Genomic DNA, 222,439 nt, shown 5'->3' on the forward strand with positions numbered 1-222,439 from the left:
TCATGGATAATCATTTATCTCAAACACTATCTTCCTGTCCTATCCGCATATCCCCTGATAGCTCTAATAATTTATCAGTTTCAATTATGAATGAAACCAACGACTGAGTCTACACAGAACCCTGAGGTAGAGGATTCCAAAGATTCACCACCATTTGAGTAAAGATAATTCTCATTCCAGTCTGAAATGATCTATCCTTACTCTAAGATTGTAAGTATTGTTTTTTAGATCCTTGGGGAAACACATTCCTTGCATCAACCCCGTTCAGCGCTCAATCAATGTTGTAAGTTTCAATGAGGTCACGCTGCATTCTTCTAAACTCTAGAGAATGCAGGCTTAGCTACTCAATCACTCCTCCTGGACACATCTGTTATTCTTAGAATTGGTCTGGTGAAACATCGTTGTAGCGATAATTACTGTATCAGTAACTGGTGTGCCATCATCAGTACCCATAATGAGAGTACCAATATCTAGTGTATGAGTAATTATTGATGTGCCAGAAATTGTATGAATGATTGGTACACCAGTAATAGTTTTACCACTAATTAGTGTATCAATACCTGCTGTACTAGTAATTGTATAAATACATAGTGTATCATTAGCAACATACACAAAATGCTGGAGGAACTCAGCAGGCCAGGCAGCATCCATGGAAAAGAGTAAACAGTCGACGTTTCGGGCTGAGACCCTTCGTCAGGACGGGAACGAAAGATGAGAAGTCAGAATAAGAAGGTGGGGGGAAGGGAAGAAGAAGTACAAGGTAGCAGGTGATAGGTGAAACTGGGAGGGTGGGAGGGATGAAGTAAGGAGCTGAGAAGTTGATTGGTAAAAGAGATAGAAGGCTGGAGAAGGGGGAATCTAATAGGAGAGGAGAGAAGACTATGAAAGAAATGAAAGCGGAAGCAGCACTGGAGCGAGATGATTGGCAGGTAAGGAGATACAGTGAGAGAGAGGGGAATAGGAATGGGGAATGGTGAAAGGGGGTGGGCCATTGCTAGAAGTTCGAGAAATCACTGTCCATGCTATAAGGCTGGAGGCTACCCAAATGGAATATAGGGTGTTGCCCCTCCAACCTCAGTGTGGACTCCTCGCGAAAGTAGATGAGGCCATGGACTGACATGATGGAATGGGAATGGGAAGTAAAATTGATATAGGTGGCCACCGGGAGATCCCACTTTTACTGGCAGACAGAACGCAGGTGCTCAGCAAAACGGTCACCAAATCTGTATATCAGAACACTGTATCATTGATTTGTGTACAATTAACTGGTACGCTATTGGTTAGTATATCATAGAAACATAGAAAATAGGTGCAGGAGTAGGCCATTCAGCCCTTCGAGCCTGCACCGCCATTTATTATGATCATAGCTGATCATCCAACTCAGAACCCCGCCCCAGCCTTCCCTCCATACCCCCTGATCCCCGTAGCCACAAGGGCCATATCTAACTCCCTCTTAAATATAGCCAATGTACTGGCCTCAACTGCTTCCTGTGGCAGAGAATTCCACAGATTCACCACTTTCTGTGTGAAGAAGTTTTTCCTAATCTCGGTCCTAAAAGGCTTCCCCTTTATCCTCAAACTGTGACCCCTTGTTCTGGACTTCCCCAACATCGGGAACAACCTTCCTTCATCTAGCCTGTCCAATCCCTTTAGGATTTTATACGTTTCAATCAGATCCCCCCTCAATCTTCTAAATTCCAATGAGTACAAGCCCAGTTCATCCAGTCTTTCTTCATATGAAAGTCCTGCCATCCCAGGAATCAATCTGGTGAACCTTCTTTGTACTCCCTCTATGGCAAGGATGTCTTTCCTCAGATTAGGGGACCAAAACTGCACACAATACTCCAGGTGTGGTCTCACCAAGGCCTTGTACAACTGCCGTAGTACCTCCCTGCTCCTGTACTCGAATCCTCTCGCTATAAATGCCAGCATACCATTCGCCTTTTTCACCGCCTGCTGTACCTGCATGCCCACTTTCAATGACTGGTATATAATGACACCCAGGTCTCGTTGCACCTCCCCTTTTCCTAATCGGCCACCATTCAGATAATAATCTGTTTTCCTATTTTTGCCACCAAAGTGGATAACTTCACATTTATCCACATTAAATTGCATCTGCCATGAATTTGCCCACTCACCCAACCTATCCAAGTCACTCTGCATCCTCTTAGCATCCTCCTCACAGCTAACACTGCCACCCAGCTTCGTGTCATCCGCAAACTTGGAGATGCTGCATTTAATTCCCTCATCCAAGTCATTAATATATATTGTAAACAACTGGGGTCTCAGCACCGAGCCTTGCGGTACCCCACTAGTCACCGCCTGCCATTCTGAAAAGGTTCCGTTTATTCCCACTCTTTGCTTCCTGTCTATCAGTCCTAATATTGCATGGATGAGCTAAATACATTCACTTGTATGTTAAGTCACAGAAACTTTGCATTCAGATCTGATGCTTGATGAGGACATTTCCATCGCTGACCTCTTTACCTGTGTGCTTCATCTGTACACTGTTGTGGATACTACCCAATACAATTTACAGACCCCATGTTCCCCAGTCTGTCTGTAACTAAAGATTTCCTGCACCTTCGGCTTTTAGTTTCAGGTCAGTACCATTTCAGTGATATTCCCTTGCTAAACAGGTAAATGTCCGATGAGATTGTAATGAGTGAAGTGATGATATTCTCTGTGAACTGTAATAAATTCACAGATTCAGACAGCATGTCTCTTCAGCCCATTGAGTCGATACTAACCACCAACCACCCATTTAAACTAATCCTACATTCATTGCATTTATTATTCTCCCCACATTCTTCCCACAGGTCCACCCATCAATTACACACTGGGAACAACTTACAGTAACCAATTAAGCCAGCAGCTGCACGTTTGTGGGATGTGAGAGGTAACTAGGGCACGGAAGGTAAACCCACGCGGTTAGAGAGAGGGTATGCAAATTCCACACAGACAGCAGTTGACCCTGGATCTCCAGCACTGTAAGGCAACAACTTTGTCAGTTTTGTTACTATGATACCTCTCAGGTCCCAGAAATAAAGGGTAGGCAAACAACCTCCATAACTTTAAAGACTAATTTTGCAAACCAAATAACACCAGTGCAGAATTTCCATTGGCAAATGTTTTGAAAATATTTACTATACCAACACTTCTTATCAGCAATCTGTGTTCTCAGCTATAGAGCTTGGCTGAGTTTAAACGTAAATAACATCAGGCGTTCCTGATACTGAGGTCTTTAATTATTTCAGGATCACAATATTGGAGCAGGGAACAAATAGCCCTTCCAGAAATCGCGTCAAACATACACACCCAAGTCCGTGTGTGCCGAGTTACCTCCTGCCCATCTCCCTAACTCCCGCTCCCACCTCTGGTGATCTGATGAGAGGTTCCTCAAGCAGTTAGCCCGTCTACATTGAGGCAACTTTGAAAATCTGAAGCCAGATGAAGAAAAACATGAATTTAAAAGCCACCTAACCAGAAAAATATCAAACTGAAATAAGGATATGACTTGCTAGCTAATGTTCTTTTCATGGAAAATCATTGTAGTCATCTCAGTCTGAACTAAGGAGCTGGAGCAAAACAAACTTCTGGAGGACCTCAGTGGATCAGCCAGCATTTGTAGAGGGTAATAGACAGACAATATTTTAGGTAAAATTTGTTCTTTTCCCTCGCAATTCAGCTGAGCTCCTCCAGCAGTCAATTTCTTTACTAGGGATTCCAACATCTGCAGTCGCTTGTGTCTCAATGTTTAGATCCAAAGGGAAAAATATTCTTTGTATCAACCGTGTCAAGCACTCAATGAATTCCCTAAGTTTCAGGGAAGTCATCCAGTATTCTTCTAAAGTCTCAAGAACACAGGCTTAGCGAATCAAACTCTCTTCTTGAACAAATCTGCCATTCCTAGAATTGACCTGGTGAAACTTTGTTGTACCAATAATTGATGTATCAATACTTGACGTGTCATAATTAGTGTACCAATACCTAGTATACCAGCAGTTACTGGGAAACCAGTAATGAGTGTACCAATATCCACTGAACAAGTAATTAGTGTAGCAATATCTAGTGGACCAGTAATTAGTGTACCAATACCTAGTGTATGAGTAATTATTGTAGCAATATCCAGTGTGTCAGTATCTATTGTACCAGTAATTAGTGCAGAAATATCCAGTATGCTAGTAACTAGTGTACTGGTAATTAGTGTAGCAATATCTAGTGTGTAAGTATCTAGTGTACAGGTGATTCAAAGGTTTCAAAGGTACATTTAATGGCAGAGAAATGTATACAATATACATCCTGAAATGCTTTTTCTTCGCAACCATCCATGAAAACAGAGGAGTGCCCTAAAGGGTGAATGACAGTTAAATGTTAGAACCCTTAAGTACCCCCACAGCTCCCCTCCCTCCCACTTGTTAGTGACAGCAAGCAACAATCTGCCCTCTGCCCCAACCAGCAAAAAAAAAGCATCGGCACTCCCCACTGAACACTCAAGCATGAGCAAAGCATCAGCAAAGACACAGACTTGCAGTTCTCCAAGGACTGCTTTTTCACCCAGTATTCGACTTACCACAGTATCCCTCTCTGTCACTAATAAGGGAGAAAGAGATGTCTCCGTTTCACAGCGAGGGAGGGACATAACAAACAACTCGCTGGTTTAAGATGTTAAAAGTCCGTTGCATCGCTTTTTCCGAACTCTGCGCCCAATGAACTCGGATCTCTGGGCTCACAGCCTTAGATCTTCCATCTCCTACAACACACCAAGCTCCTGCCTGGACAATGACCTTCAATCCCCCCATCTCCAGAGCTACGACATCTCCAACCTCCGAAGGCGAGTTCAGCTCTTGGGCTGAGCCCTTGGCGTGCCGAATATCGGCCAGTCATGAAATCCTGAGAGCAGGTCCCATTCCTGTAAAGAACCGTAGTCAGCATGTAACTCCAGGTCAGGGTCTTCAAAAGAACCCTGAAAGGGAAAAATAGAGAAACACAAGATGAAAATAGAGCTGTTTCCGAAGATGTAAGCAAAAAGTGCCGTTAGGTGCCATTGTCTCCTCCTAAGCTCCTCACCCAATTAGTGTAGCAATATCAGGTGTGCTAGTACCTAGTGTACTGGTAATTAGTGTAGCGATATCTACTATGCTAGTATCCAGTGTACTGGTAATTAGTGCAGCGATATCTAGTATGCTATAATCTAGTGTACTGGTAATTAGTGTAGCAATATCTAGTGTACTAGTATCTGGTGTACTGGTAATTAGTGTAGTGATATCTAGTGTGCTTTACTTCCTGGGAAAACTAAAGAAATTTGGCTTGTCCCCTAAAACCCTCACTAATTTTTATAGATGCACTGTAGAAAGCATTCTTCTAGGGTGCATCACAACCTGGTATGGAAGTTGTCCTGTCCAAGACCGGAAGAAGCTGCAGAAGATCATGAACACGGCGCAGCATATCACACAAACCAATCTTCCGTCCGTGGACTCATTTTACACCGCACGCTGTTGGAGCGGTGCCGCCAGGATAATCAAGGACACGACCCACCCAGCCAACACACTTTTCATCCCTCTTCCCTCCGGAAGAAGGTTCAGGAGCTTGAAGACTTGTACAGCAAGATTTGGGAACAGCTTCTTTCCAACTGTGATAAGACTGCTGAACGGTTCCTGACCCGGATCTGGGCCGTACCCTCCAAATATCCGGACCTGCATCTCGGTTTTTTTGTACTACCTTACTTTCCATTTTTCTATTTTTTCTATTTATGATTTATAATTTAAATGTTTAATATTTACTATTGATTTGTAATCCAGGGAGCAGGAAGCACAGAATCAAATATCGCTGTGATGATTGTACGTTCTAGTATCAATTGTTTGGCGACAATAAAGCATAAAGTATAAAGTAAAGTAGTATCTAGTGTACTGGTAATTAGTGTAGTGATATCTAGTATGCTAGCATCCAGTGCACCGGTGATTCAAAGGTTTCAAAGGGGCATTTAATGTTAGAGAAATGTATACAACATACATCCTGAAATGCTTTTTCTTCACAAACATCCATGAAAACAGAGGACTGCCCCAAAGAATGAATGATAGTTAAATTAGATTAGATTATGAGGACATGCAGTCCTCTTTTATTGTCATTTAATAATGCATGCATTAAGAAGTGATACAGTATTTCCTCCGGTGTGATATCACAAAACACAGGACAGACCAAGACTGAAAAAAATGAACAAAACCACATAATTATAACATATAGTTACAACAGTGCAACAATACCATAACTTGATGAAGAACAGACCATGGCACAGTAAAAAATTCAAAGTCTCTCGAATGTCCCACATCTCACGCAGATGGGAGAAGGAAGAAAACCCTCCCTGCCATGCCCGACCACAGTCCGACCCTTGTTAGAACCCTTAAGTCCCCCCCACTCCAGCTCTCCTCCCTCCTGCGGCAGCAAGCGGCGATCCCCCCTCCCCCACTGTCAAAAAAAAGCTTCGACATCCCCCACTGAGCATTCAAGCGTGAGCAAAGCATCAGCAAAGACGCAGACTTGCAGTTCTCCAAAGACTACTTGTTCATCTGGTATTCGACATACCACAGTCTTTCTCTCTGTCTCTCTCACTAATAAGGGAGAAAGAGATGTCTCTGTTTCACAGCGAGAGGGAGGACATAACAAACAATTCACTGGTTTACGATGTTAAAAATCTGTTGCGTCGCTTTTTCCGAACTCTGTGCCCAAAGGACTTGGGTCTCTGGGCTCACAGCCTTAGATCTTCCATCTGCCACAACACACCCATCTCCTGACTGGACACAAACTTCAATCCCTCTGTCTCCTGAGCCACAAAATCTTGAACCTCCAAATGCGAGCTGAGGTCTTGGGCCGAGCCCTTGGTGTGCTGAATGAAATGAAATCATGAAATCCCGAGAGCAGGTCCCATTCCCGTAAAGAACTGTAGTCAGCGTGTAACTCCAGGTCAGGGTCTTCAAAAGAACCCTGAAAGGGAAAAATAGAGAAATATAAGATGGAAATAGAGCTGTTTCCAAAGATGCAAGCAAAAAAGTGCCGTTAGGTGCCATTGTCTCCTCCTAAACTTCTCCTCCAATCAGTGTAGCAATATCAGGTGTGCTAGTACCTAGTGTACTGGTAATTAGTGTAGCAATATCTAGTATGCGAGTATCTAGTGTACTGGTAATTATTGGTGTACTAATAATCATATTAATTTCACCAAGAATTAATGCACCTGCAGTCTCTTGTGTGAAAAGTAACTACGCTTTACATAGGCTTACCAAGATAAGTGATTGTGTTGAATATCTTGAGGTAGATCAATAAAAATGCCCACTGCCACCTTCTCAGGATAATACAGAGTGGGCAGCCTCTAGCTCCTATTTGGTAATATCCACATCAAAAGTCTGAGCTTGAAGTGGCCTCCTTAAATATTGCATCCAGTAAGCTCTTGTCAGATCCTACAGCCTCCCCTATCGCCACCTGTCCAATCTGCATCTTGTTCACTATTTATGAAGGGAAGCTTTCTGGCAAAAATTCTAAATTTCCATTTAGCTAATTGAATCTAAGATATTTTATCTCAGAGATGTCTTCTTGACTGCCTCTGGTTGAAATGTTAATGGAGTTGTTCACCAGGACTGGCAATCAGTCTCTGTCAATTAGTCGTCAGCAGACCCAGACAAGAGATGTGGGAAGTCCCGGCAGTGGAGAGCTTTGGGAATGCTGTCCAAAGATCATCTCTTCCTCCTGCACTGTGTGCACTCATATTCTGAAATTACTCGTAAAGTATATCTTTAAATGTTATTGTAGGCAGTGATTTATTTGATTAGGAGGTGGAAGAATTAATACCAGCCTCTTCCAGCTGTTCCATGCACAAAACACTCCCTCAGTGAAACACTGCACTGAATGTGCTAGGACTGACCTCAAACCCGGAGCCACTGCCACGCTGTCTGCTCTCCCACCATTCTCAGGTCAGGAGGGTCAAGCCTGGTGGCACCCTGGAATCAGAAGCCAGGGCCGAGGGTTGAGTACAGACTCAAATCGTTAGCTGGTTTCTGCTTCCATAGGAGTTATTTGACTCTCCAACTTCTTCCAGCATTTTCTGCTTTTGTTTCAGATTCCAGCTCCTGCAATTTCATTTTCCTTCAACCACAATTCCAGAATTACTTTTGTTCAAATGACAGAAATTAATGATCATTCCTTTTAAAACTGTGGCTAATATTTCTGTGGGTGAATTGGGAAATTATCACTTCATGAGGAGTTTGTGTCTTCTCGTTCTGTTTCTCTGATCAGGGAGTAATAGTTAACACTACTATTAACATTAAAATCCAGTCACAATTCCTCTGACTCTCCTCTCCAAGGAAACGGTGTTTAAACCTCAGTAAACACACTTCACGGTTACACTCACCCCCATCTCTCTCATGCTTCATCTGCTCTCTCTGCCTTCCTTCCTGCATGTTAGGGGGTTCCTGGACAATGGAGAATGTGGCACAACTAGTGGAGCTACTGCCTTATGGTCCTGGGTTTGATCCTGATCTCAGGGACTGTCTGGATGGAGTTTCCATGTTCTTCCTGCGACCACATGACTTGGCGACCCTGTGACTGCAGGTGCTTTGGTTTCCTCCATCATCTAAAGATGTCTGTCTTAGGAAGTTAAGTAGCTGCTTAGGTGGTGGTGGAATCTGAGGGGAGATGAAGGGAGAATAACATAGGGCTAATGTAATAGTCAGCATGGACTCGATGGGCAGAAAGGCCTGTTTTTGTACTGTACTACTCTATGACTATGACAACTTACTTACCAAGAACTATCAGGAAGTCACATCTGTATATTACAGCAATCCATGTTGAACTATTTGAAATATTTTGCAGAAGTTAAACGTAAAGAAATGGTGCCGCCACACTCAGCAATTTTGGAATAGCTTCTGCCCCTCCGCTGTCAGATTCCGCAATGGCCCATGAACATTACCTCGCCTTTCCTTTTTTTTTTGCACCATTTATTTAGATCTGTCATTTGTAGATTTTATGTCTTGTACTGTACTGCTGCAACAAAACAACAAATTTCACCTCATATGTCTATGATAATAAATCTAGTTCTGATCCTGATTCCTATTCTCAGGGAAGTATTAACCCACCAACATTACACTGACATTTCATTCTAATACACATACATTGTGTTATTGTAGTCACAATCACATAATCTTTTTCTATTTTTTTTGTTGACTGTCTCCCAAAATTTCTTGGAGCAAAACCTCCTTCTTCCATGGGTAACGTTCGTTCTCAAGGCTCCTCATTGCTCAATCTTCGCATGTCTCTCGCTGGTTCAGTGAGTGGAATTGAACAAAGTGATCAGAACAGATCTCATATCCTGAACTTGGCTTCAGCTTCCCGCTCTTTCAAAGCTCAGTATTCCATTGGTGTTGTCACTCATTACTCCAGCAATTGGCCTTAAAATGTTGGGCAGGTTGACCAAAATCCACACAAACCTGGGAGATCAGCCAAAGGTCTGCATCAGACCCATTTGGTAGGAAGGGTCAGTCATTCTCTGAACTCACTGTGTGGCTGTGTGGGACAGAATTGGCTTGCCCACAGAAGGCAGACGCTGGTAGTAGATGAAGTGTATACTACCTGGAGGTCAGTGACAAATGGTGCTCCTCAGGGATCTGTTCTGGGACCGCCGCTCTTTGCAATTTTTATAAATGATTAAGTTGGGGAAGTGGAGGGCTAAGTTATTAACTTTGAGATGACACGAAGGTCAGTAGTGTCTTGGATGGTGTAGAAGGTAGTTGGAGGTTACAAAGGGACACTGATAGGATGCAGAACTGGGCTGAGAAGTGACAGATGGAAATTAATCTGAAAAAATGTGAAGTAATTCATTTTGGAAGGTTAAACTTGAAGGTAGGATACAGCACTAATGGAAGAATTCTTAACAGTGTGGAAGAAGAAAGGAACCTTGGGCTTCATGTCCATTGATCCTTCAAATTGGCAGCGCAGGTTGATAGGGTAGTTAAAAAAACATATAACATGATGGCCTTCATTAATCAGGAGATTGAGTTCAAGAGCCAGTAGGTAATGTTGCAGCTCTATAAATGTTTGGTCAGACCACGCTTGGAATAATATGTCTCATTCTGGTCACCTCATTATAAGAAAAATGTGGGAGCTTTGAAGATGGTGCAGAGGACGTTTAGCAGGATGTAACCCAACATGGAGAGGATGTCTTATGATAATATGTTGAGTAATACAGGGCTTTTTTCTTTGAAGAGGAAGAGAATTAGAGGTAAGTTGACAGAGGTGTACAAGATGATAAGAGGCATAGATAAAATGAATAGCTAGCACCTTTTCACAGAGTGCAAATGGCTGATACAGGGGGGCATAAATTTAAGGTGTTTGAGGAATGTATAAGGATATATCAGAGGTAGTATTTTTTTACACCGAGAATGGTGGGTGTATGGGTGATAGTAGAGGGAGACAATGGAGGGATATTTAAGAGACTCTTGGAGACATGGATGAAAGGAAAATGGAGGGCTATGTGGGAGGAAGGAGTTAGATTGATCTTGGAGTAGGTTAATGGGCCACAACATCATGGGCCAAAGGGCCTGTAATGTGCTGTACTGTTCTATGATCACAGCAATGCAACAACATGAAATCAAACCTTTTGAAAGCCAGTCCTGTGAGCTATCACTCAGAGAGAGCATAAGATTTAGGGTCCTGTGGTGCATCCAGGATTCAGCTTCTGACAATGTTATGCCACCATCCCAGCTTCCTTGTTTCCTGTTCTCATTCATTAAGACATATTGCATCAAATTGCACAAGCTGCTGGAACTTCCCTTGAGAATCAAGGAAATCTGTGAAAGAATTTGTTAGGTGATCAGTTAAAAAAAGGAATCTAACCAAGTGCTAGAGTATTCTGAATGGAACAGCCTCAGTGAAACATTGACCAGTTATTTCTGTGCTTGACTTTCCATCTAGTAACACCAGCCACAGCTTCTACCCTCTACAGTTATTTGGACCAGGTGAAGGGTCTTCATTCTGGTCCTGTGTGTTGTGACTATGAATGAAGCCCCCTGAAAGATACTGGGGCTGATGGATATAGAAGTCGTTATTCATCCAGACAAACAAAAATCCTACTGGAGACACTCTTGAAGAAGAGCTCTGCCTGACCCGATATTACGTGACATTTTTATATGCTAAAGATTAAAGGTAATGGCAGTACAATTCTACAGTTACAATATACTGTATCTACAATGCTTCCTTTGAATAACATAAAGTTTGTAGACACCTCGGTCTTCACACTAACACTCCAGACACCCAGAATGAATGCTAATCCCCAGTGACCCATATGCAGGCATCTTGGGTCAATGAGTGGGTCTTGGTTTGCAGTTCACCCCAGTCTGTAGCTTCAAGACATCATTGTTCCGAACTTCATTTTAAACTCAATCTACAATCCATGTTTAGGTCTGAAGACAGGAGGTTGTTCAAATTATTATTTATTATATACCATAACCACAGAATAATCCCTTCTCTTTGCCCTCCTGATCTTCAGCCATTAGCTCTTCAAGGTTTCTGCGAAGAGAGGCTTCATCCAGAGAAGGCAAAGAAAAATAAAGCTCTAGGTTAAGTTTTTTTCTTCCTTCCCTTCTTTATACCTGCCCACCGGGATGTGGAAAGACAGAGAGACGTCCAGTGTCCCTGACAGCTACAACTGTGAGCAGTGCATCCAGCAGCAGCTTCTAACAATCTGCATTAAGGAGTTGGAGCTGGAATTGGATGAATTCCCGATGAATCAGGAGGCTGAAGATAGATAGAACATATAGAGAGATAGTTATACCCAAGGTGCAGGACAGAGGAAACTCGGTGACAGTCAGGAAGGGGAATGGGGTTAAGGAGCCAGTGTAGAGTACCCCTGTGGCCACCCCCCCCCCCCCACAACAACAGATATTTCACTTTGGACACAATTGGAAGGAATCGCCTACTACAGCCTGCCTCTGTGACTCCGAAGGAAGGGGCAAGGAAAGGCACGTTGTGATGATAGGAGATTTTTTAGTTAGGGGAACAGACAGGAGGTTCTGTGGCAAGAACAAAATTCCTATATAGCATGTTGCCTCCCGGGTGCCAGGATCTGGGATATCTCGTATCAAGGTTTCAGCATTCTCAAGTGGGAGGGTGAGCAGACAAAGGTTGCGGTCTATGTAGGTACCAATGACATGGGTAAGAGGAGTGACAAGGTTCTGCATAGGAAGTTCAGGGAGTTAGGTATTAGGTTAAAGGGCAGGACGTCTAGGGTTGTGGTCTCAGGGTTGCTACCTGTGCCATGTGCTAGTGAGGCCAGAACTAGGAAGATTATTCAGTTTAATACATGGCTGAGGTGTTGGTGTAGGAGAAAAGGCATAAGATTTTTGGATCATTGGGCTCTCATCCAGGGAAGACGGGACCAGTACAGAAGGGGTGGTTTGCCCCTGAACTGGAGGGAGACTAATATCCTAGCAGAAAGGTTTGTTCATGCTACATGGTGTGGTTTAATCTAGAGTTGCAGGGGGATGGGAACCAAAGTGCCCAAACATTTAGTGGAGGCAGATGTTGGTAAGAGCTCAGATAAAGTTAGGATTCAAATGCATGGCGCAACTAATGTTCTGAGCTGCCTATATTTCAATGCAAGTACTGTAGTATCATAGGAAAGGTAGATAACAGTGCTGAAGATGAGGTAGCTAGTTTACAAACAGAGGCAACGTGTAGTGAAAAAAAGGCTATTGATTGGGCAGAATTGCAGTCAACAGGATGAGTTGCAATGGAAAAGGAAGACAAAATTGGAAAGGGCTATATATGAATGCATGGAGTGCATGGAATAAGGTAGATGAACTTGCAGCACAGTTGCAGAATGGCAGGTGTGATGTTATAGGCATCACTGAATCATGGCTGAAAGAATATTATAGCTAGGAGCTTAATGTCCAAGGATACACATTGAATCAAAAGGACGGGCAGGAAGACAGAGGGGATGGCATTGCCCTGCTGGTAAAAAATGAAATCAAGTCACTAGAAAGAGATGACATAAGGTTGGAAGATGTTGAATCATTGTGGATGGAGCGAAGGAACTGAAAAAGTAAGAAGACCCTGACGGGAGTTGTATACAGACCCCAAAACAGTAGTAAGAATGTGGTCGACAAATTACAACAGGAGATAAAAAATAAATACCAAAAGGGTGATAGATGGAGAGAAAATACAAAAAAACTGAGGTGCTAAGGGACTTGGAAGTCCTTGAGCAGGATTCCCGAAAGGATATTTGCAGGTTGAGTCTGTGGTGAGGAAGGCAAATGAAATGTTAACATTCACTTCAAGCGAACTAGAATATAAAAGCAAGGATGTAATGTTGAGATTTTATAAAGCACTGGTGAGGCCTCATTTGGAGTATAGTGAGCAGTTTTGGGCCCCTTATCTTAGAAAGGATACACTGACAATGGAGAGGGTTCAAAGGAGGTTCATGAAAATGATTCGAGGATAGCATGACTTGTCATGTAAAGAGCATTTGATGGTTCTGGGCTTATATTCACTAGAATTCAGAAGAATGAAGGGTGACCTCATTGAAACCAATTGAATGGTGAAAGACTTTGATAGAGTGGATGTAAAGAGGATATTTCCTATGGTGGGAGAGTCTAAGACCAGAGGACATAGCCTCAGAATGGAGGGCATCCTTTTAGAACGTGATGAGGAGGAATTTCTTTAGCCAGAGAATGATCAATCTGTGGAATTCTTTGCCACAGGCAGCTGTGGAGACCAAGTATTTATGTATACTTAAGACAGAGGTTGATACGTTTTTAATTGGTCAGGGCATGAAGAGATATGGGGAGAAGGCAGGACATTGTGCCTGAGAGGAAAATTGATCAGCCATGATGAAATGGCAGAGCAGGCTCAATGGGCCAAATGGCCAAATTTGGCCCCTATATCTTATAATCTTATTAAGACCCTAAGCAGAGATTGTTCTAGAAAATTGACCAACTGCCTTTAAAACGCAGCTTTGTCATTGGTATGCCTGTCGCCTCCTTGCCTGCTGGCTGATTTCAGTTTATTCACGATCTTATCCTCACCCCTCCATTATCTGATAGCTAAGGCTCAGCAGTGGCTGTCAGTGGTTACTCTCTGGTCAAGGACACCAATAAAGTAAATGTATCAGGCTCACAGGCAACCGTTCACATTCCATATCATGACAAAATATTGCCAGAATCTTGTAAACTTGCCTCTCAGACCCTCTTATCGATGTTCAGGAGGGGTTGGGGTGGTATCTATTTGAATATCTGCAAGGACCTCACCCCAGTGGCACCCGCTTCTGGACTGTCCATTCGATCACAGGCCCAACCACTGAAAGGGCACATTCAGCCTCCATTCTGACTGGGGTGACTGCCTTTAGATGCTGTGTATAATTTCTTCTCTTTCTCAGTCTGCCATTCCATTGAAGTTGTGGAACCTGATGTCTCTGCTGTAACTCAGATCCCTCCCAGTCTATTTTCCACAATATCTTCTCTATTTTGAGTTATACAACTAATCAGCTACCTTCAGCAACCAGCCTTCACTACAGTTACCGTTGCCCTTTAATGCACTATCACAGCTTGCTGTCATGGTCTCGCAGGGTTTTCTCCGGTTGAGTTTGTTTTGGGTCTGTGTCCATCAGCTCTGGTCAGGTCTCGTGCAGCCAACTGGTGTTCATCACTTGGTTCTCTGCAATGACACTGTTACTGGGAGCACTCGATCTCTTGCTCCATCTGTGAGGGTGACAAGAAGGTGGGTCATTCGGTTTAACCCGAGTCCTGTGCTTCCACTGGCTGACTCACTGGGACTGTTCACCAACACAGGCGTCATTCATCCGGAGCACCACCTGTGGTTCCATCCACCTGGGAGTAAAACCGGCTCCCTTACCATGACTTGGTCACCTGGCTGTGAGAGGACTACCTTAGACCATAAGATACAGAAGGAGGATGAGGCTATTTCGCTGCTCTTCTATTTCATCATGGCTGATCCATTTTCCCCCTCAGCCCCAATCTTCTGCCTTCGCCCCATATTGCGTCATGCCCTGGCTAATCAAGAAAATCCCATAAACATACTCTATTACTTCGCCTCTACAGCCGCCTATGGCAACAAATTCGACAAATTCACCACTCTCTGGCTAATGATATTCCTCTTTATCTCCATTCTAAAAGGATGTTCTTCTATTCTGAGGTTCTGTCCTCTAGTCCTTGACTCTCTTACCATAGGAGACATCCTCTCCACATCCACTCTATCAAGGCACTTTACCACACAATAGGTTTCAATGAGGTCAACCCCATGCTTCCGAATTCCAGTGAATACAGGCCCAGAGCCATCAAATACTCTTCATATGACAAACATTTCAATCCCAGAATCATTATCATGAACCTCCTTTGAACCCTCTCCAACGTCAGTACATCCTTTCTGAGATAAGGGGTCCAAATCTGCTTACAATACTCCAAGTGAGGCCTCACCAGTGTTTTCTAAAGCCTCAACATTACATTTCTACTTTTATATTCTAGTCTTCTCAAAATGAATGCTATCATTGCATTTGTCATCCTCACCACTGACTCAACCTGCAAATTTAGAGAATCCTGTATGATGACTCCTGAGTCCCTTTGCACCTCAGATTTTTGAATTTTCTCTCCATTCAGAAAATAGTCTACACTTTTATTTCTTCTATTGAAGTGCATGACCATACACTTCCTGACACTTTTCCATCCGTCACTTCTTTACCCATTCTCATAATCCGTTCTTCTGTAGCCTGTCTACTTCACAAAACTACCAGTCTTCCATCTATCTTCATATCATCCACATACTTTGCAACAAAGCCATCAATTCCATCACCAAAATCATTGACATATTATGTAAAAAGAATCAATCCCAATACAGGCCCTTGTGCAAAACCACTAGTCACCGACATCTCCCTTTATTCCCACTTTTTGCTTCCTGCCAATCAGCCACTGTTTTATCCATGCTAGAATCTTTTCTGTAATACCATGGGCTCTGGCTAAAAGAGAAAGGAAAGCCAAAATATGCAAATCATTCAGCTTAAGAGTAAAATCTTTCCTCCAACAATGCCAAACAAGGCAGTCAGAGGGTTAGGTTTAAAGTTTTCTTTAAAAAGCTCCGAGAAGGTTCGAAATACTTGTTTCCAAAATTTATCAAGCCGCGGGCAGGACCAAAACATATGAATTAGAGAGGCCTCTTCGACATGACACCTATTACAGTATGGAGAAAAATCTGAGTAAACACGAGAGAGCTTGTCTTTCGTCATATAGGCTCTATGAACCACTTTAAATTGTAAAAGAGAATGACGCGCAGATAACGAAAAGGTTTTAAAATTTCCTTCCAAGTATCCTCATCAATTGAAATCTGTAGGTCATGTTCCCAGAGGTTTTTAATTTTGTCTAACGGAATGTTTCTCAATGCCAACAACATATTATAAATATTAGATATAGATCTATTATGAAAAGATTTCAAAGTAAAAACTGTATCAATTAAATTCTTATCTGGACATTCAGGAAATGTGTAAAGTTGAGAATGCACGAAGTCTCTAATTCGTAAATATCTAAAAAAATGAGCTTTACGAAGATTATATTTAATAAATAGTTGATCACTGAGACTCGGGATATACCCTTTCGGCTATTTTCTGCAGTCTGTTCAGGAGCACGTGGGCGAAGACCTTCCCAACGACGTTCAGCAAGGAGATTCCCCTGTAGCTGTTACAGTCACTTCTGTCCCCTTTGTTCTTATATATGGTGACAATGTTGCAGTCTCTCATGTCTTGCAGCACTGCTCCCTCCATCCAGCACTGGCACAGTAGTTCGTGCAGGTGGTTTAGCAGGACGCCTTTTGCACATTTGAATCCTGGTGCCTTCCCAGTGGGCAGGCTGTCGATGCCTTTACTCAGCTCTTCAGCAGTCGGCAATGCATCAAGTTCCTCCATGACAGGCAGGCATTCCACAGCATCTAGCGCGCTGTCCGAGATGCTGTTTTCTCTGGAGAAGAGTTCAGAGTAATGCTCCACCCATCTGTCCATCTGCTTGCCTTTGTCATTGATGGTCTCGCCTGTTATGGTTTTCAATGGTGCTGTCTTGCTCTGGGTTGGCCCGATGGCTTTCTTGATCCCCTCGTACACTCCACAGATGCTGCCTGTGCCAAATGATGACTGAATGCTTTCACATAGTTGTAGTCAGTAGTCATTTGCACAGCGTCTGGCTGTTTCCTGGGCCTTGCTTCTTGCTGTCCTTAGCGCTTGCAGTGTTGCCTGGCTGGGGTGGCGTTTGTGCTCTAGTAGTGCAACACACTTTACCTCGATGACAGCGGTGAGCTTACTTGAGCTCGCTTCAAACCAGTCCTGTGTCTTGCCCCGTTTCTTCCCGAAGGCCTTGAGTGCAGTGCTGTGGATAGTGTCCCTGAGAGAGTCCCATCTCTGCTGAGCATCTCCTTCTGGTGGGTCTGCAAGGGGAGCATCCTCCAGTGACTTGATGAACTCCGCCGCTTTGTCTGGGTGTTGTGTCTTACTGGCATGGATGCGCTGCTTGCCTGGAGGCTTGGCGCAGTGCATCTTCTTCGGCCAAAGTCTGATCTTGCAGCAAACCAGAGAGTGATCCGTGTCGCAGTCGGCACTCTGAAAGGAGCGAGTCATGAGCACATTTCACAGGTGACGGCGTCTTGTGATTATCAGGCCTAGTTGGTGCCAGTGTTTGGAGCGGGGATGCTGCCAAGACACTTTGTGCTGAACTTTGGTCTGGAAGTAGGTGTTGGTGACACACAATTCATGGAGCATGCAAAGCTCGAGCAGTCGTTGCCCGTTGTCATTCATGCTGCCAATCCCATACCGCCCCAGGCAGCTTGGCCAGGAGTTGTCGTCGGCATCCACTCTGGCGTTGAAGTCGCCAAGTAGCAGCAACTGTTCCTGACTTGGGATCTCAATGCGGTTTCAGGTCAGAACGCTCCACAATCGGCATGATCTTCTCCCTTCGACAGCTACAAGAGAAATGCAGAGAGCAAAGACAACCACTCTACGTCGCTTTCATTGACTCACGAAGGCCTTCGACCTTGTGAGCAGAGACGGCCTGTTCAAAATCCTCACCAGGATTGGTTGTCCCCCGAGGCTCCTCAGGATAGTTCAGTCATTCCACACAGACCTGAAGGGCGTTGTTCAGTTCGACGGCTCTTCTTCGGAGGCCTTCAATATCCGCAGCGGTGTGAAGCAGGGCTGTGTGCTTGCCCCCACCCTGTTTGGCATGTTCTTCGCAGTCATACTGAAGCACGCCTTTGGAACACACCAGATTGGATGGGGAGGCTGTTCAGTCTGTCCCAGCTGAGGGCAAAAACCAAGGTTGGTGAAGTACTCATCAGGGACATGTTGCTTGCAGACGACGCAGCACTGGCAACACACCCTGAAGAGCAACTGCAACGCCTCATGGACAGCTTCTCAAGAGCCTGCCAGGATGTCAGCTTGACCATCAGCCTGAAGAAAACCAACGTGTTAGGCCAAGGCGTTGAGCACCCCCAGCCATTATCATCAAAAACTACGAGCTGGAGATAGTTCATGAGTTTACATACCTTGGCTCCACTATCACGGACAGCCTCTCCCTAGACCCCAAGATCAACAGACGGATCGGACGAGCAGCCTCAACATTCTCCAGGCTGACAAAGAGAGTCTGGGAGAACAGAAAGCTGATGACGCACACCAAAGTTGCAGTCTACAGGGCCTGCGTCCTCAGCACACTGCTTTACGGCAGCGAGACCTGGAGCCTCTACTACAGACAGGGGCGGCGTCTCAACGCCTTCCACCTTCGCAGCCTGAGACGCATCCTGGACATCACGTGGACACTGACTGAGTCACCAACGATGAGCTCTTGGCCCGTGCCCAGATACCCAGCCTCTTCACCCTGCTCCAACAACGCCTTCTCCACTGGCTGGGCCATGTACACCGCATGTCAGATGGGAGGATCCCGAAAGACCTGCTGTACGGGGAACTGGCCTCCGGCAAGAGAACACAAGGGTGGCCCCATCTTTGTTTCAAAGACGTTTGCAAGAGAGACATGAAGTCACTGAAAATGAACGTTGAGAGGTGGGAGGACATTGCCAGCAATCGCTCTCACTGGAGGTTGGAACTATGCAGAGGTCTAAAAAGAGGAGAAGAGAAGCTGAGGCTTGCTGCTGAAGAAAAGCGCACTCGTTGGAAAAACAGCACCAAGATAACACTGGAGGACAGTGCCTTCAAGTGCAGTCGATGCAGCCAAGACTGTCACTCCCATGTGGGCCTCTACAGCCATGACAACGCTGCTCTAACACAGACTGAAGCAAGACCTTCCAGCGCAGATCCATGGTCTCGCGAGACTAACGGATGCCAGCACTAGTTGATCAAATAAGGAAAGACCATCTCCAACAAACATCCTGAAAACATTTAATAACTAGTCTATTCCACTCTTTAAAAACTACATCAGTCAAAGAAGGTTTAAAAAAAATTTGAAAAAATGGGGCTAAAGAGTGAAAAACCAAATAGCTTAAAGAATTTTCTAAATTGTAACCAAATCCTCAAAGAATGTTTAACTACAAAATTATCAGTTAAATTACTTAAGGATAGAGGAATTGAACAACCAAGAAGAGAAATAATAGGACTCTTTTGGCCAGAAGAGTTTTGTTGCTTAAATGGAAAGATGCAGCTCCACCTACTCATGCCCATTGGTTGATTGATGTTATGTCATGTTTAAATCTAGAGAAGATTAGGTGTTTTAGTTTTGTACCTAGACAAGATTTCTTAACATTATGGGGACCTTTTTGGAACTACTTTCACAATCTTCGATCTGGTCAGCAATGATGATGGCTATTATATGTTTGAATCTACGATTATATGTCAGATTTTTTTTCTTTTCTTTTAACCAAACAACTTTTTTTGTTTTTTTATCTCTCTTTTATTTCTATTTTGTTATGGGGTTTTGATTTTGCTTTAGATTAGAATAAACTATACCTTTTCAATATTATGCTTAATTTACTATACATAGTTACAGGGAAATTCAATCTTGTTTCTGTTTCCATAATACCATAATGTATTTTGTATTTGTCTGTGCAAGTAATTAATAAAAATATTGAAAGGAATACCATGGGCTTTTAACTTGTTAAGCAGCCTCATGTATGGCACCTTGTCAAAGGCCTTCTGAAAATTTAAGCACGCAACATCCACCAATTCTCCTTTGTCTATCCTGCTTGCTATTTCTTCAAAGAATTCCAACAGATTTATCAGGCAGGGTTTTCCCTGAAAGAAGTCATGCTGACTATGGCATATTTTATCATGTCCCTCCAAGTACCCTGAAACCACTTCCTTAACAATTGATTCCAACACCTTTCCAACCACTGAGCTCAGACTAACTGGCCTATAATTTCCTTTCATCTGCCTTTCTTCCTTCTTGAAGAGTGGAGTGACATTTGCAGTTTTCCATTCTGCTGGAACCATTCCAGAATATAGTGATTCTTGAAAATTCATATTTAATGCCTCCACGATCTCCTTAGCCACACTATCTAGTGCATGTGACTCATCTACATTCAGACCTTTCCGTTTCCTAAGAACCTTCTCCCTAGTTATGGCAACTTCATACACTGCTGCCCCCTAACACTCTTGAACTTCCAGCATACTGCTAGTGTCTTCCACAATGAAGACTTATACAAAATATTTATTAAGTTCATCCACCATTTCCTTGTTCCCCATGAATACCTCTCCAGCATCACTTCCTATCCGTTCTCACCTCTCTTACACACTTTATGTATTTGATAAACTTTGGGTATCCTCTTTAATATTATTGGTTCACTTACTTTCTTATTCCATCTTTTCCTTCTTACTAATTTTTTTATTTGTCTTCTGTTGGTTTTAAAAGCTTTCCAATCCTCTAACTTCCTCGAGATCTGTTACATGCCCGCTCTTTGGCTTTTATGTTGTCTTTCACTTCCCTTCTCTCTCTCTTTGGCTCTCTCTGTTCTGCAATATGTTGCTGCTGCTTTGTTCAATCCCTCAATGTGTTACCCTGGTTACAGTTGTCCTTCATATCTCCATATAATTTTACTAAATTGGCATTTGTAGTTGCTTCCTGTGCACTTGTAATTTCTGTTGCTTCTTATTCTTTCACTGTTCTCCTCACACTGGTGTCTGCCCACTCATTCCCTTTCTGCTCCTTACTGTCCCCTTTCTGGTGAGACTTTACTTTCATCTTAGCTCCCTCCTCAGACAGCAGCACTACTAACAGCTCCTGGCTGTGCTTGGTCCAACCCGTGGGACCTCCTGACATGATTCCCTCACATCACCCTGTCTCTCCTCCCTGCTTGAGGCTGCTGTCTCTCTGTGTGCCATGTTAGCTGCTTTGCAGGTCATACATGTTCCCTGTCCCTGTCTTGACCATGTTATTTCTCCTTTTCCTGAGTCTATCATTGCTCCTGCCTTGCTCAGTGTGTCTACCCCCAGGACAGTATCTTCATTGTTTGGGCACACTCAAAAATCTACAGGAATCCGCACTCCTCAATCTCGGGTACGTGGGGCTGACGTCTCTCCGCCCTCATTGTTTCATCTCCTGCACTGGTAATGTAAATCAGCTCTCCAGTCGTGGGCAAAGGTAGATCAGTTATCGATACTGATGACTCCGTGTCCACTAACATTTCACGTTGCTGGCCCCTTAATAAACCTCTTGTGTACCTCCGTGGATGACCACCACTGGTAATAGAGGCTGCCTTCAGCTGTTTGTCTGACCTCACCAGCTCTATCAACTGGTCAGCAGTCAAATCGGAAAGAGAGGGTGCCGCCGTGATTTCTGCCTGCTTTGGTGAGTGATTCTCACACCTGCCTCTCCTTTCAGGACACTGCCTCCAGCCATGGCCTGAGAGGGCACAGCTGTAACAAACCATCTCCTTTACCATTCTGCATCTATTCCAACAGTTCCTTGCTAGATTCCCTGGTTGCTGGCACACAGAGCAAGTCCTCTGCAATGTCATAGCAGTTTCATGCAATACATCTACTTTACGACCTCTCTTCCCATTCTCTGTCCTACCTCACTGGCCCTTGATACTATTGCAGAGTAGATCAATCCCACTGCTATCCCCAAATCTAAAACTTTCTGGTGGGCTGAGCTCAGGCCTTCCTACAGCATTTTCTGAAAGACCGGGTTACCTCCCGGGATTATCCAACCCTGAATACACCTCATATAATTGATATTTACCTTCTGCATAATCCGTGGCAGGCTCATCTTCTCCCTGAAGTACTAACATTATCACCCCCTGGTTACTCTCAACTCCCCCCAGTTACTGCCTCACTTCTTTAAAGAAGTGATACTTCTCTTCATTGCTGACATTCCTGGCAGTTGCCCAGTACCATCCTGCATCCCTGTCCCACTGCCCCACTGCCATACTGTCCCGTATATTCCTCAGGCACTTCACTTTTACCAACACATGTATGTCTTCGGGGTGTATCTGATGAAGTTGAACCATTTCCTCAAGCTTGCACCAGAATTCTGCAGTTCCGCAGGTCACCTTAAGTGAGGGCGGCTCTGACAAAATGCTTTACCTCTCCCTGGGGCTGAGGGGCTTATGGCTGGTTCTAATCAAGGTCAAGGGCTGGCTCCCATCATAAGAGTTCTCAACCTGATGTTGCCTGACCTCAATCGATGCCACCCCGATAGATATATCTGGGTATAACCTCCCCCACAAATATCTCCACACTAATTCCCATACTACACAAAATATAAATGATGGATAAAAATTAAACAGTACATATTTAAAACCATAAAGTATGTACTCTGTAATCTGCAACTTACTGTATATGCATCTGAACTTATATTGCTTGTTGTATGCCTTTGTATTTAAAATTGTTACACCAAAATTACAGATTTATTCTTAAAACACACAAGCATGCTCACAAATGAGTCTACTACTACACAGTACCCCGAACGAGTTGTCCCAAATGATCAATAACCACCCTGTTTCACCAAATTACCCAAACATGTCTAGACTCCTAAGTAAGCACACATATACGCATACACTCCACTTTACTTTTATGTCTTTAAGTTCAGCTGTCTGCTCTGTTCGTGATTCTTTGTAATCCTGTGGTCACAGACCTGAACAGATCTAAGTGTGAGTGCTAATCTTAAAAATACTCACCCATCTAAACTGCTGAGATCACTGGCCAAACAATGGGTCATGAACGTATCCCAGACAGGCCCCCAAATGTTGTGACTGTGAATGAAGTCACTGGAGAGACACTGAAGCTGGTCAATACAGAAGTCTTTCTTCAACCAAAGAGCAGGCGCCATACTGGAGACACTCTTGGAAGAAGAGACCTCCCTGACCCAATATTACCTGACATTTTTATATGCTAAAGGTCAAAGATAACAGCAGGACAACTCTATGGTTACAATGAATCCACAATGCTTCCTTTCGGATCAAATCTAATCAAATTCAAGTTTAATTATCATTCAACCATATATGAATAGAGCCAAACAAAACTGTATTCCCCTTGAATTACATATAACTTTATAGTAACAATATATCTACAATGCTTCCTTTGAATTGCATATGATTTTGAAACCTCTCAATCTTCACACCAACACTTCAGACACCCAAAATGAATGTTAACTTTTTGGCAGGAGGAGAAGATGGCGGCGCGACACAGCATACGTGGTCTCTCCGGTGAAATGATATCCTATTTGTTAAATAGGGGCCATGCACAATTCTGACTTGATGGAGACAGACGTGAGAAGCACAGAGGAACATCTGGAGAAACTTCCGAAATGCCCACTTCGCTGCCGCTGCTACTGTGCGATCGAGAATCTCCGGAGGGGAAGGCCCCAAATCCTCGGCTTTACCTGTTGCTGGTGGTCGGGGCTGGAGTCGAAGCGCTCGGCAGAGATGGTGCTCTGTGCTCGGTGTCGGAGGGCTGGTCAGAGGCTTGAAGTTTTCAGACAACTCAGAGTCGACCTGTAGTCCGGTGCTTCCAGGATGCTGCATCAGCAAGTTTGTGAAACTGGAAGCATGGCAGGGAGAATTTTCTTCCTTCTCCCGTCTGCGTGAGATGATGGGACTTTTGAGAGACTTTGAACTTTTTTTACTGTGCCCATGGCCTGTTCTTCATCAAGTTACAGTATTGCTTGCACTGTTGTAACTATATGTTATAATTATGTGGTTTTGTCAGTTTTTCAGTCTTGGTCTGACTTGTGTTTCTGTGATATCACACCGGAGGAACATTGTATCATTGTATCATTGCATGCATTCCTAAATGACAATAAAAGAGGACTGCGTGTCCTCATAATCTAATCTAATCTAATCTTCACTGACTCAGGATTGCATTCATGCAAATGCAGACATCTCAGGTCAATGAGTGTTTCTTTGTTTGCAATCAACCCCAGCCTGCAGCTCCAACAACACCATAGTTCTGGGCTGCATTTTAAACTCAATCTACAATCAACGTTCATGTCTGAAGACTGGTTGCTGTTGAAATTGATATTTGCTATATATAACTCCATAACTCCAGAATATACCCTAACACCATGGTCCCTACTGTCATTGTTACCTGAACGAAGTGAAGGGTCTTTGTAATGAAGCTCCAAACCTGTTTTCTCATCTGCAGACACTGTGTGATCTCCTGAATGCTTCTCATGTTTTCTGCAGGACCAGATCTGAAATACTGATCTCACATTTTAGATATCCTTTTGTCATAGATGGAAATAACAAGACCAAGCAGTTCACAGTGCAGCCACATTCATCCAGTGTTATATCTCCTGTAACCCATTCTCCCAACATTCCCATCAACTGTCCCCAGATACTAGTGCTCTCAGTGGGATGTACAAGTTCTCCACGGGCATCACCAGAATACAGAGATTCCTCCATCTCAGGATGCTCAGGATGAACTGTCAATCTTTGGATACGATTCCCAAAGCTGCCCTCCTCCAGGAGTTTTCTCACCGTTTATTTGGATCTATTGAAGACCAATTGACAGAGACCAATCGCAAGCCTTAGTTCCAAAACTCCATTATCATTCCATTAAGATGCTGTCAAGAAGCCATTCATACAACAAGGCAACATAGATTCAATAGGCCAACTGGAAACTTAGAACTGTTGCCAGAAAGTCTTCCTGCATAAACATAGATTGGACAGTTGTTCTCTGGTCTCAGAAACTGGAGTTGCTGTTGTGTATTTAAATAAAGTTTAAAGAAAGACATTTTTTTTAACAAAATGGGGTTCCCAGGTCTCCCAATAGAATGTTAAGGAAAAATAACTGAAGTGAACAAAAAGCATTTTACCATAATACCTTGGCTAAAATTACAACTTCCCCATCCTTCCCTGTCTGGGGCATGAGAGGATTATTATTCATTTCAAGACACTTAAGGAACTGCTAACAAGTCCTGATGCAGGGTCTTGACTCAAAATGCCAATATATCTTTTTTGTCTTCACAGATGGTGCCTGACACATTAATTTTTCCCAACAGTTTATTTCTTGTTAAGGAGCCATTATGGTTTGTTCATGAATATTTTAAAAGAGAAGAGAGTTGGAGAGGTGGACAGATTCAAAGAGAAGATGCAGAAGTTAGCTTGATGGATGCTGAGACAAATAGAGGAGCTATTTAAGTCAACAACACACAACAGAACTGAAGAACATATTGATATAGTCCTGATGGTGATTGCAGAACTATGTAATTCATAAAAGAATTTAAAGTGTTGGAATTGATGGAGCAGGAACGGAAGCAGGGATAGAAACTAAGCAGGAGTTTATGCTGATACAGATAGCAGGGATTTTGATGAGGCTGAAATTGCTAGAAGTTAATCAAGATAACAGTAATGCGAATTCTGTTCCATCATTTCCACTTCCAATCACAGAGCCATTCGATTTTGTAGGAGTGCAATACTTGTTGACGTCAGCTCATACAGGCAGACTTCTAAATATAAAGTGTTTGGACCACCAGCTACCAATGCCATACCTGAGCAAAAAAAAAAACTATACATAAAGTTGATTTCTAATTGGGCCTTGGACTGGATTTTAGAAGGATTGCAAATACAGTTACCCCAATTGACATGGCTTGATCAGATCATAAAACCAGCTCCACATTCCCATCCACCTGTAATTACCTTTCACCACATTGCTTATCAAGAACGGATCTGGCCCTTCTATATCCATAGTAAATGACTGTGCTTCTACAACCCTTGGAACAACATAGGAAAGAAAGAATTTTACCTCATCTCTGTGTTAAATAGGTGACCCTGAATTCTACATTCCCTCTCAAGAGGAAGTATCCTCCTCATATTCACCTTATTAATCTCACAAACTTCAATCATTCTCACTTACAGATTCAATCACAGTACTGATGCTAAGCAAAAAAAAAGGCAATGGAAATTCAAACATGATAATCAACAGGTTCTAATAGGTTGGTGGTTCCTAAGGTTGTCATAGCCGGGGGGTGGTAGTGGGGATAAACTCCTACTACCTATAAGGTGCTCCAAATGGCATGCTCTGACAACCACATCCAACTCTTGGCCGTCACATGTGGCTTAGCTACTAGGCCCGGAGGAACAGTTTCTACTGACAAGAGAAGGGGCAAAGGCTGACGACTGGTGCCTCAAAACCAGTTGTTTCGGGCATGTGGGGCTTGTCAGCCTTGGACAGCAGCCAACATAGGAGAAGGAAAACTCTGATTTTAAACCTCCGCTGCCTCATGGGAAAAGGTTTTAGGAGTAAACCCCAAGGAAGAAATCTGGAGCCGGGGTCCCTAAGGCAGTTTGATGTTGTTTACAACTTCACTCTGGCAACCTCTGTGACGACACTGGTGCCAAGCTGTATTGGTGCTTGCCCTTCCCTTGGACTACGTCAGTGACGTGAAGAGGGGAAACTTGCTGCATAGGCAACAGCCAGTTCTTCAAATCTTCTGGCCTAGGCTTGCACCCTGAAGAGGACACAGTCCATCAGAGACACAAACCCATGATCCCCTGGAATCAATGGCTGCCTACTGTTAGCAGGTTGGTCCAAATATACTAAAACTTTTCACCATACTATTTAGAGTACATATTCAGGTCTGCTCCGAAAGGTTCAGAAAATATTCGTTCAGAATTTCTCCAACAGTATTCTCCAAACTGAATTTGCCAAGAAAAACAAAGGATCCCATAATATTCCCAAATCAAGGCTTTGGGAATACAATGGAGGAGGCAATGAACTAGGTACTTCATAGATCTGGCATATTGTTTTGCCCCTGACTGATTCAGCAAATGATGAAAGGCTTTTGAGCATTCAAATCAGCATACAAGAACACTTCTGATTACACTAGCATGACTTTCCATATCTTGGTTGCTAAGCATCAGTGTATTGTGATTGAAACTGGTGTTATTTTTCTCTTTGATTAAAAGCACGTTTTTCAATGCAGCAAAGGAGCTATAGAGGGAAAAATACTGATCTAAAAATAAGTAGATAGCAGGAATTAATTCAATTATGTTGAAATAGGAACATAGGATGCTTTCTCAGCCTCAAAACTGAGAACAAACACTCCGGGCTTACAATATTTTGAACACGTAACTTGCAGAAGATAATATGAACATGTTTTTGATCATTAGAAAGAGGTGATATAGGATCGAAAGGCGTTGAATTGTTGTGAGAAGAGCTAAGGAACTGCAAGGGTAAAAAGACATTAATAGGACTTGTATACAAACCCACAAACAATACTAAAGATGTGGTCTACAAATTACAACAGGAGATAGAAAATGCATGTCAAAAGGGCAATGTTGCAATAGTCTTGGGGGTTTTCAATATGCAGGTAGATTGGGAAAATCAGGCTGGTGCCGGATCCCAAGAGGGGGGATTACTAGAATGCCAATGAGATGGCTATCTAGAGCAGCTCATGGTTGAGTCCACTAGGGAATCAGCTATTCTGGATTGGGTGTTGTGCAATGAACCAGAATTGATTAGAGAACTTAAGGTAAAAGAACCCTTAGGGGACAATGGTCATAATATGATAGAATTCACCTTGCAATTTGAAAAGTCAGATGTATCGGTATTACGGTGGAGTAAAAGAAATTACAAAGGCTTGAGAGAGGATCTGGACAAAATTGATTGGAAAAGTACACTGGCAGCAGAGCAGCAATGTCTGGAATTTCTGGAAGCAATTCGGAAGGCACAGGATAGACGTATCCCAAAGCAGTATTCAAAAGGCAGGATGACGCAACCATGTCTGACAAGAGAAGTCAAAGCCAACATAAAAGCCTAATATAGGGCATGTAATAGAGCAAAAATTAGTGGGAAACTAGAGGGCTGGGAAACTTTTAAAAACAAACAGAAGGCAACTAAAAGTCATTAAGAAGGAAAAGGTGGAATATGAAAGTAAGCTAGCCAATCATATTAAAGAGGATACCAAAAATTTCTTCAGATAATTAAAGTGCAAAAGAGAAGTGAGAGTAGATATCAGACTGCTAAAAAACAATGCTGGAGAGGTAGTAATGGGGGTCAAGGAAATGGTAGACAAACTGAATGAGTATTTTGCACCAGTCTTCACTGTGGAAGACGCTAGCAGTACGGTGGAAGTTCCAGGTGTCAGGGGTCATGAAGTGTATGAAGTTACCATTACTATAGAGAAGGTTCTTGGGAAATTGAAAGATCTGAAGGTAGATAAGTCATCTGCACCATATGGTGTACATCTCAGGGTTCTGGAAGTGGTGGCTGAAGAGATTGTGGAGGCATTGGTAATGATCTTACAAGAATCAATAGATTTAGGCATGGTTCTGGAGGACTGGAAAATTGCAAACATCACTCCACTCTTAAAGAAGGGTGAGAGATAGAAGAAAGGAAATTTTAGGCCAGCAGGTCCAACCTCAGAGGTTAGGAAGATGTTGGAGTCGATTGTTAAGGATGTGATGTTGGAGTACTTGGAGGGATATGATAAAGCAGACAGAGGTTAGCACCATTCGATTCTGACCTCTAGCATTGTCTGTATGGGGCTTGCACCTTCTCCCTGTGATCCTGTGGATTTCCCTGGCTGCTCCGGTTTCCTCCCCCATCCTAAAGACATGTGAGTCGGTGGCTTACTGTAAGTTGCTTCTAGTGTGTGAGCGTAGAATCTGAGGAGGGGGAGGAATTGATGACGGTGTGGGGGGAATAAAAATTTTGTTTATAATAGAATTACTGTTAGAGAATGAATGATGGTCAGATTGGATGCAATGGGTTGAAGGCCTGTATCTGTGTTGTGTCTCATTATGACTCTGTGATACTAAAAGTGAGGTCACCAGAAATGTTGTTTTCTAAATGTTCACTGTCATGACTTCTTTACTCCTGTAATCTATGCCTTCGTTAAAGAAGTTCAATATCCTATACACTTTACAATAACTTTCTCAGCCTGTCCTGTTACTTTCAGGAAATGAGGCATATATACCCCCTTATCAATCTGTTCTTGTATCCCTGATTATATTGCCTCTTCTGATGCTTCTTACCAAAGTGTGGCACTTGACATTTCTGAGGATTAAATTTTGTTTGCCTCTGTCCATCAATTCCACTAGCCTGTGACAATCCTGCTCTCAGAAAGCTGTACTTCTGAGTTTTTAGTTATCTGCAAATTTGGTAATTATCCTCTGTAACCTCAAATTCAGCATTTTATCAAGTGCCTTTTGGAAGCTCAAATGTATCACTCAACTACTTTTCTCTGATTGCCTCTGCTACTGAAGTAAAGCACAATTAAGTTTTACCGTTCTTTACTTGTTACTTAATACTTGCCACTTGTTACTTGTCACTTGTCAAAGTGCCTGCTAATTATATCACTGATTAAATAGACAAAATGAGTAAACTTCACAGCCTAGCAGATGAGAGAGAGAGAGAGCAAGAGCGAGAGAGCAAGAATCTACCGCCTGCGAAGAACAACAGTTTGAGTGCAGCTGTAGATCATGGACTCCAACAAGACCCTAGCCACCTTGAAAAGGGCAAAAAAGACATGAGAAGAAAAGAAATTAAACTGTTTCACAGAGGAGCTGGAAGAGTCGCCCAGGTCCGCAAAAACCTCTGGCACCATCTTTAGTTCCTCCCACTTGCCTATCTCTTTTCACTGGCCTACCACCTGGATCCCCTCCTCCTTCCCTTTATCCTATGGTCCACTCTCCTCTCCTATCAGATTCCTTCCTCTCTAGTCCTTTACCTTTCCCATCCACATAGCTTCACCTGACAGCTTCCAGTCGTTCTCCTTCCCCTCCTCTCATCTTTTTATTCTGGCATCTTTCTCCTTCCTTTCCAGTCCTGAAGAAGGGTCTCAGCCCAAGAGATTGACTGTTTATTCATGCCTGACCTCCTAATTTTGTGTGTGTGCTGCTTTTTGGAACTTAATCCTGATGAGTGTAAGGTGATGCATTTTGGAGGACCTAATAAGGTAGGACATACACCAGGAATGCTAGGGCTCTAGGGAGTATTGAGGACCAAAGCAGGCTCCAAGATCTTTGGAAGTAACAGCTCAGATAGATAGGGATTCAGAAGAAAGTAGGTGGGATTCTTGCCTCTGTTGGCTAGGGTCTGGAATATAAGAGTCGGAGAGTAAATGCCCCAAGTGGTAGAATCGGGGGCTGATGAGTGCAGACTCATTGGATGGAACGGCCTCTCTCCGTGCTGAATCTCTTTGTGACTCATAATATTTAAGAAGAACTTGGACAAGCGCTTTTACCAAGGTGCAGCCAACTAGGGACCGAGTGCTAGGTAATGGGCCGATTGTAAATAGTAGCATAATGGTCACCATGAACATGGTGGGCCGAATAGCCTGTTTTCACTCTATACAGTTCTATGACTATAGGCTTTCATCAGAACTGTGAAGTTAGAAGCAAAAGTTTCACCTTATGGAAGAGTGGTGGAAAGAAGAATTGGAAGAACAAAATAAAGTTTTCTGCTAGTTCAAATGTGGGAGATGAAATAATTAGTATAAGACCCCTGCAAAACAAGGTGTTAATAGAAAAGGAAAAGAAGAAGAAAGATGGTGAAAGAGGAAACTGTTGCTGTACTCTGCTTTCGGTTATGTGTCCATTTGATGATGAGACTTTGCTCCTTGAGGTCAAGCACAGTGAGGTCAGGATTGGACTGAGATGGAGATTTAGGATAACAGCTGAACAGTACGCAGCACTCAAGATCACAAACAGAATGAAGGTGTTCTCCTAAATATACACAGTTCTTCTGTTCTCACTCCCACTGTCACCCTCGCAACAACCCAGGAGTCATGATTATAGTATGTTTAAAGGAAAGGTCTGAAATAGAAACAGGAAGCTGAATTGCAAATTGTTTAAATTCAAAGTTCAAAGTAAGTTTTATTATCAAAGTACATATATGTCACCATATACAACCCTGAGATTCATTTTCCTGTGGGCATACACAATAAATCTGCAGAATAGTATAAGAAAATCAATAATAGATCAACCAGAGTGCAGAAGAAAACAAGCTATGCAAATTCAAATATAAATAATAGCAATAAATAATGAGATCAAGAGATAAAGAGTCCTTAAGTGAGATATTTGGTTGTAGGAACACTTCAATGATGGGAAATGAGGGTAGTTATCCCCTTCTATTCAACAGCCTGAACCCTGGTGGTGTGAGTCCTGAGGCTCTTGTACCTTCTACCTGATGGCAGCAGTGAGAAGAGAGCATGACCTGGGTGGTGGGGATCTCTGATGATGGATGCTTCTGTCCTACAACAGCATTTCATGTAGATGTACTCAGTGGCTAGGAGGGCTTTAACCATGAGGTGCCGGGCTGAATCTATTACTTCTCATAGGATTTCCCATTCAAAGGTATTGTTGCTTCCATACCAGGCTGTGATGCAGCCAGTCACTACACATCTATAGAAGTTTATCAAGGTTTTAGCTGTCATGCCAAATCTCCGCAGGTTCCTCAGCAGGGGCACTGCAGTGCTTTCGTCACAATTGCACTTACGTGCTGAGTCTAGGGTAGGTCCTCAGAAATAATAACATCCAGGAATTTAAAGTTGCTAATTCTCTCCACCTCTGATCCTCTGATGAGGCCAGGTTCATGGTCCTCCCGTTTACCCCTCCTGAAGTCTATAGTCTGTTCCTTGGTCGTGCTGACTTTGAGTGAGTGATTGTTGTTATTACACCTCTCAGCAAAATTTTCAATCTCTCTCCTGTATGCTGATTCATCACCACCTTTGATTCAACCCACAACAGTGGTGTCATCAGCAAACTTGAATATGGTGTTGGAGCTGTGCTTAGCCACACAGTCACAGGTGTAAAGCGAGCAGAGCAGGGGGCTAAGCACACGGCCCTGTGGTGCACCTGCACTGATGGAGATAGTGGAGGAGGTGCTGTTGACAGTCCAAACTGACTGGGGTCTACAAGTAAGTTGAAAGATGAACATAATGTGTGAAGTCATTCACTTCAGAGCTAAATAATATAAATTAGAATGGGCTGGAAACTGACTAGAGCAGAGGAGAATTTTGGTGTGGGAGTGGGGGTTATTGCTGAAAGTCACTGTTTATTCTGCTGCAGAGAAGGCTCACTGGGGTGCTGTCTGATTAGAAAACATAAAACATAGAACATAGAAATCTACAGTTCATTACAGGCCCTTCAGCCCACAATGTTGTGCGGACCATGTAACCTACTCTAGAAACTGCTTGGAATTTCCCTATCGCATAGCCCTCTATTTTTCTAAGCTCCATGGACCTATCTAAGAGGCTTTTAAAAGACCCTATTGTATTCGCTTCCACCACCACCGCCGGCAGTGCATTACACACACACACCACTCTCTGTGTGAAAAACTTACCCCTGACATCCCCTTTGTACCTATTTCCAAGCACCTTAAAACTATGCACCCTCGTTAGCCATTTCAATCAATGCCCCTCATCATCTTATACACCTCTATCAGGTCATCTCTCATCCTCCATCACTCCAAGGAGAAAAGGCCAAGTTCGCTCAACCTATTCTCATAAAGTACGCCCTCCAATCCAGCCAACATCCTTGTAAATTTCCTCTGCACTCTGCACATCCTTTCTGTAGTGAGGGGCCTAGAACTGACCACAGTACTCCAAATGGGGTCTGACCAAGGTCTTATATAGCTGCAACATTACCTCTCGGCTCTTGAACTCAATCCCACGGATGATGAATGCCAACACACCATACGCCTTCTTGACAAAACTGTCAGCCTGCGCAACAGTTTTGAGTCTGATATGGACATGGACCCCAACATCTTTCAGATCCTCCACACTGCCAAGAGTTTTACTATTAATGTTATACTCTGCCTTCAGAATGACCTACCAATGTGAACCATTTCACACTTATCTGGGTTGAAGTCCATCTACCACTTCTCAGCCCTGTTCTGCATCCTATTGATGTCCCACTATAACCTCTGACAACACTCCTGACTAACTACAACACCCTCAACCTTTGTGTCATCAGTAAGCTTACTCACCTACCCTTCTACTTCCTCCTCCAAGTCAGTTATAAAAATCACGAAGAGGAGAGGTCCCAGAACAGATCCCTGCGGAACACCACTAGTCACCAACCTGCATGCAGAATACAAACCATCTACAACCACCCTTTTCCTTCTGTGAGCAAGCCAATTCTGGATTCACAAAGCAAGGTCTCCTTGGATCCCATGCCTCCTTACTTTCTGAAGGAGTATTGCATGGGGAACTTTATCAAGTGCCTTACTGAACTCCATATACACTACATCCACAGCTCTACCTTCATCAATGTGTTTTGTTACATCCTCAAAGAATTCAATCAGGCTTGCAAGCACAAACTTTCCCACCACTGAAGTCAGACTCACTGGTCTATAATTTCCTGGGTTATCTCTACTCCTTTTCTTGAACAAGATTTGAACAAGGGAACAACATTTGCAATGCTCCAACCCTCCGGTACTATCTCCGTCCCTACTGATGATGTAAAAGTCATCGCAGGAGGCTCAGCAATCTCCTCCCTTGCCTCCCACAGTAGCCTGGGGTATATCTCATCTGGTCTCCAGCACATCCTCTTTCTAATGTCTACATGCTCAAGCATTTCAGTCCACTGTAAGTCATCCCCACAATCGCCAAGGTCTTTTCCCCTGATGAATACTGAAGCAAAGTATTCATTAAATACCTCCGCTACCTCCCCCAACTCCATGGACACATTTCCACTATCACACCTGATTGGTCCTATTCTCACACGGCTCATCATCTTGCTCTTCACATACTTGTAGAATGCCTTGGGGTTTTCCTTAATCCTCCTCACCAAGGCCTTCACTTCGCCCCTTCTGGCTCGCCTAATTCCATTCTTAATCTCGTTCCTAGCAATCTAGTAATTTTTGAGCGATCTAACAGTATTAGTTTCTTGAACCTTTCCTAAGCTATTCTTTTCTTCTTAACTAGATTTTCTACATCCTTTGTACACCATGGTTCTTCAACCCTACCATCTTTTCCCTGCCTCAATGGAACATACCTACGCAGAACTCCATGCAAATGTTCCCTGAACATTTGCCACATTTCTGCCGTGCATTTCCCTGAGAACATCTGCTCCCAATTTATGCTCCTAAATTCCTGGCTAATAGTATCATATTTCCCTTTACCCCAATTAAATGCTTTCCCAAATTGTCTGCTGCTATTCCTCTCCAGCACTGTGGTGAAGGAAATAGAGTTGTGATCATGCAGACAAGAGGAAATCTGCAGATGCTGGAAATTCAAGCAACACACATCAAAGTTGCTGGTGAACGCAGCAGGCCAGGCAGCATTCCTAGGAAGAGGTACAGTCAAAGTTTCGGGCCGAGACCCTTCGTCAAGACGAAGGGTCTCGGCCCAAAACGTTGACTGTATCTCTTCCTAGACATGCTGCCTGGCCTGCTGCGTTCACCAGCAACTTTGATGAGAGTTGTGATCACTATCTCCGAAATGCTCTCCCACTGAGAGATCTGACACCTGACCAGATTCATTTCCCAATACCAGATCAAGCACATCTCTCCTCTAGTTGGCTTATCTACATATGGGTCAGGAAACCTTCCAAAACACACCTAACAAACTCCACCCCATCTAAACCCCTTGTGTTAAGGAGATGCCAATCAATATTAGGAAAGTTAAAATCTCCCATCACAACAACTTTAGTTATTAATAGTTATAGGAAGAGTGGATATGCTGGCTTATTTTCCCTGGAGTGAAGAAAGGGTGAATGTGATAGAAGTGCACAAAATTATGAGAAGCAGAAATAGGCTGGTCAACGCGTAAGAAAGATTTTTGGGTTAGCCTGGGAGAATGAATTGAGGAGAGCAGGCACAGGTCAGAGTTGAAGTCAGGCCTCAGTCAGGGCTCGATGGCAGTGGCAAAATCACAGGGCAATGGAAGCAGAATCTTAGAATATCTTTATGGTAAGATAGATAGGTTCATGATAAGCAATGAGGTGAAAGGTTAAGGGGTGAGGTAGAAATACAGATCTGAGATTGCAATCTAGTCTTCAGCACATAATTTACTAGTACATATGTAAGTTAGCAGGAAATTCCAGCAAACATTTGGGCAGGCAAATGGAATATTGGCCTTTATGGAAAGAGGGATAGGTTATAAAGGTAGAGAAGAGGAGGAAAGTAGAAGATATTTGAACAAGTTTAACTGGAAGTAATACTTGCTGATTCCTTTTCTTTACTTCAAGATGGGTATGTTGTCTCAGATATTGATTGGATTGGTTCCAGTTATGAACAGATCATTTTATGAGAAAGAGAGACAAGATACTAAGCTTGATACTCTGTGAGCCAGTGGAGACTGATGTATTCCAACAGGAAAGAGACATTGCACTTGCACTTACATAACGAAAATTTCCTTTCTGATGGGCCTTTAATATCACACACACACACACACACACACACACACACACACACACAAAATGTTTGTCATGTATTGATTTTGGGTTTTACAAGTATTGTTGTGATAGCAGCATATAGAATAAGTTTCTCATTTGCTTAAATATTGGATGAAATATATTCAGCCAGGCATTAGTCGGAGGTGCTGGTCTGAATATGTTTCTGTATGAAGGAGCCACGACACATGACAAAGAGGCAGGAGGTCATTCATATTCAACATGGTGTATGTGATGTGGACATCCTATGGTTTCTCACTCAGATGTTGATGTAATCCAGGTGAGGTAAGTGTAGAAACGGTGACACGTTGCCTAGTAATGTCTGTCCACAGAGTAAAACATTGGGTTTGTTTTATGCATTGGAAGAGGGTGGGAGAGGTATCACGCGGGATGATCAGGAACCCAATGCTCTGATCCACTCAGTCCTCTACCCATTCACTCGTCCCTTCTCAGTTCTCTCAGCACACTCTCCTCTCCCTCACATTCTTCTCACTCCTCTCTTTCAATCAACCCTCATCCCCTCTTCCTTCTTCTCCCCTGCTTCCCACATCCTTCCTTCCTCCCCCTTACTCTGATCACCCATCCCCTCATCCCCTACATATTTAAGGTTGCAATCTACTCTCCAGCACATTATTTATTAGTATGTGTGTATGTATGTATGTATGTATGTGTGTACAGTGGCATGCAAAAGTTTGGGCACCCCGGTCAAAATTTCTGTTACTGTGAATAGCTAAGCGAGTAAAAGATGACCTGATTTCCAAAAGGCAGAAGGTTAAAGATGACACATTTCTTTAATATTTTAAGCAAAATTACTTTTTTATTTCCATCTTTTACAGTTTCAAAATAATAAAAAAGGAAAAGGGCCCAAAGCAAAAGTTTGGGTACCCTACATGGTCAGTTCTTAGTAACACCCCCTTAGGCAAGTATCACAGCTTATAAACGCTTTCTGTAGCCAGCTAAGAGTCTTTCAATTCTTGTTTGGGGGATTTTCACCCATTCTTCCTTGCAAAAGGCTTCTAGTTCTGTGAGATTCTTGGGCTGTCTTGCATGCACTGCTCTTTTGAGGTCCATCTACAGATTTTCAATGATGTTTAGGTCGGGGAACTGTGAGGGCCATGGCAAAACCTTCAGCTTGCGCCTCATAAGGTAGTCCATTGTGGATTTTGAGGTGTGTTTAGGATCATTATCCTGTTGTAGAAGCCATCCTCTTTTCATCTTCAGCTTTTTTACAGATGGTGTGATGTTTGCTTCCAGAATTTGCTGGTATTTAATTGAATTCATTCTTCCTTCTACCAGTGAAATGTTCTCCGTGCCACTGGCTGCAACACAAGCCCAAAGCATGATCGATTCACCCCAGTGCTTAATGGTTGTAGAGGTGTTCTTTTCATGAAATTCTGTACCCTTTTGTTTTTTCTCCAAACATACCTTTGCTCATTGCGGCCAGAAAGTTCTATTTTAACTTCATCAGTCCACATGACTTGTTTCCAAAATGCATCAGGCTTGTTTAGATGTTCCTTTGCAAACTTCTGACGCTGGATTTTGTGGTGAGGACACAGGAAAGGTTTTCTTCTGATGACTCTTCCATGAAGGACATATTTGTGCAGGTGTCGCTGCACAGTAGAACAGTGCACCACTACTGCAGAGTCTGCTAAATCTTCCTGGAGGTCTTTTGCAGTCAAACGGGGGTTTTGATTTACCTTTCTAGCAATCCTACAAGCAGTTCTCTTGGAAAGTTTTCTTGGTCTTTCAGACCTCAAGTTGACCTCCACCGTTCCTGTTAACTGCCATTTCTTAACTACGTTATGAACTGAGGAAACGGCTACCTGAAAACACTTAGCTATCTTCTTGTAGCCTTCTCCTGCTTTGTTGGCATCATTTATTTTAATTTTCAGAGTGCTAGGCAGCTGCTTAGAGGAGCCCATGGCTGCTGATTGTTGGGACAAGGTTTGAGGAATCAGGGTATTTATAAAGCTTTGAAGTTTACATCACCTGGCCTTTCCTAATGATGACTGTGAACAAGCCATAGCCCTAACAAGTTAATTAAGGTCTGAGACCTTGGTAAAAGTTATCTGAGAGCTCAAATCTCTTGAGGTGCCCAAACTTTTGCATGGTGCTCCTTTCCTTCTTTTCACTCTAAAATTGTACAAAACAAAAATATACACTAATCTTGCTTAAAATATTGAAAAGAATGTTTCATCTTTAACTTAATGACTTTTGGAAATCAGTTCATCTTCTACTCACTTAACTATTCACAGTAACAGAAATTTTGACCGGGGTGCCCAGACTTTTGCATGCCACTGTATGTATGTATGTAAGTAAGTTAGCAGGATGATCCAGCAAGCAGCTGGGAAGGCAAATGGAATGTTGGCCTTCTTGGAAAGAGGGATGGGTTATAAGGATAGAGAAGAGGAGTAATGTGGAAGATATTTGAACAAGCTAACTTGCTGTTTGTTTTCTTTACTTAAAGAGGGATATGTAGCCTCAGATATTCATGGATTGGTTCCAGTTATGAATAGGTTATGTTATGAGGTAGGGTTTGGCAGATGGGGCAATATTTTGAATAATCAGTGGTGATTTTATTGCATTGTTTTAGATTATGATGGTCTTCACAGATTTCCTCTTATCGATCTAAAGGTATAATTTCAGAGTAGCTGACTGCCCATTTAAGAGAGAGATCAGGAAGTTTCTTCCCTCAAAGCGCTATAAAAATTTGGAAACCTCTGCCCCAGAGGACTGAATCATCAGATATATTCAAAACAGACAGATGGATTTGTCAATCAATTGTACTTCAAGATTTTGGAAGAATAAGCGGGAAACTGGAATTGCAGACAAGCTGATAGAGCTCTGTACTTAATGAACAGTAGGACAGGTTTGAGGACTTGTAAGGTCTGCTCCATCTCCTAACATGTACTTGAATGAAAGGCTAAGAGCGGAGTGCACCTTTAGCTTGTGCATCAGAAAGTGTGAAGAGTGTTATATGAGAAGACAGAATATTTATGAGGATGTTATCATCCTCAGTGATCTTGGCACCCTCAGTGCGGCTCACCTTATTAATTTACAGGACTCTCTTCTCTGGGGCGCTGAGGTTATGCGTTTAGGACTTTCCCACATCCCTGAAACATCTGCTGCTGTTAGTACTAATTGTGTGTCTTTTCCTCCTATGAGTAGGAAGGATGCATTTTTGTGACCCTTGCAAAATGCTTCGTGATATGCCTGCCATTACTGAATAGCTGGCAGAGTGTGAAAGCTATATGGATCTTGAAGCCCTGCTAAGTGTGCTGGATGGGAATTGTGGTTGATGGAGATTGCTGGAAGGGTCTATTATGGTGAAAAATGTACAGTTGTTAGATAATGAGGTTTGTTGAGGTCCTCGCTGTCCTTGACGGCACACTTGAAGGCACTTCATTCTTTCTAGCACTGTGTCAGCTTCTTGTTTGTCATTCCTGTTAGAAATCACCTCCTACTGCTTACTATTGACCTGGATGACATACTTGACCTTTGCACATGGACATCTTCTGATTCCAAAACCCAGACTGCTGAGCTGTTAGGGAAGAGGGTCCACTCTCTACTTTCACCCATCAGATCGTCCAGCAAGCTTGCCTTCGTTGGTTGGAGCACTGAGCATTAGAGTCAGGAAGTTGTGTTGTAATTTTACAAAACTTTGGTTAGGCTGCAGTAGGTGTATGGTGTGCAATTCTGGTTGCCCCGTTACAGGAAGGATGTGAAGGCTTGGCAAATGGTACCGAAGTTGCTTTACCAGGATGCTGCTTGGATTAAAGGATATAAACTATATGAAGAGGGTGGACAAACTGGGGTTATTTTCTCTAAAACATTCGAGACTGAGGGGAGACCTGATAGAATTTTATTTCTAAGTTACGAGAGGTATAGGTAATGTAGACATTGGGCAGAAATGTCATAGTGCTCTTTTTCTGCAACTGCAACAGTATTTTGCATTCTACATTTTCTTTTCATGCTGTCTTTCTGTACTTATGTATGGTATAACCTGCCTGGACAATATGGAAAGAAAAGATTCTCTCTATATCTTGGTACATGTGACAATAGAACATAGAACAGTCCAGCACAGGAACATGCCCTTTGACCCACGGTGATGTGTAAAGCTAATTAAAATAAAGACACCTAATCCCTTTGTGCACATTGTCTGTGTCTCTCAGTAATTTGCATATTTACGATATGGATCTTAAACGTTTATTTTGTACCTGCCCACACCACCAACACTGAAGTGCAATCCAGGCACCCACCACTGTCTATATAAAACCAACCTTATCCTGCACCTCTCCTCTGCACTTTTCCCTCTTTCACCTCAAATACAGTACATGCCATCTCCTACCAGGCACGTTGACCGTGGGAAATAGACAGCAGCCATTAAAAACAGCCTGCATTCAGTGGTGTCCTTTAATAATAAACCAATGACTAGAGAAGGCATTCTCATCAACTTCTCACCAGATTCAACTCTCACTTAATAGGGGTTATTTACAGCAGTCGATTAATTCACCAACCTATGGATCGATGTGAGAGAAAATCAGAGCATCTGGGATAAAATCCCATTGAAGCACCTTCAATAACTCCAACAGACTGAAGTCGGGTAAATACTGAAAGGCTTTTATTCGCTGTACAATACGACCTCCATGCTGAGTGTCCGCCCCTGGACTGAGGGGGAGGGGCAAGGTGAATTCACCTTTATACAGGAATCTGTGGGAGGAGCCACAGGGGCAGTCAGCAGAGGGGCGTGCCCAGACAGTTAACCCAGCTACAACATTTATATGCTTTACCACACCCATGGTCACAAGGAAAATGTGCAGACTCCGAAGTGGCAGCATCAGGGGTCAGATCAAACTTAGGCCTCTTGAGTTCTCAGGCATGGCTTCCCAAACAAGAAACAACTCTTAGGCTCATTCAAGAGAGACAAGATACTAAGCTTGATACTCTGTGAGCCAGTGGAGACGGATGTATTCCATCAGGAAAGAGACATTGCACTTGCACTTACATAACGGAATGTTCCTGTCTGATGGCCTTTAATATCACACACAAAACATGTTTGCAATGTATTGATTTTGGGTTTTACAAGTATTGTGGTGATAACAGCATGTAGTATTAAGTTTCTCATTTGTTTAAATATTAGATGAAATATATTCAGCCAGGCATTAGTCAGAGGTGCTGGTCCGAATACGTTTCTGTAGGAAGGAGCCACGACACATGACGAAGAGGCAGGAGGTCATTCGTATTCAACTTGGTGTAGGTGATGTGGATACCCTGTGGTTTCTCACTCAGATGTTGATGTAATCCAGGTCAAGTAAGTGTAGAAATGGTAACACATTGCCTAGTAATGTCTGTCCACAGAGTAAAACATTGGGTTTGTTTTATGCATTGGAAGAGGGTGGGAGAGGTGTCATGGAGGATGATCAGAAACCCAATGTTCTGATCCACTCACTCACACTTTCCTCCTCTACCCATTCACTCATCCCTCCTCAGTTCTCTCAGCACACTCTCCTCTCCCTCACACTCTCCTCACTCCACTCAATCCACTCTCTCCCTCTGCTTCCCACACCCCCTCTTCCTCACCCTCACTCTGATCACTCATTCCCTCATCCCATCCCTCTAAACCTCCACCTTCTCATCCCTTACCCCTCTCAAGCACACTGTCTCCCCTCTGCCAACACTCCCATCCCTCTTCACTTTTTGTTGTCCCATCTCCTCACCTCCCCTACCCCTCCCTTTCAACCCTTCCTCATGCTCCACACCCTCTATCCTCTTCTCACCTTCCTCTCCCCTTCATTTTCCTCTTCCTCTCCCTCCTCTTCCCATTTACCCCTCTTTTTCCCATTCCCTTACTGGCTCCCCCTGCTTTCTCACCCCCTCCCCACTCTACACTCCACCTTCCACCCCTCCACTTGCCCTTCCTCTCTTCCCCTCCCCTTTCTCCTCCCTTTTCCCACTTCCCCAGCCTATTTCCCGGTTCCCTCCTCAGCCCTTCTGACACCTCCTGCATTCCCACTGCTCGCCTCCCCATCCCCCTCATCTTCACATTCCCCCTCGCTTCCTCACCTCCCCTCCTCTTTCTCACTCACCCTCCTCCTCCATTCCACCTTCCTCCCCTTCTTCCCACTTCCCTCCCGCCATCACTCCCTCTTCCCACTCTCTCTTTCTTCTCTTCACCCTTTCCACCATCTCCTTCCCTCTTCCAACTCCCTCCTCCTCACTACCCCTCCCGTTCACTCCCTACTCTCCTCTCACCCATTCCAGCTCCTCTCACACCTGCTCTCCTCTCCCCATCACCCTCCCTCTCCCCTTCCTACACTCCCCCACCCTCTCTCCTTCCACTTCCCACTCCTCTTCTCAATGACTCCCTCCTCCTCTCCCCCATTCCCCCATCCCCACTCCTCCTCCTCCTCTCCCGTTCCACTTCTCTTCCCCTTTCTCCCTGCCCCACTCCCGTTCCTCCTCTCCCTACTACCTCTCCTCCTCTCCCCTTCCCAATACACTCCCCCTTCTCTCCCCCCTTCCTCTCCCCCTTCCCACTACACTCCCCTCTTCCTCTCCCACCCCTCCCCCACTCTCACCTTCCCAACTCCCTCTCCACCTCTCACCAGTCCCCCTCCTCATCCTCCACTTCCTTCTACCTCTGAACCTTCCCCCTCTCTGCCACCACTCCCCCTCCCCCTCCAAACCCTCCTCCTCTCCCACTTCCCCTTCCTCCTCCTCTCCCCTATTCACTCCACCCCATCTCCACTCCTCCTCCTTTTCTCAACCTTCCGACTCTCTCTCCCCTTCCACCTCCTCCTCTCCCTTTCCCCCCTTCCTCTCCCCTTCCAGCTCTCCTCTTCCTCCTTCTCCTCTCCCTCCCTCATACCCCCTTTCCAGTCCCCCACACTCGCTTTCCAGTCCCCTATACCACCTCATCATCTCTCATTTCCAACTCCTACTCGATAATCCCGGTGCTGAAGAAGAGCAAGGCGGCATGCCTGAATGACTATCGACCTGTGGGTCTAACATCAATTGCTATGAAGTGCTACGAGAGATTGGTTATGGCACACATCAACCACAGCCTACCGGTCAACCTCGATGTTTTGCAATTCGCCGACCGGAGCAACAGGTCATCAGCAGATGCCATCTCTCTGCCCTACATTCCTCCTTAGAAGCATACGTAAGGCTCCTTTTCATTGACTACAGCTCTGCCTTTAATACCATCATTCCAAATAAACTGATTCCTAAACTCCAGAACCTGGGCCTTAGCACTCAGATCTGCAGCTGGATCTTCAACTTCCTCACAGACAGGACCCAGGCTGTAAAAATAGGGGACAAGCTCTCCTCTACAATCACTCTGAGCACTGGTGCCCCACAAGGCTGTGTACTCAGCCCCCTGCTGTACTCATTGTACACCCATGATTGTGTAGCCAAGTTTCCATCAAACTCAATATATAAGTTTGCTGATGACACAACAATTGCAGGCTGCTGAACGGATCCTGACCCAGATCTGGGCCGTACCCTCCAAATATCCGGACCTGCCTCTCGGTCTTTTTGCACTACCCTACTTTCAATTTTTCTATTTATGATTTATAATTTAAATTTTTAATATTTAATAATTTTACTATTTTCAATATTTTAAATATTTAATATTTGTAATCCAGGGAGCGGGAAGCGCAGAATCAAATATCGCTGTGATGATTGTACGTTCTAGTATCAATTGTTTGGCGATAATAAAGTATAAAATATAAAATACTCTTATCCCCCTTTCCCCTCCTCCTCCACTGTCTTCCCACCTCCTCTCCACTTCCACCCTCCTCCTTTCGGCCTTCCCCTTCCTACTCTCCCCATTCCCCTCCCCTCTCCCCATTCCCCACCTCTCAACCTTTCTCATTCCTCTCCTCTTCTTCTTCCTCCTCCTCTCCCCTTCCCTCTCCTCATTCCCCTCTTCCTCTCAACCCCTTCTTCCTCCTCCTCTCCCCTTCCCTCTCCTCTCCCCATTCCCCTCCTCTCTCCCCATTCCCCTCCTCTCTCCCCATTCCCCTCCTCCTCTCAACCTTTCCCATTCCTCTCTATTTCTTCTTCCTCCTCCTCTCCCCTTACCCTTCCCACTCCCGCCTTCCCCCACTCCCTCATCCTCCTGTCTCTCTTCCCCCTCCCCATACCCCTTGCCAGTCCTCTCCACCTTCCCACTCCTACCCTTAACTCCCTTTCCCCTCCTGTCTCCCCCTCCCCATTCCCCTTTCCCCATCCTACTCTCACCCCCTCATCTCCCCATTCCCCATCCTCTTTCCTCCCTCCCCTTCCCCCTTCCTCTTTCTCCCATTCTTTCCCTCTCTCTTCCCCTTCCCCTCCCTCTCCCCTTCATCCTTCCCCTATACTCTCACCCCCCTTCTGTTTCCTCTCTCCCCTTTCCCTCCCTTTCTTACCCCTCCCATTCCCTCTCCCCTTCCCCCTCCCACTCTCCCCATTCCCCCCACCCATCCCACTCTTCCCCTTCCCCTCCCACTCTCCCCATTCCCCTCCCCCTCTCCCCTTCCCCCTCCCACTCTCCCCTTCCCCTTCCACTCTCCCCATTCCCCTCCCCTCTCCCATCTTCTCCTCCTCTGCCCATTGCCCCCTCTCTTCACCTCCCTTTCTCCCCTTCTGCCTCCCTCTCTTCTCTTCGCCCTTCCCCTCCTTCTCTTCACTTCCCCATCCCCCTCCCCCTCTCTCCACTTCCCCATCCCCCTCCTTCTCTCCCCCTTTCTCCTTCCCCTTCCCATTCTCACTCTTCCCTACTTCCCTTTTCCCTCCTACTCTCAACTCATCCCCTTCTCCTCTCCCCATTCCCTTTCCACCTTCCACTCTTCCCTTTCCCTTCCTCTCTCCCCTTTTCCCTTCCCCCTCACTCTCTCCTCTTTCCCTGCCCCCTTCCCATTCCCTCTCCCCGTTCCTCTCCATCTCCCATTCCCCTTCCCTCATTCCCCTCCTTTCTCCCCTTCCCCTCCCTCTCTACCCCTTACCATCCCCTTCCCTCCCCTCCCCCTCCCTCATCCACTTCCCCTCTTCCCTCCCTATTCCTAACCCTCTTCACCTCTCTTGCTCCCCTTCCCCTCCATCCCTCCTCCTTCCCTTTTAACCTCCCTCTCTACCCCTTACCATCCCTCTTCCCATTCCCTCCCCCCTCCCCCTTCCACTTCCCCTCCCTCTCTCCACCTTCCCACTTGAACTCCCTCTCTCCCCTACCAGTCTTCCCTCCCTCCCCATTCCCCTCTTCCCTCCCATTCCCCTTGCTCCCCTTCTCTTTTCCCCTTTCATTCCCTCTCCCTTCCCCCTCTCTCCCTTACTCCTTTACTCCGTCTCTACCAAAAACCATCCCCTTCCCTCCCCTCTTCACCCCTTCCCCTCTCCCCCTCTCTCTCCACCTTCCGTTTCCTCTCTCCCTCTTACCCCCCCATTTCCCTCCCTCTACCCCAATCCCCTTTTCCCATCCTACTCTCACTTCCTCTTCTTCTCTCCCCATTCCCCTCACCCCTTCCCCCTCCTCTACCCTTCCCACTCCCTTTTCCTCTTCTCCTCTCCCCATTCCCTATCACTCTTCTCCCTCCATCTCCCCTTCCCCTCTCTATCCCCTTTTTCCTGCCACTTCCCATTCCCTTTCTCCCCTTCCCCTCCCTCCACTCTCTCCTTCCCTCTTCCTCCCCCTCTCTCCCCTTCCCCTCCCCCTCTCTCCCCTTTCCCCCCTCCCCTCTCCCTCTCTCCCCCTTCCCCCTCCCCTCTCCCTCTCTCCCCCTCCCCTCTCCCTCTCTCCCCCTCCCCTCTCCCTCTCTCCCCCTCTCCCCTCCACTTCCTCTCTCCCCCTCTCCCCTCCACTTCCTCCTCTCCCACTACCCTTTGGCCCTCGCTCCTCCCCGCATCCCTGACCCACCCTTACACACCCCCACCCCTTGGCCCACAGCCAGGTCTGTAGCTGGAGACGGGTTAAGAGGCGAGCCCTGACGTCAGACCGGTTCCGACAAATGCCCCCTCTGGTGTGTACGGGAGGGGGTAGGTGGCCGTCGTCGGGCTGCCCGGGAGGGCTGCGGAGCGATGAGGAGGGCAGCGGAAGGGAGCGGGGGTAGTCGGCGCGAACCGTGCAGCCGCTGAAGCGGGCGCTGCGCTGCGGAGCGGGGAGCGGGGAGCGGAGTCACTGCGGCTTCGCAGCCGGGCCGGAACCTCTGGGCAGCCGAGAGGGAGACGGAGCTTCTGGCCGCAGCTGAAGACAGCAACGATGTGGAGATTGCAGGAGGAGCGAGTGTCCGGTGTCTGCTCCTTCCTTACCGGACTCTCGGTGGTCTATTGGGCTCAAAGGTACAGTTAACTCCACTGGTCGCCAATCTTAAACCTTATTCCCCCCGATAAACCCTCCTTTACCGTCTCCCCTGTATTCTGCATGCAGGCTTTGGTTACTGACACGTTCCCATTCCGTCTCAGATACAACACTGAATATACACCATTGAATGTTTTTGGCCGAGTAATATAATCATCTATTCCGCACCCCCCTTTCCGTTCCTTTGATATGCCCAAAATCGGGTTGTGCTCTGAATATCCAGCGGACTCCATCCGCTGTCTTCACAGAACTGGCGGTGTGCTGGAAGGAGAGACATTAAAAGGCGTGAATTACCTCTGCATGTATGCTCCACACCGTGTATTCAGGTGAGGTCTGCACTGATAGGTTCCCACTGTTTATTCCATGCGCATACCCTCTCTGGTCCACCATTGCTTGTGGGACTCTGACCAGACCAAAGTGGCATCTGTGCACTCTACCATATCTGGGAAGGGAGGTCGAAGATGGGAGCTGGTGGGCAGAGGAAGGGCTGATCAAGGTGGGCAATGGTGCTGGTGTTTCCTCTGTGCTTTCACATTAAGGGACACACTGGAAATCAAATTTGAAGTTCTCTTTCTTCCCGGATGCCCCATCTCCATTTTGATCAGTTCTGGGTTGGGGAATGGAGGCTCAGGAGACTGCAGATGCGTGAAGCTGGAGCAACATGTAAAGGTGCTTGAAGGAATCAGTTAGTTGGGTAGCATCTGCTGCAGGGATAGGGTAAGGGGGCAAGTCCAGGTCCCGATGAAGGGTCTTGACCTGAAATGTAGATTGGCAATTTCCCTCCACAGATGCTGGCTGGCCTGCAGAATTCCTCCGGCATCTTCTGTGCTGCTCCAGTCCAGGTGATTCTCACAAACGAGCAATGATGGTACCTTCTTTCAGGAGGACTCTGAGCAGGCGTGTGAAGCACATCCTCCGTCCCTTCATGAGCAAGCTCAGAATAGGTTGCCTGGTGTCAGGCACATGATCAGTTTAGCTGTCCAGTGGACCCAATAGTTGTGGTCTTGGTGCTGGGTGTGCTGGCCGAGGGCAGGACACTGATGTTGGTTTGCTTATCCTGTCAGTGGATTTGGAGGATTTTGTAGGATGATGTTGGTACTTTGAGATGATCATCATAGGTAGTGTGTTTCAGAAGCATTCCAGAGGGTCGGATCATTGCTGCACAGTAGAATTTCAGTGTGGTGTTTAAAATTTTGATCACCCTTTTCCACAGACAGCCAAAGCTTGTGCTAGAACACTGGAGGGATGGTGAATGCTACCATGAATGCATATCTTCTCTGCCAGGTGTTGACGAGGAAAATGGTCCCACAATTTCTAGATTTTGTTGTCATAGGGGCAATGTTATACAGTAGAGGACCTTGTTAAATGGACGTTTAAAGACCCATCAGAGAACTTGCTCACCAGTTGAGTCCAGTCCTTTGTTCATTGGGTATTGTATTTGTGGATATAAATCTGACCTTTCGGCTGCAATTAGCAAATGGGAACGTTGGCTATTTTGAGAGAGACTCAGACTGATGCTCTTTCTGTTCTCTTGCCTCAGTGTCAATGGAATCGGTAACATTTCCCTGGTGAAAAGAACAGTGGACAGATTGCTCAGAGGGTACGACATCCGCCTCAGGCCTGACTTTGGAGGTATTTCAAACTGTTATCATCAGTAAACTTTATCAGATAGCTTCAACCTTGGCTATTGGGAGATATCAAATTCCTGCACTGAAAAAGATGACAAGATAGTGTGTGTGTATAGGCCTCCTTTGTATTTTTATAGGGTATGAATTATCAGGAATGCTTTAACTAAAGATGCTCCGCAATCAAAAAAGATGATTGGGTTGATAGACAGAAATGATTTCCACTTTTGGGAGGGTCCCAGGCATAGTGGCATAATGTTAAAGTTAAACCCAGGCTGCAGAAGGGTGATGTCTGGTACATTTCTTCATATAGACGTGGGAATCCTAGAATATCCCTTCCAAAAATTTCAGAGGCTGCAGTGTAAAATTTCGAAACAAAATTTGTTTGTAATGTGAAATAAGCAAATGGAAGGCATTAAGATACAGAACATTGTATGACAGGTCACGACATTGTGGAGGGAGCTTGGACCTGGATGACTACTATAGTTCTCATGTTATATCAGTGTTAACATTTCTGTTGGATGTTACTGAAACCTTTGTTTGACTCTCTGTCACTAAATATTTTCCTTTATTGCAGTAATCCTTTCAGTAATCTGAGTGTAAAATTATATCTGTCATTAATTTGTTCTGTTTGAGTTGGCCTTCTGGTAATTTTATTGAAATTTTTACTTTAACTGGGAGCTGGTTGGGAAAGGCCTCATCTCTTACATACTTTGAGAAAGCGGCCCAGCTTGAGAGTGCATCATTTAAAACTCAACAATGGATGCTTAAAAGGAGCTTGCAATTGGAAAAGAGCAGCATGATTAAACACTCTTAATATTTTCTTTATCGCCAGGATCTCCAGTTACAGTGGGAATGAGTATTCACATCGCCAGCATAGACATGATCTCTGAAGTTAACATGGTGAGTTAAAGGATATTATTGTGGCTAAAATGTACTTAGTAAATTTGGTGTGTACCAGGATAAGACTATAAGGTATTTAAGAGATGAAGTGTTTTGGCATTCCATACAGGAGTAATAGGGACACCATTCAGAATGGAGATTGGCAACTTATTTCAAACATATGTGTTAAGGAGCAACATTAGCTAATGTTATTCCCTTATTCCAAAAGGGATAAGAGTGATAAACCAAGAAACTACAGGTCATTCCTTAAGAAATAGTTTGGAAGTTACTGGAAAAATTTTCTAAATGACAGGGTTTATATTCACTAAGAAAGGCAGGAACTGATTAAAAGGACTCGATATGGTTTGGGCAGGGGAAATCTGGTCTCATAAATCTGATTGACTTTTTTTGAGGAGATAATTGATGAAGATAGGGCTGTAACCATGCTTAAGCAAGGCTTTTGACAAGTCCTGTATGGTAAGCTTTTCCAGAATATTAGGGCGCATGCAATTTATGTTGTGTTAGCAAACTGAATCCAAAATTGGATTGGTGATAAAAGGCAAAAGATACTCGTAGAGGGATGTTTTCCTGACTGGAATTCCGTGACCAGTGTCGTGTGCAGGAATTGGTTCTGAGGTCATTGTTTTCCGTATATATGAGTGAGTTGAGCTCCTTGGAAAGTTTGAGGACAATACAAAATTTGGTGGCATCGTAGATCATGAAGAAGACGGTGGTCCTTAGGAGTAATCAAAAACAGAAGGAAATTGTGGTATACACAGTTCCCTGAAAATGGTGACACAGGTGGATAGGGTCATGAAGAAGCCATTTGGCAATCTTGTCTTCATTGGCCGAGACACTGAGTATAACAGTTAGTATGTCATGTTGGAGCTGTATAAAATGTTGGCCTGGAGTATTGTGTGCATTTCTGCTTGCCACAATACAGGAATGACGTGGCAGTAAGAGTCCAGAAGTGGTTCACCAGCCAGATGCCTGGATTGCAAAGGTGAGATTGTAAAAGGGAAATTGAATAAATTGTGTTTATTCTCACTAGAATGTAAAAGGCAGATGATGATCTTATAAAATACAAAGAATATATTTTTGGTAAATGGTCAGAGTCTTTTTCCTTGGGTGAGGAAGTCTGAAACTAGAAGGTTCAGGTTTAGGGTGAAAGGAGAGACATTTAAAGGAGATCAGAGGGGCAAGTGTTTCACTCAGAGGGTGATGGTATCTGCCAGAAGAGATGGTAAAGGTAGGTACAATTACAATGTTTAAAAGGCATTTGGATATTAAGGAGGGGAGGGATACAGACCTAATTCAGGAAAATAGAATTGGCTTAGATGGGCATTACAGCTTGTGTAGACAAATTAGGCCGATAGGTCCCATTCCCATGCTATGAGTCTCTGCACTACATTGTTTGTTATTTCTGAATTAAAAGAAAACTAATTAAACACAATCCTGTGCACTACACAGAGACAGTTGCACTTCTTCCCCACCTGATGTTGGATTAAATCCCCAATAGTTTTGCAAATGTATATGTAAATTCCATTGCATTGTTGAAAGAGCAAGAGGCTTCAGTTCACTATTTATATCTTAACTAACATATCTAAAAACAATGTAATCTGTTTGTATGTATGTTGATGTCTGGTGGACTTGCTGAGTGAAAATCAGCTGCTGTATTTCCTTTATTACAGATGATAATATTTTGAAAGTAATAGATACCAATGCATGTCCTAAATTCATGACTAAACAGTATTTTTTAAAAATCTTTAAATGAAATTGTGTAAAGCAGGAAAGTAAATGACCTCAAGGATGAATAACGTGGGCTAAAGGCCCCCCAACTGATTACTAAGGTTTTCCAATCCAATTTAATTGTTGGTAGTTTTAAATATTAAAGTAATGTATTGCAAAACTGACTTTTATCAGCTTCGCTTGTACCCCAAAAGAAGGTGCAAATCAGCTGCCTTCCTGCGCTATTACAAGAATTATTAAGAAGGTCCTCCTGCAATGTTGTATTTTGGTTGGGTGTATCAAGTCACAATGAGAGTAGAGGAGGTGCAAAGTATTTACACAATATATTCCTGCCAGATTAACAGCAGGGTGAAATCTGGATAAACCTGTTTTCTTTGAATCTCTAACTGGAAGATTCAATGGGATGCGAACTGCCACAGTTGAACTATTTGGCAGCTTGCTATTGTCTACTTTATGTATGGTACACAGGTGCTGGAAGGAATTAATCGTTAGGGTGGTGGTTGAAGTGCTAATCAAGTAGATAGCTTTCACTGCATGGTGTTGAGTTTGTGTTGTTGAAGCTGTACTCAACCAGGCAAGTAGCTCCTTTAATCTCAGTTGATCGAATTTTGTAAAATGACATTAAGTGAGTAGTGAAGACATGACAAGAATAATAGGGTTCCAGCTCTGAAACAATGGAAGCCAATCTTCCTGTAGTGAGGTGACCAGAACTGAGCGCAGTACTTCAAATGGGGTCTGACCAGGGTCCTATATAGCTGCAACATTACCTCTCGGCTCCTAAACTCAATCCCATGGTTGATGAAGGCCAATGCACCATATGCCACCTTAACCACAGAGTCAACCTGTGCAGCAGCTTTGAGTGTCCTATGGACTCGGACCCCAAGATCCCTCTGATCCTCAACACTGCCAAGAGTCTTACCATTAATACTATATTCTGCCATCATATCTGACCTACCAAAATGAACCACCTCACACTTATCTGGGTTGAACTCCATCTGCCACTTCTCAGCCCTGTTTTGCATTCTATCGATGTCCCACTGTAAGCTCTGACAGCCCTCCACACTAACATAACACCTCCAACCTTTGTGTCATCAGCAAACTTACTAACCCATCCCTCCACTTCCTCATCCAGGTCATTTATAAAAATCATGAAGAGAAGGGGTCCCAGAACAAATCCCTGAGGCACACCACTGGTCACTGACCTCCATGCAGAATATGACCCGTCTACAACCACTATTTGCCTTCTGTAAGCAAGCCAGTTCTCGATCCACAATGCAATGTCCCCTTGGATCCCATGCCTCCTTACTTTCTCAATAAGCCTCGCATGGGGTACCTTATCAAATGCCTTGCTGAAATCCATATACACTACATCTACTGCTCTATCTTCATCAATGTGTTTAGTCACATCCTCAAAAAATTCAATCAGGCTTGTAAGGCATGACCTGCCTTTCACAAAGCCATGCTGACTATTCCTAATCATATTATACCTCTCCAAATGTTCATGAATCCTGCATCTCAGGATCTTTTCCATCAGCTTACCAACCACTGAAGTAAGTCTCACTGGTCTATAATTTCCTGGGCTATCTCTACTCCCTTTCTTGAATAAGAGAACAATACCTACAACCCTTCAATCCTAAGGAACCTCTCCCAACCCCATTGATGATGCAAAGAACATTGCCAGAGGCTCAGCAATCTCCCCCCTCACCTCCCACAGTAGCCTGGGGTACGTCTCATCTGGTCCCGGAGAGTCCCAGAGATGCTCTCCAATAGCTCCAGCACATCCTCTTAATGTCTATACGCTCAAGCTTTTCAATCCGTTGTAAGTCATCCCTACAATTGCCAAGATCCTTTTCCATAGTGAATTCCGATGCAAAGTATTCATTAAGTATCTCTGCTATTTCCGGTTCCATATACACGTTTCCACTGTCACACTTGATTGGTCCTATTCTCTCACGTGTTATCCTCTTGCTCTTCACATACTTGTGGAATGCCTTGGGGTTTTCCTTAATCCTGCTTACCAAGGCCTTCTCATGGCCCCTTCTGCCTCTCTTAATTTCATTCTTAAACTCCTTCCTGCAAGTCTTACAATCTTCTAGATCACTATCAACACCTAGTTTTTTGAACCTTTCTTAAGTTTTTCTTTTCTTCTTGAATAGATTTTCAACAGCCTTTGTATACGACCATTCCTGTACCCTCCCAGCCTTTACCTGTCTCATTGGAACGTACCTATGCAGAATGCTGCACAAATATCCCCTGAACACTTGCCACATTTCTGCCGTACATTTCCCTGAGAACATCTGTTCCCAATTTATGCTTCCAAGTTCCTGCGTAATAGCTTCCTATTTCCCCTTACTCCAATTAAACGCTTTCCTAACTTGTCTGTTCCTGTCCCTCTCCGATGCCGTGGTAAAGGAGATAGAATTGTGATCACTAAGTGTGGGTGTATTATGTATGTGACAGGTTAGTGTCCCGGAACCAAGGAAAAATATTTAGGAACAGATGTACACCATTGGATTCAATCAAGTCTTCTCATCATGTTTGAAACCATTCAAAGATTTAAATAATATGAGACTTCTATGTTAAGTACTGAGGTTTATGCCTGAATGACCAAGAATTCTGTACTATTCAACACTATATGGTACCTGTCCCAGCAACTGTAGTGATATCTGATCCAATATATTTTCCAATTCAATTGCAATGCCTATAATTGATACCCGTATCAGTTTGTGACAGGACCTGTACTAATAACTACATCATTGCTTATACAGATACCAGTTCAGTAATCATACCAATATCTGTATTAGTATGTACTATGATGGGATCTTGACTGATACTCGGCAACGTTGTCAGCGCCTGTACTGGTACTCCTGATAACTATACTCAAATCTATCCCAGCTCCTGATCTAATTTATAATTGTACCCACATCTCTGCTGATATCTGTGTGTGTTTGAGAGTATATGCCATAACTGTGTCTTTGCCAGTCTGTGTGTGGTAATTGTATCAGTGCCTGTACCAATATCTCTTCTACCACCTGCTCCAATAACTGTACTGGTGTCTATACTAGTGTCTTTCAGGATTCTGCACTATCAACTACAATGATACTTGAATTAACAATCCTTGAATGACTGCCCATGCGGGAGCTATGCCACTGCCCGTGCATGTGGTTGTACCCATACCGCTGTACCTGAACACCTCCTGTAAAGATACCTGTGCTAACACCTTCCTTATCATATACTCTTCACGCCAGCAGTTGAACTACTCTCTCTAATGATGTCCCTCCTGGTATCTGTACCAGCCCTTTACCAGCACCTGTACCAATATCCGTGCCAGACTCTCCACCAATTCTATTCCATAGTTTTTGATGCAACTAATCTCATCTTAGGCAGCTCCCAATGTTCAAATGTGACTAGCTTCTGCTTCTGTTTATAGGTTCTGATGAGGCTAATGAGGTCACATGGATATACACAGTCTCTGCGAGACCTGAGGCAGAGAGGTGTTTAACACAGGGGTCCCCAACCTTTTTTGCACTGCGAACCGGTCTAATATTGACAATATTCTTGCAGACCGGTCGGGGTGGGAGGGGGGGCATGTTCAAGTAGGGACAAATTCACCTCAACATGTCTTCTACAGTTAGGGTTGCCAACTTTCTCACTCCCAAATAAGGGACAAGAGTAGCAGTCAAATCCTGACGAAGGGTCCCGGCCCAAAACGTCGACTGTACCTCTTCCTATAGGTGCTGCCTGGCCTGCTGCGTTCACAGCATATTTTGTGTGTGTTGACGGGACACTTGTTTACTCTAAGCAAGACTACCATGACCATGAAGCCTTGCGCGGGCACCTGTCTGCGCATGCATGATGTGCGCATTTGTGACATGTGCATGCGCGTACGTGCCAATTTTTTCTCCACAAATCAGTTTTGGCTTAATCTTCCCGACTACACTGTACATACATTATTTCTGCTTTATATAGGCTGTGTATTTATCATATCATTGATGCTTTTACTATATGTTAGAGTTATTTTAGGTTTTATGTGTTATTTGGTATGATTTGGTAGGTTATTTTTTGGGTCTGGGGACTCTCAAAAATTTTTCCCATTTAATTTAATGATAATTGCTTCTGCACTTCACACCATTTCAGCACGAACGGTTTCGTAGGAATGCTGTACCTTAGCCGGGGGAATACAAGACAAGGGCGGTCCCGTATGGGACAAACCAATTTAGCCCAATATACGGGATGTCCCGGCAAATACGGGACAGTTGGCAACCCTATGTTTAACATTGCGCGCCAGGGAATGAGGAAAGGTACAGCTGACTCATATCGTTTCCTCGCGGCTCGGTAGCACATACTTTGCGGCCCGGTACTGGTCCACGGCCCGGTGGTTAGGGACCGCTAGTTTAACACAATGGTGGGAAATTTTTTCGGGACCTCCCATTGGAGAACAGAGACTCTCTCTGCAAGTTACACACCAGGGATCTCATGAGCCAATGAGGATAGCCTTTTCCAAGAACACTTTGAGCATGTCCTCAAACTATTTCCTCTGTTCTTTTGGAAATCTCATGCTATACTGAAGCTTAGTGGTAGAGTCTCTGTTCTGGGAATCTGGTGCTGGGCATGAGGACAATGTTTTTCACCTATTGAATCTGACTGATTGTACAAGGGGTTCTTAATGCTGGGGGTGTTAGCCTGGAAGAGGAGATTGATGCTCCCATAGATTTGGAGGTTTAGTGGAGACGATATTGGTGATATCTCTCCATTGCCTTGACATGTTTGCTGTCAGCAGTCCAGGCTTCAGAAGCAATGCAGGAAGGCAGAGGCCACTGTTGATATGTGGTCCATAAACTTTGATCTTGATCATCCCAGCATTTTCTAGATAGTTAAAATCAGCATCAATGCCCCTCTGTGCTTGAGGGAACCCTTCCAATTTATAGCAAATGGTCCATTTTCTAAGCATCTTGTTGAGGATCTTTGCTGTCAGAGGCAATTGGTGAATTTGTGGAATTTGTTGCCACAGGCAGCTGCAGAGGCCCAGTTGGGTGTATTTAAGGCAGAGCTTGATAGTTTCTTGATTGGACATGGCATCAAAGGTTACAGGGAGAAGGCTGGGGAGTGGGGCTGAGGAGGGGATAAAAGGATCAGCCATGATTGAATAGTGGAGCAGACTCGATGGGCCAAGGAGCCTAATTCTGCTCCTGTGTCCTATGGTCTTATACAGTGGATGATCTTTTGCGCATGAGTGTGAGGTTCACTCTCTCATATTGTGTATCATTGCATACCACAGACCGATGATGGAGATTGGAATGAGCTTGGTTCTAAAGTGGAGGAAATGCAAATTCTTCAGTTTCCCAGTATTCTATTTTATTGCTTGGATTTACTGCGTTTACCCTCAAGAAAGTTAATCTCATGGTTGTAGATGGCGACGTATATTTACTTTGAACTCTAACCTCCTGCCCTGCCTATTCTTCCCACCACCAAACTACATACCACCTGGGGACGATGTTTAGAGGCCAATTAGCTTGAGCTCATGTGCGTTTGGAGAAAGGCAGAAACTGGAACATCCAGATGAAACCCTACAGGGAGAATGTGCTGATTGTACTTGTGTTGCTAGTGCCGTGAGGCGACACAGGAGCACAAGCTGAGCAGTCTACAGCATGTAAGACGGTACCTTTTTCAAAAAAAAATAGGAGAACAAGTATTACTGGCAGGCAAGATTAAGGAGAATCCCAATGCACATTATAAGGATATCAGATGCAAGAGGGTAACCAGGGAACGAGAAGGTCACCTTAGTGTCCAAAAGTGCAAATTATGATTGGCACCAGGGGATGTAGGTGAGGGCTTCAATAACTCCTTCTCACTATTCACTAAGAAATAAATGGTAGACATTCAGGGAGAGTGCTAGTGATATTCTTCAACAGGACAACATTAAGAAAGAGGAAGTGTTTCTTACTGATGCAGATAAATCCAATGGATCTACTGGGGTGTACAGTATCACAAGCCACTGTGGGAGGCAAGGTACGAGATAGCTGGCACCCTGGTGGAGATGTTTACATTGTTGCCTGCCACTGGTGGAGTATCAAATGACTAGAGGATAGTTCATGTGGTTCCCCTATTAATAAAGGACAGCAGGGATAAGTCAAGTAATTATAGGCTGGGACATCTTTTATCAGTGGTAGGGAAATTGTTTGAAAAAATTCCAAGAAACATGATTTATTTACACTTGCAGAGGCAATGATTGATTAAAGATAGCCAGCATGGGTTAGCTCGTGCGAAAACTGGTTTCAGTAAATTTGATTTTTTTAGAAGAGGTAACTCAGTACACACTCAATGGCCACTTTATTCCATATCCCTGTACGTCTGCTCATGAATGCACACATCTACCCGGCCAATCATGTGGCAACTACTCAATCTATAAAAGCTTGTAAAGATTTGAAATGTATCATTTGCGCTAACAGCCAACGCAACCGAAGGGCGTGCAGGGGCCAGCCCACAAGTGTGGTCGGTTCTTTCTGGTTTCTTACTTTGTGGATACCAGTGAGCAGGCAAATATCACAGCTGTATAATTTATACATTCTTTGATAAAAGTGGTTCAGTTGTTGTTCAGACCAAACATCAGAATCGGGAAAAAGCGTGATCTAAGTGAGTTTGACTGTGGAATAATTGTTGGTGCTAGATGGGGAGGTTTGAGAATCTTAGAAATTGCTCAACATGCACAACAGTCTTTAGAGTTTACAGAGAATGGTGCAAAAAACAGAAAAAAAAATCCAGTTAGTGGCATTTCTGTGGGTGAAAGTGCCTTGTTAATGAGAGATGTCAGAGGAGAATGACGAGACTGATTTGAGCTTAGAGGAAGGCAACAGTAACTCAAATAACCACGTGGTGATAACAGTGGGGTGTGGAAGAACATCTCTGAACTCACAGCACATTGAACCTTAGAGTGAATGGGCTGCCGCATCAGAAGACCACCACCATGCACACCTTAGTGTCCAAAAGGAGGTATCCAGTAAAGAGGCCAATGAATGCATTGATAAAAGTTATACAGAAAATGTTGGGCTTGAAATGACCCACATGGTGGGCTGGTCCAACAGATTAGAGCTCATACGATCTAAACCTAACTGCCAATTTGGATGCAAAATTGGCTTTATAATAAGGGGCAGGGGTTAATGGAGGAACGTTGCTTTTGAGATTGGAAGACTGTGAACCACAAGGACTAATGTTGAGGTATTTGTTTGTAATGTACATTAACAACTTGTCGATGTAATACAGAAGGCATAAGTAAGTTTGCAATGACAGAAATTTGCAATGTTCAATCAATAGCAGGGAGTGTTATCTATTTAATATTTAAGTAATATTTGAGTAATCTTGATTAAATATTGGTTGATTATGCATTCTTGTTTAAATAATTCGCTATGGTTTATATGTATAAATACATGAATTAAATAAAGTAAACTCCAGGTTAGACCCACATTTCAAACTTCCATATCTTGCTGATATTATCAAAGTAATGCAGGAGCATTTAGAATTAAAACCATTGTTGATTGCAGAATGCTTTAGGTTTCACAAGTGGAATCAAAAAGAAGGGAAGTCCATTTCAGCGTAGGTGGCTGAATCAGTGAGATCATCTATGCTTTGTCAGTTTGGTAATGGACTTGAGATCCACTGAGAGATCATTGAGTTTCTGGAATCTTACAAGAAAGCATTCAAAAATGACTCCTGAAGCATAACTTCCATTTAAAGGAGCAGTTGAAATCACTGTTTCAATGGAACCCTCAGACAGAGATGCAACTGAGTTTCAGTCAGGAATGAAAGTGAGTGTGGAGACAGAAATCAGCCTGGCCAAACTAATTGTGTTACCGTTGTGGCAGGGGCTGTCATACACCAGAACAATGCAGGTTTAAAAGTGAAACCTGTAGAAAATGCATCAAAGTAAGACACGTACAAAGAGCATGTTGGGCAGACAAAAATAAATGGAATGCACAGGGAAGAGAAGTCATTAAAATGTCAGGTTGCAGTTTCAAAAAGAGCATTAATCTGCATGCTGATGTTGTAAAATCTGATAATGATGACAATGACTCTGACTGTATGGCCTTGAGATTTACAGTGTGAAAATTAATGGACAAACAATATGGCTTACACCGGAACTGAATAGCAGATTAATTAAAATGGAATTAGTCACTGGTTCAGCCGGTTCAGCCATTCCACAAAGTGCATTTGAGAGGCCTTTCAAAGGTGCTATACTGAAGCCTGCGGATATCCAAATAAGAACTTGTTTTGGACAGTAGATAACTCCTGTGGGGACGACATCTGTAACAGTGAAATACAACAACCAACAAATCACATTGAGCTTGTATGTGTTAAAAACAGGAGGGAAAGCATTGTGGGGATGTGATTGGCTGAGACAACTACAAATTGACTAGCGATCCATCCACAATTTGTGTGCCACGTCCCTGCAAGAGAGTCAACTAAAACCTAATTAAGACATGCACTGCATGATGCGACAGCTGTCTCCATGCTAAACACTATGAACCATCGCTCAACAGAGGACAAACAGGTATTGTTGCCACCCTCTGTACCTCTGGTTGGAAAGTAAATTGGACCAAGGAAGGACCATGCTGTTCAGAAGGGCGTGAAAGTGACAAAAGCAGTGATCCGACTACAACAGTTTTTGTCAGAAAGATACTTGAGAAAGCTTCTGATATGTTAGTCAGGCAGTTACTTGCAAAATGTGGCTTAGTTTTAAACTGGAAGAGAGTTCAAGGAGCTTCAGGAAAGTTGCAAGCATTCAGCTTTTGTGAGTACAAAGAACCAGAATCTACTCTGTGTGCATTAAGGTTATTGCATGAACTTCAAGTGGGAAGCAAAAGCCACTTGTAAAAGTAATGCAAAGACCAAGGCCCAGCTGGATGAATGGAAACCCAAAAAGAAAGGAGTAAATAGATATATGAAAACAAAGGTTTTGCCAGATGATGTTGTGGATGAGGAGAGATCAGATCATAAAGAGAGCAATAGAAGGATTTATAAGAGAATACTGCAGTGAAATAAATGCACCTTCTTAAGATCAAGATACACAAACTAGAAGAAAAAGGAACAATAAAGGAAGGAGAAGAAAGGCAACCGGAGTTGTCAGAACCACTCCCTGCAGTCTCAGAGCCAACTCCTACAACCACCACGGAGAAGGCTCCAGAGCCTGCGATTGTTTCACAGCCACAAGTCTCAACTGCCAGGCAGAATAATCCCTCATGTCAGGAAAAGCATTATCCCTCAAAAGTAAAAAAATCTTTCACAGCAATTAAATCTTTAAGCCTGAATGGGAGAATTTAAAATGACTGTGTTGTGGATGTCTGTGTTGTAGTTGTATTATATAATATGCAGTGTGTAGAGTTGAGATGCATTGAATTGGTGTTTATAACTAAGCAGGGAGGAGTGTTGTGCATTAATGTATAAGTAATCTTTGAGTAATGGTGTGTGTGTCTATATATATATATATAAAAAAAAGTTGATTATGCATTCTTGCTTGTTGCATACATCACCACACTACCACGTGAAATGCACGTGCCTCGCTTAAAGTAAACTCTAAGTTAGACTTCATTTCAGACTCCCATGTCTTCCTTTGGATTAGTTTAACTCAAAACATCCAAAAGTTACAAATCATAACAGAGGATTTTCTTTGGCTTTAGTATGACATTGGTGAGCTGGAAAGTTGGGGCGAAGAAATGGCAGATGGCATTTAATCCTGGCAATTGAAAAGCGATGTATTTTATGACATCAAACAAAAGAAAGACGTGCATTGGGTATAGGGCTGTTGAGCAGTTCACTGACAGTAGCAGCACCAAAGATAAGGAGGTGAAGACCTCATATAATGCGCTTGTTTTCATTGATAGTGGAATAGAATATAAGAGATGTGATGTCATGTTACAGCTTTGCAAAACTTTGGTTAGGCCATATTTGGAGTAGTAGGTGCAATCTTAATTGCTGCTTTATGGGAAGGACGTGTTTGTATTTGAAAGGGTGCAAGGTGATTCGTCAGTATGATGTCTGGGATAGAGCAGTTCATTTATTGGGAGAGTCTGAACAGGCTTTTCTATTCCCGGTGGAACAGAGGAAGCCAAAGGGGAGACATGATAGAGGTACAAGGGGGCTAGGTAGGATATGTGGTAAGAAATCTTTTACCATGGTGGGCGAGTCTGAAACGGGTAACAATGGGTATAAGGTGAGAGGGAGAATGTTTAGAGAGGCTCAGAGAAAAAGTGGTTTCACACAGAGAGTGATCAGAGTCACAACACACTGACTAAGGGGGTGGTAGAGGCAAAGACTCTCACTGCATTTTACTTAAACGGGCGTTTGAATCACCAAGGCATAGTAAGCTGCAGACCAAATGAAGGTAAATGAGTTTAGTGTAGATAACTACAATGGTTAGCATGAATGGGATGGGCTGATAGGCTTCTGTCTGGTACAACTCTATGACCTTACCCGTTTCTCCATCAGTGCCTGTAGTTTGACCAGTGGGGATGACAAGGAATGAATAACTATTTAGGACAGAACAAAATTCTTATGACATTCAGTTTAAGATACTGCCCCTTTTATATGGGCTGTGTAACAATCTCAGGCCTCCTCTGTGGTAGTTGTAGGAGTCTATTGCACATTCCCTGATTTCCATCACTGAAACTGCAAGAGATTCTCTGCGGGTACAACTTCTCAAAACCAAAGCAACATGCGATATAACCCACCCAACTGTGACAATGTTCTCCACCAAGTCTTAACTGTTGTGACAGCACCTTGGCAAAGTTTTAAAGTGCAGTTTAACTGTTGTGAGTTCTGCTGACATCTGCTGTTCAGGTCATAATTCAATCAAGCCAATTAATAAAATGCAAAAAACATAGTCTTTGCTCAGGCTACACTGTTCAACTTGTTGACTTCAAGGAGGCAGATGGGCAAAACTGACACTTGAGAACAAAGAAAACCTGAAGTTAAGAACACTTTCTGATCATCAGCAGTGGGGATACAAGCCCCAACGCTGAGAGTGCGGAGATGGACCAAATACCAGAAGTGGGAACAGCTCCCTGCAAGTGGCTGCACAGATTGATGGAGTGGTGAAGGAGGCATTTGGCACCTGGATTTGAGGACATGTGCTGGAAGAAGTTGGGCAAACTTTAGAAACATAGAAAACATACAGCACAATACAGGCCCTTCGGCCCACAAAGCTGTGCTAAACATGTCCCTACCTTCGAACTACCTAGGCTTTACCTATAGCCTTCTATTCTTCTAAGCTCCATGTATCCATCCAGGAGTTTCTTAAAAGACCCTATCATTTCTACCTCCACCACCGCTGCCGGCAGCCCACTCCATGCACTCCACTTTCTGTGTAAAAAGACTTACCCCTGACATCTCCTCTGTACCTACTTCCAAGCACCTTAAAACTATGCTCTCTCGTGCTAGCCATTTCAGCCCTGGGAAAAAGCCTCTGACTATCCACACGATCAATGCCTCTCATTATCTTGTATACCTCTAACAGGTCACCTCTCATCCTCCATCACTCCAAGGAGAAAAGGCCGAGTTCACACAACCTATTGTCATAACGCAGGCTTCCCAATCCAGGCAACATCCTTGTAAATCTCCTCTGCACCCTTATATGGTTTCCACTTCCTTCCAATAGTGAGACAACCAGAAATGAGCACAGTACTCCAACTGGGGTCTGAGCAGGGTCCTCTATAGCTGCAATATTACCTCTTGGCTCTTAAACTTAATCCCACAATTGATGAAGGCCAATACACCATATACCTTTTTAACCACAGAGTCAACCTGCGCAGCAGCTTTGAGTGTCCTATGGAATCAGACCCCAAGATCCCTCTGATCCTCCACACTGCCAAAAGTCTTGCCATTAATGCTATATTCTGCCATCATATTTGACCTACCAAAATGAAACTTGAGCTGTTTACTGTGGAGTGGCAGGGCTGAAAGGGGATCCAGTAGAAAGTTCATTTTAAATTTATTATCAAAGTACATATATGTCACTCTATATAACCCCGAGATTTGTTTTCTTGCGGGCAGACTCAGTAAATCCAAGAACCATAATAGAATCAATGAGAGACTGTACCTAATAGGGCGGGCAGACAAACAACCAGTATGCAAAAGACAAAACCTATGAAAATACAAAGGAGAAGAATTAATAAATAGATAGATAGATAAATAAAGCAAGCAAGTAATAAGCATCGAGAGCATGAGATGAAGAGTCTTTGAAAGTGGGAACATTTCAGTGATGGGGCGAGTGAAGTTATCCCCTTTGGTTCAAGAGGCTAATGGTTGAGGGATAATAACTTTTCCTGAACCTGCTGGTGTGAATCCTGAGGCTCCTGTACCACCATCCTAATGGCAGCAGCGAGAAGACCTGGGTGGCGAGCGGGCCCCGATGATGGATGCTGCTTTCCTGTGACAGTGCTCTGTGTAGACATGCTCAATGGAGGGGAGGGCGTTACTGGTAATGGATTAAGAGACATAGGCAGAGCAGGTAAGCAGTATCATTTTCCCCAGGATTGAAATCACTAATACCAGAGAGCATAATTTTAAGGTGAGAGGGGAGTAACGTGAAAGAAGATTTGCAGGGCAATTTTTTTTTGTACACAGTGAGCAGTGTGGTATGCGCTGCCAAGTGTGGTAGTGGAAGTAAATTCGATCAATACATTTAAGCAGCTCTTGGATAAGCAGTGAATGGAGGCATATGGATGTGTAGGCAGAAGGGACTAATTTAGTAGGCTTTAATTAGTATTACACAACGTTATGGCCCAAAGTGTTTGTTCTTGTGCCTTCGTCTCCATAGAAGATAAAACAAAACAGTATGGCACTTGTGGTTTCTCTTTGAGTTCTGCCTTGCCTGAGGAGAGCAGGATTTGCTTCAAAATCTCCAGAGCTCTGGCCATGCTCTCAAATGAGGTTTATCAAATCTGGAGCTTTCCTGGACAGTTTCATTTGGGATTTTACAGTCCTGTGTAAGCTGGTCCCACTATCGTGATCAGCATCAGGCTGGAAGATGAGATGGAGCAGGTGCTGTTTGAATTGGATCTGTGTTCTGTACGGTACAAGATCAAATGAGCGTTGTGCTGTGTCAGAACTGTCGCACGGACATTTCCTCATCTTCACCAGCTCAGTTCTCTGCACTTCCGCAGAGAAGCTTTTGTAGTACGTGTGTTTGTAATTCATTAACAGAATCGGTGACAGATGCTCCCTATCAGGAGTACCAGAGAACATAAGAGTGCAGTACAAGACCCTTCAGCCTACAGTGTTGTGCTGAACCAATTAAACTGAATTTAAATGCCTAACTAAACTAATGCTTTCTGTTTACAGTGCCTATACGTCTCCATTCTCTGTACATTCATGTGGCTTTCTATAAGCCTCCTAAATGCCTCTGTGGTATTTGCCGCTACCAATATCCCTAGCAGTGCATTCCAACATTGTCTGTGGAAAGATTAAAAAAGCATTGCCCCATACATCACCTTTGAACTTTTTCATCTTTAACACAAAAACTCTTCCAGCACAGACTCGAGGGACTGAGTAGTTTCCTTTGGAACTGTAACAATTCTGTGATTCCGTGGGGACTTTTATTGCAGGTGAGGAAAGTGTTGGTTAGTCTGTACTGCAAGAGGGCATGTGTTGTCTATCCTGTATTTCAAGGGAGCAAACTGTTATTCATCTTCTAACACAAGGAAGAATTGTGTTATGTATTCTGCATCAGTAATGATGATTTTTTTTTAAACCCTGTATTACCATGAGCCAAAGGAATATTTATCCTGTTGTGCAAACTTGGTGGGGGTGGGGGGGGGGGGTTATGTTACAAATGTAGAGAAGCTGGAAGAAGTCAGCCAGTTGGGAAGCTTCTGTGGTAAGAGAAGACACTTAAAAATTCAAATCAATGACCTTTCCTCAGAACTAGCAATTGTGTTATTAGCTAATGCTGCTTGAGGGGAGTAAGTAATACAACATTGAAACAAGCCCTTTAGCCCAACTCCTTGGATTGTTTTCTTCTTCACACCCTTTCCAGCTTAATGATGTCTTTTGGACAACAGGGTAACCAAATCTGTGCACCTACTGTGGCCTCTCCATTGTCCCATCACCTATACTCAGCTCCTCGTTGATGAAGGTAACTCGTAAACACAAGATGCTCATCACTCACAAAGTGCTGGAGGGACTCACCGAGTCAGGCCACATCTATGGAGGGGAATAAGGATTCAATGTTTCAGGCCAATGCCCTTCATCAGGAATGGAATGGAAGGTGGAAGAAGCCAGATCAAGACAGGGAGAAGGAAAGGTGTGCAAGCTGGTGGGTGATTGGGGAAACCAGATGAGGGGGAATGAAGTAAGAAGCTGCGAGGTGATAGGTGGAAGAGGTAAAGGACTGAAGAGAGAATATGATAGGAGAGGATAAGAAAGGGGAAGAGGAGGGGCATCAGAGGGAAGTAGTGGGCAGGTGAAGAGAAGAAGTGAGAGGGGCATCAGAATGGGGAAAGGTAAAAAGAGAGAAGGGAGAGCTGGGAGAAATTACCAGAAGTTAGGGAAATCAATGTTCATACAGGTCAAAGGTGGAATATGAGGTGTTGCTTCTCTATTGTGAGTGTCCAGTAAAGGAGACATGTCGGAAGGGGAATAGGAAGTCAAATTGAAATGTTGGCCACCAGGAAATCCCACCTTTGGAGGCATTTGGAGTGAGGGTACTTGAGAAGGTGGTCCCCCAATCTACGGCCAGTCTCGCCGATTTAGAGGACTCCGCAACGGGAGCAAGAGATATAGTTGGTGATATGGATAGACTCTCATTTGCATTGCCTGTTTGGGTCCCTGAATGGTGCTGGGGGAGAAGGTGTAGGGACAGGTGTACTACTTGCCCACTAGCAGGGATAAGTGCCAAGAGGGAGATCAGTAGGGAGGGATGAGTAGGCAAGGGTGGCACGTAGAGTGAGTCATCCCCATGGAAAGCAGAGACTGTTGGTGTGGGGGGAGGGGGGCAGGGGCTTAGTGGTAGGATCCTTGTGCAACTCTCTCACCATGGCTCATTACCTCACTCTGGCTAACAACCACATGACTCAACGTTGCATGGGTAATGGTGAGAAGACCATCTTCAGCAAGCAGCACACATCTAGGGTTGATGTGATTCGTGTTCGACCAAACAGGGAAACTGGAGCATTCTGATGAGGGAATATTACTTGTGAATGCTGTGCAGATGCTGTCCAATGCAAAGTTATCATTCACCAGCAAATAACAGACCTTACACTGAAATAAATTACAGTGGAAGTATATTTACAGAGATTTCAGCTTTAACAAACAGTTAACGGGGGGGGGGGGAGGGGGAAGGGGAAGAAAAGGGCCTAGTACAGTTAATCTATTCTAAATGTGCACATAAACGTTGGAGCTCATTTCTGGAGTAGGTGGAAGGCATTGCTTTGATTACTCGTGCGCTGAACCCACAGTCTGCGTGAAAGGCACCAGCCACAGCTTGAACTTCTCTCAAAGACCATTTTGAACTCAGGAGTACTGGCACTTCCTTCTTTGAACCATTCATCTGCACAAAGTACTTCTTACAATAGGATCTCCCCTTTGGGTGGAATCCTCAGAGTATATTCCCATGTGCGCTTCTCCGCACCTCCTAACCAAAAGACCCAAAACCAGGCTATTATCCTTCAGAAATCGGATCCTGCCCTGCTTGCTGAAATATTCCATGGTGACCCACTGGACGGAATGTTACAGCACAATACCAAACAAACCCAACTGGCTGACACAACTTTCCTAAATTGGGCAAATGGCTCCCTATCTCAGCTGAAGTGAAAACACTAGTCTATAAAGCTTAACTAAGAGAACACACTGAGTTTGCAGAAAACTGCTAAAATTAAATTCCTAAAAGCATAGGAGTAGAAATGCAATTTTACTCAGGGCATTGCACTTGTAGATGGTGGAAGTTACAGAGAATGGTGTGCTGGGTATGGGGGCTAATGGGGCGCTGGGTAAGGTCAAGTGGCATCCTACCCTTGTTATGGTTACGGAAGGATGGGGTGAGGGATGTCTGGGAAATGGAGAAGAAGTGGGTAAGGACAGCATTGATGGTGTTCAGATGTTCTAGAATGGAATGCCTCATTCTCAGAAGAGATGGGGTGGAGACAAAGGTACTAAGAAAAAGGAAAAACATTTTTACAAGTGATAAGAGTTGGAAGAAGTATAGACAAGATGGCTGTGAGAGTCAGCAAGTTTATAAAAGTTATCAACAGATAATTTCTCTAGAGATGGAGACTGAGATAGAGACGGTGAGATCAAAAAAGGGGAGAGAGCTGTCTGAGATGGACCAATTAAATTTGAAAGCAGGGTAGAAGTTTGACACAAGGTTGATGAAATTGATGAGCTCAGAATGTGTGCAGGAAGTAGCACCAATGCAGTCTTCAATCTAGTATAGAAAGAGTTGAGGTGTATTACCAGTGTAGGCTTAGAATTTGGAGACGTAGGTGTCACTGGCTGGGACAGCATTTATTGTCCACCCCTACTTGTCCTTGAGAAGGTCGGGATTAACTGCTTCTTCAAACCAGTGTGACACTTTCCAGGATTAGACAAAGTTGTATTGAAGGACTATATTTCCCGTCAGCTCCATTTGTGACTCTGTGGGGGAGCCCGGAGGTGGTCGTGTTGCCTGTTGCCCTTTTCCTTGGGATGGATGTCATCGCTTTAAGGTGTTGCTCAAGTGGCCTGAGTTACTTTGTAAATGGTACAGTCTGCAGCCACTGTGCACTGCTGCTGGAGAGAGTGATGGGGTCAGGTAGTGGATGGGCCAGTAACACAATATTATGAGGAGGGAAGAGGTATTCTGTTTTGTAAGAGAGAATGAATTATTTAGCTCTTTATCTGTTCCAAAAGCAGGGTATATAGGGATTAATGGTGCTTACCTCAATTACAAGAGGAAATTATTACTTACTTGACCCATTTTACAATGGGTATGCTTTTTACCCTACATTACAACAGAAGTTAGTGTGGTTTACCTTGCATTACAATGTTAACAATGTTATTTATGCTATAGTGCAAGATTGAGGTAGGATGTAAGTGTATTACAATGGTGAAATATTTAATTTGCCCTGCTTACAAAGAAGATGCAAGTTAGTTACCCTGCTTTACAAGGGAAAAGTTGTATTTATTTTGGGGGGGGGAACAATATGTTGCTTACCTGATATAATGAAAGGGAATGTAACATTATGTAACTAGAATGGAGTATTGTGCCTTTTACCTTGTACATGTAGAGACTGTGTTATGTATTCTGTATGACAGGAAAGAAGATGGTATTTATTATGTATTACAAAGATGTATAAATTATTCACCCTGTATTACAATGGGAAGGACAAGAGGAGGAGCTGTTATTTACCCTGCATTACAAGAGGAAGCATGTTATTTCTCTTATTATAAGAGCAGAATAAGAATCACAATCAGGTTTATTATCACCGGCATGCGTCGTGAAATTTGTTCAGCAGGTGGGGTGAGGGCTAGACATTAGTATTCTGTATTACAAATGAGGATTAGATTGCTTAGACAGGAATGTATTTACCATGAAAGGGAAGAAAATCAATTTTCTCCCCTTATATTTTAAGACAGAGATGCATTATTAATTTGATATTATGGGATAGAAAAAGGAAAGATGGGTTGCAGGGCTTTGATAAGTGGTAATGCATTATTTGTCTTGTACTATCAGAGGTTATATTCATTTAACTTGCAATACAACGGGGGAATGGTTTGTTTAGCCTCTGTTACATTGGGTGAATCCGTTTTTCACTTTGTATTACAAGAGAGGGAATATTCTATTTATTAGAATCAAAGAGGGAGGGGAATTATCCTCAATTAAAAGGTGGGAATATATTACTTCCCTGTGCAACAAGGTGATCGTAGTCGATGTTCCTTACCCACTGTAAGTGTTTTATTAACGTTCTTACATTGGAGAAATGTGTTGCTTGCCATCTCAAGAGAAAATGTGTCATTGTCCCGTCTGACAAGGAGAAACCTTTAATGACCTTCTGTTACAAGAAGGAATAAAGCATTACAGTATATAATATAATTATGATTGATTATACGTACTATGATGTTAGGAAGTTCTTTTGTGAAACTATCAAAGGTGGTTGGGTTATTGCAGGAGGGAATGTGTGGAAGAGAATATATTCACTCTGTATGGCAATGATAATGTTGCATTTAGTACAATCACAATGGTGTAAGCCTTGCGTAACCTTTATTAGAAGGGGTAGCACATTATTTCCCTACATTGATTGTGTCATTTACTTTGAATTACAAGGGAAGAGGAATTAGTTAAGAAGGGGATGTATTTTTTAACCCTGCATTATGTGAGGAAGTATATGTTGTATATTTATTATTTCAGTAAAGTTTGTGTAAACTTTTATGTATTGTTCAATCATTCTTTGTTTAAGTAATTCATTCTGGGTTATATATAAAAAAAAAACGTGAATCACTTACAACATTGCCTACCATGCGATTATGCATACGCGCCTCACTTAAAGTTAGACTCAAATTTCAGTCTCCTGTGTGTTCCTTTGAATTCATTTAATGTCTTAAAGTTAAGAATCATAACATTGGTGATGAGGTATAATTTTAAATGAACCCAATGTGGCTATCAAGCTGTTAAAATTCAGTAAGATACTTGAACTAAAAAAGAATGTGCAGTCAAGAACGCTCAGGGGAAAAAGCAGCCCAGCACATGCAGAGATAGTCAAGTAAAGAAAAGCTACACAGCCCGTGTTCTTTGGAAGGGAGGACAAAGTTTTTTTTTTAACTAAGCCAGAAAATTGATGAATTCATGGGTTAATAAAGCGTGAGTACTGGTAGAAATAATCATAAAAAAAAAGAGCAGAAATAGCTGACTACATTGGAAAGATTGTTGCATTTGATTGCTCAACGGATAACTGGCTGATGTACACTGAGCAAATTGAGCAAATTAACTAGCCAGTGAGAAATGAGTACCAACCAATTTTGATGAGTACATTGAGGTTAAAGGTATATAGTTTGCTTCAAAGTTTGACTATTCCAACTAAACCAGCAGATATGATCATTACTGATATTGTCAAAGTAATGCAGGACCATTATTAAACCAACCGCATAAATATTTTAGTTAGAAGAGTAGGCCAGAAGTTGGGAATCTGCAGTGAGTAGCTCAGCTCCAACATTTACCAGGTCCGTCAAGTGATGGAAAATGAAAACTATATTAAAAAAAAACTGCAGATGCTGGGAATCTGAAACCAAAACGGAAGATATTACAAATGCTCAGCAGGCAGGCAGCATCTGGAGAGAGAGAGAGAAAAACAGAGCTAACGTTTCAGTGAAATGTTAATTCTGTTCTTCTTTCCACAGATGCTGCCTGACCTGTTGAGTGTCCCTCACTGCCCAAACAAGTTCAGTGCCACATGCTCTGAGGAAGCTTGACACAATGCAGGACCAGGCACCCTGCTAGACTGGTACCCCATCCACTTCCCTAAACTTTCTTTCCAATTATTACTGGCGCACAGAGGCTACACTGAATATCATCTGCAAAATGAATACATTTTCTCAGCATGGCTACTCTGACAGCACCTCCGAGATCCATGAGTACTTCTGCACCTGGAGGATCCCGTCCAAGTTGCACTCTCCTGGCCTTGTATTGCCATTCATTGTTTCTAATGTTCCAGTGTCTAAATCCTGAAAGTTCCTTCCACCTTCACCAGAAGGACTGCATCAGCTCAAGAAGGTCCAAATGGAAGCTGCAATTTGGGAATTATTGTGTATGGTGTAAAAGGTTGGCATGAATTATGTTAGGTTGAGGACTCTGTTTCTGTCATGGACAACTCCATGACTGTAAGTAGCTCATCTCCACCACCTTCAAGCAATTGGAATGAGCAATGAATGCTGGCCTGCCCACTGGCACCCAGATTTCAACAATGAATCTTGGGGGGGGGGGTGTAGAAAAAAAGGAATGTAATAATTTAAATTATTTCACAAGGAGGCAATATTATTTAACCTACAGAACAAAGGATGAATTGTATAATTTACCTGATTAATGGTTTAGGAAAAAATGAGAGGCAACATTATTCAAACATAGAAGATCCCTAAGGGAGGTTTAAGGGTAAATGCTTCCACTAGAAGGATGTCACAAACAAGAGGACACGATTGCAGGATAAGGGGCATGTCATTTAAAACTGAGGCATGTTGAAATTTCTTCTCTTAGAAGGTGATGAATCTCTGGAATTCTCAGCCCCTGAGGTTGGTGGAGACAGTTTCAGTAGAGATGTTTACAGTGGAGATAGGTAAATATTTGAATATATACTTGTGCTGGACTTGTGCGGGATACTAGCACAGAATAGTATTTGAGTCCAGCAGAGATTACCCATAATCATATTGAATGGTGGGGAAGCATTGAGGAGACTGGTGGACTCCTGTTCCTATTTTCTGTTGTTCTTGTGTATACAAGAATACTTCAGTTACCCTCTGTTGCAAACAGCATTGAACTATTTATTCCATATAATAGGAGAAAAATAAATTAGTTAACTGGTATTGCATGAGAATTGCACTACTTGGTCTAAATTATAAGAGGTTTTTTTAATGTTACTTAAAATTCAAGGTAAATTTCTTATCAAAGCGCGTATGTCACCATGTACTACCTTGATATTCATTTATTTGGAGTAGAACAAAGAAATGCAATATAATCAATGGAAAAACTGCGCACTAAGTCTGACAAATAACCAATGTGCAAAAGAAGATAAACTGTAATGCTGAATCAGGTTCGCGGGTCTGGCAAGTGAGACAGAAAACACTGAATAAGTATGTTAATCATTTATTTACAAACAGTAAAAATTCAACTAAACATTCATATCCCCCAAGCTACAGACACTACAAAGCTGAATATTCAACAAACATGCTTAGCTAAAAGTGTGCACAGAGCATACCTTCCCAATGGTCATGTGCACCGTTTGCCTTAAGCAAAGGAAAAGAGAAAGAACCTCCTACACGTGCTCTCTAAATACCCAGGATATTTGAAATTGGGCACCAGGCAGCTAACCAATTGGAAAAGCAGCTGCAGTTTCTAAACTAACCAATCATGACAAAAGCAACTTTTGACAATCAGAATATGCCACTCCTCCACAGGACTCCCCCCCCCCCCCACCCAAAAAAAAGTTGCAAATAAGATGATCCAACCTTCAGACTAATTTGATGCTTGAGAACTTCCAACTAAGCTACATATAAAATATAGAAGTACAATACCTAGTACAGCAAATCCAATAGTCACATCCAGTACACAACAGTAGTGAACTGCCTCTCTGCACCCCAAAAGCCACTAGCCCACCCTGAAGCTTAATAACCAATGAGACGGTCCCCCCGCTTCATCTTATACTCTGAATCTGAGATGTGATCAACCAGGTGAGTGATATTAACCAACCCATCAGGAATGTAGGGCAGCATTCTTGACTGATAACAGAACAAGTGCCACCTCCCTTAGTGAGCAGGTAATCCAAAGCCATCAAAATCAGTTCCTGGGACAGTTTGCCCACACCATGCCGAGAAAGGCTTTCATTCAAAACCTTCCTTCCTTTGTAATAGCCCTCTTACCAACTAGAATGGGCAAGGTGCTCATCCAGGGCACTGAGGTGACATACATACGGGAACCATGGGTTGGCTTAGGAACTGCATATTCCGTAGTCCCATTCAGTATCCAACAAGTGCTGACCTCCACATCACCATTTGGCATAGGCACAGCTATCCCAGGATACTCTTCCTGCTCACACTCGCCATCCACCTTGTCACCTTGTACCTGTACTCAGTGTACCACCTACACCAGCACTCTGTCAGGAGGGGAAATCGCTTTGAGAGTCAGGACCTTCCAATTAAACAAATGGTACATCGGGAAATACCAGCCCTTAAACCACTTACTCCACAGGGGCTATTAAGGCTCAAATCCCTTATGGCTCTTACCATACTCTGGGTCGAGGTTGGCTGGAATAGACTGCTCCTCCCCAGCTTCCCCAAAACCCGAGTCTCCAGATAATTTCCCCAACAGTCTTTTCCTTGTCAAAGCGATCAGTATCAGTGGCATCCCTTCTGTGAGGTAGTAAGGAGTCCTCATACAAATTCAGCAATCTGACTCATTGGTCCAGTGTGCAAATTCAAAAGCCACCCCCTGTAATGTATCATAGGATCTCCCACCACAAATCAGCATCCACCACTTGGCCATTTTGTAACGCAGGGAGATACAAATGCACTTGATATTTAGAAAACACAAAAACAATAGAACTACTAGAATTACTCCTCCAAATGCTCAATTCCCTTTGAAATGTGGGTATCTCATATCTGGAATAAATTTGCCCAAGTTTCTACCCCATCAAATCAAATTTCCTGAAGCCAGTATGATAATAGTCATCCCTAAAACCAATTGTAAGGTGAAACAAGTAACAAAGTAACAGATTAAGACACAATAACCACATAACAGATTTAAAAACAAGAAACAAAGTATCAGGTTAGAACACAAAACACAAAGCCCATGCTGTACTCCTCTTCTTTAAAGCTTGGTATGGAACTGCAAAAACTTAAAACAGACAGTTCATTTCTCACAGTGAAATAGTACACTTATTAGAGAACAACAGAGTAGGAAAAAGCAACTGGGTGGGACACGACACCTTCACAGAGTCTCTTAAAGGCAAAATACATGCTCACACTCACACTCTTCCTCCACATTATACAGAGGGTAGGGGTGGGAACTCCATTTATCTGCTCCTCTGGGATCCCAGCTTTGAGCAACACTAAAAACATTTCTTCACAGGACATATCAGATCCCCCTCTCCCCATCTGCATATCTAACTTCTGTACCTAGTCACACTTACCCTCTTCTATGTACTCTAAACCTTGTAATTATTGAATCGCAGGATAACCAACAGCTGGTGTTGTTAAAGACAGCACTGCCCTTTTTACTGGTAAAGCTGCTGCATTAACCACTTGCCCTACCATCTCAGAAGTTAATTCAATATCCTCTGGTGGGATACCTCTATCGCGGCATAATTCTGTGATAAGAGCCCACTGGTGTAGAACTTTAGTTCTCTCCTGTACTGTGCTCCATTCTGCTTGGGGCTTTAAATTCCATTCAGTAAGAGTGAGATACCCAAGTTTAACGGCAGCCATTACTCGAATCCATAGTGATGCATTATGCTTAGGAGAAGCAAGCAGTGTTCTCAGGGCGTTATTGATCGTGTGTTGGGACAATAAGCTCCCTAAAGCACCCATCTCTCTGTTACACAGGATCACTCTGGTACCCCCTCCCCCATCCCATATCCTCAGTAACCACGCGACCAAAGACTCCCCAACCTTTTGTTTGCACCTATCCCCTAAACTTGCTAATTCCTTAGCAGAGAACTCCCTGATTTCTGTTGCCTGAGAGAAGTCTGCTGTACCATCCTCCACATTGTGGATTCTTGTCCCCCTTCCCCTCCCCCTCCTGAGAGAGAAGCTGCAGACTGATGCCCCCCATGGTGGTTGTGGGAACGCGTGATTCCTAGCCTGGCCCGTACTGTTTCAGACACGTAACAGACAGGGCCATCATTTCAATGGATAAACTAAGGGGTACATGCTACCTTCTGTCCCTCATTTTCATCATCCAGCCAGATATCCCATTCTTAACCCCACAGTAGGATCATCACTCCACCTCATCATGGCACAAACCTTAACAGGGTCAGGCTTCCAATTAGCTTGGTGCGCAGCGTCTAAGTGCTGTAGCTTTATTAGCTGACAAGCTATCTGCTGAACGTGTGGAGTTTGCACGTTTACCTGTTTGCACGGTTACCTGTCTGGACACACCCCTCTGCTGACTGCCCCTGTGGCTCCTCCCACAGAATCCTGTATAAAGGTGTTCGCCTTGCCCCTCCCCCTCAGTCCGGGGGCAGACACTCACTGTGCAGGTCGTATTGTACATCGAATAAAAGCCTTTCAGTATTTTACCAAACCTCAGTCTTTTGGAGTACTTGAAGGTGCTTCAATTTTATTCGCTGTACATTTTAAAACATGGAACAGTCCCTGAGACCAGAAAAATTAGACCTCAATCCGCAAACACCTGAAGCTGGAAACACTTTTGAACTCTGGCTGGCCTGCTTCAAAGCGTATCTAGAGGAGATTAAAGCGACCGACCCCGTAGCAAAGTGCAGAGTTCTACTCTCCAGGGTCAGTCCACGGGTCTATTCACTGATCAGAGACCAGCCGAGCTACGACAGCGCGATGAACGCACTCAAAAGACAATACCTGCGGCCGATAAACAGCGTCTATGCTCGGCACCGCTTAGCGACACGGCAACAACGGTCCGGGGAATCGAGTGCTGAGTTTGTCCGGGCCCTACAGACACTCGTGTGGGCCTGCAATTGCCAGGAGCTGACGGCGGCACAGCATGCAGAACTCCTAGTGAGAGATGCCTTCGTCACGGGGACCAGGTCAGTGTACGTGCGCCAGCGGCTGCTGGAAAAAGCCGATCTTACCCTAAGTTCGGCGATGGAGCTGGCTGATATGTTGGAGGCCGCTCTGCATAACTCCGAGGCTGTCCAGGCACGCGATCCCCCAATGGCCTCGTGGGTGCCACAGACCCCGCAACCTGCCGGCGAATCGACCTCGGCTGCCGCCAGTCGTGAGTCCACGAAGTGCTACTTCTGCGGACTGGAGAAGCACCCCCGGAAACGCTGCCCGGCCCGACAAGCTACCTGTTCCAGCTGCGGAAAGAAGGGCCACTTCGCCAAGGTCTGTAAGTCAAAACCGCGAGCGGGATCGAGCAGCGCCGCGTGCGAGATGTGGGGGTCGCCATCTTGCCTGCCGCCATCTTCCCTGCACGCCACCACCACGTGCGAGACATGGGGGCGGCCATCTTGGTCGGCGCCACCTCCCACCGCCTACGACCAACGGGTGCTCACGGGGCACCCCACCACTCCGGACCAAGACAGCGACCCCACCCTGGCTTCCATGACCCTCGACCAAAGTGCTCCCCATCAGCTCACAAGGTCAACGATGGACATCCTGGTGGAGGGGCACAGGACAAGCTGCCTGTTTGACACAGGCAGCATGGAGAGTTTTATCCACCCGGCCACAGTGCAGCATTGTGGACTCATGATACGGCCGGTAAGTCGGAGGGTCACCATGGCCTCCAGGTCACATACAACAGACATCTGGGGGGGTTGTGTAGCGACGCTAGTGGTGCAGGGCACAGAATATCAGGACTTTACGTTACTGGTCTTGCCCCAACTGTGTGCCCCTGTGCTGTTGGGGTTGGACTTCCAGAGCCACCTGAAAAGCATGACAATGAAGTATGATGGGCCCCTCCTGCCAATTACTGTCATAAATCCCCTGTTTTGTAGAGATATGTCACGTACCCCGCTACTGACCACACACACACACACCGACCCGCGCATCCCACCCAACATCATGCCAACTGCCACACTACCGACATCACTTGCGGCCCCTCCACCCTCAGGATCCCTCCCCCACCGCTGTTCACCAACCTGGCCCCCGACTGTAAACCTGTGGCAACTAAAAGCAGGAGGTACAGCGCGGGGGACAGAGCTTTCATTAAGTCGGAGGTGCAGCGGCTGCTCAGGGAGGGGGTCATTGAGGCAAGCACAAGTCCTTGGAGGGCGCAGGTGGTCGTTGTTCGGAACGGGGAGAAGAATAGGATGGTCGTGGACTATAGCCAGACCATCAATAGGTTCACGCAGCTTGACACGTACTGTCTACCCCGCATCGTGGATATGGTCAATCAGATAGCACAGTACAAGGTGTACTTGACCATAGACTTAAAATCCGCTTACCATCAGCTCCCCATCCGCCAGGAGGACCGCCCTTACACTGCCTTCGAGGCGGACGGCAGGCTTTATCAATTCCTGCGCGTCCCCTTTGGTGTCACGAATGGTGTATCTGTCTTCCAGAGGGCAATGGACCGGATGGTGGACCAGTGCCAACTGAAGGCCACGTTCCCATATCTGGATAACATCACCATCTGCGGTCACAACCAGCAGGATCACGACAACAACCTCCAAAAATTTCTCCAAGCGGCCAAATCTTTCAACCTCACCTATAACAAGGACAAGTGTGTATTTGGGACCACCCGACTTGCTATCCTTGGGTGTGTCGTGGAGAATGGAGTCATTGGCCCTGACCCCGACCGTATGCGCCCCTTGTTGGAACTCCGTCTTCCCAATACCCTCAGAGCCCTCAAAAGGTGCCTGGGCTTCTTTTCATATTACGCCCAATGGGTCTCTAACTATGCAGACAAGGCCCGCCCCCTGGTCAAGTCCACCACATTCACCCTCCCTGCCGAGGCCCATGCGGCCTTCAACCGCATAAAAGGGGACATTGCCAAAGCAGCAATACATGCGGTGGATGAGGCCATTCCCTTCCAAGTAGAGAGTGACGCCTCCGACTTTGCGCTGGCTGCTACCCTCAACCAGGCAGGAAGACCAGTGGCGTTCTTCTCCCGTACCCTTCAAGGCCCTGAAATTCGGCACTCTGTGGTAGAGAAAGAGGCCCAGGCCATAGTGGAAGCTATAAGGCACTGGAGGCACTATCTTGCCAGCAAAAGGTTCACCCTGCTAACTGACCAGCGCTCAGTCGCATTCATGTTTAATAATCAGCAGCGGAGCAAAATCAAAAATGATAAAATTCTGAGGTGGAGAATCGAACTCTCCACCTACAACTATGACATCATGTACAGGCCTGGGAAGCTCAATGAGCCCTCCGATGCCCTATCCCAGGGAACATGCGCCAGCGCGCAGATCGACCGGCTATACGCCCTACATGTAGACCTTTGCCACCCGGGAGTCACCCGGCTTTTCCACTTCGTGAAAGCCCGGAACCTGCCTTACTCCCTTGAGGAGATCAGGATGATGACCAGGGACTGCCAAATCTGCGCAGAGTGCAAACCGCACTTCTACCGACCCGAAAAGGCACCACTCATCAAGGCCACCCGCCCCTTTGAGCGACTGAGTGTTGACTTTAAGGGCCCCCTTCCCTCCATCGACTGCAATGTGTACTTTCTTAACGTAATTGACGAGTACTCACAGTTCCCCTTCGCCATCCCCTGCCCCGACACCACTACCACGTCAGTTATAAAAGCCCTGCGCAAGCTCTTCACTCTGTTCAGATACCCATGCTATATCCACAGTGACAGAGGGTCCTCGTTTATGAGTGACGAGCTGCGCCAATATCTACTGGCTAGGAGAATTGCAACCAGTAGGACCATGAGCTATAATCCCCGGGGGAATGGACAGGTAGAGAAGGAGAATGGCACAGTGTGGAAAGCCACACTCTTAGCCCTCAGGTCAAAAGGACTGCCGGTCTCCCGCTGGCAGGAGGTCCTTCCCGAGGCACTCCACTCCATCCGCTCCCTGTTATGCACGGCCACCAATGCCACCCCTCATGAGCGGCTCTTTTCTTTTCCCAGAAAATCGACCACTGGAACCACCCTACCATCTTGGCTGACGTCCCCGGGGCCAGTGTTGTTTCGGAAACATGCGAGGAGCAATAAATACTCCCCGATGGTTGAGAGGGTTCACTTACTTCATGCGAACCCCCAGTATGCCTACGTGGTTTTACCTGATGGGCAGGAGGACACGGTCTCCATCTGCGACCTGGCGCCCGCAGGAGCTCCGGGCCCCTACCCTGAACACTCCGTAGTGACTTTTGACCCCGAACCCATCAATGTATGTACCTACGAGACACTGTGCACCCCAAACCCTATACAGACACCACACGACACTCCCATACCGGGCGCGACGCACACGCACGAGGGATTACCGACGCCTAACGTGCTGGCACCTGAAGTCAGGCCGGAGCCAGCACAACCGCCATCGCCGGTGCAATCACCGCCGGTGCTATGTAGGTCACAGTGACGGACTTGACCGCCTGATAGACTTAGCCTGTAAATATACTTCTTGTAAATATTGTCAGTCATTTCACCCCGTGGGACTCTTTTTTAAAAAAAAAAGGAGGGGTGAATGTGGTAAACCATGTATATATGTTGTAACTCGGTTACCTGTCTGGACACACCCCTCTGCTGACTGCTCCTGTGGCTCCTCCCACAGAGTCCTGTATAAAGGTGTTCGCCTTGCCCCTCCCCCTCAGTCCGGGGGCAGACACTCACTGTGGAGGTCGCATTGTACAACGAATAAAAGCCTTTTAGTATTTTACCAAACCTCAGTCTTTTGGAGTAATTGAATGTGCTTCACTACCCACTGACCTCCCTCTTGGCACTTCTCCGTGTAAGGAGAACAAGTGCTACACCTGTCCCTACACCTCCTTCCCCATTACCATTCATGCTCCAAACAGTCCTTCCAGGTGAGGCGTCACTTCACCTGTGAGTCTGTTGGGGTCATCTGCTGTATCTGGTGCTCCTGGTGTGGCGTCCTGTATATCGGTGAGACATGACGTGTATTGGGAGACCACGTCATCGAGCACCTTCGCTGGATCCGCCGCAAAAGTGGGATTTCCTGGTGGTCACCCTTTTCAATTCTGCTTCCCATTCTCATTCCAACATGTCAATCCACGACCTCCTCTACTGCTAAGTTAAGGTCATAGGGTGGAGGAGTAACACCTTGTATTCCTTCTGGGTATTTCCAACCAGATGGCATTGTTACGTACCCCGTAACAGGTTACAGAACCAGCAGAAATGGAAAACAGTTGGAGTCTGGTATTGCTCTTAACATAAGCTATTTTATTAGTAACTACACAATACAGTAATATATAACCAGATAAATCAAACAGGTTAGCAAAGTTCATGCATATATGTGTGGAAGTATATAAAAGTCAAGCTTCTTCGCACCTAGAAGGTAAATGGATACAGTCTTACAATGATGGGTAAATGGAATCAGTTCAGTTCGTGTTATTGAGTTGAATAATGTTGGAGAGAGAGGTGTTTAGTTTTTCAGATAAGCCGATCCTCCGTTGTCCTCTGAAATTCTTTAAAGTCACCGAATGTGACCACAAAAGGAGACCGTCTTCTGTTGTAGAGTTATCAACCCAGGCGAGGTTTGGACACACTGATAATTTCCCACCGGTCACACCTTTCCCACACTGCGAGAGCCACTGATGGATTCTCCCGATCGATCCTCCGAAACCCACCATTCTGTGGGCACACGAAGCTCATCCAGTGTCCGAACCCATGTGTCTGGCTAACAACCCGCTGACCTTGTATTTATCCAAACATACTCATCCAGTGTCCAAAACCATGTGTCTGGCTAGCAACCCGCTGACCTTGTATTTATCCAAACATACTCATCCAGTGTCCGAATCCATGTGTGTCTGGCTAACAACCCGCTGTCCTTGTATTTATCCAAACATACTCATCCAGTGTCCAAAACCATGTGTCTGGCTAACAACCCGCTGACCTTGTATTTATCTCAGCATGCTGAACACCAGCCGTCCATCAATTAACACCACCCTTATTCACCATGGCAACCCACGCACTGCTTCTCTCTCTCTCTCTCTCTCTCTTTCCCTTCCCTTCCCTTCCCTTCCCTTCCCTTCCCTTCCCTTCCCTTCCCTTCCCTTCCCTTCCCTTCCCTTCCCTTCCCTTCCCTTCCCTTCCCTTCCCTTCCCTTCCCTTCCCTTCCCTTCCCTTCCCTTCCCTTCCCTTCCCTTCCCTTCCCTTCCCTTCCCTTCCCTTCCCTTCCCTTCCCTTCCCTTCCCTTCCCTTCCCTTCCCTTCCCTTCCCTTCCCGTCCCTTCCCTTCCCGTCCCGTCCCGTCCCGTCCCGTCCCGTCCCGTCCCGTCCATAAGGGATAATTCAGGATATCGTCATAGCATGAACATCAATTTCTTAGACTTCCTGTAATTGCCCCCGCTCTCCTTCATCGTTCCCCATTCTTGTTTTCCTCTCTCACCTTATCTCCTTACCATCACCTTCCTCTGGTGCTCCTCCCCTCCCCTTTCTTCCACGGTCTTCTATCCTCTCCTAACAGATTTTCCCTTCTCCAGCTGTTTATCTCTTTCACCAATCAACTTCCCAGCACTTTACTTCAACCTCCCCCACCTCTCCCATTTCACCTATCACCTGCCACCTCTTACTCCTTCCTCCCCTGCTCCCCTTCCCACCATCTTATTCTGAATTCTCCCCTTCCTTTCCAGTCCTGATGAAGGGTCTCAGCCTGAAACGTCAACTGTTTACTCTTTCCATAGATGCTGCCTGGCCTGCTGAGTTCCTCCAGCATTTTGTGTGTGTTGAAAGGGGTGTCTTGTTTGGTTTGCAATATACCTGTACTAAAGGGAAGTATGTTGTATTTACCTTGCATTACAAGGGAGTAAATGTATTCACTATTTGTTTGCAGGATGTATTAATAATGCTGTATTACAAGTGAGAAAATATATTACTCTGTGCTAGAAGATATATGTAAGTCACTTATCCAGTGTTTCAAGTGGGAATGTTCTATTTATGTCTTGTTTCAAGTGGGAATATATTATTTGCCCTGTGTTAGAAGCAGGGAAGTTTTTTCTATATTTGCTTTAGAAAATCAGGGTAGAAATGTGGCTGGTACTAATTATAACTTTAAAACCACTGCCCCATCCTCCAACAGAGCACCTTATAATTTCTCAGCCCCTTCTAAAAGCACCAAGCCCAAATCTCTCATCCGTGATAACCTTCACAGTGACCCCTCCCACTGAGCACCTGGCCAACAGCGTTTCACCAACAGGTTCAGACCTGTTATGTTGCTGACTCTTTGTCAGTGACTGGTGTTTGTCTGCTGTGAAATCTCCTAGCTGCCTGCCAAGCTCCAGTTCAACAGGAAGTGTAATCAGAATTCTCAGTAGAGAGCTACCTCATATTTGCTAATGACAAAGCTTGTAAGTGCAATATAAGGTGACAGATGTTCACAGAACGTATTTTCGACCAAAGTGGAAAGTCAGTCATATAGCAATACAGCAGGCATACAGGCTCTTCAAGCCAGCCTTGTCCATCTAGATAGTGCCAATTTCATGCATTTGGCCCAAATCCCTTCAAGTCCCACCCCTGCATGTCCCTATCCTTTTTCAATGATACTATTGGCGAGTGCAGGCGCATAGTGTTTACGGTAATGCTTTACAGTGCCAGATGTAAGATCAGGGTTCAATTCCCGCCAATGTCTGCTTATATGCCCTCCCCATGACCGTTTGGCTTTCCTACGAGAGCACTGGTTTCCTCCCACATTCCTCAGCATTAACATTTCAGAGTATCTCTCCTGGGTCCAGCACGTAACTGCCATTATAAAGAAGACATGACAGTTCCTCTACTTTCTTAGAAGCTTGTGCAGATTCAGCATGTTATGTAAAACTCTGACAGACTTGTATAGATGTGTGGTGGAGAGTATACTGATTAGCTGCAGCACAGCCTGGTATGGAAATACCAATGCCCTTGAATGGAAAATCCTACAAAAGTGGGAGATATGGTGGAGGCCATTATGGGTAAAGCCCTCCCCGCCATTGAGCACATCTACCTGGTGGGCTGTCACAGGAAAGCAGCATCCATCATCAGAGATCCTGCACCACCCAGATCGTGCTCACGTCTTGCTGCTAAAATCAGGAAGAAGGTACAGGAGATTCGGGACTCACAATATCAGGTTCAGGAACAGTTATTACCCCCCTCAACCATCAGGCTCTTGAACCAGAGGGAAATAACTTCACTCACCCCAACACTGGAGTGTTTCCACAACATATGGCCTCACTTTAAAGGACTTTACAATTCGTGTTCTTGATATTTATTGTTCTTTTTTTCTTTTTGTATTTGCACAGTTTGTTGTCTTTTGCACACTGGTTGTTCGTTATGTGCAGTTTTTCATTGACTCTATTGTGTTTCTTTCTGTTTACTTTGAATGCCTGTACCTGGATAATAAATTTACGTTGAACTATTGAACTTTGAATGTTCCAGAGATGTGCGGTTCGGATCAGTGCGTTGTGGGCATGCTATATTGGTGCCGAAGCATGGCAGGCCTTGCGGAATCTTCACTGATTTGATTTGACGCAAAAAACACATTTCACTGTATGGTTTGATGTACGTGTGACAAATAAAGGTCATCTTTAATCGTTATTATTCCTGCTTCTACCACTTCCACTGGCAGCCTATTCCATATTCTCAACAGCCTTTCCATGAACAAGTTGCCCTTTGGGTTTGTTGTAGCGTAGATGAAATCACCAGAGAGACAGAGTCACTGGTCCATACAAAGCAGCTTCTTTATTCAACACAACAAGTACAGCAGGCATCATACGGACGGAGACACTTTCGATAGAAAGGTCCGCTGGCCCAATGTGGGCTCAATATTTATAAGCTGAACACAAAAGGCAATTGCTACTTATAGTTATAGACAATGCATGGACAATGCTTCCTTTTGAAGCTACATACAAAACATCACCCCTTCTGACTTCATCCTTTCCTCCTGATGCCAACATGTCTGGGTTGGTACTCACAGCCTTTAGGAATGCAAGTTAAATCCACAATACATTTATTTGGTATTTTACGTGCTAACATAGAAGACAATGATAACAAAGATATAAGCATTCTGCAGGTTGCTTAGGATTGGAAAATGGACGTGGACTTGCAAAAAAAGCTTGTGTTTCCCCCAGACATTGCGGCTATAACACTCCGGCCAGACATGGTCCTGTGGTCCACAACAGCCAAGCTGGCATATGTTGTGGAATTGACAGTACCATGGGAAGATGGTGTCGAAGAAGCTTATGAGAGGAAAAAGACCAAGTACTCTGAACTGGCAACTGAATCTGCCCAGAATGGCTGGAAGACTAAGATTTTCCCTGTAGAAGTGGGATGCAGGGGATTCGTTGCTACATCTACGACCAGTCTATTGAAGAAGATGGGAGTGAAGGGTCACTCCCTCCAACAAGCAATCAAGTCCTTGTCAAATGCAGCAAGAAGAAAGCAGCAATTGGATTTGGATTAAAAGGAAAGACAACAACTGGGCTGCAAGATGAAGACAGGAGGGTAGGGAACTGAGTGGGGTGTATCTGGGATGCCAGGTAGCACTGTTGAGCCCCCTGGAGACGTTGTGGGCTTATCAACGAAACGTCAAAGAAGGAGGGTGCCCACCTGATGACCCCGATGACGTACCTACCCTCCCTCCTTGTCACCACTCCAAGCCCACTGCCAACATCGAGAGTGCCAATTTACCATAGGGATTGAAACATCAAGTCCTAGTAGCTCCACTATAAAGTATAGATAATACTGTCTTCAAAACTACAGCATCTGGTCAATGGTGTCAGCAGCGTCTGGTATTCACAGCTTTTAGGAACTGCGTTGTTGTGAACTCAATCCACAGTACTTTGTCAAACAGAAGACTGGTGGCCAAGCCATTTAAGTGTAAATGAATCATCTACTCAAAAAATCACTCTAACAGGGTCCCTTTTAAATCTTTCCTAAACGTGTGCCCCTTAGCTTTGGACTCTGGGGAAAAGACTATTACCATTCTCCTTATCTATGCCTCTCATAATTATAAACACTTGTATGAAGTCACCCTTCAATGGCCTATGTTCCAAAGAATGAAGAACCAGCCTGGCCAACCTCTCTCAAAGCTTCCAGTAATATCCTTGTAAACCTTTGCTAGACTCTCTCTAGCTTCATTACATCTTTCCTATAACAGATTGATCAAAGCAGTAGAGAGTACTCCAAGTGCAAGTACTCACCAAAAACGTAAACAATTTCTCACTAATAACCACGATAGCTTAGAGAGGATCGCATTTTCACTCACATTATTTGCCAAGCCATTTCTTTGTGCAACATAAACAGGAACTCTGGAAGAACACAGCCAGTAAAGCAACATCTGAGGAAAGAAAAACCAGTCAATGTTTTTGGTCAGGCCCCTTCTTAGAACTGGGCCTTCTGCAGTTTAATTTGTTTTTATTTAAGCTATCTTTTTGTTTCATGTAAATGAAATCATTGTAAATAATGGCTCAGCTGAGAGGAGGACGTGCCAAGGAATGGGTTTCAGACCTTTAGCACATATCAATATACCTGTAAACTTGTCCCTCACAATAACTGTACTCAGATGGTAGATCTAAAAATACCTGGTATTGCATATTTTGCATTCTCATTTAAATTATGTCTTGCATCACAAAGGTGAGGGCTTTGGTTACTTTCCCAATGCAGCATGGCTTTGCATCACAAACTTTAAAGGAGAAGCAATGATTTGCCACGGTAAAGAATGAGTACAAAGACAATTTTTTTTTCTGTATTCTGACAACACACAGGGGAACATAGCAACACACATCAAAGTTGCTGGTGAACGCAGCAGGCCAGGCAGCATCTCTAGGAAGAGGTACAGTCGACGTTTCGGGCCGAGACCCTTAGTCAGGGCTAACTGAAAGAAGAGCTAGTAAGAGATTTGAAAGGGGGAGGGGGAGATCCAAAATGATAGGAGAAGACAGGAGGGGAAGGGATGGGGCCAAGAGCTCCAACCTGATGGCATGAACATTGACTTCTCAAACTTCCGCTAATGCCCCACCTCCCCCTCGTACCCCATCTGTTATTTATTTATATACACACATTCTTTTTCTCTCTCTCCTTTTTCTTCCTCTGTCCCTCTCACTATACCCCTTGCCCATCCTCTGGGTTTTTCCTCCCCTCCCCCTTTTCCTTCTCCCTGGGCCTCCTGCCCCATGATCCTCTCATATCCCTTTTGCCAATCAACTGTCCAGCTCTTGGCTCCATCCCTCTCCCTCCTGTCTTCTCCTATCATTTTGGATCTCCCCCTTCCCCTCCCACTTTCAAATCTCTTACTAGCTCTTCCTTCAGTTAGTCCTGATGAAGGGTCTCGGCCTGAAACGTCGACTGTACCTCTTCCTAGAGATGCTGCCTGGCCTGCTGCGTTCACCAGCAACTTTGATGTGTGTTGCTTGAATTTCCAGCATCTGCAGATTTCCTCGTGTTTGCGAGGAACATAGCAAGTCAGATAGCATCTGAACAGTCAACATTTCAGCCAAAAACCATTGATTGTTCATTTCCCTTCATAGGTGCTTCCTGACCTGCTGAATTCCTCCAGCATTTTAGTGTGTCGCACAAGATTTCCTGCATTTGCAGTCTCCTGTGCCTCAGTTCTTCATGATTTCCTTAGACGTGAGACTTGCAGGGCTCAGTGCTGCACCCGTGTGGCTGGGACAGGCAGCACAGCTGCTGACCCTGTTCGAATTCAGCTGAGCAAGTCGTGCGGTCAGAAAATCTTTAACTGAGAAATTCATCAGCACAATGAACACAGCACAAATTTTGTAATAACTTGGCATTAACAAATGTTATGGACAATGGGAATTAATGACCATTGTTAATAAGGATTTGATTTGATACAAGAATCATATCCTTTGCAGCTTCATAGTTTTTCAGTGTCACATGAAAACTAAACATTGGGTGTAACAGTTAAATTTAATTTCTGGCAAAATTTTCTCCTACTTTTCTTTTTATAACATTGTTGTTTATGGCATAGAATATACAAACTGGGACATTGTGCTTCAACTTTTAAAAACATGCAGCTATACTAAACATCATTAGGGATTTAAGAGATTCTTGGGCTCAGGAATGTGCTGAAAATGGAGAGATGAATATCGTGTGTGCGGAAAGGAATAGCTTACTTAGGCAGTTAATTACTAATTTAATTATTTCTGCACAACATTGTGGGCCAATATACATATTCCTGTGCTGCACTGTTCTTCCTTGTTCACACCTGCAGTTTTATATCTGTAGCTGGGCGGGGTCTTTGATTATACTGGCTGCTTTACCAAGACAGAGGGAAGTGTAGACAGGGTCCATGGAGGGGAGGCTGGCTTCCATGATGTGCTGAGCTCTGTCGACGACTCTCTGCACTTTCTTACAGGCTCGGACAGTGAGCGCAGTTGCCATGCCAAGCCATGATGCACTGCGATAGGATGCTTGCTATAATGCATCAATAAAGCTTGGCGGGTCTAAAGGGAAGTGGTTCATTTCTTTAGCTGCCTGTACATCTTCTTTGGCATGGCATCTATCTATCAGGACGAATTATTGGTGATGGTCACTCTGACGAACTTGAAGCTGTCCACCCTCTTGACTCGAGCACCATTAACTTAAGCAAGAGTGTAAGAGTGTGCACCTCCCTTCATAAGTCAATGACCAGCTCCTTTGTTTTGCTGATGTTGAGGAAGGTTGTTATAATGACACCATGCCACTAAGCTCTTCTGTACTCCGATTCGCTGTTTTTAAGCTTTGTCCCACTCCAGTGATGCATCTGCAATCGTTCAGATGGAGTTCAGGCTGAATCTGGCCACACCAACATGAGTGTATAGAGGCTAGAGTAGGGAGCTGAGGATATGGTCTTGTGTAGCACTAGTGTTAAGGATAATTGTGCTAGAGAAGTTGTTGTCTACCTTTACTGATTGTGGTCTGTCAGTCAGGAAGTCAAGGATACAATTGTAAAGAGGCACGGATTTAGCTGGTAAATTGGTTTATTCTTGTCATGCACTGAACTACAAAGCAAAATCTTATTTTGCATGCCATCTATTTAATTAGAGCAGTACATTAAGATAGTTCAAGGGGAAACAAGAACAGAATGAAGAATGAGGTGCTATAATTACAGAGAAAGTGCAGTGCAGGCAGACAACAAGTGGCCAGCTTCAACTACCTGCTCAGGTAGAATATTGCTGCTACTCTCTACCCTCTGGGTGGAGAAGTTCCCCAAACCTCCTCTGCCTTGCCCCATATCCACTGCACTATAAGAAAGGTGTAAGCACAGAAGTTGCAAGGAACACTTAGCAGCCCATGGTGGTGCTTATGGAGGGTGCAAAAAGCCTGAGACCCTTTATCAGAACAAGAAAAGAGACGCAAGCAAGTTGGAGAGAAGGTGGACGTTAGAATAAAGGAATATCTCTGTCACCTTTGGTGAACCCAGCATGGGTTAATGAGACTGTTACTAGTACATTAAACTTCTTTGTGCAACCCGCTGTAAATGCTGAAGCTGTGGGACATGTCCAGCAGGTTGGATTTGTATAAGTAGGTATACCACTTTAAATACTGTTGTGGGGTTGGCAGGGAGTGGGGGGGGGAATGATAGTGAAGAGGTTGCAGAGATAGATGTTGTCAATAGAGGAAAGTGACAGTGGTCAGGTCTCTGGCACTGAGTCTGTCTCTGTGACTCAGAAGGGAAGGGGGGAGAAGAGGCGAGCTGTGGTGATAGGGGATTTATTAGTTAGAGGAACAGGAAAGGGGACAAGAACGAGCTCCCAGTTGACATGTTGCCTCCCCGGTGCCAGGGCTCAGGATATCCCAGATTGAATCCTCAGCGTTCTTAAATAGGAGAGTGAGCAGCCAGAGGTCATGGTCCATGTAGATAACAATGAATTGGTGGGAAGAGTGATGAGGTTCTGCAACCTTGAATTCGGGGTGTTAGGTTGTCAGTAAAGGGGCAGGACCTCTAGGGTTGTGATCTCAGGATTGCTACCCATGCCAGAAATAGGAAGATCATACAGTTTAACATATGGCTAAGGAGTTGGTGTAGGAGGGAGAGTTTCAGATTTTTGGATCATTGGGCTCTCTTATAGGGAAAGTGGAACCTCTACAGAACTGATGGGTTGCACTTGAACTGGAGGGGGACTAATATCCTAGGGGGAAGGTTTGCTAGTGCTGCTCGGGGAGGTTTAAACTAGACTTGCAGGGGGATGGGAACCAGAGTGCCAGAACAGATAGTGGAGAGGTTGCAGAGACAGATGTTGTTAAGACCTCGGACAAGGTCAAAACCAAAAGGCTGAACACGGTGTGACTATTGTCCTGAGCTGCATATATACTTAATGCAAGAACTATTGTAGGAAAGGAGAGTGAAATCAGGGCATGTGAGGTCTTATAGGTGAACTGAGGCATAAAAAAGGTAGGACCATGTTAATGGGGGTATATTATAGACCATCCAGCTGTTCCCAGAATGTTCAGTCACTCGGCATTCATGATGAGGTAGTGAATTGAATTAGGCATTGGCCTTGTGGGAGAAGCCAGAGAGTGGTAGTAGAGGGTTGCCTTTCTGAGTGGAGCCTGTGACTGACTAGTGGAGTGCCTCAAGGTCCATTGCTCTTTGTCATCCAAATCAATGATCTGGATGATAATGTGATTAACTGGATCAGCAAATTTGCGAATGACTCCAAGATCAGATGTGTAGTGGGCAGTGAGGAAGGCTACCAGAGCTTGCAGTGAAATCTGGATCAGCTGGGAAAGTGGGTTGAAAAATGGCAGATGGAATTTAATGCGGACAAGTGCAAAGTGTTGCACTTCAGTAGAACTAGCCAGGGTAGGGCACTGAGGAGTGTGGAAGAGCAAAAGAATCTGGGAATACAGGTCCATAATTCATTGAAAGTGGCAGCCCAGGTAGGTAGGGCCATAAAGAAAGCATTTGGCACATTGATGTTCATAAATCAAAGTACTGAGTACAGGTGATATGATGTTGTATAAGACATTGGTGAAGCCTAATTTGGAGTATTGTGTGTGGATTTGGTCCACCCACCTACAGGAAAGATGTAAATAAGGATAAGAGTACAAAGAAAATTTACATGGATGTTGCTGGGTCTGGAGGACCTGAGTTATAAGGAAAGATGGAATAGATTACGATTTTATTCCTCAGAATGTAGAAGACTGAGGGGAGATTTAATAGAGGTAAGCAAAATTATGAGGGGTATAGATATGGTAAAGGCAAACAGGCTTTTTACACTGAGGTTGGGTGGGACTACAACTAGTGGTCATGGGTAAAGGGTGAAAGATGAAAAGTTTAAGGGGAATGTGAGGGGAAATATCCTCACTCAGAGGCTCATGGGAGTGTGGAATGAGCTTCCAGCACAAGTGGTGCATGCAAGCTTGATTTCAATGTTTAAGAGAAGTTTGGATAGGCAGAGGATGGGTGGCTATGGTCTAGGTGCAGGTCCATCGGAGCAGGAATTTTAAATGATTTGGCATGAGCTAAATGAACCGAAGGGCCTGTTTCTCTGCTGTACTTTTTTATGATTCTAAATAGAAAAGGAAAAACTGAGTCAAAGTGATGTCAGGCAGAAACAGCCATTTCAGGCACAGATAGAAAGAAAGGAAGAGTTACTAAAGGTTGACGAATTAAATGTTGAGTCCTGCAGGTTGCAACGTGCCCAGACACAGAATGAAATGCTCTCCACAAGCTTGCATTGGGCTTATTGGAACAGTGCAGGAGATCACAGACACAGACATCTGAGTGGGCAAATCACAAACAGGAGAAAATCTGCTGATGCTGGAAATCCGAGCAACACACACAAAATGCTGGAGGAACTCAAAACAAAATCCGTCAGAGTAAGTTGGATCTCTCAGTGCCATCCATTATAATTCCATTTCCCATTCCCAGTCCGATATGTCCATCCCTAGTCTCATCCTCTGTCATGATGAAGCCACACTTAGGTTGAAGGAACAGCACCTTATATTCCATTTAGGTAGACTCCAACCTGATGGCATGAACATTGATTTCTCAGACTTCTGGCAATGTCCCCCCTTTCATCATTCCTCATCCCCTTTTCCCTCTCTCACCTTATCTTCTCGCCCGCCCATCCCCTCCCTCTGGTACTCCTCACCTCCTTTCCTTTCTTCCATGGCCTTCTGTCTCTTTCACCAATCAATCTCCCAGCTCCTTACTTCCTCCCTCCCACTCCAGGTTTCACCGTTCACCCTGTGTTTCTCTCTCCCCTCCCCCACCTGTTGAATCTACTCCTCAGCTTTTCTTCTCCAGTCCTGCCGAAGGGTTTCGGCCCAAAACATCAACTGCATTTTTTTCCCTAGAGATGTTGCCTGGTCTGCTGAGTTCCTCTAGCGTTTTGTGTGAGGTGAGTGAGAGTGGTGTTGCTGTAGGGGCAAATGTTGGCAGTATTATAATCTGACTTCCATCTGGTTGTAAGGTTGTTGGCGATTGGCAATGCCTCTCTGAAGAATATTCTTGGGATCCTTTATGGAAGGGAGTCTGCACTGACAATGGTACCAGTTATTGCCGTCTCCCATTTGCCTTGAGGAGGTAGTGTAGATCTTCCTCCTTCAACCAGCCAGTCATTCTTGTTCGGGTGTTCTGATTCTGTTGGGAGTGACATCTAGGGTTCAGACTCAGCGATCATAAAGGAGCAGGGATGCGTTTCCAAGTCAGTCCAGACTGTATCCCAGAGGTGCATCTGCTGGGTTTGTGTTCTCATGCGCATGATGTCCTGGTCCTCCTGGGTATTGGTATTAGTTTCGGTTTGTATTGTCACATCTACCAAGATGCAGTGAAAATCTTGTCTTACATCCTGTACATACAGATCCGATCATGGCAGATGTGATGGGATGAGAAGGTTCTGTTCCTGTTTCCTTGCTGAATGACTATAGTGCACTTTGTAGATTGGATATTCCGCATTCACCATGCAGCGGTGATAGAAGGAATAAATGTTTAGAGTGGTGGATGGGTTCCGCCTGACAGTCCCTCTGCAGATTCTGTCTCCCAGACTTGTGCTCCTGCTGTGTCACAGGCCCAGAACTGTTATTCCACCCAGTGTAAAGTGGCAGCTGCACCAATCTCACACGGAGAGCTGCAGAGAAGTTGCTGACCCAGTAAACTACCTTTAAAAGCTTTTGTGAAAGATCTCAAGGGTGATAATTTTTCAATTTACTGTTAAATTTTTTAAGCTTTAGTTGATTCATTGGTCACACTTCTTAAAAAATTAAATGAGTCATCATGAACTTTGGGAGAAGAGACTTGGTGCCAGTAGATGGATGGCCTCAGAATCATTGTTATAACAGGGCACTTAGACACTGTGAACCACTCAGCTTTCATTTGACATGTATGTGTGTCTTTGGCCTCACTGTAAAGGAGAGCTTGCTGTGCGTTTGTGTAAACGCTACCTTAATGTCTATCACCCAGTAGCACTCATGCCTACAGTGTTGAAGTGCTTTGAGAGGTTGGTCATGACTAGGCTGAACTCCTGCCTCAGCAAGGACCTGGACCCATTTCAATTTGTCTATCGCCACAATAGGTCAACAGCAGATGTAATTTCAATGGCTCTCCACACGGCTTTAGACCAACTGGACAACACAGACACCTATGTCAGGATGCTGTTCATCAACTATAGCTCAGCGTTTAATACCATCATTCCCACAATCCTGACTGAGAATTGTAGAACCAGGGCCGCTGCACCTCCCTCTGCAATTGGATCCTTGACTTCCTAACTGGAAGACCACAATCTGTGCGGATTGGTGATAACATCTCCTCCTCGCTGACGATCAACACTGGTGCACCTCAGAGGTGTGTGCTTAGCCCACTGCTCTACTCTCTATATACACATGTCAGTGTGGCTCAGTGTAACCCAGGTTAATTAAACCCAAACAACAGGAATTCTGCAGATGCTGGAAATTCAAGCAACACACATCAAAGTTGCTGGTGAACGCAGAAGGCCAAGCAGCATCTGTAGGAAGAGGAACCACTCTTCCTTCAGTTAGTCCTGACGAATGGTCTCAGCCTGAAACGTCGACTGTACCTCTTCCTACAGATGCTGCTTGGCCTGCTGCGTTCACCAGCAACTTTGATGTGTGTTGCTTAATTAAACCCAAAATTGTAATGTTAGAAAGTTCTACCTGTAGAGGAATAAAAACAAGGTTTTTCAATTTTTAAAAAAGATTTTGAAAAAGATGCTGTGCAAGGACGGGGCAGGCTGGACACAGGATGGACAAGGAGAGAAACGCAGCACCGATTAGAAGCTGAAGGTATGAACTGTCAAGAGGGGAATTAGTAGTGAGTATCTTTACCCTACTAACTTAAAACCCCCAGGGTGAAACCTCTGGAGGAGAGACAATAGCAATAAAAGATTTATTGAAGCTACAGCTATGACATGCAGCAGCTATAGCGAGGCAGTATCGGCAGAGATCAGTGTCCAAAATCCCTACCGTGTAGTCGGGAATTAGTTCTGCAAAATCATACCAAGGCATTTGGTCAAGTTTTGTATCAGTTTGTGAATTGATTTCCCATGGATAATCAACTATTTTATCCAATGAAACAAGATGGCGAGCCACCCAAGGTCCAAGAACCAGCGCGGGAACGAAATGTGTAATGACGCAGAGGATTTAGCATGGTTAGATGTATAAGTTTATTTTCATTTGAAGAATCCGAATTTGATATTCTGCAAGAACTAATTATTTTGCACTGACTTTGATAACTTACTGAATGAGATTTATTTTGTTTAAGATTTGTGATGTTGCAGAATTGTCGTTAACAGTATTACACTGTGTATATATAATTTTTGAATTTGAATTTAAACTTGTAGATATACTGCCTGCCTGGAACTGAAATGGAAGTTAACTATAATATTTGAGAAAAGGAATTATATTTGTTTTTCTAACTAACTAGGGATAAGTAAAAAGGGAAGTTTAGTCTGTAAACTTTTAAATAGGGAATAACACTAGATCTAATTAGTTAGAGAAATTGGAGTAACAAAGGTTACTTTAAGGAATGTCAATGATTTTATTAAACGGAAATTTGGCTTTTGTTGATATCTAAGATGTGGAACCTAAACTAAGTATATTTTGAATAGTTCTTGATCATGTAAATATTTTGTACATATTGTTCTTTTCTCATAAACAAAACCTTATTTCCAGAAGTGTGTGGTTTCTATTCACCGCCTCCTTCCGATACCTGGATTCTTCTGATGGCCGACTAGCTCTAAAGAAGGTGATGACTAGTCACACATGATAAGACTGGTGCTACACAGGTGTTACATAGGCATGGCTCAAATACCATCTGTAAATTTGCTGACGATACAACCATTGTCGGTAGAATCTCAGATCGTACAGGAGAGAGATATGCCAACTAGTGGAGTGATGTCGCAACAACAACCTGGCATTCAACGTCAGTAGGACAAAAGAGCTGATTATGGACTTCAGGAAGGGTAAGACGAAGGAACACATATCAATCCTCATAGAGGGATCAGAAGTGGAGAGAGTGAGCAGCTTCAAGTTCCTGGGTGTCAAGATCTCTGAGCTTCTAACCTGGTCCCAACACATTGATGCAGTTATAAAGAAGGCAAGACAGCAGCTATATTCATTAGGAGTTTGAAGAGATTTGATATGTCACCAAGTACACTCAAAAACTTCTATAGATATACCATGGAGAGCATTCTGACAGGCTGCATCACTGTCTGGTATGGAGGGGTTACTGTACAGGACCGAAAGAAGCTGCAGAAGGTTGTAAATCTAGTCAGCTCCATCTTGGGTACTAGCCTACAAAGTACCCAGGACATCTTCAGGGAACAGTGACTCAGAAAGGCAGCGTCCATTATTAAGGACCTCCACCACCCAGGGCATGCCCGTTTCTGACTGTTACCATCAGGTAGGAGGTACAGAAGCCTGAAGACACACACTCAGCGATTCAGGAACAGCTTCTTCCCCTCTGCCATCTGATTCCTAAATGGACATTGAACCCTTGGATACGACCTCACTTTTTAAATTATATATTATTCCAGTTCTTTGTACAATTTTTAATCTATTTAATATACATATACTGTAATTAATGTATTTATTTATTTATTATTATTTTATTTTGTTTTTCTTTTTTCTATTTTATGTATTGCATTGAACTGCTGCTGTTTAATTAACAAATTTCACGATACATGCCAGTGATGATAAACCTGATTCTGATTCTGAAATGATCTAAATCGTCCACACCAATATCCAGCGGAAACATCGTGATGCCTGATCAGGAGGAAAGGATTGGCTTTGTATCTTCTATAAGTCAAGTCAAGTCAAGTCTCTTTTTATTGACATTTCGACCTTAACTGCTGGTACGGTACATAGCAAAAACGAGATGTTTTTCAGGACCATGGTGCTACATGAACAATACAAAAACTCCATGGAACTACGTAAAACAACAAAAATTACACTAGACTACAGACCTACCCAGGACTGCATAAAGTGCACAAAACAGTGCAGGCGTTACAATAAATGATAAACAAGACAATAGGCACAGTAGAGGGCAGTAGGTTGGTGTCAGTCCAGGCTCTGGGTATTGAGGAGTCTGATGTCTTGGGGAAAGAAACTGTTACATAGTCTGGTCATGAGAGCCTGACTGCTTCGGTGCCTTTTGCCAAATGGCAGGAGGAAGAAGAGTTTGTATGAGGGGTGCGTGGGGTCCTTCATAATGCTGTTTGCTTTACGGATGCAGCGTGTGGTGTAAACGTCTGTAATGGTGGGAAGAGAGACCCCGATGATCATTTCTGCTGACTTCACTATCCGCTGCAGAGTCTTGCGATCCGAGATGGTGCAATTTCCGAACCAGGCAGTGATGTAGCTGCTCAGGATGCTCTCAATACAACCGCTGTAGAATGTGGTGAGGATGGGGGGTGGGAGATGGACTTTTCTCAGCTGTTGCAGAAGGTAGAGACACTGCTGGGCTTTCTTTGCTATGGAGCTGGTGTTGAGGGAGCAGATGAGATTCTCCGTCAGGTGAACACCAAGAAATTTGGTGCTCTTAATGATCTCTACGGAGGAGTTGTCGATGCTCAGTGGAGAGTGGTCATTCCGTGTCCTCCTGAAGTCAACAACCATCTCTTTTGTTCACATTCAGAGGCAGGTTGTTGGCTCTGCACCAGTCCGTTAGCCGCTGCACCTCCTCTCTGTATGCTGACTCATCGTTCTTGCTGATGAGACCCACCATGGTCATGTCATCGGCGAACTTGATGATGTGGTTCGAGCTGTGTGCTGTAGCACAGTCATGGGTCAGCAGAGTGAACAGCAGTGGACTGAGCACACAGCCCTGGGGGGCCCCCGTGCACATTGTGATGGTGTTGGAGACGCTGCTTCCAATCCGGACTGACTGAGGTCTCCCAGTCAGGAAGTCTAGGATCCATTTGCAGAGGGAGGTGTTCAGGCCCAGTAGGCTCAGCTTTCCAATCAGTTTCTGAGGAATGATTGTGCACAGACATTCAGGTTACCAACTGAAGATGGCACCAGTGAACCGCGCACCCATGAGTGACATTCTTCAGATGGACCATGACACCATTTCTTTCACTGCATTTACATCTTCTTTTTCTTTTAATTGTGGCTCTGATACTGTTGAAGCCTGTGATCTGCAGTTTAATGGGATGTTTTCAGGCAGATTGAGCAGTCTAGCACTTTGCTATCTCCAAGAAGGTTTCAGGAGGTGCACAGCCCCGAGGCCAAGAAGCTTAGAGGTCGGGTGCGAGCCCATGACCGACTTTGTTTCTTGCTGAGATCGCCGATTAAAGTGCCGAGGAAGATTGAAAACATCGAGGTGAGTGCAGAGAGAGGGTGAGTGTTCAGCCCCATCTACCAGTCTCTCATTCGCTGCTCCCAAGAGAAGGCCATTCGCTGCTCCCAAGAGAAGGCCCTGAATTCTCTCTCTCCCATGCTGTCGGAGGGTGAAGCTGGAGCACGTTTTAATCGTCGCGGTTTGTGGATTGGACTGGGGTTCACATTGTGATGTGTTTTTTAGATTAGTTCATTTTGGGTGACTTTGAATCGGGGCGGACTGCAGATAATGGACACTGAGCTGAACTGAATATGGATTCTTCGAATTTGTGTTTTATATTCTGTGTTTTTGCTCGTTCTTTCTTGCTGCCATTTGCAGGATTTACTTTTGCGGGGGGGGGGGTTGATGTTCTTGTTGCCTTTTGTGAGATTCGTTATTTTTTTTGAAGGAGAGGTGTTTGATTGTTTTTTCCTTTGAGCAGGTTCCATGGTATTTTTTCTTGTTTTTTTTTGTTTTGTGGCTGTCTGTGGAGAAGACAAACCTCAGGGTCGTATACTGCATACATACTTTAACTCTTTGATATTGAAAGGAAATCACTTTGACGTAAATGTGTATGACAGAGAGTGCATCATCTAGTTCGTCAGGGAAGGAGAAACTCCAGTATATAATTACTGATGTCACTCCCTTTCCAGAACGCTCAGTGAGTGTTTGAGCAGGTGTTCTCACTGACAGGTTTGCTGTTTAACTATAATGCAGAATGCATTTTAAGCTGATAATGAGCAGGGAGCAGTCCATGACCATGAACATACCAAGGATTGCAATGATTCTGTATAGGCTGGAGTGTGAAGTAAGTTTAAAGTAGAACCTTTCAGATATGAGGTAGGACAACATCTAGTGCACAGGCTGCAGGGTTTGCTTAAGGAGACTAACAACTCAGTGTTTTAGTTTTGAGGGAGGTGAAGAAACCCATGTTACTTGAGGCAGCAACCCAGGGAATGGATTGGTATGATGAAGATCATTCACAGTTCACATCATGACCTGCAAGTTAGTCCACCATCCCCAAGCACTACAAGGAAAGACGTGCTTACAGGAGATTAGCACAGTGTGAGAGAAGTTTGATGTAATATGGAGTCAGAAGAACCTTGACTGGAGCAGCAGTATTTGAGAAGGAGATACTACTATGCTGACTTTCTGATGTAGTGGTACAGTTCTGGAGGAGTGCATCCAATTGCTCCTTGAGGGTGGTAAGTTGGTGCAATACAGAAAGTGAGCAGCCTTGCAGATGGACCAGTATTTTTTTGGTACCCACTTCAGGCAAGGCTGGAATTCCGGCCACATTCCCAATGGTGTCCCATTTGGAAACTCATGGTCTCATATATTGGAGGACACAGTCGTCATCTTTCCTGACTAGAGAACACAAGTTTAATGTGAGAGTAGGTTTGAGGGGCAAGTCTTTCACATGGATGAAAATGGCTTCTTGTAGCAATCCAGTAGAGGATGTACAATTTCCAGCATTTAAAAAGTGCGTGGACAGGTACTTGAACAGGAAAAGAGGAGAATTGGTACAGGCATAAGGTGAGCAAATGGGATTAGGTGCATAGAGGCATCACGGCGGATGAATTGGAATAAGGGGCCCAATTTTGTACTCTATAACTGTGAATCAATTCTTTGAGTCATGGTCATATTAAGTTCATTAATCCCTCAGGGAGCCCATTGGCTTGATGCTTCCCACTGCTCCACAGCTTGACCTGACTAACTGTACAGTTATAGTTTGGGGTGGATGGAATGAGGGGCAGGAATCAGGACTTGTTACCAGGAGACAGGACTCTCAGACAGTGTCACACATTTGTCTGCAAAATCCAGAAAGGACAAGTGTAGTCTCAGGAGTCATTGATAAACTATAGTGACATGCCAGGCATGCTGACTTAGTGCCTGTTGAGTTCTGTCTTCACTAGCTTGAAATAATCACTTCCCACAGCGAGCAGCATTCAAGTGCTTAGGTAGGAATTCTCTACCAGATGTCTAAATGATCCCAAGTATTTCCACTTTATGAATCTTCTTGGCATTAAAAGGAACCTCCATGAAGCTGAATGTTCTTCATACCATTTCCCTTAATTACTGTGAGTAGTTCTGAATCTCGGTGTCTGTAAACGTCCCTCCTGAAGAGAGACATTTGCAAGATCTGAAAAGGAAGCCCTCATCGCTGCATGGTTATAGATTTATAAGCAGCTGTGAATCTGAAGTTTCTGACTAGTGAGGACTATACCTTCATTGTAAGTAGGCTTTGGTTATGTCTGAGATAGCAAGTGTAAATATTGACGAACCCAGCCAGACCCTGGAGTGCCACCATATTACCTTGTCTGGTCCATGTCAAAGTAATGTGGGCTCTCAAGGTCTCACGTTTTGCAGTATATTTCAGAATTAGGTAGTCCTCATGAACCTCAGGAATATGACGTACCAGGTAGATTCCAGGTAGAGCTTGTCTGCATTCATAATGTTTTTCTCTGATCACTCCTGCTACAAGGCTTCAAGAGGTGAGTCAACTGAATGGTAGAGCATCTGGCAGATTATTATAATGTTCAGAACCTTCTCCAGGGAATTATAGTGGACACTCATAAATCTCAGTAGCATTCTCTGCACCATGCACGCAACATGGTAGGAGTAAGAATAAATATGCTGCCACATTCCCAATGATGCTCCATCGAGGATGCCAGACCGCAGAGCTCCTCCAGCGCTTTGGGCCTGTTGCGTAAGAGTAAACTGCCACACCCTTAAGCCTTGTCAATTAAAAGATGGCTGATTGTAGACCAGAGTTCACGTGTCCTGTGCTCAGATGAGCAGGAGACTCACCTCAGGAGACTGAGGTAGTGGAGATGCCAATGAAGGAGTGGCTAGATTTAGTCCCATAGCAGTCAGACCCTGGATGAAATAGACCTTGCTTGAGAATAATTGAAATATCCATGTTCCATTAAAGAATTTAATTCAGCTATGTTAGTGCAACTGGGCATGCATTTCACAGAGAAACTTAAGCTGGACTCAGATGTTGTTACTAATCTTAGAAATACTGAGACCTTGCAAATGCAAATGCCATTCTGCCTGTTGCTGCCCACTCAAAAGGAGGGGAGATGGTCTTTTCTTGAGTAGTGAGCTTCAATGTCCTCACTAATTCTGTGTTCTCCATCCACTACTGCCTGAAATGATGAGGGTTTAAGGAAATTCGGGATGGCAGTGACCTCCATCTCAGCAGGCGGTGTGTGTCTGACTGAGCTCTAACTACAGAAGGTACAGATCTGTTAAAAATCTGGACAGATTACTTCTCAGAATATGGGTGGGCATAATTTGGATCAATGTAGGGTTCTTTGGGAAAAGACTCCTGTGTGCAATTCTTCCTGCTCCAGGCACACCAAACCTATATATAGCCCCTCTCTTTCACCCATGCAGCAACCCCAGAGGGACTACCACTGAAGCAAAGAGGTAAAACCTCAAGTCAGCACTCTATATTTCACCAGAGTGGCTTTAGTGTGTAGAATCTAAGCCTAAATATAGGCTTGGTGTGCCTGGAGCAGGAAGAATTGCACACAGGAGTCTTTTCCCACTTCGATACTACACTGTGCAACTGAGTTAAAGGACAGAACAGCCTTTCCATTCATAGGCAGCAGTTCTTATAAATGAGATGCTGTGTGTAAAGTTGATTCCCTATGAATAACTTATGGAGTTTCTTTGACTTAGAAACAATTTTAGTGAGAAATACCCAATATAAATATTATGAGGATTGACATCATATGTGTATGCTGGTAGAGGTTTTGTTTTGGTTCAGTATTGTCACGTGTACTGGGATACAGTGAAAAACTTTGCACACCGCTCAGGTAGATCATGCCATATGTATGCACTTTGAAGCAGTAAAAAGTAAGCAATGCAGGATATAATGGTACAATGACTACTTGAACATGATTAGTGGATAATGCTCATGGAAATCACAAGTATTATTAAGCGAGCTGTATGAATCATGTAATTTTACTGTGTTTTTGTGATTTACGCACTAAGACACTGCAACTCGTAAAACACACAACAATGTTGTGCTGCATTGAACCATTTCTAGCTGCAAGCCTGTCCATATTCTACACAGAGCTATATCTCCCAAGAGAAGGATACAAAAATCAATAAACCCAGTGTGGATTACCTGGTGAAAGTTGGCACGGATGGAAGCATCGTGGCACTACGTATGGGAACTAATGCCATGATGGACATAAAGTAATTTCTCTTGCAGGACAGCTGCAGAAGGCTGGCTCACACAAGCAGCAAAGATTGACAGCTGCAACACATGTCCAGCACATTGATTTGTGCAGAAAACAGCAGCAGAATCACCGATCCCTACCCTTGAAGCTTGAGGACCTTTGTAAAATGGAGAGATTAATTTCACATACAGCTGTGGAATTTTTCAGTAGCAAGGTAAGAGCTTAGGAGGGACAACCTCCATCTTACTTTCCTACAGGCTAATGATAACAAGGAGATTCAGGGAGCTTTTGGGAAATGCTGAGGTAAGTTGGCTTGGACCTTCCACGGCAAGCTCACAAGTCATCTGCCTGAAAGCCTGGACAGACTTGAAGCATTCAACACAGAGTAGGAATTTGTCCACTGAAACTGGTGAATCTCAATCCAGGGTGGTTTTGAGAGTTGATTAAAGCCCATCTATGAGCACTGTGGTGATCAAACCTGCTGAGGAAATTATCAAATACAAATTGATGTAACAATTTAAAATATATTAAATTAAAACACTGAGAAGAAATTAAACAATTACATTTATTATTTTATTCAATTGTATAAAGAAAGGACAATTACCTGGTACTTAGTCCTGTACTAAACTGTTTCCTCTCAATGAGATCAGTGGGTCCACTTAGTTTGTAGCAGATTAGCTTGGTATCAATTCAATTGATAAATTCCACAGTCTAAAGGCGAGGAAGGCTATCGACATTTACATTTCACGTTTGGACCGCAAGGAGTCCAACAGCAGAACACAGTTGTCCAGTAACTGGTAATCAGCTGGACTTATGTTCCGATCTCCACCTTTGCTCAGGGTCCCAGTTGCTTGGTAGAAGGCAGCAGTCCAAAGCTGAGGTGCTGGCTTTTAATCCGTCAGTTCAGGCCATGGAGTTGAGGTTTAAAAGTGAAAAAGCAGGCAGTGAGTTTACTCGAGAAAGTTCAGCTAACCCAGTCTTCTCATGTTAAGGCATTAGGAGGTAATCAGAATCAACTCACTAACAGCTCCTGGGTACGTATGAACTAACGGCAGCTGTAAAATCTCAAACATAGAGACTGTTATCAAGACCTTTGGGAATGAAGCTGCACAATATGCAATTCCATTTGCATCCAATCAACAGCAGAAGCAAACCAGAAGTAGGTGCAACAAATCCTTGACATCATACGAGCATGGGCTGATGAGTTATAGGTAGCAATGCTTTACCACCTCTTATCCTGATCTATCAACATTGTGGGCTCACCAATGACCAGAAACCACATAAATACCATGGCCACAATGGGAAATCAGAGACAGAGCATCCTGTGGCTAATTGTATACCTCCTGACACTACAAAGCCTCTCCACTGTCTCAAACGCCCAAGTCAGAGCAAGTTGGAATGCCCTTTGTTTCCCTGGATGAGCCAACTTCAGCAATAGGCAAGAGGCTAGATCTCATCCAGACAAAGCAACCTACTTCATTGGAGAACCGTGGCTACACAGTCAGGTTTGACATCACTCTCTTATGTGACACGAGATTTCTTTTGCAGCTGTAATATTATGCAAAGACATAAAATTGATATAAAACTACAGAATAAGTAAATAGTTCAGAAAAGGAATAATGAGATAGTGTCCACTCACAAACAAGAGAAAAACTGCAGATGCTGGAAATCCGAGCAACACACACAAAACGCTGGAGGAACTCAGTATCCATGGAAAAGAGTACAGATGACGTTTCGGGCCGAGAAGAGCCTGAAACATCAACTGTACCCTTTTCCATAGATGCTGCCTGGCCTACTGAGTTCCTCCAGCATTTTGTGTGTGTTAATGAGGTAGTGTTCATGGAGTCGTAGACTATTCAGAAATCTGACAATGGAGAGAAAGAAGCTGTTTCTGAAGAGTTAGAGTTTCCCATCTAAAAAATGGATTGCAGTTGCTCACCTACCTGATACACTGGTACCTGACACCCCTTGACACGTGTCACCAAGGAGGACAATGACTTCAGATGCAATGAAGCACCACTGCCTGCAAATTGCCATCCAAGCATAAAACGTCCGATGACAGAACTATTGTTGGCAGAATTTCAGATGATGATGAGGAGGCATACAGGAGCAAGATAGATCAGCTGCTTGAGTGGTGTCGCTGCAACAGCCTTGCACTCAGTGTCAGTAACACAAATGTATTGATTGTTGACTTCAGGAAGGAGAAGTCGAGGGAACATACATCAGTGCTCATCGAGGGATCAGCAGTGGAAAGGCTGAGCATTTTCAAGCTCCTGAGCGTCAACATCTCTAAAGGTCAATCCTGTGCCCACCATATTGATGCAATGTAATGGGCTGGGTCGATCAAACCCAAACAGTTCAAGTGTCCAGGAGATGTGGTAATGCGTGTGCAAGCACAACAAAGTAACTTCAGCCTAATTCATTAACATAAAATAGTAAACACAAATAAATCACACAAATACTATGTAGCAAGTCACAAAGATCTTGGGGCTCATGACTCTTAGTCACCACTTGATTGCTGCTGTTGTCGGTGGATCTCTGAATTCCAACTCACTCATGAAACCACCATGGGTCCCAGGCTCCAATCGCAATTTCCATTCTCGGTAAATCCAACAAACCAGGGAAAGGCATCTCAATAAATACAAGTTTCACAAATGCAGAGAGATCCATGATCCATAAACTCTTTGATCATTTGTTCTCATGTCATTAACTCAGTTTGGTTTCTTTCATTCACACAAAACGTGTTCATTAATGGTGTTGAGCATACCCTTATAAATCACTTAGATAATTTAATGGTCACTATTCGTCCATCAGTCTACAATGCTTTGGACATAACATTCCTTTGACTTACAAAAGAATATTAATATTACATACGAGCCTGAATTGTAAAAAGAATCTGTCAAACTAACTTGACAGAGACTAAGAAATAATCCATCAACCTAGCTCTCAAAGTGACCAGCAGACACTGGGTCATTAACAGACATCCTTATTTTAATGGTGCCTGGGACTAAGAAAGAATCCAGCTGCTATCAACAAATATTAGACATTAACATTCAGTTAATGGAGCTTATCTCCACTATCTGTCCCAGCTATGACACTTTAAGGAACCAGACTTGGAATTCTTACTCTGACTCCTCATCTTTCTCTTTCCAGTCCTGATGCAGGGTCTCAGCCTGAAATGTCAACTGTTTACTCTTTTCCATAGATGCTGCCTGGCCTGCTGAGTTCCTCCAGCATTTTGTTTGTGTTGCTTGGATTTCCAGCATCTGCAGATTTTCTCTAGTTGGTGATTGGAATTATGTTGTTGTTAATTCATTGTCACTGGGCCTAAATTTTGTAGCTCCCCCCGCCCCCAACAACAATGCTGCAACACCTTCACCAGAAAGACAATAGCAGTTCAAGAAGGCAGCTCACCCGCACCTTCCTAAATCCAGCGCCAGGTTATATGATCAAAGCATTTCAAAATTTGGAAATGTGGGAAGGAAACTGTATATACCAGAAACAATGTGTCGGCTGAGGCACAAGGCAATGGCTTAGGAGCAGCTGAAGTTATTCAGATTCAATTAATCCACATCACCGGCCTTAGCCACATAGTATTTTCAGTGGTCTCGTTCACCCAGTTAGCAGTGGGAATTGCATTTCTATTGCTGCTTGTGCAGAGTGCTTTGTCATCCAGCAGAGTAGCATTTCCTCAGAACAGGCCCTGTACGTGCCTGTATTCCGACAGGACCAGCTGACCGAGAGGACTGCTTTTCCATAATCCACTTCTGAGAGAGAGTCTCTTAGAGAATACATAAGATATAGGAACAGAATTAGGCCATTTGGCCCATCGCGTCTGCTCCGCCATGGCATCATGGCTGATCCATTCTCAGCCCCAATCTCCTGCCTTCTCCCTGTATCACTTCGTGCCCTGTCCAATCAAGAATCTATCAATCTCTGCCTTAAAATATAGCCAATGAGTTGGCCTCCACAGCCACCTGTGGCAATGAATTCCACACGTTCACCAGTCTCTGCCTAAAGAAATTCCTCCTCGTCTCCACCCTATAAGGACGCCCCTCTATACTGAGGCTGTGTCCTCTAGTCGTAGACTCCCACACCACAGGAAACATCCTCTCCACATCCGTTCTATCGAAGCCTTTCAATGATTGATAAATTTCAATGAGGTTTCATCTTAACCAGCCCACTAATGGTACAGAGCTCCTCTCAACCTTCCAGGGCACCAACCGAGTTCTTGCCCCATAATGACACTCAGACAGGTCGACGCTCGCCTTCCTATCCTGTCAACCAGCAGCTCTCCCTCCATACTGGTCAGCAATCCAGCTCATCCTTCATAGGGCCCTCAAATATAGCAGAAAACATTCTGTTATCACCCCCTGGCACCCCAGTGGTTCTCTCCTGCTGACGGTGAAGCTCTGTCTCCACTACCGCTGCAGTGTTACCTCTATAATGACCCTTTCACAATGAAGTGATTGCTCTCCTCTCCCTTGATATTCCTCCATCTGAGGGAACTTCTCCCCCCCCCCCCCCGATGTATCATTTTCTCATAATGCAGAATCACAGAATGTTTACAGTCTGGAGGACCGTTCAGCCAATTGAATTCATACTGGCCCTCTGTAAGGAAAACCTAGGCAGATTTGGGCACCCAACCTTAAAAACTTCCTTTCAGGTACTGTACCTGCCCAATTTTCTTTTGAGTGCTAGAACTAAATCTGCATTCTTCACTCTCCTGAGCAAATTGTTAGACTCTGACCATGTACTGTACGCAGCAAAAAAAATCCCTTTCAGAAGTTCCCAACCTTTTTTTTTATATGCCATGGACCCCTACCATTCCTTGAGGGATCTGTTGACCCCTGTGATACTCCCTAGGACTTTTCATGTAATGTGAATGCCCTACCTTTGACATCCCAAATGCATCACCTTGCACTTTTCTGGGTTAAATTCCATCAGCCATTTCTCCACCCTACTCTCCAGTTAGCCTTTATCATTCTGTAGCCTTGGGCAACTCTCCTCACTCTCTACAATAAGGGTTTTGAAAAAAGCATTAAGCTGGTGCAGCTTTGCAGCCCCCACGCACCCACACACCCACGCAAAATCTATAAATAGAGTCATAGTGATGTACAGCATGAAAAAGACCCTTTGACCCAGCTGATTGTTTAGTGCATCTACAGGATTCCCATTTGCCCACATTAGGACCATATCCTTCTATGCCTTGTCTATTCAAATGCTTGTCTCAAATATGGAGATTGTATCTGATTCCACTATCTCCTCTGGCAGTAAATTCCAGATATCAACCACTGTCTGTCTGTGTGTGTGTGTGTGTGTGTGTGTTTTCATACCCCTACCATGGAAAAAATATTCTATCTACCTTGCATCTGCCTCCCATGATCTTCCACATTTCTATCTAGTCATCCTTATCCATTCTTTCAGCATAATTGAAGTCCTTATCCAAGCAACTTCTGCTGAATCTTCTGCTCTGTCTCAACCTCAATCATATTGTTAAAGAGATTTGGAAAACTGGGGTCTCCAGTTTCTCTCTTTGTAACATTACTTAAGATGCATCCCATTTTGGCCCGGTGATTGACTCACATTGACATACGTAGATGCTGCCCGATTTGCTGAGCTCCTCCAGCACTTGAATCTCTTGTGTTTATGATCCCTCCCTATTCATGCTGCTCTTCCTCCATGTGAACCCTCTGACATTGTGACTGTTCCCTTCACGAATTCCGTCTGTACAGCTGCTTCTGAGCTGACACTCCTACACATCAGCTGAGTGTCACTACAGCTCAGAAACCCTTCCAACAGTGCAGCTCCATTACATACAGTATTGTTCTTCTGTCTCGGTTTCATCTCCAAGTTGTTTTTCCAGCACTACAACAGAGCTGCTGCACAGTACAAAGCAGAGCTCTCTCTGTGTGCTGTTACGCTGCTCCCTATATGAGGCCTCCTTAACAACACAGCCTTCTCTCTGACAATGCAACGTTTCCACTGTGCTACTCCAACAAAATGTCCATCTGATTACGATACATTTCCATCACACTGCTCGTGCACGGTACTCCCTCCTTGCCGCTCTCATGAGACTATGACATCCTTTGTATTGAGCCACTGACACTAGTGTGTGATCTCTCCATAAAGTCCAAATGGTTCAGGCTCAGTACATGCAGTAAAATATTGCCTTGATACCGTCCCTTTAACGATTCAGTGCTTCCCCTACACTCTCCTTTCAGCTTCATTACTCTCCCCCCATAAGCTCGCTCCAATAGTGCAGCACCTGCTGTAGGAAAACACTGAAAGAGGGCAGAGCGCCTTTCATATTGCCCTCCTGGCCGTACGCCTCCCTACCCGTACACTCCCTCTGTCAACACAGATTTGCAGTGTGCTGTACGTTTCCTGAATGAGACAGTGGTTACTTCACACTGAGTCTCTGACTGCATACCGTTCCCTCTGTTCAGTTGTTCTGACAGTGTACTCTCCCCCAACACTTTCCCAGAAAAGTGCACTCTTTCTCCACATTGATTCTGCTTGGCTCTCGCCATGCCCAACATTGAAGTAAGGCCTGTATCTCTGAAATGTTTACCATGGAATTACTTGTGGCAAATTCCCGATCCACAATCTAGTCTCAGAACTTTGTCTGTGACATGTGGCGCATATTTGCTTTATTTTTATATTTGGTGATATAGCACAGTTCTGGCCCAATGAACCCACACTGACTAATCAACCTACAAATCCTTATGTTTTTGGAATCAGGGAGGAAACCAGAGCACCTGGAGGAAACCCACATGGTCATGGGGAGAACATATAAACACCTTATAGACAGCACCTTATGGAACCTGGATTGCTGGCACTGTAGTAATAGTGTAGGCTTTTGCAAATAAAACAACGTGAGGCACTTTATGTTTAAGAAAACCTGTAACAACTCATTTATTGAACTTCAACAAGCTGAACACAAAGCACAGTAAAAGTCCTTTATGTAGTTATGTCACCATGTCAGACCAGCCTCTTAAAGTGAACCGCAGCTTGAAGTTGGTGGTTGCGAATTCTGTGCGTTTCCATCAATTACCTTATCCTACAATAGCATTATGCTAATCGTTACACTATGATGCCCATATTGATATCTTCAAATGTGTCTTTTGGACAAAGTATCTCTGAAGCTGAGAATGTGCAGTGGAAACAGATTCTCTCTATGTTAAGTTTTCATCTTTGGGAATATATTGAATTTTCTATTGATTGTAGCTTCAGAACAAGTTAATGAAGTGCGGATCAAACCCATGGGTTTAAATTTAGAACAAGCTCGAGCAGCAATGCATGGAAGATTTGTCTTGGTTGGTGTGTTTTAGTAGAAATTCCCTCCTATCATTGATAATGTCTTAATATATCCAGCCAACTGCTAATAACTGGAGATTCTGATTGTTGGAAGTTGTCTTGACATTACTAGTATCTGTACATGGGGTGGTTTTATTTTGCATGTTTTTAACATGCTCATGGCTGATCTTGGCTCTCAGTCCTTTGCTGTCACAGACTGGCACACTTGTTTCACGGAAGGTATGGTAACTGAAGACACAAAGCATTTAATGAAAATGTAGAAATGGACCCAAGAACAACTCAAGTCCATTTGAAATGAACAGTATGAATGACTTGGTACAAAATTTGGATGGAGTAGCTTCCATACTTCCTACATCATCATTTTGTTTCTGCTGTTGTCGATGTTTGATTTTACAGGAGGTGAAAGATATCAGTCACTCAACTAATATATAGTTCAGCTGCTGTTGTCCAGACAATCAAGTGGGATGATGTTTGAAACTGACTGAAGAGATGGGAAGGAGATTGATCTACATTTCCCATTTACACAACAACATGTGATGTAATAACAAATTCTTTTTTGCAGCCTTGCTGATTCAGAACTGAAGTCATGATTCTGGCATAGAGTCTGGACAATGTCTGCCCTTTCTTTCTGATCTAGGAGGCAGTAGTATTAATTGGGATAAAATGAATATGAAAAACTGGAATCTCTAAAGTTGATCATGCGATTGAATGAGAGTTGGTTGTAACTCAGTTTGTTGCCACATAATTTAACAGCAATATTGCAGTCACCTGGCTTTATCTTAATCTAAACCTTAAGACATAAACAACAGCATTTTATCAAATCTGAAGAATCACTCCAGCTCCTCTGCATTTATGATTGAGATGTATTTTAACATGAATCCTTAATGGAAATGTGCAGTATATTGGTTATTTATAACTGTAGTAGTATTGTTATGATTGGCTGAAACTTTGAAGTTTGTTGAGATCTTGTGGATTTTTCAACGACCAAGTAGAATAGTGCGGCATCTGCTCTCAGGATTCGCACAGTGGTGAAGAATAAGGTCTAGCAGAAACAGAGGTACCTGTAGAAGGCTTTGTAAACACAGTTTTTGGATTCCCTTTGGTACTTTTCTTGAAAACAAGATGATTCATCAACTGACATTTAGGGATTCTCTGAAGCTCTTTCATCCACCACCTTCAATGCAACTCAGTTATCCAGCTGATCATTGTCATGGATCTTATAATTACTTCCTCTACACATTTATATGGTCCATTCTCTTATTTGTCCCAAGCACTCTTTTTCACTCTATGTGCTTCACCCATTACCCATTGCATTTCTCCTGCCTTCCACACCATCACTGAGCTTTCTGTGTATTCTCTGATACTCTTAGCCTCCTTGTCTTCATATCTGTTTATCTTGAACTTTATCCAGTTTTCATTGACCTGAAATGGAAGCTTTCTGTTTTAATGCCTTTAATACAAATGTTTTTTCCTACAGTTTTAAAGTGTAACCTAATCACTGTTGCAAAGAGAACCAACAATCATTATCTGTTCTGGACTCTTTTATCTGTCTTAGGGGAGCCTAGCAAGAAGTTCAGTTGTACCAAAACCATTATAGACCTAGTACTGATGTTTAGAAGGTCCTCCACCATATTCCCAAGGGCACAAAGGAAGGGTAATAAATGCAACTGTAAAATTGAGTCCCAGATACTGAGAATATTATTTGATATGCAAGAACCTATATTCATGTTGAGGAGCTACATTTGTATGAAAAAGAAAGAAAGAAGAATTCTTCCTGTTTACATGGGGAAATCATGGCTTCTGTTGAACTTCCTCGGGCAAACCTCTCACTTTGATTGTAGCTTCTTCATCAGGTCTGTAAGTCCAAAATTGTTTGATTTCCTTTGGGCCATCAGTTGGAAAGTCATGGATCTAATTCTCACTCGGAACACTTGAAAACAAGAGCCCAATCTACACTCTAGAAGTGGGCTATGAAGATTAAGTTATTACCCACATCACTAATTCTGACATTTTGTACATAAATTACCTCTACTTTCATCAGCTTTTGACATCACTAAGTCACGAATGGTGTTTTATTAAGGCAACTTCCTCCTCCTTAACACTGTAGATCAGAAGAAGCTGGGGTCAAGTGATTTAAGCTTGTGCTCTATCTCCAGGTAACAATTTAGCTTTATGTGTAAACTTCAAAAACTGGAATGAAGAATGAGTAGATTGGGAAGTAGCCTCACTCAAGTTCCCAAGTGAGAAAAGTTTCAATCCCATTCCTCAGAGTTTGAGCAGTCTCAATCCAGTTCCTTAATCTGTGAAACTCTGAGGAAAGCAGATGTGGACTTTGTAAAGCCGCTAATGATCGCTTCTGATGGTGACTGTGGTAAGCTAAGCCCCACTCTCTCCACAGCCTTTCACTCAGTTGACCAGAGCCTCTCTTCAGCTGTCCATCTGAGACAAATCTCTCTGGGTATTTCTGTATTTATTGTTCATCGCTAATTGTCCTTGGGAAGGAGGCGCGAGCCGTGTCCTTGAACTGCTGCCGTCCTTCTGGTGATTCTTCTCCCAAGCTGTTGTTGGCTGGAGTTCCAGGATTTAAAATACAGCATCTAAGAAATGGCAATATACTGGAGCTCAGCAGGTCAGGCAGCATCTATAGATGGGAACCTCGGAACGAAAAGTTGACTGTTTATTCCCATCCATAGATGCTGCCTGACCTGCTGAGCCCCTCCAGCACACTGTGTGTACTGCTGTAGATCTCCAGTATCTTTTGTGTGGATAACAGTATTTAGGATTTCCCAATCAGGAGGATAACTTCTACTGTATGTACTCTCTGACTGCATTATGGTCCTGTCTGGCCAATATACGCTGCTCCGCATTCACAGGGAATCCTGTAAACACCAGCCAACCTGTATCCCAGGTCATCCTTGACCCACATAAGCTGTGATTCGAGCTTCCTTATGGGTTTGTGGACTGTATAAATCCGATATTTCTTCAGGATTCTAGCGATCTTTCCAGAAACAGCAGATATATAGGGAAGACAGGCAGTAACAATGGGTTCCGCCTCGTTGTTAGGTTACCTGGTGTAATGCCCTGGTTAAGGTTTTTACTGCTAATGCTGTAGGTATTTTATTTAGTAGCTTTCTGTAGCAGCAGTGTGTCCTGCTGATAGTATGTTTGGGTTTTGGGTAAAGACGAGGGGCTGTTAATGTTCGACTTTGGAATGTTGTGTCAGTCAATCAGGATGGTGGAATTGGGAGAAGTTTCTTGAGAAAGCTGGACAGAGAGAGATTTGTGATGGACACTGGTGGGGTTCGTGGTCTTTTTGGTGGGAGATAGAGAGAGGAGATCGGGAGAGACGACCTTAGGATTTTAACTGACAGGAAGACGCGATTGCAGAAAGTGCTTTGTGAGTCAAAGGAATCCAAGCTGAGAAGTTCTCCTGGTGATTAGTGATGAGAATTCAGCGCGAAGAGTAATGGCATACACAGTTTTTGGACAATACGAGCTCCAACAATGTGCACATTTAGACTGGTTTAATTGTAACGGGCCCTTTTATTTTTTTTTACCTTTTCTTTTCCTCTTAATAGCTAATTGATAAAGCTAAAATTAGTACATACACTTTTTTATCACTGTATGTGGTGTACAATCTGTTATTCCTTGCTGATGTGGTCGGGCATGGCAGGGAGAGTTTTCTTCCTTCTCCCTTCTGCATGAGATGTGAGACTTTCGAGAGACTTTGAACTTTTTTACTGTGCCCATGGCCTGTTCCTCATCAAGTTATGGTACTGTTGTAACTATACGTTATAATTATGTGGTCTCTGCTGGTTTTTCAGTCTTGGTCTGTCCTGTGTTTCTGTGATATCACACCGGAGGAATATTGCAGGCCAGGCAGCATCTGCCTGATGCTGCCTGGCCTGCTGCGTTCACCAGCAACTTTGATGTGTGTTGTTTGAATTTCCAGCATCTGCAGATTTCCTCGTGTTTGGAGGAATATTGTATCGTTTCTTAATGCATGCATTACTAAATGACAATAAAAGAGGACTGCGTGTCCTCATAATCTAATCTAATCTAATGTATAATTGTGTACAGGCAGTATTTACACAGCATATGCTCAAATCGGGGTTCCATTAATTGAAACAACCCAACTTTCCTATTTGGTTGGACCTAAATCGTGCTGACCCAAGACGTATATGGTTTAAGAAAGGTGGCCTTCTCACCGCTGAGTCCAGTGGCTGTTCACAGAGCTGGCTGACGAGCCAAGGTTCCGTATGAGCCCAGTGAAGTGACTTCACTAGATTTTCCTTTGGCCCTTTTAAGGACCTGATTGATTTCCTTCACCTTGTAGCTATTCTGTAGGAACATAGTGCGTAATCATTTTATTTCCTTGTGGAGATTCTCTGGTCTGAAATAGACTTTGCACAGTTAATCAAAATAGAAAGAACCGCTCTACATTGGGAGGCGTGATGGTGGCAGTTATTGTTGAGTTACAAGTCCACGTGAGTGGGTTTCTGATAGACCTCATGTCCAAGGCTACCATTCAGCTTCCGTTGTATTAGAATGTTCAGGGATGGGAGGTGACCATTCTTCTCCATCTCCATCGTAAATGTTTCAATGTATAGATAGTCATGGAACTGCTGGAGTGCCTGGAGTCCATGAGGCCTCACTAGGAAGGTATCTGAAGAAGCATTTGTGGCACAAGAGTGATGAACTCATCTCAAAGTCCTCCATGTAGAGATTAGCAATAGCCAGGGACAAGGAAGATCCTATAGCCACTCCCCTGTTTATTCATGGTAGCTCCCCTTATAGAGGAGGTACATTGATGTAAGGATATGGTCAAAAAGGTCAATGGTACCCTTATCAAACCTTGACCACAGCAGGACCAAGCTGCCGTAATGGGAAGTCTCATGAACAGGGACACTACGTTGAAACTGACAATTATGCGCAACATTCCTGCAGAATGGTTATAAAGTGAAGGAAATCAATTGGGGTCTTAAAAGGGCTGACAGAAAATCAGGAAGCCTAACAACCAGGAGGAACCGTTCGCAACCGCCTGTCTTCCCTATATTTCCCCGGTTTCTGGAAGGACTGCCAGGATCCTGAAGAAATAATGGATTAATACCGTCCACAAATTTGCAAGGAAGCTCAAACCACAGCTTATGGGGGTCAAGGATGACCTGGGATTCAGGTTGGCTGGTGTTCACAGGATTCCCTGTAAATGCGGAGCAGCGTATACTGGCCAGATGGGATGCAGGGTGGAAATCCGCATCAAGGAGCACAGGAGGTGGGTCCCTTTGGGTTACCCAGAGAAATTGGCAGTAGCAATTTGCAATGGTCATAGGATTGATTTTGACGGCCCAAAACTACGGTGCCGCACCAATGACTTTTGATACCACGTGGTGAAGGAAGCCATTGAAGTAAAACTAGAGGAAAAGAATTTTAACAAAGACGAAGGTCTCGCTCTAAGTAAGAACTGGAATTCAATTGTAAACAAGGTGAGACAGTGGAAACCTGATTGGATGAGGGCTAACCAATCGGAAGGCACAGACTAGAGGGGTATAAATACCAATGGATTAGACATGCCCAGGCATCATCCCTGAAGAAGATGGCGGAGTTTGTCATGGAAACGTCGGTTATAATCAATACCTTTAACAGGGTGGAAGCACAAGAAGAGATTATTCATCGTATATGCCAGGAAAGCACTAGATCCTTTCTCCTTCTTTACCTTGTTATTTCATGTTCTTGTTATTTATTGCTATTTATTTATATTTGCATTTGCACAGTTTGTTGTGCATTGGTCACATAGTTCTATAGATTTGCTAAGTATTCCCACAGGAAAAAGAATCTCAGGGTTATATGTGGTGAAATGCATGTCCCCTGACAATAAGTTTTACTTTGAACTTTTGAAGTGAGTGAGTCTCACCTCCCTTCCAATATTAGAATTTGTGAGGAATAAAACTGGCCAAACTCTGAAGCATTGTGGCTCACTGTGTCTGTGTTCATTATCCAGCGCCCACCTACCTAATCTCACCTCCGTCTCACACAACCCGATCAACTCATCTGCCCACTCCCATTGAACCAACCCGCATGTCTTTGGGTTGTGGAAGGAACTCACAACACCCAGAAGAGGCTCGCGCAGTCACAGGGAGAACATGCAGGCTCCACAGAGACAGCACCTGAGATCAGGATTAAACCCAGTTCCCTGGAGGTGAGAGGCAGTGGCCCTAATCACTGCACAACAGTAAAAAGGTGTCTATATGATCTGTCTGGTCTGCAGTTTGCTTATTTGCCTTCTTTACAGTACCAGAAGCTAGGCATAACACTGGTTGATGCTGCTGCACTCCATCCTCCCCCTCGCTTTGATCGTAGCATCTTTATCCCGTCTGTTGTAAGTCCATGAGTTGCTTGATTTAATGAAATTGTTGATTGCACCTGGAGGAACTCTGGTTGTTATTTATCTGTTGATTTATAAATCTTGTTGACAGGCAGACCACAGGAGTTCAATGTAGAAAGCAGATAATTAAATTCCAACAGGCTCTTCTCTGGGCTCGTGAAAAGTCCGTCTTGTTTGTGCCTCTATGAATTACAGCACTGTATTTCCCTGGAAACCTGCTGTAGGAGCCATGTGTAGTGTTCTCTGTCCGCAGTGTATTGGTGTTGTGTGTTTATTACGTATATTATAGTAACTAGCTGCAGGTGTGGGGTGGTGGGTGGGTGTGGTAAAAGCGAAGGGAATAGATTACGTACTTATGCTTATTTCGTGGTCATTTGTAGCTTGGGACTGCGGAGGTCCTACCTTTATTGACAGCTGAGATAGCGCTAAATAATGCATAATTGTATGCTAATTGCTAATAACGGATCAATACAGGAAATTCGACTCTTTGGAGCGATCATTGGAGCTGTGCATGTGTCACACAGGTACAACAACTCTGTTGGTCCAGGCTGGTGGCAATTGCTTTGTTTCAATTTTGGATCAATTTTTTGCTGTCACACGTTGTCAGCAAAGATTTTGACAGTTATACCAAATGAACATCAGCACTCAAATGCGTCCAAGAAATTAGAGGCATGCGCCTGGAGCAGCGTGTGGTGAGTACGGCCAGTTTTAGTGTTTCACGCTGTGTGGTTGGATTTGATAAGCAGTTCTGAAGTGGTCAGCTGTTGCTGTGAAAGCTGTAGTGGGTGGTTGCCTGAAGTGTTCAAACTTTGACTCTGGGGAAATGCTGAAGAATTTAAATAATCGCTTCTATCGTTGAAAAGCTGAATCAAAACTACCATTGTTTTGTTTTGTTTGCACATTTGGAAGACAAAATGATTTCAGCTGGAAGCACTGACCGTGAAGAGAGTGATTAAACAAACATACAAAGGTCAGTTCCCTGGAGGAAATGAAAATATTTGTGAAATCAAAGAACAAGCTGTGACAACTGTTAAGTTACAGGATGGCATATGTGCTGAGGACAATGTGTCTAACATGCATAGAGCACGATCTGTTGCCAGCAAGACATCTCGTCCAGCTAATATCACATCAGTACGCATTAAAATGGAGGCTGGTTCAGCTGCATTGCATGCAAGATAACAGATATTGCGGGAAAAGCACACCTTAGAGGGACAGGTGGAAGGAAAGGTGAAGCATTGAAGAGGCCAGGAACAACTTGCAGAACAGTTTGGAAGAGACCAGGAGCGGCTTCGAAGAAGCCAGTGAGAATGGGCGGAGCAACTTTGAAGACAGATGGAGGAGTTGCAAGAAGAAATCACAGCCCAGATGGCCAAGTGCCATGGGCTGCATTTGCTGTGGGTGCCAAGCAGAGCAGTTCTCCGGTGAGGGTTCCTATGTTGGCATGGAACAGAGAAAATCCAGCATACTCAATGTCAAGGTGGATACGTTTGGAGGTACGCAAGTCTCATCAGCTACGAGATTGAACCCCAAGGGGTAGATCAGGGTGTTCATTCTCAGCCTGCTGCAAGAAGGCAATCTGAACCTATGTTATATCCAATAGCACAAGCTGTTTCTGAGGACATTGATTTACAGAATGGTGACATTCGTGTTTCAGTTGATAAAGGTCTGAATGCTACACTGGAGGCCATAAGGACGTGAAAGGAAATAACAAGTTTAGTGATGCAACAACAAAGCAGTGCAACTCTGCCTAAAAGAGAGATTCAAATCTTCAATGGTGATCCATTTCTGTATCATTCATTTATGAGAGCTTTCAAGAATAGCATTGAAGACAAGACTGATAATTATGCTAACTGTCTTTATTTTCTTGAACAGTTACTCTAGGGCGCTTGTCAAAAGTTGCCAGCAGGCCAGCCAGAGCAAGGGTTTCTAAAGGCTCAAGCTTTACTGTAGGAAAGTTTTGGTGATGAGCAGAAAATTGCCGAGCTCTTTCACGGCAGCATATTAAATCAGAAGGTGTGAAAACCCTTCAAGACTATGGTCTTTTTCTTAAAGGTTTTTGCAATGCTATGGTAGATGTGCAGGGCATGCATGAGGTTGTCATGCCTGATGATAATATGAAGTTTTTGTAGATAAGCCTACAAGAGGAGAGGCTGTACCTGATCTGGTATTGGGAAATGAACCTGGTCAGGTGTCAGGTCTCTCAGTGGGAGAGTGTTTTGGAGATAGTCATCGCAATCGCAATTCTATCTCCTTTACCATAGCATTGGAGCGGGATAGGATCAGACAAGTTAGGGAAACATTTAATTGGAGTAAGGGGAAATATGAGGCTATCAGGCCGGAATTTGGAAGCATAAATTGGAAACAGATGTTCTCAGGAAAACGTATGGAAGAAATGAGGCAAATGTTCATGGGATATTTGCGTGGGGTTCTGAGTAGGTACGTTCCAATGAGACATAGAAAGGATGGTAGGGTACAAGATACGTGGTGCACAAAGGCTGTTGGAAATCTAGTCAAGAGGAAAAGAAGAGCTTATGAAAGGTTTAAAAAACTAGGTAATGATAGGAACCTAGAAGATTATAAGGTTAGCAGGAAGGAGCTTAAGAATGAAATTAGGAGAGCCAGAAGGAGCTGTGAGAAGGCCTTGACAGGCAGGATTAAGGAAAACCCCCAAGGCATTCTACAAGTATGTGAAGAACAAGAGGATAAGACGTGAAAGAATAGAACCAATCACGTGTGACAGTGGAAAGGTGTGTATGGAACCGGAGGAAATAGCGGAGGTACTTAATGAATACTTTGCTTCAGTTTTCACTACGGAAAAGGATCTTGGCGATTGTAGGGATGACTTGCAGTGGACTGAAAAACTTGAGCATGTAGATGTTAAAGAAGATGTGCTGGAGCTTTTGGAAAGCATCAAGTTGGATAAGTCACCGGGACTGGAAGGGATGTACCCAGGCTACCATGGGAAGTGAGGGAGGAGATTGCTGAGCCTCTGGCAATGATCTTTGCATCATCAATGAGGACTGGAGAGGTTCTGGAGGATTGGAGGGTTGTGGGTGTTGTCCCCTTATTCAAGAAAGGGAGTAGGGATAGTCCAGGAAATTATAGGCCAGTGAGTCTTACATCAGTGGTTGGTAAGTTGATGGAGAAGATCCTGAGAGGCAGGATTTGTGAACATTTGGAGAGGCATAATATGATTAGGAATAGTCAGTATGGCTTTGTCAAAGGCAAGTCGTATCTTATGAGCCTGATTGAATTTTTTGAGGATGTGACTAAACACATTGATTAAGGTAGAGCCGTAGATGTAATGTATATGGATTTCAGCAAGGCATTTGATAAGATACACCATGCAAGGCTTATTGAGAAAGTAAGGAGGCATAGGATCCAAGGGAACATTGCTTTATGGATCCAGAACTGGCTTGCCCACAGAAGGCAAAGAGTGGTTGTAGATGGGTCATATTCTGCATGGAGGCTGGTGACCAATGGAGTGCCTCAGGGATCTGTTTTGGGACCCCTTCTCTTCATGATTTTTATAAATGACCTGGATGAGGAAGTGGAGGGATGGGTTAGTAAATTTGCTGATGACACAAAGGTTGAGGGTGTTGTGGATAGTGTGGAGGGCTGTCAGAGGTTACAACGGGACACTGATAGGATGCAAAACTGGGCTGAGAAGTGGCAGATGGAGTTCAACCCAGATAAGTGTGAGGTGGTTCATTTTGGTAGGTCAAATATGATGGCAGGATATAGCATTAATGATAAGACTCTTAGCAGTGTGGAGGATCAGATGGATCTTGGGGTCTGAGTCCATAGGACACTCAAAGCAGGTTGACTCTGTGTTAAGAAGGCATACTGTGCATTGGACTTCATCAATTGTGGGATTGAGTTTAAGAGTCGAGAGGTAATGATGCAGCTATATAGGACCCTGGTCAGACCCCACTTGGAGTACTGTGCTCAGTTCTGGTCGCCTCACTATAGGAAGGATGTGAAAACCATAGAAAGGGTGCAGAGGAGATTTACAAGGATGTTGCCTGGATTGGGGAGCATGCCTTATGAGAATAGGTTCAGTGAACTCGGCCTTTTCTCCTTGGAGCGACGGAGGATGAGAGGTGACCTGATAGAGGTGTGCAAGATAATGAGAGACATTGATCGTGTGGATAATCAAAGGCTTTTCCCCAGGACTGAAATGGCTAACATGAGAGCGCATAGTTTTAAGGTGCTTGGAATAGGTACAGAGGAGATGTTGAGGTAAGTTTTTTATGTAGAGAGTGGTGAATATGTGGAATGGGCTGCCAACGGCAGTGGTGAAGGCGGAAGTGATAGGGTCTTTTAAGAGACTCCTGGATGGCTACATGGTGCTTAGAAAAATAGAAGGCTATGGGTAAAGCCTAGGTAGTTCTAAAGTAGGGACATGTTCAGCACAGCTTTGTGGGCCGAAGGGCCTATATTGTGCTGTAGGTTTTGTATGTCTCTGTTTCTATGTTGTCGAATGAACTTTGGAAAGGATGGAGATCGGTGGTGTATGAACTGTAAGAAAGGCACAACTGTAAGGTTAATTTCACCAACATTGTTGATTTTATTGAAAGGCAAGTAAAGATTGTTACACACCCAGTGTTTGGGAAATTTCCAAAGCAACATTGCCGGCACTAGGAATATTGTGTGCAGTTTTGGGCTCCTTATTTTAGAAACGATGTACTGACATTGGAGAGAGTTCAGAGAAAATTCATGAGAATGATTCCAGGAATGAAAGGATTACCATGTGAGGAACGTCTGGCAGCTCTTGGGCTATATTCCCTGGAGTTCAGGAGAATGAGGGGGGATCTCACAGAAATATTCAGAATGTTAAAAGGCCTAAACAGATTAGATATCCAAAGTTATTTCCCATGGTAGGGGAGTCTAGGACAAGAGGGCACAACTTCAGGATTGAAGGACGTCCATTTAGAACAGAGATGTGGAGAAATTACTTTAGTCAGAGGGTGGTAAATCTGTGGAATTTGTTGCCACAAGCGGTTGTGGAGGCCAAGCCACTGGGTGTATTTAAGGCAGAGATAGATATCTTCTTGATTAACCAGGGCATCATAGGGTATGGGGAGAAGGCAGGGGAGTGGGGATGACTGAAATATTGGATCAGCCCATGATTGAATGGCGGAGCAGAATGGATGGGCCAAATGGCCTACTTCTGCTCCTATATCTTATGACCTTATGGCAGTAAGTAAAGGTGTGAACAAAACAGAGTCACAAATTTGTTCTCAAGCAGTTTTTCCACTAGAAAGTGAAACTGAGCCAGAAGAGACAAAAAGGGTACAGATTCGAAACAAGCCATGAATGAATCAAACACGGCAGCGAGTAACGCCCTGGGATCTAATGACTTTATGAGGGCTGGTGATCATGACTGTAAACGTCCTATAATTCCAGTTGAGGTGAAGTCTAAGAAGAGTAACAAGACAGTGGTTACTTATGCTTTCTGAGATCAAGTAAGGACAGCAGTGTTCTGCACAGAGAGCCTCATGAACAAGCTCAACCTGACAGGAAAAGGAAGATGCACAATGGGTCAAGAGAACAAGTTGTTTCAGGATTGGAAGTGGCTGGCTTGGATAGTGAAAACTGTTGCAAACTGCCTAACATCTACACACAGGAACGTATGCCTATCCACAAAGGGAACATTCTTGGTCAGAATGGTCACACCTGAATCATGCTTTATAACTGCTGTTCCTTTATTGCACACATTTCTAATTTCCTGTTTAATACCATCTCCGACCTCACTACTACTGTTAGGTGGCCTGTACACAACTCCCACCAGCGTCTTCTGCCCCTTAGTGTTACGCAGCTCTACCCATATCGATTCCACATCTTCCCGGCTTATGTCCTTCCTTTCCATTGTGTTAATCTCTTCTTTAACCAGCAACGCCACCCCACCTCCCCTTCCTTCATGTCTATCCCTCCTGAATATTGAATATCCCTGAACGTTGAGCTCCCATCCCTGGTCACCCTGGAGCCATGTCTTTGTGATCCCAACTGTATCATAATCATTAATAACAATCTGCACTTTCAATTCATCCACCTTATTACGAATGCTCCTTGCATTGACACACAAAGCCTTCAGGCGCTCTTTTACAGCTCTCTTAGCCCTTATACAATTATGCTGAAAAGTGGCCCTTTTTAATGATTGCCTTGGATTTGTCGGCCTGCCACTTTTACTTTTCTCCTTAGTACTTTTTGCTTCTACCCTCACTTTACACCCCTCTGTCTCTCTGCACTGGTTCCCATCCCCCTGCTGTGAACTAACCTCCTCACGCCTAGCGTCTTTAATTTGATTCCCACCCCCCAACCATTCTAGTTTAAAGTCACCTCAGTAAGTCACCCCGCTAATCTCCCTGCCAGGATATTGGTCCCCCTAGGATTCAAGTGTAACCCGTCCTTTTTGTACAGGTCACGCCTGCGCCAAAAGAGGTCCCAATGATCCAAAAACTTGAATCCCTGCCCCCTGCTCCAATCCCTCAGCCACACATTTATCCTCCACCTCATCGCATTCCTACTCTCACTGTCGCGTAGCACAGGCAGTAATCCCGAGATTACTACCTTTGCGGTCCTTTTTCTCAACTCCCTTCCTAGCTCCCTATATTCTCCTTTCAGGACCTCATCCCTTTTCCTACCTATGTCATTGGTACCTATATGTACCACGACCACTGGCTCCTCACCCTCCCACTTCAGAATATCTTGGACACGATCAGAAATATCCCGGACCCTGGCACCAGGGAGGCAAACTACCATCCGTGTCTCTGGACTGCGTCCACAGAATCGCCTATCTGACCCCCTTACTATCGAGTCCCCTATCACAACTGCCCTCCTCTTCCTTGCCCTACCCTTCTGAGCTACAGGGCCAGACTCTGTGCCGGAGGCACGGCCACTGTCGCTTCCCCCGGGTAAGCTGTCCCCCCCAACAGTACTCAAACAGGAGTACCTATTGTTAAGGGGCACAGCCACCGGGGTACTCCCTATTACCTGACTTTTCCCCTTCCCCCTCCTAACCGTGACCCACTTGTCTGCCTCCCGTGGCCCCGGCATGACCACCTGCCTGCAACTCCTCTCTATCAACTCCTCACTCTCCCTGACCAGACGAAGGTCATCAAGCTGCAGCTCCAGTTCCGTAACACGGTCCCTTAGGAGCTGCATCTCGATGCACTTGGTGCAGATGTAGACGTCCGGGAGGCTTGGAGACTCCAGGGCCTCCCACATCCGACACCAAGAACAGCAAACTGCCCTCACACTCATACTGCCCCTGTCCTCAAATAACAACAGAAAATGAATGCCAAACCTTCCTCGCCTGTTTCCGCCTAAGCCCGTTGAGCCGAAGCCCTTAAGTCTTCACTCTGCTCCCGGCTCACACCGCAGCCCGCAAACTACACTGCCCACTCTATGAGGCTCTGTTCCTTTTAAATCTGCCGCACTGCACAACCCGACGTCACACGCCTGCGCAGTCCCGCCTCTCAGAACACCGTTGGAGAAAAAAAATAACGAAAATTTCAAAAATGTCTTTCTCGGCACTCCCACTCAGACTCTCAGACTCCTTCTTCGAATCAAACCCGAAGCAGGATGTCTGCCTTTTTAAATCTGCCGCGCTGCACTGCCTGACGTCACACGCCTGCGAAGTACCGCCTCTCAGAACGCCGTTGGAGAAAAAAAATAACAAAAATTTCAAAAATGTCTTTCTCGGCACTCCCACTCAGACTCTCAGACTCCTCCTTCGAATGGGTGACTTCAATCTACATGTAGATTGGGTGAACCAAATTGGTAAAGGTGCTGAGGAAGAGGATTTCTTGGAATGTATGCGGGATGGTTTTTTGAACCAACATGTCGAGGAACCAACTAGAGAGCAGGCTATTCTGGACTGGGTTTTGAGCAATGAGGAAGGGTTAATTAGCAATCTTGTCGTGAGAGGCCCCTTGGGTAAGAGTGACCATAATATGGTGGAATTCTTCATTAAGATGGAGAGTGACATAGTTAATTCAGAAACAAAGGTTCTGAACTTAAAGAAGGGTAACTTTGAAGGTATGAGACGTGAATTAGCTAAGATAGACTGGCAAATGACACTTTAAGGATTGACAGTGGATATGCAATGGCAAGCATTTAAAGGTTGCATGGATGAACTACAACAATTGTTCATCCCAGTTTGGCAAAAGAATAAATCAAGGAAGGTAGTGCACCCGTGGCTGACAAGGGAAATTAGGGATAGTATCAATTCCAAAGAAGAAGCATACAAATTAGCCAGAAAAAGTGGCTCACCTGAGGACTGGGAGAAATTCAGAGTTCAGCAGAGGAGGACAAAGGGCTTAATTAGGAAGGGGAAAAAAGATTATGAGAGAAAACTGGCAGGGAACATAAAAACTGACTGTAAAAGCTTTTATAGATATGTAAAAAGGAAAAGACTGGCAAAGACAAATGTAGGTCCCCTGCAGACAGAAACAGGTGAATTGATTATGGGGAGCAAGGACATGGCAGACCAATTGAATAATTACTTTGGTTCTGTCTTCACTAAGGAGGACATAAATAATCTTCCAGAAATAGTAGGGGACAGAGGGTCCAGTGAGATGGAGGAACTGAGCGAAATACATTTGGAAAGCGGTGAAATGATCGGACAAAGTCAGCATGGATTTGTGAAAGGAAAATCATGTCTGACGAATCTCATAGAATTTTTTGAGGATGTAACTAGTAGAGTGGATAGGGGAGAACCAGTGGATGTGGTATATTTGGATTTTCAAAAGGCTTTTGACAAGGTCCCACACAGGAGATTAGTGTGCAAACTTAAAGCACACGGTATTGGGGGTAAGGTATTGGTGTGGGTGGAGAATTGGTTAGCAGACAGGAAGCAAAGAGTGGGAATAAACGGGACCTTTTCAGAATGGCAGGCGGTGACTAGTGGGGTACCGCAAGGCTCAGTGCTGGGACCCCAGTTGTTTACAATATATATTAGTGACTTGGATGAGGGAATTAAATGCAGCATCTCCAAGTTTGCGGATGACACGAAGCTGGGTGACAGTGTTAGCTGTGAGGAGGATGCTAAGAGGATGCAGGGTGACTTGGATAGGTTGGGTGAGTGGGCAAATTCATGGCAGATGCAATTTAATGTGGATAAATGTGAAGTTATCCACTTTGGTGGCAAAAATAGGAAAACAGATTATTATCTGAATGGTGGCCGATTAGGAAAAGGGGAGGTGCAACGAGACCTGGGTGTCATTATACACCAGTCATTGAAAGTGGGCATGCAGGTACGGCAGGTGGTGAAAAAGGCGAATGGTATGCTGGCATTTATAGCGAGAGGATTCGAGTACAGGAGCAGGGAGGTACTACTGCAGTTGTACAAGGCCTTGGTGAGACCACACCTGGAGTATTGTGTGCAGTTTTGGTCCCCTAATCTGAGGAAAGACATCCTTGCCATAGAGGGAGTACAAAGAAGGTTCACCAGATTGATTCCTGGGATGGCAGGACTTTCATATGAAGAAAGACTGGATGAACTGGGCTTGTACTCGTTGGAATTTAGAAGATTGAGGGGGGATTTGATTGAAACGTATAAGATCCTAAAGGGATTGGACAGGCTAGATGCAGGAAGATTGTTCCCGATGTTGGGGAAGTCCAGAACGAGGGGCCACAGTTTGAGGATAGAGGGGAAGCCTTTTAGGACCGAGATTAGGAAAAACTTCTTCACACAGAAAGTGGTGAATCTGTGGAATTCTCTGCCACAGGAAACAGTTGAGGCCAGTTCATTGGCTATATTTAAGAGGGAGTTAGATATGGCCCTTGTGGCTACGGGGGTCAGGGGGTATGGAGGGAAGGCTGGGGTGGGGTTCTGAGTTGGATGATCAGCCATGATCATAATAAATGGCGGTGCAGGCTCGAAGGGCCGAATGGCCTACTCCTGCACCTATTTTTCTATGCTTATTTATCAAAAATTGAGCTGTTGATTGGGACGAATGTGCCTAAGGCATTTGAGATGTTGCAAGTGACTTGTAGTGTTACTGATGGGCCGTATGCAATTACAGCAATGTTAGTGGACTGTTAGTGGGCCAGTGAAAGGAGACTGGGATGGTAGAAGAGACTACACTCGGCCAGAGCTGACAGTTAATGGGATTCAGTTTTGTGCTTGGATGAGGTTCGGCAGCAGTGCTTCAAGACAGATTTTTCGAAATGCATTCAAGAGGAACAACCTGGTTTAGCAGGAGAAGATCACAATCCAGGATAGACTGCTTACCGAAAGAGGACATTGCTGAGATTTCATGTCTCCTGTATCTTAGTAGCATGTAGTTGTAGTTATTACAGAGTAATAATTAGGGGGTTGGAATGTAGGAGCTGTTTATTGTGAGAACTAGTCACATGAGGGGGGATGTGGTAAAAGCGAAGGGAATAAATTACATATTCATGGCAGTTTGTAGCTTGGGACCGACGGAAGTCACATCTTTGCTGACTGCTGAGATAACACTCAATAATGCTTAATTGTATGTTTGCTAATTGCTAATAAAGGATCAGAATAGGGAATTTGACTCTTTGGAGCAATCATTGAAGCTGTGGGCGTGTCACCCAAGTATAACAGCTTCATGCAATTGCAGGCTGGCAGCGATTGTTTTGCTTTGATTTTGGATCTTTTTTTGCCACTGCTCCCACAAACTGGCCGGTGGTGTAGCGGCAACTACACCTGACCTGGAGGCGAGTGGTCTCGGGTTTGAATCCAGCCGGTGCCTTGCACGCTTTCCATCCCTGCTGGGTTGAGCGTGGGGCCAGCAACTCAGCCTCATTTAAAAAATACATAAAAATGCTAAAGAAACAGAAAGTTTGCCACCTGATGTGCTCCAAAGCGTGGAAAAGAGCAACAACAACATCCACAAATGGGCTCCACTCTTGTTCGCCCATTGCACTCAATGGGTAATAACACTTTAGAGCACAGTGTCAGATTCCATAATGATGTTCATGCTGTCTGGTTCTGTTTCATTACATTTTTGGTGAAACCCAGTCCCATAATTTTGAGTCCCAGAAATGAATAGAAATAGTCTTGAATTAAGTACTGGAGGATCAAAACCAGCTGTCTTTGTTCCCCATTACGATCTCTGTTCCTACTTGTATTGTCTATCTATGCCCTTGCCTCGCCTCATCTGCTGCTGAAACCCTCATCCATTCTACTGCTACTTTAGGCTGTGACCATTCCGATATTCTTCTGTCTCACCAGTCATTCTGACTATTCCTATGCAAGTACCCCAGGTTGGCTAAATGTCAGAGGCAGTGAGCGGGAACATAAGGGGCTTTTGCTGGCTGACGGGTGGTGACTTTGGTGCTCTACGGAGGTTGGTGTTGGATCCGCTATTTGTCATTTAATGATCTGCATGCTGGAATCGATGGCTTTGTGGCCAAGCCCACGGATTAGACTGCACAAAAGTAGGTGGAGGGGGGAGGTAATGTCGATGAAGCAGGGAATCTTTAGAAAGACGTGGCAAAAAAGTGGCAGGTGGGATACATTTTAGTAGAAGGGATTAAACTGTAGACTATATCCAAATGAGCAACAAATTCAGAAGTCAGAGGTGCAAAGGGACTCGTGCAGGATTTCCTTAAGGTTAACTTGCAGGATGAGTTGGTCAATAGTAAGGAAGGAAAGTATTGGCATTTATTTGCAATGTTAAGGCTTTGTAAAGCGTTGGGCAGACTGCACTTGTAATATTGTGAGCAGTTTTGGACCGCTTATCTAAGAAAAGATGTCCAGAGGAGGTTTATGAGAATGATCCCAGGAATGAATGGGTTAATATATGAAAATCGTTTGAAGGATCTGGGCCTGTACTCACTGCTGTTTAGAATAACGAGGGAGAGGATCTCATTAAAACCTGTCAAGTGTTGAAAGTCCCAGATATAGTGGGTGGGCAGAGGATGTTTCCTGTAATAGGGGAAGTCTAGGACCAGAGGGCACAGCCTGGGAATAGAGGGATCTCCATTTAGAATGGAGATGAGGAGGAATCTCTTCAGCCAAAGAGTGGTGAATCTGTGGAATTCATTGCTTAATTATTAATTGTTTATTGATTAGTAAAGGCATCGACAGTTACAGGGAAAAGGCAAGAGAATGGGATTGAAAAGAAAAATAAGTCAACCACGATCGAATAACAGATCAGACACAATGGCATGGGTGGCCTAGTTCAGTTCCTATGTCTTATGGTCTTAAAGAATCAAAGAGGAGCTGCTAGATGTGTGAGAGTGGATAAGTCAGAGTCATGCGGAGAAATAAGGAAGGGAATGTGACTGATGGGATTGCAATCTGGGAGCTGGCATGTACCCAATGGAAGTGAAATGGATTTATTATTGTCACACGTACTGAACTTATTCTGCAATGCCATCCATATTGCAAACCAGGTCGTTGCCTGGTTTAGAGAATATGCATTATGATTGAGATTAAGGGAGCTAGGGCTTTACTCTTTGGAGAGAAGGAGGATGAGAAGAGACATGATAGAGGTGTACAAGATATTAAGAGGAATAGATTGAGTGGATAGCCAGCGCCTCTTCCCCAGGGCACCACTGCTCAATACAAAAGGACATGGCTTTAAGGTAAGGGGTGGGAAATTCAAGGGGGATATTAGAGGAAGGTTTTTTACTCGGAGAGTGGTTGGTGCGTGGAATGCACTGCCTGAGTCGTTGGTGGAGGCAGATACACTAGTAAAATGTTAGACAGGTATATGGAGGAATTTAAGGTGGGGGGTTATATAGAAACAGAGGAACATAGAAAATAGGTGCAGGAGTAGACCATTCAGCCCTTCAAGCCTGAACCACCATTCAGTATGATCATGGCTGATCATCCAACTCAGAACCCTGTACCTGCCTTCTCTCCATACCCCCTGATCCCTTTAGCCACAAGGGCCATATCTAACTCCCTCTTAAATATAGCCAATGAACTGGCCTCAACTGTTTCCTGTGGCAGAGAATTCCACAGATTCACCATTCTCTGTGTGAAGAAGTTTTTCCTCATCTCGGTCCTAAAAGGCTTTCCCTTTATCCTTAAACTGTGAACCCTCGTTCTGGACTTCCCCAACATCGGGAACAATCTTCCTGCATCTAGCCTGTCCAATCCCTTTGGAATTTTATACATTTCAATCAGATCCCCCCTCAATTTTCTAAATTCCAGAGAGTATGAGCCTAGTCAATCCAGTCTTTCTTCATATGAAAGTCCTGCCATCCCAGGAATCAATCTGGTGAACCTTCCTTGTACTCCCTCTATGGCAAGAATGTCTTTCCTCAGATTAGGGGACCAAAACTGCACGCAGTACTCCAGGTGTGGTCTCACCAAAGTCTTGTACAACTGCAGTAGTACCTCCCTGCTCCTGTACTCGAATCCCCTTGCTATGAATGCCATCATATCATTCGCCTTTTTCACCGCCTGCTGTACCTGCATGCCCACTTTCAATGACTGGTGTACAATGACGCCCAGGTCCCAGGTTTCGTTGCACCTCCCCTTTTCCTAATCGGCCACCATTCAGATAATAATCTGTTTTCCTGTTTCTGCCACCAAAGTGGATAACTTCCCATTTATCCACATTAAATTGCATCTGCCATGAATTTGCCCACTCACCTAACCTATCCAAGTCACCCTGCATCCTCTTAGCATCCTCCTCACAGCTAACACTGCCGCCCAGCTTCGTGTCATCCGCAGACTTGGAGATGCTGCATTTAATTCCCTCGTCTAAGTCATTAATATATATTGTAAACAACTGGGGTCCCAGCCCTGAGCCTTGCAGTACCCCACTAGTCACTGCCTGCCATTCTGAAAAGGTCCTGTTTATTCCCACACTTTGCTTCCTGTCTGCCAACCAATTCTCTATCCACATCAATACCATAGTCCCAATACCGTGTGCTTTACGTTTGCACACTAATCTCCCGTGTGGGACAAGCCTTTTGAAAATCCTTTTGAAAATCCAAATATCCACATCCACTGGCTCTCCCCAATCCACTCCACTAGTTACATACTCAAAAAATTCTATTAGATTCGTCAGACATGATTTTCCTTTCACAAATTCATGCTGACTTAGTCCGATGATTTCACCGCTTTCCAAATGTGCTGTCATCACATCTTTGATAACTGACTCTATTAGTTTCCCCACCACCGATGTTAGGCTAACCGGTCTATAATTCCCTGGTTTCTCTCTCCCTCCTTTTTTAAAAAGCGGGGTTACATTAGCCACCCTCCAATCCTCAGGAACTAGTCCAGAATCTAAAGAGTTTTGAAAAATTATCACTAATGCATCCACTATTTCTTGGGCTACTTCCTTAAGCACTCTGGGATGCAGACCATCTGGCCCTGAGGATTTATCTGCCTTTAATCCCTTCAATTTACCTAACACCACTTCCCTACTAACATGTATTTCCCTTAGTTCCTACATCTCACTAGACCCTCGGTCCTCTACTATTTCCGGAAGATTACTTATGTCCTCCTTAGTGAAGACAAAACCAAAGTAGCTATTCAATTGGTCTGCCATGTCCTTGCTCCCCATAATCAATTCACCTGTTTCTGACTGTAAGGGTCCTACATTTGTCTTAATCAATCTTTTTCTTTTCACATATCTATAAATGCTTTTACAGTCAGTTTTTATGTCCCTGCCAATTTTCTCTCATAATCTTTATTCCCTTTCCTAATTAAGCCCTTTGTCCTCCTCTGCTGGACTCTGAATTTCTTTGAGTCCTCAGGTGTGCTGCTTTTTCTGGCTAATTTGTATGTTTCTTCTTTGAAATTGATACTATCCCTAATTTCCCTTGTCAGCCACAGGTGCACTACCTTCCCTGGTTTATTCTTTTGCCAAACTGGGATGAACAATTGTTGTAGTTCATCCATGCGATCTTTAAATGCTTGCCATTGTATATCCACCGTCAACCCTGTAAGTATCATTTGCCAGTCTATCTTAGCTAATTTACGTCTTATACCTTCAAAGTTACCCTTCTTTAAGTTCAGAACCTTTATTTCTGAATTAACTATGTCACTCTCCATTTTAATGAAGAATTCTACCATATTATGGTCACTTTTACCCAAGGGACCTTTCACGACAAGATTGCTAATTAACCCTTCCTCATTGCTCAATACCCAGTCTAGAATGGCCTGCTCTCTAGTTGGTTCCTCGACATGTTGGTTCAGAAAACCATCCCGCATACATTCCAAGAAATCCTCTTCCTCAGCACCCTTACCAATTTGGTTCACCCAATCTATACATAGATTAAAGTCACTCCCCCATTATAACTGCTGTTCCTTTATTGCACGCATTTCTAATTTCCTGTTTAATGCCATCCCCAACCTCACTACTACTGTTAGGTGGCCTGTACACAACTCCCACCAGCGTTTTCTGTCCCTCAGCGTTTTCTGCCCCTTCGTGTTATGCAGCTCTACCCATATCGATTCCATGTCCTCCCGGCTAATGTCCTTCCTTTCTCTTGCGTTAATCTCCTCTCTAACCAGCAATGCTACCCCACCTCCTTTTCTTTCATGTCTATCCCTCCTGAATATTGAATATCCCTGAATGTTGAGCTCCCATCCTTGGTCACCCTGGAGCCATGTCTCTGTGATCCCAACTATATCATATTCATTAATAACTATCTGCACTTTCAATTCATCCACCTTGTTACGAATGCTCCTTGCATTGACACACAAAGCCTTCAGGCTTGCTTTTACAGCACTCTTAGCCCTGTTGAAAAGTAGCCCTTTTTGATTTTTGATATGGGAGGCAGGGTTTAAGGGTCAGCACACCATTGTGGGCCGAAGGGCCTGTGCTGTGCTGTACTATTCTATGTTCTATATTATTCATTAAACTAGAGCAAGGGAGACAATAACAGAACGCAGGACAAGCTTTGGAGTGACAGAAAAAGTACAGAGCAGGCAAACAGTAAGGTGCAAGGTGGTAGCAAGATAGATAATGAGGTCAATTGTCCATCCTATCATAGCAATCATATAACAGCCTGATCATAACAACATGGTAAAAGCTCTCTTTGAGCCTGGTGGTCTGTACTTTCAGGATTTTTTTTATCGTCTGCCTAATAGGAGGAGAGGGGGGAAGAGAGAATGCCTGGGGTGTGAAAGGTCTCTGATTATTTTGTCTGCTTTACTGAGGCAGTGAGAAGTGTATACTGAATCCATAGAGAGTAAGCTGGTTCCATGATGGGGATACAGCCCAGCACGACACTCTTGTGGGCCCGGACTAAATTGTGATGCAATACAAATGGGATGCTTTCTATGGAGCATCGGTACAAAGTAATGAGGGCCAAAGAGATGACACCCTGATTAAGCAAATCTTTTTGGATTGTTTTCCAATACCAGACTCAGAAGCAGTTCCTTTTCCCAAGCAGTGAGGCTGATCAACACCTCTACCCACTGACCCAAACCAGCCACCACTCCTTCCCTTGTTTCTTGTCAGTCACCTTGTCAGTGAGGCTGATCAACACCTCCACCCACTAACCCAAACCAGCCACCACTCCTTCCTTTGTTTCTTGTCAGTCACCTTGTGTACAGACACTCCTTTACCTGGTGTCACTTTATAACTATATGCACTATCAATCTGTGCATATCAGCTGTGTTATATTTGCTGTGTTTTTTATCATTGTGTTTTCTACCTTTTGCAGTTTTTGTGCTACATGGGATCTCAGTAACAATTATTTCATTTTCCTTCCACTTGTGTACAGGAAATGACAATAAACAAACTTGCATTGGTAATCCTTGTTTACTGACCACATTATCCACTCTATCAAAGCAACTCATTACTCTTAAGATCTCTAATAGGTCTCCTCAGTCAGCTTGTTCCAAGAAAAAATGTCCTGACCCTTCCATCACTCTTCATTCCTGGTGACATCAAAATAAACCTCCTCTTGACCATAAGCATCATTTTCTTTCACGCTCTGTCTCTCACTGGTGCTTGCTACTCTTGGGGGAAGGTTCGATCTGTCTGTCTCTCCCTCACACTCAATGTTGCCGGAGTCCTTGCTCTCGGGCAAGGTTTAACCGGCACAGTTTGTGGATTGGACTCTGGAGTTCACATTGTGAGGTTTCTGGTTTCTGCTTGCTCCCTTTTTTCTTTCTGTTACTGTTTTGTATGATTTTGATTGGAGCAGAGTGCCTGTGCGGCCTGCACTCAGTGAACGACATGGCACTAGATTGAACTGAACTGAACCATCCTGGACTGTTCCAATGACTTTGTGGTTTGATGTTTTTATATTGTGTTCCTCGCTCGATTTTGCGTTTGCGTAATTTGTTCTTTGTTTTGCGTGCTGTGGGTTTGATGTTACTCTTTGAATGGTAGCATGGTTTTCTTTGTTTCGTGGCTGTCTGTGGGAAGACAAATCTCAGGGTTGTACACTGCATATGCACTTTGATAATGAATGTACTGTGAATCTCTAAATCATTCCTGAAGGTGTTCCAATGCTCCCCTGACACACCAGAGCCCAAGTTCCAGGACTCCCTTCATGTCACTGGGGCCCCAGTTTCAATGCTCCTGAAACACAGGGGCTATGATTCCTGTATTCCCTCAAAACTGAATAGGTCATGTTTCCTACATTTCCCATGGGAGTTTAGCAGGTTCAGTGGAAATTTATTATAGTAAATAAAATTCAACTGTTATAAATGAAATATCTTGAAAAATTGAATCAAAAGTAATGGAACATGTCCAGGAAATCTGCCAGTATGCCACAAAGTCCCAGGCGTACCAGATTAACTAAGTTTCATTTTAGTTAGCTTTTCTAGTTTAGTCCTCATTGTTTTCTTGTTGTGATCTAATCTCAGCAATCCACTTGTTTTACTGTACCACTTCTGCATGTAATGAAGAGTATGGTTCTCAGACCAGCCAAGGGTTTACTCTGGAGTTACGAGAGACTGCAGATACTGGAATCTGGAGCAAGAAGCAACCTGCTGGAGGAATTTAATGAGTCAAGTAAAGGAATTGTCAACATGTTGTGAACACTGCATCAGGACTCTGTCATCTTCTAGCCCTCCCCCGTCTATCAATCATCTCATCAGTCTATCCACTCCCCTTCCTCTTTATACTGGTCAGCTCACCTCTCCACTTTTTATCTGGATGCAGGATTTCAGCCCAGAAAGTCAGCAATCCCTTTCCTGCCATAGATACTGCCCAACCCGTTGAGTTGCTTCAGCAGATTATCAGTTGCAAGGATTTATTTTGCCATGCCAGGTGGATTCCCAGACTTCAGTAACATTATTTCTTTTTGTTGTTCCTTTCCATTAGTGCCCTGCCCACAAACGTCCATTCACTTTTTAAAATATCGCCATACCATCAGTTTCCTCTGTAAAGACAGATGTGATGTACTCAGTAAATTAGCCACCGCCCCCATGTCTCCATATTAATTCCTTTTAGGCAGATAGCTCTCCTAAGCCTCCTCTACCTAAATAGGCATCTAATAGTCTCATGAGACCATGGATTTACACCTTGGAAGGTTTCCAGGGCGCGGGCCTGGGCAAAGTTGTATGAAAGACCAGCAGTTGCCCATGCTGCAAGTCTCCCCTCTCCACGCTACCGATGTTGTCCAAGGGAAGGGCATTAGGACCCATACAGCTTGGCAGTGGTGTCGTCGCAGAGCAATGTGTGGTTAAGTGCCTTGCTCAAGGACACGACACACTGCTTCAGCTGAGGCTCGCACTAGCGACCTTTAGATCACTAGACTGACGCCTTAACCACTTGGCCAGGCGCCAACACTCCTCTACCTAATTCTTACAATTTATAAATGTATAAAATGTTGATGTTTAATTGACATTGCTAAATAATCTTTTTCTCTCAGCCTTTCATTGTTCCCCTAATTAACTTATAGGCTCCCTACAATGATAAAACAGTGTACATGTAATCTTGCAAACACGAGGAAATCTGCAGATGCTGGAATTTCAAGCAACACACATAAAAAATGCTGGTGAATGCAGCAGGCCAGGCAGCATCTAGAGGAAGAGGTACAGTCGACGTTTCGGGCCAGGACCCTTCGTCAGGACTCGTTAGTATAGTGGTTAGTATCCCCGCCTGTCATGTGGGAGACTGGGGTTTAATTCCCCAACGGGGAGATAAAAATTAATTCCTCGTTAGTATAGTAATGTAATCTTGCTCTATGTCTAATCTGTGCTGTGCCTGCCCTTGGAGTGGCAGATAAGGCATTGTAAAGAGAACTTTAATCTGTCTCATAGCCATGCCATGCCTGTCCACGGCTAAAGTACCCGGAGATATTCAGAGTAGGCCGATTGTACAACACTGGTTTGACAGCAGCCTGCTTGGTGCTCAAACAGACATCTTAGCCTAACGAGGCTGAGCGCTCTTTCTAAAGCAGGGTGGCCCGTCCACCAGCAGTATTCACAGGAACCATCATTGACTGGAGGTTGAACATTCATACTCTTAGCTGTTACTGCAGTTATTTCATTGTTTGCTGCCTTCAGGAATCCAAACGCCCGCAAGGTCTCAGGCTACAGTTTGGTCTGCAGAGCAACATTTTCATCCCTCCTGTGGGGGAGTATATTCAGCACAGCTCATACACAGTGTACTGGTACCGCAGGTGCAGAACTGTCTCCTCCGGCACTCGCTCAGTTTGCACTCAGTTTCTGTGTGATCCGAAGCATCGAGTGCTGCCGGTGTGGGATCTGTGTGGGGGGAGCTGGAGACATTTGACTGGGTAGTGGCTGTAAGGTGCTCCAATGAGCTTTTGTGCGCTCCTGATGATGCAACTAGTATCTTGCCAAATGCTGCTTCTCAGCCTTAATGATAGGCTGGGATTGCTGTGACTTCACAAAGGTTTGTGAATTTGCTTGAAGTGTTTCTCAGTTCTCCTGGAAATCTCAAGGATCTGAGTCAAATGCTTGTTTCAGGATCTGATGTTGGGTGTGTGAACAAAGTAACCTACACTTATGAAATGATTGAGCCTCAATATAAGGAATGCTGGCCCGGGTGACTTACTTCACTGGTGGATTTGAAAGATCGCGTCAAGTGGGAGTAATCATTCCACAGTGCTTGGTTAACACCAGCCCTGGTAAATTGGGTCAAGTCGATCACGCCAAATCTGTACTGGTGACACACGCAACTTGCATCAAGAACAGAAAGAACACCCATACTTTTATTGATCAAGGGTTCCTCGTTAACTTGGAGGTGCATTAATTGAATTGGAATTTGTAGGATAAAATGGGGTAATTGATTTGGGCTGGGAGGTAACTGTGAGGGTTTTGCTGGGATTGAGATTACCAAAAAGTCAAACTCTGTCAAGTGCACTGGTCGGTGTCTGCATAGATACAATGAAAAACTTACTTGCAGCAGCATTCACCAGTGAAAAACATAAAGTAAACATAAATTATACACAATTTTTATGTGAAAGAACACAAAGTCCATTTTAGTGGAAAGTAGGCATGATTTCCGATCTTGGCAATTCATTTGCAAACATTTTGTCACCATACGGGGGGATCGTCGACTCAGACCATGAGAGGCCTGAGTCGGGCATTTTCATGCCTTACAAGGCGCAGATTGGAAGTCTGTGTGGGCGCCACTCCTCGCATTGATTAGAGCAATGTGTGATTAAGTGCCTTGCTCAAGGGCACAAACACACTGCCACAGCTGAGGCTCAAACTAGCCACCTTGAGATAACTAGACAAACGCCTTAACCACTTGGCCATGTGCCCAACACAAAATGTACACCTTACAGGAGTACGTCATCAGTGCTTTGTTAATTTGTGGTGTGTCCTGCAAATGCTTGGCCTTTATATATTTATCAACTGATTGATTGTCATTACGGAAACTCAGTTGTGATGTATGGAGGAGATCTTGTCACTGATTGGTTGTCGTTACGGAAACTCAATTGTGATGTATGGAGGCGATCTCATCGCAGATTGGTTGTCATTATGGAAACTCAATTGTGATGTATGGAGGAGATCTCGTTGATTATAGGCTGCATGGCGAACTCTATGCATTGTGGTCTGGAATTTTGCCCACATTGGATCGAGACCTACATGTCTGTGTACTGAATTGATCATGGAAAGCCATGCTTCTGGAAAACTATGCCACATGTTTGCTTATACCATGACTTCCACTGACACACAGTCAAATTTGGGCCCCTCTCAATCTTCATGTGTAGAGACTAGTGATGTGCCAGTTGGTTAAAGAATCAAACAGTTGAAGGGAAGTAACTCTTCTTGAACCTGGTGGTGTGGGACTTCAGGCTTCTGTACCTCCTGCCTGATGGTAGCTGTGAGAAGATAGCATGGCATGGATGGTAGGGATCTTTGATGGATGTATAATAGGTACCGTTGCGGGGGGGAATGACCTAGCAGAAGTAAGCCACAGTGGTCAGGTCTCTGACAATGAGTATGGCTCTGTGGCTCAGAAAGAAAGGAGGGAGGAGAGGCAAACTATGGTGAAAGGGGATTCGTTAGTTAGCGGAACAGAAAAGAGGTTCTGTGGACAAGAACGGGATTCCCAGATGGTGTGTTGCCTGTTGGGTGTCAAGGTACGGGATGTGACAAAAGACCAAGTTATCAGAAGATTGATGCTGATAAGAGAGACAAAGAGAGAAACATTCAAAATGCTAATATGAGAGACGAGAGAGTTTAAGGAAAAGAGACACAGTTCCGAGTATTGTCAGACCGGTTGCTTTGAACCTGAACTGTTTGATGGATAGGCGATACCCCAGCAGGGGGATAAAAGGAACAGGTTCACTAAGGCAAGACAGACATCACAAGATAATGAAACCCTGGAAGTGTGGTGTGCCCCCACAAGTTGGTGGGAGTTTAGGAGGTCTGGTTGCGGGACCGACCACAGTCGCACAGGGTGAAAAGGTACGATCGGCGGGAACCTGGTGTGTGTATCCGCCCTTGCCTGGGTGCCAGGTTCACCGCAGAAGAACGATCGTATCCGGAACGGAGGGGTCACAGTCGGTGACCTCAGAAGACATTACATAGGGCTCGCCCGAAAGCTAACTGCGAGGAATATCAAAGGTTTGTTTGAATCCAATTTGAATATCATCATTCGCTCTCTCTCTCTGTCTCCCCCCAACGGCACAACAGCGATTACTCCGAACTATACTAAGCTGAACTGAACTCTGCGTCACTTGAGACTGATCATTTTACCCCTAGACTGCGATAGAGCTTGATTGATCCTATTATCCTAGTTCTGTGTACATGTGTGTTTATTCATTGCTAAACTGTTGCATTTATATCCTTACTATTAGAGTACTGTGTTACTTATTTCTTTAATAAAACTTTCTTAGTTCCAGTAATCCAGACTCCAACTAAGTGGTCTATCTCATCGTCTGTTTCCATGAAGGTAGGCAGGTCATCTTCTCCTATGACTGCCCGCCTCGATGTCGAAGGTTGAGGTTCATCGTCTGCTGTGGCTGATGTGGAAGGCTTGCTTGACTGTTTAGCCTCGCACATGTTTAGATCATACATTTCTTTGTAAGTACTCAAACCATCCTGCAAGTATACCCTGAACCAACGTACCCTTTCAAAATTAAAGTTGTACTTTATCATTGCAGCGAAAATCGCACGTAGTTGCCTCACGTTCAGTTCCTGGACAACTTCACTTTTGGTCCGTTTGCTACTGCATAAGGTTTTGATTGTTATCCTTTCCTCTTGCAATTGCATCAGCTCTTCATCTATCAGTTCTTGGTCCTCTTCAACATCATCTTCGTCAGCTTTCACAAGCCAAACTCACTTTGTCCTTACTTCGTTCACCACAATCGAAACGCTTAATTATGTCTAGTTTTACGCTAAATGTAACACCCTTACAAGCTCTTTCAGGCTTTTAGAACTCAACTTGCTAACGGCTGCTCACAAGCACATGTTTAAGCAATGCCGGCAAAAATGCTGTTCCGAATCCGGGGGAGAGCAGCTGCTCAGGACGCGCGCTGTTTCTTATCGCACGCTGCCTTTTTTTTGTAACAGTGAAAACACCTTCTGTTAGCGAAAACAGGTAACTAATGTAGGCCTTTCGTAACAGTGAGGTTTTGAAAAGCGGGGGACACCTGTATATCATAGACCACTCAAAAGTCTGTGGGATTTAGTTTGACAAATTTTCAGAGAAATTATTGACCGTTGCAGAAAACATAACATTCTGATAATAAACAAGACAAAATCTGCAGATGCCAGAAATCCAAGCAACACACGCAAAATGCTGGAGGAACTCAGCAGGCCAGGCAGCATCTAGTACATCAAACGTGCAGTCAACTTTTCAGGTCAAGACCCTTCAGCAGGACTGGAGAAAAAAAAGATGAGTAGAGTTTAAAGGTGGAGGAAGGGAGGGAGAAGCACAAAGTACTAGGTGAAACTTGGAGGGGGGGTGAAGTAAAGAGCTGGGAAGTTGATTGGTGAAAGAGATACATGGGTGCAGAAGGGGGAATCTGATAGGAGAGGACAGAAAGCCACTGAAGAAAAAGTCATGGAGGAGGCGATGGGCAGGCAAGGAGATAAGGTGAGAGGAAACAGGAATGGGGAATGGTGAAGGAGGGGATGGGGCATTACCAGAAGAATGAGAAATCGAAGTTCATACCATCAGGTTGGAGGCTACCCAGATGGAGTATAATGTGATGTTCTTCCAACCTGAGTGTGGCCTCATCATGACAATACAGGATTGACATATTGCAATGGGAATGGGAAGTGGAATTAAAATGAGTGGCCACTGGAAGATTCTGCTTTTTCTGGGAGATGGAGCATTGGTGCTGGATGAAGCAGTCTCCTAATCTACATCGGGACTCACAAATGTACTGGAGACCACACCGGGAGCACCGGACACAGTAAGTGATCCCAACAGACTCGCAGGTGAAATGTTGCCTCTCCGTGAAGAACTGTTTGGGGCCCTGAATGGTAGTGATGGTGGAGGTGTAGGGACAGATGTAACGCTTGTTCTGCTTGCAAGGATAAGTGCCAGGAGGGAGATCGTTGGGGAGGCATGAATGGACAAGGGAGTCACGTAGAAAGCAGAACATTGGTGGGGAGGGAAAGATGTGCTGGGTGGTGGGATCCCGTTGAAGATGACAGTAGGTACGGAGAATTACGTGCTGGATGCAGAGGCTTCCCTTCCTCCAACATTAATGCTGCCCTCAACTGCATCCCTTCCATTTCACGCACGTCTACTCTTAACCCATCCTCCCGCCACCCTACCAGGGATAGGGTTCCTCTTGTCCTCACCTACCACACGACGAGCATCCAAGACCAGCACATAACTCTCTGTGAGCCTCCACAACCAGCACAGAGAAATTTTCAATGGACGTAGCCAGGTCTGGAGGGCATGAGTTATAACGAAAGATTAACTAGATTAAAACTCGCAAACAACAGGAATTCTGCAGATGCTGGAAATTCAAGCAACACACATCAAAGTTGCTGGTGAACGCAGCAGGCCAGGCAGCATCTCTAGGAAGAGGTACAGTCGACGTTTCAGGCTGAGACCCTTCCTGACGAAGGGTCTCAGCCTGAAACGTCGACTGTACATCTTCCTAGAGATGCTGCCTGGCCTGCTGCGTTCACCAGCAACTTTGATGTGTGTTACTAGATTAAAATTCTCTGGAATGTTGAAAATTGAGGGAGATTTGAGAAAATTCTGAGGGGTATGGGCAGGGTAAACACAAGCAGTCTTTTTCCACTGAGGTTGGATGAGACTACAACTGCAGGTTATTGGTTAAGGGCAAATGTCAAAGGGGAATATGAGAGGTAACTTCTTCACTTCAAAGGGTGTTAAGACTGGGTAGGCCAAATACTGAAGGATTGAAGATGAGAGAAAGAAAGTTTAAATAAGATGTCCAAGGCAGGTTTTGTTTACAGGTGCCTGGAACACACTACCATAGGAGGTAGTAGAAGTAGATATGATAGCACCACTTCAGGGCATTTAAACAGACACATGAACAAGCAAGCAATGGAGAGATATAGACCATGTGTAGGCAGACGTGCAGTTTAATTTGACATCTTAGTCACCACAAGGCAATGGGTTTGTTCCTCTGCTGAACTGTTCCATGTACCAATCTGCACATGTTTAGGATGTGGGAACGCACAGAGGAAATCCATGGGAGAACATCTAGACTGCGAATAGTCAGGACTGCACCAGAGTGCGTTGCACTGTGAGGCAGTGGCTCTACTAGCTGTTCCACTCTGCTGTCCAGAACATATCCTTACTTAACTCTGGTATTTATTTTCTCCTTGATTTTGAATCCTTTGCATCTTTCCTCTCATCTTCCACTTTTTGCAGCTCAGCCACTTGTTTTATCAGTGCCTGCCATTCTTTGTTTTTCTCCCACAACTTCTACTATTTTTTAAAAATTTTTGGATTGTTTAGATGATTCAGTTGTCTTTCACTTCATGTGTTGTGTTTCATTCATCATTTAAGGATAGGGAAAATGGATGTTTTCTTTGCACAGTCCACAAGGATCTTCTGCCTCTTTATGTACCGACAGGTGTCCTAGTTTCCCTTGCCACCTGCTCTGTCTCTCCATAGAGTCAGCAACCTTTCCCAAATCCCCCTTTGACCATGCATTGGAATCAATCAGAATATAGCTCCTATTAAATAAACGTGCGTGTAAACTAAATCTGATCATTTCACAACATTGTCTAAAATTTTAGTTCTTGGTGTTCCCTTGTTGATTCTAAAATATAATATTACAGAAAACTATCCTCAGCATACTCTAGAACTTTGCCATCTTTCAGATATGAGCTAATCTGCAGGTCCCAGTCTCCATCAATGTTAAAATCCTGTCATATCCCACATGCCCATCACTTCTAATATGCTTGCTACTTTCTGCACTTGTGCACCGTTAACCCTACCACCTCCTGGAGTATCAACTGACGAGTCGAGCAACTGAAGATTCGAAACCAAGGTATAATACATCCCACTGACTTCCACTGTTTCATTCTCACTTCTTGTATTAAATCACAAGACTCTCCTCTTCAATACTACCCAAATGAGATAAAACTGGCCGAGCTCACTCTGAGTTCCAGACTGGGTCTTCCATCTTGCAAAGGTTGTTTCTGGGTTGTCACTACCAATGTCTCAGACTACCCTTCTTTTATGCTTTTATGTTTCTTCCAATCTTCTTAAGGTTTTCTTTGTTCTATCCCCAGCCCTGGACTCTCATGATTCTGAAGTTAACCATTCAAGTCATTTATTCAGAAACTAAACAAGACAGATCTGTTTCCTTTCCTCTTTTCCATCCTTAACGAAGACCTGAGTCCCATCAATGTTACACATCTTTCACAACTGACATCCACCATAGGGTCATCAAGAACACATATTTTCCTATCAGCTAGAGAGGTCTGAATATTACAGGGAGTGCCTGTGCTTCTGCCATAGAATGACAGTTCCCAAAACATCTTCATTTATCTATTCTCCTCTCCAGATGGTTAATAGCAGCATAATATATAATGGCATTGTTGTATTGGTGCATTGTACTACTTATAAAACTACCAATACCTTCTTGAGTAGCTTGTTCTAAATCCGTGATATTCATTATGCATTACTCACAGAAATCATGTTGTTGAACCACAGTTTCCAGTTCACCAACAAACCATGCACTACCCTACTTTGGAAATGCATCTATATATTTCACTCTTGTCAATGGGGCTCATTAAACAATGACCTGTTGGCCATCCTCCTAAAGGTGAGAGATCAAAAATAAAGATGTAATGTACTCTCACGTTGTGCCTCCACTGTGTCTCTATGTGCCCTTGATCCCACTAGATATGGAATTCCTTCTGTTTCTTGTGTTTTTGCTATAACCGGAGTAATCTTGGAATCAGATACAATCACTGTAGTTGGCCTGAAGGCAGAGAAAGATACAGCTTTATATGGACAAATGGGATGAGGGAAAACATGATCACAGACCTGGTGGACTGAAAGGCTTGTTTCTGTGCTCACAGCCATATGATCCATGACTCTATTGGACCAGACTGATCCAACCTATGGACTACGTTGCCTTCTGCACCCCACATTTTACCCTGAACCTGCAGCCCTAACCACGGAGCTTCCGACAGATCAGAAGTCTGACACCACCTGGTGTGCTATCACGCATTTAATATTTTTATCAATGCATCCTAACTGGATGCAACACATGCAAAATACTGGAGAAACTCAGCAGGCCAGGCAGGATCTATGGGGAAAAAAAGTACAGATAACGTTTCGGGCCAAAACCCTTCCAAAGTTTCTGCTGAAGGATTTCGCCCCAAAACATCAACTATACTTTTTTCCATAGATCCTGCCTGGCCTGCTGAGTTCCCCCAGCATTTTGTGTGTGTTGCTCAGATTTCCAGCATATGCAGATTTGTTGTTGTTTCTATCTGGATGCATCACAGCTTGGCTGACAACTGCTCAGCATTCACCGCAAGAAACTGCATAAGAGATGTGGATGCAGCTCTGCACGTCACTGAAACCAACTGTTCCTCTATCTATAATTCTCACTGCCTTGTAATTGCTTTTCTCCAAAAAAAAACCCTGAAGAAAGCTTCTGGCTTGGGTGATTTTTGAGAAGGTGCTTAACTCACTGTGGAGCTTTGTATGCAATGCACTGCGAGGGCAGTAGAGTGAAAAGATAAGCCATCTTCAAAGGCAACATCCATGGACTAGAGATGTGTCTGAACTCCATATGCTACTGTGTCAGCTTCTAACCCAAGCAATGTTGATTAATAGACCCTGGAAACCAGGTCTGAATGTGCTGCATCGATTGATCTTTGCAATGCTCAAGCAAAACCACACTTCGTCTAGATGAGGTACGAGCACGCGTCACAGCTGAGGCGACAAGACTGAGAGTAAACTATGTTAAATGAAGCTGAAATGCAAATTGAAAAAAGCTCATGTGAACATGGAGAAAGCTTGTGTAGAAGCTACACTGAGTGCCCTCGGAGTGCGAAGCTGAGGCTGACTTAGCAGAGGCAAATGTGTACAAAGCAACAGCTGACTTAAATAGTGGAGGTTGCCTCTCGGAAGTTAAGAATAACCGGGCATAATTGCAAGTCCTCGAATGCGACATGGATGCTCAACAGAGGAAGAAATCAAAGCAGCAGATAAAGACAGGAACCAGCTTCTCGTCTTGCTTTACAAGAAATTTTACCCTGTCCTCCTACTGAACTTGCATCCTGTGCTGCAGATTCAAACCCAAAGAAAGATGAACCTTCATTTAATGTACAGAATGACAAGTGCCCAACGTCACCCAACTTGGAAACACTTTGGTGTTCACCACTTAATGAGAGCACACCAGAGCTGAACAGGGTTCACCTTCCAACAAAAGCCACAGCAGAACCAACTGCACAGTCCTCATTCTCTGCGCCAGGCTGTGGTGATAGATCACCATTGTACAATAGTTTGAGTGAGATTCTGAGTCTGGCCAGAGAAGCCCTGAGGCAGAATCAGTCTGACTGTGGACAGGACGGTCATCTGGATAGTGGTGGAGAATCTGGGGAGGGCGGCAAGGGAAACGGGAGAAACAATAACAATACATTGCAGAACGCAGACGGACAAACAGTGCAACAAGCACCAGTGGACTCCAGGAAACTGAGCCAAGAACCTGTTGACACTTCAGAAGAATTAAACCCAGCTGTAGCTGTTAACTCAGGGCCAGCTCCTTGAGCCGCTGGTTCAGCACTCTCGCAGCTGAGCACAGCGGGAAGCCGCTGAGCACCCACCAGATGTAGCTACTTCCCTGTACGTTCGAAAGACATGCTCTGGAACATCAGAAGTTACCAGGAGCAGAGCCGGTAAATTTGTGGCAGAGTCAATAAGGAGGGAGGCCTGCTTACTCCTGACAACCCTGATTGAGGATGAGATCCCAGATCTTAGAGATTGCTCACATCTTAACAACAGAGCTGACAAGATTCTCCTGCTTGGCTCTCCTGCTGCATTTCTCCTGATGCTTGGCAGAGACACCATCTGCGCACTAAGATGTATGCAGAGGAAGTGTGGTGCATCACAAAGCAGGAACCTCTTCCCATCCATAGTTACCTGAGTGAACTCTGTCTCTTTCTTGACTCCGAGGGGCTATAATAAGTTGGAAAACATAAATAAGGCACAGCTTTCTTCAGAGGTACATACCTCACCCTATATTCATTGAGTAAGCACTGTGTCAATGCTGTACTCATCAAATATTACCACAAGTAAGTATGCCATGAAGGACAACAATTTTGAAGTGAGAATGCTTGAACACTATGTAGTAAGACTAGTCTCGGAGACCGTTCATTATTTTATGAAAGACTTAGTGAATGATCTTTTGCCTTTTAGTTTCAGTAGTCAAGTTTGACATCATCGATGTCAGGCAGGGTGAATGTCGCCTCTAGAGGTGCAGTTCATTATGTACAAACATCACTTCCTCTTCATAAGCTGTTTTTTTATGTCATTTCCTGCGCGGGTTAATTTGGATTTCGACTTTCTGCTGAAAGATATCTATCTCCATCCTCTCTTTATTTGCCCCTTGAAACAGCGATATCTTTTCACAAGGTTTTCTCATTTACAAACCCTGAAGGTAGCTTCCAGCTCGGGTGATGTTTGAGGTGTTTAATTCCCTTTGTGCATAACACTGTGAGGACTGTAGAAGCTGCTCACTGTAGCTTGGTACATATGCCAATAGGAAAACCTTGTTTGATTCTCCCCACGCTCTCATCTACACCTACACATTCTATCACCGACCTACGCTGGTGAGAAATTTACAATGGCCGATTAACCTACTAACTCACATCTCTTGGTGATCTGAAGGGAACAGACACTGGGAGAGAGACTTGCATGGTGATAGGGAGCACATGCAAACCCCACACACTCAGCACCTAAAGTCAGGATTGAACTAAGGTCCCCAACACGCTGGGGCACCAGTGCTCCAGCTGCCCCACTGTGCCTCCTATCTCTCTGAATAATTTACTGATATGTTGTGCTACCTGTGAATTTCAGAAGCATTATGCTCGCACTGCAAAAATATTCCCAGATATTCATCAATATTTAATAGACCTAACCTAATTTTAGTGGTCTATTTCAGTATTTAGTGATATTTATTTCTGTACCAGCTGCCAATACCCAGTGGTGCTTGGGTTATTATGCTGGCAATCGTGACATTTGCATTGATTTCCCTGAAATGAGGTTTTGTAATACTCCTTGCAAATGAAATAACATCTAATGTAAACACATAATTATTCCACGAATATTATTAGGTTCTTAAAATTATGTAGCTTAACATACATACTAAAAATAAGAGTAGCAATAATTACATTTAATATATTTCTCATTATGTAGGTATGAACTCGTGCACAATGTGAAAATTTACTTCGTTTCAATTTTGAAGTGCTTCAGAATACACTACTTCTTTCTTCTTGAATCCAGTGTCAAAATCTAACAGATTATTTGTATCTCCAAGACTGTCGAAGCAAACATTCCGCTGACCAAGGGAAAAGCCTTGAGTTTCAAGGTTAAGAGTAACAATATTTAATGATTATTCTTGCATTTTGAAAATTGTTAACAGTGAACTGGAATTGTTTGAATTCGAAATGTAGACCAGACAAAAAATATGTCATTTTCCTCAACAGCATCAGTCATTGCTGAAGCCTTACTTACAAGTGGTAGTAATTTTTGAACTGATAACCCTGTGCTGTTGCATAATATTGGTGAATCCAAATTCCTCAGTGGGCATGGTTGGAGCTTCTTTTGGGACTAGATTATGTTCTGGCACTCCAGGCAGTGACAGAGTTTAAAAATTCAGCATTAAATTGTAAAGCATCATCAGTGTAGGCACACTGACAATAAATTTATATTGAACAGATTATCCAAGAAGCTTTGAAAGAAGATCTTTATTCATAGCCTGTGCTATGTAATTTTTTTTGGTGCTAAAATTGTTCTTTCTCATAAATATTGGTAATTCAAATAGAGTAACATTTTGGAAAACTGTTTGCATCAGATTATGAAGTGACGTAAAAAATTGGCTTAAATTTTCCATCCAAATCATTCCAGTCGAGCCTTTGAGTTTAACCTCACTACACTGAAAGCAAACGTGATAGCATAGCGGCTAGCACTGCGCTATTGCAGCACGAAGCGTTCCGGCGTTAGGAGTTCGATTCTGGCACAGTTTGTAAGGAGTTTATACTTTCTCCCTGTGAGTGTGGGGGAGGAAAGCGGGTGATCCAAATATATACCAGTTAGTAGGTTACTTGGTCATTGTAAATGATTGTGATTAGGCTAATGTTAAATAGGTGAGTTGCTGGACAGTGGGCTCATTGAGTTGGAAGGGCCTGTCCGCAGGGTATCACTAAATAAACAGGTATAAGTTCAAAGTAAATTTATTATCAAAGTACGTATAAGTTACCCTGTACAACCCTGAGACCCATTTTCTTGTGGGCATTCACAGTAAATGCAAGAAACATAATAGAATCAATGAAAGACCATTCCCAACAGGACAGACGTTAGCCATTGTCAAGTCAAGTCACTTTTTATTTTCATTACGACTATAGCTGCTGGTACAGTACACAGTAAAAATGAGAAAATGTTTTTCAGGACCATGGTGCTACATGAAACAATACAAAAACTACACTAGACTACAGATCTACCCAGGACTGCATAAAGTACACAGAACAGTGCAGGCATTACAATAAATAATAAACAAGACAATAGGCACAGCAGAGGGCAGTAGGTTGGTAGTCCTATGGCTTGGGGGAAAAACTGTTGCATAAATAAACAGCTGAACGGCAGCATCTGAGATCACGACCATTTCCGTACTCCCACCGAGTATTTCGTTGGAGTCGGATGTAGTCCAATTTAATGTCCATTGGAGGGCAGAATGGATGGGAGAGCCGGCCAGCTGGTCTTGCTTTTTTCCTGGCCTGGACTCCTGCCCGCTCGCCTCGCTTCCACTTCCTCGCACACCACTTACGACGTCCCCACCTCCGGCCACTGGCATCAGGCAACTCCGAGGACTGTGGGCCCGACTCTCTCAGCAAGCCAAGGTCGCACAATTTAACCAGCAGAACTTCATGAAGGTTTGTTTTTGGGCGATCTCTATATTGTAGCAGTGTCTGGCGATGGTAGATAGTCGCTCTGTTATCCATTGCCCTAAACCCTAATTGTGCCTTAAAATTCAATTAAAAAACTAAATTAAAGTAGCACCAGATCCGAAAGGCCGCTGCTGCCATGCTGCGCCGTCTGCTGGAGTTGCATTGTGCAAAAAAAACTATGCAAATACGAAAAGAAAGAAAAATAATAATAAATAAATAAATAGATAGGTAGATAAGCAAGCAATAAATGCTGAGAACATGAAACGACAAGTCCTTGAAAGTGAGTTTGGTTCATTGATGGGTTGTGTGAAGTTGAGTGAAGTTACCCCCTTGGTTCAAAAGCCTGATGGTTAATGATTAATAACTGTTCCTGAACTTGGTGGAGTGAGTCCTGAGGCTCCTGTACCACCTTCCTGATGGCAACAGTGAGAAGAGAGCATGGCCTGGGTGGTGGGGGTCCTGATGATGGATGCTGCTTTCCTGTGACAGCACTTCATGTAGATTTGCGCAGTGGTGGACTGGGCTTTTCGGTACAAGGGCAGGGCATTGGTGTTTCCATACAACAGAGGTGTCATCAGCAAACTTATATGACATTGGAGCTATGCTTAGCCTCATAGTCATAATTATAAAGTGAGTCGAGCAGGGGGCTAAGCACACAGCCTTGGGTGCTCCTGTGCTGATGGAGATTGTGGAGGAGATGTAGTTGCCAATATGAACAGACTGGAATCTGTAAGGTAGGAAATCCGGGATCCGATTGCACAAGGAAGTATTGCCAAGGTCTTGAAGCTTATTGATTACTTTTGAGGGGATGATTTTATTGAATGCCGAGCTGTAATCAGTGAAGGGAATATTAATGTATGTATCTTTGCTGTCCAGATGTTCCAGGGTTGAATGAAGAGCAAATGAAATGGCATCTGCTGTTGGCCTGTTGTCTTGGTAGGCAAATTGGAGCAGATCCAGTTCAGTTGATATGTTTCATCACCAACCTCTCAAAGCACTTCATCACAGTGGATGTAAATGTTACTAAGCAATAGTCATTGAGGCAGTTTACCACATTCTTCATAGACACTGGTATGATTGAAACCTGCTTGAAGCAGGTGGGTACCTCAGACTGCTGAAGTGAGAAGTTAAAGATACCAGTGAACACTCCAGTCAGTTGATCAGTACAGACCTTTGCTTCTCAGCCAGGTACCTCATCTGGACTGGATGCCTACCATAGATTCACCCTCCTGAAGAATGCTCTCATATTAGCCTCCAAGATTGATATCACAGGATTATCAGGGCTGTGGTAGTTCCTGAAGTGCCTCCATGTTTTGATGGTTAAAGCGAGCATATAAGGCATTGAGCTCACCTGAGAGCGAAGACATACCTATGTGGCTTGGTTTCACTTTGTAGGAAGTGATAGCACTGAAGCTCTGCCACAACTGTCCGGCATCTCTCAGTGATTCAAGTTTGGTCTGGAATTGCCATTTTGCACGTGATTGCCTGTATTTAACTTGGTCGCCAGACCTGAATGCCACTGATTTGGCCCTCAATAGATTGGGATCTCATGGTTCATCCAGGGCCTCTGGCTAGAGAACACACTGGATGATCTGATGGGGGCACATTCGTCTACGACTATTTTTATGAAGTCCGTGACAACTTGGTGTATTCGTTCAGATGCTCTGGTGAGTCCCTGAATGTAGCCCATTTTACCGACTCAAAGCAATCCCCAGGCCGCTCCTCAGTCTCCTGTGTCCAAGTCTTTGTTATTCTTATCTCCAAAGCCTTGCTCTTTAGTCTCTGCCTGAGGAATAAATAAAAATAAACTTCTAACAGGTTGATTGGCGGTGAACTGTCATCACATATTGGTTTCCAAGAATAATTGTTTAACATTTTCCCAAAAATATGATGGGCTTTCAATCCATCTACTTTAGTATCTTGCTGAATTACTGGTTTGACAAAAGTCTCCAGCTAGCACTCAAGTAATACTTTTATCATGTATAAGATCTCGCAACATTCAATCTAATGCTTCAGCGGCTGCTTTGTGTGCAATTATACATTCATCCCAGACAATAAGTTTACAGTTTTTCAATATCTTTTTTCCTTTGAAGTTCCCCAGGGAACATTGGATGTTAGATTCTCCACATACATCAAATTTAAAGAGAGATTAAAAGCCAAATGTGCAGCTTTCTCCCCATCATTAGTTTTGAAGCAATGCTTGTTGATGTCATGACAGTCATATTTCCCCTTCCAAATATAGCCAAAAGTGGATTAGTAAGGGTAGGAACCCCCCCCCCCCCCGCCATTTCACCAAAAGCATCCAAAAAATTCCTTTGTCAATATAAACAGCTTCTGTAATTGTATCTAAGGCATTGTTATGCTTTGTAACTCCAAAAAGACAGAAGCCCAAGGATGCAGATCTTAGTTTGTTCTTTACTTTAATCGAGATGTGCACGTATGACATCACAGCATCATGACATGTGCACTTAACTTATTTTTACATATAACCCCTAATGAATTATTTAAATGAACAAAGAATGCTTAATCAACAACATATTTTTAAAAATACTCAAACATAACACATTGTATCTTATGGACATATTCATCAAACAATGCAATGGTCTCCCCTGAAAAGTTATGCTCAAATTTTCATTTTCTCTTTGTGATTCAGGTAAGCAAGTATTGGGTCAGGTCCACCAAATTATTTCATATCTCAAAAATAGTTCTGGAAAAAAAAATCATCTGAATTTTCAATGGCAAAAGTTATAATTGGCTCTCTTTGGTCTGTGAAAAACATGGGGGTTTTGGAAAAACTAACAGTGTACTGCATATCCTTGTGCGATACCGAACATCCATGTAAAATTTCACATTGTTTTGCTACTGAGCTATGCATGGGACATAAAGATTTTGTTTTACATCTATATATTTGGCAGAGAAGAAGCAGTGGTTCCTAAAACATTGAGTGTGGGTCTTCAGGCTCCTGTATCTGCTCCCTAATGGTGGTAACGAGAAGAGGGCATGTCCAGATGGTCAGCGTCCTCAATGATAAGTGCTGCCTTCTGGAGGAAGAGCCTTTTGAAGATGTCTTCAACAGTGGGGAGAATTGAGCTGAGTCTACAAGGTTCTGCAGCCTTTTTCAATCCTATGCATTGGAGTCTCCGTACCAGACAGCGATGTAACCAGTCAGAATATCCTCCACAGTTGTCGTTCCTATTCATGCCTTGTGGTGCTTTGGCAGCATTTTTGCCATTTCCGTAGCACTTGACAGTATTTTTTTTTACAAGGCCAGGCTGCTGGATCAATATTCAACCCTGCATGGATAGAAAGCGTGCAAGTCTCCAGCAGGATTCAAATTCGGGACAACTCACCTCAAAGTCTGGTGCTGACACCACTACACCACTGGCTGGCATATCCTCCAAGGTACATCTGTAGAAACGTGCTAGAATCCTTGGAGACATAGCAAATCTCCTTATACTCCAAATGAAGCATAGCTGCCGGTGTGCCTTAATCATGATCGCATCAATGTGTTGGGCCCTGACTAGATCCTCTGAGATGCTAAAGTTCAGGAACTTGAAGCTGCTCACCCTTTCACCACTGATCCCTCAGGAGGACTGGTGTGTGTTCTCCCACCTTCCCTTCCTGAAGTCCACGATCAATTCTTCAGTCTTGCTGATGCTGAGTGTGAGTTTGTTGTAGTGACACCACTGGACTAGCCAACTGAGATCACTTCTCTATGCCTCCTCATTGCCATCTGAGTTCTGCCAACAACAGTGATGTCATCAGCAAGTTCATAGATGTTGCTTGAGCTGTGCCAAGCCGAACAGTCACATGAGTGTGGGGAGCATAGAGCAGAGTGGAGAGGATTTATAAGCATTTGGAGAAGCATAGTCTGATTAGGAATAGTCAACGTGGCTTTTTGAGGAGCAGGTTATGCCTCATGAGACATTGAAGTTTTCAAGGAAGGGACAAAACAAATTGAATGTAGAGCAGTGGAATGGATTTTAATAAGGCATTCAGCAAGGTTCCCCATGATAAGTTCATTCAAAAAGTCAGGAGCATGGCTTCCATGGAAACTTGGCTGAATGCGTTTAGAATTGGCTTGTCCACAGAAGGCAGGGGGTGCTAATACCTGGCATGTATTCTACCTGGATGTCAGTGTCTAGTGATGTTCTGCAGGGACCTGTTGTGAGATTCCCCTGCTCTTGGTGATTTTTATAAATAACTTAGATACAGCAGTGGAAGGATGGGTTTAGTAAGTTTGCAGGCGACATGAAGGTTGAAGGTGATATGGAGAGTGTAGAAGGTTTCATAGGTTATAATAGGACATTGACAGGATGCTGAACTGAATGGAGAAGTCACCAATGGAAATCACTCCACAGAAGTGTGAAGTAATGCATTTTGGAAGGTAGAACTTGAAGGCAGACTACAAGGTTCATGGCAGGATTCTTAACGGTATAGAGGGACAGAAGGATCTTGAGTCCAAGTCAATAGACCCTCAAAGTTGCCATGCTAATTGATAGGGTGGTGAAGAAGGCCCTAATTAGTTGGGGGATTTATTTTGCAAGCTGTGATGTAATGTTGCAACGCTATAGAAATATAATTGACTACTCTTCAGGTTGCATGGTTACAGAAAAGACATGGAAGCTTTAGAGAAGGTGCAGAGGAGATTTACCAGGATGCTGGCGGGGACTAGAGATCATGTCTGATGAGGATATGTTGAGCTTTAGAGTGATGGAGGATGAGAGGCAACTTGGTGGAAGTGTATAAGATGATGAGGCATAGAGTGGGCAGCCAGCAGACAGCACCACTTTGTCCAGGGTGAAAATGTGTAATATGAGGGAACGTACTTTTAAAATGATTAGAGGAAAGTATAGGGGTAATGTTAGAGGTGTTTTTTCCCACACATGGAGTGGTAATTGAGTGGAATGCACTGCTAAGCAGGAGAGAGAGGCAAATATATCAGGAACGTTTATAAGACTCTTCAATAGGCATATAGATGAAAGATAAATAGTTGGCTATGTGGGAGGGAAGAGTTATATTCTTCATATCCAGACTTTCAGCCTCTAATATCTTCTTCCATAAGTGAGAAGAAAGGAACAGAAATAGCCAGGAGTATGTTCAAATTCAGCATCGTGGATCAAAGGGTCTGTACTCTGTTCTAGAGTTCAATGCTCTAATAATCTCCTACACAACAATTCAACAAAAAAAGTGCCAAAGAGTAATAATGCTTTTCTCCTCTTAAAATAGCTTTCGTTGACAGTTTATGGAGCTTCTGTAGAGATCGCCAACAGGTTCAGGTACCTTGGCACCTGTATACACAAAACCTCACTGGTCCATTCATGCGGATGTGTTGATAAAGAGGGTGCATCAGTGTATTCACCTTTTCAGTTGCCTGCAAAGATTTGGCTTGTCCATGAGGATGCTCTCGGGTTCTACAGTCAGTCCTCAGCAGAAGTCCAAGGCACCCGTGATTTTTTTAATCTAAATTTTGTTTTAGATATTTATTTTTTGTCTTCTACATTAGTGTGTCAGTAGAAAAGAGCAAATTTTAGATTTCCAACCATTCATTTTCCAAAAGGAATGTTACAGAGATTTTTTTATATTCCGTTAAAAAGATATATTAAGTAATAGTCTACATTTCAAATTTAAAAAACTTAATTGTTTTGTAGGTATATAGCCTCGTGCATGATTAAGCAAAGATAACAAGATGCTACTGATCAATGACATAATGAGTTGAATGAACTAACTGATTAACAGAAACAGAAATGGGTGTAGAAGGCATCAAACTGGGCAAAAGACAACCAAACTAAAAAGTGAGGATGTGACAGTTTCACCTTCAAACCATCAGTTCTTACACCATGGCAAGAGTGAGCATAGCAACAAGACGCAATGTGGCATCAGCCAGGTCTCTCCCAGGCAGAAATTTTGCAGCAGTCAGGAGTTTCAAGATGATCGTTTAAGCTCTTCTGAAGAAGCACAAATAGACTGGTAAGATTGAGGACCGGAAATGCAGTGGTCAGCCTTAGAAACTGAGTGTAAGATGAGAGCTACATCAAACTGACATTCCTTCTAGATCAGAAACCCAGCTCTCAGAAACCACTGGAACCCAAGTACACCCCTCTAGAGTCTGGAAAAGTCTTGTTGGAAGTGGTCCTGGTGGAAGAGCTGCTGCCAGAAAGCCATTCCTCCGAAGTGAAAACAAAGTCAAGCGAACCTGCTATACACTAAAACACAGACTGGGGTGCTGAACAATGGCAGCAAGTGACAAGTCACAATTTGAAGTTTTTGACTCAAGCAGGAGGCAGTTTGTCTGTAGAGGAGCTGGAGAGTGCTACATGGATGTGAGTCTGCAGCCAACAGCGAATCATGACGTAGATTCCCTCTCGGTTTGGGGCTGCATTTCTGCAAATGGACCTGGTGATCTGGTCCGAATTAATGAAATCCTTAATGCTGAGCAGATTCTCAACCATCACACAACACCATCAGGGAGACATCTGATCAGTCCGAACTTTATTCTGCAGAAGGGCAATGACCCCAAACACATGGCCAAAGTCATAAAGAAGTGAAAAGAAGGACAAGGAGTTCTCTAACAGATGACATGGCCTCCACAGAGCCCTGATCTCAACATTATCAAATCTGTCTGGGATCACTTGGAGAGATAGAAGCAAGAGAGACAACCAAAGTCTGCAGAAGAACTGTGGTAAGTCGTCTAAGTAGCTTCGAACAACCTACCAGCCAATTTTCTTATAAAACTGCACGACAGTGTACCGAAGAGAATTGATGCAGTTTTTAAGGCATTTTTGTCACTGTTATTATTCTGTAGATTTACTGAATATGCCCACATGAAAATGAATCTCAGGGTAGTATTTGGTGATATGTATGTACTTGAATAATAAATTTACTTTGAGCTTCATCTGCACCTTAAGTCAATTTGTACATCTACAGATTTCTTTTGTCTTTTAATGTTATTCTGTTAATACAATTTTAAAAGTTCAAAGGTCAATTTTAAAGTCAACTTATTATCAAAATACATATATAACCCTAAGTTTCATTTTCTTACGAGTATACACAGTAAATCCAAGAAACACAATAGAGTCAATGAAAGAGCGCACCAACAGAACAAATAACCAATGTGCAAAAGACAACGAACTGTGCAAATACAAATGAAATAATAATAATAATAATAATAATAAATAGTTAATCAATAAATATCAAGGAAATGAGATGAAGAGTTCTTGAAAGTGAGTCCATTGGTTGTGGGAACTGTTTGGTTATGGGGCAAATGAAGTTGAATGAAGTTATTCTGTCTGATTCAAGAGCCTGATGATAGCTGTTCCTGAACCTGGTGGTGTGTGCTGTGTGTGATCTACTGTGTCTGAGGAGCATTTGTGTTTTGTTTAGCTGTATGCATGTGTATGCTTGAACGACCATAAACTTGAACTTGAGTGTTCTTAGTAGTCTCGTACTATACACCCACACTGCTCCTTTAATGCTGTTTCGCCACGTAGCCTACATCAGCTGGGCAGCCTCCTATACTTACTCTTTGGTTTAGAGCTCCTGAACATAACATCAGCACTGACAGGCTGAAAGCTAATCCGACACCAAATTCTGCCCTACGATGTGAACAAAATCCTCATTCTCAATCAATTCTGGAAGAGATTGTGAGGAGCTCCAACAGAGTAAAGCTCAGTAGTGGATAAGGAATAGAATCAGTCAAGTAATGATGCACTGTTTCACTGATGCAGTGGGGTCATGGTATATTTATTGGTTAATTAGCTGACTGTATTCAGGATACATCTTCCACTGCATCATACAGAGCTGTCAAATCCTGCAGCGAGTAGGAAGACCATTTGGCCAGAACCAGCATTTTGAAAGAGCAGAGCACTGAGCTCTTACCTTCCATTAACTTACATTAAGGTAGCTATCTTTAGCAAGCAGTTTGACAAGGTCCCGCATGGTAGATCAATATGGAAAGTTAGATCATGTGGAACCCAGTGTGAGCCGTTAAACTGGATACAAAGTAGGCTTGGTGGAAGGAAAGAGCATGTTGTAATGGAGGATTGGATTTCCGATAGAAGGTCTGTGACCAGCGGTATGCCACAGGGATCATTGCTGTCATCTATTATTAATGACATGGATGGGAACATAAGTAGCATGATTAGTAAGTTTGAAGGCCATATCACAACTGGCAGTGTAGCAGACAGTGAAGGAAGCTAGCATTTTGGGGAATTGAACCAGGGAGGACAAACACAATAAATGGCAGGGCACTGAAATGTGTTGCAGAGCATCACAGGTAGGTAGGGTGGGAAAGAAGGCTTTAGGCATACTTGCCTTCAGTAGTCAGGGCATTAAATACAAGCGCTGGAATGTCATGTTAGAACTATAGAAAGGAGGGTGATCTTGTTTAAATGGAAGGATGTCGTTCCGCCTACTCACGCTCGATGGTTATGGGATGTTATGTCATGTTTAAATTTAGAGAAGATCCGTTGTTCAATTTCTGAATCTAGCCAAGACTTTCAAATATTGTGGGGACCATTTTTGAACTATTTTCAAAAGCTTTGACTTGCTGTTAAAGTACAGATGGTGACTAATAGCATATTTCACTTTATGATAAGGATTTTTTTCCCCTTTTTTCTTCCTTTACCAAACAGCTTTGATCTTCGTAGTGGGTTTAGATTTTTTTCTGTATAATAAAATTATTGCATTTCAATATTATGATTCAGTTTAATTTACATGAATATAGGGTAATGTGATTGGAAGTGTGATTCTACAAACGTAATATGATGTATTTGGTATTATTTTATCTTTTTGATTATAATATATACTTCTTGTACTCTATATTCTTATACGTAGAAACTGATAAAAATATTGAAAGAGAGCTATAGTAGATATTGCACTTGGAGCATTTTATGCAGTCTTGGTTGCCAAGCTATAGAAGGGATGTCACTAAGACAGAAAGTGTGCAGTAGATGTACAAAGGTGTTGCGGGGACTGGATTGTTTGAGTTAAGAGAAGTGACTGGATAGCTGGGGCTGTTTTTTCCTGGAATGCTGGACACGGAGAGATAACCTTATTGAGGTGTGTAAAATCATGAGAGGCATGGATAAGGTGAATGGTCACAAGGCTTTTTCCCAAGGTGGGGAAGTCTAAAACTAGAAGGCAAAGGTTTAAGGTGAAAAGGGGTAGATTCAAAGGGAATATGAATGGTGACTTTTTCACCGAGAGAGAGAGGTAAATATACAGTAGACCTCGGCAGACAGCTACAGTTCCCCACGGAAATCACCACCATATCTCTCCGCCGAGACGTAGTACTGTGGTGCCCAGCTGCCAAGACAGTCCTCTTCCTTGTTAACTTTCCCATGGGAGAAAGGATTGGAGGCTGCACACAGGAGGAAGAGGCTGACGTACTCAGACCAGGCAGCTGAGTGTCAGGATGCTAGCTGGAGGACCATCATCACTGTAGAGGTCGAATGCCGGGGCTTTGTCGGCGCATTGACAGCAAGGTTGCTCCGTGATTGGCAGTGACTGGAACGAGGCCCAGGAGGGCTACCTGAGAGTTGGCTGAAGAGGCAGAACAGGGCAGCTTTTGGCTGTGCCTGAGGAGGAAGGGCAGAAATTGGGCGCGGACGACCCCCCTTGAAAGCTGGAGACGGGTCTGTCACTGCTCCGCCACCAGGAAATGTACCAGGGCTGAGGAGTGGAACATGAGTGAGCGGAGGTCCCTGGCTGATGACCCTGCAGCTGACCTACCAGCAATGCCAAGCAGGAAACAACATCTTCCTGTAAATCTCATTGGAAGGAGCTGTCAGAGGAAGTGATAGAGATGGCTATGAAAGTCATTTAGATAGATATGGATGTGGGCCAAACACATGAAAATTGGACTAGCTCAAGTAGGTACCTTGGTTGGCATTGAGGAGTTGGGCCAGAGAGCTGAGGCCGTGCTGAATGACTCTATGACTTATGATAATCTAAGGTGAAAGGCAAGTAGGAGATAATGATTACCTTGGAAAGGTTTGGTAGAGTCATGCATATAAAACATGTAAATACATGAAAACACTAGCAAACAGGCTTATTGGTCAGGATGGTTTGTATTCTGATCAAGCAGAGTATAGTCTTTTCAGACAGTTGTCCCATTTCATTCAGAATCAGTGGTTGCTGGGTGGGAAGGCCGCACCCTTCATGGTATGATCCACCTGTGATAATCATAGTTTCATTGGATGGTGACCTCATGACCCAATACAGAGCAGAGACATGTAGATGTGGAGAAAGGCTGCTTGCTGTTCTAGATATGGAATCTCTTCCTCCGAAAGCTTCCAGCTCTTCTTGTTCTGCTGATTTGTCTCAGCGTGTGTCTGCAAAGGTGCACAGTCAGTTGATACATACCTGTGAAGTTAGTGTTGTGGTCACTAACCATTTGGTGGAAAGTAAGAGACATTTGGTTCTGCATTACATTCATAACTTTATGCCTTGCAGCCAATTAAGTACTCTTAAAGCGGTAATGTTGCAATGTCAAAATTACATGGTTGGTTTGCACATAGTGGAAATGACCATTAGCTGACTGTGCCTTATTTTACAACTGTATAAAAGAATGCTTTAAATGTCACCGAACACAAAGTGTTCTACCACGTAAAGCAGAGAGTCACTTGCACTCCTTCCTCTCTGATGTACTACATTCAGGGTTCAGGATTCCTCGAGAATGGAGAAACCAAACACAGATTGGGTGACGGCTTTCCAGGGCACCAGTACAGCCTTTTCCTTCCCATAATGATGCCCAACGTAAATTAAAAGAACAGCATCTTATCGTCCTTTAGGCACGTTCCGAGGAAGGTCCCTGACTTGAGACATCAAATGGCTTCTCTTTCTGTAGATGCTGTTCAACTGGCTGAGTTCTTCCAGCTGTTTCTGATTTTGGTTGTTATGTTTTGTAACTTCAAAACATTAAACTAACTCAAAGGAAAGCAAGAGAGTGGAGAGTTGCGAGTCTTAGTTTGTGTTTAAGCGAGGTTGCACGTATCAGATGGTAACATCATGATGTATGAAATTAGCGTACTTTTACATATAACCATAATGAATTACATAAGCAACAAAGAATGCTTAATCACACAATATATTTACAAGATTACTCACATATTACTGAAATATTAAATACACAACACCAGCGTGTTGAATTTTATTTGCTTTTAGTGCATACCTGGATTCCTGGGTTATATTGCTACAGGTTATATGTTCGGACAACTGTGCTCAGTTACTGATGAGCATCAGACATGGTGCAGTGGGCAGTGCCTCCACCTGTACATCACACATTTGTAGGTCCAGGTCCACTCCTGAAGACTGAACAAAATAGAGGCTGGTAATGGCATCGGTTCTGGCAATTGATTTGCTGCACCATCTCTGGGTTTACCAGGTGCAGTTCCAGCAAGACTCTGCATTGCCCAAGATCTCACATTTCACTGTACTTGACTAAATGTACTGCAAACACAGAAACACTGGGAGAACTCAGTCAGTCAGCATCTGTGGAGAAAGAAACCAGTCAACGTTTAGGGTCAGGGAGCGTTGGAATTGGGGGAAAGTTGTGTGGGGGGAGTTGGGAGAAAGGCGTGAAGCAAAAATGGAGCTTGGTTCAGACAAGCCAGGTGATAAGAGAGCAATATTGACTGTTAGGCATTTTATTGAAATGGGGTGAGAATGATAAAAGGAAATGACAAGGTGGCAGTTTACCTGGAGCTGGGGAACTCAATGTTCATTCCAGAAGATAAGAAAGTGTTTGGACAGAAGATGAAATGTGGTTACTCCAGTTTATTTTGGGCCACACTCTGGCAGTGGAGGAAGAGGAATAGCACTTTTAGAAAGCAGAGCTCTATTAACATGTGATTTTACATGTTGGGTTGGAATATCAATGTGAGTAATCTCATCACTGTGTCTTTTCTCGCCAGGATTATACAATCACAATGTATTTTCAACAAGGCTGGCGGGACAAGCGCCTCTCATACACAGCCATCCCACTCAACCTGACCCTGGACAACAGGGTCGCCGATCAGCTCTGGCTACCGGATACCTACTTCCTGAATGACAAGAAGTCCTTCCTGCATGGGGTAACGGTGAAAAACCGCATGATCCGGCTCCATCCAGATGGCACTGTGTTATACGGACTCAGGTGAGTGGTGACAGAGATGTTTCCCGACCACAACTGTTTCCAGAGCCTGGCCAATTGATAATAAAATGAAATAAGATTTTAAGTTGGGTAAGAGAACAATATGGAAGGGAAGAAAATGTCCTCTCTAACAGTACATCATGACTGGAGCATGCAGACAAAGAGGACAGTAAAAGCAATTTAGTAATAGCTTTCTAACCCTATTGGATAAACACTTGAAATGTTACATTTACAGAGCACGGAGGAACTTGTTATCCAGGTTGGTACCAGTAGAAAGGAAGGATATAAAAGACAGGGTGGGGATGAAATGGAGGTAATGAGAAAGAAATAGAGGGAAGCAATGATGGAGGTAGGAGAGGGAGGAATAAGAAGAGAAGAACAAAGGAAGCAAACAGGAGATGGAAGCTGGAAGGCTGGAGCAGAAGAGAAAGTCAAAGAGGAGAGGGTAATCGGGAAAGGGAAGCTGAAAAGGGAGGAGCAAACCAAGTTGGAGAAGAGAGGAGGGGGAAATGGACAGTGTTGGGAAAAAGGAGAATTAAGGGGGAAGAGAGGAAAAAGGGCAGATGAGGAAACAGTTGGTTTTGGATGTGAGGGAAGAAAGCGGAGGAGAAAAGAAAGAACTTTAGAGAAGAGTCATGAATGTTCGAAATGTAGTAAGCGAAATAATTAAACTTTAGAAAAAAGGCAAGTAGCAAATCAATAAGGAAAAAAAGGTTTAAAGGCCAACTGTAAATGTATCATCAAAATGCACAATTAAGTTGGATGAATTCTGGTGTAAATGGATCTGAGATAAATACTAATCACAGGACTGTAACTATAGTCTAACCAAAACTGGGAACCAAATGTTCCAGCATGTTTCTGAAGGATGTGAAGTAAAAGGTGGGTAGCTGCCTTAACAAGGGAACATATCAGTACAGATTGATTGATTTATGTTTTTAGTTATTGATTGAAATACAGCACAGAGTAGGTCCTTCCAGCCCTTCAAGGCTCGCTGCCCAGCAACCCCCGATTTAACCCTGGCCTAACCGCTGGACAGTTTACAGCTAGCCATCCTTCTTTGGACTGTGGGAGGAAACCAGAGCACCCGGAGGAAACCCATGTGGTCACAGGGAGAACATACAAACCCCTCACAGGCCATGCCAGGAATTGAACCCGGGTCGCTGGTACCGTAAAGTGTTGTGTTAACCACTACGCGACCGTGCAGCCCCAGTTGATTCTGTGAATTGGAATCAGTTTGGTTGGAGCAGAAAATATTGTGTGAGGTGATCTCAGGACCTTTGAATTACATGTAATGCAGGAGGCCATATGTAAGAAACACAGAAGTAAAAAGAAGCAGTAGCTGAACATGTTATCTTTCATAACTTCAAAACGTGAAACTAATTCAAAGGAAGACTTGGGAGTCCGAGATTATGGGTCTAACTTCAGGTCTACTTTTAAGCGAGGCACCAGCATATCATATGGTAGTGTGATGACCTATGCAATTCACATACTTGTACATATAGCCCATAATGAATTACTTAAATGAACGCGAATGCTAAATCAAACTATATATATATATAAGAATACTCAAATATTATTGAAATATTAAATATACAACATGTATAGATCAGAATAATTAAATTACTGTGAACAAAGTGAAGGAGAATTCCTGGAGTGTATGGAAGATAATTTACCAATCTGTACGTTTAGGAACCGACTAAAGAAAGAGGAGCTTCACTTTAAGTAAAAAAAAAAATAATTAATGACCTTATTGTTAAGAGACCCCAGGGGAAGAGTGGCCTTAACATGTAGAAGGTTACTTTAAATTAAAAAGTGATCTTGTTCAATTTGAAGCTCGAGTTTTCAATCTAAATCAAGACAACTACAAGGTACAAGGGGCAGGTTGCCTGGGGTAGATTTGAACATTACATTGAAGGATATGACAGGAGACGGGCATTGGGTAGAATTTAAAGAAATATTACATCACCTGCAGCAAGCAAACGTTTCTTCAGGGCAACTAAAATACAAGTAGTGCAATCATGGATTACAGGAAATATTAAAGATAGTATTAGATTGAACGAAAAAGCTTAAAACTCATCAAAAAGTAATAAACTGGAAGGAAAGCAAATAAAACTGAAGATGCTAGGATTTGGAAGAGAGCAAGAAATGCTGGAAGAATTCTGTTGCCATGTGGAGTGTGATCCAACTCCTAACACAGGGGAAAGCAGCTTATTTTTGTTGAGGAATTTCTCTCCAAAAGCCATGTCTCTTTTGGAATTCTCTACACCTGAAAGCTGTGGAGGCAGTTTCTGCAAGAGGAGCATTCCACTATCCTTCCTGGCATCCCCACTGCACTAATTGTGTATTAAGAAAGAAAAATTAAACTACAGCTTTCGCACCTCCTCGCTGAAACATCTTAAGCCAAAGCCCTAAGGTCCCCATTCCAACACTGGGCCACTCAGTCAATGGACACTCCACTTAAATCTAACTTCTTATTGGCCCTTACCTCCCTAGTTTACCCTGCTCTCTTCTTCTCTCCCACTACACAATCCAGTGTCTCCTAACAACATCACAACCTGGGATGTAAGCACCTATGCCCAGGAATGGACAAGTCTACAGGATGTGGTGGATCCTGCCCAGTCGATTACAAGCAAAACCCTCCACACTACTGAGCAAATGTACAAGGATCATTGCCGTAAGAAAGCAGCATCTATCATCAAGCATCAAGGACCTCCACCATCCAGGCCATGCTCTTGTCTCACTACTACCATCAGATATGAGGTACAGGAGCCTTAAGTCCCACACCACCGGGTTCAGGAACAGTTACTATCATACAAATCTCACAACACGCTGGAGGAACTCAGCAGGTCGGGCAGCATCAGTGGAAAAGATCGGTCGACATTTCGGGCCGGAACCCTTCGTCAGGACTGTAGGGGGCCCCAGCATGTGCAGATTATTTTGTGTTTACTATCATACAACTATCAGGTACACTGGAATCTGATTAATTGGGCCATCAGTTAACCAAGGCAGCCACTTATTTGGCAGTACTCTTAAAGAACAAAAGCTAATTGAGAAAATTGCTGGGATTCCCTTTGTTTATTTGAGATACTATGCTGCTTAATTGAGACAGGAGACTGGTGCCAAGCAGGTTCTAACTAATGTAAGTTGTGTGCACTTATGTGGTTGTTAGATACTACATCGTGCTCAGAGTGAACAGTTTTTAAATAGTGTGAATTGTGTTTGCTGGTGTTCAAGAAGCAATGATTTTTGTCACTAGTAGTTGGCCAGAAGTAAGCTTATCATAATTTTGAACTGTTTTGCTCACTACAGTTTTAAGCATTCAGGCTTGGAGATGGCAGAAACGATCAGGTGTGAAAATTAAACAATTTCACTACTTCAACAAGTTAGAAACTACAAAGAATTTGAGGTATTGACAATCATCTTGAATGTTGCAATGAACATGAAGATTTGGAGGATGCAATTCTCGATAGCATTGTATGAAGGCAATCCATTATCTGCACTTTTCATTACGTTCACTAGAAGAATTTCTCCGTCGATAACTATTGGGGACTAATACAGTTTTATAGTACTGTAGTATTATTGGTGATGTTCTAATTTGTCCTGAATTTCATTTAAATACATAACTTGTACTCAATTGACTTTTTGTAATTTTTAACTATTTCTCATGAAATCTTGGCTAATTAGGGCAGCCACTTAATTGGGTCAGAATGTACTGGTCCTGATGTGTCTCAACTAGTGGGAACATTTATTTATTTATTAGCACAATTTGTCTTCATGGACGCAATGATTGTTTGTCAGTCTTTAGTTATGTATAGTTCTTCACAAATTCGATTGTATGTCTTTATTTTCCTGTGAATGTCCCCAGGGAAAAGATTCTCAAGGTGGAGTATGGTGACGTATACATACTTTGATCATAAATTTACTTTGACTTTGAGACAGTAGGGGAAAGTATTTAATTGGTGGAGGAGGGTGAATTATGCTATTAGGCAAGATCTTGGAACAGTAAACTGGGGACCGATGTACTCTGGAAAATGTACAATGAAGCTGTGGGAATGGTTTCGGGAGAAGTTGCATAGATTTCTGCATAGTTTTGTCCTGTTGAGGCAGGGAAAGAAAGAAGATGTACAAAGCATACTTATGGTTTGAGAAGCAAGGATTTGACAGGGCTCTACAAAGTTACAAGATACATAAAAGTTCAGTTAAGAGTGCTAGAAGGGGACATGAAAATGCTTTGGCAAGTAGGCTTAAAGAAAACCCCAGGACATTCTACATGTTGAGAGTATGTTAATAACAGAAGGATGACCAGAGTGAGGGCAGGACCAATAAAAGATAGAAGAGGAAACATTTGCTTAGAGTCAGAGGAGATACAGTAAGTTGAGGCCCTTAATGAGCAATTTGCTTCAGTATTTACCAGTGAGAGGGACCATCATGGAGATGAGGTCAGCATTAAACAGGCTGATGTGCTGGAACATGTTGATGTTAAGAAAGAGCACAATCTAAACTTTTGAAAAATATTGGGATAGATAGGTCCCTGGACTGGACCAGATATAGTCTAGGTTACTAAGGGAAGCAAACAAAGAGACTGCTGTGCTGCTGGCAATGGTATTTGCACTCTCACTGGCCAGCAGAGTAATATCAGGCAATTGGGGGACGGCAAATGTTATTCATTTGTTCAAGAACAGAAATACGCATAACCCTGGGAATTACAGACAAGTGAGTCTTGTGTCAGTAGTGGGAAAGTTATTGGAGAGAATTCTAAGAGAGAGAATTTATGAGCATTCAGAGAAGCATCATATGATTTGGGGTAGTCAACGAAGCTTTATAAGGGGTGGCCTCACCAGTCTAATTGAATTCTTTGAGGAAGTGATGAAGTCAGAGCAGTGGATATTTGACATATTTCCCCATGGTAGGCTCATTCGGATCCAGGGAAACCTATTGCCTGGATTCAGAATTGGCTTGCCCACAGAAGGCAGAGGGTAGTAGTAGACAGAGCGTATTCCGGGATGTTTCTGATCGCGTCCAAGACATCCTGAAGTGGGAGGGAGAGGAGCCAGAGGTTGCGGTACATACAGGTACCAATGACATAGGTTGGAAAAGGGGAGAGGTCCTGAAAGAAGAACATAGGGAGTTAGGAAGGGAGTTGAGAAAAAGGACCACAAAGGTAGTAATCTCAGGATTACTGCCTGTGCCACGTGACATTGAGAGTAGGAATGCAATGAGATGTAGGGTAAATGCGTGGCTGAGGGATTGGAGCAGGGGGCAGGGATTCAGGTTTTTGGATCATTGGGACCTCTATTGGCGCAGACGTGACCTGTACAAAGGGAACGGGTTGCACTTGAATCTTAGGGGGACCAATATCTTGGTGGGGAGATTTGTGAAGGCTACTGGGGAGACTTTCAACTAGAATGGTTGGGGGGAGGGAATCAAATTAAGGAGACTAGGAGAAGGGAGGTTGGTTCACAAATGGAGAAGGCAGGTAGATGGTGTGTGAGGAAAGATAGGCAGGGGACCGAGATCAGGAGCAATCAGACCAAAGATGTAGGGGAAAAGGAAGAAAAAGATGACAAAGTTGTTTGCTCCATTAAGGACAAACAGAGAGTGGGAGGTGGAGAGTTTCTTAAATGCATCTATTTTAATGCTAGGAGCATTGTAAGAAAGGTGGATGAGCTTAGAGCATGGATTGATACCTGGAAATATGATGTTGTAGCTACAGTATTAGTGAAACGTGGTTACAGGAGGGGTGTGATTGGCAACTAAATATTCCAGGATTTTGTTGCTTCAGGTATGATAGAATAGGAGGGGCAAGAGGGGGATTTATTGCATTGCTTGCTAGAGAATATATAACAGCGGTGCTCTGGCAGGATAGATTAGTGGACTCGTCTAGGGAGGCTATTTGGGTGGAATTGAGGAATAGGAAAGGTGTTGTGACACTTATAGGGGTGTATTAAAGACCACCTAATGGGGACCGAGAACTGGAGGAGCAAATTTGTAAGGAGATAACAGATATTTGTAGTAAGCACAAGGTTGTGATTGTGGGAGATTTTAATTTTCCACACATAGACTGGGAAGCCCATTCTGTAAAATGGCTGGATGGTTTAGAGTTTGTCAGATGTGTGCAAGATAGTTTTTTGGAGCAATACATAGAGGTACCAACTAGGGAAGGGGCAATGTTGGATCTCCTGTTAGGGAATGAGGCAGGGCAGGTGATGGAGGTATGTGCTGGGGAGCACTTCGGGTCCAGTGATCACAATACCATTAGTTTCAGTGTAATTATGGGGAAGGATAGGACTGGACCTAGGATTGAGATTTTGATTGGAGATGCGAAAGGATTTAGAAGGAGTGGATTGGGACAATTTGTTTTATGGGAAGGATGTAATAGAGAAATGGAAGTTATTTAAAGGTGAAATTTTAAGGGTACAGAATCTTTATGTTCCTGTTAGGTTGAAAGGAAAGTTTAAAAGTTTGAGAGAGCCATGATTTTCAATGGATATTGGAAACTTGGTTCGGAAAAAGAGAGGGATCCTCAATAAATATAGGCAGCTTGGAGTTAATGAGGTGCTCGAGGAATATAAAGAATGTAAAAAGAATCTTAAGAAAGAAATTAGAAAAGCTAAAAGAAAATACGAGACTGCTTTGGCAAGTAAGGTGAAAATAAATCCAAAGGGTTTCTACAGTTATGTTAGTGGCAAAAGGATAGTGAGGGATAAAATTGGTCCCTTAGAGAATCAGAGTGGACTGCTATGTGCGAAGCCAAAAGAGATGGGGGAGATTTTGAACAATTTCTTTTCTTCGGTATTCACTAAGGAGAAGGATATTGAATTGTATAAGGTAAAGGAAACAAGAAGGGTAGTTATAGAAAGTATGACAATTAAAGAAGAGGAAGTACTGGCGCTTTTATGGAATATAAAAGTGGATAAGTCTCCGGGTCTGGACAAGATGTTCCCTAGGACCTTGAGGGAAGTTAGTGTGGAAATAGCAGGGGCTCTGACAGAAATATTTCAAATGTCATTAGAAACAGGGATGGTGCCGGAGGATTGGCGTATTGCTCATGTGGTTCCATTGTTTAAAAGGGGTTCTAAGAGTAAACCTGGCAATTATCAGTCTATGAGTTTGACGTCAGTGATGGGTAAATTTATGGAAAGTATTCTTAGAGATAGTATATATAATTATCTGGATAGACAGGGTCTGATTAGGAACAGTCAACATGGATTTGTGCGTGGAAAGTCATGTTTGACAAATCTTATTGAATTTTTTGATGAGGTTACTAAGAAAGTTGATGAGGGTAAAGCGGTGGATGTTGTCTATATGGACTTCAGTAAGGCCTTTGACAAGGTTCCACAAGGAAGGTTCGTTAGGAAGGTTCAATTGTTAGGCATTAATATCGAAGTAGTAAAATGGATTCAGCAGTGGCTAGATGGGAGATGCCAGAGAGCAGTGGTGGATAACTTTGTGTCAGATTGGAGGACGGTGTGTAGCGGTGTGGCTCAGGGATCTGTACTGGGTCCGATGTTGTTTGTCATATACATTAATGATCTGGATGATGGGGTGGTAAATTGGATTAGTAAGTATGCAGATGATACTAAGATAGGTGGTGTTGTGGATGATGAAGTAGATTTTAAAAGCTTGCAGAGAGATTTAGGCCAGTTAGAAGAGTGGGCTGAAAGATGGCAGATGGAGTTTAATGCTGAAAAATGTGAGGTGCTACATTTTGGTAGGACTAACCAAAATAGGACATACATGGTAAATGGTAGGGCATTGAAGAACGCTGTAGAACAGAGGGATCTAGGAATAATGGTGCATAGTTCCCTGAAGGTGGAATCTCATGTGGATAGGGTGGTGAAGAAAGCTTTTGGTATGCTGGCCTTTATTAATCAGAGCATTGAGTATAGGAGTTGGGATGTAATGTTGAAATTGCATAGGGCATTGGTAAGGCCAAATTTGGAGTATTGTGTACAGTTCTGGTCACCGAATTATAGGAAAGATGTCAATAAAATTGAGAGTACAGAGGAGGTTTACTAAAATGTTGCCTGGGTTTCATCTCCTAAGTTACAGAGAGAGGTTGAACAAGTTAGGTCTTTATTCTTTGGAGCGTAGAAGGTTGAGGGGGGACTTGATAGAGGTTTTTAAAATTATCAGGGGGATTGATAGAGTTGACGTGGATAGGCTTTTTCCATTGAGAGTGGGGAAGATTCAAACAAGAGGACATGAATTGAGAGTTAAAGGGCAAAAGTTTAGGGGTAACATGAGGGGGAACTTCTTTACTCAGAGAGTGGTAGCTATGTGGAACGAGCTTCCAGCAGAAGTGGTTGAGGCAGGTTCGATGTTGTCATTTAAAGTTAAATTGGATAGATATATGGACAGGAAAGGAATGGAGAGTTATGGGCTGAGTGCAGGTCGGTGGGACTAGGTGAGAGTAAGAGTTCGGCACGGACTAGAAGGGCTGAGGTAGCCTGTTTCCGTGCTGTAATGGTTATATGGTTATATTCTGCCTGGTGGTCGGTGACCTGTGGGGTTCTGTGACCACTGGCGTTCTGCAGGGATAGAGTGATAGAAAAGTACAGCACAGACACAGGCCCTTTGGCCCTTCCAGTCCATGTAAACCATTTAAGCTGCCTAGCCCCATTGGCCTGCAACCTAATCATAGCCCTCCATACCCTTGCCATTTGTGTAACTGTCTAAACTTCCCTTAAACATTGAAATCAAGTTTGCATGCACCACTTGCGATGGCTGTTCGTTCCATACTCTCTCAGTACTCTGAGTGAAGAAGATTCCCCTCATGTTCCCCTTAAACTTTTCACTTTTCACCCTTAACCCATGACCTGTAGTTGTAGTCCTGCCCAATGTCAATGGAAAAATCCTGCTTGCATTTACCCTCTCTATACCCCTCGTAATTTTGTATACCTCCATCAAATCTCCTCTCAGTCTTCTACATGCCAAAGAATAAAGTCCTAACCTATTCAATCTTTCATTATAACTACAGTCCCAGCAACATCCTTGAAAATTTTCTTTGTACTCTTTCAACCTTATTTACATCTTTCCTGTAGGTATCTGATCAAAACTGCACACAATACTCCAAATTAGGCCTCACCAACATCTTCAACATAAGACCAATGTGCTAAATGTTTTCTTTACAGCACTATTTACCTGGGCTGCCACTTTCAATGAATTATGAACTGGTATTCCTAGATTCCTTTATTCTACCACATTCCTTAGTTCCCTACTGTTCACTCTGTAAGACCTACCCTGGTTGGTTCTGGAGGGTAATGTAATTGATGAAAACATTCATAATTCACAACCACCAACATTGAGTTGGGGTTCACGTGAAGAGGCTGGTCTGACTTGATGATGTAATTACGTGAAGTTTGGTTACCGCACCTTTCTGTTCAGGTTTTGGAGTAAATTGAAGGAATTGTTATGGTTTTTCTCACACATAAAATACCTCACTTTGTTTTATTTGTGAAAACCTACATTGGTGACCCTGATGCCCTGGGACGATTCCAGAGTTATTGAACATGTTGGCCAACGCAGTTGCTTTGAAACTGTTGGAGTTTTGGGAGCAAAGCTATTGCTTGGTTTGTAAATGCTGAGGCCCAATTCGCATTGTGAGGAACCTCCACCAACAGCACCAAATATTTCTATGTGGTAGCGTCACTCGGCAGCTCCATGGTTGTGAGAGTGGTGAGTCTACTAGAACATATACCTGAACATGATAAATACCGATCGCTGAAAACTCATCTTTTACAGACTTTTGGACTATTGGATTCTGAGTGCACCAAACAGTTGCTCTCCATGCCCAGCCTCAGCAATTCGAAACTGTTGGATCTGGTAGACCACATGCCATCTCTCCTGGGAAATCACCAATCTTGTTTTATTTTTAAAGAACTCTTCATGCAGCAAATGCCCAATCAACTTCACATAGCCCTCACTAATGCACCAGTGAAGGACGATATGGAGCTTGCTAAAATAGCTGATAGTCCACACTCAGCCAGAGAGAGATGCATCATTCCTCCTCCTTTCCCTGACTCAATAAGCCTGCTTAGCAAGGCCTCCAAACAGAAAATGCCTGGTCTCTGTTTTTACCACGGTCGAACATAGAATTCTCAGACTTCCGGTAATTCCCTCCCCCACCTTCCCCTATCCCTATTTCATTCTGCCCCCTCCCCTAGCTGCCTATCACCTCCCTCTTGGTTCCGCCTCCTTCTACTACCCATTGTGTTTTCCCCTATTCTTTCTTCACCTTTCCTGCCTATCACATCCCTGCTTCCCCTTCCCCACCCCTTTATCTTTCCCCTTACTGGTTTTTCACCTGGAACCTACCAGCCTTCTCCTTCCCACCCTCCCCCCACCTTCTTTATAGGGCCTCTGCCCCTTCCCTCTACAGTCCTGATGAAGGGTTCCGGCCCGAAACGTCGACCGATCGTTTCCACGGATGCTGCCCGACCTGCTGAGTTCCTCCAGCATGTTGTGAGTGTTGCTTTGACCCCAGCCTCTGCAGATTATTTTGTGTTTACAAATCAATTAAAGACCATCTGACTAGGGTGTTCGACTAGAGAGCAGAAGACAACAGAGTGCAAAGGATAGTAGATGCAAAAAGAAGAAATAATAATAATAAATAAAAATGCAATAAATATCAAGAACATGAGATGAAGAGTCCTTGAAAGCGAATCCATTTTTTGTGGGAATATTTCAATGCTAGTGCGAGTGAAGTTATCCCCTTTGGTTCAAGACCCTGATAATTGAGGGATACTGACTGTTCCTGCACCTGGTGGTGTGAGTTCTGAGGCTCCTGTACCACCTTCCTGATGGCAGCAGCAAGAAGAGAGCATGGCCTAGGTGGTGGGGGTCTCTGGGCCCAGGGCAGCTCCTCCAAAGTAATAACACCTAGGAATTTAAAGTTGCTAAATCTCTCCAGCTCTGATCCTCCAATGAGGACTGGCTGATGGACCTCAGGTCATACGGTCCTAACCTGTGCAAACTCTCCCAACAGCTTAGTCCCCAAGTGCTTTTTAGCACACTTTCCAATTTAATAATGCATCTCTCCTAACCTGATGAGCAAAACTGAACACAATATTTCAAGTTGGCCTCACCGGTGTCTTGTAACGTCCCCTGTGCTGTGAATGATGACGGCTAGCATCCCAAAAGCCTGCTTTGCCATTTGCCTACCCATAACTCCACTTTCACAGGGCCATATATTTGTGTTCCAAGGCCTGTCTGTTCCATAGTGCTCCTGAGGACCCAACAATTTTTGTAGAAATCTTACCTTGAATTGATTTTCCAAAATGCAACACTTCACACATCTGAATTAAACTCTATTTGCCACTCATTGGCCCGCTTACCCAGTTGATAAGTTTTGTCAACCCGCTATAGGTTTTGAAAATCTTCTTCACTGTCAGTAATGCCATCTTTCCTTGAATCATGAAAACACAGAATTGTTACAGCACAGCAGAAAATCAGTCAACCCATTTCAATCGGTATTGGCTCCTGGTAAAGCAAGCTTGTTTGCATTATCCCCCAAGTTACTAATAAGTTTTGAGATTTATTATATAAAAGCTTTCAGTGATTGGACACTGTTCAGAAATCTGGTAGTAACTTGTCAAGTAAATGAATTAGATGGATCTGTTGAGGTATTTGAGGAAATTAATAGTGGAAGATCTGGGAGCAAGTTGAAGGATCTCCCAAGAAGGTGATGGACCTGCCATAGACTCTTATTTTACCTGTGCAATTATTGATCATCTAACCCAGTGGTCCCCAACCACCGGGCCGCAAAGCATATGCTACCGAGCCGCGAGGAAACGACATGAGTCAGCTGCACCTTTCCTCATTCCCTGTCACACCCACTGTTGGAACTTGAATGCACGTGAGGTCATCAGTCAGTCATTAACCTAAAACTACTCAATGAGTGAAAAACAAACGTCGCTTGAGAGTTTCTTTGGAAGAGGTGGTAGGGCACATAGAAGGCCTAACGACGATGATAACGCAGAGACAGCTGAGGCCGAGCCTGCAAAAAAAGAAAGTTTCCTTTGTCAGAAAATACGAGTCGTACATAAAATATGGCTTTATTGTGACCGGTGACTCACACGCTCTAAGCCCCCTATGTGTGGTATGTGGAGACAAGCTGTCTATTGAGGCAATGAAGCCCACAAAACTGCTTCAGCACCTTGAGTCCAAGTACCCTGCACTTAAAGACAAACCCATTGAGTTTTTTTTTGAGTGGAAAAAACGTGAGCAAGCAGGACAGAAGCAAGTGATGAGAGCCACCACCTCCACAAACGCTGCTGCTCTGAGAGCATCGTACTTAGTGGCTAGCCATATTACTAAGGCTAAGAAGCCTTTCACTGTTGGTGAAGAATTGATTCTGCCTGCTGCCAAGGACATGTGCCGTGAACTGTTGGGAGAAGCTGCAGCTAACAAGATGGCACGGGTTTCTCTTTCAGCTACCACAGTTTCAAGGAGAATCGATGACATAGCAGAGGACGTCGAAGCACAGCTGTTGGAAAGGCTTAACGAGTCACCATGGTATGCTATGCAGGTTGACGAGTCTACTGATGTCGACAATAAGGCAATATTGCTAACACAAAATAATCTGCAGATGCTGGGGTCAAAGCAACACTCACAACACGCTGGAGGAACTCAGCAGGTCGGGCAGCATCCGTAGAAACGATGAGTCGACATTTCGGACCAGAACGTCAACTCATCGTTTCCACGGTTGCTGCCCGACCTGCTGAGTTCCTCCAGCATGTTGTGAGTAAGGCAATATCGCTGGTTTATGTGCGATATATATTTCAAGACAATGTGCACGAGGATATGTTGCGTGCACTGCTGCTGCCAACTAACACAACTGGGGAAGAACTATTCAAGTCTTTGAATGACTGCATGTCAGGCAAACTGGACTGGTCATTCTGTGTTGGAATATGCACAGACGGGGCTGCAGCTATGACTGGATGGCTGTCTGGTTTCACAACCCAAGTCAAAGAGGTTGCTCCTGAATGCCAGTCTACACACTCTGTCATACACAGGGAAATGCCGGCTAGCTGAAAAATGTCACCTGATCTTAACAGCGTATTGAGTGACGTTGTTGAAGTTTACAATCGCATCGAAGCAAAAGCCCTTAACTCACGTCTGTTTGAGCAGCTTTGCGAGGAAATGGATGCAGAGCACAAACACCTTCGCTTACACACTGAAGTCAGGTGGCTATCAAGAGGGAGAGCCCTGGCCAGGGTTTTTGAGTTAAGAGAGCAGCTACAGAGATTTCTTTCAGGAAAAAAGTCACCACTGGCAGCACACTTCAGTGACGAGGAGTGGATAGCAAAACTCGCTCATCTGTGTGACATCTCCAACCTGCTCAATGAACTCAATTTGTCACTTCAGGGGAGAATGACAACTCTCTTCAAGTTGGCAGATAAAGTGTCGGCTTTCAAAGCCAAGCTGGAACTGTGGGGACTGCAAGTGGACAGGGGCAAATTTGACATGTTCCCAACATTAGCTGGGATGTTGGGAGAGACTGAGGCTGCACCATCCTTCTCACAGCTGGTGCGCGATCACTTATCTTCGCTGTCGACAGAATTCGAGCGTTACTTCTCAACCGCAAATGACCCAAGACGTGCAAAGGAATGGGTCCGTGACCCATTTGTGAATGTCCCCGGTGAATCATCCATGTCAGCGCGGGAAGAAGATCAACTCTTCGAGCTTGCAAATGACAGCGGTCTGAAAAGTATATTTGACGTAGCATCTCTGCCGGCATTCTGGATCAAAGTCAAGGCTAAGTATCCTGAGATAGCCACAAAAGCACTGAAAATGTTGCTTCCATTTCCAACATCGTACCTCTGCGAGGCGGGGTTTTCTGTAATGACTCCCATCACCCCTCGATGGGACCGTCTTGTTGCAGGGAAGCAAGCCCAGGGCTCCCACTGATTGAGCGATATTGGTGTGTTGCAATGATTTTATATGTTAATACGAGGAAAATATGCACTGTGTGTTTAATATCCGAACGTTACTTAAAATGTTATGGTGCTATTGACTTATAAGTGGTTTATAATTGACTTATCACTATATTCATGCAAGAAAAATATGCACTGTGTGTTTAATATTAAATTTGTTAGATAAACCCTTTTAGAAATGAAATTGAGTGTATTAACCACTTATAAGTGACTTATAGTTGACTTATCACCTATATTCCGGTCGTGATTAACACCACCCCCCCCCCACCCCGGTCAGCCGGTCTGCGGTACAACAAAGGTTGGGGACCCCTGATCTAACCTCATTGATTGATAGTGTCTAGGCATTGTTGTCTTGATATCTCACCAGCAGTACCTTGATTCAGATACATCCATCGAGTCCCTTCAACAACTAAATGATTGTGCTGGCAGCTGTAATTTAAATGTAGAGCTGAAGTTTCAGATGCGGGGAATCTGAGGTGAAAAGACAAAAGACTGATCAGGCAGCATCTGTGAGAAAGAAGCAGGGTTAATGCTACATCAGAATATCCTCTCCTCTCTCTGTCTCCACAGACCCGGCCAACATTTTGTTTCAGTGGGATGAACTGTAGTGTGGTGACACAGAGAAAACTCGCTGCCATGTGTTGCTAACACACAACATAAATAACTCATAGATTGAGCGGAACATTCAATAGTATCTGATACAGAATGATCCTTGTGACTGAAGCCCAAGTGACTGTTTTCCTTATCTACCAGGATCACCACCACAGCTGCTTGTATGATGGATCTACGAAGGTATCCCCTGGATCAACAGAACTGCACTCTGGAGATAGAAAGTTGTAAGTACAAAAAGATTTCCAGCATCATCCCAGCCACCTGAATAACAACTGAAACTTGGTACCATTAGGTGAAACAAGTCCAAGTACTTAACAAACAAAACTTGGCACATGATGTTTGAGCAAATGACAAAAAGCTTGTTCAAAACTGTAGGGTGATAAAGAGAGGCAAAGACTTGAAGTAAATTCCAAAATTTAACTTTCCAATAAGAAGTCATTGGCTTGAAACATTAGTTATCAGTCTGTCATAGAGTTAGTTATGCACAGAAACAGGCCCTTCAGCCCATCATATCCATACCTATCCTTTTCTTTGACACCCCAATAATGGAAAAATAGGTTTTTATTATCTATCCTATTCATCTCCCTCATAGTTACATCTACTTCTATCAGATCACCCTTCCACCTCCTCCACACCAGGGAAACAAACCCAGCCTATTCAATCTTTGCTTATGACTGAAATGTTACAACGTCTCTTTAACGTGGTGACCACTATTACAAGCAAATTCTGTTTCTTTTGTGTGAAGTGCTGCATACTTCTAATATTTTCTATTTTTACTCTGGAGCTTAGGGCATTGACAGTTGATGGAGGAAGGAACATATTTAGTGATAGTCAAGAGTCAGGATTGGAGAGAGCTGAAATGTCATGTTGTAGTAGTGTGGCAGGTGATTACGTACAGTATTCTATATGTTGAAAGCCATGGAAAAACTATGAAACAAGGACGAGAATATTAAAATTAGGGCATTGCTTAGTTAAACAGGGTAAAGAAGAAGTTCTAAGTAACACACACAAAATGCTGGTGGAACTCAGCAGGTCAGGCAGCATCTATGGGGAGAAGAAACTGTTTGCTTTCATCAATCAGAATATTGAGCATAGGAGTTGGGGCATCATATTACTGCTGTACAAGATGTTAGTGGTGTTATATTTGGAGTACTACATGCAGTTTTGGTCTCCCTGATATAACAAGGATGTCGTTATACTCAGTGACCACTATATTAGGTATGCCTGTACACCTGCTTGCTAATGCAAGTACCTGTGGTCAGCGTGAAAGCACGCACCACCTTCCGAACGTCGCTCGCGATCCACCTCAAACAAACGGGTCTCCCACCAGATTGTATGCTACGACCAGATCCCCCAGCATCTCCTCTCTTCATCTCCTCTCGAACAAAAGCCCAAGACCAACCTTAGTGTCTCTCACCAGAAAAATGTCCCCTCAGCTCTCCCATCCTAATTGGATGACACAACTTTCTCCTCATCCCCTATCTTCAACAATAACTCAAACAGGCTGGAAACAGAACAGACTGCTCTTACAGAATTGCCTAAATGAAATACATACAGTATATTACGTACCCATAACGGTTTAAATGAACCAGCAGCAATAGACCACACCTGGAGACTGGTTTTGATGTTAAAACCACTATCTTTATTAGAATCTACTTAATATAGCAACTTAAACAAGAATAGTCAAAAGTTAACAGTGTTATGAGTATACATGTGAGTAAATATAACTCCCAAACTATTGAGCTTGGGGGGCACCAGGCTTAAAATCTTGAGATGGTAAAATTTGAAAGTTCAGTTCATTCACAAATTAAATGATGTGAGAGAGATATTTGTAATCCAAGGTGAATTTCAAGAGAAGGCCTTTATGTCGTATTCCACAGGTTGTATGGTGGTAAACAGGATAACAATCGCTGTGGGTTTTACCTGTCATTGTTCCAAATCCACTTACGAATTATCACCAATAGTAGCTTATCACAGGAGTACCGTCATCAAAGGGAACTACCACCCAGGCAGGGGTTAACACATAGGTGGATTCCACAAGGTTGCCCCAATCACACAATGTGATAGCCGCTTATCAATGTGCTGGATCGATACTCAACCCACCCTTGTGGGCACTGAAAATTTCAACCAGTGACCCCTAAGTCACTGGCTTCCTTCCATTGTCAGACTCCAACTGCGACTGACCGTGTGTGAGTGAGTGTCCTTGCATTGTCCAACCTTCCATTGCCCGACTCCAACTGCAACAGACTGTGTGTGAGTGAGTGTCCTTCCATTGTACAACCTTGCATTGTCCGACTCCAACTGCGACTGACCGTGTGTGAGTGAGTGTCCTTGCTCAAATCAAAACAAGATGCAGAGTCCCATAGCTCCAGCCCTCTCTCTCTCTTATGAAGAATCAAATAGGAGCCAAGAAAGCCGGCAGCTGACGTCATTCAGGCATTCTCTCTTAAAAATGACAGTCCACGGCAAGGTAAACCTAGGGGTTCATCACAAGCATAACAGTAAAAATGTGAGGCACTACACTCTTCTTGAATTATTGCATTCCATGTGGTGAAGGTACTCCACAGTGCACTTGAGGAATGTAGGGTAGTGTATGCTGTACACATAGACTTTAGTAAGGTTTTCGACAAGATCCCTTATGGTAGACTGATCCAAAGGATTAAGGCACGTGGCATCCATGAAGACTTGCTAGATTAGATTCAAAATTGACTTTACCATAGAGGGGGAAGGGCAGCAGCAGAGGGGTGTTCTGACTAGAGGAATCCAACCAGTGGTGTTCCACAAGGGTCAGTGTTGAGACCTTTGATGAATGTGACAGATATGTAGCAACTATGCCCCACTGGACTTCTGTTCGTCTAGGGTAAACTGGTGCTGACCACACCAACTCTGTAATCGTGTTGGTGTGGATACTGTGTGATTGCTCCCCGGCATAAGCACAAAACATAAAATATCAGATGGTACACAATAGGCAAGAAAATGATTACACTTTGTAATTATTTCTTGGTGATGGGTTAGTAGAAACAAATAAAATAAAGGCGCCAAATCAGTAAGTTTATAAGTTCTGTGCACAAATAATTTGATGGAGCTCACAAAATCCGGTATCCTTTTTCCACCAGTTGATCTTCCCCGAACTCTGCCGGGTCCCGAGCCCCAGCTCAGGGTTCGATCCGCTCACCGGGTCACAGCATCTCTTTGGGTGCGTCTTATCTCTTCTTCCCCACATCCCGCGCAAACAACAGCTTACAGGCACACAAGAAAGAATAACATCTATTCCAATTAGTTAGCAAATAAATACAAGTCCCATTATCAGTAATTATAACCCAAACATGCTGCTCCAGAGAGCCCCTCACCTCAGCAGTTAACGTTACAAAAAAAAACATTTTATTATAACACTACAGAGAAGCCATTTTATTAGCCTTAGCAAGTAACATAAAGAAGAAACCCTTTACAGATATAAATGATTTCAATGAAAATGTAGGTAGGTGGGCTGATTACTAAGGTTGCAGATGTCTGCAATTTATAAAATTATGAAAGGTATACATTGATAGACAGTCAGAGTCTATATCCCAGGGTAGAAATGTCAAATACTAGAGAAAACAGCTTTAAGATGAGGGGCAGAAAGCTTAAAGAGGACTTGCAAGGTAATTTCTTTCACACAGAGAGTGGTAGGTGTTTCCGGGAGTGGAGATGGAAGCAGATATGATAGTGTCATTTAAGAAGCATTTAGACAGACATGTGAATAGTCAGAAAATAGACAAGTATAGATCATGTGCAGGCAGATAGATTTAGCTTAACTTGGCATCCCTGCATAAATGCAGAGAAATTCCAATAGTTTCTTGTCTTAGTCAATTTAATAGAAATGTAGTTGATATAACAATGGGCAACCACTCTAATTACTGTAATCCCTGTTGAATACTGAAGAGCTATTTCTCTGTAAATCTATTCACATTGGTTAGATTAGAAATGTCTGCAAATCAAAATGGGTTTCAATGCAGTGACTGATCATTACTTTATCAGCATAGGGCTCATGCTTGAAAGAGGTCATATCTTATTTTCATTATATTGTTTTTGATGAGTATCCAAGCATATTAAATATTCAATATTCACTTTATAGCAGCCACTTCCAAAGTGATAATAATCAACCAACAATAATATTTGACTAATAGGCCAAATCTCGACAGAAACTATTGTATGTCCTATGGCATTTATCCAGAAAAAGCAAATTCAGGAGTTAATCACAAGTGCATTGGGTGTTGCAGACTCCCTTTGTTATATCTGGAATGGGGAGTTGCCCGAGGGGACAGGATTTGACAACCTTGTGTCCACTGAAATGTAAAAGAATGGTTGGAGTCAGTCCCAAATGGTCTTGAGAAGGTGAATTTGGAGAGGACCTTTCCACTGATGGGAGAGTCTAGAACTAGAGGTCACTATTTCAAATTAAGATGGAGTGGAGGCGATTATTAAAAAATTATCAAAGCAGTGTCTTTGGAAGTCATTTCCTCACAGGGCAGCTGAAGCAGAGGCTCTCAATATTAAGGAAGAGGAAGATCAACTCTTGATAAGAGGTGAAAGGTTACTGAAGATAGATGGGAATGAAGATTAAAGGTTATTAAATCACAGATCTTATTTGAAAAACTGTAACCTACTTCTAGTCACAAATTATACATTCAGCATAATTTCACACAGTAAATTCAATGGGTCGAATGGCCTAATTGTGCTTCTATTCCTAATTTTCACTGATGTGTTACTTCAATTATACAGCTTGAACAAAGGCCCTTTGACCCAACTCAAGCATGCCCTCAAGATGCCCATCAAAGTCATTTTCATTTGCCTGCATTTGACTTTTATCTCTCTCAACCTTTCATATCCTGTTCAAATGTCTTTAAATGTTGGTATTGTCTAATTGTGTGATTGGTGTTGATCAGAATCCAGTGAACTGTGAGGGGGAAGTGCCTGTCACGAATGAAGAATAGATATCACTGCCTCTTCTCTTTCTCCCCTTGTAGATGGCTATACAACAGATGACATTGTGTTCTACTGGAAAGGCGGGGATGCAGCAGTAACTGGCGTGGATAACCTGGAACTGCCTCAGTTCACTATCATCGAGCTGCGGCTAGTGTCGAAGGAAGTGGCTTTTGCAACAGGTGAGCTGAGCTGTTGAGTTTTGAATGATAAGACCATTCTGCCCGAAGGCACTAATCTTACTACCACTTTGAAGTTCCAAGCTCTGAGCTCCGGGCAGTTGTGGCTGATCTGTGCCCAATTCCATCCAGGCAACAGGGAAAGGGTATAACAGCAAAATTCTCAGCTCTGAAGTTTAGCAACACTGTGACCACCTTGAACACCTAACACTAAAAATGACTTATTTTTGTTTTAATAGCTTTTTTCTTTTTAAAGTTGTTTATAATTTATGCTAATTTTGCTTTGCTTGAGAATGCTGCTTAAATGATGCTACGTGCCTGTGATACTGCTGCAAGTGTGTTTTTCATGCATTTGTCGTAGGGCAATAAACTCAACTTCTCATTCTTTTAGAGCAGAGACTATCAGGCAGTACAACCATGTGAGCCCTTGCAAGGCTCAGGTGGTGACAGCATGTGATCTGGCATTTCTGGCTCTCCTTAAGTACTTAGACCTCTGCAGGAATCACAAGTGCCATCATTCCCTAAGTGTACAATCTGTTTGAAATTACCTGGGGTAAAAAAGAATTCTCATTGCCGACGCCAAGGGCGCAAGTGAAGTTTGTAGCCCTTCACTCTGTGTCTTCTGTATTTCAGCCACTGCTCCACAGGGCTGGCCAGCTCCACTCTGCACAGCTAGTCAAGCAATCCTGTGGACAGCTGGAGTCCTCTCTAGAGACGGGCATCCATAACAGTCTTTATAACTTCATTGTCCCGGAGGCTCAATAGCAGCAACTGGACTTCATTTCAATCTATAAAACCATGTCTTGGCATGTGCTTCTCTCCTCTCACCAGTATTGAGCCAGGGGTCTACCCTGATTCATTGAACAATATGAAAACCATAACCCCCTAACAGCTGTACTGGGACTGCCTGCACTGAGGTGATATTTTATGCTGCATTACACCCGCAGCAGGCAAAAAGGAAGAGTTATACGATCCTATAACCTACCAATCAGCTCAAAGCTCTCTGACACACTGGACAAAGATTTTGCTTCCTGAATACTTTTGGGTGTATCTTACAGATTTTGGGCTGCAGGAGAATCACCACAAAATTTCCCTGTCATGCACCAATTTTTTTGAAATCACCTATATTTGTTATTTTTATTCATAATTCAAGTCAGATTAACTGATGCTAAGACTAAAGAAGGCATTTTTGATGGTCCACAAATCAAACAGATCACTTATGACAAGCAAATCGAAGAACTTCTAGTGGGACTGGAAAAAATCACATCGAAGGCATTCAAGCATGTTGTTGAAAACTTCCTTGGCAACTACAGAGCACCAGGCTGTGTGCAGCTGGTTGACAACATGCTTGAAGTATACAAAACCATGAAGTGCAACATGTCACTAAAGATTTGTTTTCTACATTGGCGCTGTCAGTGACAAGCACAATGAAAGGTTTCACCAGGACATTACAGTGATGGAGAAACAGTATCAGGGTAACTGGAATCCATCAGTGCTGGCTGATTATTGTTGGACACTTCAGCGAGAAGGCTCAGATACTGAGTACAAATGAAAATCATCAACAAAACATTTTTAGCTTAGTTGAACTATTGCAAAGCATCAGCACTATTATGTAATTAATCGCATTATATTCAATAAAAGTTAATTTCTTGTTTCTCCAAATTCCTATGTGATACAAGTAGTCTGAAATTATATTTGTGTTCAGCTTCAAGCTGAACACAAGTCTATCACAAGCAAAACGAAACATCTGTGTAAACAACACTTTCGACAAAAAAAATGTTGTATAGTGTGACTTGCTCAGCAATACCCAGTTTAGGTTTCACCAGATCTACTTGAATCCAATCTTCATCACACCCTCAGTCCTAAAATGGCTCAAAGAGCTAAATTGCAGAGGTGAGGATGGCAGCCCATGACATCCATCAACTGATTAGTCATCAGGAAAACACTTACAAATCTATGGGACTAGACAATGTACAAATGTGCAAAAGCAAATACAGAAAAAATAGCTTTTTTCCCCAATCTTTTTATTAATATCAAAATGTTAAACATAACATAGTATTAATACAAAGCTATTGGGATTACATTGTTAATAATTAGCATATATAAATAAACTCAGTTAACACACGGATATTAAACCTCCCAAAATCTTACAGCATACGAATATAAGAAAAAAAAATGCAGAAGTAGCATGAAAAAAGAAAAGGAGAAAAAAAACAAAATACCCCAAAAAGAAAACTAATCTAGACAATACTAATCAACTAAACTAAAGAAAAGAAAAAATCATGGGCTGTTGTGTTACGTCAAACAGGACCATTAGTGTCATTAACTCCGCTCCTCCCTCCATACATGTGAAAGAAATAGAATAGATTTGGAAAAGGTCAAATTACATCATATGGAAGTGTTGAATAAATGGCCTCCAAGTCTTTTCGAATTTAATACAAGGATCATAAATGACACTTCTAATTTTTTCTAAATTTAAACACAACATAGTTTGAGAGAACCAGTGAAATGTAGTGGGAGGATTAATCTCTTTCCAATTCAGCAAAATGGATCTTCTAGCCATTAATGTAACAAATGCAATCATCTGACAAGCTGAAGAAGTTAAATGATTTGGTTCTATCATTGGTAAACCAAAACTTGCAGTAATAGGGTGAGGTTGTAAATCAATACTCAGCACAGTTGAAATAATATCAAAGATATCTTTCCAGTATTTTTTCAGAAAAGGACATGACCAAAACAGACAGGAAACAAAGAGTAGGGATTAATGGGTCCTTTTCAGAATGGCAGGCAGGGACTAGTGGTGAACTGCAAGGCTCGGTGCTGGGACCACAGGTATTTACAATATACATTAATGATTTAACTGAAGGGATTAAAAGTAACTTTAGCAAATTTGCAGATGACACAAAGCTGGGTGACAGTGTGAAATGTGAGGAGGATGTTATGAGAATACAGGGTGACTTGGACAGGTTGGCAGATGCATGGCAGATGCAGTTTAATGTGGATAAATGTGAGGTTATCCACTTTGGTGGCAAGAACAGGAAGGCAGATTACTATCTGAATGGTGTCAAGTTAGGAAAAGGGGAAGTACAACGAGATCTAGGTGTCCGTGTTCATCAGTCACTGAAAGTAAGCATGCAGGTACAGCAGGCAGTGAAGAAAGCTAATGGCATGCTGGCCTTCATGACAAGGGGAATTGAGTATAGGAGCAAAGAGGTCCTTCTGCAGTTGTACAGGGCCCTGGTGAGACCACACGTGGAATATTGTTTACAGTTTTGGTCTCCAAAGGAAGGACATTCTAGCTATTGAGGGAGTGCAGCGTAGGTTCACGAGGTTAATTCCCAGGATGGCGAGACTGTCATATGTTGAAAGATTGGAGCGACTGGGGTTGTATACACTGAATTTAGAAGGATGAGAGGGGATCTTATTGAAACATATAAGATTATTAGGGGATTGGATAAGCTAGAGGCAGCAAACATGTTCTCGATGTTGGGGGGAGTCCAGAACCAGAGGCCACAGTTTAAGAATAAGGGGTAGACAATTTAGAATGGAGTTAAGGAAAAACTGAAGGGTCTTGGCCCGAAACGTGGACTGTACCTCTTCCTAGAGTTGCTGCCTGGCCTGCTGCATTCCCCAGCAACTTTGATGTGTGTTGCTCACACAGAGGGTTGTGGTTCTGTGGAATGCTCTGCCTCAGAAGGCAGTGGAGGCCAATTCTCTGGATTCTTTCAAAAAAGAGTTAGGTAGAACTCTTAAAGATAGTGGAGTGAAGGGATATGGGGAGAAGGCAGGAAAAGGGTACTGATTGTGGATGATCAGCCATGATCACAGTGGATGGTGGTGCTGGCTCAAAGAGCTAAATGACCTACTCCTGCACCTATTGTCTATTGTCTATATGAGTTAAAGAAGCTATCTCAGTGTGACATCTATCACATACTGGATTTATATGAGAGTAATAACAAGCTAGTTTATCCTTAGACATATGAATCCTATGTACTACTTTAAACTGTATCAGTGCATGTTTAGCACATATAGAGGAAGAATTAACTAATTGAAGAATTTTTTCCCATTTTTCAATAGGTAAAGTAAGCTTAAGTTCCCTTTCCCAATCATTCTTAATTTTATTAGATAAGTCTGGACATTATTTCATAATTATATTATAAATAGTTGTTATTACACCTTTCTGAAAAGGATTTAAATCTAAATATTTTTCCAAAATATCCGTTGGATACTGAATAAAATAATCTTGATTGTCATGGAGCCTAAGGTTGCACAGCACAGAATTTGGCCCTTCAGCCCATCATAACCATGCTGTACATTTCTCTATCTATGGTAATCACAATTGTCCACATTAGGTCTGTGTCTTTCAATGTCTTGTAAGAGGCCAATGACCCCAGGGCAGAACACTGAACCACCTTCTGTTGCTTTATCATTGACTTTCCTTCCATCAGAGTGTGGGTGTTCACATTGCTTGAGGTTCACAACTTCTCAACAAGTGAAGCAGCACATGTCTTCATGTGGTAAGACCTGGACACATGTAGGTCCTGCTAGGCACACCTACCATTAACCAGTTGTGCTACAAAAGTCTAACCCACCTTCCTTTGACCTCCGTGTGAAACCAGGGATCTTATAGAGTTGGCGTTTAACTCACCTGAAGTAGCCACGTATATAGTGTGGCTAAAGAGCAGGCCAGAGTCATGAAGCCTTGCCTCCTGAGAGCCTAGAGCCTTTTCACCATCTACAAGACATAATTTCCACTTGCCTGGATGCGTACAGATGCCACATGCAAGCAGCTCAATGGATTGTCACCTCACCTACCATCTGAAACAATCATTCTCTCTCTCCCCAATGGCTGAGAAATAGAAAGCAAAAGGACATGGTTGGTAATTCCTGCTCTGATATCATACAGTTTTCAGAGTTAACCTTCAGCTGCAGGAGACATTGCCCCATGTTTACAGGAAGATTGCCTCAGTCTTTTTTTTCTTTATCAATCTTTTTATTAATTTAAAAAAGGTACATATATACAAACAAGAGGAGAATTATCTCAAATATCTATATCGATAACAATACATATAGAAGGTAAAATAAACATTAACAAGATCATACATAGTAGTAATCTAATAATATATAATAAAAAAGATAATTCTCCTCTTATCATTTCATAAAAAGAAAAAAAAGATCAAGAAACTTTCCTAATTTTTATATATAGAAAAAAGAACCCCACTATTCTCTATAAACAAAAACAAAAAGTAAAAAAAAAGAAAAAGAAGAAAAAGGGAACTGTGCAGCCCACACTGAGAGTAAAAGCAAGAAAAAAGAGAAACTTTCTGATCAAACCCAAAATTTCGAGAATGTACCTGGAGGAGCAATAAATCAAACCATATGAAAATCTTGAATAAAAGGTCGCCAGGTTTCTTCAAATTTAACGGATGTATCAAATGTCCGACTTCTTATTTTCTCTAAACTTAGACAGGACATAATGGAGGAAAGCCAATAAAAAACAGTAGGTGGATTAGGATCCTTCCATTTAAGCCAAATGGCTCTCCTAGCCAATGAAGTTATAAAAGATTGCCTGAGTCTTAACAAAGTATGCGGTCAGATATTGAGTATTCTTAACACAGCCAACTCCAGCTGACGTAGCCCATATAATTGAAGTGTTTCTTTGTGTTCAGCTGGGAAAAAATGCTGTACCAGAAGTCCAGAGGTGGAATCTCACCACCAGAATCTTCCAGCCTCTTCCGCCTCCCCAACTGTCTGTTGTTGCTCAGTCACAAATCTTTGATTTATGGAGTGTGTGTCTGTCTGTCTGCTTTTGTGTTAGTCCTACCCATTGCTATCCCTGTCCTGAGACCATATCATGAAGCAGTGTCTGCCCTATGTGGTCCCTGGTATGCTTCTATCAACTCTAATCTGTATCTAAGCCACATCACTCAATGTGCTGGAGTGTAACAGAACCAGATCTTTCTTTTTCAATCTTTTTATTGTTTCAAAATTAAACATAACAATAATAGTAATGATACAGAGAGCTCGGGATTACAATAATAACAGTTAACATGAACAAGCACAGTTTCCAAGTAACAAATATAGTTTAGCCTCCCAATCTCAAGTAACTGACCATGAAAAAGATATTTTATAAAGAGAAAAAAAAAGAAAACCCCCTAAACTAAAGAAAAACTAACTAAAAAAACAAAAACAAAGCTTGGGCTATCATATTACATCGGCTAAAATTATTATTTGTCGTTAACTCCACTCCTCTATACATGTACCAAAAAAATTGTTACAAAGGATTCAGAAAGAGTCAACTTACATCATATGAAAATATTGAATAAATGGCCTCCAAGTTTCTTCAAATTTAGCCGAAGGATCCATAGTACCACTCCTAATCTTTTTTCCAAGTTTAGGCATGCTATCGTTTGGGAAAACCATTGAAATGTAGTGGGAGATTAGTGTCGTTCCATTTAAATAAAATGGATCTTCTGGCTATTAATGTAACAAATGCAATTAGACGACAAGCTGACAAGGATAAACGACTAGAGCCTATCACTGGTAGTTAAGATTTCAGTAATAGGGTGAGGTTCTAAATCACTATGCAGAACTACTGAAATTATATCAAAAAGATCTTTCCAATATTTTTCTAGAACAGGACAAGACCAGAACATATATGTCAAGGAAGCTACCTCAAATTTACATCTATCACAAACAGGATTTATGTGGCAATAAAAACGAGCTCGCTTATCCTTGGACATATGAGCCCTGTGAACCACCTTAAATTATATCAAGGCGTGTCTGGCACACATTGAGGAAGTATTGACTAATTGAAGAATTTTTTCCCATTTCTCTGTGGATAAAGATATTTGAAGTTCTCTTTCCCACTCATACTTAATTTTATCAGATGTACCTAGACATATTTTCGTAATCAGATCATAAATATTTGCTATTAAACTCTTCTGACAGGGGTTTAAACGTAATTTTTCTTCTGTAACTTCAATTTGATGCGATATCAGAAAAATAGATAAATTAGTGTTCAAAAAGTTACTAATCTGTAAATATCTGAGAAAGTGTGATCTAGGCAAATTATATTTATTAGACAACTGTTCAAAAGATATAAAACAATCATCCATGAATAAATCATGAAAACATGTTATTCCCTTTATTTTCCATAAAAGAAAAGCTTGATCAATTCTAGATGGTGGAAAGAAAAAAATTAGATATAATAGAACTTGACAGGATAAATTTGTTCAATCCAAAGAATTTACAAAATTGAAACCATATTCGTATTGTGTGTTTAATTATTGGATTTATCATTTGTTTATTCAATTTAGTAAGTGCAAAGGGAAGCGCAGCTCCTAGAATAGAAGCCAATGAAAAACCATGTACAGACTCCCGCTCGAGGTTCATCCATCATGGACATTGAGTTTCATCCAGCTCTTGTGTCCAAAACGTTAAATATCAAATGTTTATTGCCCAGTAGTAAAATCTAAGATTCAGCAAAGCCAACCCACCTTTTTTTGATTTCTGTAAATATTTCTTACTTAACCTGGGATTTCTATTCTGCCATATATATGAAGAAATTTTAGAATCAGTAATATCAAAAAAAGATTTAGAGATAAAAATTCTACCGCCTAAAATAGATACAAAAATTTAGGTAAAATAATCATCTTAATAGTATTAATTTGACCAATCAAAGATCAGGACAAAGGGGACCATTTAGTAAACATTTGTTTAACATGATCAATTAAGGGTAAAAAATTAACTTTAAATAGATCCTTGTGCTTCTTAGTAATTTTAACACCAAAATAAATAAAATAATCAGTAACTAATCTAAATGGCGATTGTCTATAAATTGGAACTTGCATATTTAATGGGAAAAGCATACTGTTATTAAGATTCAATTTATCACCAGAAAAACTACTAAACTGAGCAAATAGTGTTATTACTGCAGGGATGGATTTCTCTGGGTTAGAGATATATAGTAACAGGTCATCTGCATATAGTGATACTTTATGCATTCCATTCCCAAGAATAATGCCAAATATATTAGGTGAGTCATGAATAGCAATTGCCAAGGGCTCCAGGGCAATATCAAATAGTAAAGGGCTTAAAGGACAGCCCTGTCTAGTACCTTGAAAAAGCCTAAAAAACGGGGATCTCTGATTATTGGTAAATACAGCGGCCAGAGGTGTACGATATATCAATTGAATCTAGGATATAAATTTTGGGCTAAAATTAAATTTCTCAAGTATACCAAATAAATATTCCCACTCAAGTCTGTCAAATGCCTTCTCAGCATCAAGAGAAATAACACATTCTGGAGTTTTAACTGAAGTAGTGTATACAATGTTCATTAGCCTCCTAACATTAAAATGTGAATAACAATTTTTAATAAATCCTGTCCGATCTTTGGAGACAATTTGTGGTAGTACCTTCTCTATTCTAATTCCTAATATTTTAGAAAAAATTTTAGAATCCACATTCAACATAGATATATGTCTATATGATGCACATTCAGTGGGATCTTTATCTTTTTTAGGAATTAAAGAGATAGATGCTTCATAAAAGGATTGTGGTAACTTACCTACAGATAAGGAATCTTTAAAAATTCTACATAACCAGGGAGAAAGTACATCTGAAAAAGATTTATCAAATTCTACTGTATACTCATCCGGGCCAGGTGCTTTACCAGAATTCATCGAAATAATTGCTTTCCTTATTTCCTCTTTAGTAATGGGTGCATCTAATGTTAAGCGTTCATCGGCTTGTAATTTCAGAATATTTAGTTTCCTTAAAAGTTCATGCATTATGGTAGGATCATCAGAAAATTCTGATTGATATAAATCGGTATAAAATTCTTGAAAAGATTTATTAATTTCATTATCATCAGTTGTCAATTTAACATCCCTTCTACAAACTTTATTAATCTGATGTTTCGCCAAAGCAACTTTCAATTGATTAGCCAGTAATTTGCCCGATTTATCACCATGTATGTAAAATTGAATCTTAATTTTAAGTAATTTATTTTCAATTGGGGAAGTTCAACTCCCTCTTTATAAAACTCCAAATTAGGAGCAATGGAATATTTTTTATCAATTTCTTTAATCTTAGCCAATGTACGTATTTCACTATTATACGTTTTATCACTCCAGCAGAGTATGAAATAATATGCCCGCAAGTACATGCTTTAAAGGTATCCCATAATATCCCACTGGAAATTTCTTCCGTTGAGTTAGATGAAAAGAAAAATGCAATCTGTTCTTTAATAAAATTATCAAAATTTAAATCTTGAAGCAAAATAGAATTGAACCTCCATTGTCTAGTACTAAAAATTGTATCCCTAAATTTAATTGATAATTTCAAAGGCACATGGTCGGAAATGCCGATTCTATCATACTCACAGGTAGTAACAAATGAAACTAATCAAGAATCAATAAAAAAGTAATCAATTCTGGAGTAATTATGATATACATGAGAAAAGAAAGAGAACTCTTTATCATTAGAATTTAAAAATCTCCAAATATCTAAAATTCCCGAGTCTACTATAAAGGAGTTAATAAAAATAGCAGATTTGTTTGGAAGTGCCTGATTGGGTGCAGACCTATCCATCATAGGATTCAAACAACAATTAAAATATCTCCCGTTATTAACATATATTTATTTAAATTAGGAAGAGATACAAATAAATGTTTAAAAAATTCAGGATAATCAATATTTGGTACATAAATATCAATCAAAACTACTTTTTTGTTATAAAGTAAACCAGTAATTAATAGAAATCTACCATATGGGTCTGAGATTATATCATAATGAACAAATGAGATCAAAGAGTCTATAAAAATGGAAACACCTTTCACTTTGGTTGATGAGTTTGAATGAAACTGTTTTCTATTCCAAACCTAAAAAAACACTGATTTTCCTCCTTCCTCACGAGTCTCCTGCACAAAAATAATCTGAGCATTCAATCTCTGAAAATCTTTAAAAATCTTCTTCCATTTAATTGGATGATTCAAACCATTCGTGTTCCATGAAACAAAGTTAATAATATTATCCATTTTCCTCAAATAAACCATATGGTAAGTAAAGGATTAACCAAATTGCACAGGAAACTCACAAATCAGGAAGAGAAACAAAAGTTTAAAGAGGAACTGGAAGTTACGACAATACAGATATTTTTGTAGTTTCAAGTCAGCCCAAGTGTGAAAAACTAAAGTAAAAATAATCCCTCCCCTTCCCACAAAGCCCCAAAACCCTGGCCAATAGGCAGCCAGTAAACTAACTAAGAGCCACCCAACCCCCATCTCCCTGACGGCAAATCTCCAATTATAAAAATAAAATAAAAACCACCCATAGTCTGAACATTACAAGTGGAATCCCAAACACAGATGAAAAAAAAACAATCCTTTCCAGACCATTTTAAAAGACCTGGTCTTAAGAAATAAAACAGATTACACTCTTAATAATATTTCAAAAAAAATCAAATGATCACCAAGTCAAAGTCTTAATAATTTTCTCAAATGGACCTTTAAAAATAAAAGAAAATTAAAATAATCAAGGAAAAGAAAAGGGATATTAACATAGAGCAGATATGAGCGAAAACAAAATACCAGAAGACTCAGCCCAAGGCCAAGGCTCTACAAATGTAAAATGTCCAAATCTATATGCTGATTATTAACTAATAAACCAGATGTATACAAACTCAAAAGAACAGTAAAGTAATTAAACATCTGAGCTCAAGGAATGTTCTTCAACAAATTGTTGTGCGTCGTCCACGGTTTTAAACCATTTAAATGAATTGTCGAGTAAAACTACTCTTAAGCGGGCGGGGTATAACAATGCCAGGTGAAAGTTCCTTTGATATAATTCCGACATCACCGAGCTAAAATGCAATCTTTCTTGGAATACCTCAGGGCAATAATCTTCAACCAAATGAAACTTCAGATTTTGATGAACGATAATTCCTTTCCGACGAGCAAGTTGGATTAAGTGCTCCTTAGTACTCACATAGTGAAACTGGAGAATTACAGGATGCGGACGCAATTCTTTTGAGGGTTTTTGTTTTAACAATCGATGGGCGAAATCAAGTACCGGAGGGGAAGGGAAGACCTCCGATCCAAAGACTTCCATTAAAAATTGAGAGAAAAATTTAGTAAAGTCCCTGCTCTCAACGTCTTCACTGAGTCCTATTATTCACAAACTCTGTTTGCGACTACGACTCTCCAGATCAATAATCTTGGCTTTATACTGCTCTAATGTATGAGTAGTCGAATTTAATTTCTTTTCCAAAGAATTCATTCTGGAGTCCATCTGTTTCCCCGCTTCAGTAAGCTCTGAAATTTGCCGTTGCTGTTTTTCACTTGCTTTTCCAAGTGCTATCGATTTACTTTTATTCTCCGTCAATATTGCTTCCAATGTAACGAATTTCTTGTCGAGTTTTTCATCCAATAAATTCGAGATAGCTTGCAAAGTAAGTTGAGGCTGTTTAGACTGTTCAAAAGTACCTTCCTTCTTCCCGTTTCCATTTTCAGTTTCTTTGCCTTCGACTAATGTCTTTCTTTGTCTAGACATTTCCGTCGATTAAAGTTCAAAATTATGGCATATAAAGGTATTAAAGACACTTTAATATATATAATAGAAAGGTGATAGAAAAATTGAAAAAAGTCCAGAGTCCAGCCAAAAATGATCTACTCCATCTAGCGCCGCCAAGAGAGAACCAGATCTGATGCTAACTGTTTCTCTATGTATAGCGGCATGCTCACATTCTGCTTTTCCTTTCAGGTTCCTATCCTCGGCTATCACTCAGTTTTCGGATCAAGAGAAACATTGGATACTTCATTCTGCAGACTTACATGCCATCAATCCTCATCACTATCCTCTCCTGGGTCTCCTTCTGGATTAATTATGATGCCTCTGCTGCACGAGTAGCCCTGGGTAAGTGCCCTGAAGCGGAATGAGCAAATTAAAATTCTGAAAACCTCGTCTCAATCAGGCTCACTGACATTGGAAGTCTTTCCTGGTTGCATTCCATAATATGCAGGTGGATTGGGAAAATCGGGTTGGTGCTGGATCCCAAGAAGGGGAATTTGTAAAATGCCCACATGATGGCTTTTTAGAGCAGCTCGTGGTAGAGCCCACTAGGGGAGCAGCTATTCTGGATTGGGTGTTGTGCAAGAAACTGGAATTGATTAGAGAGCTTAAGGTAAAAGAACCCTTTGGGGAAAGTGATCATAATATGACAAATTCACCCTGAAATTTAAGAAGGAGAAGCTAAAGTCAGAATTATCAGTATTACAGCAGAGTAAAGGGAATTACAGAGACATGAGAGAGGAGCTGGCCAAAGTTGATTGGAAGGGGACACCAGCAGGGATGACGACAGAGCAGCAATGGCTGGAGGCTCTAGGAGCAATTCAGAAGGTACTGGATAAATGCATCCCAAAGAAAAAGGCATATTCTAAAGGTAGGCTGATACAATTGTTGCTGACAAGAGAAGTCAAAGTCAACATAAAAGCCAGAGAGGGCATGTAATGGAGCTAAAATTAATGGTAAGTTAGAGGATTGGAAAGCTTTTAAAAACCAACTGAAGGAAACTAAAACAAACATAAAGAAAGAAAAGGTGTAATACAAAGTTAAGCTAGCCAATAATATAAAAGAGGATACCAAAAGTTTCTTCAGATATATAAAGTGTAAAAGAAAGGTGAGAGTAGACTGCTGGAAAATGATGCTGGAGAGGTAGTAATGGGGGTCAAAGAAACAGTGGGAAAACTGAATAAGTATTTTGCATCAGTCCTCACAATGGAAGCCACTAGCAGTATGCCAGAAGATTGAGAGTATTGGGGCAGAAGTACATGAAGTTGCTATTACCAGGGAGAAGGTGCTTGAGGAGCTGAAAGGTCTGAAGGTAGATAAGTCACCTGGACCAGGTGGTGTACACCCAGGCTTCAGAAAGAGGTGACTGAAGAGATCATGGAGGCCTTAGTAATGATCTTTCAAATATTACTGGATTCTGGAATGGTTCCGGAAGCCTGTAAAATTGCAAATGTCACTCCATTCTTCAAGAAGGGAGACAAGCAGAGGAAAGGAAATTAAAGGCCAGTTAGTCTGACTTCAGTGGTTGGAAAGTTATTGGAGTCGATTGTTAAGGATGTGGTTTTGGGTTACTTGGAGGCACATGATATAGGTCACAGTCAACATGGTTTCCTTCAGGGGAAATCTGGCCTGATAAGTATGTTGGAATTCTTTGAAGAAATAATAAGCAGGATAGACAAAGGAGAATTGGTGGATGTTGTGTACTTGAATTTTCAGAAGACTTTTAACAAGGTGCCACACATGAGGCTGCTTAACAAGTTAAGAGCCCATGACATGACAGGGAAGATTCTAGCATGGATAGACTGCTGGCTAATTGGCAGGAGGCAAAACATGGGAATAAGTGGTGCCATTTCTGGTTGGCTGCCAGAGACTAGCGGTCTTCTTCAGGGGGGCTGTGTTAGGACCGTTTCTTTTTACATTATATGTCAATGATTTGAATGATGGAATTGATAGCTTTGTGGCAAAGTTTGCAGATGATATGCAGAGTGGTGGAGGAGCAGGTAGCGTTGAAGAAGCAGAGAGGCTACAGATGGACCTACACAGATTAGGAGAATGGGCAAAGAAGTGGCAGATGGAATACAGTGTCAGGAGGTGTATGGTTATGCACTTTGGTAGAAAAAATAAAAGTGTAGACTATTTTCTAACTGGAGAGAAAAATTGAAAAAGCAAATCTGAGGAGCAAAGGGACTTGGGAGCCCTACAGGATTCCCTAGAGGTTAATTTGCAAGTTGAGTCAGTGGTGAGGAAGGCAGATACAATGTTAGCATTTATTTCAAGAAGATTAAAATATAAAAACAAGCATGTAATATTAAGGCCTTTATAAGGTGCTGGTGAGGCTTCATTGGAGTACTGTGAGCAGTTTCAGGCTCCTTATTTAAGAAATGATGTGCTGACACTGGAGTGGGTTCAAAGGAAGTTCACAAAAATGATTCCAGGCTTGAAAGACTTATTGTATGAGGAGTGTTTAATGGCTCTGGGCCTGTACTCGGAGGAATTCAAAAGAATGAAGGGCTATCTCATTGAAACCTACCAAATCATGAAAGGCCTTGATAGAGTAGATTTGGAGAGGATGTTTCCTGTGGTGGGGGAGTCTAAGACCAGAGGACACAGCCTCAGTATAGATGGACATCCATTTAGAACGGCAGTGAGGAAGAATTTCTTTAGCCAGAGAGTGGTGATTCTGTGGAATTCATTACCATAGGTGGCTGTGGAGGTCATTTAGGTATATTTAAGTCAGAGGTTGATAGATTCTTGTTTAGTCAAGGCATGAAGGGATTTGGGAGAAAGCAGGATGTTGGGGCTGAGAGAGACATGGATCAGCCATGATGGAATGGCAGAACAGACTTGATGGGCCAAATGGCCTGATTCTGCTCCTATATCTTATGGTATAATGGTCTTCCTGCCCATGCTTCACAGCCTGGACACATCCCATAATGTCCACTGTGAACTTTAATTTACAATCCTGTCCGTGTAGAGTTTGCACATTCTCCCCTTGACAGTGTGAATTTCCCTGAGTGCTTTGGTTTCTTCCCACATCCCAAAGACGTGGGTTTGGTGGGTTTCGTAGCTGCTGTAAATTGCCCCTGGGGAGTGGGTGAGTGGGAGAATTCACATGTACTTGATGAGAATGTGGAATTTAAAAAAAACAAGATGAGTGTAAATATTGGTATGGAGTGGATGGGCTCGTGTTTGCGAGATGAGTGTAAATATTGGTATGGAGTGGATGGGCTCGTGTTTGCGAGATGAGTGTAAATATTGGTATGGAGTGGATGGGCTCGTGTTTGCGAGATGAGTGTAAATATTGGTATGGAGTGGATGGGCTCGTGTTTGCGAGATGAGTGTAAATATTGGTATGGAGTGGATGGGCTCGTGTTTGCGAGATGAGTGTAAATATTGGTATGGAGTGGATGGGCTCGTGTTTGCGAGATGAGTGTAAATATTGGTATGGAGTGGATAGGCCGCAGGGCCGGTTGCTGTGCCATATGATACTGAATTCAGCATTTGAATGGTCAGCACTGGAACTCCAGCTGATCTCAACTAAATTAGTGATTGCTCTTCATACAAAATATCTGCCAGTATTTTGGAAAGTGCTGAGAAGAAGAGAAGTGTAAAATAAGTACGAAGTGTTTGAGGTATTTTCCCTCAGTGCCCAAGGAGCTTATTATAGTTCCCTCACTGTTTGCATTACAGGAGTCACAACTGTCCTGACAATGACCACAATCAACACCCACCTCCGAGAGACCCTCCCCAAGATCCCATACGTCAAGGCCATTGACATTTACCTGATGGGCTGCTTTGTGTTTGTCTTTCTGGCCTTATTGGAGTACGCCTTCGTCAACTACATCTTCTTCGGCAAGGCGCCAACGCAGCAGAGGAAACCAATGGGAAAAGTCAGCAAAAACAATGCAGAGAGGGGCCGGCTCACAAACACTGGGGTGAGTGTGTCGTTATCTTGACAAAGTGAGATCCTGGAACATAGAGGCTGGGCTCAGCTAGGGTTTGTCTTGAAGCCACCCCTTTCATTCAGTTTCCTTTCACTTCCTAGGGCCTAGTTTGACCATCTCAGCCTGGAAAATGCCATGACTCTGAATTCCGAACCATTCTCTCTGATTCTAGCCATTATTGACTGCTCCTTATCCTAAAAAATATGCCTGCATAGTACAAAGAAAAGTGAAGTAAATCATCTTCACTTTTTTATTACAGAGCTCCTAAATGTGGAGGAGTCTGGGAGCCTGAACGCATGGAAAGGTTAGCACTCAGAAAGAGCAAAGAGTTCGGAACTCTAGCAGAATGGTCTTGCTAAGAGACTTAAATAAAAAATTTGCAGGGGTAATTAGAACAATAAATATTCAGGGATGTAGTGCAGAGTTGAAAGAATAATAGGGTTGTCATTGTAGTGGATTTTTAACTTTCCTAATATAAGCTGTGATTTCTATACTGCTAAGGGTGGAATTAAATAAATTCACAAAAGTCTCCTTGGGCAATATAGAGAGGCCCTGCTAAGGAGAGTGCAAAGCTTGACCCCCTCTTCAGTAATAGTGTGGCCCAAGTGACTGACTAGGTGACTAACACTTTGGGAGCGGTGACCAAAGTTTTATTAATTTTAAGTTATTTGTTTAAAGTATCAGAACTTGTTCAAGTTGTGAACTGGGACAAGGCAAAGTTGATGGTTTGAGACAGGAGCTTACAAAGGTCGATTGCAGTAGGTTGTTTACAGGCAATGGGAACAAAGGCAAATGGGAGATTTATAGTGATGAGGTGAAGAGAGTTTGAGGTCAGTATGTTCCTGTGAGAGTGAAGGGCAAGGCTGATAGGAGTAGGGAACCCTTGATGACGATGGTTATTCATGCGCTGGGCAGGAAAAAGAAGGAAACATGGGTCAGGTGGAGGTAGTTGGAATAAAGTGAATCCTTGAAGGAGTGTAAGGGCTGCAGCAGTGTACTCAATAAGGATATCAGGAGGGCTTAAAAAAGGGGCATTAGAGAACTTTGGCAGGGAAAGGAAATTCTAAAGAGATTTTATAATTATATTAAGAAAAAAGAGTAAATGGAAGAGACAATACACTTGAAGCGTCTGCTTTTATATTCATTTCTCCCAATTCAAATATTGCAGTATCCCAAAGACTACTCGTTCAGCCGGTAATTTGACACACCACAGTCAGTCTCAGTCTCTCTCTCTGTCTCTGTCTGTCTGTCTGTCTGTCTCTCTCTCTCTCTCTCTCTCTCTCTCTCTCTCTCTCTCTCTCTCTCTCGTGGCGAGATTTTACACATTAAAAAACATACAAACCATTCACACTTTAAACCATTCCAGAAAATCTCCTGTTCTCAATGGTTAAACCGTTACCAAAATATTCAGTTCAATCGTTAACATTGAGGAAGTGTGTTACTCCAAACCTTTAAAATAAAGAAATGTTGGAAATTATTCACAAACAAGAGAAAATCTGCGGATGCTACTCATTGTGCGCAAGTAAACAACATTCAACAAGTTTAAAGCTTGAAATCCCCACATTAACCAAATTATATTCTGACCCTTTGTAACTCCAGTCTCTGATTTTTGTTTGGAATTAAATTAAATGAACTGTCCTCTGTACAACTCCAAAGATAATGACCCATGTGATCACAGCTTAGGGCTAAGGCACTTTCTAGCACTGTGTTATTTCCCTTATAAAATCTCTCTGCTGGCTTCTCTCCTGACCCTCATTTCCCCACACAATATCCTGTGTATTTTCTCAGAGAAAACAATTTAGCTGCCTCTGGGGTATTCCTAAAGATAAAATCGAGCTCCCGCGCTTTCTTTTCCCGTGCTCTGATCATTTCCCTAAGTACCATGCCTCAGTATGTGTATGGACACTGGGATCAAACAGTTCCAACATTTTATTTAGATCCGTCGGTGCTAGGAGACACCAATGTACTTAACCATCTATTTGCGGGTTCTGGCTGTTAATGATTGCGATCTAACATTGATCCATACACCCTTGGAACACCATCTACAGACGGTGTGTTCTCCTTTCCTCTGGTAACATTTACGTAGCTTATCTATTGTGTCCCCATTGTTGTTGCCCATAATCGCATTCTTTAACTCCTCATTTTATTCTCCTGGCATGTTGTTGCTTTTCTGGCAAAGTGCAGTGTATGTTCGAATAATCAATCTTCTTTGTTCGGCATCATCATGTATTGTTCTCTGGTAACTAATCGTTTGAAACAGTTCCCTAGTATCATGCCCGGGTATATATATCCTGATATCCTCAGCAAATCACACACGCCTGATCTTACCCCATCCTCTCGCCACCCTACGAGGGATAGGGTTCCTCTTGTCCTCACCTACCACCCCACCAGCCTCCGCATCCAGCACTTAATTCTCCGGAACCTCCACCACCTCCAATGGGATCCCACCACCAAACACGTCTCTCTCCCACCCCCCCACACACACTTTCTACTTTCCACAGGGTGCTCCCTAAGTGAATCCCTTGTCCATTCGTCCCTCCCCACTGATCTCCCTCCTGACACTTATCCTTGCAAACAGAACAAATGCTACACATGCCCCTACACATCCTCCCTCGCTACCATTCAGAGCCCTAAACAGTTCTTCCAGGTGAGGCGACACTTCGCCTGTGAGTCTGTTGGGGTCATATACTGTGTCTGATGCTCCCAGCGTGGCCTCCTGTATATCAGTGAGACCCGACGTAGACTGAGAGACCATTTCGCCAAGCACCTATACTCAGGAAGAAGCAGGATATCCCAGTCACCACCCATTTTAATTCCACTTCCCATTCCCATTCCAATATGTCCATCCATGGCCTCTTCTGCTGTCGCGATGAGGCCACACTTCTTCCCTGCCCATCGCCTCCCTCTGGTAGGAGAGGGAAAAGGGGATGGGAATGGTGAGAGGGTGGCGGGGAGGCATTACCGAAATTTGAAAAATCAATGTTCATGCCATCAGGTTGGACGCTACCCAGACGGACTATAAGGTGCTGTTCCTCCAACCAGAGTATGGCCTCACTTTGCACTTATCACCTTGTGTTTCTCTCTCCCCTCCCCCACCTTTTAAATCCACTCCTCATCTTTTTTTTCTCCAGTCCTGCTGAAGAGTCTTGGCCCAAAACGTCGACTAGACTTTTTTTCCACAGATGCTGCCTGGCTTGCTGAGTTCCTCCAGCATTTTGTGCGTGTTGCTTGGATTTCCAGCATCCGCAGATTTACTCTTGTTTGTTCCTGAACAATACCTCTTTATTGCTGCACCCCAAACGGTGTAGTGTATGTTATATTCTGGTTTTGAACTCCTGCCCTGGCTCTGATAGTCACAATGGGAGCCAATCGTGCCGTCAGTAGCACAGGCTCTTTTTGATTGTCCTGGGATGGACATCCTCTGTCTAGTCTCCTTATCTGCTAAATCTTGTCAAACCATGTTTCCATGTTCATCCTGCTTCCCTCTTTCAGATCCAAAGGCACATATTACTCCTCTCTGTGCAGCAGGTTAGTCCTGCAGCTTTTGTATCTGCTTTAAACACTGTATGATCACTGGTCTTACTTCTCTTTTCGGAAACTGATTTCTGTATCACATTTATAGCTGCTTTTAAATCACTGCACTGTTTCTTTAATTCCTCGACCCGGCTGTTAACTAAATTGTTTTCTTCTTCCCATTTACTCCTTTCTTTAACCAATTTCTCACACTTCAGCTGAAATTGGTTCATATACACCAGATCCCTACTTCTCTATCCCTGCAAATTGGTAACTTTTCCCTTAAGAGTTTCTACCTCCTACTTTAATCTATGCTCGTTTACCTTAGTTTCTTGTTGATATTCCGGCATTTCACGTTGTAATCTATCTTGCTCGGCGTCAGCTTTTTGCCGATATCCTTTTAAATCCTCCATGAGGTAGCCCGCTGCTACTGGTTTCAGTGGCTGCTTAATTCCCTGTCTGACAATTTCCCTTTGGCAATTTTAAAAAGAGCTGAGCCGCCTCCATCACTGCTGTGTCCATCATACTCTCCCGTATTGTGGCCATTTCCTAATATGTACTTCTGGAGGAATCCCCTCCAACCAAAACAATCCAAGTCCTCCGGACTGACAACTGTTCCTGAATTCTTCATCCTGGGTATGTTCTAGCAAACTACCCAGCCCCAGATCTCTGTTTCTCACCCAAGTGGTCCAGCTCGAGTCTCCTGCAGATGGTGAGATTGATTTTCAAGTCCCCAACCGGGACGCCAATTCTGTTACAAGAATTCTACCCCTTGTAATAATGATCAGAGGGACACAGAGAGAATCTGTATCCACCAACAGTATCTTTATTGTATCAATGGAAGAACATGTGAACTTCACAACTGAATATGTATGTGCACACCTCCTGACGTCCCCTGAACAGTCAAAGAGCAGCAAATATAATACCGGTTACATTGGCGATAGTTGTCCTCCTATCTCAAATAATAACGAGGCAGCCTATAGAGGAGAAGCCATCACCCTGATACAGTGGTGTCATGAAAACAACCTCTTCCTCAATGTCGCAAAAACAAAGGAGCTGGTTATAGACTACAGGAGGAATGGAGACAGACTACCCTATTGACATCAATGGATCTGGGGTTGAGAGGGTGAACAGCTTTAAGTTCCTCGGCATATACATCACTGAGGATTTCACGTGCTCTTTCACAACAGTGCCTCTTTCACCTCAGACAGTTGAAGAAGTTTGGTGCGGGCCCCCAGATCCTAAGAACTTTCTACAGGGACGCAATTGAGAGCATCCTGACTGGCTACATCACTGCCTGGTATGGAAACAGTACTTCCCTCAATCGCAGCACTCCGCAGAGAGTGGTGCGGACAACCCAGCGCATCTGTAGATGTGAACTTCACACTATTCAGGACATTTACAAAGACAGGTGTGTAAAAAGGACCCGAAGGATCATTGGTGACCCAAGTCACCCCAACCACAAACTGTTCCAGCTGCTACCATCCAGGAAGTGGTAGCGCAGCAGAAAAGCCAGTACCAACAGACTTCATCCACCAGGCCATCAGAATGGTTAATTTATGCTGACACAACTGTATTTCTATGTTATATTGACTGCCCTGTTGTACATACTGTTTATTACAAATTACTATAAATTGCACATTGTACATTTAGATAGAGGGATAAGGTAAAGATGTCTACTCCTCGTACATGAAGGATGTAAGTGATAACATCAATTCAGAGTTGCCGCCGCCAGCACACTTGAAGCATCCGCTTTTATAGTCATTTCTTACCAATTCAAATATTGCATTCTAATGCCATTGGCTACAGGTCATGTGTCTGACCCTCAGCACCTTGTTATTGGCTCTGTTCCAGACCAGCATCAACTTATTATCCTCTTCCCAGCAAGTGACAATCGATAATTTAGGGTTTTTTGTTCACAATCAGACACCAGCTTGAATCACACAGACCAGACACGCACACTATCATTCACAAACCTGCATGTTATATCCAACCAAAGAACACCTCCCAAGTAACTTCTTATTTGGAAATGATCCCTAGTTCAACAGATTACCTGCGGCATTATTGTGTCGACTTTAAAACACTGATCAAGCGAAGCAACTTTAAATCGAAATGGAGAACTGAGTGTCTTCATAAAATGGCAGCCTCCATCTCCTCCCTCATGGTAAGGACAAAGACAATTGGTCAGTCTGCTTCCACTGTCCTTGATTCATTTGTATTCACTGATTTGTAGGCTGTAGTTCTTTCTGGCCAACACCATTTCATTGTCTCTTCACTCAACCCTGGAACATCTGGGCAGCAAATATACATACAGCGGGATTCTCTTCATCGACTACAGATCGGCATTCAATACTATCACCCCTCAAAACTAATCAATAAGCTTTAAGACCTTGGCCTCAATACTTCCTTGTGCAACTGGATCCTCGATTTCCTCACTTGCAGACTCCAGTCAGTTTGGATTGCCAGCAACATCTCCTCCATGATCTCCATCAGCACAGGTGCAGCTCAAGGCTGTGAGCTTAGCCTCCTGCTCTACTCGCTTTACATTTGTGACTCTGTGGATAAGCACAGCTCCAATGCCATATTTGAATTTTCTGATTACACCGCCTTTGATTCACGGGCCAAATCAAAGGTGGTGATGATTCAGCAAACAGAAGGGACATCAAAAATTTGGGTGAAAGGTGCCACAACAACAACCTCCCACTCAATATCAGCAAGACCAAGGAGCTGATTGTTGACTTCAGGAGGAGGAAACTGGATGTTCATGGCCCGGTGCTCATTGGGGGATCAGACGTGGACAGGGTCAGCACATTTGAATTCCCCCATGCTACTATTTCAAAGGATCTGTTCCACATCCAGCACATACTGTAAATGCCACTGAAACAAAAGAGCAGCAGCTCCCCCACTTTCTTAGAAGTTTGTGAAGATTCAGTAGGTCAAACTTTTATAGATGAGTGATGGAGAATATATTGATTGGTTGCATCATTGTATGGAAACACCAATGTTCTTGAACAGGAAATCTTACAAAATGTAGTGGATATGGCCCAGTCCATCACAGGTAAAGCCCTCCCCACCATTGAGCACATCTACACGGAGCATTGTCATAGGAAAGCAGCGTCCATCATTGGGAACCCCTCACCACCGAGGTCATGCTCTCTTTTCACTGCTGCCATCAGGAAGAAGATGCAAGAACCTCAGGACTCACACCAGCAGGTTCAGGGAAAGTTATTACCCGTCACCCATCAGGCTGCTGAACCAGAGGGATTAACGTCATTCAGATTCATTTGCTCCATTGTCGAAATGTTCCCACAACCTATGAACTCAATTTCAAGGTCTTTTTGTGTCATGTGATAGATAGATTGATAGGTAGACAGACAGACAGTCTGATAGATAAATAATTTCTTTTGTTTTCTTTCTTTTCATATTTACAGTTTCTTGTCTTTTTCATACTGGTTGACTGCCCTGTGGGTGTGGTCTTTCAGTGATTCTATTATGGTTATTGGATTTATTGAATATGCCCACAAGAAAATGAATCTCAAGTTCATATATGGTGACATATACGTCTTCTGATAACAAACTTATGAGATTCATTTTCTTGTGGGCATATTCAATAAGTCCTATAACCATAATACTTGCTTGTCCAACAAGAGAGAGTATCTCAACGTCTACCTTGTAAAGCTGTCTACATGTTTGAATAAGACCACACCATTCTTCTAAACTCCAGAGAACACGGACATAAACTGTCTCCCCTCTTGCAAAGGATAACCTTTCTCTTCCAGGAAATAACCTAGTGAATCTCCTTTGGACCCCACTGATAGCGGGTTATACCTGATTTCAGACTATGCTGATTGTTGACAGCTTCTAAGAGCTGACTGTGCAGAGCACTCTAAGGACTCCGGGTGATTGCAATTTGTCTTGCCAGTGGGTTGCTTTTTACGGAAGATTGTGCTGCTGGTGGCTGTCAGCTTATTGCAGGGTGTGATAATTGTGGGAACCCCTGTGATTCCATTTAGTGTTGGTGTGAGCAGCACTGATCCAGCTGCAGACTGCGTACAACATTTGATCACAGGTTCTGCCAATTTAGGGAAGAACCCAAATGCAGATTTACAGTTTATGGGTAATACTTCACTGCGGAATTGGTGATTCATGAATAATACGTAATGGCAGATTTTGCTAGTTACGGGGCAATCCCAGTTGTACGTAGATGGTGCCAGTACTGATTACAGAATACTGAGACTGGTGGGGGCAGTATCTGATTGGAGATTGCGCCACTTGCAGGCAGCTTCTAAGACTGGATAATGGCTCATTTCTGACCACAAATTCTGTGGATTGTGAGCATTCCTTACGCAGATTTTGCCAGTTGTGTGCAGCTGTTGGTGTAGATTGAGTGACTACAGACTGCAGATTATGTTAACTATTCTGTCCTGTTTGCTGATTTTGCACAATATCTTACTGCAGATCTCACTAATTATAGTCAGCCGCTGATTGCAGATTTGAATTATTGCTGGCAATCGAGTTGCAGGGACGAGAGACTGTGGCAGCATCCCATTTCAGAGGATTCTGATAGCAAGCAGTGCAGATTATGCTGACTGTGGGTCTCACATTATTGCATTTTGTGCCAATTGAGGGACAGCTCTAGAATACAAATAGTGAAAAAGATTTGACTCCAGATGCTGCCAATTCTGCAATTACCTGGATAGTTCTGCATTTTATGTCAGAAGAATAAAGGTGCAGTTTTATTTTCTAAATGGGAAGAGAATTCAGAAATCAGAAGTGCACAAGGGACTTATGAGCCCTATTTCAGGATTGATTCCCTGAAAGTTAATTTGTGGTGGAGTCTGTAGTAAAGAAGGAAAGCGTTACGTTAGCAGACATTTTGTTATGACCAGAACATAAAAATAAGAGTGTACTGCTGAGGCCTTGTAAGGAGCTGGTCAGACCACACTTGGAATATTGTGTGCAATTTTAGGCCCTGTTGCTAAGGAAAAGATGTGCTGGCCCTGGAGAGGAGGTTCACAAGAATTATTCCAGGAATGAAAGATGTACCGTAGGAGAAGTATTTCATGTCTCTGGGTCTGGACATGATGGAATTCAGAAAGATGAGGAAGGATTTCACTGAAACCTACTAAATACTGAAAGGCCTGGATAGAGTGGGTGTGGAGGGGATGTCTTCAGTAGTAGGGGAGTCTAGGATAGAGGGCACAGACATCTTAAAATGAGACAAGAAGAAATTTCTTCAGCCAGAGGGTGGTGAGTCTACAGAATTCATTGCCACAAAAGGCTGTGAAAGCTGTGATTGGGTCTATTTAAGACAGATATTGAGAGGTTCCTGATTGGAAAAGAGGTTAAGGGATGCAAGGTTGAGGCATGGAAATGGGGTTGGCAAAAAAAAATGTCAGCCATGGTTGGATGTCAGAGCTGCAGGCCATATGGTCTAATGATGCTGCTATATCTTATAATTCTTTCCCAGCTCACATCCTGGGAGTTACTCCTGACTAGAAACTGAGCTGGAGTAGCCCCATACAATATGGCTACAAGAACAGGTCAGATGCTCGGAGTATTGTGGTGAGTGTCTCACCTCCTCACTCCCAAAAGCCCATCCACCATCCATAAGGCTCACTGCTGGAGTGTGATGGAGCACTCTCCACTTGCCTAGATGAGTGCAGCCTCGACAACACCCAAGAAACTCAACATCATACAGGACATAGCATCCCACTCAATTACACCTATCCACAACTATTAACCCTTTTCACCAACACACCATATCAGAATGAGAATCAGATTTATTATCACTGGCATGTGTCATGAAATTTGTTAACTTAGTAGCAGCAGTTCAATGCAATACACGATATAGAAGAAGAAGAAAAAGGTAATAATAATAATGAATCAATTATAGTATACGTATATTGAATAGATTAAAAGTTGTGCAAAAGCCAAATAATATATATTTTAAAAAGTGAGGTAGTGTTCATGGGTTCAATGTCCATTTAGGAATCGGATGGCAGAGGGGAAGAAGCTGTTCCTGAATCGCTGAGTGTGTGCCTTCAGGCTTCTGTACCTCCTACCCGATGGTAACAGTGAGAAAAGGGAATGCCCTGGGTGCTGGAGGTCCTTAATAATGGACGCTGCCTTTCTGAGACACCGCCCCTTGAAGATGTTCTGGGTACTTAGTAGGCTAGTGCCCAAGACGGAGCCAACTAAATTTACAACCCTCTGCAGCTTCCTTTGGTCCTGTGCAGTAGCCCCCCACCACCACCACCACCCCCATACTAGAATGTATGTCTGTCAGAATGCTCTCTACGGTACATCTATAGAAGTTTTTGAGTGTATTTGTTGACATACCAAATCTCTTCAAACTCCTAATGAAGTATAGTCGCTGTCTTGCCTTCTTTATAACTGCATCAATATGTTGGGACCAGGTTAGGTCCTCAGAGATCTTGACAACCAGAAACTTGAAACTGCTCACTTTCTCCACTTCTCATCCCTCTATGAGGATTGGTATGTGTTCCTTCATCTTACCCTTCCTGAAGTCCATAGTCAACTCTTTCATCTCCCTAAGAGGACTGTAGGTACACAGGACATAGCAGCCCACTTGATAACACCCATCCACAACCCTCTTCACCAACACACCATAAGAACATAGCAGCCCTCTCGATAACACCCATCCACAACCCTCTTCACCAACACACCATAAGAACACCCGCCCACAACTATTAACTCTCCTCACCACTGACACACAGTAGCAGCAGTTTGCACCATCTGCAGACGCACTGCAGCAGCGCACTAAGACAGCACAATCCAAATCCATAAGTTCTACCAGTAGAAGAGCAAGGGCAACAAAAACATGGGATACCAACACCAGAAAGTTCCTCTCAAAGCCACACACCATCCCGACTTGGAAATATATTGCCATTCCTTCACCCTTGCTGGGTCAGAATCCTGGAACTGCCTCCATGAGAGGATCATGAGTATATAATATGGACACCTCATGGACCACAGCAGCTGATAACCACCTTCTCATGGACAACTCGGGAGGGGCAAATGAATGCTGACTCAGCCTGCCAAGCCCACGTCACATGAATGAATGAACAAAACGTGGACAGAAATGACATTGACCAGGTTTCCTAACTGAGCTAGTCCCAAAAATCTGCATTTGGCCTATTTCCCTCTGAACCTGTCTAAATGTCTTTTAAATGTGGTAATTATACCTACCTTTGTCAATTCATTCGGAATACCCTCCGTGCTCTGTGTGAAAAAGTTGCCTCTCAGGTCTCTTTTAAATACTTCCCCCCTCACTTTAAACCTATCCCCTCTAGTTTTGGACTGCCTAACCTGGGAAAGAAAATCTGTAGCTATTCACCTTACCAATGTCCTGTATGACTTAATAAATATCCATAAGGTACCCCTCAATTTCCTGTGCTCCAGGGAGAATAGTCCCAGTTTATTCAGCATCTCTATCTACCTCAAGTCCACCAGTCCTAGTAATATCCTTGTAAATCAATTTCAGTATCATACCAGTTTAAGTAGCACTGGATATATGGATCATCATTTTGCTTCTGTGTTTAGTCAGTAAGTCACATTAGATGAGATCAAAAATTTATGAAAGTCATTACAATTAAAATGGAAAGGTAATTATTAAGGTAATGAAGTCGAGGAGTTTAATATCCTTAGTATAGATGGATTGTATCTGCACAAAATAAAGTAATTTCAGGAAGGTATATGGTATATACTTAAAAGAATTACTAGAAAAGAGACAATTTCTTTACCACCTGGTGGACAGCTAATGTGATTTTTATATATGAAATGGGAAGTAGATCATGTCTAGCAAACTCTATCACACTTAATTTATCATTAATGGCATCAAAAAAGTGACATCTACTCAAAAATAACTAGAAACTAAGACCATACGGAAGTGAATTCCACAGGAAGGCAGGATCACCTTGAAGAATTAAAAGGGTGAGTGGATAGGGTTAATGTGATGAGAGAATGTGCTTGGGTTTTCTGGAGGCCTTTGAGAGCAGGCTGATGACCAAGACCAGGATATGTGAAATCAGGAGATGAGCAGTAAAAGGGAAAGTATATTGGCTGCAAAACAATAAAAACTAGAGGAGAGGTTTAAAGTTAAAGGTGGCATTGGATGTGAGCAGTGTGTTCCACAGAACCAGTGCAAGGATCACCATTCTGTGCAATTTACTAAAAACAAAGTTTGCAAAAGTAGGGTTTGCAGATGGCACCAAACTGTGGGTGTAACAAGTCCATCATCTTTTCCCATCACTTTGCTGATGTTCCTTTCTCGCCCGATTTTTAGGAAGTACCTCAGTAATGGTTAGTGTTCACACTCCTCTTCACCTAATGTGTCTGAGCCAATCTCCATCTGGTCTCTTGTCTCACACTTCTCCCCCCCTTCCCCTAACTCTGGTTTGAACGCTAATCTCCTTCCACTCTGCCCCAGTTCTGAGGACACTGCAGGCTGAGCAACATGTGCAGAGTTAAAGGAGTCGTCATTCTTTTGGGACAAAACCTAGCATCATGGTTTTAAACTGAAACAATTCCTTCCATCCCATAGATGCTACTCAACCCAATCAGTTCCTCCAGTAAACTGTGTGAAGCTGCAGGTTCCAGCATCTGCAATTGGAGTGTATCTGTCCATCGATGCTGCCTAACTGGCTGAGTCCTTTCAGGACTTTCTGTTTAACGTTTCAGATTCCAAAATCTGCGGTTTTATTTACTGTCCACGACTTATACTGATGGAAGATTAAATTTTTGGAAATATATTTTTGTGTGTTGGATAAGGCGGGGGGCTGGTGAGAAGGGGGGGTTGTAGTAATAAGATGGGAGAGGAAGCATAAGGAGAGGTATTGATGGAAAGATATACATTGCACTGGGTTTCATCTCTAGAGAAATAGGTGTGAAAGGTTTAGAAGTCATATTTGAGCTATATAAGAGCTTAGTACGATAAGAGAACACAGGACTATGATGGAATCGTTCTGTTGCCCATGCTACAGAAGGGAGGAAGCACTGGGGAAAGTGCAAAAACAATTCACAATGGGAACTGGAAGGATAAAGGCAGTGTGGAAGAAGTGACAAGGTTGTGTTGAGAAGCGTGAAGGACTCCTCAGTGGAAGTTCTTCAGGCTCCAAAAGTTTTGGATCCAGAGAAGAGTCGAGAACTTATTTTCCCTTGTGGAGGCACCATAAACAAGGATCCAGAAATGCAATAGATAGGCATCAACAGATTAATAATACAGGAGCTTGAGAGTAGTTAAAACATGGAGCTCATCCTCACAAAGATAAATCAAGACAAATTGAACATAAATGAAGATGGAAGTTCTTAATAGTGATGACTTTGATGGTTTTAAAAAAGAACAGAGGGCACTGTGTTATTGCTAATGACTCACAGTGAGAGTAAAGTCCAGCCTGACTGGATGAGATGAAAAAACTTTGATATTCTGTGCGGCGATATGAACACATTTACCACAAAACACTTTAGCCTGTTTAACCTTAGAGATATCATATCAAACCAGGAGCAAAACAGATTATTTTCCTGAAATATTTTCTCATTGCATTTTAATCAATGCTAATTCTCAAAATTACGTAAATTGTGACATTGGGTGGTGTATTTGAATAAGTTATTCAGGGAATTGATCGTTAATGTTTCTTCTTTTAGATAACCCATGCAGAGGTGGTTTTATATGGCATTAAGTGAAAGCCACTGCAACTAGACCAAGTCCTGGTTCATGCAGAAAGTGATTAGAATTAACAGTTCTCTCTCTTAATGTAGATTGATATGCATGGAAACATCCTCCTCAGCACCTTGGAACTCAACGATGAAGTCTTGCCATCAGAAGTTGCCAGCAGTGTCAGTGATTCCCGCAACTCTGTCATGTCCTTTGATAGTTCTGGCATTCAGTTCCGAAGAGTCGGATCCCGGGACGGCTTAGGGCTTACTACTCGAGAGCGGACCACAGACCGTGACCTCACCAAGACCCGTCTGCACCGCCGGTCGTCTAAACTCAAGTTAAAGATGCCAAAGCTGACAGATGTTAGTGCTATCGACAAATGGTCAAGAGTTGTGTTCCCCATAACCTTTGGCTTTTTCAACATAATCTACTGGCTGTACTATGTGCACTGACCAAGAGAGGGGGACCCCAGCTCAAGAGAGGGACAGATCGGTCTCATGGTCATGTTGAATCAACTGTCACTGTTAGTGTGACCCAGGACTTTGTACACATGTAAAAAGAAGACATTGAGTGAAAGCCTCAACATGAAATGGAATGTTTTGTACAGTTCTCCTTCCATCTGCTGCACTTGCCCTGACATTGAAACCATGACTTGCTGGCCTCCGCTCTCCAACTGCATGCGTACACTTTCAAACCGGTACAGACAACTAACTATCAAACAGCTTTCCGAGACTGCTGCGTCCAGTGACAAACTATCATGGAATGATTGAGCTCTCTACATCTGTACAGCATGGTTAAGGTTAAGTGTCAGGGAGAGTGAGCAAGGAGCACATGTGTACAGGAGGGATTTGGAACACAGAAAGACCCTGTTGTATGCTTATAACCACAGTGAAAACTGATTTTGCTGTTAACCACTAGGGGATGTTTGCTGGTCTAGAGAGCTTATCAATGAGGGGTGGGAAATAGCTGTAATGGGAAGGGTTCTGTAAGGTTAGTTCAAACAATTGAAATGATTGTATTGTGGTTGGAGCTCCCTGCACAGAGTCTGTGCACGCCATCCTGATAACACACTTGATGCCGAGCAATAGAGCACAGAACAGTTGTGACCTCTGAATGTTGCCAGCTGTCCTGTCTTGGCTCTATTCAGGCAAACAAACTGCAGTTAGTGCTGGCCTCTGGGGCAGTCTTTGTGCAAATTACACATTGTCTCTGAGATCACGTAGCTTCCCTCCCTTCCACCCCACCCCCCAACAGTTGCTGCAGTTTTCACCCATGTCCCAAAGGCATGCAGGCTGGTAGTTTGATTGATCACTATCAATTACTCTAATTGCACGGGTAAGAACTAAAATTGGGGAATGTTGATGGGAACGTGGTGAGAATCTTTTTAAAACAGTGATCTATGTAGGGTTCGAGTCCATGGAAACTTGATGGTTGGTACAGACTTGATGAGTGTGTTCTCTATCTCTCTAGGACTCCAGGAGCACTTGCTCTTTTAGAGTGTTACCCATTTGCTTTCTGCATCCAGTAACCACACAGACAAGCACTAGTATGTCTAGACAGCAATTAAACTGCCTAGACCAGCACCAAAGTGTCCAGACACCTGCTGAGCCAGCCAGAGATGCAGCAACCTACTCGAGCAACAGCAGCCCGCCTACATAGATATCATCCCACTGAAACAGCGTCAGTGACTCAGACACACATTGGCCCAGACAGCTGTCACCTGCAGAGGCAGACGGCAATTCGCCCAGACAGTGGTGATCCAGCCAGATGAACACGACCCCTTCACTGTGAACAAGTGTTGTTGACTTGCCCTGATGCCTGACTGCTTCATCCATCCAGGGGTCCGCTGACATACACAAGCAGCATTGTACCAGCCCTCTCAAAGCAGCACTTACTGATCCAGACAGGAGCTTGTCCACGTCACTCATAGAGATTCCTGCCCGGAGATTCAACAGGCCCAGGCATTCTGATCCAGCCTCAAGTGCCCACGATGCCTCGACTCACCCCAAACTATCAACCCACCCAAATGCTCGGACAGCCACAATTCCGATCTCACTTACACAAGGACTCAACCCTGGTTGGGGGGGAAGGATGGGATTATTCATTCAGACAGTGCCAACCCATCAAGGCAAAGGAAAAAGTGAACAGATTCATTCTTCCTCTCTTCACTCATTGTCCGTTGTAATTTACTGGTGAAGCGTGGAGACAGTTACAGGACAATCACATGGTCTGGCTTCATGAAATAGACCAGGCTAAGTAAACAGAACAGACATCTTTCCCAAAGGTGGACGTTTTAGAAGAATTTTCAGATCAAAACTAGTTTCTTTTATTTAAATTCCACATTGAATTAGTTGAATTTAAATCCCCCAGTCATGGTGGAATTTGAACTCAGGTCTCTAGATTAGTGCTTTGGCTGTTAGGCCAATGTCTCAGCCACTGTATGACAGAATGACTGGCAATGACATGCAGAGAAATGCATTTACCAGCCAGCTGGTTCATGAGAATGTGCTTGCCTAAACAAGCATCAATCATTCAGACATAGGTTGGCCGTAGGTCAGTGATTTACCCACACAAATTCAATGTCCACAAATTCTATTTGTTCTGCTCAGGCAGCAGTCAATTCATCAGACAAGCCTGCAGGAATCCTGATGAATCGTCTCAGCCTGAAGTACCAACAGGTATACCTTGCTGAGTTTCTCCAGCATTTTTTGTGTGTTGCTTAAGATTTCCAACACCTGCAGAATCTCTTGCATTTAAAATATAATGTCTACCCCATCAATGTGTGCCGCCCTTTGACGGAAAGTCCAGCCTATGAAATCAATGCTCAAAGCTGCCCAATGATTGTCCCTATCTTCCCAAGAAATATCCTGCCCACCGTAGAATGGCACAGCTCGCCCTGATCTTATCCCCAGTCTGCTCAAAGCAATGGTGCAGCCTATGCTGGGAACGTTTCAGCCAACTGAAAAGTTGTCTGTTTTCCCAAGCAGTTCATAGATCAATCAGCCCCATCAGGAAGTGCTCTAGGAATGTGGCATCCCACCCCAAACATAGCCAGTCGACCCAAGTTTACTCCAGTTCACCCTCTGAAAGCTACAATCCACTCAGTATATACCCTACCCCAGCTTAAGAATGCATCTTCAGACCAAGAAATACACTCAAATATTTAACGATTTCCCCAACACACCCAATTCCATAAATGACCATCTCAGCCAAACTGAGTACTTCCTAGCTTGCATAAGGATCGCTTCTCACACCGTAAACATGTTTCAGTCCTCACCAGAATGTGCCAAGCCCACCAAGCCATCCACTGAGTACCGAATCACTTTTTGAATCGGCTTGGTCCAGGACACAGCTTTCAAGTATCAATGAGGCCATGTTCCAAGATTTCCATTACAACAGCAGATTAAAGCCTAAAGTTTTGAGGGTCATTTTCATAAAAGGTGATATTCTGCTTAAAGACTTGAGCAATAGTGGGAGCACAAAGGAGGAAAAGAGATGAGATGGCAAGGGGCTGGTGAGGAGAAAGGGCAGAGAGATGGATAGAGTCCTGAAGGAGCAGATGCAGGTACCTTGTTTTAAAATTCACCCGAAGTCAATACCAACGGAAAGGAGCAGGTTGGTCAGTTACCGAAGAGATGGTTTTACTTCTGCTGAAGGGGAATGAATCTTGCAAGCATTTATGCTGTGTGATTGCATTCAGTCTCATTAATCATTGACAGGGCAACAGTGTTTTCATGAAGTGCAGATACTTGGTTTAATATTCAGTTGAGTAATCTGACTCCCAATCTGGTAAACACACCCTGGGTAAACTGGGTCCCAGAACATTCACTGCTGTAGGACAGTACAGAAACATTTATTTTACCACACCTGCATTAGCTCAAGAAGTCCTCACCAATAAGCTCCAGTTTGTAACCCAACAAACTTATAATTTCCAAAAGTCTTTCAAAGGATTCTTCTTCAACTTCTCTTTCCAAAGAGGCTGATTGTTGGGGTCTTGACCAATATATTTGTGTCCTCTAGCCACAGGCAAAGTTTAGGAGGACTGGCAAGTAGCTAATGTTATTCCATTATTCAAAAAGGGAATTAAAGATAATCCTGGGAACTATAGACCAGTGAATCTCACATCAGTAGTAGGGAAGTTACTGGACAGAATCCTTGGGGATAGGATTTAACCGTGGCCTAATTAGGGAGAACTAACATGGATTTGTGCAGGGTAAGTCGTGTCTTGCTAACCTGATTGAGTTTTTTGACAAGGTGACTGATGAAGGTAGAGCTCTGCATGTTGTCTACATGGATTATAGTAATGTGTTTGACAAAGTCCCTCATGGGAGGCTCATCCAGAAGATGAGGATGCATGGGATCCATGGTGAATTGTCCATTTGAAATCAGAACTGGCTTGCCATAGAAGACAGAGGGTAGTGATCGAAGGGACTTATTCTAGCTGGAGCTCTGTGATCAATGGTGTTCCGCAGGGACCTCTACTGGGGCTTCTGCTGTTTGTGATGTATGTAAGTACATAGAACATAGAACATAGAACATAGAATAGTACAGCACAGTACAGGCCCTTTGGCCCACAATGTTGTGCCGACCCTCAAACCCTGCCTCCCATATAAGCCCCCACCTTAGATTCCTCCATATACCTGCCTAGTAGTCTCTTAAACTTCACTAGTGTATCTGCCTCCACCACTGACTCAGGCAGTGCATTCCATGCACCAACCACTCTCTGAGTAAAAAACCTTCCTCTAATATCCCCCTTGAACTTCCCACCCCTTACCTTAAAGCCATGTCCTCTTGTATTGAGCAGTGGTGCCCTGGGGAAGAGGTGCTGGCTATCCACTCTATCTATTCCTCTTATTATCTTGTACACCTCTATCATGTCTCCTCTCATCCTCCTTCTCTCCAAAGAGTAAAGCCCTAGCTCCCTTAATCTCTGATCAAAATGCATACTTTCTAAACTAGGCAGCATCCCGGTAAATCTCCTCTGTACCCTTTCCAATGCTTCCTCATCCTTCCTATAGTGAGGTGACCAGAACTGGACACAATACTCCAAGTGTGGCCTAATCAGAGTTCTATAGAGCTGCATCATTACATCGCGACTCTTAAACTCTATCCCTCGACTTATGAAAGCTAACACCCCATAAGCTTTCTTAACTACCCTATCCACTTGTGAGGCAACTTTCAGGGATCTGTGGACATGTACCTCGAGATCCCTCTGCTCCTCCACACTACCAAGTATCCTGCCATTTACTTTGTACTCTGCCTTGGAGTTTGTCCTTCCAAAGTGAACCACCTCACACTTCTCTGGGTTGAACTCCATCTGCCACTTCTCAGCCCACTTCTGCATCCTATCAATGTCTCTCTGCAATCTTTGACAATCCTCTACACTATCAACAACACCACCAACCTTTGTGTCGTCTACAAACTGGCCAACCCACCCTTCTACCCCCACATCCAGGTCGTTAATAAAATTCATGAAAAGTAGAGGTCCCAGAACAGATCCTTGTGGGACACCACTAATCACAATCCTCCAATCTGAATGTACTCCCTCCACCATCACCTTCTGCCTTCTGCAGGCAAGCCAATTCTGAATCCAAGTAACCTGAATGAAAATGTAGATGGGTGGGTTTTCAGATTATATGAAGATTAGTAGTGTGTGGATAGCATAGATTCCTGGCAAAGAACACAGCAGGATATAGATCAGTTGCAGATATTGTCAGAGAAACGGCCGATGGAGATTAAAAATGCAAACACGAGGAAATCTGCAGATGCTGGAAATTCAAGCAACACACACAAAAAGTGCTGGTGAACGCAGCAGACCAGGCAGCATCTATAGGAAGAGGTACTGTCGACGTTTCGGGCCGAGACCCTTTGCTTAGTCCTGACGAAGGGTCTCGGCCTGAAACATCAACTGTACCTCTTCCTATAGATGCTGCCTGGCCTGCTGTGTTCACCAGCATTTTTTGTGTGTGTCGATGGAGATTAACTCAGCCAAGTGTGAAGCGTTGCACCTTGGTAAGTCAAATGTAAGGAGGTAGGTAAGGGGCAGTGGAAACTTGGGGTCCAAGTTCATAGCTCATTGAAAGTGGCTACACAGGCTGATAGGGTTGTTAAGACGGCATTTGGTATGCTTGCCTTTATTTGTCAAGGCATTGGGTTCGAAAGTCAGGAAATTATGTTGCAGCTTTATAAAATTCTAGTTAGGCCACATGTGGAGTATTGATACAGGATATCAAGACTTTGCAGAGTCTCTCTGGGGTGGCAAAGGCTGAGGGAGAGATCTAATAGATAAGATTATGAGAGTCATAGATAGAGAATGCAGACAGTATCTTTTTCCCAGTGTTGAAATGTCTAAAACCAGACAGCATGAATTTAAGGCAAGAGGTGGTAAATTCAAATCAGATATGAGCACGTGTTTTTTTTACACAAAGATTGGTGGGTTCCTGGAATGCGCTGCTTGTGGTGGTGGTAGAGGCAGAGACATTAGAGACTTTTAAGAGATGTTTAGAAGGCACATGAATGTGAGGAAAATGGAAGGATATGGACATTGTGTAGGCAGAGGGGATTAGGTTAGTTGACCATTTGATTACTACTTGGTTCAGCACAGCATTGTGGGCCGAAGGGCCTGTTTCTGTGCTCTACTGTTCTATGTTCCACATTCTAAATGCAAAGATAAATGTAACTGAAGTGTTTTTAGTTGGAGAAAAGACTGCCTACACTACACTTTGTATCTTGATCGGGGTCAGAAGTCAGTCGTTCGATTCCTTCATGTTGTAGAGATGGCAAAGCATACAAGTCACCCCTATGCAAACGGATCAATTTCCGCTGTGAATTATCAGTCACTTGGTTCTACACAACTGAGAAACTGGTTTATACTTCATAACCTTGGCCCTTTGAGTCTCCAGATAACAGAATCTAAATGTATGACCTAGTCAGGTTCTGATAAATCGCAAAAACTGGAGCAAACACAAAGAAAAGGGGATTTAAAGCTCTAGTCGAAGTGTGGATGGTCCTTGTATGAAGACACTAATTCCAGAGCAGGATGCAACCAGTGTCATTATTCCCTAGTGCTACGAGACTCTGAGATGTTGGTTAGCTTCCGACTTGCAGTGTTTGGTCCGTGCAGTGCGTTTGGGTTACTCAGGTTATTTGGAGGGGTGGTAGCAGGTGTTTTATTTCAAGATCAGCAGCATAGTAAATTGGACAGAGCAACATGCACTCAATCAACCAGGTGACATGGTGTAGGATGCATGTCTAGAGGGGCAGGTCTCATGCTTAGGGTGTTTATTGTTGACGTACAGCATGGCTTTCCTTCCTGGGTGAATGGAACTGTTAATCAGTTACAATAAATGAATTATTGCCTCTAATAAAACAAATGAAAATCAATCAAAATTCTGCAAACACATTAGTGTTCGTTAATATACAAAATAATTTCTGAGCACGTAAGCCCACAGTCACTTCAAAAAAAAACTAGAAAATGCCGAAAGGACAAAGTTTAAAGTAAATTTATTATCAAAGTACATATATGTCACCATATGCAACCCTGAGATTCCTTTTCTTGTGGGCATACTCAATAAATCCAATAACTATAATAGAATCAATGAAAGATTGCTCCAGCAGGGCAGTCAAATAGTGTGAATGAGACAAGCTGCAAATACAAAAATAAGAAAAATAATAAATGAATAAACAAATAAATATCGTTAACATGAAACGAAGAATTCTTGAAAATGAGTCCATATGTTGTGGGTACAGTTCAGTGGGCAAATGAAGTTGAGTAAAGTTATCCCATCTGATTCAGGGCCTGATGGTTGAGGGGTAATAACTTTTCCTGAACCTGGTGTTGTGAGTCCTGAGGCTTGCTTCTTCCCGATGGCAGTAGCGCGAAGCAAGAGCATGACCTGGGTGGCGGGAGTCCCCGATGATGGAGGTTGCTTTCCTTCAACAACAGCCTGTGTACTTGTGCTCGACGGTGGGGAGGGCTTGACCAGTAATGGACTAGACCATATCCACTACTACCTTTAGAAATGGTGTTTCCATACCAGGCTGTGATGCGGCCAGTCAATATACTCTCCACCACACATCTATAGAAGTTTGTCAAAGTTTTAGACATCAATTGTTGGGGTCAGCGATCTAACTTGGGAAGAGTGTGACAGGGTCAGTTTTCAAAACGGAGCAGTGGTGAAGTGGGGTGTGGAAAGGGTGAGATGTGCGACAAAGGACCAGATGGAGATTGGTTAAGACAGGTCAAATAATAAGGAGCATGAGTACTAACTTAGTGAGGCATTTTATAGAAACAGGGTGAGAAAGGGACATTAGCATGATATTGGGAAAAGAAGAGAGAGCAGTTTCCCTGAAGTTGGAGAATGCAATGTTCATTCCAGAAGGCTGCAAAGTGCCCATGAGGATAAGATGTTGTCCCCCACATTTACGTTGAATCTCACTGCAGTAGTGGAGGAGACCACAGACAAATAGATCGGAGTGGGAATTAAAGTGGCATCAGGCAGAAAGTTCAGGACCACCGCTGTGGACTGAGTGCAGGTGCTTTACAAGGTGGTTATTCAGTTCACATTTGGCTTCTCCAATATAGAGGAGATCAATACAGTAGATTGGAAGTGCAAATGAATCACTGCTTCACCAGGAATGATGCTTTGGGTGCTTGAATACTAGGAAAGCAAAAGATGACCAGTCAGATATTGTATTTCCTCAAGTTGCATGGGAATGCTTATTGCAGGTTCTCAAGGAAAGGTGGTGGGAGTAAGAACAGCAGGGACCCAGGATCCAATGCTACAGTGAGCAGCATATTAACTTGTGAATTACTAATTATTTTTACATTGCTGCTTCCTCAATTTTTTTTTTTTTTTTTTTGCTTATGATAGACCACTTGAAGCAGAACATAGATATAATTTCAGACTACTTGTATCACATAGGAATTTGGAGAAACAAGAAATTAACTTTTATTGAATATAATGCATTTAATTGCATAATGGTACTGATGCTTTTCAGTAATCCAACTAAGCAAAAAGTATTTTGTTGATGATTTTCAATGGTACTCAGTGTCTGAGGTTTCTTGCAAAAATATCCAACAATATCAACCAGCACTGATGGATTCCAGTTGCCCTGATACCACTTCTCCAAGACTGCAATGCCCTGGTGAAACCTTTCACCATGCTTATCACTGACAGTGCCAAGATTTGCAGGGAAGAAGTCTAAATGGGAATGCAGAAAATGAATCTTTAGTGACATATTGCACTTAGTTCAGTGCTCTGTAGTTTCCAAGAAAAATTTCAACAATATCCTTGAATGCCTTCCATGCAATTTTCTCCAGTCCCACTAGAAATTCTTCAAATTGCCTGTCATTGATAACCTGCTTGATTTATTGACCAACAAAAATGCCTTCTTTAATCTTAGTATCAGTTATTCTAGGAAACATCTGTCTCAAATATCAAAAACCTTCACGGAAATTCATAGCCTTTCTAAAACTTGTCCTGCCATGCAGCATCCACCCTGCCTAATGCCCCATCGTACCTGGACACAGTAAAAAACTTTTCAGCTTTCATCATGGGCAACATTTTAATTAACTTGAATTATAACTTAAAATAATATAGGTTTTTTTTAAAAAATGGCATGTGATAGGGAAATTTCATGGCAATTTTCATGATCAGCAGCCGAGTGTTGAGTGCATGGAATGGGCTGCCAGCGACGGAGGTGGAGGTGGATACAATAGAGTCTTTTAAGAGACTCCTAAACAAGTACATGGAGCTCAGAAAAATAGAGGGCTAGGTAATTTCTAAGGTAAGTAAGGACATGTTCGGCCCAGCTTTGTGGGCCAAAGGGCCTGTATTGTGCTGTAGGTTTTCTAGGTTTCTAAGATCCACCAAAAAAAACTCTTCAGGAACAAAATCTTTGTTGACCAGTCTTATCTTTAATGTGATACACTAAACCTTACTTAATTGTTGAGCTGAGTATCCTTGCTTTCAAACGAGTATGCTGTTATTTGTTGAAAATTCTTAATCAGAAACACAAAAACATACTGAGGTGTTAAAGTTACTCTTTCAGGAGTTAAAAAGGATGTTCAAAAATGACCTCAAGGAGCAACAGGGCCATTGTCAGTAATGCAATTGCATGTCTCTAGAAACATTGGTTCCATATTGACCTCATGTTCTCCCTGTGACTATCCGAATTTCAGCTGGGTGCTGTTTTCTTTCCACATCCCAAAGTTGTGCTAGTAGGTTAATAGCTACTGTAAATTAAATGTGGTTTTTGAGGAGGATACAAAGGATATCATGAACGAAACGATTATCTAACGAGGATGTCATGAACAGAGCAAACACAAAAAGAGATGTATGAGATCATGAACAGGCAACGTAACTTCATTGGACATGTGATCAGGAAAGAGGAGTTAGAAATGCACGGTAATTATAGGAAAGATTGAAGGGAAGAAAGAGGAAGACAAAGACAAATGATGATGGAGACAGCAGCCAGAGAACTGAAGATGAATACAAATGAATTGATCCACTTGACCCAAATCAGGAGTATGTGGGCCATGGCAGTCAAAGCTCAAACTGGGCGTGGCACCTGATGATGATGATGATGATGATGAAATTATCCTTTCCTGCATGCAAGTACCAAAAGAAAAATCAAAGTGGAGTTACACACAAATACTGGAGGAAGTCAAAGTTTCCGGCCACAACCCTTCATCAGGACTGGAAATGTGGGGGAAGAGAAAGGATATAAGCTGGTAGGTGATAGGTAGTAGAGGTAACGGGCTGAAGAAGGAATTTGATAGGAGAGTGGACCATAAAAGAAGGGGAAGGAGGAAAGCCACCAGGTGAACTGATGAAGGGTAAGCAGGGAACCAGAAAAGGGAATGGTGAGAGTAGGCACAGAGGAGAGGAATCGGCAGAAGTTAGAGAAATCATTGTTTATGCCATCAAGTTGGAGGCTACTCAGATGAAATATGCTATGTTGCTCCTCCAACCTGGGAGAAGCCTTATTATGGCAGAAGAGGACACAATGGACCACCGTGTCAGAATAGAAATGGGAAGTAGAATTAAAATGGATGGCCACTTGAAAGAACCATTTTTTTGTGGTGGACCCAATCTGCATCAGGTTTCACACATACAGAGAAGGCCTAAGTGGAGTCCATGGTTATGGAAGGGAACAAATTGCAGGGTCTGTTGAAATGAAAAGGGAAATGGCACTAATGTAATTGATTTTGGGAGTTGGTAATATATGTGCTGAATAGTTTGTTCTGCTTTAATCAGTAAGAAAGTCTGCAAGTAGCTTTAAACCAGTACAGGAGGAAGGTTTCATATTCTTAAGGCACCAGGTCCAGTCCTGATTTTGAATTATCGTTAATTAAGACCATTCAAAAACAGACAGGGAAGTACCCCTCAACAACAAGTATACCGCATTGGATACTGTTAGGGGGGATGACTTACCTGGGACGAGCTGCAGTAGCCAGATCTCTGGCACTGGGTCTGGCTCTGCAGTGCAGAAGGGAGGGGGGAAAAAGAGGAGAGCGGTGGTGATAGGGGACTCGATAGTTAGAGGTGCAGATAGGAGGTTCTGTGGTCGTGACAGAGAATCCAGGATGGTTTGTTGCCTCCCGGGTGCCAGGGTCAAGGATGTCTCTGATCGATTGCATGACATTCTGAAGTGGGAGGGTGATCAGCCAGATGTCGTGGTGCACATTGGTACCAATGACATAGCAAGGAAGAGTGAGGAGGACCTGGAGAGTGAGTATAGAGAGCTTGCTAGGAAGTTGAAAAGCAGGACCACGAGGGTGGTAATCTCAGGATTGCTACCTGTGCTACATGCCAGTGAGGGTAGGAATAGGATGCTCTGGAGGATGAACAAGTGGCTGAGGAACTGGGAGAGGGAGCAGGGTTTCAGATTTCAGGGTAATTGGGAACTCTTCTGGGGTAGGTGGGACCTGTACAAGAGAGACGGGTTACACTTGAACTACAGGGGGACCAATATCCTTTCAGGGAGGTTTGTTAATGCTATTGGGGGGGGGGGGGGGGGCTTTAAACTAGATTTGCAGGGGGATGGGAACCACAGTACCAGAGCTGACAGTGTGGCTGGGGTGAAAATAAATGATGTTAAAAGTTCAAGCAAATCCACTAATAGAAAGATTGTGAGTGGTGGTAAAAATCTTCTGAGGTGTATATACTTCAATGCTAGGAGTATTGCGGGGAAGGCGGATGAGTTGAGGGCGTGGATTGACACGTGGAATTATGACGTTGTAGCAATTAGTGAAACTTGGCTACAGGAGGGGCAGGACCGGCAGCTTTTAATATTCCAGGGTTCCGATGTTTCAGATGTGATCGAGGCAGAGGAATGAAAGGTGGGGTGTAGCATTGCTTGTTAGGGAAAATATTACAGCAGTGCTCAGGCAGGACAGATTAGAGGGCTTGTCTACTGAGTCCTTGTGGGTGGAGCTGAGAAACAGGAAAGGTATGGCCACATTAGTGGGATTGTATTACAGACCACCCAATAGTCAAAGAGAATTGGAAGTGCAAATCTGCAGAGGGATAGCAGGCAATTGCAGGAAACATAAAGTTGTGGTGGTAGGGGATTTTAATTTTCCATATATTGATTGGGTCTCCCATACTGTTAGGAGTCTAGATGGTTTAGAGTTTGTAAAATGTGTTCAGGGAAGTTTTCTAAATCAATATATAGAGGGACCAGCTAGAGGGGATGCAATATTGGATCTCCTGTTAGGAAACGAGTTAGGACAGGTGACAGAAGTCTGTGTAGGGGAGCACTTTGGTTCCAGTGATCATAACACCATTAGTTTCAACTTGATCATGGACAAGGATAGATCTGGTCCTAGGGTGGAGGTTCTTAACTGGAAGGCGGCCAAATTTGAAGAAATGAGAAAGGATCTAAAAAGCGTGGAGTGGGACAGGTTGTTCTCTGGCAAGGATGTGATCGGTAGGTGGGAAGCCTTCATAGCAGAAATTTTGAGAGTGCAGAATTTGTATGTTCCTGGCAGGATTAAAGGCAAGGTGAATAGGAATAAGGAACCTTGGTTCTCAAGGGATATTGCAACTCTGATAAAGAAGAAGAGGGAGTTGTATGACGTGTATAGGAAGCAGGGAGTAAATAAGGTGCTTAAGGAGTATAAGAAGTGCAAGAAAATACTTAAGAAAGAAATCAGGAGGGCTAAAAGAAGACATGAGGTTGCCTTGGCAGTCAAAGTGAAGGATAATCCAAAGAGTTTTTACAGGTATATTAAGAGCAAAAGGATTGTAAGGGATAAAATTGGTCCTCTTGAAGATCAGAGTGGTCGGCTATGTGCGGAACCAAAGGAAATGGGGGAGATCTTAAATAGGTTTTTTGCATCTGTGTTTACTAAGGAAACTGGCATGAAGTCTATGGAATTAAGGGAAACAAGTAGTGAGATCATGGAAACTGTACAGATCGAAAAGGAGGAGGTCCTTGCTGTCTTGAGGAAAATTAAAGTGGATAAATCCCCAGGACCTGACAGGGTGTTCCCTCGGACCTTGAAGGAGATTAGTGTTGAAATTGCAGGGGCCCTGGCTGAAATATTTAAAATGTTGCTCTCTACAGGTGAGGTGCCAGAGGATTGGAGAGTGGCTCATGTTGTTCCGTTGTTTAAAAAAAGGATCGAGAAGTAATCCGGGAAATTATAGGCCAGTAAGTTTAACGTCAGTAGTAGATAAGTTATTGGAGGGAGTACTAAGAGACAGAATCTACAAGCATTTGGATAGACTCGGACTTATTAGGGAGAGTCAACATGGCTTTGTGCATGGTAGGTCATGTTTGACCAATCTATTGGAGTTTTTCGAGGAGGTTACCAGGAAAGTGGATGAAGGGAAGGCAGTGGATATTGTCTACATGGACTTCAGTAAGGCCTTTGACAAGGTCCCGCATGGGAGGCTAGTTAGGAAAATTCAGTCGCTAGGTATACATGGAGAGGTGGTAAATTGGATTAGACATTGGCTCGATGGAAGCCAGAGAGTGGTGGTAGAGAATTGCTTCTCTGAGTGGAGGCCTGTGACTAGTGGTGTGCCACAGGGATCAGTGCTGGGTCCATTGTTATTTGTCATCTATATCAATGATCTGGATGATAATGTGGTAAATTGGATCAGTAAGTTTTTGATGATACAAAGATTGGAGGTGTAGTAGACAGTGAGGAAGGTTTTCAGAGCCTGCAGAGGGACTTGGACCAGCTGGAAAAATGGGCTAAAAAATGGCAGATGGAGTTTAATACTGACAAGTGTGAGGTATTGCACGTTGGAAGGACAAACCAACGTAGAACATACAGGGTTAATGGTAAGGCACTGAGGAGTGCAGTGGAACAGAAGGATCTGGGAATACAGATACAAAATTCCCTAAAAGTGGCGTCACAGGTAGATAGGGTCGTAAAGAGAGCTTTTGGTACATTGGTCTTTATTAATCAAAGTATTGAGTATAAGAGCTGGAATGTTATGATGAGGTTGTATAAGGCATTGGTGAGGCCGAATCTGGAGTACTGTGTTCAGTTTTGGTCACCAAATTACAGGAAGGATATAAATAAGGTTGAAAGAGTGCAGAGAAGGTTTACAAGGATGTTGCCAGGACTTGAGAAACTCAGTTAGAGAGAAAGGTTGAATAGGTTGGGACTTTATTCCCTGGAGCATAGAAGAATGAGGGGAGATTTGATAGAGGTATATAAAATTATGATGCGTATAGATAGAGTGAATGCAAGCAGGCTTTTTCCACTGAGGCAAGGGGAGAAAAAAAAAGAGGACATGGGTTTAGGGTGAGGGGGGAAAAGTTTAAAGGGAACATTAGGGGGGGGCTTCTTCACACAGAGAGTGGTGGGAGTATGAAATGAGCTGCCAGACGAGGTGGTAAATGCAGGTTCTTTTTTAACATTTAAGAATAAATTGGACAGATACATGGATGGGAGGTGTATTGAGGGATATGGTCCGTGTGCAGGTCAGTGGGCCTAGGCAGAAAATGGTTTGGCACAGCCAAGAAGGGCCAAAAGGCCTGTTTCTGTGCTGTAGTTTCTATGGTTTCTAAGGGGAATTAAGGGTTATGGGGAAAACACAGTTAAAGAGCTGAGTTCTTGGGCAAATCAGCTGATCTTATTGACTGGCAGAGCAAGCTCAATGGACAAGCAGGTAACCCACTCCTGCTCCTTTTTCTTGTGAATGTTAAGAGTAAAATTACTAAACCTTCCATCCAATCTTGGGCATGTTACAAACATAAATTATAGCAATCAACAACAACAGGGCAGACAAAAAACATGACTTTGGGGGCTTTATAAATTGAGACAGATAGTACAATTAAGATTGTTCAGACAAACCTTTTTAAAGCAATAACTATCAAAACGAGAATATTAAATCCATGAAGGAAACAAGAGCAGTAGTAGGCCACTAGCTCCACAAGCTTGCTCCCACTCTTAATAAGATCTTGCTATTGCTAGTCTCAACTCCTCTTCTGTGACACTTCCCCCAAATCCTCAATTTTTTTAATCTTTCAGATATGTAGTAAATATATATGCAGTTCAGGACACATTCAATAGAAAACAAGGAAGGTTTAGAAGATGACTTAGTAGAATAACAGTGATAAGAAATTTTAGCTTCAACCCAGGCAGGGTTTTTTCTCCTAGAAAGAGGATGATCTGAAAAAAATCATGTAGCAGAGGGAAGAGGCAGAGAGAAGTTTTATTGAGAAGAGACTGACCAGATGCTCTTGATTGAATTACAATACTGGGTAAACTGGATTTGTTTTTCCCTTGACAGAGGGTACATCTGACAGAGGTATATCTCAAACTGTGAAGGGAAGGTCAATTAGCAAGTTTACTTTTGCAGAGAGCTAGCCTGAATTTGGACCAATGTTCTCCCTCTATAATGTATGCAATCAAACTTTGACAAAATGTTTGGTCATCTGCCCTAATAACTCACATGACTTAGTGTCATTACTTGGGAAGTTCATTGGACAGATTTTTGTACCTTTATAGAAACAAAAATTTGTTCCACCATCCTAATCATCTCAACAGTGAAACCACCGGAAAAAAATATTAAAATGCCAATTAGTACAGCTTGTCAGGGTATATGATACAAGATTCACGTCCATAGGAAATCAGGATATCTAGAATGTACTGAATGGCAAAATGGACATGAGGGGCTGAGTTATCCACACCTGTTCCTTATTAATATGTATCGCGTAACCCATGCCTGAAATAAATACACTAATTACAGCCAATTCAATATCAAGTTGTGAATGCACAACGTGCAATCAGCTTTCTCCAGAACCAGTGAAAGGAGAAGTTGCTTATCCGAGTCATTATTGCTTTGTTTCTTTTCTCAAGGAACTTACTAGATTTCAGAGTTGACTGAATAGGTGTTTTCTTGCTTACCTTATAATATGATGGCTGTGCTGAAATATTTT

At 43.2% G+C, this 222,439-nt stretch overlaps 1 protein-coding gene across 1 annotated transcript; it reads left to right on the top strand.

Moving 5' to 3' along the window:
• Positions 1-45,961: 45,961 nt before the first annotated feature.
• Positions 45,962-208,967, top strand: gabrb4 (gamma-aminobutyric acid type A receptor subunit beta4). Its single transcript, XM_072270462.1, has 9 exons — positions 45,962-46,128; positions 47,688-47,779; positions 48,608-48,675; positions 157,412-157,632; positions 172,320-172,402; positions 177,185-177,322; positions 189,086-189,238; positions 192,584-192,828; positions 206,131-208,967. The coding sequence occupies exons 1-9, from the start codon at positions 46,049-46,051 to the stop codon at positions 206,479-206,481; spliced, it is 1,431 nt and encodes a 476-aa protein (XP_072126563.1). The 5' UTR covers positions 45,962-46,048; the 3' UTR covers positions 206,482-208,967.
• The last annotated feature ends 13,472 nt before the right edge of the window (positions 208,968-222,439 follow it).

Source organism: Mobula birostris, chromosome 10, assembly GCF_030028105.1.
Source record: "Mobula birostris isolate sMobBir1 chromosome 10, sMobBir1.hap1, whole genome shotgun sequence".
Classification (NCBI taxonomy): Eukaryota; Metazoa; Chordata; class Chondrichthyes; order Myliobatiformes; family Myliobatidae; genus Mobula; species Mobula birostris.

What these genes read in the sequence shown, in the direction of transcription:
- gabrb4 (XM_072270462.1), top strand. Translation starts at nt 46,049, where the DNA reads ATGTGGAGATTGCAGGAGGAGCGAGTGTCCGGTGTCTGCTCCTTCCTT. An exon ending in GTGGTCTATTGGGCTCAAAG is followed by an intron (nt 46,129 to 47,687) that starts GTACAGTTAACT and finishes CTCTTGCCTCAG; the next exon opens with TGTCAATGGAATCGGTAACA. An exon ending in TGCTGCACGAGTAGCCCTGG is followed by an intron (nt 189,239 to 192,583) that starts GTAAGTGCCCTG and finishes TTTGCATTACAG; the next exon opens with GAGTCACAACTGTCCTGACA.